Below are 220020 nucleotides of genomic sequence, written 5' to 3'. Positions count from 1 at the left end.
GCGCCTTGCTGGGGGCTTTTCCCTGTACAACTGTCTTCCTATTGAAGTCTCGGAGTCTGCCAATTGAAATTGCAACTGGTTGACGGTGTCCTGGCCCTAACCCTCTTTCCCCCTCAAAATATAAAAAGGACAGTTAAGAGAAATAAAATCTCTTATACATCCAAGAAGTGTCTGGTGCCCAATAACTTTATCTACCTTGCACCCACTATGCCTCACAACCCAATACATACAGAAGGATGTCAGCTATCTTTGGCCCTGAAGGTTCTCATTAGACTAGAGGAGGCTAAAGACTTTGCTACATTAATATATATTTATTTATTTATTTTATACAAAAAAAAAAATTACACTTTTTTTTGTACTAACTTTATTGCTATCCAAGGGATGAACAACATCCCTTGTGACAGCATGGGCCATGACAGGTCCTCTTGATGGAGAGTTCTGGGGTGTATTAGACTCAAAATCTCCCCTCTGGCCTCCCATGCAGTCGATTAGACACAGATCAGTCTGATCGGCTGCTTACCTGGCCACTGGTGGCCAGGTAAACAAAGGAGCGGAACCGGAAGTGACAAACTACTTGTCGTTTCCGGGGTCACAGAAAGAGGGGGGAATGACATCAGTTCTTCTATCTCTGTACAGGGTAGCCGTCGCCGCAGGCCGCATCACTCCTGGCCTCCGCGATGGGTCCAGAGAGCCCGGGAGAGGCGGCGGGAGGGGTGCGGGACCCTCTTTCGCCACACGCAGATGTGATCAAGTGGCTAATTAGCCACTCAGATCACTTTTGCAAAAAAAGAGAATCGACGGCTAAAAAGATTGATACCAGTGATGGTGCCTTTAGGTGCGGGCATCATCCCGGTATAACCACTGCAACCCAAAGACGTCCATTTATGTACCTTGGGTGGCAAGTGGTTAAAGTGACAGAAAGAAAGGACATTCAAAATCTTCTATAGTTTTCAACTGAAAAGGACCAAGACCATTGTGTGATTCTCTTTTTTAGTTATTTCACCATGGTGAGTACTTGTGCCCTTTGACAACCACATGCCAAGAGACTAGATGCCTGGTCTCTCATTAGCCCTGTCAGAATGTTCAAAAGATATTCTTTGTAGCACACTCTTAGATAGGTGCTAGGATTAGGTACATTTAGTTCTGGCTCACTATATCCAGTGGAGCTGCAGTTCGTTGTTAGGTACATTTTGTGTTAGCTCACTGTAATTAGTGTGGTTGTGTTGATCTTTCAGATCTGTTCTATGTTTCGGTGGCTGCAGGATCAACTGCTTCCCTCTGGCTGGTTCAGAAAGGTTCTAGAAGTTAGTGGGCAGGAAAAGTCTAATCAGCAGCTGAATATTCATACCGCCCTGGCCAATCCCTGGGGAGAGGTGCCCAGATGGTGACTGGGAGTCTGTGTAAATGCTTTGAGACAGAGAGCAGCCTTTTCCTTTTCCCCCGAGGAGGGGATTACAGCCTAGGGGGGCTGATAGCCCCCTAGGCCATCCTGCCATGTGCCTGGGGGGTGTCGAGGCCTCAGGTGGGCTTCCTGGAGGCCTGCTGTGCTGTAAGCTGACTGAGCTGACTGTCGTCTGAGGGTCTATTCTGGTATCACAGGGTGAAAGTATCTATTGGAAGGAGGCAACCAATGTCCCGAAGACATTTGTGAGTACAGACTGGTGAGAAAGATCCCAGAGACTGTGTGCTGAGGCCATCCTTATGTGCTAGAGTCAGCAGGTTTGAAGGGGACATTGCGTCTGGTGTCCTCCTCAAGAGGTCAGTCTCTTTAATTCCTAGTCAAAGGACTTTGCTTGGACTGTCCAGAAAGAGGAAGATACATTTCTTCAAGTTGCTACTACAAAGCTCAGTCCACTCCTTACTTGTTAATGGGTTTGGCTGCTGTTTGTATAGGAGAAAGTTTAGTGTCCTGAAATAGTTGCTCAGGGTTACTGGACTATCCTAACCATTACCCACAATCTATCCAAGTTCTCAATAAAGCACCAGAAAAAGCAAACCCCCAGACTGGTTAATGAGCCTGAAGAGTAAGTGAAACTGTGTGTTGTGCTGTAAGGAAACTATTGGGGAAAAAGAATCCAATCTACCTAGCGGCTCCTATGGGGGTGGCTCTACATCTATTTACTTTCTCTTCACTTACAAAAGAAATAGTTTTCTCCAAGTTCCATCAAGTCATCCTCATGTTGCAGCTGATGAAGAACAAGTAATTATTATTAGTGGTAACAGTACATATGTAGCACCCTCTAATTAGGTGCTAGAATAGGTTGTACATAGTTGTTAGTGTAGGTAAATTAGCCTGCCTGAGAGCCAGGCCTGGGTTGAATCTGGGTCAGGAATGAGTGACTCAGGGAGTCTGGATGACTCATCGAGCAGCACCTCTCTCTCTGGTAACTCCCGCTGCTCTCAGGAACCTTGGAAAAGCTTCCAGAAGTAGAGGGTGGAGTCTAAGAGGAGCTGCTTGGAGTATTAATAAGGGCCCCAACCAATCCACAAGTGGGCTGGCAGGGGGCGGGCACCTCTTAAATACACTTGGGTCATGCAAACAAGGGCAGTCGGGTGGAAGATGGAGAAGGAGTGCTGAGGAGGCTGTCGGTGGCCCTTGAGGATGCCCCCTTGTCTGGTCAGCCGCCCCCATCCAGACTAGGGGTTCACAGTCCCATCATGCGCCAGGACTGTGACGTCATAAGGGGCAAGGTCACTGGGTGACATCACCCAGTGACCACGCCCTGTGCCTATATAAGTCATTGTGCACCGCGTACATTGCATTACAGTGTGAGAACGCGTCGTGTCAACATCGGAAGAAGAGAAGAGGGAAGAAGACGATGGAGAAGACCGGGCCACCGCTGGCAAAGGAGCGGCAAAAGAGCAGAAGATAGCGGAGGAGCCCGGGAGAAGAACCGGAGAGCGGGAGAAGAACCGGACACCAGGAGAAGAGGCCGGAGAGAGCGGAGCAGAGGCTGGAGAGAGCGGAGAAGTCGGAAGATGACCCCCGGAGCTGCCTAATAAATTACTTTAAAAACCTGTGTAGTGTGTTTTTTTATTGACACTTTTTTCCCCCCAGGTGAATGGGTAGGGGTACGATGTACCCCATACTCACTCACATAGGGTGGTTGGCCGGGATCTGGGGGCCCCCTTATTAAAAGGGGGCTCCCAGATTCCGATAAGCCCCCCGCCCGCAGACCCCGAAAACCAACGGCCAGGGTTGTCGGGAAGAGGCCCTTGTCCTCATCAACATGGGGACAAGGTGCTTTGGGGTGGGGGGCTCCTGGGCGCCCCCCTTCCCCAAAGCACCCACCCCCCCATGTTGAGGGCATGCGGCCTGGTACGGTTCAGGGGGGGGGGCGCTCGCTCGTCCTCGCCCCCTTTCCTGACCGGCCAGGCTGCATGCTCGGATAAAGGTCTGGTATGGATTTTGGGGAGACCCCTACGCCGTTTTTTCCGCATAGGGGGTTCCCCTTAAAATCCATACCAGACCTAAGGGCCTGGTATGCTCTTGGAAGGGAACCCATGCTGGTTTTTTATTTAAAATTTGGCGTGGAGTTCCCCCTCATGATTAATACCAAACACATGTCAGTATTGCTTGTCGCTCATTGGGAAAGGAAAAAACTAATTTTTCCTTTCCCGATGAGCTAGCCAGCTCGGCGCTGGCATATCGCGGTCACTCTTCCTGGGTAAATTCTTTTCCTTTTCCTGTAAAGTTGCCTCACTATGAACGGGGATCCGACTTGGAGGCGACTTCCATTGAAATCAATGGGTACAAGTCGCCTAGAAGTCAGACTGAAGTAGTACAGGAACCTTTTCTGAAGTCTGAGCGACTGCAGTAGTGTGCATTAAGACGGATCCATTCACTTACATTGATTTTTTCATGTAGCGCGACTTGAGGCGACTAGAGGCAACTTGGGGCGACTTGAAGTCGGATCCAAAGTTGCCCCTGTGTGAATGGAGTCTTAAAGTGTCCCAGCTGAGTCTTTTTTTGCAAGTGCCACAAGCGAGTGATGGAGGAAGAAGAGGAGTGTACATAGAGACTGTGTATAGCTGTGTATAGGAAAAGTTTTTCCCAAAGAGTTCTGACGTCAAGTGGGCAACCCATAGTACCCCTACTCCCCATCCAAGTTTTATCCCCTCAATAAAAACACAAAAACAAAGTCCTGGACTGTTTCCTGACTCAAGTGTGCCTGTGGAAATTCAGTGTGCCTGGCTGTGCAGGGTGGGGGATCTCTTTTTTTACTTGCAGCTCCTACGTGGGGTGCGCTACACATATAAAAGAAGAGTCCACACTGTGGGTTATGAATGAAAAAAAATTATTTTATTGCTGTCACGCAATGCATATTTATGTAACATATGGAGGGAACAGCCTGAGACCCCGCCAGAATGCTTCACATCCATCAAAAACTGTTATGCAGAAGGTGAGAACCTCTGTTGAGTTTTTGAAACTCTGTTGGGTTATTCCTGTTGAGGAAACTTCCCAGAGACATCTATCATTGGGACAGGAAGCCTATCTGATGGGGACACATAGAGCCATAGAAAGCAGATCAAAGTCTTCACCAATCTACTAAATAACTTTATTGATGCCGGTGTCCTTCTTGGGGAGACCAGTGTACGTTTGCCAGCACATACGGATCATCAAGTTTCATCCGAAGCTATTATTGAAGACTGATTACAACTCAAAGGACCAAGTGCAACATTTTGGAGCCACGCTCAATGCATTTCGGAACAGCACAGGACCCCCTTCGCATGCCTGCCAAAGGGGTCCTGCGCAGCCCTGAAATGTTGCACTTGGTCCTTTGTGACATGATCATTCTTCAATAAAGGCATCAGACGAAACTTGATGAGCGCGGCTCTGAAATTGTGCACTTGGTCCTTTGTGATGTGATTGTTCTTCATTAAAAACTTCGGATGAAACTTGATGATCCGCGGTGTGCTGGCAAAGGTGTGCACTGACCTGTGATGTCTCCAGGTGGTAGTTTTTACAGCACCAGTTACTTTTGAGGCCATTCCAGGAACGTGTGGGATAGGAATATCAACAACTTCTTGGGGAGATTTCTCTTCCATTCTCGTTTTCATGACACAACAGGAAAAGGGGCAAGTCCACAGAATCGACAAGTCTGAGTTTTAAGACAAACTACAACATGAACAAGAAATGATATACCAAAAAAAATCTACTATTTTTTAAATAATGAAGATCAAACAACAATAAAACTAAAATATTCCATATGGGTTGACTGATCCTTTCAGACTGCTTCACATTTTTTGTACGATTGTTCTAAGAACATAACAGTTCAGTCTATGAAACTCCGCCATGAGCCTTTCAGTGTCCTCAGGTATTGTGTGTTCTCTGGTGGATGATTAGCGTCACTTTCTGTGCAAAACATTTGCCGCATTCCGGACAGCAAAACGGCCTCTCCCCGGTGTGAATTCTCATGTGCTTATCACGATTACCTTTATCGGAGAAGCACTTTCCGCACTCAGAACATGAAAAGGGCTTCTCACCGGTGTGGACCCTGTGGTGTCTATTGAGTTGCGATTTCTCTTTGAAACACTTTCCACAAACAGAACACGAAAACGGCTTTTCCCCGGTGTGGGTCCTCCGGTGTTGAGCAAGTCCGGACTTCCTTATGAAGATTTTCTCGCATTCGGAACACGAAAAGGGTTTTTCACTGGTGTGGGTTCTCTGGTGTACAACCAGGTCGTGGTTTTTTATAAATGCGTTTTCACAATCCTGAAAAGGATACAAATTATTGGGAGAAGATTCCTCAGGATTAGAAAGATCTGGAGATTTATCTGCATTGTGAAAGATTAGCCGGACATTTGAGATTACGGAACGTGATTTACATTTGGAATTCTCTGAATTAAACTGATTTGTTGAGCTTACCATGTGATTAAGTTTGTGATGTATATTTTGAGTAACGAAGCTTACTCCTGGAGAATGGTGCGCCATGTCATTATCGTCCTTGTTATAATGTGCAGATAATAGAAGACGTCCTTCTGAAGTATTCCATCTTCTGTGGCCTCCTGTTGGAAATATTTTTTAATCATCATCATCTTTATTTTGCAGTTACAAATAATGAATGTTGGTCTAGAAGTCAACTGTTACCCAGATCTTTGACATGGAATTACGTACAGATATAACCAGTGCCGTCACAAGGTAATTTAGAGCCCAGGGCGAATATCCGAAATTGTGCCCCCCCCCCCTTCACCCCAAGATGTATGAGCGTTATGTGTTAGCAACAATCCCCTTCTCCCCTCAAAAAAAAAAGCGAGCGCTAATCTGCATGTTGAAATCCTCTCATTTCACATATGCTCACAGCACCCCCCCAACCAAAAGCACAAACCCCCCTCTCCCTTCCACTTCAAATCCCCTCTCCCAGCACAAATCCCCCTGCCCCAATCCCCCATCCTAGCACAAATCCCCCTTCCCCAAATTTCCTCTCCTAGCACAAATCCCCCTCCCCCCAAAAATGTCGCCTCCTCGCATAAATCCCCCCCCCCCACCATATTAGCTTTTCTAGCACAAACCCCCAAAATCCCCCATCCTAGTATAAATCCTCTTCCCCCTCTCCCCTCAAATCACCACTCCTAGAACACCTTCCAAATTTCCCCTCCTAGAACAATTCTTACCTCCTGTCGCCTCACCCATTTTTCCCCTCCCAACACAAATCCCCTCCCTCCCAATTTCCTTGTGGTGTCCCTGAACCTCACATGATACAACAGTGCCAAGGGCAGCTGCGCCACCTGCCCACCCCTTGTCCCTGCCCTGGATATAACAACAGATAAGGTGTACACTGCAGCAAAAGCAACTATAGCATATGAGAAGTTGTACTGTATTTACACGAATGACACTTGATATGGTGAGGAATATAAATGGACCGTCCTTAACCGCATATGTTGGGAATATGGCATCACACTGAAGAATGGAGATGTACCTTTCATGTGGTGTACAGTATCTCCTCCTCATTTGTTGGGAACATGACATTATATTGAGGAATGGAGATGGACCTTTCATATGGTGTACAGTATGTCCTTCTCATTTGTTGGGAACATGATAATCAGTGGTGGCCCGCGCCGCCCCCCTTTTCCCGCCGCTGCCTCCCTATCCATGCGCCTGGCCCCTTTCAGGACGCCGGACACATTAGAGCCAGAGGCTCTAATTGGCTTCAAAAAAGGGTGGGCTCAGGGTGCAGAGAGTGCGCCCTAATCCCACCCAATTGTGTGACCATAGCGAATGAATTTTCGCTATCTTCACACTACAGTGCCTCCCTGCCAATCAGAAGGCAGATCGGCGAGACCTGTTTCTCGATTGGCCAAAGCGCCAGGCAAACCTATTGGATGCCTAGTGGCGTTTTGGCAATCGGGGGAAGCATGAGAGGAGCGGACACCTCTGCCACTGCTGCTGCCCGAGTGTGGAGGACAGGAGGAGTGTGGAGACACAGAGGATGCTCTTCAGGTAAGTGCCGGACCTCCCGTGGGGGTGAGGGGAGCTAGAGCTGCAAAGCCCCAAGCGGGGGTGGGGGGGTTGGTGTGCAAGACATTTAGTGCTTTTTCCTCTCAAATTTTTTATTGCCAGGGTAAGTGGCTGCATTTGACAGGCACAAGTGTCTGCGTTTGATAGGCAGAAGTGGCTGCATATGATGGGCACAATGGCTGCATTTGATGGGCACAATGAGGCTGCAGTTAATAAGGGGGGGGGTTAGTATTTTTCAGTTTGTTTGCGCCCCCCCAAAAAAATTTTGAGCACCAGCCGCCACTGATGATAATGAATATTGAGGACTGGAAATGGACCTTTTTATATGGTGTGCAGTATCTCCACCTCATTTGTTGGGAACATGACGAGGAATGGAGATGGATCTTTCATATGGTGTACAGTATCTCCTCTTCATATGTTGGGAAAATGACAGTATATTGAGGAATGGAGATGGACCTTTCATATGGTATACAGTATCTCCTACTCATTTGTTGGGAACATGACATTATATTGAGGAATGGAGATGGACCTTTCATATGGTATACAGTATCTCCTCCTCATTTGTTGGGAACATGACATTATATCGAGAAATGTTGGATATTTCGTATGGTGTAAAGTATGTCCACTGCATGAGATGCGGTATAGGTTCGCTGGATACTTTTCCATCATATCATATTCCTTCAAATAGGAAGCACACCCTGTCTAAAAATGTGTTTGACAGATTGCTGATTTTTCGTCCTTTTTAGTCAATATGCATACCAAAATTTGATAAAATACATTGAAGTATGAATGTAACCTAATGACAATGTGAAGTGTTGCATGTTTTTGCACATAATTCTTACCTCTACTGACATCTAGAGAAGATTCCTCCTTGGTAACCATCACCCTCATTTGATCTTCTTTTCTAGGCAGCTGATCATCTATCACAATTGCCTCTTCTTCCTCTTTAATCACAATTTTTATACCCATCACTTCTTCCCCCTAAAATTACAAAATGATTGTAAGCACTATTATCCTGGGACTACATAGGACCTAATACAGTTTAGAGTCAAGTTTGAGTTGGACATTCTCAGTCCCATCTACCTGATGATGGTGAGGGATGGTATGACCTTCTTGTGTGGAATCCCAGGAATACAGAGGACGGGGACATCTCTCTGGTGGGTTCCCAATACTGGATCCATCTGTAGGAAACACACATACACTGAGTGAATACATTGTTTCTATGTGTTTATCAGATGATGGGGGATCTAGGTGGACCCTCCGTACTGCTCTCTCCTTTACAATAAAGTCTCCTCTTACCCGGTGATGTGAGGGGCGGCTGATTGTCCATCATGACGTCCTTGTAGAGATCCTTGTGTCCTTCTAAACACTCCTGCTCCTTTATCACAACATCCTCTTCTTCTTCTTTTATCTCTTCTTTGATCCTAACTTTGAACTTGCTCCAGTTCCCACTCTGAAAATAAATATAAAAAAAAGTAGTAAAAAACGCCTTGGCTCCTCCATGGAGACATCCTGACACCTTATAGGAACCTGACACACACAATGATACAGTCACCATCCCTTGTCTGTTACTGGATAATGTTCCAGAATTCCCACCACCGCTCACCTCTCCCATCAGGAGCCCAATGATCTTCTGTGTGACTTCCAAAATCTTCTGTTCATTGTTTCTTTCTGGAACCAGTAAGGAACGTAGAGGAACCATAATAGGGTTTTGTCCATCTCCTGATGTTTTCTTCACAACTATGTTATCCTGCGGAGAGAAATCAGCAATTACTTTATACATTTCCAAACAATAGAAGTCAACTTGCTGCCATCATCGTCCCTCTTTACTAGGATTTGATCGACTGCATCTCACTTTCAGAGGTAATGATAGTTCTTCTCATATTTGCATATAAACTTTTAGGTTAAGTCACACTGTATCAGTTAGTACTTAGTACAGTTAGAATTTCACTTGACATTTTGCATTGTAGGAACGTCCGTGTGTTCATCTACTCATTAGTGGGGTCAAGTCAATGGTCATTTTCGACTGCAGTGACAAGAAAATTTGAAGGAGCAGGATGGGGAGTTTTTCTCAAATGTACAAATTTCCAGCAGTGCATGTGGTTTTTGTTCAGTATATTTAATTCATTTATTCTCGTGCAGTGGTCTCCAAACTGCGACCCGGGGGCCGGATGTGGCCCTTTGTTTGCCAAAGGGGCACTATTTCTCCCATTGACACCAGCGATGGGGCACTATTCTTCCCACTCACACCAACGATGGGACACTATTCCTCCCACTGATACCAATGATGGGGCACTATTCCTCCCACTGATATCAATGATGGGGCACTATTCCACCCACTAACACCAACAATTGGGCACTATTCCTCCCACTGACACCAACGATGGGGCACTATTCCTCCCACTGATACCAACGATGGGGCACTATTCCTCCCACTGATACCAATGATGGGGCACTATTCCACCCACTAACACCAACAATTGGGCACTATTCCTCCCACTGACACCAACGATGGGGCACTATTCCTCCCACTGATACCAATGATGGGGCATTATTCTTCCCACTGACACCAACGATGGGGCACTATTCTTCCCACTGACACCAACGATGGGGCACTATTCCGCCCACTGACACCAATGATGGGGCACTATTCTTCCCACTGACACCAACGATGGGGCACTATTCTGTCCCATTGACACCAATGATGGGGCACTATGCTTCCCACTGACACCAACGATGGGGCACTATTCCGCCCACTGACACCAATGATGGGGCACTATGCTTCCCACTGACACCAACGATGGGGCACTATTCTTCCCATGGACACCAATGATGGGGCACTATTCCTCCCACTGACACCAGCGATGGGGCACTATTCTTCCCACTGACACCAACGATGGGGCACTATTCCTCTCACTGACACCAATGATGGGGCACTATTCCTCTCACTGACACCAACGATGGGGCACTATTCTGCCCACTGTCCCCAGCGATGGGGCCCCTCATTCACACTTGAGCGCTTTTTTGCTTGTTTCCTTATGCCTGACTACACAGAATCCCATTCTTTCTATTTGTCTTTTTATGTTTGTACGCTGTACACCTCCATACACTCAAAAAGGAACATGAGCCTTTTTTTTTTGATCCCATAGACTTTAATTGGAATGCCCACCTTGCGTTTTTTACGCCTGAAGAATTCCTCTATTAGAACTGCTCTCCTCACCTTGCCCACTCCAGGAAACAAACTCCCAAAGCTTAATGCGGAACTTCAGTCATTTTTTTTCAACTTTCCATCTATTAAATCTTCTGCCCTTGTTGTTTTAACTTTGGATGCTAAAAACGTATTTTTTTCTGCCAGTAAATATCTTATACAGCCCACTTCTTGTTTCTTGTCTGGTCATTAGGCTTATGACATCATGCACAGCTCTCTCTCTTGTGAGAGTTTGACAAGAAGGGAGGGGGAATGAGTCATAGGAGGGCCAGTGAGAGCTGCAGAGCTGGAGGTGTGCCTCTGTGTGTCTGTGTAGATCCAGGAAGTGAACAGGCAGCAGCTTTAGCTGCCCACATTTAAAATGGATTCAGCCAGTCTTAGTGGAGGGAGATTTATGCAGCATATTTGGCAAGTAGAGAATCACAGTATATATAAAATAATATGCAAATTGGTTGGAGGGAAGCTTGACAATGGCAAAGATGTTTTTATTACAAATGATGTGAGCAGACTACAGTTCCTCTTTAAAGTGGTTGTAAAGGCTGAAAGTGCCACAATAGTCCTCGACCCGTTTCTAAAATCATGTCGCGCCGAATCACCTGGTGTTGCAGCACCAAAGCGTTTTTGGTGCACGCAAAGACATGTGCGTTAGCAGATGCGTGAAGGGGAGCCATGAACAATAAACGGCACCGCCACGTGTGGCTGAAAGGCGGCACATTCCTGTGCGTGTTGAGAAAGTGCACAATTTTGCGCATGCTCTCGACGCGCACAAAGTGTGAACCTAGCGCAACCTGGATACTATTTTATGTTAGGCAACAAATCTTACAAATAAAAAAATGAAACAAAAAATACGTCCATTAAACACTTCTCGATGATATAAAATAAATCCGAAGGAAAGTTATTTTTTCTGGCCGGTATCAATCAATAAAATGAACCAAACGTGTTAGCGGCGCTCCCAGAATCCTCCTCACCTCCCCGGTCAGCAGGTAGATAATCTCCAGGGTGAGCCGTAATATCCTCTCTGTCAGGTTGGTGCAGTTTGCCTCCATCGCTTGCAAACTCTGTGCCATTCGCTTCCTACAACAATAGTGCCCATCCCCCAATGCTCGGCATCGTGGGTAAAAGGCAGGCTGCTCTGTGTCACCAAAAAACTGCAAGCAGCTGGGAGTAGGATGAATTTCTAGGGTATGTGACACGTGCATTTAGTTGTATGCCAACATGTCTTCATATATGGGCTACAACAATATGGCTGCCACCAGGAGCTTATCCTCATTGAGTACCTAGAGGTTTGAAGAGGAATGTGTACCTAGTGTTGGATCCGTCACGAACAAGGCTACAGAGGGTACAGGGATGAGGAAGACCAGTCGATACGTGAATTAAAAGGAGGATATACTTCGGGAAGTTAAAACCAGCTGTGAAACTGTTGTCAAAGCCTGAAATACCTCTGGTCACCACTAAAGGGAGACTTCATACCACATCTAGCTGGCTGGCCACACACAGGCAGATACGAATCTTACATACAATCTGATGCACTCTAAGGGTTGGGAAGCAGCCTTGTAATTATCACATATTTTCCTGGTTGGACCATACTGTATGTCTTGCTTATTAGCTCCATGTAAGTTTTGTAGGATTGGATACTTCCTTTCCTTGTTATTATACATATTTACATTATCTCTGAGGTTTCTTATTAGATTTATTGGTTGTTTTTAGACATGCTGACGCATTCGCCCTTGAAGAGTGGTTTATACAATGAAACGCGTTGGGTCTATTTAGGATACAGTCATGACTTCAATCTACCATGTTCTTTTTATATTCCTGCAGTTTTAATTATTATTATTTCTTACTCATCATATGAGCCCTGATATGAATATTTAATGTATTTGTGTTTTGTACTGATATGAATTCTGCATGTATATATTACGTGCTAGATATACTCCTTGACAATAAATACACCTATACATTTTATGGTTGTCATAGGCTTCATCTAAAGTCCCAAACTTTTCCTCTTTAGAACCAAAAGTATGGACTCTGAACTAAAAACCATAAGTATGGGCTCTAGACTGGAACCATAAGTATGGGCTCTGGACTGGAACCATAAGTATGGGCTCTGGACTGGAACCATAAGTATGGACTTGGGACTGTAACCATAAGTATGGACTCTGGACTGGAACCATAAGTATGGGCTCTGGACTGTAACCATAAGTATGGACTCAGGACTGGCACTATAAGTACGGACCCTGGACTGGAACCATAAGTATGGACTCAGGACTAGAACCATTATTATGGACTCTGGACTGGAATCTAGATGCAGACAAACAGAGAGGAGTATCTTATTCCAAGTATGGGCTCTGGACTGGAACCATAAGTATTGGCTCTGGACTGGAACCATAAATATGGACTCTTGACTGGAACCATAAGTATGGACTCTGGACTGGAACCATAAGTATGGACTCTGGACTGGAACCATGAGTATGGACTCTGGACTGGAACCATAAGTATGGACTCTGGACTGGAACCATAAGTACAGACTCTGGACTGGAACCATAAATATGGACTCTGGATTGAAACCATAGGTATGAACTCTGGACTGGAACCATAAATATGGACTCTGGACTGGAACCATAAGTACGGACTCTAGACTGGAACCACAGGTATGGACTCTGGACTGGAACCATAAGTATGGACCCTGGACTGGAACCATAAGAATGGACTTTAGACTGGAACCATAAGGATGGACTCTGGACCGGAAACATAAATATAGACTCTGAATTGAAACTTATCCTCATTAAGTACCAACAGGTTTGAAGAGAAAGGGGTACCTCAATCTTGATTCTGACACCAACAGGGGTACAGGGGGTACAGGGATGAAGGGAGACCAGTAGTTATTATGCTAGGTACTATATATGGAGAACATACATCAGGAAGTTAAAATCAGCTATGAAACAGTTGTTTGTTGCAATACTTCTGGTCACCACTAGAGGGAGACTTCAGACCACATCCAGCTGGCTGGCCACACACAGGCAGATATAAATCTTGCGTACAATCTGGTGCACTCAAAGGGTTGTGAAACAGCCTTGCAATTTCCACACATTTCTTTATTTTCTTAAGCTATTCTGTGAGCTAGAATATTTGTGTTAATCACTTTTCCAATTGTTCGCACACACGTAGGAGGAGCTAGCTAGTGTAACAATGGTTGTGCCTAGTTTTGTCCCTCGTCATTTGGTATGGTCCTCTCCACCCACACAATAGCATATATTAATAGTGATCAGAGCTGGTGTGGGGAGCTTAACATGGGAGAGAAGCAGCCTTGAGGAAGGAATATGTAAGTTTTCTCAGGAAGGGACTTTTTCCCTTTGTGAGCCTCCCTGGTATCGACTGAAACCAAAAGTTTAAACTCTGGAGTGGAGCCATAAATATGGACTCCAGACTGGAACCATAAGTATGGGCTCTGCACTGGGACCAAATAGTGATGGACACTGCAATGGAACCAGAAGCATGGACTCTGAACTGGGATGATAAGCATGGGCTCTGGACTGGAACCATAAATATGGATTTCGGATTGGAACCATAAGTATAGACATTGGACTGGAACCATATAAGTATGGACTTTGGACTGGACCCATAAGGATGGACTCCGGACTGGAACTATAAGTACAGGCTCTGGACTGGAACCATAAGTATGGACTCTGGATTGGAACTTGTCCTCATTATGTACCTACGGGTTTGAAGAGAAAAGGGGACCTCATTCTTAAATCTGCCACCAACAGGGGTACAGAGGGTACAGGGATGAGGGGGACCAGAAGTTATGCTAGGTATTTGAAGAACATACTGCAGGAAGGTAAAATCAACTATGAAACTGATGTTTGTTGCAATACCTCTGGCCACCACTAAATGCAGACTTCACACCTCATCTAACTGGCTGGCCACACACAGGCAGATATAAATCTTACATACAATCTGGTGCACTCAAATGGTTGTGAAAAAGCCTTGTAATTTCTACACATTTCTTTATTTTCTTAAGCTATCCTGTGAGCTAGAATATTTGTGTTAATCACTTTTCCACTTGTTCACACACACGTAAGAGAAGCTAGCTAATGTAACAATGGTTGTGCCTAGTTATGTCCCTTATTATTTGGTATGGTCCCCTCCACCTCCATGATAGAATATATTAATAGTGATTGGAGCTGGTAAGGGGAGCTTGACATGGGAGAGAAGCAGCCTTGCGGAAGGAATATGTAAGTTTGTGGGCCTCCCTGGTATGGACTGAAGCCAAAAGTTGGAACTTTGGAGTGGAGCCATAAATATGGACTGGAACCACAAGTATGGACTCTGGACTGGGACCATAAGTTTGGGCTCTGGACTAGAACCATAAGTATTGGCTCTGGACTGGAACCATAAATATGGACTCTTGACTGGAACCATAAGTATGGACTCTGGACTGGAACCATAAGCATGGACTCTGGACTGGAACCATGAGTATGGACTCTTGACTGGAACCATAAGTATGGACTCTGGACGAAACCATAAGTATGGACTCTGGACTGGAACCATAAGTATGGACTCTGGACTGGAACCATAAGTATGGACTCTGGACTGGAACCATAAGTATGGACTCTGGAGTGGAACCATAAGTATGGACTCTGGACTGGAACCATAAGTACAGACTCTGGACTGAAACCATAGTTATGAACTCTGGACTGGAACCATAAGTATAGACTCTAGACTGAAACCATAAGTACGGACTCTAGACTGGAACCATAAGTATGGACTCTGGAGTGGAACCATAAGTATGGACTCTAGACTGGAACCATAAGTACGGACTCTGGACTGGGACCATAAGTATGGACTCTGGAGTGGAACCATAAGTATGGACTCTAGACTGGAACCATAAGTACGGACTCTGGACTGGGACCATAAGTATGGACTCTGGACTGAAACCATAGATATGAACTCTGGACTGGAACCATAAGTACGGACTCTGGACTGGAACCATAAGTACGGACTCTGGACTGGAACCATAAGTACGGACTCTAGACTGGAACCATAAGTATGGACTTTGGATTGGAACCATAAGTATAGACTCTGGACTGGAACCATATAAGTATGGACTCTGGACTGGAGCCATAAATAAGGACTCTAGATTGGAACCATAAATATAGACTCTGGATTGGAACTTATCCTCATTAAGTACCAACAGGTTTGAAGAGAAAGGGGTACCTCTTTCTTGAATCTGCCACCAACAGGAGTACAGGGGGTACAGGGATGAGGGAGACCAGTAGTTATTATGCTAGGTACTGTATATGGAGAACATACATCAGGAAGGTAAAAATCAACTATGAAACAGTTGTTTGTTGCAATACTTCTGGCCACCACTAGAGGGAGACTTCAGACCACATCTAGCTGGCTGGCCACGCACAGGCAGATATCAATTTTACTTACAATCTGGTGCACTCAAAGAGTTGTGATGTTGCCTCACAATTTCCACACATTTCATTATTTTCTTACGCTATCATGTGAGCTAGAATATCTGTGTTAATCACTTTTCCAATTGTTCACACACACACGTAAGTGGAGCTAGCTAGTGTAACAATGGTTGTGCCTAGTTATGACCCTCGTCATTTGGTATGGTCCTCTCCACCCCCATGATAGCATATATTAATATTGATTGGAGCTGGTGTGGGGAGCTTGACATGGGAGAGAAGCAGCCTTGAGGAAGGAATATGTAAGTTTTCTCAGGAATGGACTTTTTCTCTTTGTGGGTCTCCCTGGTATGGACTGAAACCAAAAGTTTGAACTTTGGAGTGGAGCCATAAATATGGACTCTGGACTGGGACCATAAGTTTAGGCTCTCGACTGGAACCATAAGTATGGGCTCTGGACTGAACTATAAGTAGGGCCTCTGGACTGGGACCATAAATATGGACTCTTGACTGAAACCATAAGTATGGGCTCTGGACTGGAACCATAAGTATGGGCTCTGGACTGGAACCATAAGTATGGGCTCTGGACTGGAACCATAAGTATGGGCTCTGGACTGGAACCATAAGTATGGGCTCTGGACTGGAACCATAAGTATGGGCTCTGGACTGGAACCATAAGTATGGGCTCTGGACTGGAACCATAAGTATGGGCTCTGGACTGGAACCATAAGTATGGGCTCTGGACTGGAACCATAAGTATGGGCTCTGGACTGGAACCATAAGTATGGACTCTGGACTGGAACCATAAGTATGGGCTCTGGACTGGAACCATAAATGTGGACTCTGGACTGAACCATAAGTATGGCCTCTGGACAAAACCATGAATATGGACTCTGGACTGGAACCATAAGTACGGACCCTGGACTGGAACCATAAGTACGGACCATGGACTGGAACCATAAGTACGGACTCTGGACTGGAACCATAAGTTTGCACTCTGGACTGAACCATAAGTATGGACTCTGGACTGGAACCATAAGTATGGACTCTGGACTGGAACCATAAGTATGGACTCTGGACTGGAACCATAAGTATGGACTCTGGACTGGAACCATAAGGATGGACTCTGGACTGAACCATAAAGATGGACTCTGGATTGGAACCATAAATGTAGACTCTGGATTGGAACCATAAATATGGACTCTGCATTGGAACATCCTCATTAAGTACCTACAGGTTTGAAGAGAAATGGGTACCTCATTCTTGAATCTGCCACCAATAGGGGTACAGAGGGTGCAGGGATGAGGGAGCCCAGTAGTTATTATGCTAGGTATATTGAGAACATACTGTACATCAGGAAGGTAAAGTCAACTATGAAACTGTTGTTTGTTGAAATACCTCTGACCACCACTAGAGGGAGACATTTAGACCACATCTAGCTGGCTGGCCACACACAGGCAGATATAAATCTTACGTACAATCTGATGCACTCAAAGTGTTATGAAACAGCCTCGTAATTTCCACACATTTCTTTATTTTCTTAAGCTATCCTGTGAGCTAGAATAATTGTGTTAATCAATTTTCCAATTGTTAACACACACGTAAGAGAAGCTAGCTAATGTAACAATGGTTGTGCCTAGTTATGTCCCTTATTATTTGGTATGGTCCCCTCCACCTCCATGATAGAATATATTAATAGTGATTGGAGCTGGTAAGGGGAGCTTGACATGGGAGAGAAGCAGCCTTGCGGAAGGAATATTTAAGTTTTCTCAGGAATGGACTTTTTACCTTTGTGGGTCTCCCTGGTATGGACTGAAACCAAAAGTTTTAACTTTGGAGTGGAGCTATAAATATGGACTCTGGACTGGAACCATAAGTATGGGCTCTGGACTGGAACTATAAACATGTAATCTGGACTGGGATCATAAGTATGGCCACTGGACTGGAACCATAAGTATAGGCTCTGGACTGGAACCATAATTATGGACTTTGGACTGGAACCATAAGTATGGGTTTTGGATTGGAACCATAAATTAGGGCTCTGGACTGGGACAATAAATATGGACTCTTGACTGGAACCATAAGTATGGACTCTGGACTGAACCATAAGTATGGACTCTGGACTGAACCATAAGTATGGACTCTGGACTGGAACCATAAGTATGGACTCTGGACTGAACCATAAGTATGGACTCTGGACTAGAACCATAAGGATGGACTCTGGACTGGAACTATAAATATTGACTCTGGATTGGAACCATAAATATGGACTCTGGATTGGAACATCCTCATTAAGTACCTACAGGTTTGAAGAGAAAAGGGTACCTCGTTCTTGAATCTGCCACCAACAGGGGTACAGGGGAACAGGGATGAGGGAGACTAGTAGTTATTATGCTAGGTATATGGAGAACATACATCAGGAAGGTAGAATCAACTATGAAACAATTGTTTGTTGCAATACCTCTGGTCACCACTAGAGGGAGGCTTCATACCACATCCAGCTGGCTGGCCACAGACAGGCAGATATAAATCTTACATATAATCTGGTGCACTCAAAGGGTTGTGAAACAGCCTTGCAATTTCCACACATTGCTTTATTTTCTTACGCTATCCTGTGAGCTAGAATAATTGCGTTAATCACTTTTCCAATTGTTAACACACACGTAAGAGGAGCTAGCTAGTGTAACAATGGTTGTGCCTAGTTATGTTCCTCGTCATTTGGTATGGTCCCCTCCACCTCCATGATAGCATATATTAATAGTGATTGGAGCTGGTAAGGGGAGCTTGACATGGGAGAGAAGCAGCCTTGCGGAAGGAATATGTAAGTTTTCTCAGGAATGGACTTTTTCCCTTTGTGGGCCTCTCTGGTATGGACTGAAACCAAAAGTTTGAACTCTGGAGTGGAACCAAAAATATGGATTCTGGACTGGAACCATAAGTATGGGCTCTGGACTGGAACCATAAGTATGGGCTCTGGACTGGAACCATAAGTATGGGCTCTGGACTGGAACCATAAGTATGGGCTCTGGACTGGAACCATAAGTATGGGCTCTGGACAGGAACCATAAGGATGGCCACTGGACTGGAACCATAAGTATGGGCTCTGGACTGGAACCATAATTATGGACTCTGGACTTGAACCATAAGTATGGACTCTGGACTAGAACCATAAGTACGGACTTTGGACTAGAACCATAAGTACGGACTTTGGACTAGAACTATAAGTATGGACTCTGGACTAAACCATAAGGATGGACTCTGGACTGGAACCATAAGGATGGACTCTGGACTGTAACCATAAATATGGACTCTGGATTGGAACCATAAATATAGACTCTGGATTGGAACCATAAATGTGGACTCTGGATTGGAATATATCCTCATTAAGTACCTACAGGTTTGAAGAGAAAGGGGTACCTCATTCTTGAATCTGCCACCAACAGGGGTACAGGGGGTACAGGGATGAGAGAAACTAGTAGTTATTATGCTAGGTATATGGAAGGTAAAATCAACTATGAAACAGTTGTTTGTTGCAATACCTCTGGCCACCACTAGAGGGAGACCTCAGACCACATCTAGCTGGCTGGCCACACACAGGCATATTTAAATCTTATGTACAATCTGGTGCACTCAAAACGGTTGTGAAACAGCCTCACACATTCCACACATTTCTTTATTTTCCTACACTATTATGTGAGCTAGAACAATTGTGTTAATCACTTTTCCAATTGTTCACACACACGTAAGAGGAGCTAGATAGTTTAACAATGATTGTGCCTAGTTATGTCCCTCGTCATTTGGTATGGTCCTCTCCACCCCCATGATAGCATATATTAATAGTGATTGGAGCTGGTAAGGGGAACTTGACATGGGAGAGAAGCAGCCTTGAGAAAAGAATATGTAAGTTTTCTCAGAAATTGACTTTTTCCCTTTGTGGGCCTCCCTGGTATGGACTGAAACCAAAAGTTTGAACTCTGGAGTGGAGCCATAAATATGGACTCTTGACTGGAAGCATAAGTAGGGACTCTGGACTGGGACCATAAATATGGACTCTGGACTGGAACCATAAGTATGGACTCTGGACTGGAACTATAAACATGTAATCTGGACTGGAGTCATAAGTATGGCCACTGGACTGTTAACCATAATTATGGACTCTGGACTTGAACCATAAGTATGGACTCTGGACTTGAACCATAAGTATATGGACTCTGGACTTGAACCATAAGTATGGACTCTGGACTTGAACCATAGGTATGGACTCTGGACTGGAACCATAAGTATGGACCCTGGACTGGAACCATAGGTATGGGTTTTGGATTGGAACCATAAATTAGGGCTCTGGACTGGGACAATAAATATGGACTACTGACTGGAACCATAAGTACAGACTCTGGACTGGAACCATAGGTATGGACTCTGGACCAAACCATAAGTGTGGACTCTGGTCTGAACCATAAGTATGGCTTCTGGACTAAACCATGAGTATGGAATTAGGACTGGAACCATAAGTACGGACTCTGGACTGGAACCATAAATACGGACTCTGGACTGGAACCATAAAGATGGACTCTGGACTGGAACCATAAAGATGGACTCTGGACTGGAACCATAAATATAGACTCTGGATTGGAACCATAAATATGGACTCTGGATTGGAACTTATCCTCATTAAGTACCTACAGGTTTGAAGAGAAAAGGGTACCTCGTTCTTGAATCTGCCACCAAAGGGGTACAGGGATGAGGGAGCCCAGTAGTTATTATGCTAGGTACATTGAGAACATACATCAGGAAGGTACAATCAACTATGAAACTGTTGTTTGTTGCAATAATTCTGGCCACCACTAGAGGGAGACTTCAGACCACATTTAGCTGGCTGGCCACACACAGGCAGATATAAATCTTGCGTACAATCTGGTGCACTCAAAGGGTTGTGAAACAGCCTTGCAATTTCTACACATTTCTTTATTTTTTTACGCTATCTGTGAGTTAAAATATTTGTGTTAATCACTTTTCCAATTGTTCACACACACGTAAGAGGAGCAAGCTAGTGTAACAATGGTTGTGCCTAGTTATGTCCCTCGTCAATTGGTATGGTCCTCTCCACCACCATGATAGCATATATTAATAGTGATTGGAGCTGGTAAGGGGAGCTTGACATGGGAGAGAAGCAGCCTTGAGAAAAAAATACGTTTTCTCAGGAATGGACTTTTTCCCTTTGTGGGCCTCTCTGGTATAGACTGAAACCAAAAGTTTGAACTCTGGAGTGGAGCCATAAATATGGACTCTGGACTGGAACCATAAATATGGACTCTGGACTGGAACCATAAATATGGACTCTGGACTGGAACCATAAGTATGGGCTGTGGACTGGAACCATAAGTATGGGCTCTGAACTGGAACCATAAGTATGGGCTCTGGACTTGAACCATGAATTAGGGCTCTGGACTGGAACCATAAATATGGACTCTGAACTGGAACCATAAATTAGGGCTCTGGACTGGAACCATAAATATGGACTCTGGACTGGAACCATAAATTAGGGCTCTGGACTGGAACCATAAATATGGACTCTGGACTGGAACCATAAATATTGGCTCTGGACTGGAACCAGAAGTATGGGTTTTGGATTGGAACCATAAGCATGGGTTTTGGATTGGAACCATAAATATGGTCTCTGGACTGGAACCAGAAGTATGAGCTCTGGACTAGAACCATTATTATGGACTCTGGACTGGAACCATTATTATGGACTCTGGACTGGAACCATTATTATGGACTCTGGACTGGAACAATTATTATGGACTCTGGACTGGAACCATTATTATGGACTCTGGACTGGAACCATAAGTATGGGCTCTGGACTGGAACCATTATTATGGACTCTGAACTGGAATCTAGATGCAGACAAACAGAGAGGGGTATCTTATTCCAAGTATGTTAGGTTAGTAGCACCACAGCACCCTCCCTCACGTACTTCTGAGATGCATGGAGATTAAAGTGTGTTATGTGAGACCAGCCTATTGAAAACCATTATTTGGAACTGTTATTACAAACTGGGGATGATCTACTGATTCGGCCAGATCTTTACATGTTTGAGTGTTCATCTGAATATTGGACTTTCAGCCCATTTGGCAGAAATTAAACATCAAATATAATAGTTGGGTTTTTCGACAGCGTCCTTCTTCTGCTGTCAGTGGTTGTTAAGGAAGCAGCGGTTGCCAGATGTCAAGGGGAACCCAACGCACGTTCATTTAGCTGTATGCTAAAATGTCTTTATATATGAGCTACAATAATACGGCTACCAGCAGAAACGTATCTTCATTAAGTAGGTACAGGTTTGAAGAGAAAGGGGTACCGGGTGTTTGAATCTGTCACCAACAGGGGTACAGAGGGAACAGGGATGAGGGAGACCAGCTTACTCCGGGAAGGTAAAACCAGCCGTGAAACAGTTGTCATGACCTGCATTACTTCTGGTCACCATGAGAGGGAGACTTCGCACAACATTTAGCTGGCTAGCCACTCACAGGCAGATACAAATCTTACATACAATCTGCTGCACTCTAAAGGTTGGGAATCATCCTCATAATTTCCACACATTTCTCAATTTCCTAAAGCTATCCTGGTAGCTAAAATGTATTTCTAGTCAGGGTCTTCACTTGGAAATGCGATAGTCCTAACTACCAAGACCTGAGGTGTGCCTTGGCCTGGCTGGTCAGTATGCCTAAAAGAGGGCATACCCTGAATGAATAAGTATGAAATGTAAATGAAATGATGAAAGAGTGGGGGAACGGGTGGGTGGGAACCCAGAAACTAACCAGCAAGGATCTGATGGAGGAGGAGGGATATATATAGCCCTCAGACTCCTCCTACAAATGCAGGCTAGCCTGCGGCCAGCCTTCTGACTTGTAGTCAGAGTCTTCACTTGGAAATGCGATAGTCCTAACTACCAGGACCTGAGGTGTGCCTTGGCCTGGCTGGTCAGTATGCCTAAAAGAGGGCAAAAAGAGACACAAAGTAGGTGTGATATGAAGCTGCAATGAAAGGCCAGCAACAACCATCAGTCCAGAAAATAACGAATGCCTGGATGACTATGAAAAGGGGGGTTGTGTATGTAACTTGCCGAACAGGAGGATCTCCAGCGCCCGAAGAACCTGATGATAATAGGGACCTCCTGTCAGGACCTATTAAGTTGCCCCCGATCCTGACGAATACCCATAAAGGGGTAAAGGATATGAGCCTGATTGGAAAGAAACCCGGACATGAGAACGAACTGTGGTGTTGAGAGGACGCATGGGGAAAAGGAAGAAAAGAGCTGACCAGAGGAATATAGCAGAGAAGGACATGTACTGAATCTGACACTGTACTGTGGTATAGTAATAAACCACCAACCCCTGGCTGACCATCTATACTAATTATGGGGAAATATAAGTGAAGTAAAAGGGGGACTGCCTAGAACACTAAAATGGGAACTGCGCCAAAGGTAGGAGACAGTAATCTGACACACCACGGAACCTGGCTGTTCACTGGTAGCCGTGCCAAACAGAGCTTCCCTGACTAACTCTGAATACGCCATGACTTGGCTTAAGAGGGTGAGCTGCAAAAAAGGACAGACTGACAGGAGTTGTGGGGGCCTGAAATGCTGGTCACCTGAAGGATACTAGCTAGTATTGGCAGATGAGGCCAAAAAGCAGAGGCAATATGCAGCGAAAGCCAGAAACATAACCTACGAACCTTCCCCCCTTGGTAGACATCCACGGAGAACTCTGAATAAAGAACAATAGGCCAGGCCGATTACCTATGACCAGGCTTGCCCCCAGTACCCCATGCCACTGTGAAGAAAACCCAACATCACCTGCCGGCGCGCTGAGAAGAGCAGGAGACGGGGTCGCAGCTGGCACTTCCGCCCCAGCCGAGCGGGCTAAGAACCCTCCATTCCGTCTAACCATGTAGCCAGGACGTATAGAGCTCATTAAGTACCGCATGAATCTGGGTTGAAGAATCATGCATGGAAACATGTACTGCGCTGGTGGAAGAGGTTGGGACGAAGTAGGGAATAACCACCTAAAGTACTGCCCCCCCCCCATCTGAGGCCGGGAAAGAGGTACACCAGCGATAAAATTCAGCTATGAGTTTGGTATGGTCCCACCCCTAATGATGGGGTGCTACCATGCGCTGAACCCCTATGCGGCGGTGGAGGGATGAATGTGAAATGGCCGCTTCCGAAACGCACTACATGCCCTGAACTAAGGAAACACAAACTAGAGACATGAGAACAGACAACCAACACACGAAACAGCAACACCCCTACGTACCTAACAAGTGTGAAGATGTAGGTGCAGAAATGAAAAGACCAACAGCACGTGAAATGTGAACCTAATGATAACACAAACCTAGTGTATGTAGTGAGCGAGCCTGAGCAACCTGTGGCGCTAAGGCGCTAATGGTGAACGTGCACTTATGACGTATGGTATACGGGAGAGAAGATTGTGGGACAACAATCAATTAAAAACGAAACCTCAGCCTGTATGGGTCCGTAGATGTGACAGACCCTGCATGTGAGCCCTAGCTAACAGAAATGCTATGACGGGAATGATACGAACGAAAAGCTACGACAGAACAACAGAGACAGGTATGACAGAAATAGAGACCAGGACTATTGTGTGATTCTCGCTCTCTCTGGGACCAGGACTATTGTGTGATTCTCGCTCTCTCTGAGACCAGGACTATTGTGTGATTCTCTCTCTCTCTCTCTGGGGCCAGGGCTATTGTGTGATTTTCTCTCTCTGGGGCCAGGGCTATTGTGTGATTCTCTCTCACTGGGGCCAGGACTAATGTGTGATTCTCTCTCACTGGGGCCAGGACTATTGTATAATTCTCTCTTTCTGGGGCCAGGACTATTGTGTAATTCTCTCTCTCTAAGGCAGGACTATTGTGTGATTCTCTATCTCTGAGGCCAGGACTATTGTGTAATTCTCTATTTCTGAGGCCAGGACTAATGTGTGATTCTCTCTCTCTGGGGCCGGGACCATTGTGTGATTCTCTCTCTCTAAGGCAGGACTATTGTGTGATTCTCTATCTCTGAGGCCAGGACTATTGTGTAATTCTCTATTTCTGAGGCCAGGACTAATGTGTGATTCTCTCTCTCTCTGGGGCCGGGACCATTGTGTGATTCTCTCTCTCTGGGGCCAAGACTATTATGTGATTCTCTCTCTCTCTGAGGCCATGACTATTGTGTGATTCTCTCTCTCTGGGGCCAGGACTATTGTGTGATTCTCTCTCCTTGGGGCCAGGACTATTGTGTGATTCTCTCTCCCTGGGGCCAGGACTATTGTGTGATTCTCTCTCTCTCTGGGGCCAGGACTATTGTGTGATTCTCTCTATCTGGGGCCAGGACTATTGTGTGATTCTCTCTCTCAGAGGCTATGACTATTGTGTGATTCTCTCTCTCTGGGCCAGGACTATTGTGTGATTCTCTCTCTCTGGGGCCAGGACTATTGTGTGATTCTCTCTCTCTGGGGCCAGGACTATTGTGTGATTCTCTCTCTCTGGGGCCAGGACTATTGTGTGACTCTCTCTCCCTGGGGCCAGGACTATTGTGTGATTCTCTCTCCCTGGGGCCAGGACTATTATGTGATTCTCTCTCTCTGGGGCCAGGACTATTGTGTGATTCTCTCTCTCTGGGGCCAGGACTATTGTGAGATTTTCTCTCTCGGAGGCTATGACTATTGTGTGATTCTTTCTCTCTGGGGCCAGTACTATTGTTTAATTCTCTCTCTCTGAGGCCAGGACTATTGTGTAATTCTCTCTCTCCGGGGCCAGGACTACTGTGTGATTCTCTCTCTCTCGGGCCAGAACTATTGTGTGATTCTCTATCTCTGAGGCCAGGACTATTGTGTAATTCTCTCTCTGGGGCCAGGACTACTGTGTGATTCTCTCTCTCTCTCTCTCTCTCTCTCTCTCTCTTTCTCTCTCTCTCTCCAGGGCCAGGACTATTGTGTGATTCTCTCTCTCTTAAGCCAGGACTATTGTGTGATTCTCTCTCCCTGGGGCCAGGACTATTGTGTGATTCTCTCTCTCTCTCTGGGGCCAGGGCTATTGTGTGATTCTCTCTCTCTCTCTGGGGCCAGGGCTATTGTGTGATTCTCTTTCTCTGGGGCCAGAACTATTGTGTGATTTTCTCAATCTGAGGCCAGGGCTATTGTGTGATTTTCTCTCTCTGGGGGCAGGGCTATTGTGTGATTTTCTCTCTCTGGGGCCAAGAGTATTGTGTGATTCTCTCTCACTGGGGCCAGGACTATTGTGTGATTTTTCTCTCTCTGTGGCCAGGATGATTGTATGATTCTCTCTCTCTGGGGCCAGGACTATTGTGTGATTCTCTCTCGGAGGCTATGACTATTGTGTGATTCTCTCTCTCTGAGGCCAGGACTATTGTGTAAATCTTTCTCTCTGGGGCCAGTACTATTGTTTAATTCTCTCTCTCTCTCTCTCTCTCTCTCTCTTAGGCAAGGACTATTGTGCAATTCTCTCTCTGGGGCAAGGACTACTGTGTGATTCTCTCTCTCTCTCTCTCTCTCTCTCTCTCTCTCCGGGGCCAGGACTATTGTGTGATTCTCTCTCTCTCTTAAGCCAGGACTATTGTGTGATTCTCTCTCTCCCTGGGGCCAGGACTATTGTGTGATTCTCTCTGGGGCCAGAACTATTGTCTGATTTTCTCTCTCTGAGGCCAGGGCTATTGTGTGATTTTCTCTCTCTGAGGCCAGGGCTATTGTGTGATTTTCTCTCTCTGGGGGCAGGACTATTGTGTGATTTTCTCCCTCTGGGGCCAGGACTACTGTGTGATTCTCTCTCTCTCTCTCTCTCTCTCTCTCTCTCTCTCCAGGGCCAGGACTATTGTGTGATTCTCTCTCTCTTAAGCCAGGACTATTGTGTGATTCTCTCTCCCTGGGGCCAGGACTATTGTGTGATTCTCTCTCTCTCTCTGGGGCCAGGGCTATTGTGTGATTCTCTCTCTCTCTCTGGGGCCAGGGCTATTGTGTGATTCTCTTTCTCTGGGGCCAGAACTATTGTGTGATTTTCTCAATCTGAGGCCAGGGCTATTGTGTGATTTTCTCTCTCTGGGGGCAGGGCTATTGTGTGATTTTCTCTCTCTGGGGGCAGGACTATTGTGTGATTTTCTCCCTCTGGGGCCAAGACTATTGTGTGATTCTCTCTCACTGGGGCCAGGACTATTGTGTGATTTTTCTCTCTCTGTGGCCAGGATGATTGTATGATTCTCTCTCTCTGGGGCCAGGACTATTGTGTGATTCTCTCTCTCGGAGGCTATGACTATTGTGTGATTCTCTCTCTCTGAGGCCAGGACTATTGTGTAAATCTTTCTCTCTGGGGCCAGTACTATTGTTTAATTCTCTCTCTCTCTCTCTCTCTCTCTTAGGCAAGGACTATTGTGCAATTCTCTCTCTGGGGCAAGGACTACTGTGTGATTCTCTCTCTCTCTCTCTCTCTCTCTCTCTCTCTCTCTCTCTCTCTCTCTCTCCGGGGCCAGGACTATTGTGTGATTCTCTCTCTCTCTTAAGCCAGGACTATTGTGTGATTCTCTCTCTCCCTGGGGCCAGGACTATTGTGTGATTCTCTCTGGGGCCAGAACTATTGTGTGATTTTCTCTCTCTGAGGCCAGGGCTATTGTGTGATTTTCTCTCTCTGGGGGCAGGACTATTGTGTGATTTTCTCCCTCTGGGGCCAGGACTATTGTGTGATTCTTTTCTCTCTGAGGCCAGGACTATTATGTGATTTTCTCCCTGGGGCCAGGAATATTGTGTGATTTTTTTTTCTCTCTCTCTGGGGCCAGGACTATTGTGTGATTCTCTCTCTCTTAAGCCAGGACTATTGTGGTATTCTCTCTCTCTGGGATAGGACTATTGTATGATTCTCTCTCTCTGAGGCCAGGACTATTGTGTGATTCTCTCTCTCTCTCTCTGGGGCCAGGGCTATTGTGTGATTCTCTTTCTCTGGGGCCAGAACTATTGTGTGATTTTCTCAATCTGAGGCCAGGGCTATTGTGTGATTTTCTCTCTCTGGGGGCAGGGCTATTGTGTGATTTTTCTCTCTCTGGGGCCAAGACTATTGTGTGATTCTCTCTCACTGGGGCCAGGACTATTGTGTGATTTTTCTCTCTCTGTGGCCAGGATGATTGTATGATTCTCTCTCTCTGGGGCCAGGACTATTGTGTGATTCTCTCTCTCGGAGGCTATGACTATTGTGACTATTGTGTGATTCTCTCTCTCTGAGGCCAGGACTATTGTGTAAATCTTTCTCTCTGGGGCCAGTACTATTGTTTAATTCTCTCTCTCTCTCTTAGGCAAGGACTATTGTGCAATTCTCTCTCTGGGGCAAGGACTACTGTGTGATTCTCTCTCTCTCTCTCTCTCTCTCTCTCTCTCTCTCTCTCTCTCCGGGGCCAGGACTATTGTGTGATTCTCTCTCTCTCTTAAGCCAGGACTATTGTGTGATTCTCTCTCTCCCTGGGGCCAGGACTATTGTGTGATTCTCTCTGGGGCCAGAACTATTGTGTGATTTTCTCTCTCTGAGGCCAGGGCTATTGTGTGATTTTCTCTCTCTGAGGCCAGGGCTATTGTGTGATTTTCTTTCACTGAGGCCAGGGCTATTGTGTGATTTTCTCTCTCTGGGGGCAGGACTATTGTGTGATTTTCTCCCTCTGGGGCCAGGACTATTGTGTGATTCTTTTCTCTCTGAGGCCAGGACTATTATGTGATTTTCTCTCCCTGGGGCCAGGAATATTGTGTGATTTTTTTTTCTCTCTCTCTGGGGCCAGGACTATTGTGTGATTCTCTCTCTCTTAAGCCAGGACTATTGTGGTATTCTCTCTCTCTGGGGCCAGGACTATTGTATGATTCTCTCTCTCTGAGGCCAGGACTATTGTGTGATTCTCTCTCTCTCTCTCTCTGAGGCAAGGACTATTGTGTGATTCTCTCTCTTAAGCCAGGACTATTGTGTGACTTTCTCTCTCTCTCTCTGGGGCCAGGACTAGTGTGTGTTTCTTTCTCTCTGAGGCCAGGACTATTGTGTGATTCTCTCTCTCTCTGAGGCTAGGACTATTTGTGATTCTCTCTCTCTCTGAGGCCAGAACTATTGTGTGATTCTTTATCTCTGGGGCCAGTACTATTGTTTAATTCTGTTTCTCTCTGAGGCAAGGACTATTGTGTGATTCTCTCTCTCTGGGGCCAGGACTATTGTGTGCATCTCTATCTCTGAGGCCAGGACTACTGTGTGATTCTCTCTGTGGCCAGGACTATTGTGGGATTCTCTCTCTCTGAGGCCAGGGCTATTGTGTGATTTTCTCTCACTGGGGCCAGGACTATTGTGTGATTCTCTCTCTCTGAGGCCAGGACTATTGTGGGATTCTCTCTCTCTGGGGCCAGGACTATTATGTGATTCTCTCTCTCTCTCTCTCTGAGGCCAGGACTATTGTGTGATTCTTTTCTCTCTGAGGCCAGGACTATTATGTGATTTTCTCTCCCTGGGGCCAGGACTATTGTGTGATTTTTTTTTCTCTCTCTGGGGCCAGGACTATTGTGTGATTCTCTCTCTCTCTTAAGCCAGGACTATTGTGGTATTCTCTCTCTCTCTCTGGGGCCAGGACTATTGTATGATTCTCTCTCTCTGAGGCCAGGACTATTGTGTGATTCTCTCTCTCTCTCTCTGAGGCCAGGACTATTGTGTGATTCTTTATCTCCGGGGCCAGGACTATTGTTTGATTCTCTCTCTCTGGGTCTCGGACTATTGCGTGATTCTCTCTCTTAAGCCAGGACTATTGTGTGACTTTCTCTCTCTCTCTCTGGGGCCAGGACTATTGTGTGTTTCTTTCTCTCTGAGGCCAGGACTATTGTGTGATTCTTTCTCTCTGAGGCTAGGACTATTGTGTGATTCTCTCTCTCTCTGAGGCCAGGACTATTGTGTGATTCTTTCTCTCTGGGGCCAGTACTATTGTTTAATTCTGTTTATCTCTGAGGCAAGGACTATTGTGTGATTCTCTCTCTCTGGGGCCAGGACTATTGTGTGAATCTCTATCTCTGAGGCCAGGACTACTGTGTGATTCTCTCTGAGGCCAGGACTATTGTGTGATTCTCTCTCTCTGAGGCCAGGACTATTGTGGGATTCTCTCTCTCTGGGGCCAGGACTATTGTTTGATTCTCTCTCTCTCTCTCTGGTGCCAGGGCTATTGTGTGATTCTCTCTCTCTGAGGCCAGAACTATTGTGTGATTCTCTCTCTCTCTCTGGGGCCAGGGCTATTGTGTGATTCTCTCTGGGGCCAGGGCTATTGTGTGATTCTCTCTCTCTGGGGCCAGAATTATTGTGTGATTCTCTCTCTCCCTCTGAGGCCAGGACTATTGTGTGATTCTCTCTCTCTCTGAGGCCGGGACTATTGTATGATTCTCTCTCTCTCTGGGGCCAGGGTATTGTGTGATTCCCTCTCTCTCTGAGGCCAAGACTATAGTGTGATTCTCTCTCTCTGAGGCAGTGTTGCCAACCTACCAGATTGAAATTTACTGACACAACACCCAAAATTTACTGGCACAGCCAAGTTTTTACTGCCAGTTCCAAAAGTTACAAAATTACAGTTTTAAGTGTAAACTCCAATATTTAGGCTACAAATAAGTACAATATGCAATTAGCAATGTGATTTAGGGTAGATATTAAGGCAACAAGCATTTTTCCTATTTTATTTTTTAATATAGTAAGTAGCTCAGGGACAGGATTTAGGAGGACAATACATTAGAATGAGTGATGCACACATGAAATTGACTCTCACAGTGATACTGACAGCAGTGTGCAGCAGCACAGATCACCGTCAGGGCATGCCCCCTCCTGAGTCACAGTGACATTCTCTCTCCATGCCAGGTCCCTTCTGTCCCCTCCAGTCCAAACAGCACTGACAGTCCCGCTCCTGGCTTGCCTTAATCCCATCCTGCAGACCTGCACATGAGGCTCCGGCTGCTCTGCTCAGCTCCCTTGCACCATGAAATCACACGACACGCTCAGACACCGCCTCCACCTGACCCGCCCCGCCCACACTGTAGCAGGCACTTGGATAGTCTTGGTCGGCTCCAGGCCCGAGCTGCGCATGCGCAGTTCTGAGCCAAGCGTCACAGCCATATTTCTTACTCGCAACCCTTTCCTTTTACTGGCAGGAGAAAAGTGCCCATTTTTAACTGGGTGTCAGTAAAAATACTGACGGTTGTCAACACTGCTCTGTGGCCAGGACTATTGCGTGATTCTCTTTCTCTGGGGCCAGGACTATTGTGTGATTTTCTCTTCCTGAGGCCAGGACTATTGTGTGATTCTCCCCCTGAGGCCAGGACTATAGTGTGATTCTTTCTCTCTCTGAGGCCAGGACTATTGTGTGATTCTCTCTCTCTGAGGCCAGGCCTATTGTGTGATTCTCTCTCTCGGAGGCCAGGACTATTGTGTGATTCTCTTTCTCTGAGACCAGGACTATTGTGTGATTCGCTGTCTCTGAGGCCAGGACTATTGTGTGATTCTCTTTCTCTCTGAGGCCAGGACTATAGTGTGATTCCCTCTCTGAGGCCAGGACTATAGTGTGATTCTCTCTCTGAGGCCAGGACTATAGTGTGATTCTCTCTCTCTCTTTCTGAGGCCGGGACTATTGCGTGATTCTCTCTCTCTCTCTCTCTCTCTCTCTCTCTCTGAGGCCAGGAATATTTTGTGATATTCTCTCTCTCTCTCTCTCTCTCTCTCTCTCTCTAGGGCCAGGACTATTGTGTGATTCTCTCTGAGGCCAGGACTATTGTGTGATTCTATTTCTCTGAGGCCAGGACTATTGTGTGATTCTCTTTTAGTCTGAGGCCAGGACTCTTGTGTGATTCTCTCTCTCTGAGGCCAAGACTATTGTGTGATTCTCTCTCTCTGGGGCCAGGACAGTTGTGTGATTTTCGCTCTCTGAGGCCAGGACTATTGTGTGATTCTCTCTCTCTGGGGCCAGGACTATTGTGTGATTTTTCTATCTCTCTGAGGCCAGGACTATTGTGTGATTCTCTTTCTCTGGGGCCAGGACTATTGTGTGATTCTCTCTCTCTGAGGCCTGGACTATTGTGTGATTTTCTCTCCCAGAAGCCAGGACTATAGTGTGATTCTTTCTCTCTCTGAGGCCAGGACTATTTTGTGATCACCTCTTTCTGAGGCCAGGACTGTTGTGTGATTCTCTCTCCTTGGGACCAGGACTATTGTGTGATTCTCTCGCTCTGAGGCCAGGACTATTGTGTGATTCTCTCTCTCTGGGGCCAGGACTTTTGTGTGATTCTCTCTCTCTTTCTGAGGCCAGGACTATTGTATGATTCTCTCTCTCTCTGGTGCCAGAACTTTTGTGTGATTCTCTCTCCCTTGGGCCAGGACTATTGTGTGGGTTTTCTCCCTCTGAGACAAGGACTATTGTATGATTCTCTCTCTGGGGCCAGGACTATTGTGTGATTTTCTCTCTCTCTCTCTGAGGTCAGGACTATTGTGTAATTATCTCTGGGGCCAGACTATTGTGTTATTCTCTCTCTCTCTGGGGCCAGGGCTATTGCGTGATTCTCTCTCTCTGGGGCCAGGACTATTGCATGATTCTCTTTCTCTAAGGCCAGGACTATTGTGTAAATCTCTTTTTCTGAGGCCAGGACTATTGTGTGATTCTCTTTTTCTGGAGCCAGGACTATTATGTGATTCTGTCTCTGAGGCCAGGACTATTGTGTGATTTTTTTTTTCTCTCTCTCTCTCTGAGGCCAGGACTATTGTGTGAATCTCTCTCTCTGAGGCCAGGACTATTGTGTGATTCTCTCTCTCTCTGTCATGGTCGCCCTTCATCATCCATTGAAATTTGCCCATGGTGAATACCCATACCCTCTGACAACCACAGGCCAACAGCTCTCTTATCCCTCTTTGCCAGAATGTTCAGCAGATAGTCTATATACCATCTGTTCAAATTACCCTCTCAAAAGGCCAAGTTCCAATAGGTCACCCTTATAGTGCTGCTGATGTGTTTGGCCCAGACCTACTCAGACCTTGATATACTTTATGTTCTTAGTGGCTAAAATTGCCATTGTGACTGCTTTGAAGAGTCTAGTAGTAGATTAGGCAGAGATGAAATGGAAACTAATGTGGATAATGATCAAAGAAAAGATAGTTAGAATTTTACAAGACACTTCTTTCGCGGTTTGAAAGAGTGTGGAACCCATGGATAAGTTATATATGTATAACCCTTGTGAGGGATGCTGAGTATTGTAGTCCACCTGTCAACCCGCCCAGCCAGGCACATGATTTCCAGTCACTCTAATGTCTCATACACACGATCGGACATTCCGACAACAAAATCCATGTTTTTTTTCTGACGGATGTTGGCTCAAACTTGTCTTGCATACACACGGTCACAAACACAAATACAAAGTTGGTCGGAAATTCTGAACGTCAAGAACGCGGTGACGTAGAACACGTGCGACGAACCGAGAAAAATTAAGCTCTTCTGCTTGATTCCGAGCATGTGTGGCACTTTGTGCGTCGGAATTGTGTACACACGATCAGAATTTCCGACAACGGATTTTGTTGTCGGAAAATTTGAGAACCAGATCTCAAATTTTGTGTGACGGAAATTCCTATGGAAAATGTGTGATGGAGCCTACACACGTTCGGAATTTCCGACAACAAGGTCCTATCACACATTTTCCATCGGAAAATCCTATCGTGTGTACAGGGCATTAGGCTGCTTTCACACTGTGGCCCTTTACAGGCGCTTTAGCGCTAAATATAGCACCTGCAAAGCGCCTGTAAAGAGCCTCTCCTCTCACTCCAATGTGAAAGCTCGAGTGCTTTCACACTGGAGCGGTGCACTGGCAGGACGCCAAAAAAAGTCCTGCAAGCCGCATCTTTGAGGCACTGTAGGCACCTACAGCGCACCTGTCCATTGAAATCAATTTGCAGCGCTGCCGAAGTGCCGGCAAAGCGCTACTGCAGCAGGGCTTTGTGGATGCATTTAACCCTTTTTTGTCCGTTAGCTGGGTTTAAAAGCGCCCCTCTAGCGGCCAAAAAGGCTTGCAAAAATGATGGTAAAGCGATGCTAATAATAACAGCACTTTACCGCCGACGCCCCCAACGCTCCAGTGTGGAAGTAGCCAGAAGACAGACAGAAAACCATGTACCAATGTCCATGTACACCAAACTGTACCAAACCAAAGTCCATGCACTTTGTTTTTTATTTTTATTGAGGGGAATTAATTTGGATAGGGTAAGGGTATATGGGATGGCCAGTTTATTGAAGAAAATTTACATGGGACAAACTATATACACTGTCTGTATATACACTCCAGTCTTCACTCCAGCACAAAACTTGCTTGCAGACTATTACTCCTCAATATTTCCAGTACATCACGTGCTTAAATTTCCAGGACCAACTAGCACTGATTTGTAGGCCGGAACTGACTCAACCAGGCCTATGGCTGAATGCCCTTTGCAGGCAGAGACCGTGGGCCCCTTTTAGTGTAGCAACAAAAATAAGGTAGTTCTTTAGTGCTAGCTGTCCGCTTGGCTACTGAGCCCAGTACCACTTCTTCAGGCCCTGCCAGCCCTCATGGCTGCAGCTGCCTCTCTCCACTGCCCATGTTTCCACAGTTCTCTCACCTGATTCTGCACTCATCTCAGACTGCACTCTCCCAGTCCTCTCAGGCGTGCCTCCCCAGTCCTCTCTTCTGGTTCTACACCGATCTCAGACTGCTGTCTATCAGTCCTCTCAGGTGTGTCTACCCACTCCTCTCAACTGTGCTTCACTCACCAGCCTTCCTGGCTGCGAACTGTTGTTCCTCCTTGGAGACGTGCCTGGCAGTGCTCTCTCCCGCTGTCCTCTCCTTGCTCCTCTTGGCCAGGACACCTGTGTGTTGTAGGAGGGTCCCGCCCGCACCTGAGCTCAGACCCAAGGTCACCCCTAGACTGGGGAGCTCCCTCCAATGCCACCGGCAGCATAGCACTCCATCTCCAACTTCCACCCGAACAACTCCTCCCCGGCTGGGCTGACCCTGGGTATTTTAAGCGGAAGTAAACCCATTCATAAAACATGTGCCGGAAATGTAACACTCCCATTGGTTGTGCTCTCAACCAAACTGTCAAACCATCCAATGGCTGGTGTCATAACTGTTCACATGTGCAGCATCATGGCAGTTGTAGAGTAAACAGAGGCAAAGATGGCAGCTTCCTTGGCTGAAAACGATTTTTCACTTTAAGCAGGCCTGCCCCCCTGCCAATCCAGATTGGGGATTGGTCAGGGTTCCTCTGAATACCCTAGGCAGCTCCACCTCCCCTCACCACCTCTCTCTCTATAAAACACCAGAATGTTCTGGAAAGAAGTAGGAGGTCCTGGTGATGCTGCCTGTGAGTCACCTAGTACTACCCTGAGCCACCCCCAGGCCAGATCAAAACAGGCCAGCCAGGCCTGCCTAAATTTACCTACTCTGCCAAAAACATATATATATATATACTCTAGCAACCTAGAGGGTGCTACATATACAGCCCCCTTCTTGATGACTTTTGCTGTGGCAGTTCGGTCTGGTGCTTTGGACGGTCCTTATCCCTTCTCTTCTTCCTTTTCTTTTCCTGTCCTCCTTCGATGGTACACTGCTATCTTATTGATTATGACGGTTCATATTATGTTATGATAGTCAAACCTACTATGTGTGTAGAATGCACATATGTGTGTGGAATGCCTGGTTGCAGCCTACTTGACTTTGTAGACTTGCTGATGTAGAGCAGTTAATTATGACCAATAATAACAGGAACAAAACAAGAGACCACACTATGCTTTATCAATGAGAAATGTATTTTATTGCTGTCACGCAATGCATATCTTTATGTAACGTAAGAAGGGAGGTAGCCTGCAGACATAGTACAGGAGATGGTCAGAGACTGCAGATATAATATAGGAGATGGTCAGAGACTGCAGAAATAGTACAGGAGATGGTCAGAGACTGCAGATATGATACAAGAGATGGTCAGAGACTGCAGACATGATACAAGAGATGGTCAGAGACTGCAGACATGATACAAGAGATGGTCAGAGACTGCAGACATGATACAAGAGATGGTCAGAGACTGCAGACATATTACAAGAGATGGTCAGAGACTGCAGACATGTTACAAGAGATGGTCAGAGACTGCAGACATGTTACAAGAGATGGTCAGAGACTGCAGACATGATACAAGAGATGGTCAGAGACTGCAGGCATGATACAAGAGATGGTCAGAGACTGCAGACATGTTACAAGAGATGGTCAGAGACTGCAGACATGTTACAAGAGATGGTCAGAGACTGCAGACTTGATACAAGAGATGGTCAGAGACTGCAGACATGTTACAAGAGATGGTCAGAGACTGCAGACATGTTACAAGAGATGGTCAGAGACTGCAGACATGTTACAAGAGATGGTCAGAGACTGCAGACATGTTACAAGAGATGGTCAGAGACTGCAGACATGTTACAAGAGATGGTCAGAGACTGCAGACATGAATCAAGAGATGGTCAGAGACTTCAGACATACTACAGGAGATGGTCAGAGACTGCCGACATACTACAGGAGATGGTCAGAGACTGCAGACATAATACAAGAGATGGTCAGAGACTGCAGACATGTTACAAGAGATGGTCAGAGACTGCAGACATGAATCAAGAGATGGTCAGAGACTTTAGACATACTACAGGAGATGGTCAGAGACTGCCGACATACTACAGGAGATGGTCAGAGACTGCAGACATAATACAAGAGATGGTCAGAGACTGCAGACATAATACAAGAGATGGTCAGAGACTGCAGACATAATACAAGAGATGGTGAGAGACTGCAGACATGATACAAGAGATGGTCAGAGACTGCAGACATGATACAAGAGATGGTCAGAGACTGCAGACATGTTCCAAGAGATGGTCAGAGACTGCAGACATGTTACAAGAGATGGTCAGAGACTGCAGACATGTTACAAGAGATGGTCAGAGACTGCAGTTCCTATGGACGTTAGTAAATAATGGCCGATCGGCCCTCTCACCTGACCCAGCGATACAGCGACAACGGTTCCTCTGATCAGGAGTCAGCTCACTCTGAATTGCCCGTGACTCCATTCCTTTCTCCACCAGGGATGGCACCAGGCTGTGTGGCTTTCCCTCATTTGGCGCATGTCATCGGGGTTCTCTCTCTGATGGTGTTCCCTCAGCACTGTCCTCTCCCTCTGGAGTCCTGGGTGCACTTCCCTGAAAGCTTTCCTGGGCTCCTGGCTCTCTCTCTCTCCCATTCAGCTGAGCATGCTGTGTGGGCTGCAGTTTCTGTGTTACAGTGGGGCTGCCAGTCCTTGAGACTACATGTCCCAAAATCCTCTTCTTTGCTCCTTTTTTTTTTCTTCCCTGGCCGATATGAAGGTGGGGGAAGAAACATAGTGTGCCGCTCACTAGTACAGCAGCGCTCACGAGGAAGAGAGGGAGAGGGGAAACAAGAGCCCGCGGCTGTAGTGGCGTCACTAGGGTTGGTGTCTACCGGTGCGGTAAAACATGGTATCACCCCCTCAACCAACTATAGTCGCCCCTCAGTACAGACCCCCCTCCACTAAGTATAGACCCCCTCCGTCATGCAGACCCCCACTAAGTATAAACCCCTCCCTCAGTATAGACCCCCCCAGGACAAAACACCCCCCTTTATCAGAATAGACCCCCCCTTAGGACAAACCACCCGCCCCTCCATTAGTACAGACCCCCCTCAGAACAAACCACCCCCTCCATTAGTACAGAACCACCCCCCTCCATTAGTACAGCCCCCCCAGAACAAACCACCCCCCTCCATTAGTACAGACCCCCCCCCAGAACAAACCACCCCCCTCCATTAGTACAGACTCCCCCAGGACAGACCACCCCCCTCCATTAGTACAGACCCCCCTCAGGACAAACCACCCCCTCCATTAGTACAGACCCCCCAGGACAAACCACCCCCCTACATTAGTTTAGACCCCCAGGACAAATCCCCCCCTACATTAGTGTAGACCCCCCCAGGACAACCCCCCCCCCCTCCATTAGTACAGAACCACCCCTCTCCATTAGTACAGAACCCCCCCAGAGCAAACCACCCTTCCCTTCATTAGTACAGACCCCCAGAACAAACCACCCTTCCCTCCATTAGTACAGAACCCCCCAGAACAAACCACCCTTCCCTCCATTAGTACAGACCCCCAGAACAAACCACCCCCCTACATTAGTACAGACCCCCAAAAACAATCCACCCCCCTCCATTAGTAAAGACCCCACCAGGACAAACCACCCCCTCCATTAGTACAACCCCCCCAGACAAACCACCCCCCCTACATTAGTACAGAACCCCCAGGACAAACCACCCCCCTCCATTAGTACAGACCCCCCCAGGACAAACCACCCCCTCCATTAGTACAGACCCCCCCAGGACAAACCACCCCCCATTTGTTTAGACCCCCCAGACAAATCAACACCCCTCCATTAGTTCAGACCCCCCAGAACAAATAACCCCCTCTGCATTAGTATAGACCCCCCAGGACAAACCACCTGCCCCCTTCCATTGGTACAGACCCCCCCAGACAAACCACCCCCCTACATTAGTACAGACCCCCCCAGGACAAACCACCCCCCTCCATTAGTACAGACCCCCCCAGGACAAACCACCCCCCTCCATTAGTACAGACCCCCCAGGACAAACCACCCCCCCTCCCTTAGTACAGACCCCCCAGGACAAACCACCCCCCTCCATTAGTACAGACCTCCCAGGACAAACCACCCCCCTCCATTAGTACAGACCCCCCAGGACAAATCACCTCCCCCTACATTAGTTTAAACCCACAGGACAAATCACCCCCCTACATTAGTATAGGCCCCCCAGGACAAACCACCCCCCCTACATTAGTACAGACCCCCCAGGACAAATCACCTCCCCCTACATTAGTATAGACCCCCCAGAGCAAACCACCCCCCCTACATTAGTACAGACCCACCAGGACAAATCACCCCCCTACATTAGTTTAGACCCCCAGGACAAATCCCCCCTACATTAGTGTAGACCCCCCCAGGATAACCCCCCCTCCATTAGTACAGAACCACCCCCCTCCATTAGTACAGAACCTCCCAGAGCAAACCACCCTTCCCTCCATTAGTACAGACCCCCAGAACAAACCACCCTTCCCTCCATTAGTACAGAACCCCCCAGAACAAACCACCCTTCCCTCCATTAGTACAGACCCCCAGAACAAACCACCCCCCTACATTAGTACAGACCCCCCAAAACAAACCACCCCCCTCCATTAGTAAAGACCCCACCAGGACAAACCACCCCCTCCATTAGTACAAACCCCCCAGACAAACCACCCCCCCTACATTAGTACAGAACCCCCAGGACAAACCACCCCCCTCCATTAGTACAGACCCCCCCCAGGACAAACCACCCCCCTCCATTAGTACAGACCCCCCCAGGACAAACCACCCCCCTCCATTAGTACAGACCCCCCCAGGACAAACCACCCCCCATTTGTTTAGACCCCCCAGACAAATCAACACCCCTCCATTAGTTCAGACCCCCCAGAACAAATAACCCCCTCTGCATTAGTATAGACCCCCCAGGACAAACCACCTGCCCCCTTCCATTGGTACAGACCCCCCCAGACAAACCACCCCCCTACATTAGTACAGACCCCCCCAGGACAAACCACCCCCCTCTTAGTACAGACCCCCCCCAGGACAAACCACCCCCCCTCCCTTAGTACAGACCCCCCAGGACAAACCACCCCCCTCCATTAGTACAGACCCCCCCAGGACAAACCACCCCCCTCCATTAGTACAGATCTCCAGGACAAACCACCCCCCCTCCATTAGTACAGACCCCCCAGGACAAACCGCCCCCTCCATTAGTACAGGCCCCCCAGGACAAACCCCCCCCATTAGTTTAGACCCCCCAGACAAATCAACAATACCCCTCCATTAGTTCAGACCCCCCAGGACAAATAACCCCCTCTACATTAGTATAGACCCCCCGCAACAAACCACCCCCCTACATTAGTATAGACCCCCCAGGACAAATCACCCCCCCCTACATTAGTATAGACCCCCCAGGACAAACCACCCCCTACATTAGTACAGACCCCCCAGGACAACCCCCCCTACATTAGTACAGACCCCCAGGACAAATCACCCCCCTACATTAGTTTAGACCCCCAGAACAAATCACCCCCCTACATTAGTATAGACCCCCTAGGACAAACCACCCCCCTACATTAGTACAGACCCCCCAGGACAAATCACCCCCCCTACATTAGTATAGACCCCCCAGGACAACCCCCCCTACATTAGTACAGACCCCACAGGACAAATCACCCCCCTTCATTAGTTTAGACCCCCAGGACAAATCACCCCCCTACATTAGTATAGGCCCCCCAGGACAAACCACCCCCCCTACATTAGTACAGACCCCCCAGGACAAATCACCTCCCCCTACATTAGTTTAAACCCACAGGACAAATCACCCCCCCTACATTAGTATAGACCCCCAGGACAAACCACCCCCCTACATTAGTACAGACCCCCAGGACAAATCACCCCCCCCATACATTAGTATAGACCCCCCAGAGCAAACCACCCCCCCACATTAGTACAGACCCCCAGCCCCAGGACAATTCCCCCCCCCCTACATTAGTATAGACCCCCCCAGGACAAATCACCCCCTACATCAGTATAGACCCCCCAGGACAAACCACCCCCTCTACATTAGTACAAACCCCCCAGGACAAATCACCCCCCTACATTAGTTTAGACCCCCCCAGGACAAACCACACCCCTAAATTAGTATAGACCCCCTAGGGCAAATCACCCCCCCCCACATTAGTTTAGACCCCCCGGACAAATCACCCTCCCCACATTAGTATAGACCCCAGGACAAACCCCCCCACATTAGTATAGACCCCCCAGGACAAATCACCCCCCTACATTCGTTTAGACCCCCCAGGAAAAATCACCCCCCCCACATTAGTATAGACCCCCTAGGACAAACCACCCCCCCACATTAGTACAGACACTATCCTCCTCCTCTCCATATCTCACTTCTTTGATCCTAACATTAAAATTGCGCCAGGTTCCATTCTGAATAAAAATAATAATTAAAAAAAAAAAAGTAGTAAAAATGCCTCTGCCTTTCCACAGAGACATCCTGACACCTTGTAGGAACCTGACACACAATGATACAGTCACCATCCAGACACATCCCTTGTCTGTTACTAGATATTATCTCTGAATTTCTGATTACCTTTTCTGTCAGAAGCTCAAGGACTTCTAAAATCTTTTGCTCATTATTTCTTTCTGGAACCAGTAAGGAATGTAGAGGAACCGCAATAGAGTTCTGTCCATTTCCTGATGTCTTCTTCACAACTATGTTATCCTGTGGAGAGAGATTAGCAATCACTGAATACATTTCCCAACAAAAGAAGTTACAAATTGCAGCCATCATTGTCCCTCCTTGCTAGAATCTGAGCAGAACATTGCTCTGCAGGCCATACCTCCCAATCGTCCCGGATCCTGTGGAACTGCACCAGAAATTAAATTGAGTCCCCGCATCCATCACAGCTGTGACCTGATCAACTGCCTCTTTCAGAGGTAATAATTTTTTCATATTTGCAGATAAGCCTTTGCATTATTTCAAGTCACATTCCATCAGTTACTATTTTGCTAAGACAATATCAGTCACAGTGCAGGGCATCCAACTGCAACTTCCTATATCCATGGTCCCTCTTTGTACTGATTTTGTAAGGGTCTAATTTGGGGCTTCTCTTTATGAAGTGATGGCGTGAGGTTACGAGGAAGGGAATTTTTAAGTAGGAAAGAAGCCATGACCTTAGGCTTAAGCAAGCCATAGATGATACAATTTTCTTTCCTTCCAACACAGGTGGAAAAAAAGAACATTGCTTGATTCCCCCATCAACAAAGTCAGTGTTGATGGGGGAATCCCTCCTGCAGCACTATTATGTTTCAGTGACGGGGAGCCTTCACTGCTGGCTCATTGATAGTGATCTCAAAGGTGTCAGAGCACAGGTATTGTGCAAGGCTAGGGCAGAGAGGAACATTGTGCATGGAGGAGGTAATGAACTTGACATAGCCTAAGGGGGACACTTATTCAAGGCAGAACGAGAGCAGAGCTTCAGTGTACAAGTAATCTCAAGCTGCCATTTGGCAAGCTCTCCATTTTGTGGTAGACCCCCACCTATCAGAAAAGCAGTACTGAGATGTCATCTGTACCAAAAAAAAGCCTACAGAGCATCTGTAAGACTTTCACCTCATCAATACTGGGCAGAGCAGCAGGAGACTGTCGCCCCTCATAAGATGTTCATGGTTGGTGTTAGACCATCCTGGCCAAGAAAACTTGGAAAACAAAGCAGTTGGACACATTTGAACACCTTGTCCAATAATGTTTTGCAGTTGGTACGCTTCAATCTCAAACGTTTAATCTGTGCTTCTTGCCCCCCCCCCCCCCATAGCCCAAAGAAGAACACTAATGTGATCTTAATGGTCCTGTTTTTATGATTGGAGTTCCACCAAAATCCATCCTGAGATGGACAGATTGCGCATTCAAGAACCAAGGTCCACTAGGAGGGCCTGCAGGTAAAAAAAAAAATTGTACATTTTATTGTAGGAAAAGAAAATGTATATAAATACATAGGGGATTTAAGTCACTTTGAACGTGGCATGGTTGTTGGTGCCAGACGGGCTGGTCTGAGTATCTCAAAAACTGCTGATCTACTGGGATTTTCACACACAAACATCTCTCGGGGTTTACAGAGAATGGTCCGAAAAAGAGAAAATATCCAGTGAGTGGCAGTTGTGTGGAGGAAAATACCTTCTTGATGTCAGAGATCAGAGGAGAGTGGGCAGACTGGTTCCAGATGATAGAAAGGCAACAGTAACTCAAATAACCACTCGTTACAACCAAGGTATGCAGAATGCCATCTCTGAATGCACAACACATTGAATCTTGAAGCAGATGGGCTACAGCAGAAGACCACACCGGGTGCCACTCCTGTCAGCTAAGAACAGGAAACTGAGGCTACAATTGGCACAGGCTCACGAAAATTGGACAATAGAAGATTGGAAAAATGTTGCCTGGTCTGATGACTCGATTTCAGCTGCGACATTCAAATGGTAGGGTCAGAATTTGGCATAAACAACATGAAAGCATGGATCCATCCTGCCTTGTATCAATGGTTCAAGGTGGTGGTGGTGTAATGGTGTGGGGGATATTTACTTGATACACTTTGGGCCCCTTAGTACCAATTGAGCATCATTTAAACGCCACGGCCTATCTGAGTATTGTTGCTGACCATGTCCATTCCTTTATGACTACATTGTACCCATCTGCTGATGGCTCCTTCCAGCAGGATAATGCACCAGGTCACAAAGCTCCAATCATCTCACCACTGGACAATGAGGTCACTGTACTCCAATGGCCTCCACAGTAACCACATCTCATCCAATAGAGCACCTTTGGGATGTGGTGGAATGGAAGATTTTCATCATGGATGTGCAGCTGACAAATCTGCAGCAACTGTGTGATGTTATCATGTCACTATGGACTAAAATCTCTCAGGAATGTTTCCAACACCTTGTAGAATCTATGCCACAAAGAATTAAGGCAAAAGGGGGTCCAACCCAGTACTAGCAAGATATACCTAATAAAGTGGCCGGTGAGTGTGTATATATACCGTCAGGTCCATAAATATTGGGACATTGACACAATTCTAATCTTTTTGGCTCTATACACCACCACAATGGATTTGAAATGAAACGAAACGAACAAGATGTGCTTTAACTGCAGACTTTCAGCTTTAATTTGAGGGTATTTACATCCAATTCAGGTGAACGGTGTAGGAATTACAACAGTTTGTATATGTGCCTCCCACTTTTTAAGGGACCAAAAGTAATGGGACAGAGTAACAATCATCCATCAAACTTTTACTTTTTAATACTTGGTTGCAAATCCTTTGCAGTCAATTACAGCCTGAAGTCTGGAACGCATAGACATCACCATACACTGGGTTACATCCCTGGTGATGCTCTGCCAGGCCTCTACTGCAACTGTCTTCAGTTCCTGCTTGTTCTTGGGGCATTTTCCCTTCAGTTTTGTCTTCAGCAAGTGAAATGCATGCTCAATTGGATCCAGGTCAGGTGATTGATTTGGTGATTGATTTGGCCATCGCATAACATTCCACTTCTTTCCCTTAAAAAACTCTTTGGTTGCTTTCGCATTATGCTTCAGGTCATTGTCCATCTGCACTGTGAAGCACCGTCCAATGAGTTCTGAAGCATTTTGCTGAATATGAGCAGATAATATTGCCCGAAACACTTCAGAATTCATCCTGCTGCTTTTGTCAGCAGTCACATCATCAATTAAATACAAGAGAACCAGTTCCATTGGCAGCCATACATGCCCATGCCATGACACTACCACCACCATACTTCACTGATGAGGTGGTATGCTTTGGATCATGAGCAGTTCTTTTCCTTCTCCATATTCTTCTCTTCCCATCACTCTGGTACAAATTGATCTTGGTCTCATCTGGCCTTCCTGTTTTTGAGGCTCACCAATGGTTTACATCTTGTGGTGAACCCTCTGTATTCACTCTGGTGAAGTCTTCTCTTGATTGTTGACTTTGACACACATACACCTACCTCCTGGAGAGTGTTCTTGATCTGGCCAACTGTTGTGAAGGGTGTTTTCTTCACCAGGGAAAGAATTCTTCGGTCATCCACCACAGTTGTTTTCCGTGGTCTTCCGGGTCTTTTGGTGTTGCCGAGCTCACCGGTGCGTTCTTTCTTTTTAAGGATGTTCCAAACAGTTGATTTGGCCACACCTAATGTTTTTGCTATCTCTCTGATGGGTTTGTTTTGTTTTTTCAGCCTAATGATGGCTTGCTTCACTGATAGTGACAGCTCTTTGGATCTCATATTGAGAGTTGACAGCAACAGATTCCAAATGCAATTACCACACTTAAAATTAACTCTGGACCTTTTATCTGCTCCTTGTAAATGGGATAATGAGGGAATAACACACACCTGGCCATGGAACAACTGAGCAGCCAATTGTTCCATTACTTTTGGTCCCTTGGGAGGCACATATACAAACTGTTGTAATTCCTACACCGTTCACCTGATTTGGATGTAAATACCCTCAAATTAAAGCTGAAAGTCTGCAGTTAAAGCACATTTTGGTTTCATTTCAAATCCATTGTGGTGGTGTATAGAGCCAAAAAGATTAGAATTGTGTCAATGTCCCAATATTTATGGACCTGACTGTATACAGTATCTCACAAAAGTAAGTACACCCCTCACATTTTTGTAAATATTTTATTATATCTGTTCATGTGACAACACTAAAGAAATTACACTTTGCTACAATGTAAAGTAGTGAGTGTACAGCTTGTATAACAGTGTAAATTTGCCGTCCCCTCAAAATAACTCAACACACAGCCATTAATGTCTAAACCGCTGGCAACAAAAGTAAGCACACCCCTAAGTGAATTGGACCCAAAGTGTCAATATTTTGTGTGGCCACCATTATTTCCAGCACTGCCTTAACCCTCTTGGGCATGGAGTTCACCAGAGATTCAGAGGTTGCCACTGGAGTCCTCTTCCTCTCCTCCATGACGACATCACGGAGCTGGTGGATGTTAGAGACCTTGCACTCCTCCACCTTCCATTTGAAGATGCCTCACAGATGCTCAATAGGGTTTAGGTCTGGAGACATGCTTGGTCAGTCCATCACCTTTACCCTCAGCTTCTTTAGCAAGGCAGTTGTCATCTTGCATGTGTGTTTGGGGTCGTTATGTTGGAATACTGCCCTGCAGCCCAGTCTCTGAAAGGAGGGGATCATGCTCTGCTTCAGTATGTCACAGTACATGTTGGCATTCATGGTTCCCTCAATGAACTGTAGCTCCCCAGTGCCGGCAGCACTCTTGCAGCCCCAGACCATGACACTCCCACCACCATGCTTGAATGTAGGCAAGACACACTTGTCTTTGTACTCCTCACCTGGTTGCCATCACACACGCTTGACACCATCTGAACCAAATAAGTTTATCTTGGTCTCATCAGACCACAGGACATGGTTCCAGTAATCCATGTCCTTAGTCTGCTTGTCTTCAGCAAACTGTTTTGGGCTTTCTTGTGCATCATCTTTAGAAGAGGCTTCCTTCTGGGACGACAGCCATGCAGACCAATTTGATGCAGTGTGTGGTGTATGGTCTGAGCACTGACAGGCTGACCCCCCACCCCTTCAACCTCTGCAGCAATGCTGGCAGCACTCATACGTCTATTTCCCAAAGACAACCTCTGGATATGATGCTGAGCACGTGCACTCAACTTCTTTGGTCGTCCATGGCGAGGCCTGTTCTGAGTGGAAGCTGTCTTGTTAATCCGCTGTATGGTCTTGGCCACTGTGCTGCAGCTCAGTTTCAGGGTCTTGGCAATCTTCTTATAGCTTAAGCCATCTTTATGTAGAGCAAAAATTTTTTTTTCAGATCCTCAGAGAGTTCTTTGCCATGAGGTGCCATGTTGAACTTCCAGTGACCAGTATGAGAGAGTGAGAGCGATAACACCAAATTTACCACACCTGCTCCCCATTCACACCTGAGACCTTGTAACACTAACGAGTCACGTGACACCGGGGAGGGGAAATGGCTAAATAGGCCCAATTTGCACATTTTCACTTATTGGTGTACTCACTTTTGTTGCCAACGGTTTAGACATTAATGGCTGTGTGAGCAAATTTACACTGTTATACAAGCTGTACACTCACTACTTTACATTGTAACAAAGTGTCATTTCTTCAGTGTTGTCACATGAAAAAGATAGAATAAAATATTTACAAAAATGTGAGGGATGTACTCACTTTTGTGAGATACTGTGTGTGTATATATATATAGCAAATTGAAGAATGTATAGTCCAAAATCCATCTAAATTGCTCTTTTACCCGAGTCAACCCGAGTGCAAATATTCAATTCTCATTTTTCTGATCAGGAAAACGTGAATTGTATATTTGCACCTAGTTTGACAAGTAAAAGAGCAATTTAAATGGATTTTGGACTACACATCTTTTAATTTGCTATAAGTTAGCAGTGGGTATGGAGCCTGCTTGATGTAATGGTCTGGACATCTGATTCTGATTACAAGTGTCATCCTTGAGAAAAAAAAAAAAAAAAAAAATTATATATATATATATATATATATATATATATATATATACACAGAAATAAATATACAATATAAAATAAATATAATTTATTATTATTAATTTATATTATTATTAATTATTTTGGCATCAAATAATTGTTTAAAGAAAAAAGTCTGTAAAAAAAAGAATGCACATCTGTTTTTATTAGCAATAAAATAATTATTAGTTTATTTTTATTTTTTCATCCAGTAGTGGAGTACAAAAAAAGTAATTTTTTTTCAGGCAAGTATCAATCAAATAAAAAAATTAAACAATTGTGTCAGGCGCACTCCCGGAATCCTCCTCACCTCCCCGATCTGCAGGTTGCCTCCATCGCTCCCAACTCTGTTCCATTCACTTCAAACAATAGTGCCCATCCCCCCAATGCTCGGCATCATGGATAAAAGGCAGGCTCTGCTGAGATTGGTTCATCTTGGCCATTTTATTGTAGCCCAGCAGACTAATAGGGCGTACACACGGTCGGACTTTGTTCGGACATTCTGACAACAAAATGCTAGGATTTTTTCCAACGGATGTTGGCTCAAACTTGTCTTGCATACACACGGTCACACAAAGTTGTCGGAAAAGCCGATCATTCTGAACGCGGTGACGTAAAACACGTACGTCGGGACTATAAATGGGGCAGTGGCCAATAGCTTTCATCTCTTTATTTATTCTGAGCATGCGTGGCACTTTGTCCGTCGGATTTGTGTACACACGATCGGAATTTCCGACAACAGATTTTGTTGACGGAAAATTTTATCTCCTGCTCTCCAACTTTGTGTGTCGGAAAATCCGATGGAAAATGTGCGATGGAGCCCACACACGGTCGGAATTTCCGACAACACGCTCCGATCGGACATTTTCCATCGGAAAATCCGACCGTGTGTACGGGGAATTAGAGGAACACACTGTTCATCACAAATTGATGCTCAAGCTTGAGGACCATCTATTAATGCCCACCAAAAATTACTGTCAGCTGAGAGTAGGATGAATGTCTAAAGCCCCATACACACTATCAGATTTTCTGCTGATTTTTGTCTTCAGATTTACAAAAACCATGTAGTGCAAGGGCCTGCCTGATTGCATACAAATTGAAACTCCTAAGGTTTGACCTCATATTCTATTGTTTTGGTAAATCTGAAGGATAAAAATCAGCAGAAAATCTGATAGCGTGTATGGGGCTTAAGTCTTGTGACATGTTCATTTGGTTGTATGCCAACATGTCTTCCTACATGAGCTACAATAACATGGCTGCCACCAGGAGCTTATCCTCATTGATCATCTATTGGAATGAAGAATAAGGGGTACCCAATGTTCAAATCCTCTGCTGCCGCAATGACAAATGTAGTTTTTGTAGCCATCCTGAGCTTTGTTCATGTTATTTGTATTCGGTAGGTGTCTCCTAAACCCAAGTACCTCCCCATCTTCTGAAGAGTGTTCTCCAGTAGATAGAGTAAGAAGTTACAATGTATGGGGTTATGAATATTTTTCTTTCCTGGCCAATCACTGAGGGTTTATGCCAGTGATTTTAGCTGGGAAAGGGAATAAATATTTGGAGTGACTTTAGAAGGGTCCTTGGTCTCCAGGCTTTGCCTAGCGAAGATGTGTGTTAAACAGGATCTAGGCTTGTCCTGGAGAACATGTGAGTTCAGAGGTCTTTTCCTTTCAGGTCTACTGCCTGGGGAGGGTGTAGCTGAAGAGAGGTCCAGTATTTGCTTCCCAAGCCCTTTGTCTTGGGTAGGAAGCTGAAGTTGAAAAGTGTTCTCTTCTGACAATTGCCCACCTGAATTTAAAGGTCCACAACTGGCCCATAAGAGAGGTTCGAAGAATCCTAACCTGGTCTTTAGCTAGGGCTGGAATTATTTAAAGTTAACCAAAAGCCTTAAAGGCTCCACTAGCTGCAGCGGAGACAACGGGGTCTAATAGACCCCGTTGTCTCCTCCTGCAATTCTTTGTCCCCACTTCCATTCCAAGGGGAAATTTTACATGCAGTTTGTAACCCAGTGTTTACCTTTCCCTCAGCTAACCCCTTCCATCTCCACTTGTTAAAACAGGATACCCAACTCTCAAGGATGAGAGTATTTTTTCGGTTTAGCCTTCAAGGAGGATCTTTCTTTTGAGTAAGGGGGAGACTATAAGGATCCTGTTGTAAGCCCGGGGTTCACAATTGTGCATCCTGCATTCTACAAGTAGGGCAGCCCATTAATTTCAATAGGCTTCCCTACCCAAAGAAATGTTGGTAAAGAAGTACTGGATCTCTTTTTTTTTTTTTAATTGTGCACATGGAATCACATTGTGCTCCAGCCTAATGGCACCCTCATGTGTCCACTAAAGAGCAGCGTGTTTTGCCTGCGGGTTAGGAATGCACGCAATTTTGCAAACATTCCTGACCTGCATAAGTGTAACCTAGGCTGAACTGGAATTTTTCTATTCCAGATTTAGGCCCCTTTCACACTGAGGCGCTTGTAAACTGCCAGTAAAACACTGAGCACTTTTGAAGAGCTTTTCAGGCGCTTTTGAAGAGTTTTCTATTCATTTCAATGAAGAGGGGCGTTTTTTCACCACTGTGCCAGCGTACTGCCCCAGTGTGAAAGCATCCATTGATTTTAATGAAAATGGGTTTTTCATGAGCTTTTCAGGTGCTTTTTTTAGCGTGAAAGCGCCTGAAAAGCGCTTCAGTGTGAAAGGGGTCTTAGTGTTTTCAGCTAACCACTGAGAGATTTATGCCTATGATGTGGACTGGAAAAGAGGATACATTTTTGAGGTGACCTTCTAGAAGGGCCCTTGCCTTTTAGGCTTTACCTGGTGGGGATATATGTTTAACATAGTCCAGGCTTTGCCTGGAGAAGATATGAGTCCAGAGGTAATTGCCTTCCAGGCCTGTTGGTTTAGCTGAAGAGAGGTCCAATCTTTGCTTCCTAGGACTTTTGCCTGGGGGAGGAAGCTGAAGCTAAAAAATAGCCCTGTTCTGATAATTTGCTATCTGGGCTCCACAATCGGTTTGTGAGAGAGGCCTGGTCTGAGGCCGAAGATATTTAAAGGTAGCAATATTGTATGTGGTCCATTATCTGTATTAATAGACCTCTGATATCTCCTCTGCAGTTAATGGACCACATATTGCTACCTTTATGGGTCTTGGTTACCTTTAAATATCTAGAAGACCCTCGATGTCTCAGTAAAGAGAACCTGTTGCAGTAAAAATGCTAAAGATAGCTACCTACCTGGGTCTACAGAGTTCACATTAGCTATTGGCATACATTCACTGGAGATATAATGACAATAAAAGATAATACTAAGCAGATGAGATTTTTGATGCGGTCCTTGGGTATCCTCTACACTTAACCCTTTCTCCCTAGACATCTGAGCCAAAGAAAATTTACAAAAGAAGATTGGAGGCCTTGAAGTTTGGCTGATTGCTTCCATTGGTGGGTTGGTGAGAGCATAGATAAGACTACAGGGCAGCGCATACCCAGGTGTGTTGATCTTCTGGTTCCCCTTGCTGACCATTGCCACTACTGTTTTCTGTAATGATGTGGAGGTCAAAGGGAGTAACCAGTGAGCAGACCCAGGAGTTTGACAATCCACAAAATGTCTGATTTCCAGCAGACTTAGGAGGAAGATTCCTCAACATTGGATCATGGTGAGTAACAAAAGAGGCATATACACCTTTCTTTTTTTTCTGAGAACACTTTTCTTTCCAGTTTTATATTGGTGGCAGAGGTAGAATCCCCAGTATCTGCTTCAAGCTGTAATTGTTTGTTGTGATCTGGAGTTTCAGTAATGCCGCGTACACACGACCAGACTTTACGGCATACTTTGTCCTGCGAACTTTGACGGACTTTACGACAAACTTTCCGAATGAACGGACTTGCCTACACACGATCAACCAAAGTCCGACAGATTCGTACGTGATGATGTACGACCGGACTAAAACAAGGAAGTTCATAGCCAGTAGCCAATAGCTGCCCTAGCGTCGGTTTTTGTCTGGACTAGCATACAGACGAGCGGACTTTTCGACCGGACTTGAGCCTGTCAAAAAGATTTGAAACATGTTTCATTTCTAGGTCCGTCAAACTTTTTGGGAAAAAAAGTCAGCTAGAGCCCACACACGATCGAATTGTCCGCTGGACTCCGATTCGCCAGACCAAGTATGCCGTAAAGTCCAGTCGTGTGTACACGGCATTAGTCATATTATCTGCCAGGCTCTGTTGAGCTATCCAGAGTACTGCTCAAGACTGGTTAACCAACTGCTGTTGATTCAGTTACCTACACGCCCAGCCTAGCCAGGCCATCTTTCCTTGTATTTAAGCTTGGCTCATTCCCTTAGGCATTGCCTGAGTAACAGCTAGTGTTAGGTTCCCCAGAGAAGATTCCTAGTGACCCCCGTGTTTCATAGCTGAGAAGAGTCCTAATGTCCCCTGTGTTTCGTAGCTGAGACTATTCCTAGTGTCCCCTGTATTTGGTAGCTGACAATATTCCTAGTGTTACTTATTTTGTAGCTGAGAGTATTCCTAGTATCCCCTGTGTTTCGTAGTTGAGAAGATTCCTAGTGTCCCCTGTGTTTTGAAGATGAGAAGATTCCTATTCCCCCCCATGTTTCATAGCTGAGAAGCGTCCTAATGTCCCCCTTATTTCCTAGTGATTGCTGTGATTTGGGGCTTCAGTAAGTCATATTATCTGCCAGGCACTGTTGAGCTATCCAGAGGGCTGTTAGTTTAGCCCAGGTAGTTTGTACCATGACTGATCAATATGATAAGCAGCATTCTAGAACGGTCTGCAGCTTGATGCACAGATCCAAGGGCTCTCTCAGAATATACCTTCTGTTGATGGAAAGCCTTACCCATGTTCCTGATAAAGGACACCAAAGTTACACACCTGAGCTGTGAAAACCCAGGAACTCCTGCTTTTTGGAAGCTACTTTAGATCTCTGCAAGTCAGGATCAGCATGGGATGTCTAAGCACCCATCTTAGAAAACACCATGTTCCAGTAAGTCACCCTCTTATCATTGCTGATGAAGAACAAGTGATAACACAAACAAAACCAGTCCACACTATGGTTTACCAATGAGAACTTTATTTGAATGCTTATCTTTATGTAACAAAAGGAAGGACCCAACCATTCCTTCCAGAGAACTTCAGTAAATAAAATGGAAACCCAGCAAAAACTGATTGAAGGAGAAGAGAGAATCAGTCAGGTTAGTGTTTTCTTTATCCCTGTAAAGGAAATTTTTATGACTTCTTGTGCCCCTGACAACTATAAGTCTCTCTGATGGGGACACCTCCAACCATAAAAAGTGGATCAAACTCTTCCTCGCTTTACTAAATAAAGTTATATTGACGACTGGAGAGATTTCCAGCAATTCTTGCTTGCATGACATAACAGGAAGAAGGGGAAATCCCCAAGAAGCAAAAACTTTTTTTTTGCAAATCTACATCATGAAGATGCATAATAAATTATAAATAAAATAAGTATTTGTTGTAAGTAATGAAATACAAAAACAGAGGTTACACCACAACAATAAACTAAAGTATTCCATATGAGTTGGCTGATCCTTCCACATTGCCTCGTCTTTATGGTACAACTTTTCTATGGACACATCGATTCAGTCTGGGATGCTACAACGCCGGTTTTTCAACGGTCTCAGGTGGTGTGTGTTCTCTGGTGGAGAATTAGTGTCACTTTCTGTGCAAAACATTTGCCGCAATCTAAACAGGAAAACGGTTTCTCACCGGTGTGGATCCTCATGTGTTTATCGCGGTTTCCCTTATTAGAGAAGCTCTTTCCGCACTCAGAACAGGGAAAGGGCTTCTCGCCGGTGTGGACTCTCTGGTGTATGGTGAGCTCTGATTTGTTGGTGAAGGACTTTCCACACTCTGTACATGAGAAGGGCCTCTCCCCGGTGTGAATTCTCAGGTGTCGAACGATCTCGGATTTCCTTAAGAAGGACTTCTCACACACATAGCACATAAAGGGTTTTTCACTTGAGCGGATTTTCTGTGGTACAACCGGGTCATGTTTTTTTGTGAATGAATCCTGAAATGAATGCAAATTATTGGGAGACGATTTCTCAGGATTAGAAGGGTCTGATGATTTATCTCCTCTACGACAGCGTGGTTGGACATTCGAGATAATAGTACCTGATTTATCTTTGGATAAATCACATACTATTGAGTGATTGGTAAGATCTGCTGATCTAGTTTTGTGATGTTTATTTTTATTAACATTGCTTACTCCTGGAGAATAATGTGCCATATCCATATCTTCCCTATTATAATGCGAAGAAAAAACAGGACGTCCCTCTGGGGTTTTCCAGCCTCCGTGTCCTCCTGTTGGAAGTAATTTTTTATATTATTAATAATAATAGCATGTTTAAAGTTCATGTTTTGTAGTTAGCAGTCACGTATGTTGAGCTAATGAACTGGGTAAAGTGATAACACAAAAGATAGAAGTCAGATAAGGTGTACAAAGCAACTATAACACAATGGATGGAGGTCTACATACACTAATGATATTAATATAGTGAGAAATATAGATGGACTTTCCCCCACCTCATTTGTTGGGAACATGATGTTATATTGAGGAATGGAGATGGACCTTTCATATGGTGTACAGTATCTCCTCCTCATTTGTTGGGAACATGACGTTCATTGGGGAATGGAGATGGACCTTTCATATGGTGTACAGTATCTCCTCCTCATTTGTTGGGAACATGACGTTATATTGAGGAATGGAGATGGACCTTTCATATGGTGTACAGTATCTCCATCTCATTTGTTGGGAACATGATGTTATATTGAGGAATGGAGATGGACCTTTCATATGGTGTACAGTATCTCCTCCTCGTTTGTTGAAAACATGACATTATATTGACGGCCTTTCATATGGTGTACAGTTTTTCCATGGCATGGGATATAATATAGGTAGAATGAATACTTTTCCATCATATAACAAGCCAATTTTATTCTTTTGAAAGATAGTGCACCCCGGTAAAAAATTTGTGTAAAGGTTTGTAGATTTTTTATTATATTTGATCAATCCATGTATCTAAACTGCTGCATTTTATGTATATAATACTTACCTGTGCTGACATCTAGAGAAGATTCCTCCTTGGTAATTGTCACCATCATTTCATCTTCTGTCATAGTCATCTGGTCTCCGCTCACAAAGATCTCTTCTTCTTCTTTAAACTCGGTTTTGATATTGATTACGTCTACCCCCTAAAATCACAAAATGATGCTGAGAACTATTATCCTGAGACTACATAGAAGAAGAATATCATCTTATACAGTTTAGAGTTGAGTTTGCATTCAGCATCCTCAGTCCCACCTACCTGATCATGGTGAGGGATGGTGTGATCTTCCTGTGTGGAATCCCGGGAATACAGAGGACGGGGACATCTCTCTGGTGGGTTCCCATTACTGGATCCATCTGTAGGAAACACACACACTGACTGAATACATTGTTTCTATGTGTTTATCAGATGATGGGGGATCTAGGTGGACCCTCCGTACTGCTCTCTCCTTTACAATAAAGTCTCCTCTTACCCGGTGATGTGAGGGGCGGCTGATCATCCATCATAATGTCCTTGTAGAGATCCTTGTGTCCTTCTAAATATTCTTGCTCTTTCATCATACCATCCTCCTCCTCCTCTCCATCTTTTATCTCTTCTTTAATAACGATATTAAAATTGCTCCAGTTTCCATTCTGAATGTAAAAGTAAAATAAAGTATTATTAATGCCTCTGCTCTTCAATTGAGACATGCTGACACAATGTCCCGGAATTCCCAGCACCGCTCACCTGTCCTGTCAGCAGCTCCATCATCTTCTTGGTGGCTTCTAAGATCTTCTGTTCATTGTTTTTTTCTTGAATCAGTAAGGAATTTAGCGGAACCATAACTGGACTTTTTCTAACTCCCAATGTCTTCTTCACAACTATGTTATCCTGTGGAGAGAGATTAGTAATCACTATATACATTTCCCAGCAAAAGAAGCTACAACTTGCTGCCATTACCATTTTTTTGCTAGGATCTGATCCACAACATCTCTCTTTCAGCAAATCACAGCAAACCATTTTGTTCCTTTTGGGATAAAGGTTTTACATGAATAAATAAAAGCTGACCATTGTAAGCACCCCCTTAAGGGACACAGGATGAAGTATTTTTCGGTACTCTGGGTTTCCTGCTGCCTTCAGGAGAGTGAATACTGGCAAAACAAAGCTGTAAGGACAGCCCAGTATAACCCCTCCCAACTCTAGCCTGCTTTAGTTTTATAGCAAACAATAGAAGGTTAACCACTTGCCACCCGCCCTATTACCAAATGATGGCGGCAAAGTGGTTTGATATTCCTGACCGGACGTCATATGACGTGATCAGGAATATCGAGCCGCTGCGCGCCCCCGGGGGCGCGCATCGCGGCGATCGTTGTTGCGGGGTGTCAGTCTGACACCCCGCAACACCGATCTAGGTAAAGAGTCTCCGACGGAAACTCTTTACCACGTGATCAGCCGTGTCCAATCACGGCTGATCACGATGTAAATAGAAAGAGCCGGTGATTGGCTTTTCCTCAGTCGCGTCTGACAGACGCAAGTAGAGGAGAGCCGATCGGCTGCTCTCCTGACAGGGGGGGTCTGTGCTGATTGTTTATCAGCACAGCCCCCCTCGGATCCCACCCAGGACCACCAGGGAAGCCGCCCAGGACCACCAGGGAAGCGATCCACACTGGACCACCAGGTATGCCCCTAGACCACCAGGGAAATGCCACTGTGTGCCCAGGCAGCTGCCAGTCAGTGCCCACTTCAATGCCTACCACTGCCAGTGCCACCAGGGATGCCCATCAGTGCCTCATGTCGCGTATCAGTGCCCATCAGTGCCACGTATCAGTGCCTATCAGTGCCCAGCAGTGCCGCCTATCAGCGCCACCCTATCAGTGCCCAGCAGTGCCGCCTTTCATTGCCCATCAGTGTCGCCTATCAGTGCCCATCAGTGCCACCCAGTGCCACCCATCAGTGCTGCATATGAATGCCACCCATCAGTGCCGCATATCAGTACCCATCGTCAGTGCCCGTCAGTGCACGCTCATTGGTGCCACCTCATCGGTGCCGCCGCATCAGTGCCTGTCAGTGCCGCTTTATCACTGCCCATCAGTGAAAGAGAAAACTTACTTATTTACAATTTTTTTTAACAGAAACAAAAGCAAGAACTTTTATTTTTTTTCGAAATTTTCGGTCTTTTTTTATTTGTTTAGTAAAAAATAAAAACCGCAGAGGTGATCAAATACCACTAAAAGAAAGCTATATTTGTGGGAACAAAATGATAAAAATCTAGTTTGTGTACAGTGCTGTATGACCGCGCAATTGTCATTCAAACTGCGACAGCACTGAAAGCTGAAAATTGGTCTGGGCAGGAAGGTGCCTAAGTGCCCGGTATCGAAGTGGTTAAGATGATAAGAATTGAGGAGAATGACCCCTTGTCCATTTCAGTACTCAGATAAAAGGATGCCATGCTACGTTACAGCCTAAGCCTATAACCACTTCAGCACTGGAAGACTTACCCCCCTTCCTGACCAGGCCATTTTTTTGCACTTTTTAACCGACAATTGCGCGGTCGTGTGACACTGTACCCAAATAAAAATTATATTATAGTTATTTATTATTTATTATTATATTTATATTTTATTTGTTCCCCACAAATAGAGCTGTCTTTTAGTGGTATTTGATCACCTCTGCATTTAATTTTTTTCGCTTAAACAAAAAAAAAAAAATTTTGAAAAAAAAAAACAAACTATTTTTTTATTTTCTGCTATAAAATACATCCAATAAAAAAAAATTACAAAAATCAAATTTCTTCATAAATTTAGGCCAATATGTATTCTGCTACATAATTTTGGTTAAAAAAAACCCAATAAGTGTATATTGATTGGTTTACGCAAACGTTATAGCGTCTACAAACTATGGGATATATTTATGGAATTTTTTTTTTTTTAATACTAGCAATGGAGGCAATCAGTGACTTTTAGCCGGACTGCAATATTGTGGCGGACAATCTGACACTTTGTGGGAACCAGTGACAGCAATACAATGATCAGTGCTAAAAATAGGCACTGTCACTGTACTGACGACACTGGCTGGGAAAGGGTTAAACATCTAGGGCGATCAAAGGGTTACCTGTGTGCCTAACCAGTGTTTGTGTTTACTGTGTGCTGCTTCCACTAAGGGAAGTGATGGATTCTAGTCCCTGCTTTGCAGAGACACAGGTTCGATCCCCGATCCCCGAGGATCGAGTTTTGACAGTGTTGCGCCTCAAAAATGTATTTGCCAGGAATCTTGGCTAATTGTTAGAGATCAATTGATTTCTCCCTACCTTGTTACACTTTTTTCTTCTACCACTAGGTGGCCGGGTACTTGTTGGTACTGGATATGAGAAGGGCATTGCAAGGTCAGGTTATGGGTAGATGGGGTATCTCAGCCAATGGGCAGGGGTTTTCTTGAATCTCTTGGCCTGCTAGGAAAACCTATCTATTCGGGTGGAGTCAGGTGATCTATGCTCTGTATCACCTGGATGGCTGTCTGGGTGGACGTGTGTTGTATTGCCCGGGTTGCTAGGCCGGAGATGAGGTCTATCCCGGGCACATCTGGCTGCTAGGCTTTCTGAGGACCTAACCTATCCAGAAGCAAGAGAGCAGCGCAGGGTTGGGATTGCGGTTTGCAGTCCAACCAGAAGTGACGGTTCTGCGGGCCGGAGAGCCTGTCGTGGTCGGAGGTAGAGGGGAAGCTGTCGCCACAAAGGAACCAACCACCTCATTACCAGGGGCCACAGTGAGTAACTGAGGCAAGTACCGGAGCAGTATTCCCACCAACCGGGGTTGGTGAAGAAGCAGGAAACTTCAGTGGGTATCAAGCCAGGGACCCAACCAGCGGAGGTGACGCTTGCAGGGCAGCCTTGTGTGTCAAGCCAGGGACAGATCGGGCCAGTGGGGTGAAGCTTGAGAAGCATCTGGAGTTGCAAGCTAGGGAGCAAGCAGAGAGACGGGGGTGACGCTTGAGGAAGACACCACCGTGAAGATTGGAGGAGCTCAAAGGATTCAGTGTCAGTGAATCATCTAGTTTAGTGAGAGACCGGGAGCTTAGTGGGCTGAAGAACTACAAGAAGTGACTGTAGTGGAACTGAAGGAACTGTTACGCTTTGTGTTAGGAACGGTTAACCACTTGCTTACTGGGTACTTCAACCCCCCTCCTGCCCAGACCAATTTTGAGCTTTCAGCACTGTCGCACTTTGAATGACAATTGCGCGGTCATACAACACTGTACCCAAATGAAATTTTTATCATTTTTTTCCCACAAATAGAGCTTTCTTTTGGTGGTATTTGATCACATCTGGGATTTTTATTTTTTGCTAAACAAACAAAAAAAGATGGACATTTTTGAAAAAAAAAAAATCATGTTTAATAGTTTGTTATAAAATTGTGCAAACAGGTAATTTTTCTCCTTCATTGATATGCGCTGATGAGGCAGCACTGGTGGGCACTGATAGGCTGCACTGATGGGCACGGATAGGCACAGATAAGGCGGCACTGATGGGCACAGTTAAGGCGGCACTGATAGGCACAGTTAAGGCGGCACTGATGGGGACAGATAAGGCGGCACTGATGGGGACAGATAAGGCGGCACTGATGGCCACGGATGGGTGGCACGGATGGGTGGCACAGATGGGTGGCACGGATGGGTGGCACGGATGGGTGGCACGGATGGGTGGCACGGATGGGTGGCACGGATAGGTACCACGGATAGGTACCACGGATGGGGGGGCATTGATGGGTGGCACTGATGGGCACTTATGGGCACTGGTAGGTGACACTGATGGGCACTGATAGGTTGCACTGATGTGGGTGCTGATGGGTGGCACTGATGTGGGTGCTGATGGGTGGCACTGATGGGTGGTACTGATGGGTGGCACTGTGGGCACTGATGGGTGGCACTGTGGGCACTGATGGGTAGCACTGTGGGCATTGATGGGTGGCGCTGATTGTTGGCACTGTGGGCACTGATGGGTGACGCTGGTGGGCACTGGTAGGCAGCACTGCTGCCTATTGCCTTGTGTTAGAAGATCGCCGTGATCGGGACTGATGTCCCGATCACGGCCGCCGGTGATCGGGTTTTTTTTTTCCTCCTCGGCTCTGTTTACATCACATGATCAGCTGTCATTGGCTGACAGCTGATCATGTGGTAAGGGGTCGGGACCAACCCCTTACTCTGATCTGTGATCAGGCGAGTCTCATAGACTCGCTGATCACCGAGCGCGCCGTGCGCGCCCTGCAGGGGGCGCGCAGGCCGCTCATGCACGGGACGACGTCAATAGACGTCGTCCCGGCAATTTAGATCCGCGCTGTTGCCGTCATTTGGCAATGGCCCGGATCTGAAGCTGTTAAAGACTGTTGCCATAGGAGACAGCATTCCTACACATGCTGATGTGGCGTCTTGCTGGATGCCTTTTCCTGCATGGCTGTCCTCCTATTGAAGTCTCGGAGTCTGCCACTTAACCTTGCAACTACCTAAGGGTATCCTGGCCCTAACCATCTCTCCCCCCAAAAAAGACTCTTAAGAGAAATAAACTCTCTTTTGGCGCCCAATAACTTTAATTATCTTGCACCCACCAACCCATCACGTACAGAAGGATGTCGGCTATCTCTGGCCCTGGAGGTTCTCATTAGACCGAAGGAGGCCTGGGACTTTGCTACACTTACTTTGTCAAGATCCCCATAAATTTCCTTAATTGAATTCCGTAACACATAGTCACTATGCCCTGTGGGTAGGCACTGCTGTGTCACACATTTTGCAGGGCCCGCCTTCTGATCTACAGAGGAGCAGAGAAGAGGAGTTTTAGGAGGTGGGGGTCAGTACAAGAATCACTGCTTGCAGGCAGTGAGGTACCATGGGACATGTAGTCCTTAGAAACCGAAAGTAAAAAACGGAGAACAAAGCTGTAAATCATGCTGGGAATCCAGGAAATTGTGGAAAGAGATGGCCAGCAGACAGGCAGCACTCACAACATGAAGGAAGATCCTACAGCTTATATTGGATTGTCAAAAATAAATATTATTTGTATTGTAATTACAATGTTATTGTTATAAAATTACTGTATAATGTGACCACAGAACTTCGCTTTAACCACTTGACCTCTGGAAGATTTATCCCCCTTAATGACCAGGTCATATTTTTCCATACGGCACTGCGTCGCTTTAACTGACAATTGCGCGGTCATGCGACATTGTACCCAAAAAAAATTTATGTCGTTTTTTTCCCCCACAAATAGAGCTTTCTTTTGGTGGCATTTGATCACCTCTTCGCCTTTTTTTTTTTGCGCTATAAACAAAAAAAAAAGCGACAATTCTGAAAAAAAAAACAAAACAATATTTTTTACTTTTTGCTATAACAAATATCCATAAAAAAACAAATTTCTTCATTAGTTTAGCCCAATATGTATTCTTCTACATATTTTTGGTAAAAAAAAAAACGTATATTGATTGGTTACAAAATAGGGGATAGATTTATGGCATTTTTATTATTTATTTATTTATTTTACTAGTAATGGCGGCGATCAGTGATTTTTAGCGGGACTGCGACATTGCGGCGGACAGATCAGACACTTTTGACACTTTTTTGGGACCAGTGACATTTATACAGCAATCAGAGCTAAAAATAGCCACTGATTACTGTATAAATGACACTGGCAGGGATGCAGGGAAGGGGTTAACACTAGGGGGCGATCTAGGGGTTAAACGTGTTCCCTAGGGAGGCATTTCTAACTGTAGGGGGGAGGGGACTGACTGGAGGAGGAGAGAGATCGCTGTTCCTGATCACTAGGAACAGCAGATCTCTCTCTACTCCCCTGTCTGTCTACATTGACAGATCCCTGTCCTGGCTCTTTGAGGAGCGTTTGTGGGTGGCCCGGCGGACATCGTGGCCACTTATAGCTTCTTAAAGCAGTCGATGTACAATGACGCCGATTTGCGCAGCCGTGCCAACCTGCCACAGTATAACTGTGGCGGCTGGTCGGCAAGCAGTTATTTGACAATTGCGCGGTCGTGCGATGCTGTACCCAAATAAAATCAATGTCCTTTTTTTCCCACAAATAGAGCTTTCTTTTGGTGGCATTTAAGGATGAGCTCCAGCGTGTTCGCACAGCCCACGTGCAGAGCCGGCCAGGAAGTCGGCGCTGCGTTGCGCTAATCACAGGCAGTGAGACATTTCCCCATCTCTGCAGCCGCACATCGGGACAATGTCTCAATGCCTGTGATTAGTGCCGACTTCCTGGCTGGCTCTACACGTGGGCTGTGCGAACACGCCGGAGCTCATCCTTCGTGGCATTTGATCACCTCTGCGGTTTTTATTTTTTGCACTATAAACCAAAAAAGACTGACAATTTTGAAGAAAAAAAATATATTTTTTACTTTCAGCTATAAAACACATACCAAATTTAAAAAAAAAAAAATCTAATATCTTCATCAATAAAAAAAAAAAAAAAAAAAAAAAAAAAAATCGCAATAACCATATATTAATTGTTTTGCACAAAAGTTATAGCGCAAACTATGGGATTTATCTTTTTTTTAACTAGTATTGGTAGCAATCAGCGACTTAGAGCGGGACTGCGAAATTGCGGCGGGCAATCAGATGCTGACACTTTTTGGGAAACAGTGACACTTAGGCGCTTTATAGGCGCTTTAGCGCTAAAAAGCTCCTGCAAAGCGCCTCTCCTGTCACTCCAGTGTGAAAGCCACGTTAAAAAAAGTCCTGCAAGCAGTATCTTTGGGGCGCTTCAGGAGCGGTGTATACACCGCTCCTAAAGCGAGCCTGCTCATTGAAATCAATGGGCAGCGCCGCCAAATCGCCTGCAAAGCAATTCGGCAGCGGCGCTTTGCGGACGCTATTAACCCCTTCATCGGCCGGTCAAAAGCACCCCGCTATCGGTCGAAAAGTGCCGCTAAAACGTTGGTTAAGCGCCGTTAAATATAGAGGTGCTTTACCGCCGATGCCCCCGCCCCATCGTGAAAGTGCCCTAATACAGTGATCGGTGCTACAAAATATGCACTGTCACTGTACTAGTGAGACTGGCAGGGAAGGGGTTAACATCAGGGGCGATCAAAGGGTTAAACATGTCCCCAGGTTGTGCTTACTCACTGTGGGGGGAGGTGATTTGACTAGGGGAAGGTATTGATCCAAACTTAGCAGAAACACAGAATCAATACCGTCCCTTCCCTTCTGAGAGAACGGCAATCTGCCTTGTTTACATCGGCAGACTGTCGTTCTGCCTCTGAACTGTGTAATCCGAGGTCAGCGAGCCTGCGGTACCCGCCGCTGTGTGTGATCACAACAGCGGAAACGCGTCACCGGCAGCGCGCGCGTGTGCCCCAGACTTGGAAGTGTCACATCACGTACCAGGTCACGTGATCTGGCACAGAGCGGCTGCGCTGCTGCAGTATACGTACGGTGGGTGGTCCGCAAGTGGTTAAAAAAAAAAAAAAAAAAAGAATAAAAAACATGCATACCCGTGATGACATAACCACAAAAAAAAAAATCTTTAGAAACAAAAATGTTTGCAATTATCCAACTTTTTCTTGTAACTTGTTTTCAATTAAAAAAATTAAATTTCATCCATTTGCATAAAAAAAGTTTTTTTTTATATAAATGTGTCATTTTTTGTGAGTTAAAAAAAAAATTACAAATAAAAATAGCAAACCAAAAATACGTCCCTGAGACACTTCCCGGTGATCTGTTGCTAGAATAATTCCGGAGGAAAGTTATTTTTTCGGTCAGGTATCAATCAATAAAATGAACCAAACAGATCGGTTGCGCTCCCAGAATCCTCCTCACCTCCCCGGTCAGCAGGTAGATGATCTCCAGGGTGAGCCGTAATATCCTCTCCGTCAGGTTGGTGCAGTTTGCCTCCATCGCTCCCAACTCTGTTCCATTCACTTCCTGCAACAATAGCACCCATCCCCCCCTCCAATGCTCAGCATCATGGGTGAAAGACAGGCTCTTCTGTTGTTGGTTCCTGTCGGCCATTTTGTTGTAGCCCACAGATTTAGAGGCACACACTGTTCATGATAAAACAATGCTAAAACCCGAGGACTTCTATTAGAGAAATCCAACATAAATAGCCAGCAGATGGGAACAGGAAGAATTTCTAAGACAAGTGTCATATTCATTTAGTTATATGTCAACATATAAGGGCTACAATAAAATGTCTGCCAGAAGATTGTTTTCATTGATCATATACAGGAATCAGGAGAAATGGATAGCTAGTGTTCAAAGCCTCTGTTGCCCCATCAACATCATCTAGTTGTACATGTGTGCTGCAACTCAAATCACTTAAAGCAGAGTTCCGACTAAAAAAAAAAAAAAAAAAATAAAAGTACAAATACTGCAGCTGCTGACTTTTAATAATCGGCCATTTACCTGTCCCAGGGTCCAGCGATGCGGGGGATAGGGTTGCCACCTCATTCCTTTAAAACCGAACACATATTAATTGCACAGGTTCTGCGGCTGATTAAGGTGGTAATTAGACTCACTTGGTGCCTTATCTGCATTAAATTAGCCTCAGAATCTGTGTAATTCATATGTGTTCAGATTTAAAGCGATGAGGTGGCAACCCTAGCGGGGGGAACGATCTCCCCCTCCTCTCTGCAGCGCCAGCATTGCCACTGTGTGCGCCCCGGCTGTGGCTTCAGCGCCAAGCACCTGCGTGCTGTGACTGACCGGGCAATCATCTGGGTCCTGTGACGTGTCCCAGATGATTGCCGAGAGGGAGGGGGGAGAAGTGAACTTACTTCTGGCGTTGCGGTAAAAAGAGGGTTTCCGCGCCCCCCCCCCCCCAAAAAAAAATGACATGCCAAATTTGGCATGTCAGGGGGTCACCTTCCCTTAAAGTGGAAGTACCATTTTTCAGTGTAACTCCGCTTTAAAGGTGATGTATGTTTTTTGTTTTTTTTAGATTCATACTTACCCACTGTAGGTGGATGCAGCATCGCCAGTGCTTCATCTGTCCCCTGGTGCCTCTAACACTGAGAACCGAATGATAGAACACTACTGAGCGGTTGGTTCTCACAGCTCCATGAGCAGAGTGCTTATGACTATCAGTCACTGGCTCTCTGCCGAACTGCCCCCCCACCCGAGCTCACTGGATTCCTAATGGATTCCTAATTCAGTGGTTCCTAATGGAGAAGATTCCTAGTTCCCCCAGTGTTTCCTAATGGAGAAGATTTCTAGTGTCCTCCAGTGTTTCCTAATGGAGAAGATTCCTAGTGTCCTCCAGTGTTTCCTAATTGAGAAGATCTCTAGTGATCCCCCCCCCCCCCCAGTGTTTCCTAATGGAGAAGATTCCTAGAGACCCTAGCATTTCCTAATGTAGAAGATTCCCAGTGTCCTCCAGTGTTTCCTAATGGAGAAGATTTCTAGTGTCCTCCAGTGTTTCCTAATTGAGAAGATTCCTAGCTCCCCCACTGTTTCCTAATGGAGAAGATTCCTAATGTCCTCCAGTGTTTCCTAATTGAGAAGATTCCTACTGTCCCCCAGTGTTTCCTAATGGAGAAGATTCCTAGTGTCTTCCAGTGTTTCCTAATGGAGAAAATTCATGATGTCTCCCAGTGTTTCCTAATGGGGAAGATTCCTAGTGCCCCCCAGTGTTTCCTAATGAAGAAGATTCATACTGTCCCCCAGTGTTTCCTAATGGAGAAGATTCCTAGTGTCTTCCAGTGTTTCCTAATGGAGAAGATTCATGATGTCTCCCAGTGTTTCCTAATGGGGAAGATTCCTAGTGCCCCCCAGTGTTTCCTAATGAAGAAGATTCCTAGTGTCCCCCAGTGTTTCCTAATGGAGAAGATTCCTAGAGACCCCAGTGTTTCCTAATGGAAAAGATTCCTAGTTCCCCCAGTGTTTCCTAATGGAGAAGACTTCTAGTGTCCTCCAGTGTTTCCTAATGGAGAAGATTCCTAGTGTCCTCCAGTGTTTCCTAATTGAGAAGATCTCTAGTGATTCCCCCCCCCCCCCCCCCAGTGTTTCCTAATGGAGAAGATTCCTAGAGACCCTAGCATTTCCTAATGTAGAAGATTCCCAGTGTCCTCCAGTGTTTCCTAATGGAGAAGATTTCTAGTGTCCTCCAGTGTTTCCTAATTGAGAAGATTCCTAGCTCCCCCACTGTTTCCTAATGGAGAAGATTCCTAATGTCCTCCAGTGTTTCCTAATTGAGAAGATTCCTACTGTCCCCCAGTGTTTCCTAATGGAGAAGATTCCTAGTGTCTTCCAGTGTTTCCTAATGGAGAAGATTCATGATGTCTCCCAGTGTTTCCTAATGGGGAAGATTCCTAGTGCCCCCCAGTGTTTCCTAATGAAGAAGATTCCTACTGTCCCCCAGTGTTTCCTAATGGAGAAGATTCCTAGTGTCTTCCAGTGTTTCCTAATGGAGAAGATTCATGATGTCTCCCAGTGTTTCCTAATGGGGAAGATTCCTAGTGCCCCCCAGTGTTTCCTAATGAAGAAGATTCCTAATGTCCCCCAGTGTTTCCTAATGGAGAAGATTCCTAGAGACCCCAGTGTTTCCTAATGGAGAAGATTTCTGGTTACCCCAGTGTTTCCTAATGAAGAAGATTCCTAGTGTCCCCCAGTGTTCTTTAATGAGGAAGATTCCTAGTGTCCCCCGTGTTCCATAATAAAGAAGATTCCTAGTCTCTAGAGTGTTTCCTAATGGGGAAGATTTCTAGTGTCCCACAGTGTTTCCTAATGGAGAAGATTCCTAGTGTCTCCCAGTGTTTCCTAATGGAGAAGATTCCTAGTGTCTTCCAGTGTTTCCTAATGGAGAAGATTCATGATGTCTCCCAGTGTTTCCTAATGGAGAATATTCCTACTGTCCCCAGTGTTTCCTAATGGAGAAGATTCCTAGTGCCCCCCAGTGTTTCCTAATGGAGAAGATTCCTAGAGACCCCAGTGTTTCCTAATGGAGATTTCTGATGACCCCAGTGTTTCCTAATGGAGAAGATTCCTAGAGACCCTAGCGTTTCCTAATGTAGAAGATTCCCAGTGTCCTCCAGTGTTTCCTAATGGAGAAGATTTCTAGTGTCCTCCAGTGTTTCCTAATTGAGAAGATTCCTAGCTCCCCCACTGTTTCCTAATGGAGAAGATTCCTAATGTCCTCCAGTGTTTCCTAATTGAGAAGATCCCTAGTGCCCCCCCCCCACTGTTTCCTAATGGAGAAGATTCCTAATGTCCTCCAGTGTTTCCTAATTGAGAAGATCCCTAGTGCCCCCCCCCCCCAGTGTTTCCTAATGGAGATTTCTGATGACCCCAGTGTTTCCTAATGGAGAAGATTCCTAGAGAAACTAGCGTTTCCTAATGGAGAAGATTCCTAGTGTCCTCCAGTGTTTCCTAATGGAGAAGATTCCTACTGTCCTCCAGTGTTTCCTAATGGAGAAGATTCCTAGTGTCTTCCAGTGTTTCCTAATGGAGAAGATTCATGATGTCTCCCAGTGTTTCCTAATGGAGAATATTCCTACTGTCCCCAGTGTTTCCTAATGGGGAAGATTCCTAGTGCCCCCCAGTGTTTCCTAATGAAGAAGATTCCTAGTGTCCCCCAGTGTTTCCTAATGGAGAAGATTCCTAGAGACCCCAGTGTTTCCTAATGGAGAAGATTTCTGGTTACCCCAGTGTTTCCTAATGAAGAAGATTCCTAGTGTCCCCCAGTGTTCTTTAATGAGGAAGATTCCTAGTGTCCCCCGTGTTCCATAATAAAGAAGATTCCTAGTCTCTAGAGTGTTTCCTAATGGGGAAGATTTCTAGTGTCCCACAGTGTTTCCTAATGGAGAAGATTCCTAGTGTCTCCCAGTGTTTCCTAATGGAGAAGATTCCTAGTGTCTTCCAGTGTTTCCTAATGGAGAAGATTCATGATGTCTCCCAGTGTTTCCTAATGGAGAATATTCCTACTGTCCCCAGTGTTTCCTAATGGGGAAGATTCCTAGTGCCCCCCAGTGTTTCCTAATGAAGAAGATTCCTAGTGTCCCCCAGTGTTTCCTAATGGAGAAGATTCCTAGAGACCCCAGTGTTTCCTAATGGAGATTTCTGATGACCCCAGTGTTTCCTAATGAAGAAGATTCCTAGAGACCCTAGCGTTTCCTAATGTAGAAGATTCCCAGTGTCCTCCAGTGTTTCCTAATGGAGAAGATTTCTAGTGTCCTCCAGTGTTTCCTAATTGAGAAGATTCCTAGCTCCCCCACTGTTTCCTAATGGAGAAGATTCCTAATGTCCTCCAGTGTTTCCTAATTGAGAAGATCCCTAGTGCCCCCCCCCCCCAGTGTTTCCTAATGGAGATTTCTGATGACCCCAGTGTTTCCTAATGGAGAAGATTCCTAGAGACCCTAGCGTTTCCTAATGGAGAAGATTCCTACTGTCCTCCAGTGTTTCCTAATGGAGAAGATTCCTAGTGTCTCCCAGTGTTTCCTAATGGAGAAGATTCATGATGTCTCCCAGTGTTTCCTAATGGAGAATATTCCTATTGTCCCCAGTGTTTCCTAATGGGGAAGATTCCTAGTGCCCCCCAGTGTTTCCTAATGGAGAAGATTTCTGGTGACCCCAGTGTTTCCTAATGAAGAAGATTCCTAGTGTCCCCCAGTGTTCTTTAATGAGGAAGATTCCTAGTGTCCCCAGTGTTTCCTAATGAAGAAGATTCCTAGTGTCTAGAGTGTTTCCTAATGGGGAAGATTCCTAGTGTCCCACAGTGTTTCCTAATGGAGAAGATTCCTAGTGTCTCCCAGTGTTCCTAATGGAGAAGATTCCTGGTGACCCCAGTGTTTCCTATTGGAGAAGATTCCTAGTGTCTCCCAGTGTTTCCTAATGGAGAATATTCCTAGTGAACCCAGTGTTACCTAATGGAGAAGATTCCTATTGCCCCCCGTATTTCCTAATGGAGAAGATTCCTAGTGTCCTCCAGTGTTTCCTAATGGAGAAGATTCCTAGTCCCCCCCCCCCAGTGTTTCCTAATGGAGATTTCTGATGACCCCAGTGTTTCCTAATGAAGAAGATTCCTAGAGACCCTAGCTTTTTCTAATGTAGAAGATTCCCAGTGTCCTCCAGTGTTTCCTAATGGAGAATATTTCTAGTGTCCTCCAGTGTTTCCTAATTGAGAAGATTCCTAGCTCCCCCACTGTTTCCTAATGGAGAAGATTCCTAATGTCCTCCAGTGTTTCCTAATTGAGAAGATCCCTAGTGCCCCCCCCTCAGTGTTTCCTAATGGAGATTTCTGATGACCCCAGTGTTTCCTAATCCCTAGCGTTTCCTAATGGAGAAGATTCCTAGTGTCCTCCAGTGTTTCCTAATGGAGAAGATTCCTACTGTCCTCCAGTGTTTCCTAATGGAGAAGATTCCTAGTGTCTCCCAGTGTTTCCTAATGGAGAAGATTCATGATGTCTCCCAGTGTTTCCTAATGGAGAATATTCCTATTGTCCCCAGTGTTTCCTAATGGGGAAGATTCCTAGTGCCCCCCAGTGTTTCCTAATGAAGAAGATTCCTAGTGTCCCCCAGTGTTTCCTAATGGAGAAGATTCCTAGAGACCCCAGTGTTTCCTAATGGAGAAGATTTCTGGTGACCCCCGTGTTTCCTAATGAAGAAGATTCCTAGTGTCCCCCAGTGTTCTTTAATGAGGAAGATTCCTAGTGTCCCCCGTGTTCCATAATAAAGAAGATTCCTAGTCTCTAGAGTGTTTCCTAATGGGGAAGATTCCTAGTGTCCCACAGTGTTTCCTAATGGAGAAGATTCCTAGTGTCTCCCAGTGTTCCTAATGGAGAAGATTCCTGGTGACCCCAGTGTTTCCTATTGGAGAAGATTCCTAGTGTCTCCCAGTGTTTCCTAATGGGGAATATTCCTAGTGACCCCAGTGTTACCTAATGGAGAAGATTCCTATTGCCCCCAGTATTTCCTAATGGAGAAGATTCCTAGTGTCCTCCAGTGTTTCCTAATGGAGAAGATTCCTAGTCCCCCCCCCCCCCCCCCCAGTGTTTCCTAATGGAGATTTCTGATGACCCCAGTGTTTCCTAATGAAGAAGATTCCTTGTGTCCCCAAATGTTCTTTAATGAGGAAGATTCCTAGTTTCCCTGTGTTCCATAATAAAGATTCCGAGAGTCTAGCGTGTTTCCTAATGGGGAAGATTCCGAATTTCCACCAGTGTTTCCTAATGGAGAAGATTCCTAGTTTCCCCCAGTGTTTCCTAATGGAGAAGATTCCTAGTGCCCCCAGTGTTTCCTAATGGAGAAGATTGCTAGTGCCCCCAGTGTTTCCTAATGGAGAAGATTCCTAGTGTCCCCCCCCCCCCACTGTTTCCTAATGGAGAAGATTTCTGGTGACCCCAGTGTTTCCTAATGAAGAAGATTCTTAGTATCCCCCAATGTTCTTTAGTCAGGAAGATTCCTAGTGTCCCTGTGTTCCATAATAAAGATTCCTAATGTCTAGAGTGTTTCCTAATGAGGAAGATTCCTACTGTCCCCCAGTGTTTCCTAATGGAGAAGATTCCTAGTGTCTCCCAGTGTTTCCTAATGGAGATGATTCCTAGTGTCCCCCAGTGTTTCCTTATGAAGAATAATACTATGGGTAGAGCTCCAAAGGGATGAAGCTAAGGGGAAAATAATACTGGGAGTATGCTATAGGCCCCCTAACCTGAGGGAGGAAGTGGAGACGGATCTCCTATCACAAATTTACAGACCAGTTAGCCTAACATCAATAGTATGTAAACTCTTGGAGGGGATGATAAGGGACTATATACAAGATTTTAGTAATAAGAACGATATCATTAGCAGTAATCGGCATGGATTCATGAAGAATCGTTCTTGCCAAACCAATCTATTAACCTTCTATGAGGAGGTGAGTTGCCATCTAGATAAAGGAAGGCCCGTAGACGTGGTGTATCTGGATTTTGCAAAAGCATTTGACACAGTTCCCCATAAACGTTTACTGTACAAAATAAGGTCCGTTGGCATGGACCATAGGGTGAGTACATGGATTGAAAACTGGCTACAAGGGCGTGTTCAGAGGGTGGTGATAAATGGGGAATACTCAGAATGGTCAGGGGTGGGTAGTGGGGTTCCCCAGGGTTCTGTGCTGGGACCAATCCTATTTAATTTGTTTATAAACGATCTGGAGGATGGGATAAACAGTTCAATCTCTGTATTTGCAGACGATACTAAGCTAAGCAGGGCAATAACTTCTCCGCAGGATGTGGAAACCTTGCAAAAAGACCTGAACAAATTAATGGGGTGGGCGACTACATGGCAAATGAGGTTCAATGTAGAAAAATGTAAAATAATGCATTTGGGTGGCAAAAATATGAATGCAATCTATACACTGGGGGGAGAACCTCTGGGGGAATCTAGGATGGAAAAGGACCTGGGGGTCCTAGTAGATGATAGGCTCAGCAATGGCATGCAATGCCAAGCTGCTGCTAATAAAGCAAACAGAATATTGGCATGCATTAAAAGGGGGATCAACTCCAGAGATAAAACGATAATTCTCCCACTCTACAAGACTCTGGTCCGGCCGCACCTGGAGTATGCTGTCCAGTTCTGGGCACCAGTCCTCAGGAAGGATGTACTGGAAATGGAGCGAGTACAAAGAAGGGCAACAAAGCTAATAAAGGGTCTGGAGGATCTTACTTATGAGGAAAGGTTGCGAGCGCTGAACTTATTCTCTCTGGAGAAGAGATGCTTGACAGGGGATATGATTTCAATTTACAAATACTGTACTGGTGACCCCACAATAGGGATAAAACTTTTTCACAGAAGAGAGTTTAATAAGAATTGGGGGCCACTCATTACAATTAGAAGAAAAGAGGTTTAACCTTAAACTATGTAGAGGGTTCTTTACTGTAAGAGTGGCAAGGATGTGGAATTCCCTTCCACAGGCGGTGGTCTCAGCGGGGAGCATTGATAGCTTCAAGAAACTATTAGATAATCACCTGAATGACCGCAACATACAGGGATATGTAATGTAATACTGACACATAATCACACACATAGGTTGGACTTGATGGACGTGTGTCTTTTTTCAACCTCACCTACTATGTAACTATGTAACTAAATTGGATTAGCAGCAAGGATGGGAAGTGTTATCATAATGGGGGATTTTAATTATCCAGACATAGACTGGGCGGAGGGAACCGCGCATTCATTTAAGGCTCGCCAGTTCCTTAATGTCTTGCAGGACAATTTTATGGGTCAGATGGTAGACACACCAACTAGAAATAAAACATTACTGGATCTACTGATTACCAACAATACAGACCTGATCACGGATGTGGAAATACGTGGCAATTTAGGTAACAGCGATCACAGGTCAATTAGTTTCAGTATAAATCACACAAATAGGAAACATGAAGGGAACACAAAGACACTGAATTTCAAAAGAGCCAACTTCCCTAAACTGCAAACCTTGCTAAAAGGCATAAATTGGGATAAAATATTAGGAACAAAGAATACGGAGGAGAGATGGGTTTGCTTTAAAAACATATTAAATAAGGGCATTAGCCAATGTATCCCATTGGGTAATAAATTTAAAAGAGCAAACAAAAATCCTGGATGGCTTAACTCCAATTTAAAAATGCATATAAAAGCAAAGGAGAAGGCCTTCAAAAAATACAAGGTTGAGGGATCATCCTCAGCATTCAGACTTTATAAAGAATGCAACAAGAAATGTAAGGGTGCAATTAGGACAGCTAAGATAGAACATGAAAGACACATAGCGGAGGAGAGCAAAAAAAATCCCAAGAAATTCTTTAAGTATGTAAACAGTAAAAAAGAGAGGACAGACCATATTGGCCCCATAAAGAATGAGGAAGGACATCTGGTTACAAAGGATGGGGAGATGGCGAAGGTATTGAATTTATTCTTCTCAGTCTTCACGAGTGAATCGGGGGGCTTCAGTAACCAAAACTGCAGTGTTTATCCTCATGACACAACACAGGAAGCACCTCCATGGTTAACAGAGGACAGAATTAAAATTAGGCTTGAGAAACTTAACATTAATAAATCACCGGGACCAGATGGCTTGCATCCGAGGGTACTTAGGGAACTCAGTCAAGTGATTGCCAGACTGTTGTTCCTAATTTTTACAGACAGTCTATTGACTGGAATGGTACCAGCTGATTGGAGAAAAGCCAATGTAGCACCAATATTTAAAAAGGGCCCAAAATACATCCCTGGGAATTACAGACCAGTTAGCCTAACATCAATAGTATGTAAACTCTTGGAGGGGATGATAAGGGACTATATACAAGATTTTAGTAATAAGAACGATATCATTAGCAGTAATCAGCATGGATTCATGAAGAATCGTTCTTGCCAAACCAATCTATTAACCTTCTATGAGGAGGTGAGTTGCCATCTAGATAAAGGAAGGCCCGTAGACGTGGTGTATCTGGATTTTGCAAAAGCATTTGACACAGTTCCCCATAAACGTTTACTGTACAAAATAAGGTCCGTTGGCATGGACCATAGGGTGAGTACATGGATTGAAAACTGGCTACAAGGGCGAGTTCTGAGGGTGGTGATAAATGGGGAGTACTCAGAATGGTCAGGGGTGGGTAGTGGGGTTCCCCAGGGTTCTGTGCTGGGACCAATCCTATTTAATTTGTTTATAAACGACCTGGAGGATGGGATAAACAGTTCAATCTCTGTATTTGCAGACGATACTAAGCTAAGCAGGGCAATAACTTCTCCGCAGGATGTGGAAACCTTGCAAAAAGACCTGAACAAAGTAATGGGGTGGGCGACTACATGGCAAATGAGGTTCAATGTAGAAAAATGTAAAATAATGCATTTGGGTGGCAAAAATATGAATGCAATCTATACACTGGGGGGGAGAACCTCTGGGGGAATCTAGAATGGAAAAGGACCTGAGGGTCCTAGTAGATGATAGGCTCAGCAATGGCATGCAATGCCAAGCTGCTGCTAATAAAGCAAACAGAATATTGGCATGCATTAAAAGGGCATCAACGCAAGAGATAAAACGATAATTCTCCCACTCTACAAGACTCTGGTCCAGCCGCACCTGGAGTATGCTGTCCAGTTCTGGGCACCAGTCCTCAGGAAGGATGTACTGGAAATGGAGCGAGTACAAAGAAGGGCAACAAAGCTAATAAAGGGTCTGGAGGATCTTAGTTATGAGGAAAGGTTGCAAGCACTGAACTTATTCTCTCTGGAGAAGAGACGCTTGAGAGGGGATATGATTTCAATTTACAAATACTGTACTGGTGACCCCACAATAGGGATAAAACTTTTTCGCAGAAGAGAGTTTAATAAGACTCGTGGCCACTCATTACAATTAGAAGAAAAGAGGTTTAACCTTAAACTACGTAGAGGGTTCTTTACTGTAAGAGCGGCAAGGATGTGGAATTCCCTTCCACAGGCGGTGGTCTCAGCGGGGACCATTGACAGCTTCCAGAAACTATTAGATAATCACCTGAATGACCGCAACATACAGGGATATATAATGTAATACTGACACATAATCACATACATAGGTTGGACTTAATGGACTTGTATCTTTTTTCAACCTCACCTACTATGTAACTATGTAACTAGTGTCCCCAGTGTTTCCTAATGGGGCAGATTCCTAGTATCCTCTGAATACCCACAGTGCCTTCAGGTGTGATCTCCATACTATCAGTGCCTTCCAGTCTTCATACCCCAGGGTTTTCCAGTGTGATCTCCATACCCCCAGTGCTTTCCGGTGTTATCACCATACCCCCAGTGCCTTCAGGTGAGATCTTAATACCCCCAGTGTCTTCCAGTGTAATTTCCATACACCCAGTGCCTTCCAGTGTGATCTCCATACCCCAGTGCCTTCCGATGTTATCTCCATACCCCAGTGCCTTCAGGTGTGATCTCCATACCCCCAGTGCAATCTCCATACCCCCAGTGACTTCTAGTGTGATTTCCATACCCCCAGTGTCTTCCAGTATGATCTCCATACCCCCAGTGTCTTCCAGTGTGATCTCCATACCCCCATACTTTCCGGTGTTATCTCCATACCCCCAGTGCCTTCAGGTGTGATCTCCATACCCCCAGTGCCTTCCAGTCTTCATATCCCCAGGGTTTTCCAGTGTGATCTCCATATTCTCAGTGCTTTTCGGTGTTATCTCCATACCCCCCAGTGGCTTCAGGTGTGATCTTAATACCCTCAGTGTGATATCCATACCCCCAGTGCCTTCCGATGTTATCTCCATACACCAGTGCCTTCAGGTGTAATCTCCATACCCCCAGTGCCTTCTGGTGTTATCTCCATACCCCCAGTGCCTTCCAGTGTGATCTCCACAGTCCCAGTGCCTTCCAGTGTGATCTCCATACCCCCAGGGTCTTCCAGTATGGTCTCCATATCCCCAGTGCCTTCCAATGTTATTTCCATACCCCCAGTGCCTTCCAGTGTGATCTTAATACCCCCAGTGCCTACCGGTGTGATCTCCATACCCCTAGTGCAATCTCCATACCCCCATGGCCTTCCAGTGTAATCTCCATACCACCAGTGCCTTCCAGTGTCATGGAAGGCCAAGGCTAATTGATGCATGTTGGGAAAAAAGGGTGGTCCATGTAGTCTGATCCAATAGAAGAGCTACTGGAGCTCAAACTGCTGAAAATGTTAATGCTGGTTCCAATAGAAAGGTGTCAGAACTCACAGTGCATCACAGTTTGTTGTGTATGGGGCTGTGAGGACCAGCCCAGTCTAATCACCCATTCTGGGACTGTTAGATGATTTATGGTTACACCCCTGCCTGCAGATATCTTCACTCTGTATAGACTGTACTATGAGTCCAAATATTTTCTTAAGTTTTGGATAAACTGGAAAAGGGCAAAGACCATTGTTTGATTCTCCCTCTGTCACGGCCTTCCCTTATTGTCTGCTGGTTTTTCCCCATGTTAAGTACCTGTACCCTCGGACACCCACAGACCAACAGGCTAGGTACTCAATCTCTCAAGTCCCTCTTTAGCTCTGCCAAAATGTACAGAAGATAATCTATTTACCGTCTCTTTAGTTAGAAATCAAATTACCTGTTTCAAAGGCCACCCACATAGTGCTGATGATGAAGAACAAGTAATGGTAACAGAAACAAGAGTCCATGCTATGGTTTACCAATGAGAACTTTATTGTATTGCTGTCACTCAATGAATACTTTTATGTGAAGTATCAAAGAGGGAAAGCCTGAGACCCCATCATTGTTCCCAGAGAACTTCTCGTAATAGAATAGAAGTCCAGCGCAAGAACAGAGACTAGTCAGAGACACCACCAATGTTTCCAGAAAACTTCTCTAAGAAAAATGGAAGTCTAGTGCAAGAATGGAGGACAGCCTGAGACCCCACCATTGTTCCCAGAGAACTTCAATTAAAGGAGAAATCCAGCCAAAACGTTCTTTTTAATTTTTGACAGAATGGAATAGGTAAGAACCACTTTCGGGTTGTTAGTATCCCTGCCCCCTCTTTACTGTTCTGTGGACATAATTCAGTCTATGAGACTCCACCATGAGACTATAAGACTCCATCAGTTGTTCAGTGGCCTTGGGTGGTGTGTGTTCTCTGGTGGATAATTATTGGAAAACATTTGCCTCATTCTCATCAGTAAGATGGTTTCTTACCAGTGTGAATCCTCATGTGCTTGTCACAGTTTCATTTAATGGAGAAGCACTTTCCACATTCAGAACAGGAATAGGGCTTCTCGCAGATGGTGTGTGTTCTCTGGTGGATAATTAGTGTCACTTTCTGTGCAAAACTTTTTCTGCATTCTGAACAGGAAAACAGCCTCTCCCCGGTGTGAATTCTCATGTGCTTATCACAGTTCTCTTTATCGGAGAAGCACTTTCCACACTCGGAACATCTCACCGGTGTGAACTCTCTGGTGTGTTCCGAGTATCGATTTTAGAGAGAAAGACTTTCCACACTCAGAACACAAGAAGGGCTTTTCTCCGGTGTGGATTCTCTGGTGTTGGACGAGTTTTGATTTGTTTGTGAAGGAGTTTTCACACTCGGAACACAAAAAGTGTTTTTCACTGGTATGGATTCTCTGGTGTTGAATGAGTGCCGATTTCTTTATGAAGGCCTTCTCACATTTGGAAAACGAAAAGGGTTTTTCACTGGTGTGGATTCTCTGGTGTACAACAAGATTTGACTTCTTTCTGAAGGACTTCTCACACTCGGAACAGGCAAAGGGTTTTTCACCAGTGTGGATTCTCTGATGTTCAACGAGATGGGATTTCTTTATGAAGGACTTCCAACACTCAACACTTGAAAAGTGTTTTTCGCTGGGGTTACTTCTCTGGGGTACAACAAGGTCATGTTTTTTTATGAATGATCTTTCACAATCCTGAAAAGAATTCAAGTTATTGGGGGAAGATTCCTCAGGATTAGATGGATCTGGGGATTTCTTTGCACTGTGAAAGCTTGATGGGACATTTGGGATAATAGCATGAAATTTATCTTTGGGATCCTCGAAATTAAGACGATCTATTGATCTTACCATATGATTACGTTTTTGATGTATATTTTGAGTAACAAGGCTTAATTCTGGACAATATTGTGCCACACCATAATCTTTCCTATTTAAATCTGAAGATGAAATAAAATATCCGAGGTATTCCCGCAATTGTGTCCTCCTGTCAGAAACATGTTTTTATTAATAAAAATTATAGGAATAAGATTAAGAAGAAGTGATAAAATGATTGCAGCGCTATAATTGAATTAAACGTGAATAAATATAGTGTGTATTTAAAACAGTAATATACCAACAGAGGTAACAACAATGACGGAATAGAAATCAGATAGGGTGGCCAATACAACCAAAGCAACCATAGCGCACTTATACATATTACATACACTAATGATATTGATTTATAAGGAAACAGAGATGGACCTTTCTCCTCCACCTCATTTGTTGGGAACATGACATTACATTACACTGAGGATAAGGAATAACGCTTTCATATGGTGTACAGTATCTTCTCCTCATTTGTTGGGAACATGACGTTATATTGAGGAATGGAGATGGACTTTTCATATGGTGTACAGTATCTCTTCCTCATTTGTTGGGAACATGACATTATATTGAGGAACAGAGATGGTCCTTTATATGGTTTACAATATCTCCACCTCATTTGTTGGGAACATGACGTTATATTGAGGAATGGAGATGGACCTTTCATATGGTGTACAGTGTCTTCTCTTCATTTGTTGGGAATATGACCTTATATTGAGGAATGGAGAGGGACCTTTATATTGTGCACAGTATCTCCACTGCATGGGATGTGGCATAGGTTCACTGGACACTTTCCCATCATATCGTAACAAATCAGTTTATTTTTTTGAAACGATAGTGCACCCTGTCTAAAAATTTAAAACGGTTTGTCATCAATTTTGCTCAAAATGCATACCTAAAATCTTATATAAAAACAAAAATTAACTTAAAATTAAAACGTAAAGTGCTAATTTTTTTTTAATACTTGCCTATGCTGACATCTAGAGAAGGTCCCTCCTTAATAATTATCACCTTCATTTCATCTTCCTTTGTAGACAGTTGATTTCCCCTCACACGTATCTCTTCTTTTAATTTCACCTCAGTTTTGATATAAAACATTTCTATTCCCTGAAAAAACACAATGATGGTGAGCACTATTATCCTGAGACTACAGGAAGAATATCATCTAATACAGTTAGAGCCAAGTTTGAGTTCAACATCCTCAGTCCCACCTACCTGATGATGGTGAGGGATGGTGTGATCCTCATGTGTGGAATCTCGGGAAAACAGAGGATGGGGACATCTCTCTGGTGGGTTCCCATTACTGGATCAATCTGTAGGAAACACACACACCAACTGAATACATTGTTTCTATGTGTTTATCAGATGATGAGGGATCTAGGTGGACCCTCCATACAGCTCTCTCCTTCACAATAAAGTCTCTTCTTACCCGGTGATGTGAGGGGCGGCTGATTCTCCATCATGATGTCCTTGTAGAAATCCTTGTGTCCTTCTAAGCACTCCCACTCCTTCGCTTTACTTTCCTCTTCTACTTTTATCTATTTTTTGATTTTAACATTAAAATGGCTCCAGTTTCCACTCTGAATGTAAAAGAAAAAATAAAATAGCAAAAATGCCTCTGCTCTTCTATGGCGACATCTTGACACACACAATGATGCAGTGACCATCCAGACACATTCCCTTGTCTGTCACTGGATAATGTCCCCAAATTCCCGGCACTGCTCACCTCTTCCATCAGGAGGTCAAGGATCTTTTTGGTGACTTCTAAAATCTTCTGCTCATTGTTTCTTTCTGGAACCAGTAAGGAATGTAGAGGAACCATAATGGAGTTCTGTCCATCTCCAGATATCTTCTTCACAACTATGTTGTCCTGTGGAGAGAGATTAGCAATCACTATATATATTTCCCAACAACAGAAGTTACAACTTGCTGCCATAATCGACCCTCTTTGCTATGATTTGATTGACAGCCACTTGTAGAGGTAATGATATTTCTTCTCATATTTGCAAATAAGCTTTTAAGTTCTTTCCAGTCACTTTGTTTTTGATACTACTCTGCCAAGGCAATATCAATTGCAGTGCAGGATATCCAACTGCAACTTCCTGAATTTATGGTCCCTCTTTGTACTACTTTGGAGTACTCCTTATGATGTGGTGGGTATATGGCCGGTTTATTGATACTGATCAGAAAGGAGGGAACACAGAGGTGCTGAGCATGAACAGACTTAGGAGTAATATCCTGTTGTGGTTTGGCAATCTTTCCATTTTACGGCAGCTCCCAACCATCAGAAAAGCAGTACTGAGATGTCATCTGTACCAAAAATGCCTACAGAGCATCTGTAAGACCAACACCTTATTAGCACTGTTCAGAGCAGCATGAGACTGTCACCCCTTATAAAATGTCTATGGGAGGCTTTAGACCAGTGGTGGTCAATCTGAAAATTATAGAAGGCCTCAAGTGCGACCCCGAACACTTCAAGAGGGCTACACAATAGCAGTGTGTTTTCCTACTTTCAGGTGCAAGTTAGGCAGCGCATTCAAAATGAATGGGTTGTAATGCAACTTACTGTCCTACAATGTTGGTCCTGCTGCATTGTTTGCAGTATACCGCGAAAGAGAAAGTGGGATTATAATAAGCCCCATCAATTGGGTAAGTAACTGTAGTAGCTTCCCCCAGCATTGGTGTCAGTGGTCACAATAATAACCCGCAGCTTTGCTGTCAGAGACAGTGATAGGAATCCCCAGCATAGGTGACATTGGATGCAATAATAACCAGTAGCATTGGTGTTAGAGACACTGATAGTAATCCCCAGCATAGGTGTCAGTGGATGCAATAATAGTCCCCAGCATTGGTGTCAGTGGTCACAATAATAACCCCCAGCATTGGTGTCAGAGACACTGATAGGAACCCCCCCCCCACCCAGGCTCTCTTAAATGAGACTTCAGGGGTCATACCTGCCCTGCCCATTGAAGCCAATGGAGAGTAGATCGTGCAGGTAAAAAAAAAAAAAAACGTAGTCTTGACCATAATAGATTAAATAGGAACATATATATCTATATATATGTAGATATATATAGATATATATATATATGTATCTATCTTTATATAGATAGATATATATATAGCATAGTTGCCAACATTGTAAAAAAAAATTTAGGGACACTTTTTTGGCTGTAGGTGGAGTCTTGTAATAATTAGGGGGTGGGGCATGCCTTTGTGGGCATGGCACAGGGGAAAATAAAAAATGAGGCGTGGCGAGAGATGGGCATGGATTACGCGAAACAATAGGCATGTCTTAAATGGGCGTGGCTCAAAGGGGGTGTGGTTAGAGTCTGAGATGAATGAGAGATGGAGAGGGAAAGGGGGGAGAGGGATGGAGGGACAGCAGCCCCAGATCCTACACAACAATAGAAATATGTGTATTCTAGAAAGTTTAACAATCAGCAGATAAAGATACTCCAAACACCTGGTGTTAGCACTTCAATCATCCCGGCACCATGGTTGTTATTGTAATATAAAATGAAATCATTCAACTCACCATAATGCTGAATCAGTGGGATCCCTGAGCGTGTCACCTGCCAAGTCGCCTGCCACCAGCCGTCCGTCCTTGCATCAGGTGCCCCCAGCAGAGTCCGTCCTTGCATCAGGTGTCCCAGCAGAGTCCATCCTTGCATCAGGTGCCCCTAGTAGAGTCCGTCCCTGCATCAGGTGTTCCCAGCGGAGCCCCCCTCACACCAGGAGTCCCCAGTGGAGCCCCCCTTCACATCAGGAGTCCCCAGCGGAGCCCCCCCTCACATCAGGAGTCCCGAGTGGAGCCCCCCTCACATCAGGAGTCCCCAGCGGAGCCCCCCCACACATCAGGAGTCCTCAGCGGAGCCCCCCCTCACATCAGGAGTCCCCAGCGGAGCCCCCCTCACATCAGGAGTCCCCAGCGGAGCCCCCCTCACATCAGGAGTCCTCAGCGGAGCCCCCCCTCACATCAGGAGTCCCCAGCGGAGCCCCCTCTCACATCAGGAGTCCCCAGCGGAGCCCCCCCTCACATCAGGAGTCCTCAGCGGAGCCCCCCTCACATCAGGAGTCCCCAGCGGAGCCCCCTCTCACATCAGGAGTCCTCAGCGGAGCCCCCTCTCACATCAGGAGTCCCCAGCGGAGCCCCCCTCACATCAGTAGTCCCCAGGGGAGCCCCCCCTCACATCAAGAGTCCTCAGCGGAGCCCCCCTCACATCAGGAGTTCTCAGCGGAGCCCCCTCTTACATCAGGAGTCCCCAGCGGAGCCCCCCCTCACATCAGGAGTCCCCAGGGGAGCCCCCCTCACATCAGGAGTCCTCAGCGGAGCCCCCTCTCACATCAGGAGTCTCCAGCGGAGCCCCCCCTCACATCAGGAGTCCCCAGCGGAGCCCCCTCTCACATTAGGAGTCCCCAGGGGAGCCCCCCCTAACATCAGGAGTCCCCAGGGGAGCCCCCCTCACATCAGGAGTCCTCAGCGGAGCCCCCTCTCACATCAGGAATCCCCAGGGGAGCCCCCCTCACATCAGGAGTCCCCAGCGGTAAATCTGCCGCCATTACAGAAGGCCAAGGGAGCCGGCCGCGTGGTTACAATAGAACCACCGCCCACCCCCGCCCCTTTCCATAACAGACTGGCAGCGAGTGGGGCGGAGGGTGGGCGGAGCGGGACGGAGTGCGGGGGGGTGTGCGGCGCCGCAGCAGCTCGGCTTCTATTGAAGCCACCCAGCTCCACTCCACTTCTGGTCTTCTCAAAAATGGCGGCTGGCGGAGACATTGTCTCCGCCGGCCGCAGACCTTGAGCGGCGGCAAAAAATCGGGAAAAAGTGAATTTATCGGGACATTCCCCGAGAATTAATAGAATCGGGAAAAGAGTCTAAATCCGAGGAATGTCCCGGGAAATTCGGGACTGTTGGTAAGTATGATATAGATAGATATATCTATATATATCTATCTATATATAATTTTTTTTTTTTTTTATTCATCTAGTTGTGAGTACAGAACAATTTTTATAGAAATATGTCCATCATTTTCTATCAATTAAGAGCAAATAAAAAAGATATGCCCATTAGACACTACCTGGTGATTTGCTGCTGGAATAAAGCTGGAGCAAAGTTATTTTTCTGCCCGGTATCAATAGATAAAATGGAACAAATGTCTTGGTTGTGCTCCCAGAATCCCCCTCACCTCCCCGTTCAGCAGGTAGATGATCTCCAGGGTGAGCCATAATATCCTCTCTGTCAGATTGGTGGAGTTTGCCTCCATTGCTTGCAACTCTCTCTGTCCCATTTACTTCCTGCAATAATAGTGGCCATCCCCCCGATGCTCAGTGCTTGTTTCATCTCTGCCATTTTGTTGTAGCCCAGCAGACCTGGAGGAACACAATGTTCATCATAAAATGATGTTCAAACCTGAGGACATCTAATAATACCCACCAAAAACTGAAGTCAGCTGAGAGCAGGATGGGTTTCTAAGACCTGTGACATGTTTATTAGTTGTATGCCAACATTTCTTCATATGTGGGCTACAATAATATGGCTGCCCCCAGGAGCTCATCCTCATTGATCATCTATGGGATCTCCAAATTTAATCTGGCCATATACGGATTGAAACGGCCGGTTAATGAGGGGACCGGCCAAGATGCAGTCCATGTATGGGCAGGCTGATTGTATCCAGGTCAGTCCATCGATTGACTTGAGTACAACCAGCCTGTTTTTTTACATTCAATTACTGCCAGCAGCTATAGCCACTAGCATTAATCATTCTGTTCTGCTGGATGGGAAGGCTCCCTGTGCCCCCCCTCCCCGCTGGCAGGAGGCATTCCCCCATCAACACTGACTGTGTTGATGGGGCAATCAAGCAATTTTCTTTCCTTCCACCCACCGGTTCCTCCTCCTGACCTCCATTTTACTGCTTTGTTCTGTAAAGATGTAGAGGTCAGAGGGAATGGCCAATGAGCATTATGGAGGGAAGGCACTAACCCAGGGGATCAACATTCCAGGAAGTGTCAGATTCCAAGTAGACTTCAGAGGAATGTTCCTCTACAATGGAAGAGAGTGGACAACAGGAGGGGCATTTACACTTTTTTTTTCTTTTCTTAGAACAGCGGCATTCTAGAAGGGTCTTTCTTTAAAGACCCTGGGAGTGAGCCCACATCCAAGGGTTTGGTCCTCTGAGGAATAGGCCTTCTGTTGGTAGAAGGCCTCACCCATGATGCTCCTAATAAAGAACACTACAGGCAGACACCATGTGCAGGGAAAACACAGGAACCTCTGCTTTGTGGAAGCGACTTCAGACTGCAGGGAATGAGGATCAGTGTGTCCTGGATAGAAAACTGGTTACAGGGGCGTGTCCAAAGGGTGATGATAAATAACAATTAGTCAGACTGGTCTGGAGTGGTAAGTGGGGTCCCCCAAGGACCTGTCCTGGGACCAATTATGTTTAATTCACTTATAAATGATATAGACGCTGTTATAAATAGCTCAGTCTCAGTGTTTGCTGATGATACAAAGCTAAGCAGGGCAATAATTTCACAGCAAGATATGGAAACCTTACAGGAGGACCTCAATAAAATAAAGAGATGGGCAACTACATGGCAAATGAAGTTTAACGTTGAAAAATGTAAAGTAATGCATTTGGGTGCTAATAATACGAACGCGAGGGGAGAACCATTGGGGGACTCCAGGATGGAAAAAGATCTGGGGGTCCTAGTAGATGACAGATTCAGCAAAAGCATGCAATGCCAAACGGCAGCAAGCAATGCTAGTAGAATATTAGGACACATTAAAAAGGGAATTTACTCCAGAGATAAAACTATAATTCTGCCACTTTATAAAACTCTGGTCCAGCCAAATCTGGAGTATTCCTCCAGTTCTGGTCACCAATCCTCATGAAGGATGTGCTGGAGCTGGAGAGAGTCCAGAAAAGGGTGACAAAGCTAATAAAGGGACTGGAGGACCTCGGTTATGAGGAACGACTACAAGCATTAAACGTATTCACCCTGGAGAGGAGACACTTGAGAGGAGATATGATAGCTAGGGATGAGCCCCGGTTCGGTTCGCAGCAGAACATGCGAACAGGCAAAAAATTTTTTCGAACACGCGAAAACCGTTAAAGTCTATGGGACACGAAGATGAATAATCAAAAGTGCTCATTTTAAAGGCTTATATGCAAGTTACTGTCATAAAAAGTGTTTGGGGACCCAGGTCCTGCACCAGGGGACATGTATCAATGCAAAAAGAAGTTTTAAAAACGTCCGTTTTTTCGGGAGCAGTGATTTTAATAATGCTTAAAGTGAAACAATAAAAGTGAAATATTCCTTTAAATATTGTACCTGGGGGTGTCTATAGTATGCCTGTAAAGTGGCGCATGTTTCCTGTGTTTAGAACAGTCCGAGAGCAAAATGACATTTCTAAAGGAAAAAAAGTAATTTAAAAGTACTTGCGGATATAATGAATTGTCGGCCCCGGCAATACACATAAAAGTCTTTGAAAAAAACGGCATGGGTTTCCCCACAGTCCATTACCAGGCCCTTTGGGTCTGGTATGAATATTAAGGGGAGCCCCGAACCTAAATTAAAAAAAAAAATTGCGTGGGGGTCCCCCCAAATTCCATACCAGGCCCTTCAGGTCTGGTATGGATATTAAGGGGAACCCCGTGCCAAAATAAAAAAAATGGCGTGGGAGTCCCCCTCAAAATCCATACCAGACCCTTCAGGTCTGGTATGGATTTTAAGGGGAACCCCGCTCCAAAATAAAAAAAATGGTGTGGGGGTCCCCCTAAAAAACCATACCAGACCCTTATCCGAGCACGCAACCTGGCAGGCCGTAAGAAGAGAGAGGGGGACGAGAGAGCGCCTCCTCCCCTCCTGAACCATACCAGGCCACATGCCCTCAACATGGGAAGGGTGCTTTGGGGTAGCCCCCCAAAGCACCGTGCCCCCATGCTGATGGGGACAAGGGCCTCATGCCCACAACCCTTGCCCGGTGGTTGTGGGGGTCTGTGGGCAGAGGGGCTTATCGGAATCTGGAAGCCCCATTTAACAAGGGGACCCCCAGATCCTGGCCCCCCCTGTGTGAAATGGTAACGGGGGACAAATGTACCCCTACCATTTCACAAAAAAAGTGTGTAAATGGTAAAAATGACATGATACGGCTTGGGACAAGTCCTTTATTAAAAAACATAAACTCACACACTTACAGTACACACACACCCACACAAGTTGAACTGGATGGGATGAACTGGTGTCTTTATTCAACCTTACCGACTATAACTATGTAAAGTAGAAATCCGGTCAATTTTTTTTTCTTTTGCTAGAATGGAGAAGGTGAGAACCTTTCTCAGGTTACTTTGATCAGCATCCCTGTTGAGAAAATGCCTCTAAAATCTTGTCCCAGGTACAACTATCATCGGGACAGAAGGTGTCTTCTGTGGGGGCACATAAATCCATAAAAGTCAGACTCTGCAAACTCTTCCCCCACTCTACTATATAATAAATGGGTTTTATTGATACCCGTGTGCTTGCTGGAGAGATTTTCCCTCAATTCTTGTCTGCATGGCACAACAGGAAGATGGGGAAAATCCCCAAAAATTAAAAGTGCAAAAGCTTGAGTTTTAGGCAAAACGAAGATGCACAATAAATTATGAATCAAAATGTTTTTCAGAGGCCTTGGGCGGCGTGTGTTCCCTGGTAGGGAATTTGTGTCAATTTCTGCGCCAAACATTTGTCTTATTCTAGTCAGGAAAATAGCTTGTCATTGTGTACTGATTACAGGTCCCTTTATCAGAGAAACACTTTCTGCACTCAGAAGAAGGAAGGAACTTCTTGCCGGTGTGCACGCTCTGGTGTTTGTTGAGTTTGGATTTCTCAGAGAAACATTTTCTGGACTCGGGCAGGGAAACGGCTTCTTGCCTCTGCGAACTCCCTGGTGTTTATTGAGCTTGGATTTCCCAGAGAAAAACTTTTTGCACTCGGAACAGGGAAAGGGCTTCTCACTGGTGTGAACTCTCTGGTGTTTATTAAGTTTGGATTTCCCAGAGAGACACTTTTTGCACTCGGAACAGGGAAAGGGCTTCTCACTGGTGTGAACTTCCTGGTGTTTATGGAGTCTGGATTTCCCTGAGAAACACTTTTTGCACTCGGAACAGGGAAAGGGCTTCTCACCAGTGTGAACTCTCTGGTGTTTATTGAGTTTGGATTTCCCAGAGAAACACTTTCTGCACTAGGAACAGGGGAAGGGCTTCTCGGCAGTGCAAACTCCCTGGTGTTTATTGAGTTTGGATTTCTCAGAGAAACACTTTTTGCACTCAGAACAGGGAAAGGGCTTCTCACTGGTGTGAACTCTCTGCTGTTTATTGAGCTTGGATTTCTCAGAGAAACACTTTTTGCACTCGGAACAGGGAAAGGGCTTCTCACTGGTGTGAACTCTCTGGTGTTTATTAAGTTTGGATTTCCCAGAGAGACACTTTTTGCACTCGGAACAGGGAAAGGGCTTCTCACTGGTGTGAACTTCCTGGTGTTTATGGAGTCTGGATTTCCCTGAGAAACACTTTTTGCACTCGGAACAGGGAAAGGGCTTCTCACCAGTGCGAACTCTCTGGTGTTTATTGAGTTTGGATTTCCCAGAGAAACACTTTCTGCACTAGGAACAGGGGAAGGGCTTCTCGGCAGTGCAAACTCCCTGGTGTTTATTGAGTTTGGATTTCTCAGAGAAACACTTTTTGCACTCAGAACAGGGAAAGGGCTTCTCACTGGTGTGAACTCTCTGCTGTTTATTGAGCTTGGATTTCTCAGAGAAACACTTTTTGCACTCGGAACAGGGAAAGGGCTTCTCACTGGTGTGAACTCTCTGGTGTTTATTGAGTTTGGATTTGCCAGAGAAACACATTCCGCACTTGGAACAGGGGAAGGGCTTCTCGCCAGTACGAACTCTCTGGTGTTTGTGTTTGGAATACCCAGAGAAACGCTTTCCGCACTTGGAACAAGGTAAAGGCTTCTCGCCAATGTGCACTCTCTGGTGTTTATCGAGTTTGGCTTTCTTGGTGAAAGACTTTCCGCAAATGAGAAGGGCCTTTCCACAATGTGGATTTTGTGGTGTTTAATGAGATCTGTATTGTTTTTTGAGGAACTTCTCACACTCAGAACACAAGAAGGGCAAGCAAATGTGATGAGTGGTAACAATACATATAAAATCAAACAAGAGACCATACTGTGGGTTACAAATGAGAACTTTATTTTATTGCTGTAACGCAATGAATACTGTTATGTAGCAGGAAGGACAGCCTGAGACCCCACCATTGTTCGCAGAGAACTTTAGTTATTAAAATGAAAGTTCAGGCAAAAGAATTTTTTCCAAATTTAATTGAATGGAGTCTCTGTCAGGTTATTGTTGTCTGTATCTCTGTTGAGAAATTTCCTGGTTCCTTGTCCCATTGACAACTATCATTGGGGCTAGAAGTCTTTTCACTGGTGGCATGTACAGCCCTAAAAAAAAAAAATCAATCTCTTGCGCACCCTACTAAATAAAGAGTTTTATGGATGCCTGTGTGCTTGTTGGAGAGATTTTCCCCAAAGTTTTTGTCTGCCTGATACAACAGGAAGAGGGGAATATTCGCAGAATGGACAAGGGAAAAGTTTGAGTTTTAAGCAAAACTACAACATGAAGATGAACAATAAATTAGAAATTGAAAAACAGAGACCACACCGTAAGAATGAAACTATAATTTTCCATATTCGTTGGTTGATCCTTTCAAGACATAAAAACACACACAGCGAAGGGCGCCATCTAAGTGCAGCATTAAACCATTTATTGTATGCTAAAAACAAATTGGCAACTCACATGAAGTAAGTTTCTGAAAGCATGTACAGAATAAGAAATCAAGACATTCAGGGAACCCTGTAGCAGAGGCATCCCACCCAGGGATTGTGCAGCACTGCTGCTGGCTGGGTAGCCATAGGAAGTTCAGAGCACTTCCTGGTTGGGAGGAGACTTGAGAGGATGATGTCAGACACTGGGGGATGTCCTGGGAGCATGGTTACATGTTTCAAGGAGCTCCTGCCTCTTTGTCAAGCCTTGAAATGTATTTTCATCCTAACTAGGCATAGGTAGCTCAGAGAACTTGCTGTTTAGGAGGAGTCTCCAGAGGAACCCAATGGATGATGTTGGATGCCAGGGAACATCCTGGGGGCGTGGCTACAGGTTTCAAGGCTTGACAAAAGGCAGGAGCACCTTGAAACACAAAGCTATGGCCCCAGGACATCCCCTGGTGTCCGACATCATCCAATGGGTTCCCCTGGAGTCTCCTCCCAAACAGGAAGTGCTCTGAGCTTCCTATGCCTACCCAGCCAGTGGAAGTGCTGCACAATCCTTGAACTTGGTACCTCTGCTACAGGGTTCCTTGGATGTTCTGATTTCTTATGCTCAACATGCCTTCACAAATATACTTCATGCGAGTTGCCAATTTGTTTTTATCATACAATAAATGTTTTAATGCTGCACTTAGATGGTGCCCTCTGCTGTGTGTGTGTTTTCTATGTCTTGATTCAGAGATTTATTTTGTCTCTCTGGGGGAGTGGCATCTTGTGAAAGGCAGCTTACCAGTATCATCCCCTGACATACCTGATAAAGAATGGTTTATTGGACTCATGGTAATGCATTCCAGTGTTTTTTTTCTCTACTGTAAGGAGGTTACCTATACACTACTTCTCCCTTCAGATTGCCTCATCTTTATCGTACAGTTGTTCTACTAGCATAACGATTTTGATTATGAAATGTCACCATAAGTTTTTCAGCAGCCTCAGAGGTGTGTATTCTGGTGGATGATTAGTGTCATTTTCTGCGCAAAAAATTTGCCGCATTCCGGACAGGATAATGACTTCTCACCTGTGTGAGTTTTCATGTGTTTACCACAGTTCCCTTTATCGGAGAAGCACTTTCCACACTTGTTACAGGAATAGGGCTTCTCCCCGGTGTGGATTCTCATGTGCTTATCACGGTTTCCTCTACTGGGGAAGCACTTCCCGCAATCGGCACAGGAAAAGGGCTTCTCGCCGGTGTGGACTCTCTGGTGTCTGTTGAGTAGGGACTTCTGGGTGAAAGACTTTCCACACTCGGGACACGAGAAGGGCTTTTCCCCGGTGTGTATTCTCATGTGTTCGATAAGTTTGGATTTCTTCTTGAAGGACTTCTCACACTCGGAACACGTGTAGCGTTTTTCCTGAAAAGGAGGCAAGTTATTGGGAGAAGATTCCTCGGGTCTATAAGGATCTGGGGATAGATCTGCCCTGCGAAGGCTTGGTTGGACCTTTGGGATAATAGTATGCGATTTCTCTTTGTACTCCTCAGACTTATTCCGATCTGTTGATCTTTCCGTATGATTACATTTGTGATGTACATTTTGAGTAACAATGCTTACTCCTGGAGAACACTGTGTCACGCCACTATCACCTTTGGGTCCTCCTGTTGGAAAAATTGATAACAACAATTAAAAATCACAAATTGCTCTTATTGATAATACCCTGCCATGTAGTCACCTTGACAGCCCACCTGTAAAGGGCAAGAATTAGAAGGAAGAATTACATTTACATTAAGCCAACAACCCTCAATACCACATATAGTTGCAAAAAAAAAAAAAGACAATTAAACACCAAGGAAGGGAGTGATGCCACATACACACGATCGGAAATTCGGCCAGCAAAAGACCGATGAGAGCTTTTGGTCGGAAAATGCGACTGTGTGTATGCTCCATCAGACTTTTGCTGGTTGAATTCCAGCTGGCAAAAGATTGAGAGCAGGTTCTCAATTTTTCGGTCGGAAAAAGTTCCTATCCAAAAATGCGATTGTCTGTAGCAATTCTGATGCGCAAAATTCCTACGCATGCTCGGAAACAATTTGACGCATGCTCGGAAGCATTGAACTTCATTTTCTCGGCTTGTCGTAGTGTTGTACGTCACCGCGTTCTTGACGGTCAGAAGTTCAGCAAACTTTTGTTCAACCGTGTGTATGCAAGGCAAGCTTGAGCGTAATCCTGTCGGAAAAGCCATCATATCTTTTTCCGACCAAAATCCCGATCGTGTGTACGCGGCATAAGCATGCCCTGCCATAGTGACTACATGAAAAGGGCATTACAAGTAAGATTTGTTTTTCCAGTATGGCCCAAGACAAAAAATACAGCAGATAAAAACTCAAGACAAAACATTCTATCCAAAGCCCACCTCCTAATCCAAATCCACATCCAGTCTGTGGATGAAAACTTGACCATGTTTCAGCTCTACAAATCTAATCCATTGTAGCTGGTAGAACACACCTTCTGAGGAGAAGGCTTAATGATGGCTATATACGGGGCTATTTTCTTAAAGAATGGGTGTAGGTACTCCTCTTTTCTGGGTCACCCCTTGTCACTGCCCTCTACCCACCTCCGAGCACCGTCTCTTGGTTCAACCACCTACCCACCTCCCTGTACTGCCCCTTTCAGAGAATACAGAAACAAGTATCATTTTGTGGTGCCAAGTAAGGATGGGCGAACAGTTCGGGCCGAACATTGGCTGTTCAGAAGTTCTCCTAACAACCGCATTATAGGGTTGTTCGACCGTTTGTTCTGCCCCCCAAACGACCACAATGCAGTGCTCCACCGCACAGTGCATTGAAAGCCCTGATTGTCTGAAGAAGTGAAAGCTTCGTCCAATCAGGGCACAGAGCACTGTCAGAGCCATGATTGGACGCTGTCCTGATGACTGTATCCAATCATGGCTCATTGCTCCTAATCCCGCCCCACACTATAAAAGTATTCATACCATAGCAACCATTTGTAGTGTGATAGCGGCGTGGAGAGAGAGGCTCTGTTCAGTGCTATTAGACAGTTAGTGTGCTATAGTGTTATATTCTGATTCTATTGTCAGTGTAGAATATCAGTTTAGTGTGCATCTAGGGATAGTTCAGTGTGAGTGTAGGGCGACCATTCATCTTTACATTAGTGTGAATGTAGGGATAGTTCGGTGTGAGTGTAGTGCGACCACACATGTTTACATTAGTGTGAATGTAGGGATCGTTCAGTCAGTGTTAGTGTAGTGACAGTTTAACACAGTATATTTTATTGCGTTACTGCAAGTTTAACGCCATATAGTTCTGTGCATTACTGCAAGTTTTACGCCATTTATTTCAATATATTACTGCAAATTTAACGCTGTATATTTCATTGCGTTACTGCAAGTTTAACGCCGTATATTTCATTGCGTTACTGCAAGTTTAACGCCATATATTTCATTGCATTACTGCAAGTTTAACGCCATATAGTTCCGTGCGTTACTGCAAGTTTAACGTCATATAGTTCTGCGCGTTACTGCAAGTTTAACGCTGTATATTTCATTGCGTTACTGCAAGCTTAACGCCATATAGTTCTGTGTGTTACTGCACATTTGACATAGTATATTGCAGTATAATATAGTGTACACAGGCAAATATGGATGTGGTCAGTCCTCAGGCAGGGCTTTGTTTTCTCTGTTTAGTGATGTTGCCTGTGCTATCCAGCCACAGCATGCAGAGGAGGTGGTGGACTGGCTTACTAAACCATCCTCATCCTCCGTCACCCAAGCAGAGACTGGTGCACATTCCCCTGCAGCTGCCAGAGTGGCAAAACCTGCCTCTTTGTCCACAACTATTCCTGCCATAGCACCGCCATCAATCATGGAGGAGTCAGCTGAGTTATTTGAACACAGTGTCAGCCACTTGCTCCTTGACGATTGCACAGCCATTACTTGATTCAGATGTTGGTTCAGAGGTTGAGGAAGGCAGGAACATGAGCCTACAGAGAATGGAGAACACTGGTACACGAATTGGCAGTCATGTTCCCCCAGCTGCAGGGTATTGCCAAGTTGTCTCCAGTGGTAATGAGGATGGAGGAGATGATGATGATGAGGTCATGGAGTCGACCTGGGTGCCAGATAAAGCAGAGGAGGAAAGTGAGGGTGAGGCACAACCCCAACGTGGCAGCCATCATGGAGGAGTAGAGAGCAGCCACCCTATTCAATCACATTGTGGAGCTGTTATCTCCTCCGCCCACTTCCCACAGCTCAGCTGTCTGGGCCTTTTTTAGTACATGTGCAGCAGATCGCACTGTTGCTATTTGCAAACTTTGTCTCAAGCGCATCAAGAGTGGCAAAAACACCAACCATTTGAGTACCACATGCTTGACAAAGCATTTAGCCTCCCACCACTCAGCCCGTTGGCAAGAGCACCTAAAAGCCACAAAAAAAAGGGACACAAACCTGTCCCTCCTCCGTACTCACCTCAGTCTGTCCCTGCTAAACCTCATGACCTCTCAGCAGCCTCCACTGACAGGGATGATGATATAGCGCAGGGTGTCCCAGGTCCTTGCAGCTTATCTGCCAGCAGCACACCACCAGCTGTAGACTATAGCTGGCAAATTTCTGTGCCCCATCTGCTGTAGCAGAAAAAAAAAATACAGTCCCTGCCACCCACATGCCCAGCGTCTAAATGCAAGCTTGTCAAAGCTGCTGGCTCTACGACTTATGCCTTTCCGCCTGGTGGATTCTGCCCACTTCTGTGAATTTGCAGAATATGCCGTACCACAATGGCAGGTTCCCAGTCGCTATTTCTTTTCACGTAAGGCCATTCCATCTCTCTACCATCACATTGAAGCCAATGTTGTGGCATCAGTGGGCAAGGCAGTAAGCCACAAAGTCCACGTTACTGCTGACACGTGATCCAGCAAGCATGGGCAAGGACAATACATTTTGTTCACAGCACAATGGGTAATTCTGCTTGCAACTCATAAGGATGCAGGACAGGGCTCAGTACTGCAGCTTGTTGTGCCACCATGTCTCCATACGGCTGGCGATGATGCCAGATTCATCAGCTCTACCCCCTCCTCCTCCTCCATGCCCTCCTCTGCTGAATTGTCGTATGAACCTCAAGTACCTCCTAAGCGTTCAAAGGGCTATTCAATGGGTTAGGCTAAAAGGTGCCATGCAGTGCTTCAGTTCGTGTGTTTAGGGAACAGAAACCACACCGGAGCAGAGATTCTTGCAGCTCTGCAGGGACAGGCCAAGAGGTGGTTCACACCATGCCAGCTGGAGCCAGGAATGGTGGTGTGTGATAATGGCACAAACCTCCTGTCCGCCCTTAGACAGGGGAAGTTGACACATGTGCCATACCTGGCACATGTCTCAATTTGGTGGTGCAGCATTTCCTAAATAGATACCCAGGGTTGGAAGATCTACTAAAGCAGGCCAGAAGAGTGTGTAGCCATTCTAAGAGGTCATACACAGCCAGTGCTCGGTTGGCTGAAATTCAGCGGAAATTTCACCTGCTTGTAAAATGCCTGATTTGTGACATGCCCACCAGGTTGAATTCGACTTTGGCAATGCTGCAGTGACTGCACATACAGCAGAGGGCCATCAAAGAGTACCTGTGTGAGTATGGCACAACGACAGGCTCAGGCCGGCTCAGCTTTTTTTCCCCACCCCAATGGCTGCTCAAAAAGGATGCATGCACTGTACTGTTACCATTTGAGGAGGCCACAAGGATGGTGAGCTGTGACAATGCATGCATCGGTGATGCAAATGCTGTTGTGCTCCTGCTGAAGCAGACTCTGCATGGCATTACAGACAAGGCACTCGAGGCAGAGCAGCGGGATGAAGAGAAGGACTTCCTTTTCTCTCAAGGCCCACTTTATGCAGACATCATTGTTCCTATGCCACAGAACACACAAGAGGAGAGAGAGGGGGAGGGGGAGGATTCTGGCAGTTTCGGAGGCATTGAAGCAGAGGAAGACATACGTCAAACAGTAAGAGATGGTTTTCCATCCGCAGAACCCTTGGGAGTAGTACCTGGCTGGGAGGAGGCAGTTCCAGATACTGTAATCCTCAGTGACCCAGAGGAGTCTGCTTCTCATGCCTCTGCAAATTTGCAGTGCATGGTCTCCGTCATGCTTCAAAGCCTGCGAAAGGACCCAAGAATACATGGCATAAAGGAAAAGGATCACTATTGGTTGGCAACCCTCCTTGACCACCATTAAAAGGAGACAGTCTCAGAACTCATCCCGTCCCCGCAGAGAGTGCAGAAGATGAAATCTCTTGAGGACACCTTTAAGAGAAGTTTATTGAATGCTTTTCCCGACTGGTAGGTTACAGTGTCGTGGAAAACGTAGATTTAAGGCTTCTGTTGGTCAAGAGAGGAGCGGTGGAAAAGGCAGCTGCCTAAGTGATGCATTTCTGAATTTTTTTAGTCCTCGCTGCCCAGGACTGTGAGCTTCCATATTCCATCGGATGCGTCTGCATCACATGGTGGACGTTTATCCAGGGGCGAAAACAGAGATGGAGAGCTTTCCAGTCATGCGATCCACTGGCTTACTGGGTCATGTGAATAGACCACTGGTCAGAACTTGCCCAGGATGCTTTTGAGCTGCTGGGCTGCCCTGCATCCAGCGTGCTTTCCGAATGGGCATTCAGTGCTGCTGGAGGTTTTGTTACAGATCATAGAACGCGCCTGTCCACAGACTCCGTTGGACCATCTGACTTTTATCAAAATGAATCGGTCCTGGATTACCAGCAGCTATGAAGCCCCTGATGCCGATGTCGCTGATTAGGTGTTTTTGGGATGTGGAATCTCTGCAGGACCTCTAGGCTGCCTAGTGTTGTGGGTGCTGATTTCATCTGGAAGAATGTTTTTGGTGTAGGTTTCATGGGCACAATTAACACCCAAAGACCAATTTTTCCGCACCTGTTTGACAGGTGCATATAATTGCAATTTTTGACAGCAAGGCCAATTCTTGCTTTCATCAAGAGTTCCGAACTATCCCGATGTTCGAAAGTTCTGGTGCAAACCGAACAGGGGGTCATTTGGCCCATCCCTAGTGCCAAGTAATTTGTATGGACTTTGTTAGTGATAACAAGAAAAGCAGCAAGATCCCCCCTGCAAAAAAAGATCCACCCAGCAACAATAAACCCCCACCAATAAGATTCCTGTAGCAACAATAGGACCCCCCACAACAAAATATTCCCAACAGATCCCTGCTAGCAACAATACAGTAGATCTTTCAGCAGCCAGCATCAATAGAGCTCCCCCACCAGCAACAATAGATCTCCACAGCAACTCTAGATTCCCTAGTGATAATAGATTTCCCAGCACCCAGCTTCAGTAGACCCTCCAGCACCCCATTCAGTGCTGAAGGTGTCAGAACTGCATTCCCCCCACAAAAATAGATCCCACAGCAAAAAGTAGACCCTCCCGCAAAAAAATACCCCCCAACAACAGATCTCTGTCAGCAACAATACAGTAGATCTCCCAGCAGCCAGCAAAAATAGACCCCCAACCAGCAACAATAGATCCCCCAGCAACCAGCATCAGTCGACCCTCCAGCACCCCATTCAGTGCTGGAGGTGCAGAAACTGCGGTTCCTCATTTGTTGGGAACATTATGTTATATTGAGGACTGGAGATGGACCTTTCATATGGTGTCAGCAGGGGTCTTAAACTGGTGGCCCTCCAGCTGTTGCAGACCTACAAGTCATGGTTGTAACTGTTAGCCTTGCAATGCCTCATGGGTCTTGTAGTTTCGCAACAGCTGGAGGGCCACCAGTTTGAGACCCCTGGTGTACAGCATCTCCACTTCATTTGTTGGGAACATGACATTATATTGAGGAATGGAGATGGACCTTTCATATGGTGTACAGTATCTCCTCCTCATTTGTTGGGAACATGACGTTATATTGAAGAATGGAGATGGACCTTTCATATGGTGTACAGTATCTCCTCCTTATTTGTTGGGAACATGACATTATATTGAGGGATGGAGATGGACCTTTCATATGGTGTACAATCTGCATACCTAAACTTGATGACAATAAACTGAAATGTGAAAGAATGTTTATAATAAACATGTGAAGTGCTGTATTTTATAATATTTACCTGTGCTGCCATCAAGAGAGGATTCCTCCTTTGTAATTGTCACCATCATTTCATCTTCATTTATAGAGAGCTGATCATCTATCTCATACATCTCTTCTTCCTCTTTAATCACAATTTTTATACCCATCACTTCTTCCCCCTAAAAGCACAAAATGATTGTGAGTACTATTATACTGAGACTACATAGAAGGATATCATCAGTTTAGAGCCAAGTTTGGGACATCTTCAGTCCCACCTACCTGATGATGGTGAGGGATGGTGTGACCTTCCTCTGTGGAATCCCGGGAGTACAGAGGAGGAGGACATCTCTCTGGTGGGTTCCCATTACTGGATCCATCTGTAGGAAACACACACTGACTGAATACATTGTTTCTATGTGTTTATCAGATGATGGGGGATCTAGGTGGACCCTCCGTACTGCTCTCTCCTTTACAATAAAGTCTCCTCTTACCCGGTGATGTGAGGGGCGGCTGATTCTCCATCATGACGTCCTTGTAGAGATCCTTGTGTCCTTCTAAACACTCCAGTTCTTTCTTCACACCATCATCCTCATCCTCTTCTTTTATTTCTTCTTTAATACTAACATTAATATTGCTCCAGTTTTCACTCTGAATATAAATATAAAACAAAGTAGTAAAAATGCCTCTACACCATGGAGACATCCTGACACCTTATAGGAACCTGACACACTCAATGATACAGTCACCATCCAGACACATCCCTTGTCTGTTTCTGGATAATGTCCCGGCACCGCTCACCTCTCTCATCAGGAGGTCAGTTATTTTCTTGGTGACTTGTAGAATCTTCTGCTCATGGTTTCTTTCTGGAACCAGTAGGGAATGTAGAGGGACCATAATAGGGTTTTGTCCATCTCCTGATGTCTTCTTCACAACTATGTTATCCTGTGGAGAGAGATCAGCAATCACTATATACATTCCCCAACAACAGAAGTTACAACTTGCTCCCATCATCACCCCTCTTTGCTATTACCTGATTGAAAGTATCTCCCTTTCAGAGGTAATATTATTTCTTCTCATTTTTGCAAATAAAATGTATGATCAAACACTGCACACACTCCACACCTATCTAGAAAGCTGCTACCCCGAATCATTGATAGCGATCTGAAAAATGGGAGAACATAGGTGTTGAGCAAGGCTGGAGCACAAAGGCACCCTGTGCATTGAGAAGGTCCTGAGCCTGATTAGACTTAAGAGGATACCCCTTTACAGCAGAAGAGTACTGTACAGAGCAGTATAATACCACCACCCCTTAATAGATGTTAAGGGAGGCTTTAGCACCAGTGTTTCTCAACTAAGGTTCTGTGGAACCATAGGGTTCCTCCAGAGGTTGATAGGGGTTCCTTTGAGCAATTTCTGCCACTCAGATAAGTTCCCGCTGACACCATTGATCTTTTTTAGCTATTTGTTGAGAGGTAATTCTTCCTAATGACCACAAGTGTAAGGAGCATTCTTCCCACTGACCATCACTAATGTATCATGAGATGTAGATATAGTCAGTTTTAGCAGGGGGTTCCCCAAGACCACAACGTTATTTTAAGGGTTCCCCTGTGTTGAAAAGGTTGAGAAAGGCTGCTTTAGACAGTCCTGGCCGTCAGATCCTAACATCAAATCAGCCGGATACATTTGGACCACTTGTCCAGTCACTATTCCACCTAAAATGTGTCAGCTGTGCCTCCTTCCTCCCAAAGTCCAAACAGGAACACTAATGTGACCCAAATGGTCTTGTTTATGGCTGAAGTTTGGCAAAATCCATCTTAAGATGGGCAGACCGTGCATATGCAACTGATCTCCGATACCTATGAAAAATCCGTCAGATCTATAAACAATTGCCCATGAGGCACCTGCAGGTAAAAAAACGTTTTAAATTTGATTACAGTGGAACCTTGGTTTACGAGTAACGTGGTTAACGAGCGTTTTGACAGAGGAGCAACTTTTTAAAAAAATCCTGACTCGGTTTGTGAGTGTTGTCTCGCAAAACGATCAGGATTCAAGCCAATGGGGTGTGCAGTACCGCAGTTGGACAGAGGTGCGGGGGCGCCGGTGACACTCGGATGTTCGGAAATACTCAGAATCACTGACGAATTCTCGGAAACACTCGGAAATACTCCATTCCTGAGTGTTTCCGAGCCTTTCCGAGTTCAGCCGAGCTGTCCCCGAGTATTTCCGAGGCTCTCCGGTGCCCCCCCACCTCTGGCCATATGCGGTATTGCATGCAATAGAAGTCATTGAGGAACAGATTATCTTTGTTTCCATTGACTTCTATGGGGAAACTCGCTTTGATATGCAAGTGTTTGGATTACAAGCATTCTTCTGGAACGGATTATGCTCGTAAGCCAAGGTTCCACTGTATTTCGTTTTGACAATAATAAATTAAAGCGTAAATTCCATCTTGCTCTGAAGCTTCCCTGTCGCCACCATTATATTGTGTGCACACATGTGCAGGGCTGCTGTTATAAACCACAGGTCCCCATACAGCCAACCTGAAAGGGCCCCTCCCTCCAAATAAACAGAAATGACTATGCTTCAGTTATGAATGAATACAGTGAGTGATCGGTACCGATCACTCATTGTGTTCATTCAAGAAAGGAAGGGGCTGGTAAATATGACATATTTACCGGACCCTTTCCCCACTGTCCATCCTGAAGGATCCTATTGTGTGCTTGCAGCTTCCGGCAGGAAGGAGAGGAGAGAAGCTGGCAACACTGTGGGGGAGACACACAGGGGGGCCAGGGTAGCAGGGGGTACAGTATGAGGGTGATCGATATGGCTGGGCGGTAATTACTGGAACCGTTCCCCTGTATGGCTCTCTATGCAGAAGTTGAAAGCTGCTGGAAGGGAAAGGAGAAGAATCCAGGTTTCAGCTGCCGATCACCCTCCTTGCCCACCTATGATTCACCCTGCTGGCCTGGGCCCAGAACAGGAGGACTGGTGGTACCCTCTTATCCACAGCCCTGCACATGTGCCCAGCCTTTAGATCCTGCCAAAGCCATTCAGCATATCTGCACACATGCAGGTGATTTCCCACGCATGCACCAAGACAGCAACGTTTTGGAACTTCCCTATTAGCTGTATTTGCACATGTGCAGGGAAACCACACGCATGCGCAGATAGCCAGGAAAAATCCCATGTGTGCATTGATGTGCCTCAGGGCTCGTTCGGGACCTAAAGGAGGCAAGTGAAAAAAAAACATAAGAAGAAATAAGAAAGTCACCAAATAAATATCACCAGTAAAAAAAAATTGAATGTCCAACGTGGGAGAGGGGAGGAGTCAGGGCAGCGTGACTTCGACTTCAGGGTGAAGGCTGCTTTAAAAAAAAAAAAAAAAAAAACACAAGAGCTTCAGGTCTCATAACAACGAACAAGACTAGCTCTCGATCACATAATCGCTGTGATAGCCTGTAGTTGGCTATCATAGTGATCAGTAACTGTACAGCCAGCCTCTGTTTTTTTCAAAAATGATTTTTTTTTTTTAAATGATTTTTTTTTTCAAAAATTATTATTATTTTTTTTCATGGGGTGTTCATAATGTTTTAGCTGATCATGGGGTTGCCAGATTTTGTCACCTCCCACTCTAGTTTTGAACATTTCGCCATTCATTCCTATGGGACCAATTTCGCCGCAAAAAACGACGATATTTTGTGAACCATTTGGTGAAACGTTCCACAAAGTAATTGGCACACCATCGGGAACAATCCGCACGGTTCGGTATATTACTGTCTATGTAGTGCAAAAGCTGTCGGAGGAGTTAGGGTGGTAAATTTGGCTGTAATATGTGAGATAACAGTAAGTGGTCTTGCTGTGCAAGAACACTTAATTATGTAAAAAATAATAATAAAAAAAAAAAATTAAAGCGCCACCCATCCCCGCAAGCTCGTGCGGCAAAGAAAAAACGCATACGGAAGTCGCGCCCGCATATGTAAATGGTGTCCAAACCACACATGTGAGGTATTGCCGTGATCGTCAGAGCGAGAGCAATAATTCTAGCACTAGACCTCCTCTGTAACTCTAACCTGGTAACCGTAAAAAAAAAAAAAAATTAAAGTGTCGTCTATGGAGATTTTTAGGTACCGTAGTTTGTGGCCATTTCACGAGTGCGTGCAATTCTAAAGTGTGACATGTTTGGTATCTATTTAGTCAGCGTAACATCATCTTTCACATTATACAAAAAAAATTCGGATAACTTTACTTTTTTTGTTTTTTTGTCTCTTTTTTCACAAAAAGTTGCGTTTAAAACACTGCTGCACAAATACCGTGTGACATAAAATATTGCAACAATCGCCATTTTATTCTCTAGATTCTCTGCTAATTATATATATATATTATATATATAATATTTGGGGGTTCTAAGTAATTTTCTAGCAAAAAATCTGGATTTTAACTTGTCAAAAATAGGCTTAGTCATGAAAGGGTTAAAATGTGCACTATCGTTTCTGAACCTACTACATATACAAACAAAGAACATACAACTACGTGGTATCACTGTGATCATCAGGTGTGGGAGAATTTATTTTAGGTTGCTCTTGGTGATGGACTGTGGTAATGGCAAGAAATATACAGCTAAGGCTGGCCATACATTATACAATTTTCATCTATAGATTTCCTTTAGATTTAACAAAACCATATAATATGAGGTCAAATCTAAACACTTTCAATTTTTATGCAATCAGGCAAGGCCCATATATTACACAGTTGAAAGTAAATCTAAAGGAAATTGAATAAGAAAATTGTATGGGGTATGGCCAGCTTAAACTTCAAAAATATATCTTTTTTTGGACAGTTTTTCCTGTCGTATTAAAAAAAATAAAAATAAATAAATCATGAGATATCCATTTACATTTGCTAACAAATAAAGGTGCAATTTGTCCTGAAAAAAAAAAAAAGTCTAATTCACCTGGATTCACTAAGTACAAACACGGGTCAAAGTTGCAAAACTGGTTTCACATGTTAAGATGTGTTTGGACCTTCATACTTTAGGGGTAAAAAAATGTTACGAATAAACATAGTAAATAAAAAACACATCCATTAGACCCTTTCCCTGGGATTTTAAATCAACCTGGAGGGAAGTAATTTTTCGGCCTGGTATCAATCAAAAATACGTGTTGGCGGTGCTCTCAGGATCCTCCTCACCTCCCCGGTCAGCAGGTAGATGATCTCCAGGGTGAGCCGTAATATCCTCTCCGTCAGGTTGGTGCAGTTTGCCTCCATCGCTCCCAACTCTGTTCCATTCACTTCCTGCAACAATAGTGCCCATCCCCCCTCACAATGCTCAGCATCATGGGTAAAAGGCAGGCTCTTCTAAGATTGGCTCTTCTCGGCCATTTTGTTGTAGACCAGAAGACCTGGAGGAACACACTGTTCATCGTAAAATAATGCTCAAACCTGAGGACCTCTATTAGGACCCACCAAAAATTGTTGTCAGCTGAGAGCAGGGTGTTTCGTCAGATTTTGTAACGGAAGTGACGTTCCATCATGGTCATCTTGCTACACTTTGCACTTTGCACTCGTCCGCAGTAAGAATACAGTAAGAAGGTGGCAAACGGACATCTTGTTACACCCATCGGAGTCTTGCATTTCACACTTATTTTTAACAGTAAACTCTGCTTATATAGTGAAATACAGTATTTAAAAATCCGTCTGAATGTTTAGATGTTGAATGAATTTCTAAGGCATTCAACATGTTCATTCACTGTAGTTGTATGCTAACGTGTCTTCATATATGGGCTACAATAATATGGCAGCCCCCAGAAGCTTATCCTCATTGCTTACCTATAGGAATGGAAAGTAATGGGCCCACAAGAGAAAAAATGTGCTTTTGGTGTTTTGGATTCATTTGTTAAGTTAATAATTTTGTTTCGGCATATTCGTTATGTTAGAATTGTTAGTTTTCAGAATTTGTTTTGTATATTCTGATTCCTTTCATATATTGTTTCATACAGTAAGTTTGGAATTCCTTTCGTATATTCAGAATTTGTTTTCGTATATTCGGATTTGTTTCGTACAGTGGGGACGAAAAGTATTCAGACCCCCTTAAAGAGGAGGGCCCATAAAAAAAAAAAAAAAAGAAAAGTCAGCAGCTACAAATACTGCATACCTGTCCCAGGGTCCAGCGATGCGGGGGATTGAAGCCCCGCTCGCCTCCCCCTCCGTTCGGCGGCGCCGGCCTTGCAACTGTGGGCGCCGGGCTGTGGCTTCACAGCCGGGCACCCACTGCGCATACGGGATTGGCCGCTCAGTCACCTGGGACCTGTAATGGGTCCCAGGTGATTGACAAGAGGGAGGGAGCAGAGCCGAGTCCTTCCTTATGCCGAGGGGGAAGTGATGTCACCAGCCCAGGCACTGAAATAGGCAGACTACGAGGGACCCCCTAGCAACAGGCATTTAGAGGCGAGTTAAAAAAAAAAAATTCCAAATGTTTTTTTTTAGGAATTTTCATGTATTTTTTATTTTTTGGGTGGAACACCACTTTAAATTTTTCACTCTTTGTTATATTGCAACCATTTGCTAAGATCATTTAAGTCCATTTTTTTCCTCATTAATGTACACACAGTACCCCATATTGACAGAAAAACACAGAATTGTTGACATTTTTGCAGATTTATTAAAAAAGAAAAACTGAAATATCACATGGTCCTAAGTATTCAGACCCTTTGCTGTGACACTCATATATTTAACTCCGGTGCTGTTCATTTCTTCTGATCATCCTTGAGATGGTTCTACACCTTCATTTGAGTCCAGCTGTATTTGATTGTACTGATTGGACTTGATTAGGAAAGCCACACACCTGTCTATATAAGACCTTACAGCTCACAGTGCATGTCAGAGCAAATAAGATTGATTCCCTCTCTCTGTCACAGACTCTTCATCATCCATTGCCATTTTCTTAATAGTGAGTATCTGTACTCTCTAAAAACCACAGGCCAACAGACCAAATACTTGAGCTCTCATGTCCCTCTTTGGCTCCACCAGTATATTCGATCAGTGGTAACAGTACATATGAAACAAAACAAGAGTTTTGGTTTACCAATGAGAACTTTATTTCTTTCCCGCAATGCATATCTTTATGTAACTTGAAAGAGAAGGACAGCATGAGCCCCCACCATTGTTCCTGGAGAACTGCGGTAATTGCAGTGGAAATTCAGCCAAAACTGTTTATTTTTTTACATTTGACAGACTGTGGCAGGGATACATACAGCCATAAAAAGTAGATCAAACTTTTTCCCACTCAACTAAATAATAGGAATATTTTTTATTTTACTTATTGTAAACTGATGGTTTACTGAAGGACACAAGCATTATAGACTCTCAAGTTATACTTCTGCATTCAAGGTAATTGGACATTGGCAAAAAAAGTGACTAAACTAGCATAACACCTCATAATCTCAGCATGCCTCAGTATTGTGGCAAAGCAGTACTAAGTGCATATTCATAGACAAAGAATGGTGGGGTGGAAGGATGAATGTTCATGTTTAGGTGAAAAGCCTAAACTACTTTAGGAAGGAAGGGTGTTATAAGCCTAACACCACCTTTTCGGTGTAAGACCATAAAAGGTTCTTTACAAGATAAGGGTGCCAGCTTTGATATTCGCCTCACCAGGGTGATGGCAACAAAAAATACAACCTTGTGCATTAGAGTGGAGAAATTAATTGTAGGATATGCATAATATCTCTGATTGGTTCAAAGGGCAAATTTGAGAGAACCAAGTTGAAATCCCTTAAAGCCACAGGGAATGTACAGAGGGAGCCACATGGGAGACATCCTGCACAAAAGCCCTGATCAAAGAATGCTTGTGTTGGAGACCGCACTGGATTGGTCACTGGTCCTGAGTGGGTATTCGTGTGGGCAAAAAGGAAGGAATACCTTCCGGTGGATAATGGCCAGTAATGGATAGTGGAGATGGGCCCTCTCGGGAATTGGGCTGCTTCCTTTTCTGTGAGACCTTAGAGTCGTTTCAGCTTGTAGACCAAGGAATCTCTGAATTGGTGATTCCCACAGTGTTTAAAGTTAAGAAGTCTGCTTCCCACAAGGTTCATTACTCCACTTTGAAGACATGCTTTACTTGGTGCGAGACGAAAAACTTTCATGGAAAGAATGACAGCCTTTTTAAAAAAGGGCCTGGACCAACACTTGGCCCTGAGTACCATCAAAGGTCAGGTCTTTGGGGTCTCAATCTTGTTTCAAAGAGAGCTGACTTCCCATTCTTTGATCACTCAGATAAAAAAGAAAGGAGTGCCGGTGTCCAGAGAAATGTGACTTCTAAAATATGGTTTGTGGACGTTTTTTAAAAATTTACAACATGTACATCAAGCCAATTCCTTTTGGGGGAATGGACTCCACTTTCTTCAGGGCATTTGCTGCACACTATTTGGTGGAAACAATTCCCATGAGCGGTTATGTTGGATCAAGATTTCTGAATGGTAGGATGGCGGCATTAGTTTGCTGCCTCTACAAATAAAGGGGGAGTCTATCCTCCCAAAAGCCTTGGCTTGATGTAGATGTTGCTAATTTTTAATACATGTCCATGAACCATATTTTAGAAGTCACATTTCTCTGGAAACTGGGTGCTCCTTTTTTTTTATTTAAGTGATCAAGGAATGGGAAGCCAGCTCTCTCTGAAACAAAATTTGAGACCACAAAGACCTAACCTTTGATGGTGCTCAGGGCCAAGTGTTGGTCCAGACCCATCTCTAATAAGGCCATAATTATTCCGTGAAGAATTTTCTGTGATGAAAGTTCTTTGTCTCGCACCAAGTAAAGTATGCCTTCAATGTGCAGTGATAGACCTTGTTGGAAGTAGACTTCCTAACTTTAAACATTGTGGGAATCACCAATTTAGAAATGCCTTGGTCTCTCACAACCTGGGATTTAACAACCCTGCCAGTAAATACAGTTAAACAGGATGGTACATTGGTCCTTGAGCCAGAAGATCTGGATGAGCCTACAGAGCTTCTGCCAGGAATCTGATCAGGTTGGAGTACCACATCTACCTGGGTCAGCCAGCTGTCCCTCAAGGGGTATGTAGGTTCTGCAACTCAACATTTTTAGCAGTGGAACTTCCTCATATTCACTGAAAGCAAACCTATACTAGAGATGAGGCCCCCAAAAACCCACCCACATTACAGTTCAAGGCTACAGCCATGAGCTCCAGATACTAAGGGGAATGACCAACACAGTGAGTAGATCCCTACTAATGCTCTAATACCAGTCACCCAGTGTCTGACAAACGAAGGTTACTGCCAAGTTACATTGCAGGGCCTGAAGGTTACATTCCAGGCTAACCACATACCTGGTCCAGTGGGGTCTTGGTATGGCACTCCATGTCAGGTTCAGGAAAGGTTGATCCAGGTAGCTACATAGTGAGACCAGCTAAGTAACAAAGGGTATCTTGATTCAAGAAAAAAAAAAGTACAAAATCCTAGCAAAAAAGACTGGACTTTTCTCTTCAGAACAACAATGTCTATTCTTCTGTGACCATGCAAAAGACATGATGGGAGTAGGAGGGGGTTATACTTGGCTGGCAACTTTTTTTTTCCGTTTGGCAGCTTTTTAAGTCTCTTGCAGGTGACAGTATAACCATCAGTGAATGAGGAAGGAATGGTGCGTGTACCCTTGTTGAAAAGATGTTCCCTCAAATCTTGTTTGCATGGCACAACATGAAGAGAAGAAAAATTGCAATTCGATTGAGCTTTAATGAAGAAGTAAGCATCACCACATATTGAAAATCCTTATTAGATCCTCAAGGGGAACAAGTAAAAGATCATTTGGCGCTTTCTGGGCTGTGTGATCTATCTGCTGGTGCTGTGTATGTTAACAAGCAGCTGGCAGATAGATCACAAACCCTGCCAGTGCTGAAGGATCTTTACCCTTTGTGAATGAAGAGTCAGCACCGTGGGGCTGTATGATCTATCTGCCGGTGTCATGAATGTTTACTAGCAGCTTAGATAGATCACACAGCTCCGAAATACTAAATGCTCTTTTACTTTTTGAATGAATAGTCAGAGCTGAGTTGAGTTGAGGTTGTGTGATCTAATTAGGCTCTTGGAAAACATTCATATTACTGTCAGATAGATCACACAGCCCCACAGAACTGAATGATCTTTACTTTTGTGAATGAACAGTAAGGACAGGTAGGGCTGTGTGATTTATCAGCCGAAGATAGATCACACAGCCCTGCAGCAACTGAATGATCTTCACTTTTCTGAATGAACAGTTGGTGCTGTCAAAGGTGTGTGATTTATCAGTCGCAGTTCTCACTGTTCATTTACAAAAGTAAAAGATCAATTATTGCTGGTGGGGCTGCGCTATTTATCTGCTGGCTGCTTGTAAACATACACAGCACCAGCAGATAAATCATATAGCCCCGGCAGCTCTGAATGATCTTTTACTAGTGCTTGTGTTGTTACTGATCAATCAACTCTGGTAGGGTAAGCTGGCAAACTCCATGGAATCTCTTTTAAGAGAGAAATGGAAGTGGTGCCCAAAAATTGGGCTTAAGCCTAGGGTGGAGCCATAGCTAGCATAGACAGTGATAAAAATGGGCTTTTAAAACACAACAGGGCCACAGAACAAAATGGGGCCAAGTGCTATAAGCACTTGGACCCCTGGGGGATGCAACTAGGTTTTTATGTTGTGTTGCTAATTCTTCTTTAGGCAAAACTACATCAAGAAGATGCACAGTAAAAAAATAAATTGAAAAATATACTTTATGTAAATTTAACAAAAATGAATAAAAACAGATCATACCACAACAACTAAAATGTTTAATATGGGTTGAATGATTCTTTTGGATTGCCTTATGTTTGTCGTACAATTGTTCTGTGGAGCATTCCAAATTCCACCATTTTTTCCGTGGCCTCAGGTGGTGTGTGTTCTCTGATGGATAAGTAGTGTCACTTTCTGTGCAAAACATTTTCCACATTCCAAACAGGAAAACGGCTTCTCACCAGAGTGAATTTTCATGTGCTTATCACAGTTCCCTTTACTGGAGAAGCTTTTCGCACACTCGGTACAGGAATAGGGCTTCTCACAGGTGTTGTGTGTTCTCTGGTGGATGATTAGTGTCACTTTCTGTGCAAAACATTTGCCACATTCTGAACAGGAATATGGCTTCTCACCAGTGTGTATTCTGATGTGCTTATCACAGTTCCCTTTATTAGAGAAGCACTTCCCACACTCAGAACAGGAAAAGGGTTTCTCACCGGTGTGAACTCTCTGGTGTGTTATGAGTATCGATTTTAAAGAGAAAGACTTCCCGCACTCAGAACACAAGAAGGGCTTCTCCCCAGTGTGGATTCTCTGGTGTTGAATGAGTTTTGATTTGTTGGTAAAGGGCCTCTTACACTCTGAACAAAATAATTGTTTTTCACTTGTGTGGATTCTCTGGTGCTGAATAAGTTCTGATTTCTTTATGAAGGACCTCTCACACTCAGAACACGAGAAGGGTTTTTCATTAGTGTGGATTCTCTGGTGCACAATGAGATTTGACTTCTTTCTGAAGGATTTCTCACACTCGGGACACGAAAAGGGTTTTTCACTTGTGTGAATCCTCTGATGCTCAACAAGGTTTGATTTCTTTTTGAAGGCCTTTTCACACTCGGAACACGAAAAGGGTTTTTCGCTGGTATGAATTCTCTGGTGTTCAATGAGATGGGATTTCTTTATGAAGGCCTTTTCACACTCGGAACATGAAAAAGGTTTTTCACTGGTGTGGATTCTCTTGTGCTCATTGAGATGTGATTTCTTCATGAAGGACTTCCCACACTCAGAACACGAAAAGGGTTTTTCACTGGTGTGGCTTATCTGGGGTACAACCGGGTCAGGTTTTATTGTGAATGATTTTTTACAATCCTGAAAAGAATTCAAATTATTGGCAGAAGATTCTTTAGGATTAGAAGGATCTGGTGATTCCTCTGTACTGTAAAAGCTTGGTTGGACGTTTGGAATAATAGTATGTGATATATATTTGGGTTTCTCAGAATTAAACTGTTCTGTTGATCCTACCATATGCATCAATTTTTGATGTACATTTTGGGTAACAATGCCGACTCGTGGAGAATATTGTGCCATGCCATTATCTTCTTTATTATAATTTGCATATAAAGTAAGATGTCCCTCTGAGGTATTGCAGTCTTTGTGTCCTCCTGTTGGAAATAGTATTAAAAATAATAATAATAATAAAAACTAACAATATGTTTTTTGCAAATGTTTTGCAGTTAGAAGTCATGCTTGTTGGTCTAGCAGTCAACTGTTCCCCAGATTTCTGGCACAGAATTAGGCAAGTAATAACAACAACACAAGGAGTGTACATACTTTTGTAATTAATATGGCTAAGAATAGAGATGGACCTTTCATGTGGTGTACAGAATCTTCTCCACCTCATTTGTTGGGAACATGACATTATATTGAGGAATGAAGATGGACCTTTCATTTGATGTACAGTATCTCCACTTCATTTGTTGGGAACATGACATTATATTGAAGAATGAAGATGGACCTTTCATATGGTATATAGTATTTCCACCTCATTACATTATATTGAGGAATGGAGGTGGACCTTTCATGTGGATGTACAGCAACTCCTCCTCATTTGTTGGGAGCATGACGTTATATTGAGGAATGGAGATGGACCTTTTATCTGGTGTACAGTATCTCTACTCCATGTTGAAGCTTGCTCACATTTGGAATGTGAACAAAGTGGGATTTGAATAAGCGAAGTTATAAAAACATGAATTGTATAATGAAAGGTGGTAAAGACAAAAAGGGAGTCTTTAACCCTAAGTATTTGAAACTTCAGTAAGTAACATAAATATTGTAACTGGGATAATGAGTACTAGCAAGGTTGAAGGATTTGCTCAGTGCACAGTGTGTCACATGTATACAGTATGGACACCACTGTAACAGACGTGAGCACATTGCCCGTCTAGAACCTCACATTGGAGATCTGGAGGAGCGAGTTGCAACACTGAGGAGAATCAACAGCCTTAAAGGGAGTCTTCTACTCATTAAGCAGTGGTTAAAGAAGAAGTCTAGCCTGAGGTTATTCGGCTGGGCTTTTCCTCTGGGTCACAGGAGTGCAATTCGTTTTGCACTCCTGTGACCCGTTTTCAGCAGAGAGCGGTCTGAAATCCGCTCTCTGCTGACATCACCAAGATCAGTCCAGGCACCGCGTCATCCCGACTTCCCAAGTCTGGATCCGCCAGGTGCCTGGACTGATGGCAGTCTCAGCCTCTCAGCGAGCTGCTAAGATAGCAGCTCCCAGCCCCTCCACATCTCAGCACTCCAGTGAGCATGGAGGAGCAGAGCAGGAGAGCTGCTGATTGACAGGCAGCATCTCTCCGCTCGGTGAAGTGAGAGAACCGAGCCATCGGCGGTGTTCGGTGGCTCGGTTCTCAGTGAGGAAGCGGCGGGGGACAGATGCAGCATCAGATCAATGCTGCATCCACCTAGGTGAGTATGATTGGCCAATAAAAAATAAATAAAAAACATACTTCTCTTTTAATGGGGTTGATGTGGAGGATGGAGGAGTAAGTCAGGATGATGATCTGGTAAGATGATAGACTCTTCCTCTCTTCTACGAACCCAGTAGGCACTCAAAATATTTCTTTGGGTTCGGAATCACTGGCATAGCTATTTTAATAACCTATTGTTTTGATTCCATACTGCTAGTTTGCCTGGTTCCTCAGGAGTATATGAAACACCTCGTTATAGAACTATGAAGCAACTGAATTGACTTCCCTTGTATACTGTAATGGGTGTATTCTATGTTGATTCGCTACTGTAAGCTTGCATGCTCTCCAGTGATTGTGATCCTTTTCTATATTGAAAAATATATATATAAAAAAAAAAAAATGTAATAAAAATTGTCAATTTAAAAAAAATAAAATAAAAAAAATGATGCTGGGTTATTGAAATTAGAGGGAGTGGTAGGGGCTACACTAAGGGAAAGCCAGTCTTGTGTTTGGATACCCAAACAAATTTGCCAAGTTGGGTGAAGATTTGTGGGTGGCAAACCCAGAGGTGGCAACCCTAGACAGCTGGGAAAGCAGCCCATCTAGTAGGGGTGGTAAGCGTAATGCAGGAAGACCTATACAATTGGTATTAATAAGGAATTCTATTATCAGGAGGACTGATGTAATAATTTGCTACCAGTGTCACCTCAACCAAATGGTTTGTGGTCTTCCAGGTGCCAAGGTTCAGCATGTGGTAGACCATGTAGACAATGTACTGGGAGGGGCTGGGCATGACCAAGCTGTCTTGGTTCAGGTTGGGCGCAATGGCAGAGTGCATGGAAGATGGAAGATCCTTAGGAATCAAAGAACTAGACTGCAATTCCAAGGTTATAGTCTCTAGAAAAGTGCCCGTACCATGTGCATACCAAGTCTATATAGAATACCCTTCCTGGGGGACTAGTCCTGGTCAGCTCACTGGATTGTTTTGAAAACGAGTTTGCTGATTTTTCATGATTTTTGTTCAATCCGCATACCGAAACTTGATCAAAATAAACTCAAAATGTGAAAGAATGAATGGAAATGAAAAACGTGAAGTGCTAAAATGTAGTACAGTAATAGATACCTGTGCCAACATCTAGAGAAGGTTCCTCCTTAGTAAATGTCACCATCATTTCAACTTCGTTCATAGACAACTGATTTCCCCTCACATACGTCTCTTTTTCCTCTTTAACCTCAGTTTTAATATCAAAAACTTCTTCCCCCTAAAATGACAGTATATGACGGTGAGCACTATTATCCCAACAGTACATAGAAGAATAGCATCTAATACAGTTTAGAGCCAAGTTTTAGTTGGACATCTTCAGCCCCATCTACCTGATGATGGTGAGGGATGGTGTAACCTTCCTGTGTGGAATCCCGGGAATACAGAGGACGTGGACATCTCTCTGGTGGGTTCCCATTACTGGATCCATCTGTAGGAAACACACACACTGACTGAATACATTGTTTCTATGTGTTTATCAGATGATGGGGGATCTAGGTGGACCCTCCGTACTGCTCTCTCCTTTACAATAAAATCTCCTCTTACCCGGTGATGTGAGGGGCGGCTGATTCTCCATCATGACGTCCTTGTAGAAATCCTTGTGTCCTTCTAAACACTCCCACTCCTTTATCACACAATCCTCTCGCTCTTCTTCTTTTATCTCTTCTTTGATACTAATGTTAATATTGCTCCAGTTTCCACCCTGAATGTAAATATAAAACAAAATATTAATAATGCCTCGGCTCTTCCATGGAAACATCCTATAGGAACCTGACACACATATGACACATGGGGGGGAATTTACTAAAATTTGAGTATGCAAAATCTGGTGCAGCTATGCATAGAAACCAATCAGCTTCCAGGTTTTATTGCCAAAGCCTAATTGAACAAGCTGAAGCTAAAAGCTGATTGGCTACCATGCACAGGTGCACCACATCCTGAGTGCACCAGGTTTAGTAAATCAACCCCATAGTGATGAGTTAAAACTAACCTGGGTTCAGTTTGGGGTGGGTTCATAGAACCCCATTGAAGTTATTAAGTTAAGTTTTAGAAATCAGTAATAGGCTTATAGGCAAGGAATTGTCAAACAAATGGCATGGGAGTGGGGGATGGTGGATTACGATTTTTTTTTAAATGTTATTTGGCGGGGAGTCGCAATTTTATGAATGCCCAAACTGAAAAAAAAAACTACAAGATTCTTAACATTGCATGGCTAGGGATGCCAGTGACCTGTCTGTAAAGTTGCCCATCTGTACGATGTTAACAACCTACTACAACAAAATTGCTGATAATTGACAGTTCCCAGCTGCTTTGTTCAGTTTGGGCCCCCCGTCCAGAATCATACCAGACAACATGCCCTCAGCATGGGGTGGTACCTTGCAAAGGGGGACCTTCCTGGTAGTCCCCTGTCCCCATGTTGATATGAACAACGGCCTCCTTCCTATAACCCTGGCCTGGCGGTTTTGGGGTTATGGGGGTCTGTGGGCAGGGGGTTAATGACAATCTGGAAACCACCTTTAAAAATGAAGGTGCCCCAAGATACAAGCCCCCCATTATGGATGAGTAAGGGATACATAGTACTCCTACTTTACATAACATGGCTGGGAATGCAATTAACCTGCCTCTAAGGTGGCCCATCTGTACGATGTTAACAACCTGCTACAGCAAAATTGCTGATAATTGACAGTTCCCAGTTGCTTTTGTTCAGTTTGCCCCCCCCCACCCTTTCCTTCCTCCTTAATCATACCAGACAACATGCCCACAGCATAAGGAGGTACCTTGCCACAGGCGACTTCCCTGGCAGTCCCTTGTCCCCATGTTGATTTGAGCAAGGGCCTCTTCCCTATAACACTGGCCGATGGTTATGGGGGTCTGCAGGGAGGGGGGTTGATCAGAATCTGGAAGCCAATTCTAAAAATTAAGGTGCCCCGACATAAAAGCCCCCTATATGAATGTGTAAGGGATACATAGTACACCTACTTATGTAAAAACAGTATATACACACTTTTTGATCTGGAAGTATACTGACTGGCTCACGCTTAGAAAGGGGTGTACAGCTAACAGAATGGGCACATTCTGGTGCGAGGAAGGCACACTGCAGTGTACAGTCCCGCTGCTAGCCGCCTGTCAAAATCAATGACAGGATGAAATTTTCAGCGGCTGTACGCAGATATACACACATCCGAGTGGTACTTGCGTACAGGGGTGTATGTGCTGCAGACTAATAGGTCCCTATATGCAACTACTGCTTATTTCTGCATATATCTTCATAAAATTGCTGTGTATTTCAGCCTGTCATTGATTTTGGCATGCTGCTGGCAGCAGGTTGTATGCTGCACCTGTAAGCAGGTGCAGCCTGCTGTCTCCACTGCAGGTGGTGCTTAACCACAGCGGCAATGCAGAAGAAGAGAAAGTCATGAGGAACAGGGTTCCTTTATGGTTTCCCGAATCACTGAGGCAATCCAATTCATGAGGAACAGGGTTCCTCTATGGTTTCCTGAGTCACTGAGGCAATCCAATTGGATGCTGGCCGCCCATGTGACTCTGGTGGCCATCTTAGGTTTGGCAGAGTCTTTTTAAGATCCTGGCCCCTGGGTTTGGCACGCTCTATGCAAGTGGATAGAGTAGGAAAAGGTACCCCCTCTTTTAGGGACAGAAATATGTACCTTTTGTACGCTGTACGCCCCTTTCCAGCCATATGCATGAGTCCTAATTCCCGACACCGCTCACCTCTCTGGTAAGGAGGTCAATCATCTTCTTGGTGACTTCTAATATCTTTTGCTCATTGTATCTTTCTGGAACCAGTAAGGAATGTAAAGGAACCACAACGGAATTCTGTCCATCTCCTGATGTCTTCTTTACAACTAGGTTATCCTGTGGAGGGAGATTAGCAATCACTATATACATCTCCAAGCAAAAGAACATTTCGCTGCCAGAGCCTTTCTTTTGGTTTTGCACGTCTACAAAAAATTATTTTAGACCTGAAGATTACTTAAACCCCCCCCCCCAAAAAAAAATATTAATTGTTTTCTGAAAGCAGAGACCCTAAAAAATATTGTTAGTTCCAGATTATGTACAACGATTTTATGTACTGAAGTTTTTCGCCGTTTCACGGGCGCACGCAATTTTAAGGCCAAACATGTTGGCCTTAAAACGGGGAAACAGGCAGCAATAAAAACTGACAGGTGTTCTAATCCCTCTCCACTCTATCCAAGTTTTGCCTTTACTTATACTTTAATATTATTCAATATTAATTTTGGACCTGGGAAGGTCTGCAAGTAAGTGAGGAAGCTGATGCGTTTAGAGAGGCATTGAGGGTGGGATAGGGCAGGCCAGAGGGCCGAATGTGGGCCCGGGGCCGCAGTTTTCCCAGGTCTGATAGAGGTGACAAAAAGCCCCATAGGGGCTTTCTCAGGTTGGCTGTCGTGGGGTGGTAAAACCCTGCAGTTGAGCTGTGTTTTTACCGCCCTCAACCGCTCACCTTGAGCTGCAGAGTGCATGTGCATGCAGAAAGTGCAATGCTTTGCTTCATGGCCCCCGGCAGGAATTATACTACCTGTCACTTTCCGTGATTGCAGCATTTTAGTGTGGGGATTCAGGGGGGTTAAAGCAGGCGGTGAGGAGACAAAACAGTGCCTCCTTCCCACCTGCCAAATGCTCTCTGAAGAGTGAGCCGAATGTGGCGCCCTATGCGATTTTTCTTTTTGTGACAGGTTCTCTTTAGTGAGACATCAGAGCACTCCATTTGTTTCTTCCCCAGCCAGACCAGCTGGAAAAAATTACACCAGAAACCGGATGCAATTTTTTTTTTTAAAATACGCGGGGGTGCAGAAAAAAAAATGAAAACCCATTAAGTGTACAAACCCCCCCCCGTAAAAACACACTCAAAAGAAGTGAGTTCCACCCAAAAGTGGAACTTCCGCTTTAAGGCCTCCTCCCCAGATCCCGTTTGTAAAATTGAGCTTTTGGGGAGGTGCGGGTACCCAATTTTGACAGGCACCCGCTGCCACCTCAGTTCCAGTTGCCTTAGGCAACCGGAAGTTCTCCTTCCCGCTTCCCTCCCGAAGTCTTGTGGGACACATGACAGGTCCTAGAAGAGTTCGGGACCAGTCACAGAGCTCAGCGCCGCTTGTGGCTTCACAGCTGGGTGCCCATAGTAGAAATGCCGGCACTGCCGAGGGAGGAGAGAGGGAGAAAACTGCTGGGGGTGAGTGCACTGCTGGATCGTGGGACAGGTGAATGTATGTTTATTATACAGTTTTTGTTGCTGCTGACTTTTAATAAACACATGTAGCGACCTCCTGAACCTCTAGAGGCCTGATGGTGACCTCAAGAGTTAGGGAGAGATGACATCCTTCCTTGTAAAGTGGGTTACCAGGCATGGTGGGGTGTAATGCAAGATGAAATGATGGACGCCAGTCATTTTTTGAATGTGAACAAGAGATTTATTGTCTCTTAACAAGAACTGTGGGAGAGAGGGTAAGGGCCAGGACACCCTTAGGCTGGATTCACACCTATGCATTTTTTGTGCTTTTTGCATTTTGCAGATTTGCACTACAGATCGTGTTCCATAGGAAACAATGTTAAATGGACTGTAGTGCAAATCTGCAAAATGCAAAAAGCACTAAAACTGCATAGGTGTGAATCCAGCCTTAGGTAGATGCAATGGTAATTGGCAGACGCCGAGACACTATAGGTAGACAGCTATAACGGGAAATGCCTCCAGCCGGATGCCACATCTGTATAGGTAGGTCCGCTGTCTCCTATGGCAACTGAACTTGAAACAGTCACTAAAGGTAGTTAGTTGTACATAACTCTTGGTAACACAGAATAGTCCTTCTCTTATCTCATAGTATCCCACTGTAGATCTTCACTCACTGAGCTCCCAGTCGCACTAGACTTCCAGATCCCAGTCATGACCGGATTTCCTGACCTCTTCCACAGCTATCCCGCTGTATACTCCTCAAGCGTCACCCCTGCTAACGCGCTGGGTCCCTGGCTTGACACTCGCTGAAGCTTTCCCATCCCCGGCTGGTGAGGAGACTGCTCTGGTACTTGTTGGAGCTTACTTACAGTGGTCTCCGGTAATAAGGTGGATGGTCCCTTAGTGGCAACTGCTTCCCCTTTACCCATGACCACAACTGGATCCTCGTCCATGTGAACCTTCACAACTCATTTGGACTCCAAGCCTGCAGTCCCAAACCTACGCTGCTTCTCCTGCTCCTGGATAGGCCCCACAAAGCCTAGCAGCCAGGTGTCCCCTGGATAGGCCTCAAGCTTAGTGTTGCCACCTCATCCCTTTAAACCTGAACACATATGAATTACACAGGTTCTGAGGCTAATTTAATGCAGATAAGACACCGAGTGAGTTTAATTACCACCTTAAATCAGCCACAGAACCTGTGTAAATAATATGTGTTCGGTTTTAAAGGGATGAGGTGGCAACCCTACTCAGGCTTCTGGCCTAGCAACCCGGGGAGACATAAAACATGTCCACCTAGACAGCCATCCAGGTGGCACAGAACACCGATCACCTGACTCCACCAAAATAAATAGGCTCTCCCAGCAGGCAAAGGGACTAAAGAAACCCCTGCCAATTGGCTGAGACACCCCATCCATTCATAATCTGACCTTGCTATGGTTTTGTCAATCTAATGCCACCAGCCACAGTGCCACCTAGTGACAGAAGAGAAAAGGTGCAGCAATGCCAGAATTAGAGAGGAATCAGTGGATCTTCTAATTAGCCAAGACAATTACTACCTGGCCAACTAAATTTGTTAGCAACTCTGCCTAAACACCAGGGTGCTACACACATAAGTGACTGGAACTCCGCTTTGAGGGTGTGCTTTTGTCCACCAACCCCGAAGGGTTAAAACCTTTCCACAAACTGGGGCACAAGGCTCCTGACAGGGACAAGGTTATGAGCCAAAAAACCTTAGTTAGACTTACCGGTGACGGTATTTCTACGAGCCTTTCAGGACAGCACCTTGGAGAGAGCGTAGCTCCACCTCTTAGACAGGAAACACTGCGTGACAACGCCCCTTTAAAAAGCAGCTGCTTCCACCATGCCATCAGTTGTTACCGAGAAATCCTCCGACATGCTGGAAAATATAATCAGACAATTACCAGGTCCTATAATTATACTTTACATATGATAACCAAGGGAGGGAAGTAGGCTGCTGTCCTGAAAGGCTCGTAGAAATACCGTCACCGGTAAGTCTAACTAAGGTTTTCTCCCTTCGCCTTTCAGGACAGCACCTTGGAGAGGATAACCGAGAAACTTACTTCAGGGTGGGACTACTGCCTGCAAAACCTTCCTACCAAATGATTGGTCCGAGGCTGATAGTAGATCCAAGCGGTAGTGCCTTATGAAGGTCGAAAAACTGGACCATGTGGCAGCCTTGCAGATTTGCTCAGGAGATGCCCCAGCCCTTTCTGCCCATGATGCCGCCACTGCTCGAGTAGAATGAGGTAATACCCCTTCCGGAGGTTCCAGACCCAAAGATATGTATGCCTCTTTGATGGCCTGCTTTAACCATCTTCCAAGGGTGCTTTTGGAAGCTTTACCTCCTTTGTGAGTACCTTCCATTAAAACAAAGAGTGAGGATGACTTTCTGATTTCCTTTGTTCTTTCCAGATATTTAAGCAGGCACCTCCTGACATCAAGGGTATGGAAAGCTTCTTCTCCTGCTCCCGAAGGTAAAGGACAAAAAGTAGGGAGAATGATTTCCTGTGTACGGTGAAAAACTGAAGCCACCTTTGGTAGAAATGCTGGATCCGTCCTTAAGACTACCCTATCCTGTAGACATCTCATGAAGGGCTCTTTAATTGAAAGGGCTTGTAACTCACTAATTCTACGTGCGGAAGTTACTGCTACCAATAAAATAGTCTTTAACGTCAAGAAACGTAATGATGCTTCTTCTATGGGTTCAAACGGTGCCATAGTTAGACCCTGAAGAACTAAAGATAAATCCCATTTGGGAAAACTAACAACAGGTCTAGGCTTTACTTTTGCCATTGCCCTAAAAAATCTGATTATTAAAGGTTCCCCTGACAGGGTTCTTTCCAAAAAAACTGATAAAGCAGCTACCTGCGTCTTGAGCGTACTTGCTGCTAACCCCTTCTCCAATCCCTCTTGAAGAAATTCCAAAACTGAAAATGTGGTACGAAAATCAAAGTTTTTACTGGAACACCAAGAATTATAGATCTTCCAGACTTTAAAGTAAATGTCTCTCGTCACTTTTTTTCTACTTGCAAGAAGGGTAGAAATAAGCCTCTCTGATAAACCCTTCCGTCTTAAGATTTGTTCTTCAGAAACCAAGCTGTTAGTTTGAGGTAAGCTGGATCTGGATGGAGAATTCGGCCCTGACTCAACAGGTCTGCCCTGATTGGTAATCTCCAAGCAGGTTTCACTGAGAGGTTCATCAAGGTTGAAAACCAGGGTCTTTTTGGCCAATAAGGAGCTATTAATATTAGCTCCGTGGACTCCAATCTGAATTTGGCTAACACCTTTGGTATCAGTTGGAACGGGGGAAAAGCGTAGGACAGATGGAAGTCCCATTTGTGAGCTAACGCATCTACTCCGAGAGCTTGATCCTGTCTCTGAAGAGAGAAGAAGACTGGTATTTTTGCATTTTCCTCTTTTGCAAAGAGGTCCACTTGGGGATGACCCCAACTCTTGGAAATCTTTTCGAATAATTCCTGATTGAGAGACCACTCTGCTTCCCTTATTTCTTTCCTGCTGAGGAGATCTGCTAAGGTGTTTTCCGTCCCCTTTAGATGGACTGCTGATAGAGAGGCCACATTGTTCTCTGCCCATCTTAGGATCTGATGCGCTAGACCCATTAGGGTTTTGCTTTTTGTGCCCCCTTGCTTTGTTAAATATAATACTGTCGTCATATTGTCTGACAATATTTGGACATGTTGATTCACTAGAAATTCCTGGAGGGAGAGGAGGCTTAAGTGAACAGCCTTTAACTCTCTCCAATTTGAAGATCTTCTTGCTTCTGGTTTGGTCCAAACTCCCTGAACCGTTTTTTCTTCCAGGTGAGCTCCCCATCCCCAGGCGCTGGCATCTGTAGTCAGCCTTCTGGTTACCGGAAAGACCCAAGGAAGCCCTTTTGAAACGTTTCCTAGGTTCCTCCACCACCAGAGAGACCTTTTTGCTCTTGCCCCCAAGTTGAATTTCTTCTCCAGAGGTTCCTGGTATGACCAATTCATCAGGATATCCGATTGCAGAGGACGGGAATGCAACCTGGCCCACTGTACCGAAGGAATTGCTGCTGTCAACAGACCCAGAGCAGACATGGCTTGTCTTACAGAGATCTCTGCGTTGGATTGAAGTGTTATCAGGGTCAACTGCATCTTCTCTATTTTCTCCTGGGGTAGAAAAATTTTCTGTTCTATCGAGTCTATTTCGTACCCCAGAAACCTTACCCTTTGAGATGGAATTAAGTTTGACTTCTGAAGATTGAGAAGCCATCCCAAACCTCTTAAATGTGTTTGAACTGTCTGTAGGTTGACCTCTACTTGACCCCTTGAGTCTGCAAACAGTAGCAGATCGTCCAAATAGGGTACTATTGAAATCCCCTTCAGTCTCAGGGGCTCCAAAGATTCCGCCATCACTTTTGTGAATACCCTGGGAGAAGAGGAAAGACCGAAAGGCAGAGCCCGAAACTGCAGGTGCCAAATCTCCCCTCCCCCCAGATTGACTGCAAGACGCAGGAACCTTTGTGATGGGGGCGCTATTGGTATATGGAGATAGGCATCTCTCAAATCGATGGAAGCCATATGACATTTGGGGGTTAGCAAATTCCTTACTGAGAAAATCGTATCCATCCTGAATTTTTTGTATTTTATGGATCGATTTAGAACCTTTAAATTGAGAATCAGGCGGAACTTTCCTGATGGCTTTTTGACCATAAAAATGTGGGAGTAAAACCCCTTCCCCTCTTGATCTTTCGGAACCTGGGAAATGACCTTCTGTTGCATCAGTTCCTGTAACAGAGACTTCATGGCCAGAGCCTTTTCCCGATCCTTTGGCAGGTTTGTGATGTAAAACCGACTTGGGGGGCTTTGTGAGAATTCCAATTGATAACCCTTTTTGATTAACCCCAGAACAAAAGGACTCTTTGTTGTTTTTTCCCAGATTGGTAAGAAGTCCTGTAGTCTCCCCCCTACTAGATGGTCATTGTTTTTTAGGGGTTTGTTCTGGGGTTCTAAAGAGTACCCCACCTCTACCTCTTCCTCTCTGAGAAGACCAGGGTCTCTTCTGTGTGTGGTCCTTTTCCTTATCGGTTTGTCGAAAAGGACGAAAATTTTTCCTCTGCTGTACCGTTTTCTTCTTCTGTGGGAAAGCTTTCTTCTTGTCTGCTGTCCTGTCAAGGACAGTCTCTAGTTCTGGCCCAAACATCAGGTCTCCTGAAAAGGGAATTCCGCACAGTTTTACTTTAGAAGCTGAATCCCCTGACCAGGTCTTTAGCCAGAGTGCTCTTCTTGCTGAGTTAACAAGCGCAGAGGACCTGGCTGACATCCTGATAGATTCTGCAGAGGCATCTGCCATATATTTTACTGCCTTAAGCAGGGTAGGGAAGGACTCCAATAAGTCTTTTCTGGAGGTACCTGCCACAACATGATTTTTAAGTTGCTCTAACCAGCACTCCAGATTCCTAGCCACAACCGTAGCCGCCATTGCTGGCTTAAGATTAGCTAGAGATGAGTCCCAGGCTTTCTTCAGTAGCCCATCTGCCCTCTTATCCATAGCATCTTTGAGAATACCCATGTCCTCAAAAGCTAAATCAGTCTTCCTAGATACTTGAGAAAAGGCAGCGTCTATTTTTGGTTTTTTATTCCACAATAGTTCCTCATTCTCCTCAAAAGGAAACCTCCTTTTGAGGGTTTTAGAAAAAAACTGTCCTCTCTCTGGGTTCTTCCATTCCTTTTTAATAGTGTCTGTTAACACTTTATGCACAGGGAACACCCTGTGTTTAATTTCCTCCAGCCCCAGGTACATCTTATCATGCACAGACAGCTGAGCCTTTTCTTCCTGGATCTCCAGGGTAGTATAAATTGCCTTGAGTAATTCATCCACCTCCTCAAGTGACAGCTTATATCTAGATGATCTTGACTCTTCTTCCACCTCCTCCTCCTCAGAATCAATGGTTGAGGGTGGAATGCTTTCCCTTTCCTCCTCCGACTCACTTTCCACCTGTCTGGAAGTGGACTGAGGGAAACTGGAGTGAGAACTCTGCTCTTGGCTGGAACTCTGGCCGTGCTTTACAAGGGAACGCACTGTCCCTAGGGCCTCTGCTAACTCCTTCCTCACAGAAGATAAGAGCTCTTTGCACTCTTGTGAGGATTCTTCTTTTACTAAATCCACAATGCAGGATTTGCACAGTGGTTTGGGCCAAGAGTCCCTTAAAGGATTTTTGCATGAGGGGCACTTTCTCCCTGTTCTCTCTGATTTGGCAGTAGCTTTCTGAAACAGAGAAACAAGAAAAAACCCAGGTCCTTTAGAACTAAGGCTTCAGAGAAAAGTAGTACCTCCAGCCAACACCCTAAGTGCCCAGAGTCTCACTCCTTTGCTGAACTGCTAATGGAAACTGTTACCCCATAGCAGACAGCAGCAGGTTTTGAATAACCACATCAAAGATAAAACACCCAGTGATATAAAAGGAAAGAGGTGCCACCGCACCTCTCCTACCTGGGCCTGGCCGGGAACCTGGGCGCCTGCATCCGCCATTGCTGCTGACGATTCCGCTGTCTCCATAGTGCAATCCGCAGCTGCTGCACTGTGTACTAGGCTCCATGTGCCAAACAAAAGGAAGTCCCGGCCAGAGGACCCGCCCCTTCCTCCTGCGTTCCAGCAGCAGGAACCAATCGCTGCTACGCCCCGCCGGAAGTATCCGCCCACCGGAACTGACATCACCTGCTGTCCGGGATTCGGCGCCGCCATGCAGAGGCCTGGCATGGACGCTCTTACTGAGCACAACCGCGGCCCCCCGAACACCCCGGGTGGAAAACTTCCGGCAGACCATTACTCCTGTGAGCCGGAGAAGGAAGGGACACCGGAGCACCCTCCTCACGTAAGGGAAGGAGCTGGGTTGGTCTGAGTATCCAAACGTGGAGGTCCTGCCAAAACCCTCTCCTTGGAGAGAGCGCAGCCCCTCTGGTTCCCCAAGCAGTGCTTCCACCATGGCGGAGGAAACACTAAAACTGATGGCATGGTGGAAGCAGCTGCTTTTTAAAGGGGCGTTGTCACGCAGTGTTTCCTGTCTAAGAGGTGGAGCTACGCTCTCTCCAAGGTGCTGTCCTGAAAGGCGAAGGGAGAAAGTCTGGCGTGCCCTTCCGCTCATGGCCAGCCGAAGCCGACCACCGAGTACTAGTATGAGGGGCTCTCCCGAAGAGGGTCCCCCCCCCTAGGTTTCAGGGTAGGAAGGAACCTGATGGCCACATATCCTCAACCTAGACTTCAAGATAGACCCTCCATCCAGTGAAAAAAAAAAAACAAACACACACACACACACACACGAGTGAAAACGCGAGGAGAAAAATAAATGATAGATAAAAAGTGGCCATGCAATGTGCACTGGCTGGGCCTTGAGGCCTAGTAGCAAAAATAGCCAAAAGGCATAGCCCATGGAGGCGCAGTGCAGAAAAAGTATTTAGTGTCGTGACCATATGCCTGTTCACACAGTGGGGTCCCACACCCAAGTGCGCTTTTGGGGCGACCACTACTAGGAGGCCCAGACTAGGGTTGCCACCTCATCCCTTTAAACCCGAACACATATGAATTACACAGGTTCTGAGGCTAATTTAATGCAGATAAGGCACCAAGTGAGTTTAATTACCACCTTAATCAGCCACAGAACCCGTGTAATTCAGATGTGTTTGGTTTTAAAGGGATGAGGTAGCAACCCTAGCCCAGACACCAAGGACTCTCTGCCTTCCATTCCAAGTCCATTGCCAGACAAAGTAGATTAATTAAAATCAGGAGGAATTGGGCCCATCCCGTTTTCTCCTGTGCCCCAACTGTCTGTGGGCATCTTAGTTTCTGTTCCAGCCGGTACTAGCCTTCAGAGCCCCATCACACCGGCAGGGGTACCATACAGCCAGCCATTCCTACCAAAAGGCCAGAATGAGGGAGTAGCACCCCTACTGGACACCAATAAGAACAGATACTACACTTGATCATAGAGAAACAGGATGTGATGTTTCACAAGTCGTTTCCAGGTTCTTAGTAGGAAGGAAATATTTACCCCCCCCCACCCAGCACTACCCACCATGCCGGTCCCAGGTCTGCCAATGGGAGCACGGAGCCCGGGAAACATGGGGTGGGCATGTGGGGGGGGGGGACACAGTGTTGCTGGGGTGCGTGAAAACAATCCAGGGACTATATAGTGCTAAATCACTTGACAGCCAACAATCAGATTTACCCACCAAAAAAACTGCCCGCTGACGTATGGCAAAGATCAGTAGTAGCGAAAGGGTTCCAGAAAAGAACATTGGTCGAAGAACTGAATACCTATGATTATAGAGCAAAAAAAAAAAACCTTTAGAAACAAAAAAGGTTGTAACTATCCAGCTGTCAATAACACAAGGTCTGCAAAACTTTGTCTTAGAACTTGTAAAAAGAACTTGGGGAAAAAAAAAAAAGACATTTTATATTATCCAGCTGTGAGTACAAAAAAGTTGCTTAAAAAAGTGTCTGCTAGTGAAATGTTGCATAAAATCTATAAACTAAAAGTACCTGCACTAGACACTTCCCGGGATTTGCTGCTGGAATAAAACTGGAGCAAAGTTACTTTTTTCAATAACATATGAATCAATAAAATGAGCCAAACGTGTTGGCGGTGCTCCCAGAATCCTCCTCACCTCCCCAGTCAGCAGGTAGATGATCTCCAAGGTGAGCCGTAATATCCTCTCCGTCAGGTCGGTACAGTTTGCCTCCATCGCTCCCCACTCTGTTCCATTCACTTCCTGCAACAATAGTGCCCATCCCCCCCAGTGCTAAGCATCACGGGTAGAAGGCAGGCTTCTTTGGCCATTTGCTCTTGTCGGCCATTTTGTTGTAGTCCAGCAGACTGTAACTCTTTCGCTGCCAGGCCCTGCGCAGCGCTACACTTTTAACCTTTCGTGGTTCAACCATTTTTTTTCTATTTTTACTTTTTTTTTTCAAAATTCACTCATTTTTAATTACAGCTTTCATAAGCTTTAAAGATACTCTTATCATAGAATAAAAAGATGGTGCTACTGATTTTGTGGCAGAAAAAAGACAAAGTGATCCATCAAGTCTTCCCATTTTAGTTTATATATATATATATATAGATAATATATATACTAAACAATTATGTTTGAATCCTCTTACTGTAGACTGACTCACCTCCTCTGCTGGAAGTCTACTCCAAGCATCAACTAATATTTTGATCAAATAGAACTTTCTAAGATTATAACTCATGTCCCCGTGTTGTGAATTTTAGCTTCATATTAAAGTGGAACTTTATTCTCCCAATCAACATTATGATTATTTTTAATCCTCATGCTGCTAGCATTAGTAAATAGATAGGAAAGTATATTTTGTTATAGTATAGTATATATTATATTTACTTGATTTAAACATTTTTTTTTAACATTTTTTCTGTTCTTTCCTGGTTTCTTGCCTAGGCGAATGATGTCCTACATCCCAGGAGTCTTCAGGAGGAGAGGAGTGGGGGGAGGGGTTCCCTCAACTAAGCACACACTCTTCTGCATGCTTGCTTGAGCTATAGGCAGACGGATTCCAGGAAGTAAATGCAACAGGATTCATCGTTCCTTACTCAAGATGGCCACGGCCAGAAATGCTAGGAGGGTGATTTCTCAAGAAAATAATGCTTGGAGACATGGATAGATGGGGGGGGGGGGGGGGAGAGGCAGTGTTTAGGGTTGCCACCTGCTCGTGATTCCCCCGGACAGTTCGGGTTTGGAATCATACGTCCGGATTTCAGACTGTCTGAGACCCGGACACATTATTCAGACTGGACTAAGTCTCCCCCCTTCTCTCTCCTGCCTCTAAGTGAGTACGCTAAGGTAAATTAGGGTTCTCAGAGCACTCATTACATCAGAGTCCTATTTGTGCACCAGAGCATCCCTTATGTTAGAGTCCCCAGAGTTCTCCCTTACATTAGAGTCTGTAGAGTCTCCCTCTTACAGTGAAGGGGAACTCTGATGTAAAAGGGAAACTCTGTGGACTCCGATGTAAAGGGGGACTCTGATGTAAAGGGGGAACTCTGTGGACTCCGATGTAAAGGGGGAACTCTGTGGACGCTGATGTAAAGGGGGAACTCTGGGGACTCTGATGTAAAGCGGGAACTCTGTGGACTCTGATGTAAAGGGGGAACTCTGTGGACTCTGATGTAAAGGGGAACTCTGTGGACTGTGATGTAAAAGGGAACTCTGTGAACTCTGATGTAAAGGGGGAACTCTGTGGACTGTGATATAAAGGGGGAACTCTGTGGACTGTGATGTAAAGGGGGAACTCTGTGGACGCTGATGTAAAGGGGGAACTGTTATTTAATAGCAACATCTATGCATAGTTTATCTATGCATACTATGAAAAAACTCAGGCTCTATAAAAAAAATGAATTACTGTAGCTGCTGACTTTTAATATAAGGATAATTACCTGTCCAGGGATCCAGCTCCGTCCTCACCTTACCTGGGCTGGTTCTTCGATGATATTCGGGTCCCTCGGTGCCGGCATGTTTACTCCTTGTGGGATCACAGCCGGCTTCTCACTGCACATGTGCTTTGTGAATGGTCCCGCAGCCTTCTAGGACCTGACAAGTGCCAGGAGGCTGCGGGGTAATGGGAGGGGAGATCCAAGCAGAAGTAGGATCAGGTACCTGTCGAAACCAGGTACCCGCTTCCCCCCTGAAATTTTTTTTTAGCCAAAAGTGATAGAGAAGGGGAGGAGGAAGCGCAAAAGCAGAACCTCCCCTTTTGGGTAAAGTATTGTAAGTACACCTTGCAATAGGTGCAAACAGGGCCATCTCTAAAATTGATTGGAGGTTACAGCACACATTACGGCTCACTGATTAGTTGCTAGAGGTTACAGCAAAGGATTTCTGCTTGTTAATTGGTTGCTAGAGATTACTGTACAGTATTACTGCTCCCTGATTGGTTGCTAGAGGTTACAGAACATCATCTCCTCACTGCAGGGGGGCATGATATACATATGAATGCCACCTTTATTTATATATCAATGCTACCGGATGCAGCTATTTACATATGAATGCCGGTTATTTACATGTAAACACAGGGTCTGCAGGTGAGTCATCTGTACACAACAATAAGGCAGAGCTCGACAGCATTAATACCAGCACTTCACACTGAGATATTGGGACACAGCACAGGACTAAAACTTCAAAGGACAAGGGAATTTAAACTGGAATAGTTGGCAAGTATGAGGCAGCTGCTTTGGGCCACACAACAATGACAGGGCCCAGGGCAGCTGCCCTTTTTGCCCTGCCTTAAAGACGGCCCTGGGTGCAAATGTATTTCTTTTTCTATTACAAGTAGTTATTTCAAGTGAGTGGGCTGCCCTATGCACGACCTGTGGAAACGCGGGTGGGAAGTATGATTGGGGCCTTATTGACCCCAGCTCCCCACTCCCCAGATCCTCTCTGCTGTGAGCCAGCAACCTGCAGGAGGAGAGCCTCAGCAGGATTTAGGGGCACACAGAGGTGGAGGATAAGCAGCAGGCATTGGAGGGCACACGGGAGAGGATCTAATTAGCAACACACAGGTGGGGGAATCATCGCAGGGTACATTGTAGGTTGGCTGGCGGCAGTAGCCTCAAGAGGGGGTGGTGTCACATTTTTAATGAAAGGCTGTGATCCGGGACTTGTGTGGCCGATGACTGCTGATCAGTGACTTTTATTCCCACAGACCAGCAGGCATGTAGTTCCATCATTTTAACATGCAAGGTCCTGCTGTTACTTGTTATCCCACAAGTAGGGTTGTCACCTTTTCTTCGAGCCAAACCCGAACACTTCAGCGGGGCTTGGCACTTTTTTGTAGCATACACTATGAGATTGTAAAATACCTGGGACGCCTCTGTGTGCCCTAGGGGAGTTGTAATGCGGCACGCGCAGCGGTGAACAGTGGGTGTAGCCAATTGCATGTAGTGCAAATGTGTGTAATGTACAATATAGTGTACAGTGAAACCTCGGATTACGAGCATAGTCCGTTCCAGGAGTATGCTCGTAATCCAAAGTACTCACATATCAAAGCGAGTTTTCCCATTGAAGTCAATGGAAACAAAAATAATTCGTTCCACATTGACTTCAATGGGATGCAATACTGCATGCAGCCAGGGGGGGGGGGGGGGGGGCGCCGGAGAGCCTCGGAAACAGCCGAAAAGGCCCGAGAACACTTCGGCAAACCTCGGAAAGACTTCCTGTCCTCGGGCCTTTCCGTGCATTACCGAACGGCGCCGATCAACTGCGACCGGCGACGTTCAGCTCTGGCGCCCCCCCCACCTCAGGCCAAAAGCAGTACTGCATACCGCTTTGGCCTGAATCATGCTCGTTTTGCGAGACAACACTTGCAAACCGAGTTACGATTTTTAAAAATACAGTGCTCGTATTGCCAAACGCTCGTTAACCGCGTTACTCGCAATCCGAGGTTCCACTGTATATGTAGTGTGCAATGTTTGGTGGGGAGCCTCCCAGTGTAATTTTGCGGGGTGGGGGGAGGTCTCCTGGTGTAGTACGGGGGGGTACAGGGGAGTAGTGGGTAGCACTCTCGCCTAGCAGTAAAAAGGTCGCTGGTTCGAATCCCAACCACGACACTACCGGCCTGGAGTTTGCATGTTCTCCCTGTGCCTGCGTGGGTTTCCTCCGGGTACCCCGGTTTCCTCCCACACTCCAAAGACATGCTGGTAGTCTAATTGGCTTCTGTCTAAATTGGCCCCAGTATATGAATGTGAGTTGGGGACCTTAGATTGTAAGCTTCTTGAGGGTAGGGACAGAATGTACAATGTATATATAAAGTGCTGCGTAAATTGATGGCGCTATATAAGTACCTTAAATAAATAAAAATAAATAAACACAGTTGTGCAATTCCCTTTTCCCTATAATGACGTTCCTTCATCTTCCCTGGCTATTTCCCCATAGTGAGTACCTATACCCCTTTAACAACCACAGACCAACAGACTAGGGACTTGGCTTTCATGTCCCTCTTTAGCTCTGCTGGAATGTTCAGCAGATAATCCATTTACCGTCTGTTCACATTACCTTCTCAAAAGGTCAAGTTCCAATAAGTCACCCTCGTAGTGTTGCTGATGAAGAACAAGTAATTGTGATTAGTGGTAACAATACATATGAAACAAGAGGCCACACTATGGTTTACTAATGAGAACTTTATTGCATTGCTGTCACGCAATGTGTATCCCGATGTGACGTAAGAAGGAAGGAGAGCCTGAGATCCCACCATTGTACCCTGAGAAATTCAGTCATTACAGTAGAAGTCCATTTTTTTTCATTTTTGACAGAATAGAGAAGGTGTGATGATCTGCCAGGTTATTGTTATCTGTATCCCTATAGAGGAAAATTTCCAGTGATAGCCTGGTGACTTGGTGATAACCAAGTCTCTCCAGTTGGGACATGTACAGCCATAAAAAGCAGATCAAACTCTTCCCCACTACTAAATAAGTGTTTTTTATTGATGATTTTAGCCTTTTTGGAGAGATTTCCCTTCAATTCTTGTATGTATGACACAACAGGACGAGGGGAAAATCTCCAGAATGGACATGAGCAAGTTGAGTTCTAAGCAAAACTATAACATGACATTTATAAATTGAACAAATACAATTCTTGTTCTCTTTTTCTCATTTTATTTATTTGATGGCTTTATAATTGGTGAAATGTATCTGATAGGTTATACAATAAACATATTTGTTTCTGATAAATTGAAAAAATGAGCTTTTTATTAGTAAGAAAATATAAAACAGAGATCACAACACAACGATAAAACTATAATATTCCATATGGGATCACTGACACTGCATTATCTTTACCATTCAATTGTTCTACGGATGTAGTACCCTCCTAGTTAGGTTGCTAGGAAGCTAGGCAAATTCTTTGGCCCCTCTGTAGTCAGTAGAGCAGTTGTTGATTGCTATTGGTTATTCTAGGTCTCACAGGCTGCAGGTTTGATTGCTCTCCCCTACTTTTCAGAGAGTTCTGGAACATAGAGAGTTAAGCAGGGCAAATGGGCAGCCTGAATAGTTAGTGTGCTCAAGACAATCCCTGGCAGGGGGTGCCCAGAAGGTGGCTGGAGAGGCACATAAATAGTCTCTGAGATTTAGAGCGTAGGGGCTCTTTTTTCCCTGTGGAGGGAATCCACCTGTCTGGGTGGGGGTGGCCACCCCAACCTGCAGCAGATCTCCTAGTTCCAGCTAATATTCGGTTCCACGTTCAGTAAATATTCTGCCTACTCTACCCCCTACCCCCGTCCATGTTCAGTCACCATTCTGCCTCCACTATCCCCCCGTCTATGTTCAGTCAACATTCTACCTCCTTTATCCCACAATCCATGTTTAGTCACCATTCTGCCTCCTCTTTCTCTTCCACCTTCCATGTTCCATTACTCTTCTGCCTCCTCCCTTCCCTCTATCCATGTTCAGTTACTATTCTGCCTCCTATATTCAACTCCACAGTCAGCTTAAACTCTGTCTCCCCCATTGATCAGTTAAGTAAGTTGGCACACATGACCAGATAATAGGTGTTCATCTACGCCTGACCATTTCCTCTGTGTTGGATTCCAAATGAGGAAGTGCTGAAGTGATAAAACACTGCATGGTGAGCTCTCTGCTAATTCCTCTGTTTGTGTCCATGTCAGATCTAATTACTATTTAGCTCTCACCTGCAGATCACTAGACTAAGAGACCCAGGGATGGTGGGACATGTAGTTCCTCCACATGAAGTGTTAGTTCTTAGACTTTAGACAGGGGTCATGCATTAACCTGTTCAGTGCCATGCCGCATGCATGATGTTTAAACACAAACAGAAACTTCTGTCACACCCTATCCTTGTTCAGTCACCATTTTACCTCCCCTATCCTCCCTGTCCATGTTCAGTCACTTTCTACCTCCTCTATCCTCCATGTCCATGTTCAGTCAGCATTCTGCCTCCTCTATGCCTGCATCCATGTCCATCGAGGTCCCAGCTGTGGCATAGCTGGGGGGCCTATTCCCAAAGATCCACTTTTGAAGCTAGTCAAGGGAACCCTCACCATAAGGACCTGGTCTGGGGAGCTCACTGAAGAATACCTGATGGAAGTTAGGAGTCTGGCTGTCCTGTGGCATTGAAAGCATTAACCTCTCCCTCACTGAAGAGTGTCTGGTGGATTCTGGAAGGAGGATCTTGTGATAATGTGAGTACTGAGCTGTGCTCATGGTTCCATGTGCTGTATTCCTTAGGTGGACAAACCAGTAGTATACCTGTCGGGGATAGCTTCTTAGAAGGTGGCTCAGTCTCTGCCATTTGTATTTGTTGCTGCCAGTGCCAGGACAAGGTCATCCAGCACCCATGCCGAACTGCGCCTCCCATTCATGACGTGCAAGCATAGAGGATCCTACGTCTAGCAGTCACTTTCACTACTCCTGTCAGCCTTGTAACAGAGGCCACTGCCACTGTCACTACTCCTGTCAGCCTTGTAACAGAGGAAATGCACCCGCATCCCTACAGGAAACCAATGCGCCAAGGGCAGCTTCGCCTACCGCCCACCCCTTGTCCTGGGCCTGGTTCCTGCATAGACATTGCTCAGGGAGACTTAGCAAGGTGGAGTGTCCTCCTGCAAAGAATCAGGGAATCTGGAGTATCTCATATCACTATACATCCCATCCCAAGTTTTTCAGCAATAAAAATCCTAAAAGACATCCCCTAGATTATTGATCCAGAATTAGTGAAATGTTGCTGTGTGAATTGCTGCCTTTGTGCTAACCCTGGGGAAGAACTGGTTATATTACAGCGGCTCCTACAAGGGTAGCACTACACGGACATAATAGTTGAACCCATGAAACTCCACCATCAGTTTCTCAGCAGTTCTAGGTGGTGTGTGTTCTCAAGTGGATGATTAGTGCCACTTTCTGTGCAAAACATTTTCCGCATTCTGAACAGGAAAAAGGCTTCTCACCGGTGTGGACTCTCATGTGCTTATCACAGTTTCCTTTATTAGAGAAGAACTTTCCGCACTCGGAGCAGGGAAAAGGTTTCTCGCCGGTGTGAACTCTGTGGTGTATAATGAGTTTTGATTTCTCACCGAAAGATTTTCCGCACTCAGAACACGAGAAAGGTTTTTCACCAGTGTGGGTTCTCCGCTGTCGAAAGAGTTCTGATTTCTTTATGAAGAGCTTCTCACACTCATAACAAGAAAAGGGTTTTTCACTGTTGTATGTTCTCTGGTGTACAAGAAGGTCATGTTTTTTTACAAACGATTTTTCGGGATGCAAATTATTGGGAGAAGATTCCTCGGGTCTAGAAGGATATGGTGGTTTTTTTGCTCTGTGAAAGCTTGATTGGATATTTGGGATAATAGTATATGATTTATGTTTGGACGCCTGAGAATTAAACTGATCTGTTGATCTTACCATATGTTTAGGTTTGTGATGTACATTTTGAGTAACAATTCTTACTTCTGGAGAACACTGTGCAATGCCGTTATCTTCTTTATTATAATGTGCAGATAATATTAGATGTTCTTCTGGGTTAGTCATCTCCGAGTTATGTCCTCCTGCTGGAAATATTGTTTTATTATTAAAAATAATAGCATTGTTCATGCGTTTCAGTTAGGAGATGCTGGTCTAGTCGGTAATTGTTCCCCAGATCTCTGGCATGGAATTGCAAGTCTAATAGGGTGCACAATACAACCAAAGCAACTATAGCACACTGGGTGGAAGTGTACATACACTAATGACATTTATATGCTGTGGGACCTAAATGGACCTTCCTCCATCAGATTTGCTGGGAGCATGAGATTGAATTGAGGAATGGAGACGGACCTTTCATATGGTGTACAGTATCTCCTCCTCATTTGTTGGGAACATGGCGTTATATTGAGGAATGGAGATGGACTTTTCATATGGTGTAAGTACAGTATCACCTCCTTTGTTGGGAATATGACAATATATTGAGGAATGGAGATGGACCTTTCATATGGTGTACACCACCTTTTGTGTGGACCTTTCATATGGTGTACAGTATCTCCTCCTCATTTGTTGGGAACATGACATTATTTTGAGGAATGGAGATGGGCCTTTCATATGTGTACAGAATCACATTCTCATTTGTTGGGAGCATGACATTATATTGAGGAATGGAGATGGACCTTTCATATGGTGTACAATATCTTCACCTCATTTATTGGGAATATGACATTATATTGAGGAATGGAGATGGACCTTTTTATATGGTGTACAATATCTCCTCCTCATTTGTTAGGAGGAGTATAACATTATATTGAGGAATGGAAATGGACCTTTCATATGGTGTACAGTTCTCCTCCTCATTTGTTGGGAATATAACATTATATTGAGTAATGTAGATGGACTTTTCATATGGTATACAATATCTCCTCCTCGTTTGTTAGGAGTATGGCATTATATTGAGGAATGGAGATGGACAGTATCTCCTCCATATTTGTTGGGAACATGACGTTATATTGAGAAATGGAGATAGACCTTTCACCTTTACAGTATCTCCACTGCATGCATGAAAATGTTTCCATCGTACCAATAGTATTCCTTATAAGGACAGCGCAGCTTGTCTAAACATTTTTGTGACACTTTATTGATTTTTTTTTTTATGCATACATAAATGCTAAAAAGTTGAACCCTGAAAATAAAACAAAAATGTAAAGTGCTGCATTTTGCTATATAATACTTACCTGTGCTGATACCTAGAGAAGATTCCTCCTTCGTAATTTTCACCATCACTTTAACTTCCTTCAACGACAGTTGATTTTTCCACGCCTGGATATTGTGGTCCTCTCGAACCTCAGTTTTAGTATCAATCATTCCAAACCCCTAAAATCACAACATGATTGTGAGCACTATTATCCTGAGACTACATAGAAGAACATCATCCAATACAGTTCAGGGCTGATTTTGAGTTAGACATCCTCAGTCCCATCTACCTGATGATGGTGAGTGATGGTGGGATCATCTTGTGTGGAATCCTGGGAATACAGAGGAGGAGGACATCTCTCTGGTGGTTTCTCATTACTGGATCCATCTGTAGAAAACACACACTGACTGAATACATTGTTTCTATGTGTTTATCAGATGATGGGGGATCTAGGTGGACCCTCCGTACTGCTCTCTCCTTTACAATACAGTCTCCTCTTACCCAGTAATGTGAGGGGTGGCTGATTCTCCATCATGACGTCCTTTTTTCCTTCTAAAGAATCCTTCTGCTCCATCACACTATCCTCCTCTCCTTCTTTTATCTCTTCTTTGATAACAACATTAAAATCACTCAAGTTTTCACTCTGAATGTAAATGCAAAATAAAATAGTAAAAAATGCCTCTGCTTTTCCATGGAGACATCTCAATATCTTATAGGAACCTGACACACACAATTATTATTATTATTATTATTATACAGGATTTATATAGCGCTGACAGTTTACGCAACACTTTACAACATGAGGGCAGACAGTAAAATTACAATACAATTCAATACAGGAGGAATCAGAGGGCCCTGCTCGTTAGAGCTTACAATCCAGGAGGGAGGGTCAAGTTATACAAGAGGGTAACAGCTGTGGGGGATGATACAATGATACAGTCACCATTCAGACACATCGGTTGTCTGCTACTGGATAATATCCCAGAATTTCTGGCATCGCTCACCTCTCCTGTCAGGAGGTCAGTTATTTTCTTGGTGACTTCTAGGATCTTCTGCTCATTGTTTCTTTCTGGAACCAATAAGGAATGTAGAGGGACCAAAATGGGGTTCTGTCCATCTCCTGATGTCTTCTTCACAATTATATTATCCTGTGGAGAGAGATTAGCAATCACTATATACATTTCCCAACAAAAGAAGCTGCCATCGTCGTCCCTCTTTGCTAGGTTCGGATCAACGGCATCTCACTTTTAGATACAATGATGTTTCTTGTCATATTTGCAGATAAGCCTTTAAGTTATTTCCGCTCACATTGTATCAGATACTACAATATCAGTCACAGTGCAGGACATCCAACTGCAACTTCCTGCATGTATGGTTCCTCATTGTACTGATCTTGCAAGGACCTAGTTTGGGGGTGCTCAAGATCATGCATAGGAGGATACCCCTTCCTGGAAATAGCCTGGGATACATGGATGCTACTACAGGCTGGAATGGAAACTGGTGTCAACGCAAGTCATAACATATATCACCAGCACGCCATGGATCTTCAAAATAACGTCCAAATGTTTACTAAAGTGATCGCATCACATGGGTAAATGTACAAGGCTGCGTCTTCTCGAAATGGTGTACTTTTACCCCTGTGCTATGAGGAGATATATCACCTCCTCTTCACCTGTGATGCCCCCAAAAATACCCCAAAGAACAATCCACTGCAGATCACCTATCAGAGGTGTAGCAATGTTACCAACGTGTCTAAAACATAGCTTTCCCCGTGATTTGAAAACTAGAGAAAAGTTTATTTTTCTAGTTGGTATCAATGCATAAACTGAATGAAACAGGTTTGTGGTGCTCCCAGAACTCTCCTCACCTCCCCAGTCAGCAGGTAGATGATCTCCAGGGTGAACCGTAATATCCTCTCCATTAGATTGGTGCAGTTTGCCTCCATCGCTCGCACTCTGTTCCATTCACTTCCTGCAATAATAGTGCCCATCCCCCATCGCTCAGTATCATGTGTAACAGGCAGGTTCCTCTGATTGGATCTTCTTGGCCATTTTGTTATATAGTAAAGTAAAGGGTTTAGCCAATGAATCTTGGGCCAGCAGTTCCTCAATAGGGTCCATCGTGTTTATCGGGTTTAAGAAATCTGCTCCTAGCTACTGCCCAGACCCTAAGAGTGATTTTAGTGGGACATGGCAATCTGGGATATGCCCGGGGTCCCCGGGAAAGTATAGAGCAGACAAGGGTTTAGCCAATGAATCTTGGGCCAGCAGTTCCTCAAGAGAGTCCATAGTGAGGCACGGTGAAACAGGGAACTTGGCTCGCACCGCATGACCTAACTGGAAGTAATGAAAAAGCATCTGGCCAGGCAATTTAAATTTGGCCCTGAGTTCTACAAAAGAAAGAAGTGTGACCGACCTGAAAATGTCACGCAGAGTCCTGACCCCATGTCTAGCCCAAAGCTGAGGATCAGGGTTGGAACGGAGTTGCGGAAAGTTTGGGTTGCCCCACAATGAGTTAAAGGGAGACCATCTATCGGGTTTACAAAATCTGTTCCTAGCTACCGCCCAGACCGTAAGAGTGGTCTTAGTGGGACATGGCAATCTGGGATATGCCCGGGGTCCCCGGTAAACTAAATTCCCCAGCTCTTGAAGAGATCCTAAAATAGAATAAAGAGTATTAATACTCACCTCTCCCGCTCCATTGCTAAGAAACCATCTACTAAAGTCTACTGGGCAATAGAGAGTCCATGTAGGACAGAGCAGCTCGGAAGCTGTAGAGAGAGTCCATGAGGGACAGAGCAGCTAGGAAGCTGTAGAGAGAGTCCATGAGGGACAGAGCAGCTAGGAAGCTGTAGAGAGAGTCCATGAGGGACAGAGCAGCTAGGAAGCTGTAGAGAGAGTCCATGTAGGACAGAGCAGCTAGGAAGCTGTAGAGAGAGTCCATGAGGGACAGAGCAGCTAGGAAGCTGTAGAGAGAGTCCATGAGGGACAGAGCAGCTAGGAAGCTGTAGAGAGAGTCCATGAGGGACAGAGCAGCTAGGAAGCTGTAGAGAGAGTCCATGTAGGACAGAGCAGCTAGGAAGCTGTAGAGAGAGTCCATGAGGGACAGAGCAGCTAGGAAGCTGTAGAGAGAGTCCATGAGGGACAGAGCAGCTAGGAAGCTGTAGAGAGAGTCCATGAGGGACAGAGCAGCTAGGAAGCTGTAGAGAGAGTCCATGAGGGACAGAGCAGCTAGGAAGCTGTAGAGAGAGTTCATGAGGGACAGAGCAGCTAGGAAGCTGTAGAGAGAGTCCATGTAGGACAGAGCAGCTAGGAAGCTGTAAGGAATATGCAGAGCTTAAGCATCTGTGCATAAACACTGGGACGTGTTTCATGGTCAGGAGGACCAAAAAGGTACTAATGTTCAGGAAAATTCTGAAGAGGTATTAGAAGCAGTTAAGCTGCCAAAAGAGAACCAGGAGGCTGAATGTTTTGTTTGTTCATATTGATGGTAAAACCCCCCTGTGTGGGAAGTGTGATGGAAATATTGGATATCATATTTATATCAATGAGATTCAAGTGGACCATTGCAAGGACTCCAATTTAAACTGCCTTGCCTCATAGGATGTGTATGTGTATGTGTGTATATATATATATATATATATATATATATATGTATGTATATATATATATATCTACGTGTATATGTGGGTATCTATGTGTGGATATATATATTTTTCATATATGGGAATATGTTTCTTAATATCATGATAGAACAAAGCTCACCTTAAGAAATGTAGTTACCTTGATTTGAACCCGAGAAGCCCTAGAGGTGTTGATTAGATCAAAGGTTATTGGCAGACCTTAAGGCATTCATTCTTCAGGGGGCCATTAACATGCTTCCAATACACTGATGGGAATCAGGGAAGGTCCCCTAGGTGGTAATCAACTCACCAGGGGCCATTAACATACTACGGTCGGGACTGTTTGGGCTAGGAGATCAAAGGAGATTGTTCATTAATTCATAGACTGGTAGGCACCGAGGGGGTCGCACTGTAACAGCAATGTCCGAGCATGAATTTTGAGACATCTCTTTCATTTGTGGCATCTTCTGATTGGTGGAGAATGCATATAAAAGGAAGTGGGCTAAATGGTTACAAGCAGTCCAGCCCGAGAACATCTGAGGGACATGCTGTCTGTGTAAAGTATCTATGTCTATCTTTCTTTCTAACCTTTTTTTTAATCCTAGGATTTATCTTATAACTTTGTATATCTTGTATATGTCCATTGAAAACAATTATGAGTTTATGCCTGAATTAACTTAGAATTAACTTTGCAGCCTAGAGCCCACACTATAGAGATATATGATAAATTCTAATCATTCTAACCTTCTTTTTCTGTGTAAATAAATGTAATTTTTATCTTTTTTCCCTGTTATCACTCGTTTTTATTTTTATATAGACAAAGGTTTAATCACTTATATTTGTATCGTTAATCGTTTAAGTGAGGTATAGATATTTCCGTAACAAATGGTGCCCGTCGTGTGAGGAAGCTTCACGTTTGAGTGATTTTGCGGGTGGAGGACAAGTCTAACTCCAGAAACAGTAAGCATTTTTATGTCTTTGTATGTCTGTCTCCCCTGTATGAACACCCAAACTAGCAAGCTTCTTTGAACATTGTTTATCTATATTACCTTTTGTCTGTACTAATACTTTGATGAGACTGATATGAACAGTATAAGTGAAATAAAATTGTACTGAGAGTGTATGAGAAGGCATCCTGCTCGTTTGGGCCAACACTGCAGGAGGGTGTCTGCGTGAATGATAAGGGGTTCTGATTGGACGTTTGAAGGCAGTGGAAAGAAGTAGGATCTGGGCCTTTCTGCCAACAAGCGCTTCTGGTTGACCCTTGCATGAGTCTAGGTCAAGACGCTTCCCGGTCTTTGAGATCGAATTGCACCTGTGGGCCTAGTACACACTGAATGATCTTCGATGTATGTATCTATCTTTCTGTGTAAACTACTAACTGGGGATCGTAAGCTTTGTGATTAGATCTGTAATGTTGTAACTCCTACAAATCGTATTGCAATTAGGTGTGCATCAGTTAACTACCTCCTGTACTACAAGCACGCATTAGTAATAACCTTTCGTTAAGCATTTCTTTTAGAGTACTTCAGAAAAGTCCACGGGGGAGATTAAACTCTTATAGTTTGGAAAATCTCCAGGCTATTTCTTTTTGAAGGACTATAGTCAGAACAGGGAAACTAATGACCCCAAGGGAAGAGATGATAGATAGATATGGACCTTGGGTTGTCAAAGGCAACCTGTAAAAAGGTTGGGGAATCAGTTCAAGGTCCGGAGTCCGTAAAGGATGGGTAATCGAATCGCTTCAAAGAGGGCGTCTAACCGTGGGGAACCATACCACTTGACCCCGAGGGAAGAGATGATAGATAAATATGGACCTTGGGTTGTGAAATATTTGCAAGATTGGGATAGTTGGACTGGGAAAAAGTATTCTAAAAGAGGTACTTTTAAGCCGAACGCTTGGGAAGCCCTGTGGTACAATCACCGCGGGAAGATGACACGAACAAATGAAAGAGATGCGTGGAGCGCGTGGATGGTAGAATCCATGCATAGAACTGATGATGTGAATATTTTTACGGTGGGAGTTAAGGAGAAAAAACACCAGATGATGCTGCGGAGTAGGGACAAGCAGGGACAGCCACTAGAGCCACATCCCCAGAGTAGTGACAGCGATGAACAGGGGGATGATGAGGAATGGCCAGGATTGGGGCCTCATACAGTCGCCCGGTCCTTGTTGGCCAGATACTCAGAAAGTGATAGGAATTGTCATCTATCAACAGATGAAAAAAAGGGGAAGCTACAACTTGCTGCCAAGTTTAACACCCCAGTTAAAACCCCCAATGAATCACAGAAAAACTCTTCCTGTGAAGCATTGAAACCACAGGAAGGAGATAGCACAGCAAACCAGGGGGAGGGAATGCTGGAATCAGGGGAGAAAAGTCTCCCCAGTTCCAGAGACCAGATACCATCAAAAGGGAAACTTTCTTCCCCTCGGACGGAAGACCCTCCCGAATATAGTAATCCCCCATTTACGGGCTGCGAGCCAGCCTTCTCCCCTAAACGGCAGTTAACTAGCAACCCTGCTGCTGTAAGCAATACTGGCAGTTCTGCTACAGAGTACACAGCCCATGTACCTTTATACCCCCAAGTAACTAGCATCCCACAGCAAGGACCTGTGTGGTGTCACTCTGATGGTGAAAGGATATCACCCAATGTGGGCATACTGGTGTACCATGGGACTGTTAATGCCACCGTTCAGGGCACTTTGCAGTTGGATAAAGTGCCCCCACCTGGCAGAAACAATCTTCCAAAGTCTTATTGGGATTCTGTGACAGAATCCCAAAAGACCAATCCACAACTGATATCTTTTTCAGATGACTTATCTGTCTATCCTGTAAGAGAACAGGTGGTTTATGACAACAGTGGGAGATCCACGGGAAAGATGACACATCACGTGCCGTGGACTCCCTCTGAGATGAAAGGATTTCTGAGTGTTATCCCCCATCCAAGGACAGATCCCATTAAATTTGCCAAAGAGCTTCTGGACATCCAGGCAAGCTACAATGCAAACTGGGGTGATATGCTTCAAATAATGAAGAGGGTTTGTGAAGAAGGGGACTTGGATGAAATTCTTAGTAAAACCAATATTCCAAGAACCCTGTATGTGGACTCCAGCCATCAAGGAGATATACTCACTAAACAATTAGCACAGTTGATTAAAACAGTCTACCCTCCCCAGTCTTGGACCAAGGTGTCAGGAGTGATCCAAGGTCCAAAGGAAGATTGTATGACATACTACAATCACTTTAAACAAGCCGTGGAATCAGCTGGTGAGGACATTACTAACAGTGCCCTATCACCCGTATTGATACATAGCTTCATGACCGGGTTGAGAGGAAACATCAGAGAAAAATTGATGACTGCAAATCCAGACTGGAGAGATAAACCCCTCTCCTCTTTGTTGTCACTTGCAACTGCGATTGAAAGCAATATAGCAGATTGGGAGTCACAGAAACCTCAAAGGATCTGCATTGTCACTGATCAGTTGAACAGTGCAGATCTCGGCCAAACACCAAAAGGGAAACCAGTTTGCTTCAACTGCCACAGACCCGGACACTTCAAGAAGGAGTGTACAGCTCCAAGACAGAGTAGGCCACCACGACATGGAGAGGAAATGGCCATGCTGGCATTAAGGGAGGAAAGTTTCCAGTCAGAAGGGATGCTTTCTGTCCCGCTTACGGCAGAGGATGTGGAATTAAATTTCACTGAAAGAAGCTGTAGTAAGAGCACGGGAAAAACACCGCAAATCTTTGTGGCCAGGTGGTTAGCTAATCAGTATGAACATTTGAAAGTGCAGATTACATCCCTGAAAGAAGCGCTAGAAATAACCAAAGGTACCATCCGTACTTTAGAAGCTTCTATGTTAAATTCTGAGGCTACCCACCAGCAATTAGTACTAGAAAACAAAAGATTACAGGAAGACGTTCATCAGTTGGGAAAGAGACTGAAGGATGTAGAAGGTGGGGCGAAACCATTATCTGTCAGCTTCCAGGAGCCTTTGGATCAGTTTTTAGATAGAGAAGATAACAAGGTAACTTATTTGGGTAGGTCTGAATTCAGGGGGACGTCCTCCACACCTAGGGTATGTATCAACAAGAATAAATCCCAGGAAGGTAAGGGCTCTTTAAAAATTGCCCCTATATTTTGTAAGCCGCAGGTAAAAGCTACGAGTGCAGAAAAGTCCATCCCACAGTCATCTAAAACAAAGCCCTTTGTTAAGAGATGTTGTACCACTTTAAATAAGATAAAATGCCACTTATGCGGATTACTGGGTCACATTGCGAGATTCTGTCTATCCAGTTCCAGTCAAAAAGTCGGTAAGCATAATCCATATAGGACCACAAGACGTGATTTTGAAGTGTACTCTGCACGCTTCGCCACATGGCCTAGAGGTAGGAAGTATGGACCACCTGAGTCAGGGGTCCCATTCCAAACTCATGAGAAGGGGCTAATGAAATGGGATGGATCTCTGAAAGAATTTCAACCTTACCAAACAGATGTTATGGGTTTAAGAAGAAGTACAGGGTATTACAGGAAACATGCTGATATGTGTGATGTCTAGAGTTCATCTATAACCTAGCCATTTGTGTGTGTGTGTGTGGAATATGCAATATATTTTGTGTTGTGTGACGTTTGTTCTCAGCTGCTGACAGCCCACCCAAATGACCCCCCTTCTTTCTCACCAGGTCTGTGAAAAGGTACAGCGAACTGTATTGACATGTAAATGACCTGAGCCAAGATAATTATCTGTACTAGTGAATTGAAAGATACATGTATTAAAATGACTTTGTTTTTCAGGAAAACAGTACTGGAGAGGTTCTTTGTGATGAGGTATTATGATCTGCTGACAAATGGTACTGCTAAAAGGTTTTTTACGGATTGCTAATTTTTTTTTCAACCATGGTGAATACATTTTTTTTTTTTTGGAATTATTGGTATACCATAAAACAAAAAATCCACGTGGTATTAATGTGTATTAAGTAATACATATTAATGATAAGTTGAGCTCAACAATTTTTTGGTATCTTAAAAAGAAAGTGCACTGTTTATGTAATGTAATGTATATTTGTGTTTCATATGCTAATGTATTGTTACAGGTATATAACCATTGGATTATTTTGTTTCTAGGAGGAAAATGGAATATTTATTACTAAATTTTATTGGTGTTTTATTTCTCAGATTTGATAATTGGGTTTCCTGGCTTTAAAGGGCACATCGGTCGGCTCATGTACCCACTACTGTTCAGTGATCCCTCAGTGCTGCAAGGGATATTTCTTTGCCCTTTGGCCAGTTGTGTTTGGTAGCAGAAGTTCCTTGAGTTGGATACACATTATGCAATTTTTGTTTTCCAATTTCCTTCAGATGTGTAGTATGAGGGCCTGCCTGATGGCATACAAGTTGAGAGTGTATAGTTTTGGGAGAGCCTGGAGAAGAGTTGTGCAGGAAAATTGTGTAAGATATTGCACTCTGTGTTCTGGATGGAGAGGTCATTGCTGGGAAGGAAGCACCTGGGTATTATTTGGGACATAGACGAGTTTGTTTCTGGGTCCTAAGGAATACCAATGTAACGTTAACCAGGGAACTAGAGGGTTCCTTGAACCTAACCATAGGTAGAGGTGCATTGTATACCCTGGGCATGGTCTCTGAAATCCAGGCACAGGGATGGAGTTGTGGGGGCACGCTGTATTCTCCTCAGTGGATACCCATAGGTGTCCTTCCTGTCCTAGACTCCTCGGTACCTTAACTAGTGGTCTGTGTCCTGCATGACAGGAAGACCAGTGCCCCAGAAGGTGTGCAGCCTCTATAAAGAAACTTGTGTACCTGGTGGCAGGTGGTTTTCAATCCGGGTATTCTGACTATTTCCCATCCTTAGGAAAGAGAGGCTTAATGGAGACTGTCTTTGGAGCTGGAGGTGGGGCACTGGGTACCCTAACACACTATGGAGCTGGAGCTATTCAGGATCACATTGGGGGGGTCTTGTGCTACATATCAGGGAAGGGGTTAGGAAAGCCAACTTGCTCTGTCCAGCATCACTTTGCAGGGACAGACAGGTGGGGGTAGTATCCAGGTTGCCTATGAGTCGTAATAGATTGGTGGATGACTCAGTTCCAGGATCGTCAAAAATCTTACTTGCACTGTTCTCATCCCTAATGGCAGGGATGGAACATTGTGCAGATATCACGGTCAGTCTGGATACTATCCTATCAGACTCTACTGGATTACACCCCGGAGTCCATCTTGTTCTGATGGTTTGAGTCTGGACAGCCTCAGATGACTGGTACTGATGAGTGCTAGAGGAAGGTAGGGGTTGTGCTATTGGAAAAGGCAACAATGCTGGCACAGGGGGGGGGTCATGTCTAATGGATGCCGGGGTAGTGTCCCAACTGGTCCTAAACAAAGTTAAAACTACTTGAGACTGGAGACCAGGGTACTGGTGCTAGTATCACATGTCTAATGATGCACCGTCTTCAGCATCAGATTAAATGGTACTCAGCAGGGTACACTACCTCGGGGAGTCTATAGTACACCTCCTCTGGCCCGTGGCATGGATATAGCAGGAACACCGGGTTGTACCCCGATCACCCCTGAAGAAAGGTTTTATAGCAAACCTGACATCCCCTTACACCTACAGAAACTTCCTCTGGTATTTGGGGCTGAGATAAAAGCTTGGCTGATGGATTTCGGACAACAGGATGAAATATTAAATGTACTAAGAGATGCTGAGAAACAAGCCACCATACGACTCACCCATGATCAAAATAGATTAATCCAAGTATCCCACGCTTTAGACGCAGACGCTAAGATTTCCTGGTGGGAAAGTTTATTTGGGTATAGTCCGAACGCTACAGCTTTCCTAAACATTTTGCTCCACCCTGTTGTTGTCCTAACCTGTGCAGCCTTATTGCTTTTCCTGATGCAGGTAATAATGTGCATTACTATCAGGAGAATGAATGCCAAAGCTATGAGAATGTGTACCTCAACAAGGTATCTTCTCACAAGGAACAGAAAGGCCACTAACTCAGAAACAAATCTCTGAGGAAGCCAGATCCAATCCAGACCAGTACAAAGAAGTTGCGCATTTAAGAGAGGACCCTAGAACTATATTTTTCTTGTTCCAGGGATAAGCCTCTTCAATTTTTAGTAATAAAGTGCAGTCAGGTTTACCTAAATTCCAAAAGTTTTAATCATTTTTTTTAATTTTTTATTTTTTTTCCTCTCCCTTTTGTTGTTAATATCTGTGTACCTGACCTGCAAAAATACTGTTCATGGGAGAGGAGTTTTTTTAGAAAAAACATTTGTTTTGTTTTTATTTATTTTTTTTTATTATGTTTTTTGTAACCAATGTATTCATTCTTTTTTATATACAGATTCAAGGCTCTTTAACAGTCTTGGTTGGAGCAGCGTTCAATCTGTAGTTTTTTCCATCTTTTGTTCTTTTTTTTCATTATTATTCCCACTATTTTTCCTGTTCATTTTCATTACTCACCTCTCTTCTATTCCTTTTTCTTCTTTAATATTATGCTCTCTGAGTTTTTTCCTTTGATTTCTATCATCTATCTTCTCAAGATAATGTAACTAAGACATCAGTCATATAATTTTTCTTTAAAAAAGGACTTTGCCTGCCCGCAAGTACCATATTTTAACTAAAGTATCCCTGGACATCCAGTTTTATGTCTTAATGTAATTTCACCTCCTCTAGTCTACCTACTACTTTAACCTGAGCCCCGTGAGCAGGTGTGGTGAACCCAGGGACCTGGCAATAACAGACAGTATTGTCTATCCCTACCATCAAGGGCCATGGATGATACTGGCTGTTGCTCCGACTCTGTACCCTGTGGGAACCCACTCTACTCGTCCACATTACACCCTTTATGAGTATTTAGTCTTAATGGCCAACACTCTGTTCCTGTCCAGCATTTCTCTGTACACTAACGTTCTCCTCTCTCTTTCTGTATTCATGCACGACTGTCTGGAGACCCGCCCGACCCCACCTGAAGAAGCAGCGACCACCAAGTTATTTCTTGAGATAAACGTGTCACGAATAAGACTTTCCTGGACTTTCCTTCACCATGCTGAAAAGTGCTGTCTCGCGGTCCGATCCAATCGATGCAACCATTACATGGTCTTACAAAGATACAGGACTAGATATGCCAGGATCCCGCCATCAATGTTGGAGTTCCGCTCCTCCAAGGCAGAGGAGTGATGAAACATTGCAATACAGACACTCATGGTTTGAATGTGGAGTCTCCAAAGGACCAGGATTTCTTTGCTATCTTAAGCCTACTTTGAGGAGTTCCGGCGTGTTCAAGAAAGGAAGAGGAGGCCGCAGTGGTGGTGGGGAAGGGTCGGGGCTTCTGGGCTGTTGTGGGTGGGTGCAAGATCATTGAAGGAGGACATAAGTTCAAGAATGAACTTCAGGGGGAAATGTGATGGAAATATTGGATATCATATTTATATCAATGAGATTCAAGTGGACCATTGCAAGGACTCCAATTTAAACTGCCTTGCCTCATAGGATGTGTATGTGTATGTGTGTATATATATATATATATATATATATATATATATATATATATATATATATATATATATATATATATATATATATATATCTACGTGTATATGTGGGTATCTATGTGTGGATATATATATTTTTCATATATGGGAATATGTTTCTTAATATCATGATAGAACAAAGCTCACCTTAAGAAATGTAGTTACCTTGATTTGAACCCGAGAAGCCCTAGAGGTGTTGATTAGATCAAAGGTTATTGGCAGACCTTAAGGCATTCATTCTTCAGGGGGCCATTAACATGCTTCCAATACACTGATGGGAATCAGGGAAGGTCCCCTAGGTGGTAATCAACTCACCAGGGGCCATTAACATACTACGGTCGGGACTGTTTGGGCTAGGAGATCAAAGGAGATTGTTCATTAATTCATAGACTGGTAGGCACCGAGGGGGTCGCACTGTAACAGCAATGTCCGAGCATGAATTTTGAGACATCTCTTTCATTTGTGGCATCTTCTGATTGGTGGAGAATGCATATAAAAGGAAGTGGGCTAAATGGTTACAAGCAGTCCAGCCCGAGAACATCTGAGGGACATGCTGTCTGTGTAAAGTATCTATGTCTATCTTTCTTTCTAACCTTTTTTTTAATCCTAGGATTTATCTTATAACTTTGTATATCTTGTATATGTCCATTGAAAACAATTATGAGTTTATGCCTGAATTAACTTAGAATTAACTTTGCAGCCTAGAGCCCACACTATAGAGATATATGATAAATTCTAATCATTCTAACCTTCTTTTTCTGTGTAAATAAATGTAATTTTTATCTTTTTTCCCTGTTATCACTCGTTTTTATTTTTATATAGACAAAGGTTTAATCACTTATATTTGTATCGTTAATCGTTTAAGTGAGGTATAGATATTTCCGTAACAGAAGCAGGGGCGGACTGACAACTCATGGGGCCCCCGGGCAATAGGAGATTATGGGGCCCCCGGGCAATAGGAGAAGATTATGGGGCCCCCAGGCAATAGATTATGGGGTCACACAGTAAACACACAGTATAGACACACAGAATACACATACACACATTGAAAAGGTACTGGAGAGGCGGGGCAGCTATAATCTTGGGATTTTTAGAAAACACAGATTTTTACATACTGTCCCTGGTTTTATTGAGGCTGGCAACCCTGATGGGGCCCCTTAGTGGCATGGGGCCCTCGGGCAGTGCCCGAGTGCCCGAATGGTCAGTCCGCCCCTGGTGGGAAGACATGCCTGTATTAACTCTACTTTCTTTAAAAAAAGTGGTCAGGAAAGCCCTGAAAACTATTTTTGGTGTGGAGAAAACTCACTGTTTTGGTGCCACCACTGAGCTACAAAACCCCAACATGTCACAATTTACACACAGGCTAGGGCTAACTTAAGCAGAAGCCAATTAAAGGGGAACTAAACCCTCTTATCCTTTACAGCCAAGGAAGCTGCCATCTTAGCCTCTTTTTGATCTACAGTTGCCATTTGGCTTCATATATGATCAGTTATAGCCATTCGATAGCTTGACAGTTCGGATGAGCGCACAAGCAGCTGTGACAGTTATTATACACCGCATGTCTTGAATGTAACCGTTTTGGATAACCGTTAAATCAATGGGTTTAGTTCCACTTTAAAGCAGACCTTTACCCCCAAACTCAAATCCTTGGTGCATGCAACTGTGCAGGCACATCATTTTGTAGAATCAAAGTAATTTCATTTATTGTACTTTTTTCCGCTAGCCGCTTTTCAGTAGGCAGGGGCGTCGCGTCCATTAAGGGCGCACGGGCGCCACCCCCTATATGTAGAATGGATAGATTCATGCTATGCACCCCCTATTCAGGTGTATAGCCCCTTTTCGGATACTGGGCGCCAGAATTACAGAGGCGGGGGTGTTAATATTTGCTTTTCTAACACTGAACCGCCTCTCTGCCAATCAAGAAGCACAGGTCTAATACCCGTCACCTGACACCTAGGGCACAGTGGCTGCATTTGATGGGCACAGTGGCTGCAATTGATGGGCACAGTGGCTGCATTTGATGGGCACAGTGGCTGCAATTGATGGGGCACATTGGCTGCATTTTATGGGGCAGAGTGGCTGAATTTGATGGGCACAGTGGCTGCATTTGATGGGGCACAGTGGCTGAATTTGATGGGCACAGTGGCTGCATTTGATGGGGCACAGTGGCTGCTTTTGAAGGGGCACAGTGGCTGCAATTGATGGGACAGTGGCTGCTTTTGATGGGCACATTGGCTGCTTTTGATGGGCACAGTGGCTGCATTTGATGGGGCACAGTGGCTGCAATTGATGGGACAGTGGCTGCTTTTGATGGGCACAGTGGCTACATTTGATGGGGCACAGTGGCTGAATTTGATGGGCACAGTGGCTGCATTTGATGGCACAGTGGCTGCAATTGATGGGTTTTTTTTTCTGTATTTTTCTGAATTTTTCAGTTTGTTTGCGCCCCCCTAAAAATTTTGAGCACCAGCCGCCACTGCACTGGTGATGTAGTCCTGGGAAGGCTTTGTCGCAGGTGCCTTCAGGGAGATCCTGCCTGTTCTGGCGCATGTGCTGTTTGAGATCTGGAGCATACATGTTGCAGGGCTTTTGTGTGGTTATGGTGCAGAGGGATCAGGTGACACAAGTTTTTCTTACTTCCTTTTTTGTTTTTACTGTGCTGAGTAAGCAGCAGTGGAAAATACCATTAAACCTTCCTCTAAAATCAACTTTATCAACAAGGTACTTATCCACATCAAACATAAGGTAATTCCAGTAGTGCAATAGAAATTCGGTATGCAGTAGGTTATTTCAAGTGGATTTGCCTGTACAGTAGCTGATTAAAGTGGCCTGCTAAGAGGGATGCTCCACTGTCCAACCGATGCGCAAACTCATGCCAGACTCATGCACTGAATAACACAAAAGTTACTTTTTCCCAATTCTGGGTAGAGGCAGGAGGTGTCCGGTATGTCCCTACAATATCCCTTCTCCACAGGAACCTGTCCCCAGGCTAGGCCTCCCTCGCCCTAAAAAGAGGTTTCTGTCAATACCTACATGAAGTGCTCACGCGATGGCTACCGCAGGGGATCTAAAAAAACCCTCTAAGGCACAAGGTGGCTGTCCAATCTTCAAGAGAGCTCTGGGTCCAAACAGACACAGGCTAGCCCAAAAATGGCTGCTGGAGTCCAGTGCAAAGAGGACAAGTGAGTCCTCTGCGAGGTTCTTCCAGTACAGAGGTAAACAAAAATAGTCATGTGACTGCCCTAATTACCACGGGTTCAATTGTTTTTATTAATTGTTTTAAGAAAAAGGATTGTTTGGTAGAGCAGTGAACAATCCTTGCACGCTCCAGGCACTCAACAAAAAGGCATACAAATGTGAGGCTTAATAGGAACGAGTGAAGACCATAACACGCAGGTTAGGTCTGCCGTATGGCCCCATAACACACATAAACGTGTGTAAAAGGAAGGACGGTAACAGGTTATGAACTACATATAAAGCATTTGAACATCATGAATTCTGTGAGGCAACCATCTGGCTAACCACCTAGCACAGCCTTTCTCAACCTTTTCAACACAGAGGAACCCTTGAAATAACTTTCCAGTCTCAGGGAACCCCTGCTAAAAATGACAAAGTCTACAACTCATGATACATTAGTGTGATGGTCAGTGGTAAGCATGCCCCTTACACTTGTGGTCACTGAGAAGAATTATCCCCTTACAGATAGCTAAAAAGATCAATGGTGTCAGTGGGAACTTATCTGAGAGGCAGAAATTCTCATTTCTCAAGAAACCCCTAGCAACCTCTGGAGGAACCCTGTTCGAGAAACCCTGACCTAGCATATCATATCAATGAAAAACAGTGTGATCGTGAGAACACAACTGTAGCACCCTCCCTAGGTAGGTGCTAGCGAGTGCATAGTTTTTGGTCTCCCTGCTTAACAGGGGGACTGATAGGCAAATTTACATTCTCTCTGCCTAACACGGAGCAGGGATCCATTGATAGGGTCTGCTCAGTATCCTCAGATTCTGCTCATGTTTTCTGCCTGTTTCACACTGGTCCAATAGGACAGGGCATATTAGACAGTGGGAGGAAACCTGACAAATAGGAGCATAGGCGTAGTTACAGCCCTGGCCATTGGCAGAGGAAGGTGCCTCAAGGCATGCTGGGTGACTGTATTTATACCTAGAGCACATATGCTTGAGGTCTTCCTCTGGAGAGCGGGGTCCTGGAAGGAGGGGGCTTGCTGCCCCTCCTCTGTCCAGGCTGCCATGCGGCCTCAGGTAGTCGACCTGAGGGCCAGAGTCTCAGAAGCTGCAACCCAGATGTCCTACAGAGCTGACTGGGAGGGAGACACATCTAGAAGGATCTGTTCCTGGCTAACAGTGAGTACAGGCCTAAGTCTAGGGGCCTGTTCTGTGAGGGTCATCCCTTCAAGCTAGTAAAGTCAGTGGACAGGTGCCAGCTATAGGGGATACCGGTGAGTGTCCCGAAGAATCAAAGTTCATTGAGTCTGCTGCCAGAGCAAAGGACTTATTCTTCCATACAAATGCTGTATGGTTAAGCAGAGGGTCTGCTATTCAGTTCAACCAAGTGAAGCCAAGTGAGAGTTGTCCTCATCTGTGCATAGTTAAAGTTGGAGTATCTCACTAATCCCTTCTCCTATCTAAGTTCTACCAATAAATAAAAAAAAAAAAAAAAAAATACCCTAGACTGGTCATTGGATAACGCGCGAATGAAAGTGCAGGTTGTCGTGCGAAAATACTCAAGTATCTGGCTGCAGGATAAACAGAGGGAGCCCCAGGGAAGTCTATATTCAGTGACCCCCACGGGGGGCAGTTCTACACTGCATTACTAAAACATAACCACAATAAATTGGTCTAGGTGGCGATAGAGCCTCTTACCCATATTATGCAATAACTAAGGCACTTTCAACTATCAAACATCACAACTATCCCGTATAAATTCTCAGGCTCTCGTGTTCTTCTGCCAGAATGTTCAGCAGATAATCTATTTCCTATCCTTACACTTAGAAAACACACAACCATCTCCAAAGGCCAAGGTCTGATAAGTCACTCTTTTAGCTTTGTTGATGAAGAACAAGCAATTGTGACCAGTGGTACCAGTACATATGAAACAAAGCAAGAGTCCACACTATGGTTTACCAATGAGAACTTTATTGTATTGCTGCCATGCAATTCATCGCTTTCATTAAGGTATGAAGGACGGACGAGCTCCCAACAATGTATGAAGGAAGGACAAGCCCACAACAATGTATGAAGGAAGGACAAGCCTCCAACAACATATGAAGGAAGGACAAGCCTCCGACAACGTATGAAGGAAGGACGAGCCCCCAACAACATATGAAGGAAGGACAAGCCTCCAACAACGTATGAAGGAAGGACAAGCCTCCAACAACGTATGAAGGAAGGACGAGCCCCCAACAATGTATGAGGGAAGGACAAGCCCCCAACAATGTATGAGGGAAGGACAAGCCCCCAACAACATATGAAGGAAGGACAAGCCTCCAACAACGTATGAAGGAAGGACGAGCACCCAACAACGTATGAAGGAAGGACGAGCCCCCAACAACATATGAAGGAAGGACGAGCCCCCAACAACGTATGAAGGAAGGACGAGCACCCAACAACGTATGAAGGAAGGACGAGCCCCCAACAACATATGAAGGAAGGACGAGCCCCCAACAACGTATGAAGGAAGGACGAGCACCCAACAACGTATGAAGGAAGGACAAGCCTCCAACAACGTATGAAGGAAGGACGAGCACCCAACAACGTATGAAGGAAGGACGAGCCCCCAACAACATATGAAGGAAGGACGAGCCCCCAACAACGTATGAAGGAAGGACGAGCACCCAACAACGTATGAAGGAAGGACGAGCCCCCAACAACATATGAAGGAAGGACAAGCCCCCAACAACGTATGAAGGAAGGACAAGCCCCCAACAATGTATGAAGGAAGGACAAGCCCCCAACAATGTATGAGGGAAGGACAAGCCCCCAACAACATATGAAGGAAGGACGAGCCCCCAACAACATATGAAGAAAGGACGAGCCCCCAACAACGTATGAAGAAAGGACAAGCCCCCAACAACGTATGAAGAAAGGACAAGCCCCCAACAACATATGAAGAAAGGACGAGCCCCCAACAACGTATGAAGAAAGGACAAGCCCCCAACCATTGTTCCCAGAGAACTTCAGTAATAAAAGTAGAAATGCTGGGTATAGTTTTTATTAATAATACTATTTGGCAGAATGGAGAACGTAAGAGCCTATATCAGATTCAAACTCTTCCTCACGCCATTAAATAAACAGCTTTATTGATGACTGTGTCCTTGTTGGAAGGATTTCCCTTCAATTCTTGTCTAAACATACCTCCCAACTGTCCCTGAGTTCAAAGGACTGCCCCTGAATTGGAACAAAGTCCCTCTGTCCCTCTTACCTCCTCATTTGTCCCTCATTTTAGTCTAATCTATATAGTTTTATATAAAATGCACTGTTTATCAATCAGAAACTGTTTCTCGAGTTCTAAACTTTTCATCCAATTTCTAAATTGCTCAATTTGTACATTTCATAAGCCAATACAAAGGAATAGTAGTGGTAAAGAAAAAGCACTTGTGGATTTAACTATTTTTTTTTTTTTGTATAATTCTCCTTCAAGGGGGCTTGGAAGGGGGTGTGTCCTATGCCTACATACTATTGCTAATAGGTGTCCCTTGTTCCTTTCTCAAAAAGTTGGAAGGTATGGTCTAAGCCCTGGGTGACTTTGAAGTTTGCGCTACTTCAGCGTCGACTTCAAAGCCGACTATTCAATCCGATTTCATTGTGGCTTGACACTCTGTGTGACTTCATTTGACAGATGTCAATGCGAGTCGCAATGCGGTCGCACAGAAATAGTGAAGGAACCTTTTTCAGAGTTGCACTGATTTTAATGGTTCCATTGCCGCAAATGGGGTGCGACTTGTCATGTGGCATAACAAATCACACTGGAGTGAACCAGGGCTAAATGGCACAACAGGAAGAGGGAACAATTCCCAGTTTGGACGAGGGCAAAACGTTTTGAGTTTTAAGCAATACTACAACTTGAAGATCAATCTTAAATTATAAATAAAAAAAAATTACTCTTTGTAAGTAACAAAATAAAAAAAAAATAAAAAAACAGAGATCACATCACAACTATAACAAATCTAAAATATTCTGTACAGGTTGGCCGATCCTTTCATACTGCTTCATTATAGTCATACAATTGCTCGACAGACATAACAACTGAGCCGATGAAACTCCACCATCAGTTTTTCGGTGAGCTCAGGTGGTGCGTGTTTTCGGGTAGATCATTCTTCTTTCATGTACTTTCTGGTGGATGATTAGAGTCACTTTCTGTGCAAACCGTTTGCCACATTCTTGACAAGAAAACGGTCTCTCGCCAGTGTGAGTTCTCATGTGCTTATCGCGGTTCCCTCTATTGGAGAAGCACTTTCCACACTCGGAGCAGGAAAAGGGTTTTTCGCCGGTGTGAACTCTCTGGTGTTGAGCAAGATACGCTTTGGTTGAGAAGGACTTCTGACACTCGGAACAGGAAAAGGGTTTTTCATTGGTGTGGATACTCTGGGGTACAACCAGGTCGTGTTTTTTTATGAATGAGTTTTCACAAGTCTGAAAAGGATGCAGATTATTGGGAGAAGATTCCCCGGGATTGGGAGCATTTATCTGCACTATGAAATCTTGGTTGGACATTTGGGATAATAGTATGTGATTTACATTAGGATTCCAAAGAATCAAACCAGTCTGTGGATTTGTTGATGTTATCAATGGATTAGGTTTGTGATGTGTATTTTGGTTAACAATGCTTACTCCCGGAGAACAGTGCACCACACCCTTATCTTCTTTATTAGAATGTGCAGATAAAACAGGACGTCCCTCTGGGGTATTCCAGCCATTGTGTCCTCCTGTTGGATATATTTTTATTATTATAAATAATAGGAAAAATAATAATAGCATGTTCATTGTTCATGTATTGCTGTTAGGAGTCATGTATGTTTGTCTAATAGTCACCTGTTCCTGAGATCTCAGATACAGAATTACAGCGATAAAAATAATGCAAAGATGGAAAACAGATAAGGGGTAACCACACAACCATCTCCAAAGGCCAAGGTCTGATAAGTCACCCTCTTAGCTTTGTCGATGAAGAACAAGCAATTGTGCAACCAAAGCAACTATAGCACACTGGCTGGAAGTTTACAGACACTAATACCATTGATATGGCAAGGAACAGATCTTCCTCCTCCTCATTTGTTGGGAACATGACGTTATATTGAGGAATGGAGATGGACCTTTCATATGGTGTACAGTATCTCCTCATTTGTTGGGAACATGACGTTATATTGAGGAATGGAGATGGACCTTTCATATGGTGTACAGTATCTCCCCCTCATTTGTTGGGAACATGACGTTATATTGAGGAATGGAGATGGACCTTTCATATGGTGTACAGTATCTCCCCCTCATTTGTTGGGAACATGACGTTATATTGAGGAATGGAGATGGACCTTTCATATGGTGTAAAGTATCTCCTCCTCATTTGTTGGGAATATGACATTATATTGAGGAATGAAGATGGACCTTCCATATGGTGTACAGTATCTCCTCCTCATTTGTTGGGAACATGACATTATATTGAGGAATGGAGATGGACCTTTCATATGGTGTATATTATCTCCACCTTATTTGCTGGGAACATGACATTTCATGTTTCAATAACAGTTTTTATTAAGGGATGGAGATGGACCTTTTACATGGTATACATTATCTCCACCGCCTGGGATGTGGTATAGGTTGCTTGGATGCTATTTCTTCTTTAACTATAAGTTGAAAAAGACTGACTCTCTTGCAAGGTACATTTTGTTTGTTCTCTATGCTTATACATGTCTTGATTCTCTGATTAGACAGAACGATGCTTTAAAAATGTGCTCCATCATTCCAATTATCAACATATCTGTTCTATTTTTAGATAGTGTGACCCATTTTCCTTTTCTTGCAACCAGCGAATCCCGAATGTGTCCTGAAGAAGCTTAACAGCGAAACACGTTGACGCACTAGGGCTCACACTACACTATATATATTTTTATGTATATGTTTTTTTTAATTCTCATTTTTAAGGTCTTTTTTCTACTATTTGCTATGTATGTCTCCATGTTTCAATAAATATTATTTTTCTATATCCCTATTGTTTACTGTCCCGCTAAAGTCCGATTTTGGGTCATCTTTTGGGACCCTTTCTTTTTTGTATGTCCATCTCCATTCCTCAATATGTCATGTTCCCAACAAATGAGAAGGAGATACTGTACACCATATGAAAGGTCCATCTCCATTCCTCAATATAATGTCATGTTCCCAACAAATGAGGAGGAGATACTGTACACCATATGAAAGGTCCATCTCCATTCCTCAATATAATGTCATGATCCCAACAAATGAGGAGATACTGTACACCCTATGAAAGGTCCATCTCCATTCCTCAACATAAGGTCATGTTTCCTAATAATAAGGAGATACTGAACACCATATGAAAGTTCCATCTCCATTCCTCAATATAATGTATATAAGATAGATACATTTTACCATACACTCACCAGACACTCCTTGTTCATGTCGCCAATTCGGTTGCATGCCTCACATGAAGTCCCAAACCCTCTCCTTATGCTATCAGAAAATAGGGATGGAGGCACTTGACCTTCTATGTCCTGAACCTCATAAAAAGTCCCAAACCCTCTCTCTTTTTTAGTAAGGCTGAGGAAGTGCTAATCTGAATATCTGCTATGCAGAGACCAGCTTAAACAGCAAAGCTAGGAAAAGCATCCAACTACTAGGACCTGAGTCATGTGGGGCACAAGAGAGGTTATATGGGGACTGACTTACAATTTTGCTGTTTGCCGGTGTATAAACCTTCTGCATGCAGCAGTATAACCTGACTGTAGCACAATTCCTTTATCCCTCAATAGATGAGAAAGAAATAAAAATGTCAAGTGCTTCATTTCTTCTACGTAATAGATACCTGTGCTGACATGTACAGAAGACTCCTCCTTAGTAATTGTCACCACCACTTCAGCTTCCTTCATAGACAACTGATTTCCACTGACAAGCATCTCTTCTTCTTCTTCTTTAACCTCAGTTTTGATATTTAATGCTTCAACAGCCTAAAATTACATAATGATTGTGAGCACTAAAATCCTGAGACTACATAGAAGAATATCATCTAATACAGTTTAGAGCCAAGTTTGGGTTGGACGCTCTCAGTCCCACCTACCTGATGATGGTGAGGGATGGTGTGATCTTCCTGTGTGGAATCCCGGGAATACAGAGGACGGGCACATCTCTCTGGTGGGTTCCTATTACTGGATCCATCTGTAGGAAACACACACACTGACTGAATACATTGTTTCTATGTGTTTATCAGATGATGGGGGATCTAGGTGGACCCTCTGTACTGCTCTCTCCTTTACAATAAAGTCTCCTCTTACCCGGTGATGTGAGGGGCGGCTGATTCTCCATCATGACGTCCTTGTAGAGATCCTTGTGTCCTTCTAAATACTCCCGCTCCTTCATTATACTTTCCTCCTCCTCTTCTTCTTTTATCTCTTCTTTGATACGTATGTTAAAATGGCTCCAGTTTCCACCCTGAATGTAGATTTAAACAAAAAATAGTGAAAATGCCATGGAGACATTCTGACACCTTATAGGAACCTGACACACACAATGATACAGTCACTATCCAGACACATCCCTTGTCTGTTACTGGATAATGTCCCAGAATTCCCGGCACCGCTCACCTCTCCTGTCAGCAGATCAATGATCTTCTGGGTGACTTCTAGGATCTTATCATTGCTTATCTCTGAAAATAGTAAGGAATGTAGAGGAACCATATTGGAGTTCTGTTCCTCTCCTGATGTCTTCTTCACAAATATGTTATCCTGTGGAGAGATCAGCAATCGCTTTATAGATTTCCCAACAACAGAAGTTACTTGTTGCCCTCATGGTCCCTCTTTGCTAAGATCTGATCAATGACATCTCTTTTTCAGAGACAATTATATTTCTTACCTCTCTGGTCAGGTCTGTGTTTTATTAATAGAGATAAGAGTGATGTCATGTGACCTCCCAGAATCCTCCTCACCTCTCCGGTCAGGTCAGTGTTTTATTAATAGAGATAAGAGTGATGTCATGTGACCTCCCAGAATCCTCCTCACCTCTCCGGTCAGCAGGTAGATGATCTCCAGGGTGAGGTTTAATATCCTCTCTGCCATCTGATTCCTCTCCTTCTCCATTACCCGTCAGAAAATCTAAGAAGAAGTGAAAAAATATGGAATTATTAAGCATAAATGATAGCTCAAATTCAAAAAAATTGGTGACACCTTCCTGGGTTAGCAAAAAAATATATATTTCTAATATGTTTTAGTGCCCCTGTAAGTGGGGGTTAGTAGATTTTTCTTTTAGTTAGGCTCCTCCTGGTACTTTGCCCAGAAAGTGATGTCACAGCATTGTCCTCTTTGGCGGGATCCTATATAAAAGGTGGAAGTTGTACAGAAAGAGAGTCAGCATCATTGACAAAAAAAAAAAAAAAAAAAAGGCTGAGGACTATGTTCTTGTTTCTCCGTAGTGGGCCTTCCATGGAGAGGGTGGTGATCTGGAGTGGTTGGGTTTGGAGTGGTAATGATCACAGGAAGAAGGGGACCTCCTGGTGGTGAAGAGCAGACCTCTCCTCGGATCACTCGTCATTTGACTTGGGCCCCCATGTGACATGGTCCTCAGTTCTTCGGTAGGACTTTTGGAGGCCTGATCTGGAACCACGGAGAAGCTCTGTGAAGGAAATACTCCTGACCATACAGGGGTTGGCGCTATATGGGACCAGGGGGTGGTGTAGTGGAAGGTTTACAACCCACCACCTATACACAAGCAGCAGATAGTGTGAGTAACGGAGTGGGCTCTCATCAAAGCTAGCCACACAGTTTGTCTGCACCCCTATAAGACATTTTGTCAGTCATTGTGGGAGGTCTAATTTCGAAAGAGGGGCTGTCTCATGGAAATCAGGACACTTGGCCGGTATATGTATGTGGCTCTGATTCCACACTGGAATTACTCTCACTGTATAGGCTTCTAAAGACCCAACTCCTCCCCCGCACTCCCAGAGACTCTCCTGTGTTCATGTGATCTCAGCACCTTCATCAGAGCCCCTAATGGTAAAGATGGTTTTAGGAACACTACTTGTCCCAGGAACTCTGGCTGCAACTGGCACTACAACACTTTGCTAAACGCACGTGATTGTGGCACGGTTGTGAGGCATTATAGGGTAAATTAGGCGGCGAGGAGGAAAAAGAACACCTCTTTACTGCCGGCCCAATGCCCTCTAAAAAGCGATCTGAATGTGGATCGCTCTTCAGAGGGCGCCACAATGCAGAGCGCTTCATAAAGTATTATGCCACCTGGACACTCATTTGTAAAATGGAGTTATTTTATTTGTAAACATTATATAAAATGTGTATATATTTCATTAGCTGTGAGTGCGACAAAGTTATTTACAAAACAAATTAAGAAATGTTACAAATGTAAACGCAAAACACAACCAGTAACTTCCCGGGGATCTGTCGCTGGAATAAAACCGGAGGAAAGTTATTTTTTCCTGGCCGCTATCAATCAGTAAAATGAACCAAACATTTTCGTGATGTTCCCCAGAATCCTCCTCACCTCCCCGGTCAGCAGGTAGATGATCTCCAGGGTGAGCCGTAATATCCTCTCCGTCAGGTTACTGCAGTTTCTCTCCCTGCATTCACTTCCTGCAACAATAACACCCAACACCCCCCCCAGCAGTTTGCATCATGGGTAAGAGCTAGTGAGTGGTTCTTTTCAGCCATTTTGTTGTAGCCCAGCAGACTTGGAGGAACATATTGGTTATCAAATAACGTTCAAACCTGAGGGTATCTATTAATACCCACTAAAAGTTACCGCCAGCTGGGAGCAGGATGAATTTGTAAGACATGTGACATGTTCATTTAGTTGTATGCCAACGTGTCTTCATATATGGGCTACAATAACATGGCTGCCCCCCCCCCCCAGGAGCTTATCCTCATTGATTATCAATAAGAATGAAGTGAATGGAGTATCTAGTGTTCAAATCTGTTACATCATTTGTTGCTAGGTATTCCAGCTTTTTCCATTAGCTTTTATTTCTTCTATTAAATATTATTCATTTATTATAATAGTTTTTTTCATTAGAGTAAGGGGGTTCGAGTTCAATTTAGGTTAGGGTTAGGATTAGGAGTCGGGGCAAGAGTTATTTATTATTATTTATTTATTTTATTTAATATTATCATACAAATAATAATAAATGAATAAATAAATGTAAAATAAATACACAAATAAAAAAGAATCATAAAAAAAAAATTCAATAAAGTAAAACTAAGTAACAATAAATAAATAATTAACCCTTAACTTTAACCCTTACCCCTTAAAAAATAAAATAATAATAAATAACTAAACATCCTAACCCGAACACAAAAAAAATATTATTATTATTATTAACAATGTATTTTTTTGTTCGAGTTAGGGTGTTGTTATTTTATTATTATTATTATTATTATTAATAATAATAATAATAATAATAATAATAATAATAATAATAATAATGTATTTAATATTTTTTAAGGTTAGAGGTTAATTATTATTTATTAACCACTTGCCTACAGGGCACTTACACCTCCTTCCTGCCCAGGCCATTTTTCAGCTTTCAGCGCTGTCGCGCTTTGAATGACAATTGAGTGGTCATGCTACACTGTACCCAGATGAAATTTTTATCATTTTCTTCACACAAATAGAGTTTTCTTTTGTTGGTATTTAATCACTGCTGGGTTTTTTATTTTTTACTAAAAAAAAACAAAAAAAGACCAAAAATGTTGAAATTTTTTTTTTTTAACTTAGCTTCTGTCTGTAAATTTTGTAACAAAGTCATTTTTCTTGTTCACTGATATGCGCTAATGAGGCGGCACTGATGGGCACTGATAGGCTGAATTGGTGGGCATTGATGATTTGGCACTACTGGGCACTGATAGGTGGCACGTATAGGCGGTACTGATGGGCGACACTGATAACCATCGATGGACAGCAGTGATAGGCATTGATGGGCAGCACTGATAGCTAGCACTGACTGGAATCGCTAATGGGCACTGATTGGTGGCACTGGTGGGCACTAATTGCTGGCACTGGTGGGCACTGATTGCTGGCAATGGTGGGCACTGATTGGTGACACTGTTGGAGCTATATTGTAATCAGGGTATTGATTACATGCCTAGATGTCTCCCTGCGTGGAGATGCCGCTGATCGGCTCTCCTCGCCACACACTGTCAGTGTGAGGCGAGGAGCGCCAATTACCGGCATCTCCGTGTTTACATGTGACTGGCTGTGATTGGACACAGCCGGTCACATGGTTAAAGAGCCGCGAACAGAGATCGGGGTTGCACCGTGTCCTAGCAACACGGCGCGGCCGCGATTGCCGTGCTGCTTGCCCCCGCGGGCGTGGCCGTTCATATGACAGTGTCCCAGAACGAGAGCCGCACCGCCCCGCCGTCATTTGACTGGTTAATGTATTATTACATATTATTCATTTATTTTACTTATTTATGATGATTTTTAGTTATTTGTGTATTTTACATTTATTTATTCATATATTATTACTTTTTTAATTTAAGCAGAAAATCGAGCAAAAAGGCCCGCAGAAACGCTCAAAAATGCACGAATGGCGCGTTTCCAATGAATTTCTATGGGAATACAAGCGCGCCAAAAACGCCCAAATCTGCCCGATTCGAGTGACAAACAAAGCTCCAGAACTTGCTTGAGCTTCAGACGTTTGGCTTCAGTCGACTTGGAGTGGAGATGTAAACCATCTCCATAGAGAATCATTTTTTCTTCTCCAGCGTTTTTGAGCTTCAAGCCTTATAAGTTACCACCTGTCCAAGATTCATCCAGATACTCCGGGTTTTGAATACTGTGTCCAGTTTTCAGTCCGTCTGAAACCTGGACACGTTATTCAGACCGGACTGTGGCTACCTAAGATAGCTGGAAAGAGGATTTGTCTTTCTCCTCCCTCCATCCTGCAGGGTTTGATAGAGAGAGCCGGCACTGAGACTGAGAACTTACCTCAGTCTCAGCGCGGCACTGCTGAGCAATGAAGACAGACTGTCCTTCTTCCTCTCTCCCCTGGTCATGTGACTTATCAGCCAATTTGTTTTGTATATTACAAAAATAAATTGCCGTCGCTGCTAATGTGTCTGGGTTGGGTTTGAAGAAAAGGTGGCAGCCCTAGGGGACATGCCAAACCATACCATACCATACCAATGCATAAAATTTTTTTTTTTTTTTCAATACCACTGAGCAGGGAGCAGCGCTTTCCTAAAGGAGAAGTATAGTCAAAGCTTTTTTGGCCATACTTATCCTGTGGATCACATGCAGCCATCTGAAGCAACAACCCTAGTGCTGCCAGGTGGAAGTGCTAACCACTTATCCACTGTGCTATCTACTACGCTCTCTGACTCCTCCAAGCATCACTTAATGGACAATGGTGCTCCTGGATTTCTCTTTGGTGACATGGCAGATCCTAGTGACTTGTTTCTCAACTGCAGTTTTGATACTGGTGGTTCCTTTCTGCTAGGTTTCTGCTAGGTTCTGATCCATCAGTCAACTTGTGCTTGGAGTATCCAGAGGCCATTCCTCAGGTGAGGGGTAATGTGAAGATGTTCCCAGTGGTCTGCTTGATGCATTAGCTAGTGACATTTTCTGTAGTACCTTCTATGTTCCCTAAGTTTCACTCTGATCTTCATAACCCTCAGTCAGAAGGACAGTTCCCCAAGGGGTCAGGGTTTCCTCCTCCATAGAGAGGCCCTAAGGAAGGGGGCATATTTTTACAGATCAGCTGCAGCCTGCAAAGCTGATCTGTTACTTGTAGTTCTACAAACATGTTCCTACACTGGTGTACCCTGTGTACGCTTAAGTAAGCTTCTAGTATTCCTACACCCATGCACCCTGTGTACTCCCAGCACCCCAGTGCTCCCACAGACTCTTGCACTTTTGGCTTCCTGTGATCCCAGAGACTCTTGCACCCCTACCTTCCTGTTATCCCAGCGACCCACTGATCCCAGAGACTTTAGCACTCCTACCTTCTTGTGATCCCAGCATCCCACTGCTCCCAGAGATTATTGCACTTTTACTTCTCTGTGATCCCAGCATTCCAGAGACTCTTGTTACTGTGCACTTTTGTGTGTCCAGCACCCAAGTGCTTCCAGAGCTCCCCTGTGAATTTCTTCATTACTGGCACCCCAATGTTTCCAGAGCTTCTGGCATCCTCTGTAACCTCAGTACACTCCTTGTGCATCCATTGTCATCTAGTGACCCAGGCATATTTTGGTCTGCTGCCGTTTGCATGGGTGTGCCTGAGAGCCGCAACCTTGGAGTCTCAACCTTGGAGTCATTTGTCGTTTGCATGGGTGTGTAAGAGCCACAACCTTGGAGTCTCAACCTTGAGAGTAATTTGTCGTTTGCATGAGTGTGCCTGAGAGCCAAAAACTTGGAGTCATTTGTCTCATTGGTGTGTCTTAGAGCCGCAAACCTTGGAGTCATTTGTCATTTGCATGGGTGTGTCTGAGAGCCGCAAACCTTGAAATCATTAGCATGGGTGTATATGAGAGCCGCAACCTTGGAGTCTCAGCCTTGGAGTCATTTGCATCGGTGTATCTGAGAGCAGCAACTTTGGAGTCGCAACCCTGGAGTCATTTGGAGATCCCACTTGTCAAGGCCTGACTGAGTGGAGACGTCGCCAGAGAAGTTCCCATTTCTCAAACTAGAAAATTCTCAGTTTCTAATTTCAGAAGTAGACTTCAGAAAAGAACATATTGGTTTTGATAATAAAAGAGCTACATATTTATGTCATCTCGATCATCATATCTTGCAACATACTCTCTTTAAAATTTAGGGGCCGTATCTTCACGTGGCAGGGTAGTACTGATTTTCATGGTGGCACATTGTCATCCCTGGAACATCAGCTTGGAGCAAGAAGGTGCATCAAGCTTTCACTGTGTTATTATGATTTCTGGTTACACCCCCTCCATATCGGCACTGAGTAGCCCAGTAATACCTCTGCATTAACTCAAGTGTTCCATACCCATCTTCCCTCAGTACAGACTCCAGTAGGGCCTTAAAGTGGAGTTCCACCCAAAAATGGAACTTCCACTTTTTGGCTTCCTTCCCCCCTCCGGTGTCACATTTGGCACCTTTCAGGGGGGGGGAGGAGGGAGCAGATACCTGTCTAATACAGGTATTTGCTCCCAATTCCTGGCATAGATCACTGCGGCGCTTGCGATGACCTACGCCACTTCCGGCGCCTACACTCTCCTCCACCGCTGTATTCTGTGAGACACAGAACACAGCAGGAACCAGAGAGGACACGCAGCATGACTCGCGCATGCGCAGTAGGGAGCCAGGAAGTGAAGCCACACGGCTTCACTTTCTTATTCCCTTACCGAGGATGGCGGCGGCAGCAGCTGAGAGCCGAAGGACGGATCGGCTTCGGCTGCCGACATCGCGGGCTCCCTGGACAGGTAAGTGTCCATATATTAAAAGTCAGCAGCTGCAGTATTTGTAGCTGCTGGCTTTTAATATTTTTTTTTTCAGCAGACCTCCGCTTTAAGTTGAGGTATAACTAAAGGCAAAACTTTTTCTTTTAGTTTTGGATAGAATGGAGAGGGATTAGAACAACTCATACCTCCCAACCGTCCCAGATTCGCCGGGACCATCCCGGGATTTGATGTACAGTAAGTCCAAGTGTCCCGGTGAATCAAAGCTAAGTTCCGGAGTGGAGCCCAGTTGACGTTACTGGCAGGGGCGCACTTCCATGGACACAAGTGGGGCTTTTTTCAGCCGGCGCTGCTCATTTCTTCATTCTGTCACTTGTAAATTTACAAGTGACAGCGCTACTCTCCTATCGGCTGCACAGACCCGCCCTCCTATCTAGGGTAATCTACCCGGCCATTCTTCCCATCAGAGCAGAGGAGGGAGGTGGGTATCTACCCAGCTGCTCGTCCCATCAGAGCAGAGGAGGGAGGGGCGGGGATTCTACATGACCCCACGGCGGAAGCTCCTACAGATACCTGTGTCGGCAGCCTGCAGACAGAAGCACTATTTGTAGAGCTCTGTACTTGAATGGGGGGAGGATAACCCCTCAACCCTGCATGCAGTACACAGAGCACCCCTCAACCTTGCATGAAGTACACAGCGCACTCCTCAACCCTGCACACAGTATACAGCACACCCCTCAACCCTGCACACAGTACACAGTGCACCCCTCAACCCTACACACAGTACACCTTTCAACCCTGCACGCAGTACACAGCGCACCCATCAACCCTGCACGAAGTACACAGTGCACCCCTCAACCCTGCATGCAGTACATAGCGCACCCCTCAACCCTGCACGCAGTACACAGCACACCCCTTAACCCTGCACACAGTACACAGCACACCTTTCAACCCTGCACGCAGTACACAGTACACCTTTCAACCCTGCACGCAGTACACAGCGCACCCATCAACCCTGCACGCAGTACACAGTGCACCCCTCAATCCTGCACGCAGTACATAGCGCACCCCTCAACCCTGCACGCAGTACACAGCGCACCCCTCAACACTGCACGCACTACACAGCACACCTTTCAACCCTGCACGCAGTACACAGTGCATCCCTCAACCCTGCATGCAGTACACAGTGCACCCCTCAATCCTGCACGCAGTACATAGCGCACCCCTCAACCCTGCACGCAGTACACAGCGCACCCCTCAACACTGCACGCACTACACAGCACACCTTTCAACCCTGCACGCAGTACACAGCCCACCCCTCAAACCTACGTGCAGTACACAGCACACCCCTCAACCCTGCATGCAGTACACAGCGCACCCCTCAACCCTGCGCGCAGTACATAGCACACTCCTTAACCCTGCACTCTTTATGTAGCGTACTCTTCAACCCTGCACTCTGCATGTAGTGCACTCCTGAACTCTACGCTCTGTATGTAGCACACCTCTCAACTCTGTACTCTGTATGTAGTGTACTAGTGAACCATACACGCTGTACATAGCACACTCCTGAACTCCTGCTATGTAGAATTGGCCCACTTCTGCTGCTGTGTGATTCATATGCAATCCAGGTACAGTGTGATTTCAGAACATTTTTTTTTATACCTGTATTATACAGGTATCTGCTCCCTCCTCCCCCCTGAAAGGTGCCAAATGTGACACCGGAGGGGGGGAAGAAATCCAAAAAGCAGAAATTCAATTTTTGGGTGTAACTCCGCTTTAAGGTAGGCTTAGACAAAGCAATCAAAGCATATTTTATACAAGAAAGCCTGGGTTTTGTTTAACCATACCCCTAAGCCCCTCCCACTGGTAAGAGTTTGGCAACACCCACATTTTTCCACGGCGCCGTGCGTGCGCTGCAGGTCCCCCTTTCCTCAAGTGTCCCTCATTCTGAAGTTCAAAAATTGTGAGTTATGACAACTGTCATTTTTTGTTGCTGTGTCCACGTTATGGAGATTCACCCTCTCTATGTGTCCTGTTTACCATTATCATTGAAAGTGAAAGTAAAAGAAAATTGCAGATTTTAGGTTGTCCCAGAAAAGTAATAGAGGCAAATCTTCCAATGGTGGGACTAGTTCTGGTGACCTAGGGGGGGGCCCAAAGAATTCCCTTAATTTGCAGGGATTTCCTCTCACTTCCTGTTTGGCTATGAGACAGGAAGTGAAGGTAAATCTTGGTAATCGAACACAGATGGCGAAAATAAATCTGACAAGGGTTATAACCCTCTCTTGCTCTATCCAAAATGAAAAAAAAAAAAGGTTTGCCCATAGTTCTACTTTAGTACCTGGATAAACTGAAGGGCCTAGAGCAGGGATCTCCAAACTACGGCCCTCCAGCTTTTGCGGAAGTACACATCCCATGCGGCATTGTAAAACTCTGACATTCACAGACATGATGGGAATTGTAGTTCCTGAATCCTGAACAACTGGAGGGCCATAGTTTGGAGACCCTCTGGCCAAGACCACTGTACGATTGTCTCTCTGTCATGGCCCCCTTTCCTCATCAGTTGCTATTTCCCCCATGGTCAGTACCTGCACCCTCTGGCAACCAAAAGACCAAATAGATAGTTGGGTTCTCATGTCCCTCTTTAGCTCTGCCAGCAGATAATCTATTTGCTGTCTCTTCACTTAGAAAACAAAAAAAACCCCCCAAAAAAACGGAGCGATTTTCTTCCCAGCAACAGTGTCGACAGTGAAATCCCTACCACTGGGCTATTGTGTTTTTTTTGGTGGGGCTGGGGTGGGCAGGTAAACTGTCCCCATTAGGAGATTACAGCTATAACAGCTGCTAGCGATAACCACATGTAGAATCCAGCAGCCTGGTTTGTACCATCGATCGATCAACTTGGGCACATACAGCCTGCCTATACATGGTTTGAATCTTGTCCGGTTCCTGCTGAACCCGGCCGAGATTTGACCAATCTATGGCCGGCTTAAGTCACCCTCTTATCATTGCTGGTGAAGAACAAGTAATTGTGATCAGTGGTAACAACAAGAGTCCACACTATGGTTTTACCAATGAGAACTTTATTGTGTTGCAGTCACGAGATGCCTATCCCAATGTAACATACGAAAAAAAAAACAACGTGAGACCCAGCCATTGTTCCCAGAGAACTTCAGTATTTAAAGTTGAAATTCAGCCAATTTGACAGAATGGGGTAAAGGAGAACCCTTATATCGTTATCTGTATCGCTGTTCTGGAAATTTTCCTGATCTCATGACCCAGTGACAGGTAGGGATGAACTCGCTCATGCACAGGTTTATGTATTTGTCCGAATGCCAGACTTTCCGTCCCTTCGGCAAAAGCCTAACATCATATATAGTAGCAGGTTTTTTTTTCTCCTGCTACTATATATTATTGCTTACTTCTGCTGTTAAAGTAGTTAAAGTGGAACTAAACCCCCCCTATCCTTTTCAGCCAAGGAAGCTGCCATCTTGGCCTCTGTTTGATCTGCAACTGCCAAAGTGCTGCATGTGATCAGTTATGACCCCAGCCATCTGGTGGTATGACAGTTTGGTTAAAAGCACAGAAAATGTGACAGTTACATTCCTGGCATGCCAAGAATTCAACTCTTTTTTTAAACTCTTGAATTTATAGCTTTAGTTCCACTTTAAGGAATCGGTGCCTCCTTAGCAACCAGTGACATCACCTGACTCCATTCATTACTCCTGGGGGAACCCCGGCCATATAAGCTATTTAGCTGGGGATAGTTGAAAAAAAAAAAAAAAAAACAGAGTGGGCTCCTTCTTCAATTCATACTAGGCCCTTCAGGTCTGGTATAATGTTTAAGGCAAACCACATGCAAAAAAAAAAAAAACATGGGTTCCCCTTAAACGTTATACCAGATCCTTCAGGGTTTCTCCAAAATTCTAACAACAAGCATATGCAAAAACGTAAAAGCAGACCCTTATCCAGGCATTTGGACTGCTAGGCCAGGAAGGGGGGGGGGGGGTAGCATCTGTCCCCCACTTAACTATACCAGACCATATTCCTTTGCTTTGCCAGGGGGAGCCTGGTATTAATGAGGACAAGGGCCTCTTCCCCCAACTCTGGCCTGGTGGCTGTGGGGGTCTGCCGGCAGGGGGCTTAGCTGAATCGTCTGGTGATGCAGATCCATGTCTATCATGATGAACAACGCCTGCCAACCACCTAAAAAATCTGATCCTGATGGCTCCACTGGATGGCAGCTGATATAAACAAAGTGGTGGGGTCTTCTGAGCGATGTCATTAACCAAATATGGACATGGCCATATATGGTCAATGACGTCACACAAGAGACCACATTCCTTTGTTTATACTTCACTGTCATGCACTGGAGGCCCCACCTCTTTGTTTATACTTAGCTGTCATACACTGGAGACCCCCCTTTGTATATACTTAGCTGTCATACACTGGAGACCCCACCCCTTTGTTTATACTTAGCTGTCATAAGCTGGAGACCCAGTCTCTTTTTGTATATTTAGCTCTCTTACAATGTATACCCACCCCCTTTGTTTATACTTAGCTGTCATACACTGGAGACCCCACCCCTTTGTTTATACTTAGCTGTCATAAGCTGGAAACCCCTGCCCCTTTGTTTATACTTAGCTGTCATATGCTGGAGACCCCGCCCCTTTGTTTATACTTAGCTGTCATAAGCTGGAGACCCCACCCCTTTGTTTATACTTACCTGTCATAAGCTGGAGACCCTGCCCCTTTGTTTATACTTAGCTGTCATACGCTGGAGACCTCGCCCCTTTGTTTATACTTAGCTGTCATGCACTTGAGACCCTGCCCTTTTGTTCATATTTAGCTGTCATCTGCCAGAGCTGTGATTCGCGGGTGAGCAGTCATCAACATGAGATCAAGTCAGCAGGTTTTTTTTAATGGATGTGCAAGCAACGTTCCTTGTGACTGACGTGAATCTGCATTGCTCTATGGCATGATTGATAGTAGATGTACATCATAGGACTTTTTTAAGGCTGTGTGTTTTTAATCACTGTTTCCCTATTTTTGTGAATAAGTAGGGGTACTATGTACTCCATACTCATTCACATGGGATAGGTGTCTGGGTGCCCCCTTAAATCAGGCTTCCAGATTCCAATAAACCCCTTGTCTGCAGACCACCAGAACCACTGGGCCAGGGTTGTGGGGAATAGGCCCTTGTCTTAATCAACAAAAGGTGCTTTGCCAGGATGTCCACGTTTTGAGGGCATGTGACCTGGTATGGTTTAGGAGGGGAACCACATGCTCGTTTCCCCTTTCCTGGCCTATCAGGCAGCATGATTGGATAAGGGTCTGGTTTAGATTTTTGGGGGGACCCTATGCTTTTTTTTTTCTTAATTTACGTGTATGGTTCCCTCTCAAAATCCATACCAGACCTCAAGAGTCTGGTATGGGATTTGGGGGGGCGCCACACATTTTTTTTGTCTGGTGTCCCCAATTAACATCTATACCAGACCCCTACCTAGGATCTAGTATAGATGAAGGGAATCCCTGGCTATTTGTTTACAAAGAGAAAAAAAGCGTCTAATGCGTTTTTTGTTTTTTTTTCCTCCCACGTTATTTAACCCCTTCTCTCCGCCACCTCCTAGCCCTTTAAGAGGTTCTAAATGCCGGGAGTCAGAGACTGGCATTCCGACCACGTGGCCACTGTAATTGGTTGTCACATGATCGGAAAGCTCCCGATCGCAAGTATGCATTGGGTACTCACCGGTAACTGTGCTGGAAAGATGTTTGCACAGGGCCAGATATATGGGGCCTCAGGGGGTTAAAGTCCACTCGCCGAGATGCCTCATATATGCATAGAAGAGGTTAAAGGAATTTTGCACTTTTAAGTAGTGAAATAGAAAACAAAAGATCAAACTACAACGATAAAACTAAAATATTCCATTCTGGGTGGATGATCCTTTTGGACGGCCTCACCTTTATGGTCTTATTGTTGCCTGGATAGAAGAATTCAGTCTATGAAATGCCACCATACCTTGTTCAATGGTCTCGGGTGGTGTGTATTCTACGGCTGAGAACTAGCGTCTTATGTGAATGTTTTTGGGTAGATCATTCGTCTGGTATGAACTCTTTGATGGTTGATTAGTGTTATTTTCTGTGTAAAGCGTTTGCCGCATTCCGAACAGGAAAATGGCTTCTCACCAGTGTGAATCTTCATGTGTTTATCACGGTTTCCTTTACTGGAGTAGCCTTTTCCACACTCGGAACAGGTAAAGGGCTTCTCGCCAGTATGGACTACTTGGTGTACTTTTAGTTGCGATCTCTCTGAAAAAGTCTTTGCACACTCAGAACACGAGAAGGGCTTTTCCCCGTTGTGAGTTCTCTTGTGTCGAACAATTTTCCAACTGTTTTTATGCTGCAAGAACTTCTTGCAACATGAAAAAGGTGGCTCTCTGGTGTGAGTTCTTTGGTGTTCAGCCGGATTACATTTTCTTTTGACGAATTTTTCGCAGCCGGGGCAATAGTATATCTCCTTACTGGTGTGACCCCTCCGATGAACGTGGAATTCAGATCTCTTTTCAAATGACTTGCCGCACTCGGAACATGGCTGTGAAGCCTTAATTTCATGAAGATCCACATGCTGATCGAGACAGTGGTTGACTAGAGTCACTTTCTGTGCAAAACATTTGCCGCATTCTGAGCAGCAAAACGGCTTCTCGCCGGTGTGAGTCCTTATGTGGCCATCACGGATCTCTTTTCTGGAGAAGCCCTTTCCGCACTCAGGACAAGAATATGGCTTCTCGCCGGTGTGGACTCTCTGGTGTTTAACAAGATCTGATTTCTTTTTGAAGGACTTTTCACACTCGGAACAAGAAAACCATTTTTTACTGGCGTGAGTTTTCTGATTTACAACCAGGTCATGATTTTTTAAGCTTGATTTTTCACAATCCTTTAAAGAATGTAAATTACTGGGAGATGATTCCTTGGGATTAGAAGGATGTGTTGTTTGCTCTGCAATGTGAAAGCTTGGTTGGACATCAGGGATAACAGTATGTGGTTTATCTTTGGACTCCTCAGAAGGTTCCTTATGATTAGAAGGATCGGTAGGCTGCCTGTGAAAGCTTGGTTGGACAGTTGGGATAACAGTACATGGTTTATCTTTGGACACCTCGGAAGACTCCTTAAGATTAGAGGGATCTGTTGGTTGCCCTAAAATGTGATGGCTTGGATGGACAGTAGGGATAACAGTACGTGGTTTATCATTGGACACCTCAGAAGATTCCTTACGAATAGAAGGATCTGTTGGTTGCCCTAAAATGTGAAAGCTTGGTTGAACAGTAGGGATAACAGTACGTGGTTTATCTTTGGACACCTCAGAAGATTCCTTACAATTAGAAGGATCTGTCGGTTGCCCTAAAACGTGAAAGCTTGGTTGGACAGTAGGGATAAAGGTACGTGGTTTATCTTTGGACTCTTCCGAAGATTCCTTATGATTGGAAAGATCTGGAAGTTGCTCTGCACTGTGAAAGATTGGTTGGCCCTTTGGGAGAATAGTACGCAATTTATAATGGGGCGGTTTACAAATAAACCGATCTTTTGTTTTTTTTATAGGCTTAGGTTTGTGATATATATTTGAAGTAAAAATGATTAATCCTGGAGGATATTGCGCCATTCCATTATTCTCTTTCTTACAATCTGCAGATAAAGTGGGATGTTCCTTTGGGGTCTTCCGGACATTGGCTCCTCCTGTTGAAATTGTATTAATTAATAGCAGCATTGTTCATGTTTTGCATTCAGTAATCATGTATGTTGGTCTATTAATCAACTGTTCCCTGGCTAGATCTCTGGCACAGTATTAGGTACCGTGATAAAAACAACAGAAACAATACAAGGACAGACATCAGATAAGGTGCACAATGCAACTAAAGCAACTATACATACATTAAAGACTATAGTATAGCCAGGAACACAAATGGACCTTCCTCCACCTCAATTTTTGGGAACACGTTAAATTAAAGTACAACTAAAGGCAAAACTTTTTCTTAGTTTTGGATAGCGTGGAGAGGGATTAGAACACCTGTCAGTTATTATTGCTGCCTGTGTCCACCTTGGGCAGATTCACCCTCTCTATCCATCCTGTTTACTATTATCATGTAAAGTGAAAGTAAAAGGAAATCCTAAATTTTTGGTTGTCCCCAGAAAAGTAATAGAGGGGAAATCTTCCAATAGGGATACTAGTTCTGGTGACCTGGGGGTTCCCCAAGGGATTCCCAGCATTTGCAGGGATTTCATCTTACGTCCTGTTTTGGGTATGAGATAGGAAGTGAAGGGAAATCTCCAAATGGGACACAGTTGGCAAAAAATCTGACAAGGTTTATAACCTTTCCATGAATAAAAAAAAAAAGTGGTTCTTTGGTGTTCAACCGGATCACATTTTATTTTGACTGATTTTTCACAGCCGGGGCAAGAGCAGATCTCCTTGCTGGTGTGACCCTCCGACGTACGTGGAATTCAGATCTCTCTTCAAATGCTTTATGGCACTCGGAACATGACTGTAAAGCCATGAAGTTCCACATACTGATCAAGACAGTGGTTGACTAGAGTCACTTTCTGTGCAAAACATTTGCCGCCGTCTGATCACTTTTTTTGGAGAAGTCCTTTCCGCACTCAGGACAGGAATAGGGCTTCTCGCCGGTGTGAACTCTTTGGTGTTGAACGAGATCCAATTTCTCTTTGAAGGACTTCTCACACTTGGAACACGAAAAGCAATTTTTTTACCGGCGTGAATTTTTTGATTCACAACTGGGTCATGAATTAAAATTTCTAATTTCAAAGACAACCATTATTGTTCTATTTCATTGTGTTCTAATTTATTCTATTCTTTTCATTTCTATTCTGTTTTTCTGTAGTCTATCCTATTCTATCCTTTTATGTTCTATTCTCTTGTAGTCTATTCTATTCTATAATTTTCTATTCTATTCTTTTTTAATTCAGTTTTGATCAATCTGCAAATGTGAACTTGATGAAAATAAACTGAAATGTGAAAGAATAAAATGTAAAAAAAAAAAAAAAGTGAAGTTGTATCTAATACGTACCTGAACTGACATCTAGTGAAGATTCCTCTTTGGTAATTGTGACCATCACTTGTTCTTCTATTGGCAACTGTTCACAGATCACATCCATCTCTTCTACCTCTTCGACCTCAAGTTTTATACCCAACACTTCTTCCCCCTTAAAAAAAAAAAAAATCACAAAATGATGGTGAGCACTATTATTCTGAGACTACAGAGAAGAATATCATCTAATACAGTTTATGGACAAGTTTGAGTTCACCATTCTCAGCCCCATGTACCTGATGATGGTGAGGGATGGTGTGATCTTCCTGTTTGGAATCTGGTGGGTTTCTGTTACTGGTACCATCTGTAGGAAACACACACACACTGACTGAATACAAAGCACTGCGTATAGACCTCTTAATAAACAAGGGTCAATAAATGCTTGATTGGACGTAACACGTAAGGGCAGGACGTAACGCGCAAGGGCAGTGACATCATCACACTTGCTTTTTCGTTATCTGGGCTTCACAGTGATATTATACAATCTTGCGAGTGTTTTGAGTATAAGTTTATATTCAATAAATTATAGAAGTGAACACTATGTGTTTATCAGATGATGGGGGATCGTATGTATGTATAATGTATGCATTGTAATAATGTAAATACATACGATATACTCCTAAAAGTGAAATTAAAATGTGAACCGTTTCTGCATTTAGCACTTCTTACTTACTTGTGTCCATATGTAAAGAAGATTCCTCCTGTTTAATTTCCATCATCTTCTCCCCCTCCTCCATAGACGGCTGATCTCCACTCACCAACGTCTCTTCTTCTTCCTCTTTAATCTCAGCTTTGATGTCTTTCAGTTCTTCACCCTAAACCCCAAAGATGATAGATTAAAAAAAAAAATAGGAGAATGTCCTCTTATAGTTTAGAAAAGGGGTCTCCAAATACTTTAAACAAAGGGCCAGTTTACTGTCCTTTAGACTTTAGGGGGGCTGGACTGTGGCCATTGGAAATAGAAATTGTCCTGGCATTAGTGGAAGTAAACAATTCCCCCCCTGACTACATGTAAACATGTCGGGGGTGGAATAGTGCTCCATCATTGGTGTTAGTGGAAGGGATAGTGCCCTATCATTGATGTCAGTAGCAGGAATTAGGCCCCATTGTTGATGTCAGTGGGAGGAATATTGTCTTGTATCAGTGACAGGAAAAGTACCCCAGGGGCTGGAAAAGGAAAGCAAAGGGCCACATCTGCCCCCCAGGCCGCAGTTTGGTGTCAGTGGGAGAAATAGTGCCCCATCATTGGTGTCAGTAGGAGGAACAGTGCCCCATCATTGGTGTCAGTGGGAGGAATAGTGCCCCATCATTGATATCCATTGGAAGAATAGTGCCCCATCGTTGGTGTCAGTGGGAGGAATAGTACCCCATCACCGGTGTCGGTGGGAGGAATAGTGCCCCGTTGTTGGTGTCAGTGGAAGGAACAATGCTCTATAATTGGTGTCAGTGGACTAGTGCCCCATGGATGGTGTCAGTGGGAGGACTAGTGCCCCATCATTGATATCAGTCAGAAGAATAGTGCCCCATCGTTGGTGTCATTGGAAGGAATAGTGTAGTTCCTGCTACTGACATCAAACAATGGGGCACTTTTCCTCCCACTGACCCAACCATGGGACACTATTCCTCCCACTGACACCAACAATGGGCATAATTCCTGCTACTGACATCAGTGGGAGGAAAAGTGTCTTGTATCAGTGGCAGGAAAAGTACCCCAAGGGCCAGATAAAGGCAAGCAAAGGGCCACATCTGACCCCCCCCCAGGCCACAGTTTGGAGACAACTGGCTTAAAACCATTATCGAGTTCCTGAATACTTAGCCCTATTTACCTGATCAGGTTGTGCATAGTTGTGATCTTCCTGTATTGAATCCCAGGAATACTGAGGATGGGGGCCACTAAATTGCTCCACCATGACCTCCTTAAAGGGGTCTTTGTGTCCTTCTGGAAACACCTTCGTCACATCAACCTCATCCTCCTCCTCTTTTATCTCTTCTTTAACCTCATTTGCGATGGTGTGATCTTCCTGTGTGGAATCCCCGGAATACAGAGAATGCGGACATCTCTCTGGTGGGTTTGTGTCATTAAATGGTTCCACCATGACCTTCTTAAGGGGGTCTGTGGGTCCTTCTGAAAACTCCTCTATCGCATCAACCTCTTCCTCCTCTTTTATCTCTTCTCTAATCGTATATGAGATGGTGTGATCTTCCTGTGTGGAATCCCGGGAATACAGAGGACGGGGACATCTCTCTGGTGGGTTCCCATTATTGGATCCATCTGTAGGAAACACAGACACTGACTGAATACATTGTTTCTATGTGTTTATCAGATGATGGGGGATCTAGGTGGACCCTCCGTACTGCTCTCTCCTTTACAATAAAGTCTCCTTTTACCCAGTAATGTGAGGGGTGGCCGATTCTCCATCATGATGTCCATGTAGAGATTATCTTACCTGATGATGGGAAAGTCTACAAATCCTCAATCATCAATCTATACAAATTAACTGTTTCTGCATTTAGTATTACTTACTTGTATCCACATGTAGAGAAGATTCCTCCACTTTTCTTTTCATAATCATCTCCCCCTCCTCCATAGACTGCTGATCTCCACTCACCAACGTCTCTTCTTCTTCCTCTTTAACCTCAACTTTGATGTCTTTCCGTTCTTCATCCTAAACCCCAAAGATGATAGAACACATTGGTGAAAAGGGAACAAGAGATTACATAGAAGAATGTCCTCTCATACCTTAGAATTGTTTTTGAGTTCATGTTGTTCATCCCCATCTTCCCGATGATGTGGAGGGATGGTGTGATCTTCCTGTGTACTACCCTCTGGAATATGTTCCGCGCTGACTATCTCTACCTCTGGACACCCCCCCCCCCCCCCCATCGCCTAGTTTACGACACCAGCTCTTCAGCCACTTGTTTACTTCCCTAATCTCCCTCTGCCTTTCTGGTGTGGCTCAATGTACCGGTAGTATTCCTGAGAATACTACCTTGGAGGTCCTTTTCCTCAATTTAGCTCCTAAGTCCCTAAAATCGTTCTTTAGGACACTCCATCTGCCTCTGACTTTGTCATTGGTGCCAATGTGCACCATGACAGCCGGGTCTTCCCCAGCCCCTCCCAGTAATTTGTCCACCAGATCCGTGATGTGCCGAACCCGAGCGCCCGGTAGACAACATACTGTTCGGCGCTTCAGGTCTTTGTTACAGATTGCCCTCTCTGTCCTTCTAAGAATTGAGTCCCCTACCACCATAATCTGTCTTTCCTTTCCCTTCGCTTCCCCCTCCCCATCTCACTGGAGGAGTTCTTTCCCCAGCAGCTAGGAGAGTCCCTCAGCTCTAGCAGTGCTGGTCCCTGACTGGTTTAACCAATGTCACTCAATGGAGCGTACTTATTGGGATGCTCCAGCCCTGGATCGGCCTCCCTGGCACTTCCCCCTCTACCCTTCCTGACTGTCACCCATCTACTTTTTGCTAGTGCCTGCACCTCTTGGTCTCCACCCGCCTCTGTGCTGGCCCCAGCCGCCACCTGCCATGTACGTTCCTGGCTCTCCTTTAGTATGGAGGGACTTCTCAGTGCTGACAGTTGCTTCCCCATATTCAGAACCTGAGCTTCCCGGGAAACAATGCTCTTACATTTTGCACAGCAGTATTCACCCTCGATCGGATGATCAAGGAACGCATAGATGCGGCAAGATGTACAACGAGTCGCCTCTCCACACCCGCTGGGCATAGTACCTATTAAATTTAATGAGGATTGGGGATTATACCCTGTCCAAATTACCTAACAACTAGCTTCCTGACACTAATACTCAACAAGACAATACACAGGTACTCAACAAGACAATACACAGGTACTTGCAGACCCATGTGCATTCGCAGACCACTCGCAGACCTACGTGCACTCGTCCTTAAGTAGTTGTAGGTTCAATTGGCAGACTCCGATACTTCAATAAGAGGACAGCCATGCAGGGAAAGGCTCCAGCAAAGTGCCACGTCTGCACATGCAGGAATGCTGTCTCTGATGGCAACAGTCTTTAACAGTTCCTAACTCGAACGTAACAGTTCCTTCAGCTTCACTACAACTGTCTCTTGTAATTCCTCAACACTGAGCTCCTGGTCTCTCATTAGACCCTCTGATTTACTGACTCTGAATCCCTTGAGCTCCTCCAATCTTTACAGTGGTATCTCCCTCAAGCATCACCCATGCTTCCCTGCTGGGTCCCTAGCTTGGAACTCCGCATACTTCTCAAGCTTCACCCTCGCTGACCGGTTCGATCCCTAGCTTGACACACAAGGCTGCTCTGCAAGCGTCACCTTAGCTGGTTGGGTCCCTGACTTGATCACCACCTGAAGTTTCCCAATTCTCCACCATGCCCGCTGGGTGAGAATTCCGCTCCGGTACTTTCTTCACTCCTGGTTGACTGTAAGCCGAAATCCAAACCCTATGCTGCTCTCTTACTTCTGGATAGGCCCTCAGACAGCCTAGCAGCCAGATGCCCCGGGATAGGCCCAAACTCTGGCCTATCAGCCCGGGGCACATGACAGCCGTCCAGGTGGCACAGAACATAGATCACCTGACTCCACCCGAAGAAATAGGCTCTCCCAGTAGGCCAAGGGATTAAAGAAAACCCCTGCCCATTGGCTGAGATACCTGAATACCCATAACCTGACCCTGGGTTGCCCTTCTCATATCTAGTACCAACAAGTACCCGACCACCTAGTGGTAGAAGAGAAAAGTGCAACAAAGCCAAACTTGGGGAGGAATCAATAGATCTCTGTCAATCAACCAGGATAACCACTCCTGGCAAGTAAATTTGCCAGGAGCTCCTTGACTAAACTATAGGGTGCTACGTTTGTTACTATTGCGATTCTGAATTCGGAAACATCAGAATTTCCGAACAACGAAAAATTTGTCTGAATTTCAAATCGGAACAAAACGAATTGCACATGTCAATAGGACATGTTTCCTGGCCACGGGCCCACACATGACATCCCCAGCCTTAATATTGAGAATAAAGGGATGTGGACGCATAGATGCATTTCAGCACTTTACAACAACTTTACATCTTCACCTAACTTCCCGTGACGTACAGTATCACAGTTGACATACCTGCAGAATCTTAAGCACGGAATGCCATGTGCAAGGTTAAACATTCCGTAGGAGTCATTTCAGTATGGATCACAAAGTGCACATCTTTTAGCTAAACCATCTTCCTTATCCTTCATTCCTCTTCTTGAGAAAACCACAGAGTTGGGACCATTTCCCTACTTATACTAAGTCCACAGCCCTAGGCTTCCATCACTGGATCACAGGACCCGCAGCTGAGGGTCAGGTGCTTCTTTAGTATATCAGTCTCTTCCCCAATGTCCCTTCTACAGCTTTGCCCAGCTGGGCACCCTCAGAGATGACTCATTCCAGGCCTCCAAGTCCTTGCACATCCTGTTACAGGACCTACAAAAGAAAGTCAGGGGAGCCAGGGCAAATACAGCTTTTCCTCACACAATCTGTACCACCTTGCCTGGGAATTCAGCCCTGCAAAGAGTCCTTTGGATCAGCTGGTATAGGACTACATTTTAGCATTTCTGTGGTGTCCTGTTCCCATACCCTGGACTACACTTGGCTCCACCCACAGCTGGTAGTTAAATCAGTACTTATTCTACCCATTACATTACTAGAAGAGTGATTTCTCTAAAAGGGGAACTAACACTTGCTTATAACTTTCCCTTTTCCAGACCAGACCATAAGGGCAACAGAGTCATCTAGTGGCAGGAAAACTAACTGCACCTGCCAACAACCCATTCAGCAAAAGCTGTCCTGTAGTAATACAAGCCCAAGCCTGGTGACACTACACAAACTGGCACAAACTGGTACTTGATACTCGTGTACAGCCTATGGATATACTCCTCGAATACAAAAAAAATCTGCATTCAGGGATTCCCTCCTTTATACAGGGATCTGCAACTAATACAGTTTAGAACTTGAGTTTGACATCCTCAGTCCCACCTACCTGATGATGGTGAGGGATGGTGTGATCTTCCTGTGTGGAATCCTGGAAACACAGGGGACGGGGACATCTCTCTGGTGGGTTTGTGTCACTAAATGTCTCCACCATGACCTCCTTGAAAAGGTCTTTGTGTCCTTCTAAAAACTCCTCCATCACAGCAACCTCATAATCCTCCTCCTTTACCTCTTCTACAACCATAGGTGAGATGGTGTGACCTTCCTGTGTGGAATCCCGGGAATACAGAGGACGGGGTCCTCTCTCTGGTGGGTTCCCATTACTGGATCCATCTGTAGGAAACACACACACTGACTGAATGCATTGTTTCTATGTGTTTATCAGATGATGGGGGATCTAGGTGGACCCTCCGTACTGCTCTCTCCTTTACAATAAAGTCTCCTCTTACCCGGTGATGTGAGGAGCGGCTGATCCTCCATCATCACGTCCTTGTAGAGATCCTTGTGTCCTTCTAAATATGCCCACTTCATCATCACACTTTCCTCCTCTTCTTTTTCATTAGTAATATTAAAACGACTCCAGTTTTCTTTCTGAATGCAAAAAATACATAGTAAGATGCAACTAATATACAGATCATAGTGTAGCCATCAATGATTAATGATCTTGTACCTGATGATGGTGAGGGACGATGTGATCTTCCTGTGTGGAATCCCAGGAATACAGAGGACAGGGACATCTCTCTGGTGGGTTTGTGTCACTAAATGTCTCCACCATGACCTCCTTGAAGGGGTCTTTGTGTCCTTCTGAAAACTCCTCCATCACACCAACCTCCTCCTCTTTTATGTCTTCTCTAACTGTAGGTGAGAGGGTGTGATCTTCCTGTGTGGAATCCCGGGAATACAGAGGACGGGGTCCTCTCTCTGGTGGGTTCCCATTACTGGATCCATCTGTAGGAAACACACACACTGACTGAATACATTGTTTCTATGTGTTTATCAGATGATGGGGGATCTAGGTGGACCCTCCATGCTGCTCTCTCCTTTACAATAAAGTCTCCTCTTACCCGGTGATGTGAGGGGCGGCTGATCCTCCATCGTGACGTCCTTGTAGAGATCCTTGTGTCCTTCTAAATACTCCCACTCCTCCATGGAGAAATAGACAGTGACATCCTGACACCTTATAGGAACCTGACACACACAATGATACAGTCACCATCCAGACACATCCCTTGTCTGTTACTGGATAATGTCCCAGAATTCCCAGCACTACTCACCTCTCCTGTCAGCAACTCCAAGATCTTCTGGGTGACTTTGAGAATCTTCTGCTCATTGTTTCTTTCTGGAACCAGTAAAGAATGTAGAGGGACCATAATGGAGTTCTGTCCATCTCCCGATGTCTTCTCCACAATTATATTATCCTGTGGAGAGACATTAGCAATCACTATATTATCAAAAGTATTGGGACGCCTGCCTTTACACACACATGAACTTTAATGAGATCCTAGTCTAATGCTGGCCATACACTATACAGAAAATCGTCCGAACCCATTTTCGAAAAACGAACGTTCGACCGTGACCGCAAACGATCGTGCCATCATATAATGACCGATAAATTGTTCAGTGGACATGAATAAATAATTTTTTGTTTGTTTTTTTACATATACCTAGTGCAGACAGTTCGGACGGGAAACACATTAACCTTGCAATTTATCGTACGTTCGGCAGAAATTTTCCAAACTTCCCGTTCGTTTTTTTCCCACAAAAACGTCACAAACGATTATCGATTTGTGCCCATTAACTTGCTGAAAAACGAACGAAGTGTCTATACGAACGATTTTTCGGCCGATTTTTCGTATAGTGTATGGCCAGCATTAGTCCGTAGGGTTCAATATTGAGTTGGCCCACCCTTTGCAGCTATAACAGCTTCAACTCTTCTGGGAAGGCTGTCCACAAGGTTTAGGAGTGTGTCTATGGGAATGTTTGACCATTCTTCCAGAAGCGTATTTGTGAGGTCAGGCACTGATGCTGGATGAGAAGGCCTGGCTCGTAGTCTCCACTCTAATTCATCCCAAAGGTGTTCTGTCGGGTTGAGGTCAGGACTCTGTGCAGGCCAGTCAAGTTCCTCCACCCCAAATTTTCTCATCCATGTCTTTATGGACCTTGCTTTGTGCACTGGTGCGCAGCCATGTTGGAACAGGAAGGGGTCATCCCCAAACTGTTCCCACAAAGTTGGGAGCATGAAATTGTCCAAAATGTCTTGGTATTCTGCCGCCTTAAGAATTCCCTTCACTGGAACTAGGGGGCCAAGCCCAACCCCTGAAAAACAACCCCACACCATAATCCCCCCTCCACCAAATGATTCAGACCAGTGCACAAAGCAAGGTTGACTTGTGTAGGTTAAAAAATTAAATTTCATCCAGTTTTCAGTACAAAAAAAAGTTGTATACCCACTTGACCTCCGGAAGATTTACCCCCTTTATGACCAGGCCATTTTTTGCGATACGACATTGCGTTACTTTAAATGACAAGTGCGCTATCGTGCGCCGCTGTCACCAAATAACATTCATGTCCTTTTTTCCCCATAAATTGAGCTTTCTTTTGATGGTATTTGATCACGTCTGCGTTTATTTTTTGCACTATAAATAAAAAAAAGACCGAACATTTTGAAAAAAAAAAAAAACATAATTTTTTACTTTCTGCTATAAAATATATCCAATAAAAAAAAATGAGAAAATATCACATTTCTTCATAAATTTAGGCCAATATGTATTCTGCTACATGTTTTTGGTAAAAATAAGCGTATATTGATTGGTTTGCTGTTTACAAGTTAAAACAGGGTTTTTTTTGCTAGAAAATTACTTAGAACCCCCAAACATTATAATTTTTTTTTGTTCTAACACCCTAGAGAATAAAATGGCGGTCGTTGCAATACTTTCTGTCACACCATATTTGCGCAGCGTTCTTACAAGCGCCTTTAAAAATCTCCATAGGCAATGTTTAAAAAATTCTACAGGTTGCATGTTTTGAGTTACAGAGGAGGTCTAGAGCTAGAATTATTGCTCTCGCTCTACCGATCGCGGCGATACCTCACAGGTGTGGTTTGAACACTGTTTACATATGTGGGCGCTACTCACGTATGAGTTTGCTTCTGGACGCGAGCTCTGCGGGACTGTGCGCGTTTAAATTTTTTTTCTTTAACTTATTTATTTTACCCTTTATTTTTTTATTTTTACACTGTTCTTTAAAAAAAAATGTGTCACTTTTATTCCTATTACAAGGAATGTAAACATCCCTTGTAATAGAAAAAAATCATGACAGGACCTCTTAAATATGAGATCTGGGGTCAAAAAGACCTCAGATCTCATATTTACACTAAAATGCAATAAAAAAAAATGTTGTCATTTAAAAAAAATAAAAAAGAACCTTTAAGAGCTGTGGGTGGAAGTGACGTTTTGATGTCGATTCCGCCCTGCAATGGTATGGAGACGGGTGGGGGCCATCTTCCCCTCACTCATCTCCATACCTAACACCAAGAAGGATCCGATCGCCTCTGCCACTACCGACGGCTCTGGTAAGCGGCGAAGGGCACCGGAGTGCGGTGGGAGGGGGGCCCTCTCCGCCCCCGATAAAAGTGATCCTGTGGCGAATCCGCCGCAGGGACCACTATTATCAGAAACCGGACCGCCGGCCGAAGAAGAAGATACCAGGGTTATGGCAGCTAACTGCTGCCATAACAACAATATTCCTCTTCAAATTTAGGACGTATACCGGCGTGCGGCGGTCTAAAAGTGGTTATAGCGTCTACAAACTATGGGATATATTTATTTTTTACTAGTAATGTCAGCTATCAGCGCCTTATAGCGGGACCGCAATATTGCAGCGGACATTCTGACACTAACTGATACTTTGTGGGGACCAGTGACACCAATACAGTGATCAGTGCTAAAAATATGCACTGTCACTGTATTAATGACACTGGCACGGAAGGGATTAAACATCTAGGGCGATCAAAGGGTTAACCGTGTGCCTAGCCAGTGTTTATGTGTACACAGGGTGCTGCTTTTACTAGGGGAAGTAACAGATTTTATTCTCCGCTTTGCAGGGAAATTAAAATCCATTACTTCCCCGCTGACAGGACAGGGCTCTGCCGTGTTTAGATAGGCAGAGCCCTGTCCTGTGTGTGTTTCGGATGATCGGCTGGTGCCGGCGATGATCTATTGGCCGGCACCCTCTGATCGGCATCTGCTGTGTAAAATCACGACAGAACCGGGTCGCAGGCGGGCCGCCCCCTACCCGGAAGTGCCGGATCATGTACTAGGTATGTGATCTGGCACAGCAGGGCCGCCTATGTTATATGTTCGGCAAGCAGAAATAGAAATGTGTCATTTTTTTTTTTTTGTCAGTTAAAAAAGTAAAGAAACAATAACGTCCATTAGACATTTCCCGGTGATTGCTGCTGGAATAAAATTGTGATCACAGAATCCTCACCGGTTTTGTCAGCAAAAAAATTCTTTAAAATACCCAGATTTCAGAAAAATAAAATTCAGGAAAAAAAAAAGTATACCCGTGATAAATTAGTAGCTTGTCAGAAAAAAACAAAAAACAAAAAAAAAAACAAAACAAGAAAAGTTTGTAATTCTCCAGCTGTCAGTAACACAAATGCTGTAAAACTTTGTCTCGTAAGTTGTAGCAGGGTAAAAAAAAAAAAAAAAATTCTCCCAGTTGTGAGTCAAAAAAGCTGTACATTTTTGTCAGATAAAAAATTCTACTAATATAAAATAGAAAACCAAAAATATATCCACCAGACACTTTGCAGCTGGAATAAAACTGTGCTCCCAGAATCCTCCTCACCTCTCCGGTCAGCAGGTAGATGATCTCCAGGGTGAGCCGTAATATCCTCTCCGTCAGGTTGCTGCAGTTTGCCTCCATTGCTTCCAACTCTGTTCCATTCACTTCCTGCAACAATAGCACCCATCCCCCCTCCAAAAAAAGCTTGGCATCATGGGTAAAAGGCAGGCTCTGTCTACTGTGATTAGTTATTCTCGGCCATTTCGTTGTAGCCCAGCAGGTCTGAAGGAACACGCTGTTCATCATGAAATACCTTACAAACTTGAGGGACTTCTACTAATACCCACCAAAAATTGCCATCAGCCAAAAACAGGACGAATGTCTCTAGGACATGTGACATGTTCATTTAGTTGTATGCCAACATGTCCTCATATTTGAGCTTCAACAATATGGCTGCCCCCAGAAGCTTATCCTCATTGGCTACCTAGAAGCAAATCTCAAACTTTTTAACATGGAGAACCCGTGAAATAACTTTCCTGTCTCATGGTTGGGTTGCCACCTCATCCCTTTAAACCCGAACACATATGAATTACACAGGTTCTGAGGCTAATTTAATGCAGATAAGGCACCAAGTGAGTTTAATTACCACCTTAATCAGCCACAGAATCTGTGTAATTCATATGTGTTCGGTTTTAAATGGATGAGGTGGGAACCCTACTCAGGAAACCCCTGCTGTTAATTTTTGTATCTACAGCTCATCGTACATTAGCATGATAATCACTAGGAGGAATGCTTTTTACGTTTATGGCAGGTGGGCAGAATCTTCCCCTTACAAATAGCTAACAGATCTTTGGTTTCAGAGTGTAAGGGTCCCTTATTGGATGGCGGTTCTTGTCATGTTGGCTTTGGACCTGCCCAGCTTCTTCTTCTTGGATGGGACAGTCACCTACCTGTTGTTTTGGAGCATTTAGTGTCACCCCTTTTTGCTGGCCACCATATTCCTGGCCATAGACCTGTTACCCGAAATAAAAGAACATCCAGTCCAGGTGCATTTTTAATGCTTTACCGCACAACTCGCTCACTTAACAGTATATTGCCCATAGGTGGCTTCACACCTAGGGTGCTCCTCACATCGTGAACCAAGCCACAGGACCAGCTAAACAAAGGTCAGGGGTGGCAAGGTTCCTTATTCCTCACCCAATAGTCCAAATCTATTCCTCCTGGCAGCTCAGCCCAGCTGGGCTCCCCCATTCTCTTCCACAGGGTGCTGATCAGGGGTGTTCTGTTTCGATGCCCAACTCACTAGGTCAGCTGGTATATAGAAGGACACTAATTCCACCCACTATATCACCAAAAGGAGGAGTAATAAACTTACTTGTGCTACACCTGCCAACAGTTACTTATCTGAGAGATAAAAATTGTTCTTTGCTCAAGGAACCCCTTATAACCTCTGGAGGAACCCCAGGGTACCACGGAACGAGAAAAGCGCTGACCTACAGGAATGAGGAAAAAACTGGACACCTTGTATTTAAATCCTCTGTTTCCCCAATTACATCACCTTCACCTTCAGAAGAGTTTTGCATACATGTGCGCCACAACAGAAATTATATGTTTGTGGGGATCCCACTTTATGCTAAAGTGTCCCTACTCCAAAACTCCAATACTTAATAAAGTAGAAGGGCTTCGTTGTCAAAGGAATGTTTTGAGTCCCGGCTTCTGATGTTTCTGCCCCCCCGTCTATTTCCCTTTGAAATCTGGACCTCAGCAAATGGGGAGGCCTTGTTAAAGGGGGTATCTTCCCCATTGTATGCAGCCACCAGCTTCCAGCCTCTGCCGGCACTACAGCCAATTATGGAGGTAGCACTGTCTTAGAGGGCTAGGGTGCGACTTGCTCAGTGTTCAAGCAACACCTCCATACACTAGCAGCCTGACCCCCTGCTTTCCTTAGTGATCTCTCCTGTGATCCCCCAGTGTCTTCTCACATTGACCCCAGTATCCTCCATTGCCATCATCCTTTCCTGTAGAGATGAGCTCAGGCATCCTTTTGACTCATCTCTGAACCTAAACACTGAACTACCGCATTTTTGTACTCCAATGACCTGCTGACCAGGTCATGGAAGCTACGGGGCAGGGAATGGCCTGGCTTGCAGCTCATTGGACTACAGATAGCAGGAGTTTGTGAATAGATATTCTCGCACCTTTTCTGTGGCTACCTGTCTCAAGAATTCTAGGTCCACTACACCTTGGATTCCAATTTCTTCCATGGAAAACTCCATTACTTAATAGATTGGAAGGGTCATGGGTCCCAGCCTCTGATGTCTCTGGTAAAGATGTTTTATCTCCGCTTTTCTTTGATTTAGTAACTATTATCAGGTGTCCCCAAGACCAGAAAGTTATTTGAAGGGTTCACCCATGTTAAAAAGGCTGAGAAAGGCTGATCTATTCGCTTATAACCTTCTCCAAAGGGCAAGTTTCGATAACTCACCCTTACGGTTGATAAAGAACAAGCAAGACCAGGGCAAGTTCGTCTAGTGTCCAGAGCAAGGATGTGGAATGTGTAACGTAAATGGGTTTGTGGAACGTAAATGGGTTTACTGCCCTGTGACCATTCTTTGTCCCCTTGCTCTACTGTGCCCAGGACAGCTTCCCCTACTGCCCACCCCTTGTCCCAGCCCTGAGAACAAGTAATCGTGATCAGTGTTAACAAAAACAGTCCACACTATGGTTTACCAACACGGGCCAAGACACTAGATACATGGTTCCCATGTCCTTTTTTTTTAGCTCTACAAGGATCAAGGTTGTTCAGAAGATAATAATTTTACTGTTTTCTTACACATAACCTTCTGCACAGGCCACGTAATGATAACTCTTCCTCATAGTGTTGCTGTTGAAGAACAAGTAATTGTGATCAGTGATAACAAAAACAAAACGGGAGTCCACGCTATGGTTTACCACAGACAACTTTATTTTATTGCTGTCGTGCAATACATATCTTTATGTAACGTAAGAAAGAAGGACAACCTGAGTCTTGACTATTGTTCCTTGAAAACTTCAGTAAAGTAGAAATCCAGCCTCAACTTTTTTTTCCTGACAGAATGGAGAAGGTGAAAGCCTTTCTCAGGTTCTTGTGAGTGGGTTTTTTCCTTTTATTTTTATTTTTTTATTTTTCTCTTTTGAAGAGGACATGATCAAGGATGTGTTTTCTCGGGGGGGGGGGGGTTAGTGTGGTGTATGTTAATGAAAAGATTTATATAGCTATATTGTGCAATGTGTATTTCTATGTTGTATGTTGAAATGTCTCTTAAGAAAAAAAAAGTGATTATAAAAAAAAAAAAGAAGCAGATCAAACTCTACTAAATAATAGATGGTTTTATTGATACCTGTGTTGGAGAGATTTCCCCTCAATTCCTGTCTGGAAGAGGAGGAGAAACCCCAGAACAGTGAAAGGCAAAAAAAAACATGAATAGAAAACAACCTGAGCAACGTGAAGATGAACAAAAAAAACCAAACGTATAAATCAAAAAACAAATTTATTGTCAGTAATAAAATTAGAACAGAGATCACACCACAACCATAAAACGAAAATATTCCATATGGGTTGGCTGATTCTTTCAGACGGGCCTCTTTATTGTACGATTGCTCTACAGAGATAACCATTCAACCTATAGAACTTCACCATCGGTTTTCAGCGGAGTCCGGTGGTGTGTCTTCTGGTGGAAACTCAGTGACATTTTGTACGCAAAAAACTTGCCGCATTCTGAGCAGGAAAACGGTTTCTCCCCGGTGTGAATCCTCATGTGCTTATCACGGGGCCCTTTTTCAGAGAAGCGCTTTCCGCACTCGCAACAGGAAAACGGCTTCTCGCCGGTGTGAATTCTTATGTGCACGTTAAGGTTTCCTTTCCTCTGGAAGCACTTGCCGCACTCGGGACATAAAAAGGGCTTCTCGCCGGTGTGAACTCTGTGGTGTTGAAATAGATCTGATTTCGTTTTGAAGGACTTCTCGCACTCGGAACACGGAAAGGGTTTTCTGCTGGTGTTAGTTCTCCAATTTACAACCAGGTCTCGATTTTTTAGGCTTGACTTTTCACAACCCTGAAAAGAATGTAACTTACTGGGAGAAGCTTCCTTGGGATCAGAGGGACGTGGTGGTTGTGCTGGAATGTGAAAGCTTGGCTGGGCCTTTGGGAGCATAGTATGTAATTTATTTTTTGGGTCCTTAGAATTAAACGGATCTGTTGATCTTACCAGAGGATTAAGCTTGTGATGTATATTTTGAGTAACAGTGATTACTCCTGAAGGACACTGGGCCACGCCATTATCTTCTTTGTTATTATCTGCAGGTAAAATAAGACGTTCCTTCCTCTTCTGGACGTTGGCTCCTCCTGTTGACATTTTTTATTTAATATTAGCAGCATTGTTCACATTTTTGCATTCAGTAATCATTTATGTTAGTCTATTAGTCAACTGTTCCCTGGCTAGATCTCTGGCACAGAATTGAAGACAGTGATAGCAGCAACAACGCAAGGATAGAAGTCAGATAAGGTGTACATCGCAACCAAAGCAACTATAGTGCACTGGCTGGAGGTGTACATACACTAATGACCAGGGCTTTTTTTCCCTCAAAGAATAGGTGTAGGAATTCCCCCTTTCAGAGTCACCCCTTGTCTCTGCCCCCTACCCACCTCTGAGAACCGCACCTTGTTTACAACCCCTACTCACCTCCCAATACCACCCCTTTTAGAAAATGCAGAACCAAGTAACATTGGCGGTGCTAAGTAATTGGTATGGAATGTGTCAATGATAACAAGAAAAGCAGTAAAATAGATCCCCTGCAGCCAGCAACAATAGACCCCCCCCCCCCATCCAGAGCCATCTTAATAGCATCATGGGCCCCTGGGCAAAGTAATGCACTGGGGTCCCTACCAGCATGGCCCAGATTTACGCATCTACTCTCAGTATTTATTAGCACTTTCAATAAAAATAGATTTTAAACAATAAGAAAACATGCCATAAATCAAAGACTAATTTAACGTAAAGGGCCCAGTACAGGGGGGGGGGGGGGCAAAAGGGCAAAGTATAGGGTGGGGATCAGGAGGGCAAGATACTGGAATCAGGGGGGCAAAGTACAGGTTCCCGAGATGCTGGCCATCCCAAGAAAGCTTAGTACAAAGCATGACTATCCCAGCAGATCCGGGACAGTTGGCAAGTATGATGTAATGCAAGATTAGCATGGGGCCCCCCCCCCATGCACCCAGGGCCCCCAGGCAGTGCCCAAGTGTGCCCATGCATTAAGACAGCCCTGCCCCCATCAACAACAGATCCCCCAGCAACAATGGGCTGCTTGCAACAGTATACCTCCCCTAGCATCACACCACAACCATAAAACGAAAATATTCCATATGGGTTGGCTGATTCTTTCAGACGGGCCTCTTTATTGTACGATTGCTCTACAGAGATAACCATTCAACCTATAGAACTTCACCATCGGTTTTCAGCGGAGTCCGGTGGTGTGTCTTCTGGTGGAAACTCAGTGACATTTTGTACGCAAAAAACTTGCCGCATTCTGAGCAGGAAAACGGTTTCTCCCCGGTGTGAATCCTCATGTGCTTATCACGGGGCCCTTTTTCAGAGAAGCGCTTTCCGCACTCGCAACAGGAAAACGGCTTCTCGCCGGTGTGAATTCTTATGTGCACGTTAAGGTTTCCTTTCCTCTGGAAGCACTTGCCGCACTCGGGACATAAAAAGGGCTTCTCGCCGGTATAGACCCAATAGACCCACCAGCAGCCAGCAACAAAAGACCCCCTTCTTCAACAGTAGATCCCTGCTAGCAACATAAGACACACTCGTAGCAACAATAGATCCCCCACCAGCAACAATAGACCTCCCCAGCAAAAATAGACCCCCTGTGCAAAAATAGATCCCCTCCAGTGACAATAGATCCCCCAGCAGCCAGTATCAGTTGACCCTGCAGCACAACCCAGCACTCCTTGCCATTAAATACATTCAGTCCTGGGAGGTGCCGGTACTGCATTCCCGCTGAAAAAAAGCCCTGCTAATGACTAGATAGCAAGAAACACAAAAGGATCTTCCTCCACCTCATTGTTTGGGAACACGTTACGTTATAGATTACCCACTTCAGCACCGGAAAGTTTTTGCCCCCCCCATGTTATGCCCAGGCCATTTGTTTTTGCTATTCAGCACTGCGCTACTTTAACTGACATTTTTGATGTCATGCAACTCTGTACCCAGACAAAATGTAGAGTATATAATTTTTTCACCCAAATAGAGCTTTCTTTTGGTTACATTTGATCACCACTGGGTTTTTTTTATTGGTTTACGTGAAAGTTATAGTGTCTATAAACTATGGCATAAAAACGGGATTTTTTTTTTTTACTATTAACGGTGTGATCAGCTACTTATATTAGGACTGTTATAGTGCAGCAGCCAATCTAAAACTAAATTACACGGGGGGGAAACTGGCTAACCGACACTAATACAGTGACCCAGTGATACACTGTCACTGTACTAATGACACTGGCTGGGAAGGGGTTAACATCTCAGGCAATCAAGGGGTTAAGTGTGTGCCTAAAAAAGTGTTAATCTGTCTAATGTGTGCTGCTTTTTACTGAAAAAAATTATTTGTTTCTTCTCCCTTCTCCCTGCAGGGAGAAGAAACAGAGATTGTTCCCTCTGTACCCTCTGAGTTAATTGTCAACACAGGGTTCTGGGCTGTGATTTCACACAGCCGATCAGCAGGTCCCAGCCATGAATCATTGGCCGGGACCTGCTGACAAACTCTCGCTGTGTACAATCACAGCAGAAGTCGACGGGCGGGGGGCACGCACGCGCCCCTTGTACCCAGCGATATACAGGTATGTCGGTGTGCCTGAACAGGCCACCCGCCCGCAGAACATTGCAGGCGAGCGGTCCACAAGTGGGTTAGGAATGGAGATGGATCTTTCATATGGTGTAGTCTCCAATGCATAGGATGTGGTATAGGTACACTGGATACTTTTCCATCACATCATGACAAGCCAATGTTATTATTTTAAGGATAGTGCACGATATCTAAAAATTTTGACGGTTTTGATCAATCTGCATGTCTGGACTTGATGAAAATAAATTGAAATGAAAAAAAAAAATGAAATAAAAATATGGAGTGCTCCATTTTTGTATCTAATACCTGAACTGACATCCTCCTTCGTAATTGTCACCATCATTTCAACTTCTTCTACAGACAACTGATAACAGCTTGCATGCATCTTTTCTGCCTCTGTGACATCAGGTTTTATACCCATCACTTCTCCCTAAAAATGACAAAATGACAGTGAGCACTATTATCCTGAGACTACAAAAAAGAATATAATCGAATACAGTTTAGAGGCAAGTTTGAGTTCAATGGTGTAGGCAGGTGTAGTTTGGCCTCCCTGCACAGGTGGCGCTGTTCGACAGTCATTATGCAGAAAGGATGGTGGACAAGAGGTACTCTTGTTCCTCTGGGGCCTCCGTAGACATTATCAAGGCAACAGCCATCCGATTGTATGCTGCTGCTGTGGATGACCTCAGAGGCCATCTTTATTGTGGGCAGTGCTGATAAATAGCACTGTCCCAATGCAGGCAGTGCGCATTTGGCGAGGGACAGCGTGTCTAGCACATGGAAAGGTTCCAGAGTAGGGTTGACATGTCAGCCTCCAGTAAGGAATCCTTTCTACATTCAGGTGCCTTTGTCACCAGAGAGGATTCCTCCTGTTTACTTTTCATAATCATCTCCCCTCCTCCATAGACTGCTGATCTCCACTCACCATCTCTTCTTCTTCCTTTTTACCTTCAACTTTGATGTCTTTCAGTTCTCCAACCTAAACCCCAAAGATGATTAAATAAAACATGAAAAAGTTACTGCAAATAAGAGATGGCACCTCATAGTTTAAAATAATTTTCAGTTACTTTTGCTTGGTCCCATCTACCTGATCATGGCAAGAGATGTTGATATCTTTCTGTATGGAATTCCGGGAATACAGAGGACCACCCATCTCCATGGACTGCTGAGCTCCACTCACGAACATCTCTTCTTCTTCCTTCTTAACCTCAAATTTGATGCCTTTCGGTTCTTCACCCTAAACCCCAAAGATGATAGAATACATAGGTTAAAAAAAAAAAAAAAGAATAAAAGAAAAATAGAAGAATGTCCTCTTATAGCATAGAATCATTATTTAGTTCTAGATAATTAGTCCTATCTACCTGATCATGTAATGCATAGTTGTGATCTTCCAGTATGGCATCCCAGGAATGCTGAGAATGGGGAGAGCTCTCTGAAGGGTTTCCTTTACTGGATCCATCTGTAGGAAACACACACACACTGACTTACACTTGATGGCTTACACCCGAGAGTCCTCAAAGAACTTAGCCAGGTAATAAGCCAGACCATTACTCCTAATTTTTATGGACAGTTTAGTGACTAGAATGTTACCAGCTGATTGGCAAAAAGCCAACATGGTACCAATATTTTAAAAAAGATCAGAAATATATACCTGGAAACTACAGACCAGTCAGTCTAACATCGATAGTTTGCCAACTATTGGAGGGGGGGTGATAAGGGACAACCCAATAATTTTCTGATGAAAACAGTAACATTAGCAGTAATCAGCATGGATTTTACGAAAGATCGTTCTTGCCAGACTAAACTTTTAGCATTCTACAAGGAAGTGAGCTGCCATCTAGATAAAGGAAGGCCTGTGGATGTGGTGTATCTGGATTGTGCAAAAGCATTCAATACAGTCCCCCATTAACACCTAATTTAGGAATAGTTGTGTTGGCATGGACCATGGGGTACGTACCTGGATAGAAAACTGGTTACAAGGCTGGTGATAAATAGCGAGTACTCAGAATGGTCTGGAGTGGTAAGTGGGGTACCCCAAGGCTCTGTCCTGGGACTAATTCTGTTTAATTTATATATAATAAAGACGCTGATATAAATAGCTCAATCCCAGCGTTTGCTGATGATACACAGCTAAGCAGGGCAATCATTTCACAGCAGGATATAGAAACTTTACAAGAAAACCTCAAAAAGATAAAGAAGTGGGCAACTACATGGCAAATGAGGTTTAATGTTGAAAGATGTAAAGTTTGGGGCTAAAAATATGAATACAAGTTACTTGCTAGGGGGAGAATTTCTGGGGGAATCCAGGATGGAAAAAGATCTGGAGGTCCTAGTAGATGACAGGCTCAGCGACGTCATGCAATGCCAAGCTGTAGCAAGCAAGGCCAGCAGAATATTGGCATGCATTAAAAAGGGGATAAACTAAAATTCTGTCATTTACAAACTCAGTTTGGCTGCATCTGTAGTATTCTGTCTAGTTCTGGGCACCAGTCCTTAAGAAGGATGTGCTGGAACCGGAGAGGGTCCAGAGAAGGGAAACAAAGCTAATAAGGGGACTGGAGGACCTTCGTTATGAGGAAGGAATACAAGCACCAACCTTATTCTCCCTGGAGAAGAGACACTTGAGAGGAGATATGATAGCGACATACAAATATCTCAATGGTGATTCTAGCACAGGGAGGAAACTATTCAGTCTCAAAGACACGCGGCCACTCACTTAACTTGGTGGAGAAGTGGTTTAACCTTAAACTACATAGGGGGTTCTTTACTGTCATAGTAAGGATCCCGGTAAGGATGTGGAACTCCTTTCCACAATTGGTGGAATATTTAAAAAAAAAAGACTCTTAGATGGGCATATTAGCGAACACAATATACAGGGATATGGGAAATGGTATTGACATAAACACACCCACACAGGTTGAACTGGATGGACTGGTGTCTTTATTCAACCATACAATGTAACTATGACTGAATACATTGTTTCTATATGTTTATCAGATGATGGTGGATCTTGGTGGACCCTCCTTACTGCTCTCTCCTTTACAATAAAGTCTCCTCTTACCTGGAGATGTGAGGGGTGGCAGATTCTCCATCATGACGTCCTTGTAGAGATCCTTGTGTCCTTCTAAATATGTGCACTTCATCATCACACTAACCTCCTCTTCTTCTTCTCCTTCCCTTATCTCTTTTTTAATAGTAATATTTAAATTACTCCAGTTTTCCTTCTGAATGTAAATGTAAAAAAAAAAAAAAAAGTAAAAATGAAGCTAATGTACAGATCATAATGTAGCTATTAGTGATTATTGATCTTGTACCCGATGATGAGGAATGGTGTGATCTTCCGGTGTGAAATCCCGGTAATTCAGAGGACGGGGACATCTCTCTGGTGGGTTCCCATTACTGGATCCATCTGTAAGAAACACACACACACACTGAATACAAAGCACTGCTTATAGACCTCTTAATAAACAAGGGACAATAAATGCTTGATTGGACGTAACGTGTAAGGGCGTTCAGATCATTGGGTCAGATGATGGTGGATGTAGGTCAGCTGTTCTCAACTAGCGTTCCTCCAGAGGTGGCTAGGGGTTCCTTAAGCTGTGGCTGATTTACCACCTATTTGATGGTGCCTACATAGTTTTGAGCCAATGCCACTTAGAGGAGCCAGTGGTATGACACCAATGATATTCATAGCTCTCTGTAAGGGGGCCATTCTTACCACCAATGTAAAAAAGAGCATTCTTCTCACTGACCATCAAAATAAGGGGCATTGTTCCCACTGACCCCCAATTAATGGGTTTTATCAGGTGTTCCCAGAGACTTGAAAATTACTTTAAGGGTTCCCCTGAGGTGAAATGGTTGAGAAAGGCTGATCTAGGTGGACCCTCCGTACTGCTCTCTCCTTTACAGTAAAGTCTCCTCTTACCCGGTGATGTGAGGGGTGGTTGATTCTCTATCATGACGTCCTTGTAGAGATCCTTGTGTCCTTCTAAACACTCCAGCCCCTTCATAACACCATCATCCTCCTCTTCCTCTTTTATCTCTTCTTTGATACCAACATTATTATTGCTCCAGATTCCACTCTGAATATAAAAGTAAAGTATTAAAAATGCTCTCCTCTTCCATGGAGACATCTTAATGCCTTAAGTCACATGTATACAGATGTATGAGGTCACGTACATCATAAAATAAAGTGTATTCCCACACCCAGGAAGCCCAGGTCCTGGTACAGCCACCTTAGACATTAATGGATGTGTGCAACTGTGTGTGTGAGTATATGCCGATACTCATGTACAATGTGTGGACATACTCCCGAAAACAAAAAAGTCTGCATTCACATAGAAGGCAAGGCTTCTTGGTAGGGTTGCCACCTCATCCCTTTAAACCCTAACACATATTAATTACACAGGTTCTGTGGCTGATTAAGGTGGTAATTAAACTCACTTGGTGCCTTATCTGCATTAAACTAGCCTCAGAACCTGTGTAATTCATATGCGTTTGGGTTTAAAGGGATGAGGCGGCAACTCTACTTCTTGGATGTAGAAATATGCCCAACCCCGGTTTTACATCATACTCGGTCTTATATGACTGTATGTATGGAGCCTTATGGGAACCTGACATACACACAATGATAAAGTCACCATCCAGACACATCCCTTGTCTGTTACTGGATAATGTCCCAGAATTCCTGGCACCGCTCACCTCTCCCGTCAGGAGGTCAATGAGCTTCTGAGTGACTTCCAAAATCTTCTGCTCATTGTTTCTTTCTGGAACCAGTAAGGAACGTAGAGGAACCATAATGGAGTTCTGTCCATCTCCTGATGTCTTCTTCACAACTATGTTATCCTGTGGGGAGAGATTCGTAATCACTATAAATATTTCCCAACAAAAGAAGTTACAACTTGCTGCCCTCATCATCACTCCTCTCTGCTAGGATCTGATCCACATCATCGCTCTTTCAATGATGTTTCTTCTCATACTTGCAGATAAGCCTTGGAGTTGTTGAGCTGCCATCATTGTCCCTCTTTTCTGGGGCAATGGCACCTTCCTTTCAGAGGTAATGATATTTTCACCAGTTTTGTCTACAAAAATTGTTTAAAATTCCCAGATATCAGAAAAAAAGAAAAATCATGAAAAAAAAAAAGAAGAAAAAAAAGAATATACCAATGATGATTAAAAAAAAACTTTTTAGAAACAAAAAGTTTGCAATTATCCAGCTGCCAGGGACACGAATTCTGTAAAACTTTGTCTTGTGACCTGCATAGGTTAAAAAAATATATATATATATTATTCTTTTTCTTTTCCTTTCTCCTCTTTTTCAATATCTTCTGCTAGGGTTCTACCGACACCAGTGGTGGCTGGTGGTATATATTTTTTTTATCGGGAGACGGGTCTCAGGACCCTCTTCCCGATTTGGCCAGAAGAAGCAGCAGGAAGAAAATAGCGAATATTAATTTGCTAATGTCACACAACTGGGTGGGCTCGGGGCGCACTGCTCTACTCCTCGAGCCCACCCTTTTTTGAAGCCTACAGCTCTAATCAGGTGCATAGGAAAAAAAAACCCCTATCAGAATCCATACGTCCGGCGCCCCCTGCATGTAGATTAGGGGTCAGATACATGGATGGAGAGGTGGCACCCATGCGCCCTACATTCTGGGCCGCCACTGACCGGCACCCTTTTTTTACCAGCAAGTACGAGCACCGATACTTACAGCCCATGGGCTCAAATCACACTGCAAAGAATCGCATGCAATTTGAACAGGAACGCGCTGCGATTCCTATCCGAATGGCATGCGGTTTGCCCCACTGCTCCTGTGTGAGCCCAGGCTGAAGTCACTATGACAAGCTTGAGTTCGCACAGGAGCGGTGCGGGAAACCTCCACACCTGAGGGCTGATACACTATATTACCAAAAGTATTGGGACGCCTGCCTTTACACACACGTGAACTTTAATGGCATCCCAGTCTTATTCCGTAGGGCTCAATACTGAGTTGGCCCACCCTTTGCAGCTATAACAGCTTCAACTCTTCTGGGAAGGCTGTCCACAAGGTTTAGGAGTGTGTCTATGGGAATGTTTGACCATTCTTCCAGAAGCGCATTTGTGAGGTCAGGCACTGATGTTGGACGAGAAGGTCTGGCTCAGAGTCTCCCCTCTAATTCATCCTAAAGGTGCTCTATCGAGTTGAGGTCAGGACTCTGTGCAGGCCAGTCAAGTTCCTCCACCCCAAACTCTCTCATCTATGTCTTTATGGACCATGCTCTGTGCACTGGTGCGCAGTCATGTTGGAACAGGAAGGGGCAATCCCCAAACTGTTCCCACAAAGTTGGGAGCATGAAATTGTCCAAAATGTCTTGGTATGCTGACGCCTTAAGAGTTCCTTTCACTGGAACTAAGGAGCCAAACCCAACCCCTGAAAAACAACCCCACACCATAATCCCCCCTCCACCAAATGATTTAGACCAGTGCACAAGGCAAGGACCATAAAGACAAAGGAAGAGCGAGTTCGTGGTGGAAGAACTTGACTGTCCTGCACAGATTCCTGACCTCAACTCGATAGAACACCTTTGGGATGAATTAGAGTGGAGACTACGAGCCAGGCCTTCTCATCCAACATCAGTGCCTGACCTCAAAACTGCGCTTCTGGAAGAATGGTCAAACATTCCCATAGACACACTCCTAAACCTTGTGGACGGCCTTCCCAGAAGAGTTGAAGCTGTTATAGCTGCAAAGGGTGGGCCAACTCAATATTGAACCCTACAGACTAATGCCCCGTACACACGGTCGGATTTTCCGATGGAAAATGTCCGATCGGAGCGTGTTGTCGGAAATTCCGACCGTGTGTGGGCTCCATCGGACATTTTTCATCGGATTTTCCGACACACAAAGTTGGAGAGCAGGAGATAAAATTTTCCGACAACAAAATCCGTTGTCGGAAATTCCGATCGTGTGTACACAAATCCGACGGACAAAGTGCCACGCATGCTCAGAATAAATAAAGACATGAAAGCTATTGGCCACTGCCCTGTTTATAGTCCCGACATACGTGTTTTACGTCACCGCGTTTAGAACGATCGGATTTTCCGACAACTTTGTGCGACCGTGTGTATGCAAGACAAGTTTGAGCCAACATCCGTCGGAAAAAATCCTAGGATTTTGTTGTCGGAATGTCCGAACAAAGTCCGACCGTGTGTACGCCCTATAAGACTGGATTGCCATTAAAGTTTATGTGCGTGTAAAGGCGTCCCAATACTTTTGATGATATAGTATAATCAGGTTTGGAGGATCTGACCGTTTTGTTACCTAAAAGTTGGGGCCATCCCATAATCTTGCGGGTGGCCCCCCGATTTAGTTTCTCCTCCTTAAAATTATGTTCTGTTCTTCCAGAAGTGCAGTTGGGAGGTCAGGCACTGATGTTGGACGAGAAGGCCTGGCTCGCTGTCTCCATTCTAATTCATCCCAAAGGTGATCTATCGAGTTGAGGTCAGGACTCTGTGCAGGCCAGTCAAGTTCCTCCACCCCAAACTCGCTCATCCATGTCTTTATGGACCTTGCTTTGTGCTCTGGTCCAAATCATTTGGTAGAGGGGGGATTATGATGGGGGGTTGTTTTTCAGGGGTTGGGCTTGGCCACTTAGTTCCAGTGAAAGGAACTCTTAAGGCGTCAGCATACAGGACAATTTTGGACAAGGGAATATGGTTTGAGTCCTACCTCTTTAGGAAGCGGAATCTATGTGTAAGATTACGTATGATCACCATGCCATTATATTCTGGTGCCTTTCTTGTTTTCCCAATTTCATCCAGTTTTCCGTACAAAAAAAAGTTGTTTATAGAACTGTGTCATTTTTTATTTATTTTTTGGCAATTAAAAAATAGCAAACAAAAAATAATGTCCTTTAAACACTTCCTGGTGGATTAAAACGACGATCCCAAAATCTTCATCAATTTTGGCAGCAAAAAAATTTGTTTAAAATGATCAGATATCAGGAAAATTTAATTCAGGAAAAAAAGTTTATCCGTGACGATTTAGTAGCTTGTCCGGGAAAAAAATAAAAAAAAAATTAAAAAAGTGGGAAAAAAAAAAAAAAAAAAAAAAGCTTATAAATGATCCAGCTGTCAGTAACACAAATTCTGTAAAATTTTGTAACTTTTGTAACTTGTAACTTGTAAAAATATTACTATATCTGTTGTTTAAACTTATAAAAACATAATAAAAACATTTAAAACGAAAAAAAAAATATATTACAAAAAAATCCCAGGAAATTACAAATATATTTATTAGACTCTTTGCGTCGATTTGATTGTTGGAATAAAACGGAGCTCCCAGAATCCTCCTCACCTCCCCGGTCAGCAGGTAGATGATCTCCAGGGTGAGCCGTAATATCCTCTCCGTCAGGTCGGTACAGTTTGCCTCCATCGCTCCCAACTCTGTCCCATTCACTTCCTGCAACAATAGCACCCATCCCCCCCCCCCCCATGATTGGCGTCATGGGTAAAAGGAAAGCTCTTTTGTGATTGGTTCTTCTCGGCCATTTTGTTGTAGCCCAGCAGATTTGAAGGAACACGCTGTTATTTGTGAAATAATGCTCAAACTTGAGGACTTCTACCAATACCCACCAAAAAATTGTCGTCGGCTGAGAGTAGGATGAATGTCTAAGACATGTGACATGTTCACTCAGTTGAATGCCAACATTGTTATTATTATTGGTGTACAGGATTTATATTGGACCAACAGTTTGCATAGCACTTTGTAATATAATGTCTTCATATATGAGCCACAACAATATGGCTGCCCCGAGGAGCTTATCCTCTGTGGACCTCGACATCGCCTTAGGGCTCTCACCTCCACTGTCATGCAGGCAGGCTTCTCCCACCAGTGCTTAGAGCAGACTTCCTCAACCTTTCCAACACAGAGGAACCCTTGCAAAAACGTTCCCGTCTTAGGGAAACCCTGCTAAAAATTGCTATACTTACATCTCATGAAACATTAGTGCAGTGTGGCCTCCAAACTGTGGCCCGGGGAGGTGAATTTGGACCTTTGCTTGCCTTTGTCTGGCCCTTTTGGCACTATTCCTCCCGCTGACACCAACAATGGGTCACTATTCCTCCCACTGATACCAATGATGGGACACTATTCCTCCCACTGATACCAATGATGGGACACTATTCCTCCCACTGACACCAACAATGGAGCACTATTCCTCCCACTGACACCAACAATGGGTCACTATTCCTCCCACTGACACCAACAATGGGTCACTATTCCTCCCACTGACACCAAAAATGGGTCACTATTCCTCCCACTGATACCTATGATGGGGCACTATTCCTCCCACTGATACCAATGATGGGTCACTATTCCTCCCACTGATACCAATGATGGGGCACTATTCCTCCCACTGATACCAGTGATGGGTCACTATTCCTCCCACTGATACCTATGATGGGGCACTATTCCTCCCACTGATACCAATGATGGGGCACTATTCCTCCCACTGATACCAGTGATGGGTCACTATTCCTCCCACTGACACTGCATTAGTGTGATCATTGGGAAGAGTTCTCCTTAGAGATAGCTGAAAAGGTCAATAGTGTCAGTAGGAACTTATCTGAGAGGCAGAAAGTGCTCATTGCTCAAGGAGCCCCTAGCAATCTCTGGAGGAAATATGTAAAATATCACCACTCTACTATCTGCAAGACAATTAAGTGCAATCTATATGGTGGGAATGCAGCTTGACACTGTTATGTGTTCACCCCCCCCCCCCCCCCCCTAGCCTATTTGGTACTCAATATGTCATATATGAATGATGGTGAAAAACTTTTTTTTTTTATATGCATCAATAAACCACCCGAGTACTCAAAGAAACTATACAAAGTGCAAATATATCATGAAATATAACAATTATGAATAGTGGTGGAAACCCCTAAATAGAGAAATGTGTGCAAAAGTGCACAATATATACCAAAATCCAAATGATATAAACAAATAGTATAAAAATTATATAAAATGCTATATATATATATATAAAAACTGCAATTATGTATGGTGGTGAGAACCCCTCAAACACTAATTTCACAAAATTGTGCTGGGATGTGCAATATATACCACAATCCAAATAATATAAACAAATAGTATAAAAGAATGATATATAAAAAAAAAAAAACAGTTCAGCTGCAATTATGAGTAATGGTGGAACCCCCTCACGGGAAAAAAAAATCCACAAGAATGTGCAAAATACAACAAAGTCCAAATAGTATGGTGAAATCTTGATAGATATAGCTCCTAATTAATGTGCAGTTCTGTGTCTACTTTAATGCTTCATTTATAACATTGCGTGAGCTCTGCCACCAGCCACACATTTTGCTGACCTCTGTATTTGACCTATATGTGAATAGGTCCCAAAAGCACCTTCCCCCCACTTAGAGGTCTTATCCATTGGGCTTAGATCTCTCCAAATTCACCAACACTTCTCCACGATTCCACCTCCTGGATGAGCAATCTTCTAAATGCAGGCTTAAGCTCAAAACGGGATCATAAAATGCCATCATCACACTTTTACCATAATAAAGAGCCTTAACCAGAAAAAATTGAGCCAGGAAGCTGTAAATTGCAGGGTGCTCTGGCCAATTTGTCCATATTAAATGGTGCAAAAATCAACTACCTATGATTTTAACTAATCTCTCTTTTTTAGGGCCAAAGTGAACATGGCAGCACCTCCAGAAAAATTCAATGTGGAAGAGTATAGGACAATAATCAAGTTCCTGTTTCTCCAAGGGAAAGGTGGGAAGCAGATCCATGATGAAATGTCACAAACTTTGGGTGACAGTGGTCCTTCATATGCAACAGATAAACATTGGGTTGTCAATTTTAAACCTGGCCATTTTGGTTTTGAAAGTGAGGGCCCTACCCTGTTTCCCCGAAAATAAGATCTAGCATGATTGTCGGTGATGGCTGCAATATAAGACCTACCCCCCAAATAAGCCCTAGTTAAAGTCCTTGTAGGTCTTATTTTCAGGGTAGGGCTTATTTTCGGGGAAACAGGGTAGGGCTTATTTGGGGGGTAGGGCTTATATTGCAGACATCACTGACAACCACGCTAGGTCTTATTTTCGGGGAAACAGGGTAGTAGAAAGCCTGTTTCTGTCTGTGTGCCTGCAAATGTGAAATCCATCCATGACATGATCATGGAGGACCGTCGAATATTACCCAAAAGTATTGCTACATATCTGGGAATATCGCATGAGAGAGTTGGTGCCATTATCCACCTTGACTTGGAAATGAGAAAGCTTGCAGCAAAGTGGATCCCAATACTTTTGACAAGCGAACAAAAGAGGAAACGTGTGGAGACATCGGTGGCTGTTTTGGAACATTTTGCAAGCAATGAGTCAGATTTCCTGGACAAACCGGTACCTGGTGATGAGACATGGATCTACTGTCATGATCCTGAGACAAATGAACAGTATAAGGAATGGAGGCAGTGTGGTTCCCCCAGGCCAAAGAAGGTCTGTGTGCAAAGGTCAGTGCAGAAGCAAATGGCAACAGTTTTTTTGGGATAAGAAGGGAGTTTTGCTGGTGGACTACCTCGAAAAGGATTCAACCATCAATGCAACATATAACTGTGCTTTAATGACGAAGTTGAGGCAAAATATCAAGGAAAAATGTTGAGGAAAGCTCTCCAAAGGTGTCATCCTGTTGCTTGACAACGCCTAGTCAAACACTTCAGGTGAAACAAAGGCAAAACTGACCTCCTTGGGCTTTCAAGTGATGCCCCATCCACGCTATTCGTCCGACCTGACTCCTTTTGACTATTTCTGTTCCCCAATCTCAGAAAACACCTAACGCAGACTTTCTCAACCTTTTCAACACAGAGGAACCCTTAAAAAAACCTTTCGGTCTCAGGGAACCCCTGTTAAAAATGGCTATATCTACAACTCATGATACATTGGTGTAATGGTCAGTGGAAGAGTGCTCCTTACATCTATGGTCTTGGGGAAGAATTTCCCCCCTACAGATAACTAAAAAGATCATTGGTGTCACTGGGAACTTATCTGAGACGGAAAAATTGGTCATTGCTCAAGGAACCCCTAGCAACCATTGGAGGAACCCTGGCTGAGAAACCCTGACCTAAAGGGAGAACAATTTGGGAGTGTTCCTGAGGCAATTAATGCTGCAAATGAGTGGTTACACCAGCAGTCGGAAGAATTTTATTTGCAGGAACTTAAGAAGCTGCAGGACAGATGTCGCAAGTGCATTGACTTCCTGGGGGAATATGTAGAATAGTGTGGCAGTTACAGCTTCCTAGCTCAATTTTTTCTAGGTAAGGCTCAATACTTAGCAGCCCCCCCCCCCCCCCTCGTAATATGCAGGGGTTATTTTAATACATGGCCCCCTTAAGAAGCATCAAGGAGGCTTCTCCTTGAAGAAGTTACTTGATGAGTGATGAAACACATGAGTGGCGCTGTCTACGATGTCATCGTACCAGACCAGAAATTAGGTCTCTTAGCCTGGCATAGAGTGATGCCGGTTTTATGACATCCAGACTGGATTTGAGTGTATTCCTGAATTTTTTATAAATTTTGAGCTTTCTATTATGGTATAACGTAAGTATGATGATGGCCTTTATGATCTCTTCTGAGCTGAAGCCTGCATGTAAAAGATTGCTGATCCAGGAGGTATAATTATGGAGAAGTGTTGGTGAATTTGGGGAGATCTAAGCCAGTGGATGAGACCCCTAGTGGGGGAAGGAGCTTTAGGACCTACTCTGTAGGTCAAATTCAGAAGTGAGCGTATGGTGGAGCTGGTGGTGGAGCTCACATGGTGTTACAATCGAAGCACAAAAGTATACACTGGACTGCCCATTAATTAGGAACTATATTTGTCAAGATATCACCATACTATTTGGACTTTGTTATATTTTGCACTTTTTGCTAATTTTTGTGGAGTTTTTTATTTATGAGGGGGTTCCACCATTATTCATATATGCAGCTAAATTGCTTTTTTTATATAATTCTCTGATACTGTTCATTTACCGTATATTTTGGGGATTTTGGTTTATATCGCATATCCCTGCACAATTTTGTGAAGTTTCTATTTGAGGTGTTTTCACCACCATTCATAACTGCAGTTTTTCATAATATATTATATATATATATATATATATATATATATATATACATATACACACACATATATATATGTATATATATATATATATATATATATATATATATATATATATATATATATATATATACACACACATACCTACATACATACATACATACATACACACACACACTATATTGTCAAAAGTATTGAGACACCTACCTTTACACACACATGAACTTTAATGGCATCCCAGTCTTAGTCCGTAGGGTTCAATATTGAGTTGGCCCACCCTTTGCAGCTATAACAGCTTCAACTCTTCTGGGAAGGCTGTCCACAAGGTTTAGGAGTGTGTCTATGGGAATGTGTGACCATTCTTCCAGAAGAGCATTTGTGAGGTCAGGCACTGATGTTGGACAAGAATGCCTGGCTTACAGTCTCCGCTCTAATTCATCCCAAAGGTGTTCTATCAGGTTGAGGTGAATGCCAGTCAAGTTCCTCCACCCCAAGCCTTCAGCCTTTACAATTACTTTAAAGTGGTTGCAAACCTCAGACATGAAATATTAACAAAGCATATCCCACTATAGTGTGTACTTGTCTCAATTAAAAGCACTAAGGCTGCACTCACACCTGAGCGTTTTCAGCTCGTAAAACGCCTGAAAAAACGCACGAGAAACGCCCAACATTCATTTCAAAGGCACCTGTTCACATCTGAGTGTTTTGTCACCTGAAGCAAAACACCAGAAAAACGCCTTAAGCTCAAAAAAGAACATGACCTTCTTTGGTGCAGATTACAGGCGTCTTTCTACTTTTTACATTGGTGACCTGTGCAAAATTGCGGCAAAAATGCAGCCTAAGTGTCATTTTTGTCTGCTGCTTTATTCCTCTGCTATCTGCATGAATCACTTTTAACAAGTTTTCCTGACACCAAGTGAAAAATGGTGACAGGGGAGGGACCTTCAGCAGATTGACAGCCTCAGCTCTGTTCCTGTGTGAAGGGGGAGTCCCTTCCCTCCAATCAGCTCTTAGACCTCTCCACACTGATCTCTGCAGAGTGTAAATTCACGCAGCCCTGATTATCGTGGTCAGCGCAGAGAGGGGGACACAGGAAGTGGTAAGATCAGCCAGATTTTTTACAGTTTAGAGAGGGGCAAATTAGACAGCACAAGCACTGAGCTGTTTAATCTGCTTTAAGGGAACAGGGTTAACAAACACTTTAAGTTTGGCCAGACCTTCTTTATGTAAGGGGTCCTGAGCAGATTGTGTGCACTTTGTGAAGATTTTAAACAGTTTTCAGTCATTGTGAAAGGAGCACTTTAAAGAGTACATGTCACATGACTATATGTTACATGACTGCTGTTTAAAGGAGCACTATCCTTTGTTACAGGTGAGTGATTTTTGTAGGTGTGTGATTGTATATTGAGACTCCCAGTGAGCACTATGATGTATTTCTTCCTCTTCTGAGCTACCCTGGACATACAAGATGAGACACTGGATCTAATCTAGCCATGTTCTTGAATTGTGGTTGAGGAGGAATGGTGGAACCCTATCTTCTCATCATTTATCTATGAGCGTGTATAGAACTTGTTTATTAGGAGGTCTATAAGTGGATTTTTGGCTATCTAGAAGAAAGAAGAAATTTATGTAACCCCTGCAATGCCAACTTGGTAGAAGAACCGAGCCAGTGGGTTAATGTTTTAAGCTTTAATAGACCTCTTCTATTTAAGGGGTCCTGGCAACAAGATAAGCAGACTGCATGCACTTTATGGTGAAGGTTTCACACTGTTTTCACTGTCGTTGTGAAAGAAGCACTTTGAAGAACACATGTATTTGGCTAGTTACAGGATTGGTATTTAAAGGATCAGTATTTTTTGTTACAAGTGAGTGATTATCGTAGGTGTGTGAGTGTTTATTGAAGTTCCCAGTAAGCACTATGATGTGTTTCTTCCTTTTCTGAGCTACTCTGGACATACAAAATTAAAACGCTGGATCTAATCTATCCATGTTCATGAATTGTGGTTGAGGAGGGCTGGTGGAACCCTCTTTTTGCATCATTTATCTATGAGTGTGTATAGACCTTGTTTATTAAGAGGTCTATAAGTGTATTTTTGTCTGTCTATAAAGAGGAAGATGTTTATGTAACCCCTGCGATGCCATCTTGATACAAGCACAGACCCAGGGGAGAGAACGGTTTCTGAGTTCATTTAAGTTAAATTAAGCTTTGATAGACCTCTTGTAAAGTGCACGTTTGGATAGTTACAGGTTTGTTTCTTAAAGGAGCAGTATGCTTTGTTATAGGTGAGTGATTTTCGTAGGTGTACGACTGTTTATTTAAGTTCACAGTGAACACTATGATATGTTTCTCCCTTTTCTGAGCTACTCTAGACATACCGGATGAGATGCTGGATTTAAGCTATCCATGTTCATGAATTGAGGTTGAAGAGGAATGGTAGAGCCCTCTCTTTTTATCATTTATAGTGTGTATAGACCTATATGTGTATAGACCTTGTTTATTAAGAGGTCTATAAGTGGATTTTGGTTATCTATACGAAGGAAGAAGTTTATGTAACCCCTGCAATGCTATCTTGGCAGAAGCAGTGCTCCAGTGGAGAAAGCTGTCTCTGAGTTAATTTATTAAGCTAAACAATTTTTTTACTGTCATTGTGAGGGGAGCAACTTAAAGAGCAGTGTATGGCTGTTTCTTTTTTTTTTAGGTTCACAGTGAGCACTATGAAGCGTTTCTCCCTCTGCTGAGCTACTCTGGATACACGAGTAAGATGCTGGATTTAATCCGTCCATGTTCATGTTTTTCAGATAAGAAGGAATGGTGGAACCCTCTCTTTTCATAATTTTTCTATGAGTGTGTATAGACCTGGTTTATTAAGAGGTCTATAATCAAAGGTGAGCAATATAGACATATACAGTAGGTGTACTGGGTGAAGATTTTGCTTGTGGATTCACTACATATAATCAATGATTGAGATTTCACTTTTCTCTGAAGTTGGGACTATGTGGTTTTAGGACTGTCTATATCAAAGAACTTTCTTTTTTTTTATAATATTTTTGTGTATTTTGCATGTAAAAAGGTGTAGAGTTTTTCTTCTAATTAATTAGTGCTGCACTATTTTTTTTCCTTGTTTTTTAATTGTATGACTATGATGACAATAGCTTTTAGCACGAGGGTGCCGCTGCTTCAAACTTTCACTGTGCATCATTACGCTTTCTGTGTACACCCCTGAGGATATGGAAGTGAGTAGCCCAGTTACGCCTCGATATTAACACAAATGTTTCACACCAATCTTTCCTCTGTATAGACTGCAGTATGTGTTTAAAGCCCCTATACCTGCTAAAATCTTCTCCTTATTTTTGGATAAACTTAAATGGGGCCAAGACCATGCAGCGACTCTCTCTCTTTTGTGGATTCCCTTCACCTGTATCAATTTCCCCATGGTAAGTACCCATACCCTCTGACAACCACAGGCCAACAGATTAGATACATGGTTCTTATGCCCCTCTTTAGCTCTGCCAAGATGTTCAGCAGATAATCTATTTACTGTCTATTCACACATAACTTTTTCCAAAGGCCCGATGCCTAGTCCTTATTGGACCAACACAGGCCAACTGACTAGATACATGGTTCTCATGTCCTTTTTTTTTTAGCTCTACCAGGATGTTCAGAAGATAATCATTTTACTGTTTGCTTACACATAACTTTCTGCACAGGCCACATAATGATAACTCTTCCTCATAGTGTTGCTGATGAAGAACAAGTAATTGTGATTAGTGGTAACAAAAACAAAACGAAAGTCCACACTATGGTTTACCAAAGAGAACTTTATTTTATTGCTGTCACATAATGCATATCTTTATGTAACATAAGAAAGAAGGACAATCTGAGTCCCCACCATTGCTCCATGAGAACTTCAGTAAAGTGGAAATCCAACCACTATTGTTCCCAGAGAACTTCTCTAAATAAAATGGAAGTCCAGTGCAAGAACAAATGATGGCCTGAGAACCCATCATTGTTCCTTGAGAACTTCTCTAAATAAAATGGAAGTCCAGTTCAAGAAAGAAGGACAGCCTGAGACCCCACCATTGTTCCCAAATAACTTTTCTAAATAAAATGGAAGTCCACTGGAAAAATGAAGGACAGTCTGAGAATCCACCATTGTTCCTAGAGAACTTCTCTAAATAAAATGGAAGTCCAGTGGAAGAAAGAAGGACAGTCTGAGAATCCACCATTGTTCCTAGAGAACTTCTCTAAATAAAATGTAAGTCCAGTGGAAGAACGAAGGACAGTCTGAGACCCTACCATTGTTCCTAGAGAACATCAGAAATTAAAATGGCAATCCAACCAACACTTTTGGCATTTTTGGCAGACTGGAGAAAGTGAAAGCCTTTGTCGGGTTATGGTTATCTGTATAACTTTTGGGGAAATTTCTATGACTTTTCATTCCAGCAACAGCTGTAATCAGGACTTATAGTTTCTCAAGTGGGGACATATACAACCATTAACCACTTAAGGACCAGCCTCGTTTTGGATTTTAGGTGTTTACATGTTTAAAACAGGTTTTTCTGCTAGAAAATTACTTAGAACCCCCAAACATTATATATGGTTTTTCTTCTAACACCCTAGAGAATACAATGGCGGTCATTGCAATACTTTTTTTTGCACCGTATTTGCGCAGCGGTCTTATAAGCGCACTTTTTTTGGAAAAAATTCACTTTTTTGAATAAAAAAATAAAACAACAGTAAAGTTATCCCAATTTTTTTTTATATTGTGAAATATAATGTTACGCCAAGTAAATTGATAGCCAACATGTCATGCTTGAAAATTGCGCCCGCTCGTGGAATGGCGTCAAACTTTTACCCTCAAAAATCTCCATAGGCGACGTTTAAAAAATTCTACAGGTTGCATATTTTGCGCTACAGAGGAGGTCTAGGGCTAGAATTATTGCTCTCGCTCTACCGGTCGCTGTGATACCTCACATGTGTGGTTTGACCACCGTTTTCATATGCGGGCGCTACTCGCGTATGTGTTCGCTTCTGCGCGCGAGCTCGTCGGGACAGGGGGGTTTTAAAAATTTTTTTTTTTAATTTTTATTATTTATTTTAAAATATTTTATTTATTTTTACACTGTTTAAAAAAAAAAAAAATTGTGTCACTTTTATTCCTATTACAAGGGATGTAAACATCCCTTGTAATAGAAAAAAGCATGGCAGGACCTCTTAAATATGAGATCTGGGGTCAAAAAGACCTCAGATCTCATATTTACACTAAAATGCTATAAAAAAAAAAAAAAAAAAAGTCATTTAGAAAAATGACATTTGAAAAAATATGCCTTTAAGAGGCGTGGACGGAAGTGACGTTTTGACGTCGCTTCCACCCAGCAGTATCTTGGAGACGAGTGAGCGCCATCTTGGCCTCACTTGTCTCCAGACACACCAGGCAGAAGGACGCGATCGCCTCCGCCGCTACCGACGGCTCCGGTAAGCGGCGGAGGGCACCGGATCGCGGCGGGAGGGGGGGGGGCTCTCTCCCGCCACCGATAAAAGTGATCTCACGGCGAATCCGCCGCAGGGACCACTTTTATCTGAAAGCCGGCCGCCGCACGAAACCGGGGATACCGGGGTTATGGCAGCTAGCTGCTGCCATAACAATGATATCCCCGTTCAAACTTAGGACGTATATAGTCATGCGGCGGTCGGGAAGTGGTTAAAATCTTATCAAACTCTACTATATAATAAACAGTTCCATAGATACCTGTGTACTTGTTGGAGATCCCCCTCAATTCTTGTCTGCATTACACAAAGGAAGATGAGGAGAAACCTCAGAACGGAGAAGGGAAAATAATAAGTGTAAAGCAACATGAACAATATGAAGATGAACAAAAAATGTTAAAACAAAAAATGAATTTATTGTAAGCAATAAAATAAAAAAAAATCCATATGGGTTGGCTAATCCTTTCAGAATGCCTCACCTTTATCATATGATTGTTCTACGGACATATACTGTAGATTCAGCCTATGTACTTTGACCATCAGTTTCTCAGTGGTCTCCTGTGCTGTGTATTCTCTGGTGGAGAATTAGAGTCACTTTCTGCGCAAAACATTTGCCACATTCTGAACAGGAAAATGGCTTTTCGCCAGTGTGAATTCTCATGTGCTTATCACGGTTTCCTTTGCTAGGGAAGCATTTGCCGCACTCAGAACAGGAGAAGGGCTTCTCGCCGGTGTGGACTATCAGGTGTGTTTTTAGTTGTGATTTCTGGATGAAAGACTTTCCGCACTCAGAACAGGAGAAGGGCTTTTCCCCGGTGTGGATTCTCTGGTGTTGAACGATTTTCCAACTGTCTTTAAAGGACTTCTTGCAACATGAAAAAGGTGGTTCTCCGGTGTGAATTCTTTGGTGTGCAACCAGATCACGATTTCTTTTGAATGATTTTTCACAGTCAGGGCAAGGGAAGGTCTCCTTACTGGTGTGACCCTTCTGATGGACGTGGACTACAGATTTCTTCTTAAATGACTCGCCACACTCAGAACATGGCAATGGAGCCTTATTTTCATGAAGCTCCACATGCTGATCAAGGCAGTGGCCTTGGGTGGTGTGTGTTCTCTGGTGGAGAATTAGTGTCACTTTCTGCGCAAAACTGTTGCCGCATTTGGGACAGGAAAACGGCTTCTCACCAGTGTGCATTCTCATGTGGTTTTCACGGCTCCCTTTACTGGAGAAGCCCTTTCCACACTCGGAACAGGGAAAGGGCTTCTCGCCGGTGTGGACTCTCTGGTGTTGAATGAGATTTGATTTCTTTATGAAGGACTTCTCACACTCAGAACAGGAAAAACGTTTTCCACTGATGTGAGTGCTTTGATTTCCAACCAGGTTATGATTTTTTATGCTTGATTTTTCACAATCCTGAAAAGGATCTTGAGAAGATTCCTCGGAATTAGAAGGATCTGGTGGTTTCTCTGCACTGTGAATACTTGGTTGGCCATTTGAGATGATGGTATGTGTTTTATTTTTGGACTTCTCAGAATTAAACTGATCTTTTGATCTTACCATATGATTAAGTCTGTGATGTATATTTTGAGTAGCAATCCTTTCTCCTGGGGAATATTCTGTCATGCCATTATCGTCTTGGTTATAATGTTCAGATAAAATAAGACATCCTTCTGGGGTATTCCAGCTATTGGTTCCTCCTGTGGAAATTTTTTCGTCTTTTTAATAAATAGCACAATTTTGTATTTGATAGTTATGCATGTTGGTCTAATAGTCAACTGTTCCCCAAACAGAAGTCAGATAAGATGTATAATGCAACCTTATACTACAGTGCACTGGGGGAGGTTCACATACACTCAGTACTATGCTATGTTGAGGAAAAAAAATGGACCCTCCTTCACCTCATTTGTTGGGAACATGACATTATATTGAGGAATGGAGATGGGCCTTATATATGGTGTACAGTATCTCCTCCTCATTTGTTGGGAACATGACATTATATTGAGGAATGGAGATGGACCTTTCATATGGTGTACAGTATCTCCAGTGCATGAAATTTGATATAGATACACTGGATATTTTTTCATCATATCACAACAAGTCAATTTTATTCTTTCAACAAACAGCACACCCTGCCTAAAATTTTGTTTGACGGTTTGCAGATTTTTTTATCAGTTTTTGGTTTTGCATACCTGAACTTGATAAAAATAAAATTGAAATGTGAAAGAGTTCTCATTAAAAAAAAAAAGCAAAGTGTTGTGTTTTCTGTACATAATACCTACCTGTGCTGACATCTAGAGAAGATTCCTCCTTGGTCATTGTCACCATCAATTCACCTTCATTTATAGACAGCTGATCATCTATCTCATACATTTCTTCTTCCTCTTTAACCTCAATTTTTAAACCCAACACTTTTTCTACCTAAAATTACAAAATGATTATGAGCACTAGAAGAATGTAATCTAATACAGTGTAGAGACAAGTTTGAATCTGACATCCTTGGTCCCACCTACCTGATGGTGAGGGATGGTGTGACCTTCCTGTGTGGAGACCCCGGAATACAGAGGGCGGGGACATCTCTCTGGTGGGTTCTCATTACTGGATCCATCTATAGGAAACACACACACTGACTGAATACATTGTTTCTATGTGTTTATCAGATGATGGGGGATCTAGGTGGACCCTCCGTACTGCTCTCTCCTTTACAATAAAGTATCCTCTTACCCGGTGATGTGAGGGGCGGCTGATTGTCCATCATGACGTCCTTGTAGAGATCCTTGTGTCCTTCTAAATACTCCCACTCCTTCATCACATCATCCTCCTCCTCCTCTTCTTCTTCTTTTATCTCCTCTTTGATACCAACATTAAAATTGCTCCATCTTTCACTCTGAATATAAATGTAAAACAAAGTATTAATAATGCTTCTACTCTTCAATGTAGACATTTTGATGCCTTAAAAAAAAGATTATTAACCTTTTTAGTTTTTAAATAAAAAAGGTTATACTTACCTTCTCTTCTGGGGTCCCCCCGCTGATGCTATCCACTCCTCTTGTTCTCCATGTACCCCTGTAACAAGCAGCTTGCTCAGTTGGGCAGCGTGCATCCATAGACACACATGGCATGGCTCGACCCTGCTCCCTCTTCACAGGACTTGATTGACAGTAGGAAGAGCCAATGGTTCACACTGTTGTCCTGTAAATCCAGGAAAAGGGGAGAAGATCTGCTGAAGATGGGCACAGAGCTTGATCGAGAGAGCTCACGTAAGTGTTTAGGTGGGGGGGTTGGACTGGGGGGAGCTACTCTTGAAAGGTTTTTTTTTAATGAAGAAAATGCATTAAGGTAAGGAACCTTTGGCCTTTAGAACCACTTTTTTTATTTGTTTTTTTGAAAAAAAAAATGTATTAACAGGTTTTTCACATAAAAAGTTACAAACTTAGAAACGTCTTAAACATTCAGCACTACGTCTCATGCATACAGGTGTATGAGGTCATGTGTAGACAGGTACAGGTTTTATCTTCATCCTGTAGAACAGCTCAACCTCAGTCCTCAAGTACCCCCAACAGGCCATGTTTGCAGGTTTTCCTTTATCTTGCACAGGTGCTTTAAATCAGAGTCAATGGCTTGGTATTTTGGACAGCTATTTTATCTAAGAGAAATTCCCAAAACATGGCCTGTTGGGGGTACTTGAGGACAGGGATGAGAACCACTGCTGTAGAAGATGCTGTGCCATTATTACAGATGAAGTGGAGTCTATTGGGGGAAATGTCCGCTTGTGGACTCTGTCATTGTCTTAGAGAAGCCAGCTGTCTGATTGGGTGCTGCAACCTTTGGGGGCCTCGTGTAGCCATCTAGACCAGGAATCTGATGTACCACCCTGGAGTTTAGGCAGGCATGCTCCTCACAAATTTTCTTGCCAGTTACTTGCTAGTTATCCTGGTTGATTGTTAGAGGTCCAATGATTTCTCCCTAAGTTTGGCCTTGTTGCACTTTTCGCTTCTACCACTAGGTGGCCGGGTACTTGGTGGTATTAGATATGAGAAGGGCAACCCAAGGTCCGGTTATGGGTATATGGGGTATCTCAGCCAATGGGCAGGGGTTTTCTTGAATCCTTTGGCCTGCTGGGAAAACCTATTCGGGTGGAGTCAGGTGATCTCTGTTCTGTGCCACTTGGACGGCTGTCTGGGTGGACGTGTGTTGTGTGCCCCGGGCTGCTAGGCCAGAGATTGGACCTGTCCTGGGGGCGTCTGGCTGTTAGGCCGACTGAGGGCCTATCCAGAAGCAAGAGAGCAGCGCAGGGTTGGGATTGCGGCTTGCAGTCCAACCAGAAGTGACGGTTCTGCCGGACAGAGAACCTGTCATGGTAGGAGGTAGAAGGGAAGCTGTCACTACTAAGGGACCAACCACCTTATTACCAGAGACCACGGTGAGTAACTGAATCAAGTACCGGAGCAGAATTCTCACCAAAGGGGCACGATGGAGAATCGGGAAACTTCAGGAGGTGACCAAGTCAGGAACCCAGCCAGCGGAGTTGACGCTTGCAGAGCAGCCTTGTGTGACAAGCCAGGGACTGAGGGGGTGAAGCTTGAGAAGTATCTGGAGTGCCAAGCTAGGGACCCAGCAGAGAGGCGGGGGTGACACTTGAGGAAGATACCACCGTGAAGATTGGAGGAGCTCAGGGGATTTAGCGTCAGTGAATCGGTGGGTCTAGTGAGAGAGCGGGAGCTCACTGTGCTGAAGAACTACAAGGAGCAGTTGTAGTGAAGGTGAAAGAACTGTTACGTTTCTGTTAGGAACTGTTAAAGACTGTTGCCATAGGAGACAGCATTCCTGCACGTGCAGATGTGGTGCCTTGCTGGAGCCTTTCCCTGCATGGCTGTCCTCCTTTTGAAGTCTCAAAGTCTGCTAATTGAACTTGCAACTACTCAAGGGTGTCCTGGCCCTAACCCTCTCTCCCCCATAAAAGTTTGTAAGAGAAATAAATATCTCTTTTGCATCCAAGAAGTGTCTGGCGTCCAATAACTTTATCCATCTTGCACCCACTATGCCTCACAACCCATCATATACAGAAGGATGTCAGCTATCTCTGGCTCTGGAGGTTCTCATTAGACTGAAGGAGGCCGGAGACCTTGCTACACTTATATATAGGGTCTCCTGTGTCATTTAGATGCGCCTGGAGTGAGTGGTAGGTAAAAGGACAGAGGCCTTGAGGAAAATGCATAGCCTAGGTAAAGGTTCCTGGTGAGTAGGATCAGCTCAGGGGCAAGGCCTGTCTTACGGAAACATCCAGATATCTGAACCAGTACCGTAGGGCTGACCATGAAAGTGCTGCACTGGTATACCACAAACTCCAATGGAAGCTGCCCTCCGGTAATACAGGCACAAGTCTGGTGACACCATACAGATACTAATCGCTGTACTGCCTTATATAAAGCGCCTACTAAAACTCACTATTTACTACCGCTAACCTATATAATATATACTATATTACCCAAAGTATTGGGACGCCTGCCTTTACACGCACATGAACTTTAATGGCATCCCAGTCTTAGTCCGTAGGGTTCAATATTGAGTTGGCCCACCCTTTGCAGCTATAACAGCTTCAACTCTTCTGGGAAGGCCGTCCACAAGGTTTAGGAGTGTGTCTATGGGAATGTTTCACCATTATTCCAGAAGAGCATTTGTGAGGTCAGGACAGTCACATACCTCCACCCAAACTCGCTCATCCATGTCTTTATGGACCTTGCTCTGTGCACTAGTCCAAATAATTTGGTGGAGGGGGGATTATGGTGTGGGGTTGTTTTTCAGGGGTTGGACTTGGCCCCTTAGTTCCAGTGAAGGGAACTCTTAAAGCATCAGCATACCAAGACATTTTGGACAATTTCATGCTCCCAACTTTGTGGGAACAGTTTGGGGATGGCCCCTTCCTGTTCCAACATGACTGCGCACCAGTGCACAAAGCAAGGTCCATAAAGACATGGATCCCAGACCCAGAAGTGTCAGGTCACGTACCAGGTATGTGATCTGGCACAGAGCGGCTGCCCTGCCGCAGTATATCTGTGGTGGGCAGTCGGAACTGGTTGAGAACTATGGGTCCCGGTACAGCTGCCTATAGACATGAATGGATGTGTGTACATCTGTGTATGAGTTTACGCCAGTACTCATGTACAGCCTATAGGCATACTGTACTATCGGAATGCAAAAAAAGACAGCGTTCAGGGAGTCCCTCTATCTGTAAGGCCACTCAATGGATGGCTGTCCACAGCACCGGGTATCGTCTGCATATATGGAGCCTTATAGGAACCTTATAGGAACCTGACACACACAATGATATAGTCACCATCCAGACACATCCCTTGTCTGTTACTGGATAATGTCCCAGAATTCCCACCACCGCTCACCTCTCCCATCAGGAGCTCAATGATCTTCTGGGTGACTTCCAAAATCTTCTGTTCATTGTTTCTTTCTGGAACCAGTAAGGAACGTAGAGGAACCGTAATGGGGTTCTGTCCATCTCCCGATGTCTTCTTCACAACTATGTTATCCTGTGGAGAGAGATCAGCAATCACTATATACATTTCCCAACAAAAGAAGTTGCAACTTGTTGCCATCAACGTCCTTCTTTATTATGAATTGATCGATGGAATCTCAGTTTCAGAAGTAATGATATTTTATTTATTTATTAAAGTGTTACAAAACCCAGGACTCTGTATTCACTATATCTGGTCTCCCACAGTAGACAGAACATGGAGACGCAATAATTTTAGTAAATATAAATTGCTATACACCTTTTCTCATCAGCAGTATTTAGCAGTCTTGTGACTTCTACTAGTGTCTGGTTAAAGCGTGTAGGAGGAGTTTTCATTCTCTTCTGACTGTCCTCTGCCTGGGCAGTGCTGATTGGCTCTGTGCTAATCTCATCCACCCCCCCCCCCCAAAAAAAAAACTCTCCAGCAATACACACCAAACTGCGCATGTGTAGAGTGCCACCAACGCTCTGTTCTATCAGGAGATGGATTGGGGACAGTGGAAGAAGGGGAGGATCAGAGGAGACAGGATCAAACAGCCTTTTTACACAATACGAAGGATTAACCCCTTGGGTTCCACACTGAGTATAACCAGCATGTTTTACTGCATATACAGACTGACTTTACTGTTGTGGGTTTATTAACCTGCCGACCACCTAACTATAAGTCCTCATGCACACGGACGTTTTTACAGCTGCTTTTTTGAGCTTTTTTTGCAGCTTAAAAAGGCCTGTCTATGTTAGTCTATGGCTTCATGCCCACCTAGGCATTTTTGAGCTGCAAGTGGCATAGGCGTTTTTAAGCTGTAAAAAAAAACCAGGACCAGTGGGTTCTGAGAGACGTTTTTCAGCTGTAAAAACGCTCTAACGCTGAAAAACGCTGAAAAACGCTCAAAAACGTCATTCACCAACGTTTTTTAACGTTTTTGATCCATTGAAAATAAATAAATAAATAAATAAATGTGAAAAAAAAAAACGCTAAAAAACGCTAATGCGGAAAAACGCTCAAAAACGCTATTGCAAAAACGCTGAAAAAAGCTGAAAAAAGTTTAAAAAAACCACTGCAAAGATACTGGCGTTTTCATAACGTTATTTTAACAGCCTGTGTGCATGAGGGCTAAATATACGTTTATTAGTTTGACATTAAATACCGGGGTGATGGCTGCAGCTAAATGCCATAACCCTCCCGATATCTTTTTTTTTTCCTTCATTCGGTCGGCTTTCCCATAAAAGTGATCCCAGCAGCGCATTCACTGCGGGATCACTTTTATAAGCGGCGGGAGAGGTGACTGCCCCTCCCGCCACTTCCCGGGCTTGCCTAACCGATTGGCCAGCCCAGGAACCATCCGGCAACGGCTGTGTTTAACCACTTAAATACCGGGCACTACCCCCCCCTCCTGCCCTGCCCAATTTTCAGCTTTCAGAGCTGTCGCTTTTAAAGTGACAATTGCGCGGTCATACAACACTGTACCCAAACTACATTTTTATCATTTTGTTCGCCCAAATAGAGCTTTCTTTTGGTGGTATTTGATAACCTCTGCATTTTTTTTTTTAGCTAAACAATGGGCACTGACATGCGGCACTCATGGGCACTCATAGGTGGCACTGATGGGCACTGATTGGAACTGATAGGCGACACTGATGGGCACTGAAAGGCTGCACTGATGGGTACTTATGGGTGGCACTGATAGGTAGCACTGATGGACACTGATAGATAGCAGTGATGAGCACTGATGGCACTGATTGGCATCATGTCTGGGCACTGACTGGCATCCCTGGTGGTCTAGGGTGGCATACCTGGTGGCCATCCACGATCAGCATCCCTGGTGGTCCTGGCGGCATCTGCGGGGGGGTGGGGGAGGTGCGCTGATAATCAATCAGATCCACATCTCTCCATAAGGAGGACCTGTCATCCTGTATTGTTGTTGTAATGGATGTTTACATTCTTTGCAACAGCAATAAAAGTGATCAATTTTTTTTTAAAGGGACAATGTAAAAAAATATATTAAAATAAATTTTTTTTTAAATTTTGTTTTTTTAACCGGTTCCCGACTGGGTCTCGCAGATTTACTGCAGCAGAATGGTTCTCCTGGACGAAATCTCGTACATATACGGCTTTGCCCAGGAGAGCCACCAGAGGGTGTGCGAGCGCCGCGGGAGGCACGTCCGCGCGCCCGCTGCACAGCGGGGGACCCGGTGCGCGTGGGCGGCAGGCGCGAATGCGTGCACAAGACCCAGGATGGTGATCTGTGTGTGTAAACACACAAATCTCTGTGCTGTCAGAGGAGAGGAGACAGATCGTGAGTTCCTACAAAGTTAGTCCCATCTCCACACAGTTAGAACACAGTTAACCCCTTGACTGCCCCCCTAGTGTTAACCCCTTCCCTGCCAGTGACATTTATACAGTAATCAGTGCATATTTATAGCACTGATTGCTCTATAAATGTCACTGGTCCCAAAAATGTGTCAAAAGTCTCCGATCTGTCTGTCGCAATACTGCTAAAAATCGCAGATCATCGCCATTACTAGTAAAAAAAACAAAAAACGCCATAAATCGCTATAGACGCTATAACTTTTGCCCAAACCAATTAATATACACTTATTGAGATTTTTTTTTTTTACCAAAAATATGTAGAAGAATACATATTGGCCTAAACTGAGTAACAAATTTTCTTTAAAAAAAAAAAAAATAAAAATATGGGGGATATTTATTATAGCAAAATCTAAAAAAATATTGTTTTTTTTTTTTAAATTGTCGCTCTTTTCTTGTTTATAGTGCAGAAAATAAAACCCGCAGAGGTGATAAAATTCCACCAAAAGAAAGCTCTATTTGTGGGAAAAAAAGGACGTACATTTTGTTTGGGTACAACGTCACACGACCGCGCAATTGTCAGTTAGAGTGACGCAGTGCCAAATTGTAAAAAGTGCTCTGGTCAGGAAGTGGGTAAAATCCTCCGTGGCTGAAAAGGTTAACCTACCACCATGTGTTTGGAGTGTGGGAGGAAACCGGAGTACCCAAAGAAAACCAACACAGGCACATGCAATGCAGAACATGGAAAGTCCATGTGGGTAATGCCGTGGTCAGGATTTGAACCAACCACCCTAGTGCTGTGAGGCAGAGGTGCTTACCACTATACTACTGGGCTAACCAGGTTTGCCAGCAAACAGAAAACCCAAATTTCAAGAAAAGAAAATTCAGGAAAAAGAAAAATTCAGAAAAAGAAAGCACACCCTGACGATTTAGCAACTTTTCAGCAAATAAAAAGATCTTAAGAAACCATCCAGCGGTCAGCAACACAAATTCTGGAACATTTTGTCTTGTAACTTTTTGGAAACACAAAATAAAAAATTAAATTTCATCCAGTTGTCCAAAAAAGTTGTTTAGAGAAATGTTATAAATAAAAAAATAGTCACAAAAAAAAATGTCCAATGTCACTTTGCAGTGATTTATAAAAACTGCGCTCCCAGAATCCTCCTCACCTCCCCGGTCAGCAGGTAGATGATCTCCAGGGTGAGCCGTAATATCCTCTCCGTCAGGTTGGTGCAGTTTGCCTCCATCGCTCCCAAACTCTGTTCCATTCACTTCCTGCAACAATAGCACCCATCCCCCCCCCGTGCTCAGTGTCATGGGTAAAAGGAAAGCTCTACTGTGATTTGTTATTCTCGGCCATTTTGTTGTAGCCCAGCAGGTCTGAAGGAACAGGCTGTTCATCATGAAATACCACTCAAACCTGAGGACTTCTACTAATACCCTCCAAAAATTGCCAACAGCCAAAAACAGGATGGATGTCTCTAGGACATGTGACATGTTTAGTTGTATGCCAACATGTCCTCATATATGAGCTACAACAATATGGCTGCCCCCAGAAGCTCATCCTCATTGACTACCTACAGAAGCCATTCTCAAACTTTTTAACATGGAGAACCCGTGAAATAACTTCCCTGTCTCAGGGTCAGGGAACCCCTGCTATAAATTTTTGGATCTACAGTTCATGGTACATTAGGGTTGCCACCTCATCCCTTTAAACCCAAACACATAATAATTACACAGGTTCTGTGGCTGATTAAGGTGGTAATTAAACTCACTTGGTGTCTTATCTGCATTTAATTAGCTTCAGAACCCGTGTAATTCAAAGATGTTCGGGTTTAAAGTGATAAGGTGGCAACCCTACGGTACATTAGCATGATAATCACTAAGAAGAATGCTCCTCCTCACCTCCCCGGTCAGCAAGTAGATGATCTCCAGGGTGAGTCGTAATATCCTCTCCGTCAGGTTGGTGCATTTTGCCTCCATTGCTCCCAACTCTGTTCCATTCACTTCCTGCAACAATAGTGCCCATCCCCCCCAATGCTAAGCATCATGAATAAAAGGCAGGCTCCTTTGTGATTGCTTCTTTTCAGTTATTTTGTTGTAGCCCAGCAGACCTGAAAGAACACACTGTTCATAGTAAAATAATGCTCAACCCTGAGGACCTCTATTCATGAAATCCACCAAAAATTGCCATCTGATGGGGGCAGGATGAATTTCTAAAACGTGTGACATGTTCCTTTAGTTGTATGGCAACATGTCTTCATATATGATCTACAATAATATGGCTGCCCCCAGGAGCTTATCCTTATTGATAAGAATGGGCTCGGGCGTGTTTGGATCATACCCACCAGGAAGCCGGCATTGCACAGCGCTAATCATAGGCAGCGTGTGTATGTGAGGAAAAGATGATCCGCACTCCGGTGATTGCCCTTAAAAAGTGTAATATTTATTGACAAGCCACAGTGACCAAACGCAAATGAGAACAGTTGACGCGTTTCAGCCTATAAGGCCTTAGTCATAACCAGCGTGTGTATGTGCAGCTGCCAGTCGGGAAATGCCTCACTGCCTATGATTGGCGGTGTGCAGTGACGGCTTCCTGGCGGGTTCGATCCGAACCCCGAGTAGGGTTGACACTTTTTCTTCAAGTCATAACGTACACTTTAGCGGCGCACAGCGATTTTTTTGTTGTTTAGTGTACACTATAGGATTGTAACAGATCTGAGACACCTTTGGGCACTCCAAAGAGAATAGTAATGTGGTGTGCAGAGTGCCCCCTCACCCTCCTGTCAGGCCCTGCTCTGAGCCACATTCCTGTCTGAATATTGTGTCTGGGTTTCAGGCGGGCTGTCGGCGATTGACGGGTAAATCCTCCAATGCGGGATAGAAACCTTGATAGGGAAGTGGTAGGCGGGGCAGGGCTGGTCTCAGGCTTGTGCCGGGTGCAGGAGCGCACTCGGCACATGTTAAAAATTATCAATTTTCGCGCGGCCGGTGTTGTAAACTCTGCATAGGTAGCAGGAATTTTTACAACACCGGTTCACTGGCGCTTCTATTGCGCCCCTCTTCCTCCATTAAATGGTCCCACCCAGGGCATCTGTCCCTTCCGCCCCCCCCTTGTACCGGCCCTGGGAACTACTCTCAAGCAGTTATAGAATATTGCACAATGTAAAAGTACACCGACTAGCAGCATGCGGTCTAGGATGAGCGGAACCTTCCAAAGGTCATAGAGGAACTCACAAGTATCACTACCAAGGGCTCTGAGGAAGAAGGGACGTTCCCTTCGAAACGCGTCAGCTGGTAGTGATGCTTGTGAGTTCCTCTATGACCTTTGGAAGGTTCCGCTCATCCTAGACCGCGTGCTGCTAGTCGGTGTACTTTTACATTGTGCCATCTTCTATAACTGCTTGTGAGTAGTTCCTTTTTATCATTATTTTCAATAAATTTTTATCCTGAAGATAATGCACATGGCTGGTGGCCCCTTTTTGCTTTCTTTCTTGTTGTCTATTAGGATTCCCCATCCTTGAGGGCAGCAAGGCCTGTGTCTTTGCACTACCTGTCTGGTTATCCACTTGTGCACAGGAGCAATTTTTTTCAATCTTCTGACTTATCTCTGACCCAATTCCTAAACTTCCACTATTTTGTACTACAAAGAACTATTGGCCAGGTCACTGAAGCTGCAAGACAGGGCATAACCTGGCTCAAAATTCACTGGATTAAAAAAAGGAGGAGTTTGGAGTTCTTGTTAAAGATGGGTTTGGAGGATGTCCAAGCTCTCCTTTACTCTTCTGTGATTCTTTTTGGAACGTGTTACCTACAGACT

The 220020-nt window shown here is 44.4% G+C and overlaps 5 protein-coding genes across 8 annotated transcripts; all 5 read right to left on the bottom strand.

The window, feature by feature from the left end:
* Positions 1-4321: 4321 nt before the first annotated feature.
* On the bottom strand, positions 4322-182095 carry LOC141106770 (uncharacterized). The gene is given in 43 exon segments (XM_073597697.1): positions 4322-5605; positions 53070-53716; positions 54469-54607; positions 54721-54818; positions 54935-55094; positions 55189-55332; positions 63256-63485; positions 76285-77007; positions 77902-78040; positions 78660-78803; positions 85765-86112; positions 86194-86532; positions 86614-87006; positions 88742-89394; positions 95862-96000; positions 96101-96198; positions 96313-96469; positions 96620-96763; positions 101009-101173; positions 130492-131138; positions 132291-132429; positions 132522-132637; positions 132752-132893; positions 133255-133398; positions 151739-152123; positions 152125-152225; positions 152228-152373; positions 154479-154620; positions 154731-154828; positions 154945-155101; positions 155254-155394; positions 168110-169767; positions 171117-171252; positions 171374-171441; positions 171811-171952; positions 172964-173409; positions 173662-173803; positions 177146-177429; positions 177546-177687; positions 177767-178044; positions 178161-178284; positions 178371-178514; positions 181948-182095. Coding segments are annotated over 43 exon segments (11151 nt in total). The 5' UTR covers positions 182026-182095; the 3' UTR covers positions 4322-5314.
* LOC141106625 (uncharacterized) lies at positions 5566-11850 on the bottom strand. Its single transcript, XM_073597557.1, has 7 exons — positions 11636-11850; positions 9066-9209; positions 8759-8912; positions 8543-8640; positions 8302-8440; positions 5870-6009; positions 5566-5778 (listed from the first exon to the last, which is right to left on the bottom strand). Exons 1-7 carry the CDS (start codon positions 11732-11734, stop codon positions 5695-5697), a joined length of 858 nt encoding a protein of 285 aa, XP_073453658.1. The 5' UTR covers positions 11735-11850; the 3' UTR covers positions 5566-5694.
* Positions 106564-157444, bottom strand: LOC141106589 (uncharacterized). 4 transcript variants are annotated; one of them, XM_073597487.1, is made up of 7 exons: positions 123242-123662; positions 122807-122891; positions 113099-113242; positions 110915-111071; positions 110701-110798; positions 110450-110588; positions 106564-108018 (listed from the first exon to the last, which is right to left on the bottom strand). In XM_073597487.1, exons 2-7 carry the CDS (start codon positions 122870-122872, stop codon positions 106733-106735), a joined length of 1890 nt encoding a protein of 629 aa, XP_073453588.1. In that variant the 5' UTR covers positions 122873-122891; positions 123242-123662; the 3' UTR covers positions 106564-106732. The 4 variants fall into 4 exon arrangements, with proteins under 4 accessions (XP_073453588.1, XP_073453590.1, XP_073453589.1 ...); XM_073597489.1 differs by lacking the exons at positions 122807-122891; positions 123242-123662 and adding an exon at positions 157163-157444 and having other exon boundaries at positions 113035-113242; XM_073597488.1 differs by lacking the exons at positions 122807-122891; positions 123242-123662 and adding an exon at positions 157163-157320.
* A 3302-nt stretch (positions 182096-185397) lies between the features above and the next one.
* LOC141106595 (uncharacterized) lies at positions 185398-197244 on the bottom strand. Its single transcript, XM_073597506.1, has 10 exons — positions 197099-197244; positions 193465-193608; positions 192689-192845; positions 192078-192172; positions 191825-191987; positions 190125-190222; positions 189851-190000; positions 189689-189742; positions 189070-189193; positions 185398-186268 (listed from the first exon to the last, which is right to left on the bottom strand). Exons 1-10 carry the CDS (start codon positions 197174-197176, stop codon positions 185547-185549), a joined length of 1785 nt encoding a protein of 594 aa, XP_073453607.1. The 5' UTR covers positions 197177-197244; the 3' UTR covers positions 185398-185546.
* Positions 197245-205711: 8467 nt separating this feature from the next.
* On the bottom strand, positions 205712-217582 carry LOC141106594 (uncharacterized). The gene is made up of 6 exons (XM_073597505.1): positions 217370-217582; positions 213765-213908; positions 210091-210253; positions 209880-209974; positions 209649-209787; positions 205712-209066 (listed from the first exon to the last, which is right to left on the bottom strand). Exons 1-6 carry the CDS (start codon positions 217466-217468, stop codon positions 207916-207918), a joined length of 1791 nt encoding a protein of 596 aa, XP_073453606.1. The 5' UTR covers positions 217469-217582; the 3' UTR covers positions 205712-207915.
* Between the last annotated feature and the right edge of the window lie 2438 nt (positions 217583-220020).

The sequence above is a fragment of the Aquarana catesbeiana genome, linkage group LG08, assembly GCF_042186555.1.
Source record: "Aquarana catesbeiana isolate 2022-GZ linkage group LG08, ASM4218655v1, whole genome shotgun sequence".
NCBI classification, from domain to species: Eukaryota; Metazoa; Chordata; class Amphibia; order Anura; family Ranidae; genus Aquarana; species Aquarana catesbeiana.
Note: the sequence above shows the minus strand (reverse complement) of the source record. Positions and strands in the feature narration are given on the sequence as shown.

Coding starts and splice junctions, on each gene's coding strand:
- LOC141106625 (XM_073597557.1), bottom strand. CDS start 11,734: ATGGCACAGAGTTTGCAAGCGATGGAGGCAAACTGCACCAACCTGACA. Junction 9,210..11,635: donor TCTACCTGCTGACCGGGGAG/GTGAGGAGGATT, acceptor TTCTCTCCGCAG/GATAACATAGTTGTGAAGAA. Junction 6,010..8,301: donor TTCTCTAGATGTCAGTAGAG/GTAAGAATTATG, acceptor TATTTCCAACAG/GAGGCCACAGAAGATGGAAT.
- LOC141106589 (XM_073597486.1), bottom strand. CDS start 123,319: ATGGAGGCAAACTGTACCGACCTGACGGAGAGGATATTACGGCTCACC. Junction 113,243..123,241: donor TCTACCTGCTGACTGGGGAG/GTGAGGAGGATT, acceptor CTCCCTCCACAG/GATAACCTAGTTGTAAAGAA. Junction 110,589..110,700: donor CCATCCCTCACCATCATCAG/GTAGATGGGGCT, acceptor CTGTCATTTTAG/GGGGAAGAAGTTTTTGATAT.
- LOC141106595 (XM_073597506.1), bottom strand. CDS start 197,176: ATGGAGGCAAACTGTACCGACCTGACGGAGAGGATATTACGGCTCACC. Junction 192,173..192,688: donor ACCACCCCTCACATCACCGG/GTAAGAGGAGAC, acceptor TGTTTCTTACAG/ATGGATCCAGTAATGGGAAC. Junction 186,269..189,069: donor GAAGGAGGATGTCAGTTCAG/GTATTAGATACA, acceptor AAATGTCAACAG/GAGGAGCCAACGTCCAGAAG.
- LOC141106594 (XM_073597505.1), bottom strand. CDS start 217,468: ATGGAACAGAGTTTGGGAGCGATGGAGGCAAACTGCACCAACCTGACG. Junction 209,975..210,090: donor GCCGCCCCTCACATCACCGG/GTAAGAGGATAC, acceptor TGTTTCCTATAG/ATGGATCCAGTAATGAGAAC. Junction 209,067..209,648: donor TTCTCTAGATGTCAGCACAG/GTAGGTATTATG, acceptor AAATTTCCACAG/GAGGAACCAATAGCTGGAAT.